A 209,388-nucleotide genomic window follows, 5' to 3' on the forward strand; every position below is an offset into this window, starting at 1 on the left:
ACCGACCTGCTTGCTGTGTTCTCTGCTGAGAACACCTGTCCTCTCTACAGCCCTGCAGCAACTGCTTTCCATAGGGACTCAGCTCGGATGTGCCTTCTGAGAGGCACCCAGGAGATGCTCAGCATACCTCTCTCACTGCCCTTTGGTCATACCTCCAATATGGTAATTATCTTGTAGTATCATCACACAGATGCAAGTCTGACAGTAAACTCCTTGACAGCAGATACCACATCTGTTCCCATCCACCAGGTTTCTAATGCAGTGCCTGGCACCTAGCTTATGCTCAGCAGGTATTTGCTGGGATTATTGTGACCCCTAAACCCCTTAGTAGCTGTTCCCTCTTTTTCTGTTGCAAATGCAGCTTCCATGTCAGGGTCGCAGAGTAGCTGTCTCACATCACAGATCTGTTCCTCTCCCTTCTCATCTCTTTATTACCCACCTTTCTTCCCTCCAGTCTCTCTGTTCAGAGAAAACTATCCTCTCTGTCATATCTTGAATTTTCCTTCATTTTCTATCCTCTTGACACCTACCTTACCCTGTGAAAATGGACTCTGAAGCCCTCTGACCAGGTCCCAGCTCTCGTGATGGCCCAGAAGAGGAACCTGACACCAGGACTGTGACGTTTTCTGGCCTGGCTCTGCTCTCCTTACTGGCTTCATCTCAGCTTTTGTTTTCCAGTTCCAACTCTTGCACTATTTCCTTTTCTAGTCTTGGCTTCAAGTTCCTTCTTCAGACATTTACTTACCAGGAAGAAAAGGGGGAGGGACGTATTTCTGCTAAAAATGAAATTATTATGAAATCATGGTGTCCTTCCTGTCAGTGGTGTGGCACCTACAGGGAGACAGGTGGGATGTACCTCCGGCCCATTCCTGCTTTTACCCTCATACCCTGGCCTTCTCTTCAGACATCAGTGCCCTCCTACATACCCCCCTGCCCAAGTTTCCATCAGCCTCTGTTTATCTCCACCGGTTAGTGAGATTTTCTGATCCCCAAACTGGGATGCTTGACAAAGGAGATTTTCTCATTTGTGGATTTATTTGCTTGATAAGCCTGAAGAAACATTGCAATTACATTGCATTAAAGTGATCTCTTTACCAATTTTATTGAAAAGTTACACTAAATTTGAATTGTTCTAGAAAATATGGACTGAAAGTTTGCTGAGGCAAGTGAAGCAGTTGTAGAAAAATAAGAGGAATAGAAAAGGGGGGAAATTATATACTCTATTTTAGCCAGGTTTTTCAGTAAGAGACTTTATTTACAAAGCTTAATTTAACCAAAACTGCTTTTGTATTAGTCAAGCATGTTGGTCTGTACGATTTATCACTTAAAAATATTTTCAGATAACTTAGAAAAAGAGAAAGGACAAGGGACATGAGAGAGAAATGCCTAAAATATAACTGTCATTGACCATAAGTGCCTGGGCGGTGAGGGCAAAGACAGTGTTAAAATTGTGTCTTCCAAAAAGATGTGTTGAAGTCCTAACCCCCAAGTACTGACGTTATTTGGAAACAAGGTCACTGCAGATATAATTAATTAACATGAAGTCAGACTGGTGGGCCCTTAATTCAACATGACTGTTGTCCTTATAAGAAGATGGTATGAAGACACAGAGAGGAAGACATGTAACAGCAGAGGCAGAGGTTGGAGTCACGCAGCTGCAGGCCCAGGACAGCAGGCAACAGGTAGAGCAGATTAGAGCATGGCCTTGCTGACACCTCGATTTTGGACTTCTAGCCTCCAGAACTGAGAGAGTTAATTTCTGTTGTCTTACCCAGTGTGTGGTAATTCGTAACGGCAGTCCTAGGAAACTAATATGGGCAGAAAATTAATATCTGAGGCCACATTCTTCTGATAAGGGTGACACGGGGGCTCAGTTTTGGCCTTTTCCATGGCTGTGTCTCGTTAATTTTTCAGTAGTTCAGCTCCCGCCATGTGAAGGAGGCACTAGTAATAACTAATGCACTAGAACTCAGGGCTGAAATGGGGGCAAATTGTAAATTATGGTCAATTCATACAAAAAATGATTGGGCTTTTGCCAGCGATGCCCCGCTGTAATCAGTTATCTCTTGTTTGTAAGAGATGGAGTGGATTTTGGTTGATTTTAGGTAAATGTAATAAAAGCTGATTGACTAAAATTTGACTTTGTGGAAATGAAACTTGGCTAATGATGAATTCATTGAATTGACCACATTTGCGGATTTACCAAATTTATCATTCATATTGAATAAGAATGACTTTAATAGCAAACAGAGTTTTCTGGAAAGATTCAGTTAACTGGTTTCAGTTTTGTCTAGCGGTATTGAAAGTAATGTTCAATTTCTTGAAAGCTAACAATCATAGGGTAATATAGTCCTCTTATGAATAAATATACTTAGGATCCAGTAAATCATACTCTATCACCAGGGACCCAAATTTCAGTGTTTTATATGAAAGCTTTTCTGCTAGGATATCAATTTTTATTTGACTTTCTTTGGATAGTAGTTTTAGGATTCTTTTTCCAATTTCTTAAGCACTCTATCAAACTTCATTGGTAATTTCTAACCACTAAGCCAAATTTTACTATATTATATAGTTTTTCCTATTCCTAGATGTTTTTATTGTATCCACATTTATTTTACCATTTTACTTTTTATTCTTCATTCACATTTTTGTAATAATGGTGTAGACAGGTTAAATTTTATTTATTTATTTGGCTGCGTGGGGCCTTAGTTGCAGCATGCAGGATCTTCGTTGCCACGTGTGAGATCTTTAGTTGTGGCACACGGGATCTTTAGCTGCAGCGTGCAAACTCTTAGTTGCGGCAGATGGGATCTAGTTCCCTGATGGGATTGAACTTGGGCCCCCTGCATTGGGAGTGTGGAGGCTTTAGCCACTGGACCACCAGGGAAGTCCCTAGATATGTTTGAAGCACTCATCATACATTCTTTTGTAGTAATACCTTAGGGCACCACCACTTTGAAAGATTTTACCATTCACATTGGATCTTTCTGAAAACCACCACCAAATCTATATATCTCTGTTGTTCCCCGTTAGAAACCAAAATGCTAGCATTTAAAAACATTTTTTAACATCTTTATTGGAGTATAATTGCTTTACAATGGTGTGTTAGTTTCTGTTTTATAACAAAGTGAATCAGCTATACATATACATATTTCCCCATATCTCCTCCCTGTTGCATCTCCCTCCCACCCTCCCTATCCCACCCCTCTAGGTGGTCACAAAGCACTAAGCTGAGCTCCCTGTGCTATGCGGCTGCTTCCCACTAGCTATCTATTTTACATTTGGTAGTGTATATATGTCCATGCCACTCTCTCACTTTGTCCCAGCTTACCCTTCCCCCTCCCCGTGTCCTCAAGTCCATTCTCTATGTCTGCGTCTTTATTCCTGTCCTGCCCTAGGTTCTTCAGAACCTTTTTTTTTTTAATTTCATATATATGTGTTAGCATATGGTATTTGTTTTTCTCTTTCTGACTTACTTCACTCTGTATTTCAGACTCTAGGTCCATCCACCTCACTACAAATAACTCAATTTCATTTCTTTTTATGGCTAATATTCCATTGTATATATGTGCCACATCTTCTTTATCCATTCATCTGTCGATGGACACTTAGGTTGCTTCCATGTCCTGGCTATTGTAAATAGAGCTGCAATGAACATTTTGGTACATGACTCTTTTTGAATTATGGTTTTCTCAGGGTATATGCCCAGTAGTGGGATTGCTGGGTCCTATGGTAGTTCTATTTGTAGTTTTTTAAGGAACCTCCATACTGTTCTCCATAGTGGCTGTATCAATTTACATTCCCCCAACAGTGCAAGAGGGTTCCCTTTTCTCCACACCCTCTCCAGCATTTGTTGTTTGTAGATTTTTTGATGATGTCCATTCTGACCGATGTGAGATGATATCTCATTGTAGTTTTGATTTGCATTTCTCTAATGATTAATGATGTTGAGCATTCTTTCATGTGTTTGTTGGCAATCTGTAAATCTTCTTTGGAGAAATGTCTATTTAGGTCTTCTGCCCATTTTTGGATTGGGTTGTTTGTTTTTTTGATATTGAGCTTCATGAGCTGCTTGTATATTTTGGAGATTAATCCTTTGTCAGTTGCTTCATTTGCAAATATTTTCTCCCATTCTGAGGGTTGTCTTTTCGTCTTGTTTATGGTTTCCTTTGTTGTTCAAAAGCTTTTAAGTTTCATTAGGTCTGATTTGTTTATTTTTGTTTTTATTTCCATTTCTCTAGGAGGTCGGTCAAAAAGGATCTTGCTGTGATTTATGCCATAGAGTGTTCTGCCTATGTTTTCCTCTAAGGGTTTTATAGTGGCTGGCCTTACATTTAGGTCTTTAATCCATTTTGAGTTTATTTTTGTGTATGGTGTTAGGGAGTGTTCTAATTTCATTCTTTTACATGTAGCTGTCCAGTTTTCCCAGCACCACTTATTGAAGAGGCTGTCTTTTCTTCATTGTATATTCTTGCCTCCTTTACCAAAGATAAGGTGACCACATGTGCGTGGGTTTATCTCTGGGCTTTCTATCCTGTTCCATTGATCTATATTTCTGTTTTTGTGCCAGTACCATACTGTCTTGATTCCTGTAGCTTTGTAGTATAGTCTGAAGTCCGGGAGTAAAATTTTTTAAGCATTTGTAAAAATGCAATAAATATAGCAGTTTATAAAGTCAACAATAAATTGTGGTGCTTTTGCTACTGTAACAAATCACCACAAGCTTAGTGTAATAAAACAACACAGGTTCATTCTTTATAGTTCTGGAGGTCAGAAGTCTGAAGTCATTTTCACTGGGCTGATGTCAAGGTCTGGGTCCTTCTGAAGCCTCCAGGGGAGTATCTGTCTCCTCACCATTTTCAGCCTCTAGTGGCCAGTTGTATTCCTGGACTTGCAGCCCCTTCCTCTGACCTCATTGCTATCTTAGTGCCTTCTCCTCTTCTGTAGTCAGATCTTCCTCTGCTTTCCTCTTACAAGGATACTTGTGACCCTACATGTAGGGTCCACCCAGATAATCCAGGCATCAATTTTGGTGCCCAACATGGGGCCGACTTGGGGACAGTCCTGGGGTAGAGGGACGTCCCCTGGCTTCATTGGATGCTTCAAGGCTTTCTCCACGTCAGCCCCTTTCGAGAGAGTGGAGGGTTGGAGAATTCCTTTAGAGGCCAGATCGCTTGGGACCCTTGCCTGGAAAGGCCGAGCTCCAGTCATACCCCATCTGCCATCCAGGCAGCTGGAACTCCAAGGCGGGAGTAGACAGCAGGAGAGGGACTGCCCTGGCAGCTGCCGAGGCCCTCTTTGCCTTGAGGACATTCTTCTCTTCCTCCCGCCTGGGCCACCCTGGACTTCACACTCTGAGGAATTATTTTGGGCAAGCAGAAAAGATAGCATCTGGCATTGCAACACCTCTGCCAGAATCTGGATAAGTCCCCTGGCGTGCACTCCAAGGCTGCTTCGACTTTGTCCCTCTGAAGAACTTTTGGTTCCATCTGGGGAACATTCGGTTCCCATCTGTGATTTTCCTTTTCGGAAATCCGATCTGTAAGGCACCGCTTGGACTAATGTAATGGGCTAAGTGGAACTTGGAAGCAGCCACTCTGAGCTTTGTGCTGTCTGTTTTTTTCTGGCGTAAGCCTTCCGGCTGCTGGCAAGGGCTCTGGTTTGTTTTCAGTCCACACGTGAGTGTTTTTTGATTGAATATGGGATGCGCTTCTTTAATTCCATCTGATAGCCCCCGCCCCCGGCAAGGCAAACTGGTCGACCTACAGCTATAAACCTGTGACTAAGAAAAAGGAATGAGATTCTATTATAATCTTGTCTGGCCAATGCACATTCTTGAAAATGGGAAAGGCAGTCTTTCATTGGTAGCCTAAATTATTATACTATTCTCCAGCTAGAGCTGTTTTGTCACAGGAATAGAAAGACTGGGAATTCTCTCCAGGCCATCTGGGCTAGCCAATCTGGGCTCCCTGAGAACCAACTCTGGCTTTGTTCTCTTTCAAGAACTGAGCCAATCTGTTTGGAGGCCTATGTCTGGGAGTGGAAGTGGAATTTTTAGACCATACCTCCTCTGATTTTCTGTGTGACTATAGCTTATCTGTCATTTGTGTTTTTGTATGTATTGTTTTGGGGTGAGCCACTCTGGCTTGGGCAGGGTGGGAAAATTCTGCCTGTTCGTTTTGAGCCACTTTGAGTCCTCTGTCTGGGAGTGGAAATGAAACCTTTGGGCTCCACCTTGTCTGATATTTTGTTTGTGGGACCATGTCTGTGGTTTGTATGTATGTGTGTCAATACTTCCATTGACTGGTTGAGACGTCTTTGATAAATAAGAGGGATTTGCTTTCTCCCTCCAAAGTTTTTTTGCAATACTGCTTTTGATAACAGCTTGTAAGTTTCTTTACCTTCCAAGTGATCTGTTCTATATTGCCTTTGAAATCTTTAATTGTCACTTCAGCTAAGTGAATAACTATTGTCTCACAGTGACCTATGTATGTCCTGGTAAAATATTATGTCATAATTCTGGCTATTTTAAAATGTTGTATGTCACAGTAATAACTAAGTTTCTCTTGTCAATTACATTGTGATCAAATGTTTAACCATGACTCTTTAAGCCTTTCCTTGATTTATAGACAGTTACTGTTGTACTCTGATGCTTTTGCAAAGGTCTTCATCTTCAAGAAAATTTATGCAAATGACCTGTTGACAAATACAAGTCTCTGATAAATTTCATATGCTGCTGAACTGGGTATGAAATTTAAAAAAAATCTTAATGGAGAATCTGATGGCTTCATAAAAAGTTAACAAAAGGATTAGTTACTGGGTGAACTGGTAAATAATGTTTATGGTTTTCCAGATGTACTTAGGCTACTTAGGACTTAGAGCAATTGGGTAAATTACACCTCTGTATGTAAAATTGAAATATTTTTCTTTTCTCTCTGCCTGGTCCCTCCAGAAATTGGAGACTCTTGAGTTATGGAGATGAGGATACTTTTAGAAAAAAAGGTTATGTTTCAATAGATATGAAATTCTAGTTCTGTTAATTGAAGTCTGCAATTATGAAAGTTACTGTGTTAACCACATTTTTGCCCTGATGTTTAGGAGGAAAGGAAAATTACCTAGTGAAGTTATTAGAGTGTAATTACTCATGATGTATCACTGTTTGCTTTAGGTCTACTGCTAAAGCACATGTACAATGCTTGTGTGACAACTGGATATAAATGATAAAATATATGGCCTATGAAGCATTTCCTCATAAACATACCACTGAGTTTGTTCATGATACCTGATCAGTTTTCCCCCAGTGTGGATTAACTGAGCAAATATAAAGGAGGCCTAGCACCGAGGAACATTATTGACACCTGGGGCAAACAGCTGACTCACCCTGGCGTCAAGGGACAGATATTTGGATCATCAGTGTTTTCTATTGAATTATTTGCAATCAAAAGGGGAAATGATGAAAAATGTGCATGTATTGAGGTATGAGAAAGTCACTCTGGCCTATATATGGTTTAACTTTTTACAAAAGCAGCCTGTGCAGTGGTTGGGAGTCCGCCTGCTGATGCAGGGGACATGGGTTCATGCCCCGGTCCAGGAAGATCCCACATGCCGCGGAGCGGCTGGGGCCGGGAGCCATGGCCGCTGAGCCTGTGCGTCTGGAGCCTGTGCTCCACAACGGGAGAGGCCACAACAGTGAGAGGCCCGCGTACCGCAAAAAAAAAACAAAAATCAAAAAACAAAAAAAGCAGCCTGTTTTGTGGCCTTTTAGACATGCATTTTATATCTGCTTTGACATTGAGGAGGGGAATGCATTTGAAAGTCAAAATGGAGTAATTATGGTAAGACTAGGTGACCACTGTGGATGTGATTTCACACACATTCTTATTGTGAACTTGAATTTTCTGAGTATGTCAGACTTGGGATGCCACAAGGATTTAAAAATTCTCCCACCCTCTTCAATGAGATTTTGGCTAAAGATTTAAGAGGATTACACCTGGTTCAAGTTTAAGTAGAGGCCTTTCCAACCAGAACAGAAAAAGCATCAGAAGTGACAAAAGCCCTTCTTAAGGACATTATTCCTAGGTATGGCCTTCCCTCTACTATTCAGAGTGACAATGGACCTGCTTTCATTGCAGACATAAGACAAACAGTAAACAAAACTTTAGGTATAAAATGGAAACTTCACTCAGCATGGAGACCCCAGTCTACGGGAAAGGCTGAGAAGATGAATCACACTCTGAAGAAAACTCGCGGCAAGCTATGCCAAGAAACACGTCTAAAACGGAGCAAGACCTTGCCAGTTGCTCTCCTCTGTATACAGGTGGCCCCTAGAAGCGGGCTAGGATTGAGCCCTACGAAATTATATACGAGAGACCATTCTTCACTCCTAAGAGTAACCAAAGAGAAGAGAAACACTTCTAACACAGGAGGTAAAAATTACACAGTATATACAACAGATCGGTCAAGCGTTAACTGCTATGCATGAATTTGTGTCCCACAGGTCTCTCCCTTGCCTGGAAGCTCTCTTGCATACCTTCAGCTGCAGCTGCTGCTGAAAGTATGACAAGAGCAAGGACCTGAGCAGCAGCTTGAAGAGAAATGGAAGGGGTCCTGTAATGTACTTCTTAAAACCCATGCCTCTCTAAAATTGCATGGAGAACTTCCCTGGTGGAACAGTGGAGGGGACACGGGTTCAATCCCTGGTCTGGGAAGATCCCACATGCTGTGGAGCAACTAAGCCTGTGCACCACAACAACTGAAGCCTGTGTGCCTAGAGCCCGTGCTCCGCAACAAGAGAAGACACCACAGTGAGGGACACGTGCACCGCAACAAAGAGTAGCCCCGGCTCACCGCAACTAGAGAGAGCCACGCACAGCAATGAAGACCCAACGCAGCCAAAAATAAATAAATAAAAAATAAATTAATTTAAAAAATAAATTTGGATGGAGCAAAACCTCAGGTACCTCACCCTAGAGTAAGAAGATTACCAGAGACTGATCAGCCAAGCCTGCCTATAGCCAGCAGGCAGACTCCCGAGAAGTGGACATCTTACCCTTTGGGAGACCTTAAGTATTTTTTCTGACAAGCAAAATGAGAATTCTGTTCTCTTATCCTTTCTCATACCTTTTACCTTTCCCCATGAAACTATGGGTTCATATGCTGATTCTTTCGATAATTCTAACTGCTGGATATATGATCAACTTCCTACTTCAGGGTCTTGAGGATTGCCTTGGTGGGTCTTCCCCTTATAGGGAATGGTTTGAAAACAACTGGCTACCAGTCTGTCTGAAGTGCCAGGTCCGGAATCATTTCAAGCTTATTCCTAAGGGATTGAGATCTTAATCATATAAGACTCGGATCCAGGACTTGGAACTCAAATATTTCTAATTCAGTATCTATTCCCTGAAATTTAGACAGGACTATGCCCCATTTCAGCAGGAAGTAGAGTGGTTGTTGCCCTGTTCCCTGAAAGACACGGGGAAGCATAAACCTGAAGTGGGGATTCAAACCAAGTTTTTTCCCCAAAAAACTTGGGGTAGCCCCTGCTCACTGCAACTAGAGAAAGCCTGCACGCAGCAATGAAGACCCAACGCAGCCAAAAATAAATAAATAAAATAAGTAAATTTATAAAAATAAAAAAGAAGAATATTACCTGAGACAAGATTAAAGGAATGTAGGCCCTGCACACACCCTAACCTTATCAGCAACCTCACCCTTGACCCTTTGCCATAAAACTCCTCACCAAACTCCCCTGGGTTGGAACACATAGCTTTCGAGGGCAGGAGCCCGTTATGTCCCCCTTTGCCTGGCAAAGCAATAAAGCTATTCTTTTGTACTTCACCCCAAATCCTGTCTCTGAGATTCAATTTGGCACCAGTGTACAGTGGCTGAGCTTTCAGCATCAAGACTATCCTGTCTCTGCTCAGAAGGTGAACTGCTTCCAGTTGTGGGCTGGGACTTGAGCCGATCTGAGAAAGAGGCTACAGTCTGAAGGCTGAGGCAAGTAGGGGCAAAACCAGGAAGTGAGTAAGAGCTTGCATGCACTCTAAAAATATTGATTAAGTGCTTCCCACATGCCAGACACTGTTGTAGGGCCCCGGGCACCACAGGGAGCAAAACATCAAGGCCTTGCCCTCGTGAAGCTTCCACACTAGAGGGGAGACAGGTAAACAATATAGAGTGTTGAAGGTAATAGAGCTGAGCAAAGGGAACCAGGAATGGGACCGTTGCCTAAATTATAGGGTGGTCAGCGAGTGCCTCTGTGAAGATGACATTTGAGTGGAGACTTGAAGGAGAAGGTGTGAGTCAGGCGGATTATGGGAGATGATCATTCCAGGCAGCCTGTGCGTGGGTCCGAGGCAGGAGGGTGACTGCTGGGTTCAGGGACCAGGACGGAGGCCATCAGTGTGGTTGGAGGAGAGTCAGGGAGGAGGAGAGTGAAAAAGAGATGAGGCTGGTCAAACTGACCTCTTTCCAATATGCAAAACCTCAGGGAAGAAATTCAGCAGTAATTAATTCTTCACGTTCAAAAACAATATTTAAAATGTTTTAAATGGAATATTTTGTACTTGGCTCAAGCTTCCGGAGGAAGGAGCCTTTGTCTTTGATCAGATTCTGTATCCAAGAAACAAATAGCCTTCTAAGAGTTGTCCCTTCCCTCTCCTGGGGACCACCTCTCTCTTCTGCTCTCTCAAGGGCATCTGGGGGTCTGCTTGTGATTAATGCATGCACAGAGTGATGACTTTTAACATATGTCACAGTTTTATGCTGTATTATATGACTCCTGTGATCATTAATGTGGAAACCAGACTCTCTACCATTGGATGTGTGGGGTTATGAATACCATGAGTTTCTTGCTATTCAGAACAGCTTTTCCTTGCAGTGGACTGTTTTGACTCTGCAACTAACTAGCTCTATGATCTTGATCCAGTCACTTAGGGCAATTGGAGTTTGTTGGCCTGGAAGTAGGTGGTTGTGGACTAGATAATCTGTAAGTTCCCTTTCCATCTGAAAAGCCCGTGCTCTACCTGCTCTTAGCAAACAACATTCCTTTTCCCCAGTTTATCTCCTCTCAGAGGTCAAACCAGCAATTACCTAACCCTAATCCTAACCACCCTCCCACCCCCTTAGGCCTGTGTGTAAGACATGAATAATTCATAAGTGGGCTTGTAAAATGGGAGTGGAGGACCCTTTGGTCCCTTCCCCTATGACCTACATGACTAGTGCTTAGTACCAGAAAGGTTACCAAGGACAGAGGCTAGTTTTCTTCCGCCTTCAGCCTCTAGCCCCCAAGAGGTCTAAATAATTATCCATTGCATGATTATATATCACACATTTAAGTAATTTTAAAGCTGGAAGGAACCCTAAAGATCCTGTAGTTCAACCTTGCTAAGGAAACTGAGGCTCAGAGAGGTCAGTGACTTGCCCTACACTCACTGGGACAGAGCAGGGACCAGAATCCTGTCCCCTGAACACTGGCTGAGGCTCTCTCTCTCTTGTTGCCTCTGTTTGTGCTAACTCTGCCCCCCAAATTATGAGATGCCTGAAAATACTTTGGGGGGGATGACAAAGAGCTTTGAAAGTAAGAGTTTTGTTTTGTTTTAAAATATACGCTCATGGACCCAATGCAGTGGAAAGGGTGACCAATGACAATTTCCCTAGAAATGCCAGATTTTAAAAATGTGGTGAGACTCTGACCTGTAGCATTCCATCTTAAGTGATACAATTTACAAATCCTAAAAAAAAAAAAAAAAAGAAAGACTCAAAAGAATATTCTTAACCTCAAAGGGTACAAAGTTTCAGTTATGCAAGATGAATAAGTCTTGAGATCTAACGTACAGCGTGGTGGTTATAGTTAACAATTACTGTTTTGTATAATTGAAATTTGCTAACAGAGTAGATCTTGCATTAAGTCTTCTCATCGCACACACACAAACACCCTCCCCACTCCCCAACCCCCCCAAAAAGACCCAAAAGAAAATGGTAGTGATGAGGAAAATCATAAATTATCTATGGCAGGACAATCAAACTAAGACAGAAAGAAAACCAAACAAATAAACAACAAAAAAAAAATGCCATGCCCCCTTTGTGGCAGGCCTTTCCCAATGTGCAATGTGTACCTACATTATACATTAACCAGACCTCCTCAAAGCATGAAGATGAAATCAAACCTTGAGAAAAAGTTGGCCCCTTTCTTCAGACGCCAGCATTGTAATTCTATGATTAATATATTTCTTTTTCATCTCATACAAGGGGTTGCATTGACCAAAAGCTTGTCTCTACATGCATAATTGGAAAAAAAATCTTTGATGAACTGTGTACACAATGCTAACCTGTCAGTATGATACATATCTTCTTTGTCTCTAAAATGTACAAATCTCCATCTCTAACTCCTGATCAATAGAGCAGTTCTCAGAGCTTCTGAGAATCTGTTTCCGGGTTATAATCCTCAGTTTGACTTGAATAAAGTTCTCTTTTCTTTCTTCTTAGCTTGAATGTTATTTGATATTTTTGTCGACAGTAGCTATATGGAGACAATGGATATATTAATTAGCTTGATTTGGTGATCGTTTCATGATGTACTGTGTCAAAATATCAAGTTGTACACTTTAAATGTATTCAATGTTTGTATGTCAGTCATACCTCAGTAAAGCTGTTAAAAAAAAAAAAAGACTATTCTTAACCCCTCCTTGTTGTATTTCATCACTCTCATGACTAGGTGTCCCCCTGGCTAGCAAGCTCCATCTAGGATGCTGCTTCCCTGCACTTCCTTTTTGGAATAAAGGTAAAGAGCTGAACAAATAGGATGCTTTCCTGTCTCACGAGGAGGGGCTGAAGTAGGGGGAGGGAGGGGCTTTCTGAAGGGGCCTTGTGTTCTGGGGGAACCATCTGTTTAATACAGAGAAAGAGTCATCATTGAGCTGTTGGTCTGGTTGTCATTAGAATCAACAGATTAAATGTGAAAGGAACACTGTCAAAACCTAATTTCCACCATGGGAAATGAATGTGGCTGAGAATAGATACGGAGCACGATTAACCCCAGGTTGGGCCTCTGGAGAGAGGGCGAGTTGGCACACATCTGGCAAGGAGCTTCCCCAGACCCACACGTGGGCCCAGTCTGTGGAGGGTCCTTTGCAGATGTTGGAGAGAAACAGATGATACATTTCCTTTTGGATGGATTCCTACCTAAGCAAGCCAAAGTCGCTTTTATTCTGGGGTTCCCTGGGAGCTGCAGTCCCCACTGCCCCGCCGCACTTAATCACAGGTCCATCGGCTGGATCACCAGGGTCCTGGATGTCTCTGCTTTGTTGGTGGACTTTGAGGGCACTTAGAATGCACTTGGTGAGCAACAGATCAAGCTCAGATGGAAAGAAACTGCGTCCAACCAATCAGAAGCCACTACAAGTGAAACGTCTCCCTGAGTTTTCCGACCCAGCCAGCATCCTTCTCCTTCCCATAGCCACCCTTAAACTCTAGCAAGTTCCTCAAGGACACCTGCCTGGAGCAGAATCCACTCCACCACTGTCGGATAGGAAAGGACACATTCTGGAGCTGCTGCTTCGCCAGTGCGGTAGCTGAGTCCAGGCCTTGGGCCCGTGGCTTAGCCTCTCGGAGGCTCCTGTGCTGTAGAATCTAGTTTCCTATAAAATGTAGTACTGCCTCTGTCTGCATAGCATGGTAGTGAGGATTTGCCGAAACAATGAGGGAAGTGTCTGGTGCAGAATCTGACCCCTAGTATAAATGCTTCATAAGAGATGTCTAGGATTAAGAGGCTCTTTGGACAAGGGGTCACTACCCTTGTACCTCTTCAGTGGTTATAAAGAATCACTTTTCTCGAGCCCTGTCTCAGCCGTAATGGAACTGCTCAAATCTGTATGGACAAGAACTGCCTCCACTCTGTGCTAGACGGTGTGCCCTGGGCGTGAGTTACCTGCCCCCTGCCCCCCAGGAGGTTATAATCTAGTGGGACACACACACACACACACACAGAGGCACACATGAAAACGAAAAATTATTTAAGGACTCTAAGAGGTGTAGCTGCTGGGGAGTTGGGAATGTTTCATAGGAGGGTCTCAAAGGGTAAGTGAGTGTACCAGATGGATAGCGGGTGTGTGCCAGGCAGAGGGAACATGAGGTGGGCGCTTGCACGATGGGGGCTGGCAGGAGAAAGGACTTTCAGGTCAGCCTGGAGGGCAGACGCTGAAAGGCTTTGTTCACCCCTCTGCAGAGTTTCAGTTTGATCTTTTGAAAGCTTTTAAGCAGATCTGTCTCAAGAAGAATGGCTCTTAGCCAAGGTGGAGGTGGGAGGGGTGGAGCCTGGAGGCAGGGGGACCAGTTGGAGGATTGCTGCAGTGAGCCTGTGGGAGGAGGAACCCGGAAACAGACGGGGAGCAGCGGAGCGGTGTTTCTTACCCAGCATCTACGGGCTTGGGGGCCAGGCGGCCGGGGATGAAGGGGAGCAGAGAGGAGGGATGCCTCTGAGCTCCCAGCTTGGGGGGGTTACACAGGTGCTTCTGAGGGAGATGAGAGGCCAGAGTTGAGGCAAGTGAGCTGGAGGTGCTTGTGGGAGACCCAGGTGGGGTGTCCAGGGAACTGTGGAAGCGGCGAGGTGGAGCTTAGGCTCTGCAAGAGATGTGGGGAATTACTGGGGGCTGTGGAGTAGCTGAAGCTCTCGTATTGCTCAGACCTTTTAAATCGCTCAGACCTTTTAAAAACTGTGTGAGTTTTTTCAAGTCTGAACTGCGTACCGGATCTTAGCACCTCTGTGCAAGGTATAATAAGGTGCAATAAATTGCAAAGAATGGTCATAAGTACAGTATTTACCATCTGCTTCATAAGGCTGATGGGATGTCCTTTTACTAATCTCTAAAATTTCAACTAAAATCCAAACTTTTCAGCTTATGGAACCAAATACTCTGCGCAATATGTGCTACACCTCCACAGGACAGAGGCCAACGTGCACAGTTTCTAGAGTCCGTCATTAGAATCAGCCTGGACACCTGTGTCCTCTGCAGCCCTGGGCTGGTATCCTCAGGGTGTCTCTGCGAGGACCTCATAAACCGTCCGAATCAACAGAGGAAGACTGAACAACGTCCAGGAAATTTCAGCATCAACGATCATTTTTTTTGCCTTGAAGCTCATGGAAGATCGGTGACCTCTTTCTCCAATCCCTTCCGGTCCTCAACACCCTGATTACAGCCTGTGTCTGAAGGGCATGATGGATCCTGCAACTGGAAGATGAACTCGTTCAGAGCCTCCTGTTCTGCAATCACGTTGTGTTACATATTATATAGCTAAACCAAAGATGCCACATTTTACTGGTAAAATAAATACCAGTCTGAATATTAAACATCTTTCGATGGCAATGGACATCAGGGGAGTATGCATATAAAATACCACATGTATAGTCGATCACATTTCAGCTGATCCCTTCAAAGGTCTGACACTGATTGCTGAGTTGCTAAGGGACCGGGCAGATGATAGACTCACAAAATACTTTTGTGGCCGCCATTTAGAAACCCCTTTAACAGAGCATTAGGTTTTCCAGACTATCGCCTTCCTTTTCCCCCCATTATTATGAATTCACTCTCCTCTCTGCAACCCGAGGGGCACCGCTGGCGGCTCACGGTGTGTGCTGAGGGCAGGGACAGCACTGGGTGTGGGAAAACGAGTGTGTACACAAGGCACCCCTCTAGTGCTGTGTGCGTCCCAACGCCCTGCTCCAGTACACACCCCGTGCTGCTTCTTCCAGTGTCTGTTCACCATATTGGCTGTGTCAGCAGTGAAATATGTTATCTCTACAATCGTTGACAGGTCTTGTCATTTTGGGAGACTGCTTGTGTAGGACAAGAGCCACATCTCCTTTCCTGCCCCAGATGTGCTTCTGCCTGTCGGATAACTTAGACATCCTGACGCAGAGGAATGAGAGGCCTTCTGCCCAGTTCGGCTCAGCTGACGTTGGAAGAGCAGAACCAGGGAGGCTGTGGTCCAGGGGGACAGGGTGGAACTGAGGCAGTGTGAGCAAATGGCCCCCACTCATATCCCACCCACACCCCAACCCCAAGGGTGTCCCGATTCTCCTAGGGATGGGAGGTGACCGTTGTGCTCTGTTGCCTTGTCCTGGAGAGACTACGAGGCAAGGTCACAGCCTGTGGGCAGAGCTGGTCTTCTCTGAGGAAGGGGGCTTTTCCAATGTTATCATCTGGGGAAGACCCATGCCCTCTGTCAGAAACGAAGCTCTGAAGGTGGGTGTTGACCTTGGCCGGGTTAGGAAAGGGAGCCTCTCCCTCCCTCTCTCTCTTTTTTTTTAATTTTTAATAATTTTTTAAAATTTATTTTACTTTTGGCTGCGTTGGGTCTTCGTTGCTGTGTGCAGGTTTTTCTCTGGTTGCGGCCAGCAGGGGCTACTCTTCGTTGCGGTGCGTGGGCTTCTCATTGCGGTGGCTTCTCTTGTTGCAGAACACAGGCTCTGGGTGTGTGGGCTTCAGTAGTTGTGGCTCGTGGGCTCTAGAGCACAGGCTCAGTAGTTGTAGCACATGGGCTTAGTTGCTCCACAGCATGTGGGATCTTCCTGGACCAGGGCTCGAACCCATGTCTCCTGCATTGGCAGGTAGATTCTCAACCACTGCACCACCAGGGAAGCCCTCCCTCCCTCTCTCTTGAGGATTCTGACCATGTGCCCAGGGGTTGGGGACTGATGGCCCCTGTTGTGGGGAAGGCAGGCTGGGAGCTGGGCAGGGAGGTGCCTCTGGGGGACTCCACGCTGATATGACTAAGGTATACCTTTTAAACCAGATCGTCCAGGTGCATCTGTTCGTGTTTCCCTTTTAGCAAAGCCTGGCTTCGGTGGGGATGAAGGAGAGCATTGTGTGTACAGCTGCTGATCTCCACATGCTTCCCCTCTCTCCACCCAGCCCTCTGACACACCTGGACGTGGATGGCACCAGTATTTAGGAGGAGATTCCAAGGGCAAGGTCAGTTTTCAAAGATAAGTGCTGAGACTTGGAATAAAAGATAAAAGAGAGAGATCATAAAAAAGACAATAAGGACTTCCCTGGCAGCACGGTGGTTAAGACCCCACGCTCCCATTGCAGGGGGCCCAGGTTCGATCCCTGGTCAGGGAACTAGATCCCACATACATGCCACAACTAAGAGTTTGCATGCTACAACTAAGGAGCCAGCAAGCTGCAACTAAGGAGCCCGCCTGCCGCAACTAAGGAGCCTGCCTAGCGCAGCTAAGGAGCCTGCCTAGCGCAACTAAGACCCGGCGCAACCAACTAAATAAATTAATTTTTTAAAAAAAGAGGGCTTCCCTGGTGGCGCAGTGGTTGAGAGTCCGCCTGCCGATGCAGGGGACGCGGGTTCGTGCCCCGGTCCGGGAGGATCCCACATGCCGCGGAGCGGCTGGGCCCGTGAGCCATGGCCGCTGGGCCTGCGCGTCCGGAGCCTGTGCTCCGCAACGGGAGAGGCCACAGCAGTGAGAGGCCCGCGTACCACAAAAAAAAAAAAAAAGATTATCAAGATTCTCCTTCCAGTGATGACCATGGATGAGCCAGGCTTCTAGAGAGGCAAGTCCTAGCAGTAAACAAGGCAGAAGCCCAGACAGGTAGGAAGACAGACAGCCTAGGAGGGTCGGAGGTAGATGCAGGTGAATAGAGCGTGGTACCTGAAGCCCTGGCATCCAACCTGCCAAGGCGCTGAGTGCAGGATTCCAGTCCCCAGAGGGCTGTGTCGAGTAGGGCAGGCGCCCAGGAGCAGGGGGAGAGAATCCAGGGAGTGCACAGAGGCAGGTACTCCAGCACCAGGAGCAAAACAGAATCCTGTGTCCTGACCCTGGAGTAGGAGGCAGAGAGTAATCAGGCCTGGGCCCTGCAGTGAGGCCGACTGGACGCTGGTGCCATTGCTCCTGCAGTGAGGGACCAGATGTGCTCTAGAGTTGTGCTGGCCCACACGGTAGCCACTAACCTCACGTGGCTATTTAAATTTAATTGTTAATTAACTAAACTTAAAATGCGCATACACTTTGACCCAGTGAGTCTGCTTCTGGAAATCTATCCAAAGGATAAACTCATAGCTATTCAAAGAGACCTGTAGAAGGGACTTTCTGCATGACACTATTACTTTTGGGAGGTCATATTTATTGCCGGTATCGTTTACATACCATAAAATTTACTCTTATTGGGTATACAGCTGGATGAGTTATGTCAATGTATATAGTCCTATAAACACCAGCACAACCAAAAGTTTTTCCATCATTCCAAGAAGTTCACCTGTGCTGCCCCTTGTCATCAGTTCCCTCCCGCAAGCCCCAGCCCCTGGCAACCGCTGATGTGCTTTTCATCCTATAGCTTTGCCTTTCCATGAAGATCATATAAGTGGAATCACACAAGTGCGTAGCCTTTTCTGTCTGGCTACTTCCACTTAGCATGGTGTTTCTGAGATGCATCCACGGTATTGTGCCCATCAGTCGTTTGTTCCTTTGTGTTGCTGGGTAGTATCCCACCATATGGATGTACCATAGTTTGTTTATCCATGTTCCTGTTGTTGTGCATTTGGGTTGTTTCTAGTGTTTGGCAGACACTAGGAATAAAGCTGCTACAAACATTCATGTACAAGACTTTGTGTGGACAGCAGGGCATTATTCACGAAGCAAGCTGTCAGAAATAACCTCAGTGTCTGATACCTAACACCTAATACTCCTTAGAGTGAAGGGACTAAGTGCAGCCACTGAAACCATGTTTTGAAAGAATTATTTGTGGTATGGAGATATTTCACTTGTTTAATATTAAAATAATGGAACACAAAATAGGTTTTCAGGATGAGAGTGAACAGTGATCACCCCTGGCTCATGGAGGAGTTTTGTTCTTTGTTGTACATTTCTCTGTTGACCTCTCTGAGCTTCTAAGAACTGGAAGGATGAGGTTTACTGTGAGGAACTGTGGGGCAATACGGAAGACAGGAGCCTTGTCTGCAGGGGAGACTGGAATGGGGACCTTGGGGGTGGGATGGAGGCAGCTGCCTGCTCAGAGGTCTGCAGAGGCAGCAGGTTGCTGCCCTCAGACATCCATCTGCCCCTCCCTGTCTTCGTCTCTCATCCTGTCAGTCAATCCAGACTCTCACTGGATAACTTCCATGTGCCAGGCCCTGTTTCTCTCCAGACAGAATACAAACGTGGTCCCTTCCCTCATGAAGCTAGGAGTCTAACGTTGCCTTAGTCTCTCTCTCTCTTCTCCTACCACCAGCTAAACTCCGCCTGTTCGCCTGCGTTGTCCTCCGTGCCTCCTGTCTGTGTGCGAGTCCGCTGCCTCCAGCTTTCGCTTCCTTCCTTCTCTCTCCGAACGTCCTCAGACTAACGTTCCTCCTACACACTTTCCACTCCTGTGTGCCTCCCATTTAAACTCCCCAAGAGAGGACATGATGGGCTCAGTGAGTCACGGTGAAACCAGGGGAAGGCTTTCACAGGAGCCTACCCGGTGGACCATGGCCAGCCCGTGGTTTGGCTGCCCTTGAGCCCGGTATCCACCGTGGTCCAGCCAGCCGTGGCCGGGGTCGGGGCGGAGGGCAGAGCCACACGGCACACAGCACGGCCAGCTGTGGGTAAGGAACCCCTAGGAATGGCTGTGAATGTGGCAGGCCCCCCAAACACAACAGAGTGTTCCCCAATATAATTTGTAAACTTTAGAAATTTGTTGTAATGGGTACCTGTTACTTTTTTAATCAGAGGAAAGGGGGAGTAGAAAATAATATTGTATAGAAAGAAAACTATTTTCTAAGAAGGGGAATATTCTACTGTGTCCCAACTGATTATATATAAGCAGAGGTTAATTCGTCCACATTGGCTGCCTACCAAGGAGCAAAGGGCAAGGCCTGAGCGAACGGACTTAACGAATTTGGTCTTTGGAAAGAGATAGAGACAGAGAAAGAGATATACAGATAGAGAGAGAGAGAGAGAAGGAGAGAGAGAGAGAGATAAAGACATAGAGATAGAGATAGGGGAGAGAGATAGGTAGAGATAGAGAGAGATAGGGAGAGAGAGAGAGATTAAAGAGAGAGATAGAGATAGAGAGAGATAGAGAGAAAGAGACAGAGACAGAGACAGAGATAGAGAGAGCGTGGGAGAGAGAGGAGCACGGGGAGCCCTGAGTCGGGCAAAGCTAGGCAAGAGGGCTGGGGCATAAATGTACATTCTTCTTTTGCCTGAGACAGCCCTGAACACGTGAACCCCAGGGAAAATGTGGTCACACTGTCCCTAACAGAGGCCATATCAACTAGATTTGCTATTTAAAAAAGAAAAATCTTTCTATGGAGACTTATACCTCACACCTCTCCTAAACACAAAGAATCTTTTTGCTTGAAAACGCCAGCTATTGACATAACTCTATTATTTTTCATTCTTATCACTGTCTAAACATGACTTTCCATGGCAGCATTCAATGATCGTGTGTGCCTTTGTTCTTTTTATTCCTGTGCACTTTCCGTGTGTTGACACAGTCCATATATTTACCGTTTTAATGGCTCTATATTCTTTCAGATGAATGTATGACAGTACCCCAAAGGTTATGCATTTGGATTGTTTACAATTTTTTTGCTATTATGTAAAGTATACCTTGAAATAATTAAGAATTTGGCTTTTTTTTTTTTGGTCAATAGTAATACCTATCTTTATTCTTTTTAAGACCATTTTATTATGTTTTGTTCCCTATTTACAAAACTAGAACATATTCATTGTAGACGTTTTAGAAAAATAAGCTACTCGGGGTGTTTATGACCCACCTGGTGTGCAGTCACAGACTCTCCTTTTATTTTTCCAGTTAATGGAAACCTTGCTCATAGCGGCTGGGCCTCCCTGCCCCTCAATTGTCTAATAATCCCAGGGGTCCGGAAGGCTCAGTTCTTATTCTAAATGCAAAGCTGGAGACGATGATGGAGAGGCTACACGGCCCTCCAGATCCTGGGTGATTCACTGGCTTTGTTCTCTTACCAGCCATAGTGCCCTTGTAGAAAATTGGTTTGCCTCTTGTGTGCTAGATTGCCACACAAGCAACAGTGATGCCTACAATCAGATTTCCAAGTTTATAAGCTTATGCTCATAAACTTAACCACTGCTTCCAAAAGAGGGTGCTAAGTCTGTAAGGGGGCCCCGCTGGAGCCACACCCTGGGTTAGTGTCAGCCATATATCATGGAACTACTTGCTGAGCCCACATCAATGATCCAACTTCTTCCCCAATGAATTGGAGCAGTCCTGATTTCACCCAGAATGTTCTAGTAATGTTAATCCTTAAAAGGGAGCCTCAGTGGCCCCTATGCAGATTTTCCTTCTCTCCAACCTGGCACCCTGGAGCTTTATACACTCTAAACTCACCCCAAATCTCTCTCCTTCCTAGTTGTTCAGCTAGAGCTAGATAAGGGACCCAGTTCTAACCCAGGAAACATTAGAGAAAGTTTACTGTGGAGATTTCTGGGAAAGTTTTTCTTTCCTGATGAAAAGAGATAGAAAATGCAATTCTTCTTTCCCTTTTTCCCTACCTTAAACACAGACACAATGTCTGGAGCTGCAGTAGCCATTATGTAACCATCAGGTGATGGGCATAAGAAAACAGTAAGAGGGTTTCAGAGAGCCTTTAACCCAACATCAATAACCACCTACATCTGAACTCCTTATGTTTAAGCCACTTTAAGTTGGGTTTTCTGTTCATTGCAGCTGAACATTTTTGTTATTAGAAGCAAGGTTGCACAAAACAACTTGTGAAATTTTTACATACATTCTTCATTATTTTTATAGGATAAATTCACATAAGAAAACTTGGGAGATGTTAGGGACTGAATTGTGTCCTCCCAAAATTTATAAGTTGAAGTCCTAACCTCTGGTACCTCAGAATGTAACTGTATTTGGAGATAAATCATTTAAAGAGGTAACTAAGTTAAAATGAGGTCTCTAGGGTGAGCCCTAATATGATGACTGGTGTCCTTATAATAAGAAGGAATTTGGACACAGATATGCACATGCACAGAGGAAAACCATGTGAAGACGCAACGAGAAGGTGGCCATCGGCAAGCTAAACTAGTACAGGGGACCAAAAATATTTTTCTCATGTGTAAAATAAGAATCTGAACAATTATATTTGCTTCTAAAGTAGTTACAGGATTAAGTAGAGTGATGCATGTAAAACATTTAGTTTGGTGTCTCACGTGCAGTAACCTTTCAGTAAATGATGGGTATTATTATCATGAAGCCCGACAACAGAGTTTTCTGGACAAATCTCTCCAGAGAATTAGCCAAAGACCTTACTGGTCTCAAAGAGGATCACCGAGCTCAAGGTATCTGTGATGTTATTATAGCTGAGACAATGCTATGCGATCATCAAACCATTTTCTTTTCCTCCTGGCACACAGGAAGGGTATGTTCCCCCCTTGCACGTGGTGTCATATGACTGGTTCTTACCAATGGAATGTGGACAGAAGTGAAATGTCATTTCCAGTCTGAGGCTGTTTAGATCAGGGTTCCTTCTCTGCTTTTTCTCTCTCTGCCATTTACACGCATGGCTAGAAGAAAAGGACTCCAAGACAGTGGAATCACAAGAAGGAAGGTGACTCTGAGTCACCTTTTGGAGGAGCGCCATGCAGGAGAGCCACCTGACTTACAAGGGCAAGAAGTAAATCTTAGCTGTATTAAGCTATCGGGATTTAAGGATTTGTCCTTAGGGCAGTTACCTTTGCTTACTCTGACCAGTACAATCAACTGTTATTTCCAATAGCATATGACAGCAGCAACACTATTACTAATAAATATGTGGTCAGAGGAAATGTAAACTAAGGGTTAGATTTCAGTCAGCCAGGTAGAAATTGATATTGTTGGGGGCCAAATGGGAGGAATGGGCTATCCTCCACTGGGTACTATTAACATTATCACATGTAGAATGCTTGATTTCCTTGACTCTCCCTTCTTTGGAGCAAAGAGCAAGCTTATAACATCTGCAGAGGATGGACGAGAGGTGGATATGGTAGTCACCTTTATATATTAATCCACCTGAGGCTTGGCCAAGAGCTTTTGAATCTGATTATTGATGCTGGTGTTACTTATGTCTGTAAACGGACATTGGCAAATATAACACAAAGGTCAGGGGCTGGAGGGAGGACTCAATGGGAAAGGTGAGTGTTTAATGGGATAGAGTTTCAGTTTGAGAAGATGAAAGTTCTGAAGATGGATGGTATTGACGGTTGCACAACAATGTGGATATGCTTCATGCCTCAGATTGTATACTTAAAAATGGCTAAACTGGTAAATTTTATGTTGTGTATATTTTACCACAGTTTTTTAAAAAGCACTTGCAAAGACTCTCTTAGGAGGAGGAGAGCGGTCTGGAGGGTTAGAGGAACATGATAGGTAACACAGGGACACAGGGAAGGGCCAGGTAGTCCTGCCACTGAGTGCTGTCTCGTTTGGTGGGGGAGAGATGGATTCAACCACACTACCAGACAAAATGCAAATACAGTGGGAGGGAAAGAAGGAAGCAGTGTAAGAATTCAGAGGAGGAAGCAGTCCGGGTCAGGCAGGAATCGTGAAGAAGGGCCACCCCACCTGGGCCCAAAAAGTCTGGTAGGATCTTGAGTATTGAAAGGAGGTGGGAGTGAGGCCGAGCTCCGCATGGTAGGGGCTCAGAGCACAGTGCTTGCTGGGGGTTGGGTGGTGAGTCCCTGGAAGACCCAGCGAGGTAGAGTGGAGGGTTCCCGTTGAGAGCGGTGGGAGATGGGGTTAGATGTCAGACTAATGAGCTGGTGGTGTAGACGGTGGGAGTCGTTGGACTTTCCTTTTTTATTTGAATAAATTTTTAATTTTAGAATAGTTTTAGATTTACCAAAAAGTTGCAAAGACAATACAAAGAGTTCCCATATAGCCCTCACCCAGTTTCCCCTGATGTTAAGATGTTATATTACTATGGTGTATTTGTCACAATTAGTGAGCCAACACTGATATGTTATTTTTAACTGAAGTCCACTCTTTACTCAGATTTCCCCTAATGCCCCTTTTCTCATCCATGATTCATTCCATCATGATACCCATCCAAATCTGTACCCATCCAAAAGCGCAAAGATAGTACAGAGGGTTCCCACAAACTTGACATTTTTTCCCTGATTACTGATATCTTATGTTAGTATGGTACACTTATTATAATTAATGAACAAATGTTGATACATTACTGTTAACTGAAGTCCCTGCTGTATTCAGATTTCCTTAATTTTTACCTAATGTCCTTTTCCTACTCCAGAATCGTATCAGGACACATTACATTTAGATGTCATATCTCCTTAAGTGCCTCTTGGTTGTGACAGTTTCTCAGACTTCCCTTGAGATTGGTGATGCAGACAGTTCTGAGGAGTACTGGTCAGGTATTTTGTAGACGGTCCCTTAATTTGGGTTTGTCTGATATTTTCCTCGTGGTTACACTGGGGATATGGGTTTTTGGAGGGAGACCACAGAGGTAAAACGCCCTGTAATCTCACCCTATTAGGGGCCACATACTGTCAACGTGACCTCACGGTTGATGTTATTCTTGACCCCCTGGCCAAGCTACTCTTTGTCAGGTTTCTTCACCATAAAATTATTTTTTCCTGCTTTCCAAACTCTACTCTTTGAAAGCAAATGTTGGACGTTTTTGAGTAAGGACAGTGACTTAATGAAAGTGGTGCTTTGAAATGGAAAGTTCATCCATGGCTGGTGTACTAGGTGGGAGAATCTTAACCGTAAATAGTGTTTCATGTATCATGACATTTAATCCTCACATCGACCCCCATTTTACAGAGGAGGAAACTGAGGCACCAAGAGGTTAAATAGTTTGTTAAAGATCACAAAACCAGTAAGTGATCAACCTGGGATCTGAACCCAAGGAGCGTGTGACTCCAAAGTCTGTGTCATCACCATGACATCCTGGATGAGTTCAGAATATGATTGAGTGTCAGGCTTTCAGTTTGAAGGCAGATGCCACTGTCCCACCTCCAAAGGTTCCATTTTAGTCAGGCTGCAGTGGGGTCCAGGCCTCCGTGTTCTAACAAGTTCCCTGGGAGACTCGGGAGGCCCAATCCACGGGCCCATAGGTTAAAGAATGGAGAGGATGGAGGTGAGACCATTCAGGATGTGCTGGTGATGGGGGGTCATTGGGTTACAGAGGTCTCGCCCAGGGTCTGCAGTGGAAGGAGAGGGTAGACAAGAGGGGCTGCAGAGGAAGACTGGGAAGGCCTGTCACTGATGGCAGGGGCACAGGTCAGAGGCAGGTGACTTTCAGCCTGGGTGATGAGGGAATATTAGCATCAGTGACAGAAATACAGGATTCCACAGGGGAAGGTTGTTGGAGGACAGATGAAGAAGTAAGCTTTGAACTTGAGTCTGAGGTGATGGGGCACACTGGGAGGAAGTACTCAGCAGATGTGGGATGGAGCCCCCGCAGGGGGTATAAATGGGGGGAGGGGCACCAAAGAAGTCCCGAGTATATGAGCCTTCTGTGTGACAAACAGGGCAAAGGATAGACAATTCGGAAGTGCCCCATTTCAGTGGAGGGAGGGGGAAAGAGGTGGTGAGGGAACCCCAGTGTCAGTTCACTTCTCCCTCAAAACAACAAACAGCAAACCAAATCAAACTCCCCGATTGTTTACCTGCTGGGCTGTACCCCATCACTAATGGGGAAAGACCAGGTGGGAGCACAAGACTTTGATAACGTGCACAGCGACAAGAAGAGTTTCCCCGAGTCCCATAATGATGTCATGTACCTGGGGTGACCCCTCGTGCCTTCAGACTCTCAAGCCCAGGGGGGTGGTCTGGCTCCATCCTGTCCTGAGGCAGCTAAGGAGAAGGTGTCCTTGACAAGGTGTGCCCGGGGCAGCTTCGCCACTTTGGACTCTGGAATGGGGCCCTCATGCCAGCACTTGAAGGGAAAGCTAAATTCCCAGCTGAGTCATGGCCGGCCACGAGGTCCTCATGACCTGGAGGACAAGTTTCTTTGCGCTAGAAATCATCTCCTTTGGTTAGCACATACTCTGTACCTGCTAAGACCAAGCCAGTGCCAGGACTTGTTTTGGCACCTGACTGCTCAGGGACCTGGAAGAACCTTTGCCCCTGTTCCCAGAACCTTCTTGTCCCTGGGGTAGGGCTGCTCCTTGCTTGCAGATCAAAGGAGGCACCTCCTCCTCCAGCCTATGGTTCTAAAAGGAGCCTACCCATTATGCTAAGTGGATTAAACCAGACAGAGAAAGACAGATACTGTATGATACCACTTATGTGTGGAATTTTAAAAATACAACAAACTACTGAATGTAACAAAAAAGAAGCAGACTCACAGATATAGAGAACAAACTAGTGGTTGCCAGTGGGGAGAGGGAAGGGGGGAGGGGCAATATAGGGGTAGGGGATTAAGTACAAACTATTAGGTATAAAATAAGCTACAAGGATATATTGTACAACACAGGGAGCATAGCCACTATTGTCAGTTGATTTTCCCCCAAGAATCAGCTTCCAAACGGTTAGTATCAGCACTTTGACTTGGTTTTAGTATGTACTTCAAGTCATAGATTTGAAGCCACAGAGTAGCAGAAAGTTGGTTGTTGAGAATGAACAAGTATTTTTTGACAACTTGCCCTTAAGCAGTGACACGTTCCCTGGCACTTCATCCTGCTTATTCAGTCAGTAAACATTTACTGAATGCCTGCTGTGTGCTGGGCATATGGTGCTGGGTGTAAAATGGTAAACAAAATTGTACCTGATCCTGGATCTCTTAGTATTTTGCACCCAGAGCAAATGGGGGCTATTATTCAAATAATCACACAAATAAACATGTACAGTCCTCCCTTGGTATCCGTGGGGAATTGGTTCCAGGTCGCCCTTGGTACCAAAACCCACAGATGCTCAAGTCCCTTATGTAAAATGGGGTGGTCCAGTAGGCCATCTGTACCCAAGGAGGTTGAGTCTGCAGATGCAGAACTCACAGGTATGGAGGCCAACTGTAATTATATCCCTTTACAGATTGAGATAAGGCCTCAGGATGAAAGGGACACAATTTCATGAAAAAAAGAACCTAGCTTAGAGTAGGGCTCAGGAAGAGGTTGGGTATTTTTATACCTTGAGTGGGAACTGGGATACTTGGGCAAAAAACGAGAAACTAAACAATAGAGCTACTTTTCAATTAGTAAAGCTTCATTGTAAGCATAGTGATATTTAAATACCAGCATAAATTAAGATTCCTGTCATTTCTATCCCCAGCAGGTCCTGGGGTGAATGGAAATTAACACTCTAAGCAACTCACAGACTGAGACTTAGAAATAACCAGCTGTTCTCAAAGCACAGACTCATCTGTGTAGGGCCCTGCCAGTTGAAGTCACCCCCAACTATTTCTGAAATGGATCCAGGTGACACGTGCTGAGCATGGGCCCAGTTTTGGCAGCAAGTCATGCCTCGGAAGCAGTGGGCAGAACTAGTAATAGTGCGAATGCTGACTGCTAACTAGGTAAAAGGTCAGAATATTGTCCTTCGCTCAAGGTTTTCTGAAAGGAGGCAGGCGCCTAGCTGCAGTCAGAGTTAACTGTTCACCACTGGCTAAAGGGAGGCATACAGTCTTTGCTGAAATCCATTTATAGTAGATATTAGGGACTAAGGCAGGGGTATTAATTAAATTCAACCAATGCCATAAGAATATATTATTGGGCTTCCCTGGTGGCGCAGTGGTTAAGAATCCGCCTGCCAATGCAGGGGACACGGGTTCGAGCCCTGGTCTGGGAATATCCCACATGCCACGGAGCAACTAAGCCCGTGCTCCACAACTACTGAGTCTGCGTGCCACAACTACTGAAGCCCACGCACCTAGAGCCTGTGCTCCACAACAAGAGAAGCTACTGCAACAAGAAGCCCGCACAACAGAAGGAAGAGTAGACCCCGCTCACTGCAACTAAGAGAAAGCCCGCGCACAGCAACAAAGACCCAACGCAGCCGAAAATAAATAAATAAAATAAAATGAATAAAATCTCTTAAATAAAAGGAATATATTATTGCATGAGTATTATGCTCAGTTTAATATTAAATTAAAATCTGACTCTCAACTATTTACTCCCCAGGTATTTCACTGAGTCAAATGCATAGACACAAAGAAGTTTAGAGCAGGAGGGAAACTAAAGTTTAGTTAACCTAACAGTTTCCAGATATTTGGATTTCACAGACTGATAAAATTCCTAAAAAGGATTTGGAAGACCTGTACAGAGTTGCCAACTTTTAATTTATTCAAATAAAATAATTTAAAGCACCTATTATTCACTGTCACCCTCATGTTACATTATATATTATAATTACATTACATACTATAATTATATATTAAATGAAATATAACTTACTGTTTTGATAGAAATAAATTAGCTTTATGAAAAACTCATTAGATTTTTAGGGGGTGTTTTCTGATTTCTACATGGACCTGTGAAAAACGAAGACTTCTTCCCAGTCCAGAGCCAGTTCTGGAGCTGGGATTTGAGAACCACTGATTTAACTCACACCCCTCCCCCCATTTTACAAGTGAGGAACCCGAAGCCCCACATGACCACGAGCATGAACCAATCACAGGAACCAGCTCACAGCTGGGAACAGCCCTGCTTAGGGCCAAAGTTCTGTTTTGTTTTCTTTAACTGAAATATAGTTGTTTTACAATGTTGTGTTAATTTCTTCTGTACAGCAAAGTGACTCAGTTATACATATATACACATTCTTTTCTATATTCTTTTCTATTATGTTTTATCCCAGGAGATTAGATATAATTCCCTGTGCTCTACAGTAGGACCTTGTTGTTTATCCATTCTAAATGTAATAGTTTGCATCTACCAACCCCGAACTCCCAGTCCATCCCTCCCCCTCTCTGCCCCCTCTTGGCAACCACAAGTCTGTTCTCTATGTCTGTGAGCCTGTTTCTGTTCTGTAGACAGGATCATTTGTGCCATATTTTAGATTCCACATATAAGTGATATCATATGGTATTTGTCTTTCTCTTTCTGACCTATTTCACTTAGTATGATAATCTCTAGTCGCGTCCACGTTGCTGCAGATGGCATTATGTCATCCTTTTTATGGCTGAGTAGTATTCCATTGTATATATGTACCACATCTTCCTTATCCATTCATCTGTCAATGGACATTTAGGTTGTTTCCTTGTCTTAGCTATTATGAATAGTGCTGCTATGAACTTAGGGGTGCATATATCTTTTTGAATTATAGTTTTGTCTGGATGTATACCCAGGAGTGGGATTGCTGGATCATATGGTAATTTTATTTTTAGTTTTCTGAGGAACCTCCATACTGTTTTCCATAGTGGCTGCATAAGGCCAAAGGTTTTGAATGCAAGTCCTATGCATCGCTCTCTGCCTTGTTCCCACGAGTCCCTGCAGGGGCCAGCAAGGGCCCCACTGCTCTTTTTATACTGATGGGTAATGTACTGCCCTGGGAACACTGGGAGAGGATGGATGAGGGAGAAAGAAGGAAAACCAGGAGCCTCTTCCTTCTTGATCTTCCCTCTGGGTCCTGCATGCCCTGGCCTAGGAGCTTCCTACTGTCTGGCACTCTCGGAGTTCTAGGTATCTTTGTTAGGTACATGGATTCCTCAGACCACTGGGAAATATTTTGTGCACTACAGATTCTTTATAATGTCCATTCCTCTGCCTCTCCTTTCCTCCATAAAGACCTGCGCTTTAGGAAACATAGGCTTACTGCTGATGTTTTTAGAGAATTGAGTATCAATTTAAAAGCACCCTGGTATGTTCCATGTTTTGTGTCAAAATGAGGGTTTAATCTAAAATAAAACAAAGGTGGGACTTCCCTGGTGGTTCAGTGGTTAAGACTTCGCCTTCCAATGCAGAGGGTGCTGGTTCGATCTCTGGTCTAGGAGCTAAGATCCCACATGGCTTGGGGCCAAAAAAACCGAAACATAAAACAGAAGCAATATTGTAACAAATTCAATGAAAGACTTTAAAAATGGTCCACATCAAAAAATCTTTACAGAATAAAATAAAACGAAGATTCTCTTGTACACAACACTGTGTATAATGCAAATAGAATACTTCATTTGGGAATTTTAGCTTTAAGTAGCAGGAAGTGACTCTGGTTTATTTTACTAGAAAGGGATTTTCTGAAAAAGGATATTGAATAGCTGATAGAATGGCCAGGAGGGCTGGAGAATTAGGCTTGGGGACTGCACAGCCAGGAACAACTGCCGAAAGCACACGCAGAAACCCTGCTGCCGCTGGTAGGACTAGAGGCTACCAGGAGCGCTGGCTGGTGCTCCTAGAGCTCCTGCGGCTGCCTCCACCCAGCATCACCGTGGGTGCTGCCTCCGCCTCTTCCTTCACATCAGTAGCTTCTAGTGGAAAACCTGGGCTGGGGCCCTCTGATGGGCAGAGACTAGGTCACTGCCTGACCTTCACGGGAGTCTGGGGAAGTGAGTCTCTGGCATTTTCTTCCTTTGTCGTGTGAGGCAAACTTTGCCTCAGTAAGGGGGTGGGGTGGGGAGGTTGCTGAAATGCAAAGTTTAGATGCTGGGCAGACAAGCAGAATAACAGTAAATTTCCTTACAAGACTTCTCAGGAAGTTGGGGCAGCAGACAGTCTTTTTAATGGTAGTAAACAAAACCTATCAGCTTAGGTCCAGGTTTGATCGGCACTCAAATATTTTTTCTTGCTTAACAGAATCCTATCTTAAGAGAACCTGTTATGACCACTTTAGGGTAATTCATAGCGACATCTTGGAATTCTGTTTTTCTTGGGTGAGTGTGTTGGACTCCAGAGCCCCACTGAGGCCTACCAAGAGCTGATGAGGGCTTTGGCATTCCCGGGCCAGACGGGTGTGCTGTACACTCTTCCAGGGGAGGGCCTGTAAACCACACTGGGGAATTCTTCTTGGGAGATTTCATCGCAGCACAAAAAGTAGTTCTTTTTTTCCTTCCACCTGTGTAAACTCCCTTTACAGTCCCTGTAATCACAATGCGTACCCGTGGAGAATATTATGCTGTTCAACAGTGTGTGTTTCCCAGGTGTCTGGGTGGGTCCTTCATCCAGGAGGGCTTCAACCTGGGACTTCCTTGAAACAGGCAGTTCCAGCCAAAGCTACAACTGGATGGGGATTCCCAAACCTTTCCATAAAAACGCTCCTGAGGGCTGAGAGCCAGAGAACAAATAATCCAAAAAGGAAGGAGAGTGTAGCCAGAGGGAAGACTAAAATTTCTTTGAACTCAAGTTTGCACTGTCAAATCCGTGCAAATTTTGATCACGCACCATTGTCTCCCTGTGTGCAAACAGGTGCTTATAGAGCCTGGCTAGTTTACTCTCTGCCATTTAAAAGTTGCCAGCAGTTTTCTGCACCGGAAGCTGAGGCTCTACATACCCTGGAGAGACTTTTCTGTTTTGAGAAAATCATTCCAGAGGGGCCTTTGGGTCACAGAACCATGAAGCACGCACAAGCTCAATGTTCTCAGGGAGCCCCCGATGCCCTGAGGGCAGTTGTTAGTACCAGCCAACTGCACCCCTGAAGAGTTAGAAGAAAAATTTTTTTCTCTCCAAATGTGGATTTAGCCTGAGCAGGAAAAATCTGTTGTTCTTGGGAAATGGTTGTATGCCTTTCAGTCCAGTCATGCTCACAGGAGAGCTGGGCTCTGCCCCGAGGGCCTGGTCTCCATGTCACCTCACGCCGGAAGGAAACCGGTGACAAGAACTGGCCAACTGGCACAGTGCAACCTGAGCTGATTCTTTTTTTTAAATTGTGGTAAAATATACATAACATAAAAATTATCATTTTATTGGGAGATAGGGATTGACATATATACGCTAATATGTATAAAATGGCTAACTAATAGGAACCTGCTGTATAAAAAAATAAATAAAATTCTAAAATTCCAAAAAAAATTATCATTTTAACCGTTTTTGAAAATGTGGCATTAAGTACATTCACATTATTTGCAGCCATCCCCGCCATTCGGAACAGCTTTAGCTCCTCCCAGTGAAACTCTCATGCCCATTACATCTTAACACCTCATGCCGTCTCCCCCAGCCCCTGGCCATCCTCATTCTATTCTCTGTCCCTAGGAATTTGACCACTCTAGGTACCTTGTATGTGAAATCACACAATATTTGTCCTCTTGGACTGATTCTTGACTGTGCCAGAAACTGACTGGGCTGGATTTTGTGAAATGCATTGTTAATTACTCTACTGAGTGGTATTGGCCGGTGGTGACCAGACCTTGTGGGTGGGAGCAAGTGTTTTCTTCTGAACAAATGGACGTTCCTACTGTTGGTCATCCTGAAAAAAGTTTAATCCCAGAGTAGGAAAAGAGGGGGACTGAGACTGGGGGAAGTAGGATTTTTTTCCTCTGGGGTTTATTTGGCCTCGATTCCAAGGTATGGAGCTACATGGGGATTCTAACTGGTGGGCTGTGAGCAGTGGGTGGTGATATGGCGCCCTGTGCCCCACGAAGCCTGCAGAGGGCAGAATGGTGATCATGAGGGTGACCAAGACGGGGTGGGGGGGCGACCACTAAACCCTTCCGGTGCAGGTGCATCACCTCTGTATGGCCCTTCAGTTATCCCTAGGCTCACAGCACACCAGCTCAGTTGAGCTGCAGGGAGTGAGAGAGGGGACTGTCCTTTCCATGAGGCTGAGTGTGGGTGGCAGTGGTGGTCACCAGCTAAGGACAGCTGGGCCCAAAGGGGCAGATATCTCCCGGAACTGTAGAGATCAGAGACTCCATTATGGCAACAACTTGAAGAAACAAAGGGTAAGGGTAGCAAAAGCAAAGTAACATGTCCTAGAGTATGTGAGGCAGTGCCGTTGGGAATTCTTAGAAATTCCAGTGAGCAGCCTGGTGTGAGCTCATGACATCGTAATTTTAGTATTAAAAGAGGATTAGAATTTCCTTTTTAGACACAGGCTTGTGAGACCAAAGATACCAAGTTAAGCATGTTTGACTTAATATGACAATGAGATTTAAAGTTCCTTTCCATGAACCAGAGCTGATGCTCATGGAAGACATGCCGAGTGTGGCCCTCCACCCACCCACTCCTCATGGGCCAGTTGGAGACCCAGAGCCCTGGGCTGATCACAAATTACAGATTTGATCTTGCGCTCAAAATATGAGAAATTTGATTTTAAAGTGTGCCATGTATTCCATTTTTATGTAGCTTAAGTCAGAGCAGGGATCTTGGGTCGCTATTCTCCTGTGTGCCCAGGCCACCCCAAGCAGTGAGTCAGGGGCTGCTTGGAAGGAGATACAGGGATCTAAGCCAGTGGTGAATATTAAATATATATAGTGGAAGATAAAACCATAAAAACTGGGTTTAGTATCCATGGAATCTGATGGGTTTGAAGGTAAGGCGCCCACAGGGAGTTCATAGCTTCAAGACTCTCCATGGTGCAGTTACAGAGAGATTTCCAATTGTGAGCTGTAAAAATCCTAAAGATCATACTTAATAATAGCCTTCTTCCAACTATTCTTTATTATCCTAACCATCTTCCCAGCTATCAGCTCCTTTTTCCGCTTACCCTATGCCCATGGAAGAGGTTGACGTAAGTTATTATCCCTCTTTTATGAGTGAAGAAATTAAAGCTCAGAGAGATTAAATGATATGCCCAAGGCCCTAAAATTAATCTGTGGCTAAGGCAAGGTGAGAGCTTGTGTCCCCTGCTTTTTCTCCAAGGTTGTGCTTCTCCTTTTAAAATTTTATTTATTAAAATTTTTTTCTTCCAGCTTTATTGAGATCTAATTAACATACAGCACTGGTTAAGTTTAAGGTGAATAACATAATGATTTGACTTGCATACATCATGAAGTAATTACCACAATAAGTTTAGTGAACATCCATCATCTCTTATAGATACAAAATTCAAGAAAAAGAAAAGAAATTTTCTTCCTTGTTATGAGAACTCATAGGATTTGCTCTCTTAACAATTTTCATATATAACATACAGCAGTGTTAATTACATTTATCATTTGTAGATTACATCCCTGCTTTTCCTCCAAGGTTGTGCTTCTCCTTTGACAGCTGCAGGTATCAAACCTCTCTAGGTTTGAACATCTTTGCCAACCTCATCAACAACCTAAAAATCTTTATAAAGCCCACTGGGGTACTGGTTTCCATGTCTCAAATCAACACATCTTCTGAGCGCTGTCTCAGAACCATCTTCCAAGAAGCTTCTTTATCCACTTCAGCCCAGGCTGATCCCCATCCTTGGAAAACTTCCATTGCACTTAGAATCAGCACCACACTGTGGGGCACATAATTGCACATTTTCTGGAACTGTTTGCTGCTTGCTTGCCAGTGACATTCTTTGCTGAAGAATAAGCAGCCAGCTGCATTCCACACTTCTCTGGTGTCATTCATGGCCTCTAGAAGCAATTGGGCCAGGACAAGTGTCTAATACAACTTGCTGTTTGGACACTGTGGTGTACACGTGCTAGGTGAGTCGATCGTCTTTCAGCTGGAAGGCTCGACTGCTCATTCCAACCCTTCTCTGTCCCTAGGCTTCATTTCTTTTTCTACGCAGTAGTTATCACTTAGTATTGTATGGTGCTATTTATCTATTTATTTATGTATTTTTGGCTGTCTCCCCCACGAGAGTGTAAACTCCAGAGAGCAGGGCCCTTCTTGCTTCTCCAGCTCCTAAAACATATAGGAGGTGCTCAATAAATGTTTGTTGTATACATAAACAAAGGTCTAAATCGATGCTCCATTTGGTGTGGTCGCCAGCCCACTTGTATCAGAATCACTCAAGTTGCTTCTTAGAGATGCAGGTTCTTGGCCTCATCTCAGAAGAACCAAATTAGAGTCGCTGGAGGTGGGACCCAGAACATAGTAATGTCAATTTTCATGTACATTAAAGTTGAGAAGTGGCACTCATTTTTTAGATGAGAAAATTGAGCCTCCAAGATATAAAGGGATTTGCTCAAGGTCACCAGATAGATTATAGCCAAAATGTTAGTAGAATCCAGACTTCAAACTCTCAATCCAGAGCTCTACTACATCAGGCTGCCTAATTTATAGACACCATAACGTTTTCAGAAGGATTAGTCTATCATTCATTTGATGATATTTGAGCATACTGGCAGCCAGGCCTTTGTCCTCCAGGTATGAGACTGGAAAAGTCCTCCGGGAATCTGACCAGCCCAAGAAGCAAGTCTTAGAGATACTGATGATGAGTTTCCCAATGAAACAACTCAGCCAGACCACTCTAGGGTGAAGTTCACTGTTGATAAGCCCCTGCCACATATCACTCTTATGAGCATATGGTCAAGATTTACCACATGTGAGGAGAACCCTGATGTGAAAGATCCAGACCAAGACAAACCAACATCATGAAAGCAACATGAAAACAACAGAGATATTCAAAGAACAGAAGCTTAAAAAAAATATATCAGGGTTGGTTAGTATCTTCCAGGATACAAGAAAAGATATTTCAACCTTGAAACAGTAGCTGAATGGTATAAAACCAGAACTTTTGAAGAAAAATGAGCTTTAAACAAATTCAGAAGCATGATAATAGAAATTTTATAAATTGGAAGATAAAACTGAGGAACTCTTCCAAAAAGTAGAGCAAAAACCCAAAAGCTATGTGAAAGAGAAAAAGTAAAAAATAGAAAACTAATCCAGGAGGTCACATTATCTAAATAATAAGAGATTCAGAAAGAGAGAACAGGCAAACTGGAGTGGAAGAAATCATTGACAAAATAATCCAAAACTGTTTTTCAGGTTAGAATGGTATGTTTCCAGGCTGGCACGCAGGGAGGAAAACAGACACAAACCAAGGTGTGTCATGGTGAGACCTTAGAACTCCTGGGATAAAGAGAAGATCTTAGATGATTAAAGGATGGATGGGTCAGATTAAAAGGGCATCAGGTTTCTCGGCAGTAATACCAGAGGCTAGAAGACAATAAAGCAATGCCTTCAAAACTCTGAAGAAACATGGCTCCTACCTTAGAATTCTATGCATAGGCACAACATCAATTATGCATGAGGACTGAATAAGGACATTTCTAGAAAGACAATGTTTCAAAACTTGTATTTCCCATGTGTCTTTATGAGGAAGCTACTAAAGGATATGTTTTGCCAAAACAAGGGAGTAAACCAAGGAAGAAGACACAAGATCCAGGAAACAGGAGATCCAACACAAGAGTGAAGTGAAGGGAACCCCCAGGAAGATGGTGAAGGAAAATCCCTGGATGGTGGTTCTACCCCAGTTGTTGGGAACAAACAGTTCAGACTGGAGCCTGTCAGAGAGTGAGGGAGATATTTCTTCAAGAAGGCCAAATGGATGAAATATGTGATGTTCCAAATGTCTTGAGAGGGTGGATGCTTATGTAATTCAATGAGACTTTGTGTTTGAATTTGTGATAAGCACTAATCACCAACATCATCATAACAAAGTTACTATCCAGGGAAATAAAAAGCTGTTCAGGAGAGGAAAAGTCATTGTAGTTTATTACAAGACTTTGCTCAGTGTAGCATTTATGTGATTGTAAAGATATAAACACCGAATAAAGATCTAACAAAAATTACGATATTACTGTGTTGGAAAGATAAGGGGATGGGAAGGGTGTATGTGTTCCATGGGAGTCTGGGGAGGAGAGAGAGTCAAATCTCTTCCTAGCTTGCAAAGTGGTAAGTCAATAGATAATGCCTAAAAGTGAAAAATCAGGGAAACTGTGTGGGAAGAAAAATAATGTTTCCTCTACTCTTCTGAGTTGTTATCTAAGACCTCTTTTCTAAAAGATGAACAAAGAAAAACAAATAGAAGTTTATTAATATGTGTACCTCGTGTTTGCGTGGAAGATATACAGGGAAACTGAGAAACTCCCCAAGTGCCTTAGAATTCAAACTTAACTGCCATCTTCATAGGGAAAGGGGAGGGGGGATGTGGGCCTCTGAGGGGAGAGTAAGTGATATTTAGGACAATGAATGGGCAGACGGAAGGTGCGATAGTTTGTGATGACGTGTGTCTGGGTGTGGTGTCAACTTCTAGTCTCCTTTCTGGTGACAAGAGTCCCTCTTTCCTGGTTGATGAAACTCCCGGAGGGGATCTGTGACCATTGGTTCTTTTTGGAGGGCCTGTCTTTAGGCAGATAAGGGAGTTCAGAGAAAGCCCCTCCCTTCATTGCTGTTTTTCAAGTGTTTACATCTCAAAATAACAAATACACCAAAGCAGCATATTTTGGGGCGTTTTATCCTGCTACCCTTCAAAAGCAATATGTGAGCATCTTATTTAGAGATGTAGAGGTCAATACCAAAAGCTTCAGCTCAGACGCTCGAAAGTGTTTCTTCTGGAGAAGAGTTGGTGGGGGAATTACTGTTTGTCAAAACAAACGTTGTAGAACTATTAGACTCTTTAAAATTCATGCTTTTATTACTTTAATAAAAAGTTTAGAAATGTAAACAAACAGCAAAAGGCCCACATGGCATGCCTCTCTGAGCTATAATAGTAAAGGAAATTAAGTGATAAGTATTTTAAAGCTCAGTTCCCACCAACATCATTTGAGGCACTTTGAGCTCAGAGTCAGAAATTTCCATTTTTAAATGTGAAGAGAAGCTTAGCACTGGTGTGATAGACACAGAGAGAATGGGAAGCAGCACCTTCCCAGAGGCGGGAGAAGGCACACGCCAGAGTTGAAATTCCATTTTTATTGGTGACTAAACACCAGCTGGGGATTTCAGTTTTTAATGTTTATATGTCATGATGCTGAGAAAGAAATCTTGAGAACTACGAAAAGATGATTGGACATCAAAAGATTTTTCTTAAAAGCTGTTTAAACTTCAGCGTTTAAACTTTCTGATGTGGAACCAAGCCAAAAATAACATGAAGAAAATACTTGAGCACAACAGTGGTGACTTGAAATTCACAGTTGTTGATCTATCAGTCACCTGTCCCACTGATTCAGCTCTGGTTGCCTATCCTCTAGTCTTATCCTGTTGTTGATATACTCAGGTGAGAAAGCATTCCACAGAAGTTAAGCAATGAGTAAATAAACCTGCTGGGAGAGACTCTCAGGGGTGGGGTGCGGTGGAGAGCAAACATATTACATTCCAAATCTCCCAATGAGTCCAAAGAATCAACTGCTAAATATGGAATGTACACCTGAGTTCTTTCCTTCTCTCTTTTTCTCTTTCTTTCCTTCCTTCCTTCTTTCTTTTTCTCTTTCCCTTTCTTTCTTTTTCTTTCTTTCTTTCTTTCTTTCTTTCATTTCTTTCTTTCTTTCTTTCTCTCTCTCCCTCCCTCCCTCCCTCCCTCCTTTCTTTCTCTTTCTTTCTTTCTTTCTTCCTTTCTTTCTTTCTTTCTTTCTTCCTTCCTTCCTTCCTTCCTTCCTTCCTTCCTTCCTTCCTTCCTTCCTTCCTTCCTTCCTTCCTTTCTTTCTTTCTTTCTTTCTTTCTTTCTTTCTTTCTCTTTCATTTCTCTCTCTCTCTCTCTCCCACCCTCCTTCCTTCCTTCCTTTCTTTTTTTTCCAAAACTCTCTTTTGGTTTCAGGTTAGCTTTCCCATACCCTGTTCAGACTTTAATTTCATGGTATAATCATTCAAGCTTTGGTAAACATCCAGCTGTAATTTGAGCTGGCTGGTCAATAAAACAAAAGCCATCAAAGCTTCTTATTTGTATTGTTAAAATCTAAAACACTGAAGAGATTATATGCGTGCAAAGATAACTCTTTACTTAATCACACAATCTCAGGGAATGTGTTTCCCCTTTGGGTAGTGTCACTATGAACATTTACATTGTGAAAACCAGATGTGTAATTTATGCAGAAGCAATTACAATAGTTTCTTGGAATAGAAATTATAATTTTCTGTCTTTTACTGACAATTTATTTTTTAACGTTTATTTAAAAATTTACAAACAGTAACATTTTTTTGATGTGCAGTTCCATACGTTTTAACACATGTCTAGATCCATGTGACCCCAGAGCAATCAGGATACAGAACAGTCTCATCATCCCCAACTCCCCATTGCTGCCTCCCACGTAATCCCTGGAAACCACTAATCTGTTCTCCACCCCTAAAGCTTTGCCTTTTCCAGAATGTCATATAAATGAAATCATTCAGAATGCATGCAGGCTTTTGTGCCTACCTTCCTTTGCTTAGCATGATGTATTTGAGATTTATCCATGTTATTGTGTGTATCATATATGTGTGTGCATGGATGCATGTGTGTACATATGTGTGTGTATAAACTTTTCATTTTGAAATAGGATCACAGGAAGTTGCAAAGATAGTGCCAAGGGGTCCCCTATACCCTCAACCAGTTTCCTCCAGTGGTTGCATCTTGCAAAACTATAGTACAAGATCAGAAGCAGGAAACTGACTTGATACAATGTTTGCCATTTTATCACAGGCACAGATTTGTGTAACCACCACCTCAACCAACATACAGAGCTATCCCAACAACACAGAGACCTCCCTAGTGCAGCTCCTTTATAGTCGCCCGCTTCCCCCGCCCCCTCCCACCATTCCTCACCCATGGCAACCACTAACCTGTTCTCCATCTCTACAATTTTGTCATTTCAAGAAGTTGTATAAATTGAGTCATATAGTCTGTGACCTCTGGAGATTAGTTTTTGTTTTGTTTTTTCCCTCAGCACAAAGCCCCGGAGAAGTTGTATTTATCAAAACTTCATTCCTTTTTATTACTGGGGTGTATTCCATTGTATGTATTTATGAGAGTTTGTTTATACGTTCACCTGTTGATGGACATTTAGGTTGTTTCCAGTGTTTGGCAATTATCAAGAAAGGTTCTATAAATATTTGCATACGAATTTTTTAAATTAATTAATTAATTAATATTTATTTTTGGCTGTGTTGGGTCTTCATCGCTGCGCGCGGGCTTTCTCTAGTTGCGGCGAGCGGGGGCTACTCTTCATCGTGGTGTGCAGGCTTCTCATTGCGGTGGCTTCTCTTGTTGTGGAGCATGGGCTCTAGGCACGCAGGCTTCAGTAGTTGTGGCACACGGGCTCAGTAGTTGTGGCACACGGGCTCAGTAGTTGTGGCTCACAGGCTGGTTGTTCCGTGGCATGTGGGATCTTCCTGGACCAGGGCTCGAGCCCGTGTCCCCTGCATTGGCAGGTGGATTCTTAACCACTGAGCCACGAGGGAAGCCCTGAATACGAATTTTTATGTGAACATAAGTTTATGAAGAAAGGTTCTATAAATGTTTGCATACGAATTTTTATGTGAACGTAAGTTTTTATTTCTCTGGGGTAATACTTAGGAATGGCTGAGTCATATAGTAAGTGAATGTTTATCCTTATGAGAAACTACTAAACTGTTTTCCAAAGAGGCTGCACCATTTGCATTCACATCAGCAGTGTCTGAGGCTTCTAATTAGTTGCGCCTCATCCGTGTCAGCACTTGGTATTTGTTGTTGTCCTTAGCCATTCTAGTAGATGTGAAATGGTATCTATGGTATCTCATTGCTTTAATTTGCATTTGCCAGGATAGATTTTGAATTAAAAAAAAAAAAAAGAGGGCTTCCCTGGTGGCGCAGTGGTTGAGAGTCTGCCTGCCGATGCAGGGGACGCAGGTTTGTGCCCCGGTCCGGGAGGATCCCACGTGCCGCGGAGCGGCTGGGCCTGTGAGCCGTGGCCGCTGAGCCTGCGTGTCCGGAGCCTGTGCTCCACAGCGGGAGAGGCCACAACAGTGATACCGCCAAAAAAAAAAAAAAAAAAAGAAAAAGAAGAAATCTCAGTTTGAAGAAACATTACCTTGATTTCCCTACTTTCTGTATTTGTATTATCACTTACCAAAGAGCCTAAAGAGATCACAAAAGTGCCTCGTCCCAATCCCTGCCTCAGGAACCTGAAAAATGCAAATTATGGAGACAGCTAGCTGCTGTTTTAAATGATTGATAACCAGTGTTGCCAACTAGTCCCTGTGGTGAATGAGAATAGTTAATCTAGTCTCTACTGGTTGCCTTAAATAAAAAAGCAAGCTTTCTTCTCACTTCATGAAAAATGTATATTCCAGAAGCATTGTGTGAATACGATTGTGATCCTTGAATTTAATTTCAAGAGCGCCGAGAATGCTTAATATTTTGAGGAATTCTCAGAGGAATACATTTGTTAAAAAGGAATCAACAGGGTTTAGAGGAAAGAGTACTGGAATAGGAATTTGGAAGTCCTGTTCTGGAAACAGTTCTACCTGATCCTAAGTGTGTGACCTTGAGCAAGCCTCCGAATCCACATTAAGGCTGCCCCTCTTCCTCTGCTGGAAGAAGGTTTGGACTCACTTCAGCCATATCTCCTGGCATATCATCCACAGAACACTAGATCTACAGGATTAAGATGTATGGAAGAAGAGAGCGTTCTATATTGAAATTAACGTGGGAAATATTGAGTTAAAGTTCAAGAGGTTTCACTGAGGGAGGATTTTCCAGAGTCTTTAATTTGCTAACATATATTTTTAATCCCTGTGAGAGGGCTGTCATATGTCGTGTCTTCCCAATTCATTTGAGCACAGAAGTCTTTTTCATTGAATAATATATGAACATATATTCCTTTGTTTTTCCTATAACTCACTTTGGGAAATGCTGGACTGAAATATTGTTAATGTCCCTTCCAAATCTAACTTTTCAATGTTTCCAGTCTCTTTGTAAAAAAATCTCAAACACCTCTTGGTGTATTTGCTTGGAAAGTTTGCATTTCATATGTCAAGTTTTGTGCAGGGTGGTTCCATGGTACTGTACAGTGACATAATCATGGGCAAAACAGCAACGAGCTTGTTTCTCAGGCTTCTGTATTTAAGGTCAGGCTGGTTTAAACCCATATAGAGATCAACCAGGTCTCAGAACTTGGCAGGGCAGGGAGAGCTGTGCTAGAGGCAGACACAGGTACAGAGCAGGCCTGGAGGAGGACCCAGATGTGGGCAGTCAGAGCATGAGTGTCCAGAGTGAGGCCAGAGACATACAGAAGGCCAGGGGGTCAGTGGGTCAAAGGTGTCATCTGCTGGGCAATCAGGAGTCTGGGAAACACATAGCCAGGTTCATGCAAGGTCGTGGGTCACAGGACAGACAAGGAAAATATTAGTAGATCCCCAAGAGCACACGGGTCATTCTCTAGGAAACAGACATAGCGTATCACTAAGAAGGCATTTTTAATACTGATGTTATCTCACCAGCTATGAAGCCCCACTTCCTCCTGGGACAGCGGCCAAGACCTGGGAAATGCTCCCAGGCCTCCAGCTCAGGGCGGTAGGTATGAGATGCCAGGCAGCTGGGGCCAGGCTCAGAGATGGTGACTTTAGAAGAGCTCTTCAGGGGTTAGCACAGAGCAGGAAGAAACCCACCTTGCCTCTCTCCAACTCCCCCCACCCCTTCCAGAGGACCCACTGGAAGATTTTTCTCCCTCTGTGAGCCTGAAGAGTTTAGAATGAAGAGATTAATTGACCAGAAATGAAAGCTTGAGGCAGTTCACTGCAGTGGAAAGAGTGTGGATTGAGAGTCAAGAGGGCAAGTTCAGCTCTTTGACCTGAGCTGTGGGCTTTGGTTTACTCACTCATGAGCAAAGTTTTCTTCCAGCTCACAGGTACCAGGATTCCAGTCACATCTGAGTTGGGAGGGGGTAGCCCCACTCCAGCCTAGATGACGAGGTGAGCGGGGACCTCCGCTCTTCTCTAGCCAAGGCGGCTGCCGGCCTCTCCTGCCCTCACCCACATCCAGGGCCTGCATGCCCACTGCACTGTTTGCAGGCTTGTTCTCGGGGAGACTGGTGGAGCTGACAGCCTCACAGGGGAGAAACCTCAGCACGGAGCCGACAGGAGCCAGACCCAGGAAGACAGTCTGAAGTCAGGCAGGCCTGCGTCCTGTAGGTCAGCACAGGACTCAGGGCAAACCGGGCGTGGTCAGGAGACACCGGACACAAACAGAAAGTCCTATGTGGTGGGAAAACCGAGACCACATGCCCCTACCATCTTGGGCTGGGGCCTGCCTTTCAGAGGACTCAGAGGAACCGCCGATAATTGGATGGAGGGGAGTGTGTTTTGAAATTAAAATGGGCACAGTAGGTAGAAGTCAAGTTGATTAGAGATATGTCCCTTCCTCCTGTGAGACTGAACAGTGTGACTTTCCGAAGAAGGCAGTTCTCACGGTAATGAGGTAAACTTCAGAGGCAGCCAGCAGCACTGTTTGTTGGTGGAGAGACTGGTTTGGAAGTAAGCCCTCCACAGGCCCCATCCTGTTCCTTCGTTACTTCCCAGCCCCCTGGAAGCCAGCAGAAGCACACCAGTAGGTGGCCACAGCCCCAGGCGGCTGTGTTTGCCAGATTCCAAAGGGACAGGGACTCCCTTCGCGTTAGGGGAGGGGCTGGGTTTCCCCAGAGAAGGTTCTGGCACCTGGGCTGGACGAGATATATCAATACCTGGGGGAGCACAGAAACAGGGTGGCGCTGCAGGGAGAGATGTCTTTAGGAGAGGCCACCATTCCTTAAAAAATGCTCGTGTTGAATGCTATGGTGGCCTTCTCTGAGGGCCAGTGACCTTCCCAGGAGCGAGGAGGCGCCCCCCACAGGCAGCAGCGTCTGTAGCGGTCTTGCCCTTGTGGTGTTGAAGGTGATGGGGTACATTCAAGTAATCATGTGAGGACTCTAGTTTCAGGCCCAAATTCGATGTGACTTTGTGTATAGGTATTTTTCCTGAGGTCAAAGGCAACTGACACTTCAACACCTTATTTAAAAATAGAGGGAATTCCCTGGTGGTCCAGTGGCTAAGACTATGCACCCTCAATGCAGGGGACCCGGGTTTGATCCCTGGTCGGGGATCTAAGATCCCACATGCCACAACTAAAGATCCCATGTGCCACAACTAAGAGCTGGTGCAGGCAAATAAATATTTTTGGAAAATAGAATTATCTGTGTATCCCTGTGCGTATTCCCTCATGGGTCTTTTCTACTTTCTCCCCTCACAGTGTTTGGTGACTTACTCTGTAAAGGTTGTAAACTCTATTGAAACAGGAGGGGGCTTCCCTGGTGGCGCAGTGGTTGAGAGTCCGCCTGCCGATGCAGGGGACGCGGGTTCATGCCCCGGTCCGGGAAAATCCCACATGCCGCGGAGCGGCTGGGCCCGTGAGCCATGGCCGCTGAGCCTGCGCGTCTGGAGCCTGTGTTCCGCAACGGGAGAGGCCACAACAGTGAGAGGACCGCGTATCGGTAAAAAAAAAAAAAAAAAAAAAGAGGAGGGAAGGAGGCAGGGCACAACCTTTGAAAGAATGACACAGCCCGAGGACATGACATAAACTGATTAGAACCAAATGGGTCCAAGATGGTGGAGAAGTCAACTTCCACTAGACCTTGAGCCTCAGTATTCGCTCACATCAGCAAGCTAAATGATATACCCACAGGAGCCATGACAGTTCCAAGACACCATAAGGATCAAAAGTGGGCGGTGGCCCAGTTCCTGGAAATCCCCGCCCCTTCCTAAAATAGCTGGAACACTCCTCCCACTCATTAGCCTATGAAATTACCCTCTCCTATAAAAACTGACAGCCCCATACCCTGGTGCCTTTCTCACCTTCTGAGATGGCCCACACTCTGTCTGTGGAGTGTGTTTCTCTCTAAATAAATCCACTTCTTACCTATCACTTGGTCTCTCAGTGAATTCTTTCTGCGATGAGACATCAAGAACCTGAGCTTCATTAAGTCCTGAAACCAGGTGTGTGATCTCAGTTGGAAGACTGGGTGTTGGCCGGGTTCGAGTCCCGCCTGTGTGGGTTCAAGTTCCAGTCTGAGGTGCACGGTTTCACTGTTATTTAACACATACTAAGTCCAGGCTCACAACGAAATAACTTTCCTTTGTATCAATTAGTAGATTATTGTGAATTCTTATTATTTCCTTGAGGAGCCTGAAAAGTAGTCAGAACAGAGCCTCAGGATTATTCCCTTCTTGACTTTCAGGTAATGCATCCAAGAAAGAGTCATCCACTGAGTTATTTCCCCTCATTCGTCTCCCTTCATCCAAGCTGAGGAAAAGAGACAGCCACCTGGCAAAGGTCTAGTCCAAGGTGCCTTTGAAATGTCCTGCGGAAGCACCTCTGGTTCCCCAGCATTCCTGTTAGAAGATAAGCCGTCTCCAGGTAAGTAATGCTGTTAATAACAATGGCAGTAGCCACTTGGGTCTTGATTTGTGCCCTGGGGAGACATAGGCTCCAGGGCAGGGAGCTGGGAGGCTAAGGCTAGAGATCCACCACGGCCCTCAGCCTGTTCTTTGTCCTTGAATTTCCTTTTCACTTTAATCATTCCTGGAATCATGGAGAGAAGTTTAGAGGTTCCTACAACCCAGCTCTCTGGATTTGGATAAGATCAGTCTTAACAGAACCAGCCAGGTCTTAACATTCTTCAAAGAATAAAGATCCCGTCACCACCTAGAGGGACCTGAGCTCAGAAATCGGTTGCTGCGGATCAAGGCTTGTCTTACTAGTATGCAAACAATTCTGAGTGTTCCTCAAATCAACTTTCAATCTGGCGTTTTCCATGGCTATCAGGTGGAATTTACCCCTGAATGAAGGTCCTCACCTTGCATTGAATTCTAGTGAGTTTTGTTTTGTTTTACAAAGTGACCGGCACCGTCTTTGGGGACCACTTGATTGATTGATCCCCCGCAATGTCGACTTAAAAAATACACACAACCTAAAAGCTGAGAGTTATATTTTATTTGGTGGGAATTCTTAGGACTTCAAGCCCAGGAGGCAGCATCTCAAGTAACTCTGAGAGACTGCTCCGAGGAGGTGAGGGGGGAGCCAGGTTATGTAGGAGTTTTGCAGCAAAGGGCAGGTAGTTGGAACATCAAAAGATTATTGTTAATTACAGAAAACCAGATATCCCAAATTAAGGAATTTAGCACTTTTGTATGTATGGGAAGACGCAAGAGTCTGGGCTCACTGAAATCATTCCTTTGATAAGTATCTCAGCTATCTGGGCCAGTATCCTGTGTTTTCACCTCCTGCGTTTCCTCAGGGTAAGGAGTGGCTGCAGTCTGATGGCTGCTAGATAGCAGGTATTCTTTCCTTCCTGAATTCCCTCAGGGCTTACCAGCTCACACTGGAGGGCTGCAATCGCTGATGACTGACATCCTTTGTTTACTGATAGGGTAGGAAATATTTCATTTCTCAGAAGGCTTCTCTTATTCACGTTGCAGATTTTTATTTTTCTCCTTAAGGGAGGACCCCAGCCCATAGGACAGTGCTGCCTGAGAAGTAGGAATGTTTTTCCCCAGTGACTGGAGCAAAGGCAGCAAAATTCCACATTTCATGGGTCCGGGGTCACGGCTACTCTGAAGGTTGGTGTGATTCTAGCCATTACCAAGGGTATATTCTAGACTTTGCCCAGTTCTCAGTCGCCTCCTCTATACAGAGTCCTTCCACATCGCAGGAGTCCCCAGGGAAGCCGGGACAGGCCCACAGCAGTCCCAAACCTGAGTCATCCTGTGGCCAACAACTTCCCAGGGAAGCCCTCCAGCCAAGGGCCCGCCTGCTGGACGGCCTCATTCAGACAGGGTCCCACAGGCCCCCTGTGCCTCCTCCAGGCACAGGTGTTTGATCCCGAAGCAGCACCTGCTGAGCCCCCAGCCCACCCACTGTGCCAGCCAGGGTTCTGAGCAGCCCTGTCTTCAAGGTGGATGACAGCTGACTCTATTTTAAGGAAATGAAGTGCGTCTTTGAGTCAAAGCATGTGATACAAATGACCTTTCTGTGGCAACATGATTAAAAATAGGCAGTTACAGGAAAATTTTCAACTCTTGAGACATTAATGGATGTAGATGTAAAAAAATAGACTAACTTCCCTCATCTTCCCATTAGTGATGTGTGTGGGCAGACAGGGCTACTTTTTGCCGCCTTGACAGACCGAATACTGCCTGTGCGTGGGATAGGAGCATTTCTAGGCTAGCCATTCCCCCAATGTGAGGTTGTGGAATTTGTATGGTACTTACCGACCGACTGGCTCACCCAAATCTGAGTGTGTTTCATTCTTTGGGTTTGGTGGCTGGATTTTTGCATGAACAGCAAGGAGTAGCTGAATTCTCCCTTTCAGTTTGCACCCTCTAGATCAAGGGACAGCAAACTTTTTCTGTAAAGAACCAGATAGTATATATTTTAGGCTTTGTTGACCATACACTTTCCGTAGCAACTGCTCAACTCTGCTGGTATAGTGTGTGGGTAAGCAGCCACAGGTAGTATGCAAACAAATGGGCTTGGCCATGGTTACAGTAAACCTTTATTTGCAAAAGCAGGTGGCAGGCTTGATTTGGGCCTGAAGGCTCTAGGTTGCCCAGCCCTGCTCTGGAGTCAAAGAGGTGAGGATATTCACCCTCCTTCCCTGTTTTCAAGGGATGCCTGAGAATTATGCGTTCGTTGATTCGCGCATCCATTCAGCAAATGCTTACCCAGCGGTCTGCCGCCATGCCAAGCTCCATAGCGTTAGTTTAGGATGCAACAGACAACAGCACATACCGAGCTCCCTGCCTCACAGAGCTTACACCGTAGAAAAGAGGGGTGCATTCTCGGGTGCGAGGACGATGTTAGTGGCAGGGGAATGAGCTCAGGGAGCTCACGGGAACCGATCTTAGTGTCTGACATGGAAGCAATCGTAAAGACTTTGGCTTTTCCTCGGTGTGAAATGAGGAACCATTGGAGAACTTTGAACAGAGAAGTGACATGATCTAACTTATGTGTTGAAAATAAATGTAAACTGTGTCAATGGTAGACTAAAGGATGGATGCAGGGATACCCAGGAGGAGGATGTAGCTGTAGCAGTGCTTGAGGAGAGAGAGGGCGGTAGCGTGAACTAGAGCGGTAACAGGGAAGGGAGTGAGAAGTGTTTAGATCCGTGGTATATTTTGAAGGTAGAGCCAACACGACTTCCTAATGGCTGCGTGATGTGTGTGAGATAAAGGAATCAAGAATATATTTGGCAGGGGGCTTCCCTGGTGGGGTCCAGTGGTTAAGAATCCACCTTCCAATGCAGGGGATGTTGGTTTGATCCCTGGTCGGGGAACTAAGATCCCACATGCCGTGGGGCAGCTGAGCCCGCGCGCCACAACTAAGACCTGACACAGCCAAAAATAAAAAAAATTAAAAAAATAAAAGAATGTATTTTGCATTTGGAACATGGAGTTGCCACTAACTGGGATGTGGGAATGCTAAGGGTGGAAGCAGTGTTAAACATGTGAACTTTGAAATTTCTCCTTGACATCCAAGTGGATACATCTCAGCTTGGCATTTAGGAGAGAGGTCTGAGCTGGAGATATACATTTGGATGCTGTCAGCATAGGGAAAATGCACGGTATTTAAAGCCACGGATTATGTGAGATCACCAAGGAAATGAGAATATAGAGAAAGAAGGAGAACCAAGACCCTTGGGCAGTCCAGTATTGAGACGCTGGGGAGAGGAGGAAGAACCCGGAAGTCAGAGCGTTAAGTGACCTCACCTTACTTGCCGGGAAAATATACATGAGAACATTGCATAGTAAATGAACTTAATTTTTAAAAATCTTTAATTTTTCATTCTATATCCAAGGGACAGCTATGACTCTTTTGACTTAAGGAGGTATTTGTATTTCTTAAGTGGATTCAAGTAGGCTGGTGATACTAGTCTTATTATGCAGAGTTTTTTCCCCTAAATAAAGAAAATAATTTGCTTGAGATCTTCCAGACCGTGTTATAGGTTCACCTAATTCAAAATTGTTTAAGGAGTCTGCTTTGCACACATGCCTTCCTCTGTTTGTGCTCTGTGTCCAATGTCTAAAGGCGTATGTAACCTGTTTCGCTTATTGCCAAATAGTCTAAGCCAGCTCCTGGGCTGCCCCCACATAGTAAGTAAAGCTCAGATGAAAGTGTGCACTTCAGACTGGGACTTGAACCCACGTGCTGGGACTCAAACCCGACCAGAACTCAGATTGGAACTCGAACGCATGCAGCTGGGACTCAAAGCCGGCCAAAACCCACAGTCTTCCAACTGAGATCACACACCTGGTTTCAGGACTTAATGAAGCTCAGGTTCTTGATGTCTCATCGCAGAAAGAATTCACTGAGAGACCAAGTGATAGGTAAGAAGTGGATTTATTTAGAGAGAAACACACTCCACAGACAGAGTGTGGGCCATCTCAGAAGGTGAGAAAGGCACCAGGGTATGGGGCTGTCAGTTTTTATAGGAGAGGGTAATTTCATAGGCTAATGAGTGGGAGGAGTGTTCCAGCTATTTTAGGAAGGGGCGGGGATTTCCAGGAACTGGGCCACCGCCCACTTTTGATCCTTATGGTGTCTTGGAACTGTCATGGCTCCTGTGGGTGTGTCATTTAGCTTGCTGATGTGAGCGAATACTGAGGCTCAAGGTCTAGTGGAAGTTGACTTCTCCGCCATCTTGGACCCGTTTGGGTCTAATCAGTTTATGTCATGTCCTCGGGCTGTGTCATTCTTTCAAAGGTTGTGCCCTGCCTCCTTCCCTTCTGTTTCACAGATACTTAATTCCTATGGATCAATCTCTGCATTTTAGTTTCTGATTCTGATATTCAGAGGATGGTAGTTTGTTCAAGATCTGTGAGAATCTCAACCATCTTGTATTTGACTTAAGTTGTAAAAATAATTTGGGGGTTTCCTGTTTTGTTTTTTACTTGGAAAATTTTGGTTAACACTGTTTTTAAAATGAACAGTCTTAGAGGTTTTAAAAAAATATCTGTAGACTGTATCAAATATTACAAAGGACTTTTAAAGCAACCTTGTGAAGTATGTTATGATTCCCATCTTATTGATGATGTGTCTGAGGTTCGGATGAGAATGTCATGCAGTAAGAGAAGGCCAGGACTCTCATTCTCAGCCCAGTGCTCTTAGCACAATGAAACACCTTTTTTCTAGAAGCATCATACAGGTCAAGAGCTCAGGCTAATGTGCTAGCCAGATCGCCATCTTAGAAAAGCATGTGTCTTGGCTCTTCCAGTTTTTTGTTTTCTGTGACCCCATTTCATTTAGGACTCATACTCAGAACATTAGTTGGACCACTCTATGGCATTTAAAAGAAGGAGATAAGTTGGTATAGTTGAAGAGATACCCACATTAAACAGTTCTTTCATAGGCATGGGTCTTTGGGCAAGTCAGATACAAAATGTGAGAGAGCTTGAGCTCCCTTGAAAACCACAGAGACGGCAAGCACTTTTAGGGTGGGGAAGTGTAGGGTTTGCCATCCCTGTGTGCCCTGTTTACTGGCCTGGTCTCTAGGCTATCACTTAGTTTTCAAGGTGGAAATTACCCTCTTCAACCTACTGTGCGTTTATGTAAAAAGTCAGATGATAAGCTACAGATTCAAATTCTGTATTCATGGGAAAGGCTGGGAACATTTCACAGAGGACTGCTGGTTGCCTTGGCAACCTAACAGCCCTCTAGGACAGGAGGAGCGGATAGCAAGGCCAGGCCGATGTCTGTAGGAAGACGGCTTTCTGTGATTAAGCCTTCCCTGACAACATTTATATGTGAAACATGAAAGCCCCAAGGCTATGTTCAGGAAGGCTGCCTGACAGTCAACAGGAGACCTAAACAGATCTGGTGTGATCGCCTGAGTAGAAGAACACATATTCCTGTTTTCCCTTTCACAGCTCCACCATTTGGATGACTCCAGAAGAAAAAGGCGCATGGAGTCATAGCTCTCGTCCAGTTAGCTTACCACCCTCCTGAAAATTATGACTTAGAAAATGGGACGTGATCTTTTAAACAAACACACCAGAATTTACCTCTTCACGTGATGGCTTTCCTTCAAAGACGTGGGGTGGAGAGGGGGCACGACTACTGCCCAAAATATAAGTGGTTCTGAATGTGCTCCTTTTGGGGGAGTACCTTCATGAGCATTTGCTAGACATACGAGACAATCAATCTGGTTAGATTTGGGGGGGCAGGCGGTCACACTCCAAGTCTGGTAGTTTTTAACTAAAAAATGAACCATATATCGATGTGTCTCTCCCTAGTGCCCAGCACATACTGGTAGTTCATGAAATGTTTGATGACTCTTCAGTTAACTGTCCATCTCCATCACTGGATTTTCCCCAAATCAAATCCACCTTTAAAGACTCACCAGCACCAGTAAGTCAAAAGGATATTCAGTAGAGTCTAGCTGGATTTCCAAAAGGGCACCCTAGAAAGCTGTGAGCAAGGACGGTAGCCCTGGGTCAGTTACGTGGTATCCCAATGGAGACAGTATTCAGTTGGTGTCCCCTTTGAAGGGGGCAATATTCACTAGGTGCGGTGGGTTTGGTTTTTTTTTTGAAATATAGTTGATTTACAATGTTGTGTTAACTTCTGCTGTACAGCAAAGTGATTCAGATACATATATATATATATATATACACACATATATTCTTTTTAATATTCTTTTCCATTATGGTTTATCACAGGATATTGAATGTAGTTCCCTGTGCTACACAGTAGGACCTCGTTGTTTATCCATTCTATATATCATTGTTGCAGTGGTTTTAAATCATGGCCATAACTTCTTTGATACTTTCCCCGTGAAAGATTGGGTTTGTGTCCCCTACCTTGAAAGTGAGTAGTCCTGTGACTTCTCTGACCAACAGAATTCAATGGAAGTGGTACTATGTGACTACCAAGGCCAGGTCCTAAAGGGCATATGCCATTCCTGCCTTGTTGACTGGATACGCATTTTTAGAGCCTTGAGCAGCCATGTAAGAAGCATGGTTACCCTGGTTCCACCATGTTATGAGGAAGCCCAGCACACAAGGAGAGGTCAAGTGTAGATGCACTAGTCAACAGCCCAGCCTTTGAGGCATTCCAGCTCAGGCATCCGACATATGAGCAAAGACATTTCAGATGATTTTAGTGCCCAGCTGTTCAAGTTGCTCCCAGGTATTTGAGTCTCCCCGACTGAGGCCCGAGACATTGTGGAGCAGAGACAGGCAACCCCTGCCATACTCTGTCTAAATTCCAGACCCCCCAAATTTGTGAACATAACAAAATAGTGTGCTGCTAAATTTAAGCTAGTTGTAAAACAGTAGGTAAGTTGAGCACTTAGTATGACAAGTACTGGATAGCTATTAAAGTAAGTCCTGTTATTTTAAAATCATACCTCTCCTATCTGCTGCAGATAAACCAAACAAAGATTGTAAAAAACAGGGCACTCATTTTACCATGATTGCACCAAATGGTGAATCTAAGTTTTAGATCTCATGGTACTGGTGTCTCCTGTTAAGGTTGCCATGAGTGAGGGGTGGGTCTTTCTGGGCCTTTGTTTCTTTATCTATAAGATGAGCAATAGGTAATCCCTAACGATTTCATGATTCTAAGGTGTCAGGCATGAACTGGGTGCAAAAAGTATTATTTCCACACCAAGTTTGATAGCATTATTCACACTAGCCAAACACAATAAGATAAACAAAATGTGACATAGACATACAACAGAATAGTATTCAGCCCAATAAAGGAATGAAGTACTGACACATGCTACAGCATGGATGAATCTTGAAAACATCCTGAGTGAAATAAGCGAGACACAAAAGGAAAAATATTATATGACTCCAATTGAATGGGGTACCTAGACTGGGCAAACTCATAGACACAGAGAGTGGAACGGAGGTTATGAGGAGCTGAGAGAAGGGACAGGGGAGTTCGTGTTGATTGGGTACAGAGTTTCAGCATGAGAGGGTGAAACAATTCTGTACATGGTTGAGCAACACTGTGCATGGATTTATGCCACTGAATTATACACTTAAAAATGGTTAAGGGCTTCCCTGGTGGCACAGTGGTTAAGAATCCGTCTGCCAATGCAGGGGCACAGGTTTGAGCCCTGGTCTGGGAAGATCCCACATGCCGCAGAGCATCTAAGCCCGTGCGCCACAACTACTGAGCCTGCACTCTAGAGCCTGTGTGCCACAACTACTGAGCCCACGTGCCACAACTACTGAAGCCCGCACACCTAGAGCCCATGCTCCACAACAAGAGAAGCCACTGCAGTGAGAAGCCCGCTCACCACAGCAAACAGTAGCCCCCGCTCGCCACAACTAGAGAAAGCCCGTGTGCAGCAACGAAGACCCAATGCAGCCAAAAATAAATAAATAAAATAAATACATTTTAAAAAATAATAAAATAAAAATGGTTAAAATGCTTTTATGGCATGTATATTTTACCACAATAAAAACAATTTTTTAAAAAAGTTTTATTCCCATAAGCTTTGGCACTGGAGCCCTAGGCCTCTCATTGTTGTGAGGAATGAGGATGTGTACCCTTGCTCACCGTCATGCAGTCACCTACGGGGAGCTGGAAATGTCCTCAGCCTTCTCAGTGGTCCCAAGAGACAACCCGGTCATTCACCAACAGAGATTTCCAGATGCTGAAAAGAGCCTCCAAAATTAGGTGGCTCAACACCCTCACTTTGCAAGTGAGGAAAGAGGAAATATAACTTAAGGGACCACCTTCTGTGGGGAAAAAAGTAATCCAGCTAGATACCTTCAAGTTATAAATAAACCAAATTTGGCATTCTTCTTTCTAGGGTAATAGTCTACTTTCCTCTAAAAGTCCTATGTTTAACTTGCTTGTCATTTTTGTGTTCATCGTTAGGCCAAGGAAGTTATAAAACCCAGAATAGGACTCTAGTGAGATTATTCTGTTGAAGCTCTAATTTGAAATCTCCTTCTCAACATATTCATCCAGGCAGCCACTACGAATTCATTAGAGTTGGCATGAAAGATGGAGTCTCTTTGCTGTTCCTGTTACAATGTGCCTTATTGTGACATGGTGGCAGGGGCGCTGAACTTGAAGTCCAATGACCTGAATTTAAATCTAGACTCTGCCATGACCTGGGGAAATCATTAAACCTCTCTGTTCTTCAATTTGCTTCATCCGTAAATAAAGAAACTGGAGGAGATAAACACTAAAATGCCCACTATCTTCTATGACTCTGTAATTCTCTGATTATATATTTATGTTTGTTTGTGCTTTGAAAATAAGGAAGTGACCTAAATACTTGAAAGTTATGCATTGATCACTTCTACTGTGTTTTCCACACTTAGATAGAATTTGCCTTGGTGGGTGGGTGGTCTCATTGTAGCGGATGCTTCATTGCGTGGCTCAGATCTTCACGCCAGAGTGAAGGACTTGCTCCTGCAGCTGCTGGGGTGTTGCCTGCAGACAGCTCTCCAGTGTCAGCCCCTCTCAGGGACTTGTTCTTGGCTGAAGAGCCCCACTTTGCCTGAGGCATCCTGCCTTCCCCGGTGCAGCCTGTATCCGTTGACCGACCCGTGTCGGGTACAAAGGTCTAGGCCCTCTACCCCAACTCGGGACAACTCTGAAAAGTCCTACGAGGTTCAGAGCTCCTTGTGGGGTTGGCTGAGGCCTTTGAAGAGACTACATCACAATCCAGCGTCTCCCTGTGTCCAGACTCGCTTCCTCGTCGTCCCTCACCTGAGCTGATTCTGAGAGCAGCCCCCAATCAAAGCCCTGCACGCTAATCTCCATTCTGACTCTGTTTCCCAGGTAGTCAACCCGCTCATTCACTTAACCCTCCCAAGGACATTACGAGGTAGATACAAATATTAGGGAACTTGTGGAGTAAGTTTCCACAGTAACCTTTCTAGGAAAGGGTAGAGCCAGGATTTACACCCAGTCTTCCTGGCTCCACCATCCCTGTTCTAATCTACTATAATATTTTGCCCCCTTGATTTCTCTTCATTTCTTAGATTTTATACAAGTTTCCTCAAGTGTACATTTATGAATCACTGCTTAACTACACACATATTTTCTAAGTATTGCATGTTTTCATGTTAGTTTACAAAAGTGAATGGAAGTTTTAAAATAGACCCCCAGGGCTTCCCTGGTGGCGCAGTGGTTAAGAATTCGCCTGCCAATGCTGGGGACACGGGTTCGAGCCCTGGTCCAGGAAGATCCCACATGCCACGGAGCAACTGAGCCTGTGCGCCACAACTACTGAGCTCACATGCCACAACTACTGAAGCCCGCGTGCCTAAAGCCTGTGCTCTACAACAAAGAGAAGCCACCACAATGAGAAGCCTGTGCACCGCAACAAAGAGTAGCCCCCGCTCACCGCAACTAGAGAAAGCCCGCACGCAGCAACGAAGACCCAACGCAGCTAAAATTAAAATAAATTAAATAAATAAAATAAATAAATAAATAAATAAAATAGACCCCCCAAAATGACTTTCAAAATAAGTTACCTTACATATACACACTACTATATATAAAATAGACAAACAAGGACCTACTGTATAGCAGAGGGAACTATAGCTCAATATTTTGTAATAACCTATATGAGAAAAGAATCTGAAAAAGAATATATATGTGTATAACATATGTATATATCTGAATCACTTTGCTGAAACTAACACAACATTGTAAATCAACTATATGTCAATAAAAAATTAATTAATTAAAAAAAATAGAGTTCCTAGAGTTAGGAACCTAGGAAAATATCCATCAGGCCTACATCCAGCCCCTGAAACAGTTCTTCCGAAGATAGCAGTGAGGACAAGAAAGGAATCCTGTTGACATCCTGCAGGTGGAGAGAACTGAAGAAAGAAAGTCCCCCAGGGCAGCCCCTGTGGGATGATGCAGACAAGAGAGGTCACTCTTCACACACCTGGATTCTGATTCATGGTTCCCACCTGTGCTGGGGCACTGCCAAGCCTGGGACCATGACCGATCCCAGGTGAGCCCTGTGCTGCCTGGACCCTCTCTCCCACCACGTCTACCCACACCGGTGGTCTGCGCCACTTTCAGCGGCCATCAGCTGCAGATAGGGATTTTCTGTTCGGAGAGGGGATAAACCTGATTATCCCCATACACCAGGGGAGCCCATCAGAGTGGCTGTGTAGCCTGACGTCTGGGCTAGTGACAGTAGACGAGGTTCCGGCCTCAGCTCTGCTCCCACCATACTCGGTGGTTTTAGAGCAGCTGCAGACCTCATCCTGCTTCCGTTTTCTCATCAGTCAAATGAGAATAATAATATTTGTTCTTCCTTCATAGAAAGCAATTGTGAGAAGCAAACGTGACAGTCGCCTAGCATTGCTTGGAGGTTACAAGTAGAGTTTCCAAAACCCATTGTTGTGTCCACTGGAAATAGAAGTGGAGAATCAAGATTACTGTTTGTTAATTCTGAATTTTAAAAATATTTCATATCTTTTTCTTTCTTCCCACAGATGATTCAGAGCTTACCCATATTGCTAAATGGCTTCACATTTTTCTTTCTTGTGTGAGGTCTTGTTGTGGATCTATATTAGCTTAATAGTTATCTAATCCCTGGTCTAAAGGTCTCAGATTGGAGGGGTCAATGGAATACATTCAGCTTACAAACAGAGTGGATTTTGACTCCCATAATGTTGTGGTTGTTTTTTAAACTTGAATTAGCTGACAACAAAAATCCAGATTTCCAGCTTTGTTAAAAGATATCAGAAGGTCTGACCTCTTTCCCACTTTGCAACGATAGGCTGGTGCAGAATAGCAGCTGCCCAGCCTTAGGCAGGGCATGTGGGCTCTGGTCTGCCACAGTCTCCACTATTCCCTATTGCGGCCCTTTCACCGGGGCCTAGTGTCAGCTGTAGTTCATCATCGCACTTACAAATCCATTCTGCTCCTTAAATTTGCCTGGCCCCCAGAGCCTTTTGAACCTGTCACCTCTTATTCTCAAAAATGCCACATTTGAGTCCTGGCCAGTGGCCAGGGCCCCAAAAGCACACTTTTTTTAGGTGGTGTGGATTTGTGGTAACCCTGGTGCTCTTAACTGTTCAGGTTGGTTTAGCAACTGGGATTTGTGAGCCTAGAGGATTGATAGGCTATTTTCAGGCTGTACAGCTCAGCTTTGAGACATCCTCAGATATACTCGGATACACTGGTCATTTCTGTTGGTTGATCGTGCCTTAAAGCATTCTTTATAGCCTTCCCCTGAATGTCTTTGAGACCAATTCCATCTTAGGATAGTCTCTAAAGTCTTGTTCTGTTTCCTCATTCCTATGGCTATGGGTTATAATTAACACCCTCATCTTATATCACTGTCTCATTTCTTTCTTCTGCAGTCTATGTGCTTTACTGGAGCATTGTTCATCTTCCAACAGAACATATATAGTCAGCTCTCTCCTCCACTTATAAACCCCTACTGGTTCCTGCTTCCTAAAGGATAAAGTCTGAGCTTCTTATAAAAGGCCCTCCCCCATCTAACCCGAAACCGCTGCTCTGACCCCATCATCCACCACGTGCTGGACTCCTCCCACTTCTCCACAAGCGCCCTGGTATTTCTCAGCAGGCCGGCCTCTGCATTATCAATTCCCTCAGCCTGGACTATGGTTACCCACCTTTTCAGGTCTTGGAATTTCAAAGACCAGTACATTTTTTTTTTTAATGTGGGTAATGTGTTTGTTTTGCGTATGCGGGCCTCTCACTATTGTGGCCTCTCCCGTTGCGGAGCACAGGCTCCGGACGCGCAGGCTCAGCAGCCATGGCTCACGGGCCCAGCCGCTCCGCGGCATGTGGGATCTTCCCGGACCGGGGTACGAACCCGCGTCCCCTGCATCGGCAGGCGGACTCTCAACCACTGCGCCACCAGGGAAGCCCTAATGTGTGTTTTTTTTTATTGGGCCAAATAAGAGATGCTTGAAATCATAATGATATTTGTTACCATCTTGATTTCATAAGAAAAAGAAAAACTGCAACACTCCAAAAGTAGGAAGAAACCTCATCTCAAACTAAAATTTCTTTAAATTGAATAAATCTACATTTTGAAAAACTTACTACCTTGCCCTTATTTTTCTCATTTTCCCCGGGCCAGTGAAAAAATTAATCACCAACATCTGTCCTGAGCTTGCTTTTGAGACCCACTTCCCTACCCATCTTCTTCTTTCTAGAAAATTCCCACCCACCCTACAAGATCAAATTTGAAAGCTGCTTCTTGAGTCTTTCCTGACTCCCCATGTCAGAGGTAGGCCCTGTCCCCTTGTTTATATCTTTGTTACAGTGTAAAATACATGGATTTTTAATGGCAGTTTCTTGGGCCTGTGGAAGAGGGAGTAATACCACAGATCACTAAAGCCCCTTAAAACCCTTCTGAGAAACCTAGGCCTCTCCGAACAGAAAATCCCTATCTGCAGCTGATGGTCGCTGAAAATGGCATAGACCACCGGTGTGGGTAGACGTGGTGGGAGAGAGGGTCCAGGCAGCACAGGGCTCACCTGGGATCGGTCATGGTCCCAGGCTTGGCAGTGCCCCAGCACAGGTGGGAACTGCAAATCAGAAAAGCCATACCCTCTTCTCCCAAATTTCCATTCCCTATGGCAGCTGTGCCCCCCTCAGTCTCTCTTCCTTTTTTAATAATTTGCTAAAAATAATTTTTAATTGAGGTAAGATCGACATATAACATTACATTAATTTTAGTGCACAACATGATGATTCAATATTTGTATATATTGTGAAATGACCACCACAAGGTCTCGTTAATATCCATCACCATACATAGGTATAATTTTTTTTCCTGTGATGAGAACTTTTAAGATCTACTACTAGCAACTTTCAAATGTGCACTACATAGGGCTTCTCTGGTGGCGCAGTGGTTGAGAGTCCGCCTGCCGATGCAGGGGACGTGGGTTCGTGCCCTGGTCCGGGAGGATCCCACATGCTGCGGAGTGGCTGGGCCCATGAGCCATGGCCGCTGAGCCTGCGCGTCCGGAGCCTGTGCTCCACAATGGGAGAGGCCACGGCAGTGAGAGGCCCGCGTACCGCAAAAAAAAAAAAAAAAAAAAAGAATGTGCACTACATATTATTAGCTATAGTTGCCAAGCTGTACCTTATATCCCTGTTTCTTATTTATTTTATAACTGGAAGTTTGTACTTCTGACAATTTCCATCCAAAAAACCCAGCTCTGCATCTATGAGCTGGGTTTTTTTTTTTGCTTTCTGTTTTCTTTTTTCTAAATATCCCATATAAGTGAAGTCATACGGATTTGTCTTCACAAATTTCGCTTCACATAATGTCCTTGAGGTCCATCCACGTTGTTGCAAATGACAGGATTTCATCCTTTTTTAGGGCTGACCTCACTCTTTTTAAAACGTCTCTTTCAGCCTTTCTAGGCCCCTCCTCCATCTGCATTACCTAAAACTGCACTGGAACAGAGTTCAGTAAAGCCTAACTCTGTCTTCAGCCCAAAGGTAAGCCACTGTGCCTTAAGCATTCCTTTAATCCAGCTCGCCACTTATCCATCTACTTAAAGTCTTGCGGCCTCAAGTAAACTGGTAAACAGGGCAGAAAGAAGTCACCTTTGCACGCTGTGCCTCATGCACACACACACGCACACGCACGCAAACACATGCATGCGTGCATACACACACATGCACACGCATATACACAATTTAGAAAAATAAAATAATGAGTGAATGAGTGAATGAATGAATGAATACAAGTTCTGTAGCCAGTACTGACACAGTAGATGCCACTGTTCAGTCCTTGGGGACACCCCTGCTACCTTCTCCACTTGGTACATGTCTTGTTCCTATAACCACAGTCTCTTCTCTAGAATGAGGAATAAAACCTTTTCAAGACATCAGGGTAACTCCACTAGGACACCAACATCTGGCAACCCACCAACATCTGGCAACCCAGGGGTTATGGGAGACGTGATGCTGAAACATGGGGGAAAGCCATGCTCTCTCCTGAGTGCCAGTCAAAGGCAGGGGTCTTGAATGGTGGAACGGAATGGATCCTGATGTGCTTGTAAATGGGCTCCACGCGCACCAGCTTATATCAACTGCATTAGGTGCTTGTTCACATGACCCCTTTGGCCAACTTCTGGGCCCTGGCTGTCAGTCCAGTTTGAGAAGTCAGAGAGCAGAGGCCCCACGTGGGCATTGGTATGGGGAGAAATTAACACAATAAGTGTACACCTGGAGTTTCTAGAAACTGCCGGTGGCTCAGCCAGGCCTGCTGTAGGTAGGGTCTCATGCCAGCTATGCAGGTTGGCTAATGAGCAATGAAATTCTGGGATGAAATCATGCCCTCTGTGCTCTTTCCTCTCTTGCAAACTGTTGGCACTGTTGGTTTAACATGTCCCTTATCTGACTGGGGAGAGGGCTGCCCAAGCCATGGCTTGTAACACTGTGGTCAGACCAGTTGGGAGCAGAGTATGTGTGGCATGTTCGAAGGCTTCTGTTCACTTGATTCTTCCTTGTGTGTCTTGCTGCTTATTGGCAATTCTTACACAGAAGGCAGTCTGTTTTCAAGGTGCTTGAGAAAAGAAGTACACTTACCCCCCCTTAAAGAATACATTATTTCTCCCCTTGGGCTGTTTGTTCAAATCCACATTGAAATAGGAACATCATGTAATCTTCCCAAAGAAATGACATGATAACCCAATGATGAAAACATGGAGGACAATGGGTGTCTTTTCTTGTGAAGGTAGCACTCAGGTGGCGGTGATCTGGGTGACAGAAATTGGTAGCCGTTGAAAGAGATTTTCTCCTTGCAGAAGAGTCTAGATCAGACCTTTCATATACCTCATTGCTATTATTGTCTTTTACTTTTGCTTTTGTTTATTTGGATGGATAAAGGGGCAGGTGGAGCAGAGAGCAGAAGGATGCTTAGTTTTTATCAAGATCACACCTGGTTCAACATTTAACCTCTGAAAGAAGCAATATCCTTCGTCCAGCTTCTCTGAGGATAAGGGAAAGTGTGGTGATGGGAGACATGGGTCTTTTGCAAATAAGCAAGCTGATGCCCCTACAGCTCTGACTGTCTCACAGCCCTTGGTGCCCCCAGTGAGGCCAGCTTCCTCCTGACTCTTGAGCTGCTTACGTGGTCCAGCTGCCCATGACCTCTGGTGGTCCTGGGGTGTCTGTTCTCCCCTCACCTGCTCCACCCCTGCTAGCTTTCAGCTGTCTCCAGCCTGTGGGAAGACCCTTCCACTGCTCCAGTCTAGCCTTTTGAGCAGCTTCCTTATCCCGGTGATTTAAGCTCCCAAGAAGATCGTCCTTTAATTTAGTTTAGTTACTTCTTTACAAGTACTCTCCTTCCTGGGGTGCCTGTGCCCCACCTTAGGAATGAGGCAGGGCACATCACCCATGACCTTGAGAGAGTCAGAGCCCAAGGCCCATTCTGCTGCTGAGTCTGGCTCTTTCAACCCTCTTCCCTCACCTGTGCAGAGGTAGTCTCCTGGGGACCCGGTGCTTGGACCTCGTGTCTGTCAGGGCCCACCGAGCCCATCAGATTTTCTGCATGTGCACTGGGATCCCAGCTCTGGACAGGATACAAGTTCCTTCCCATGGAGCTTCTGGCAAATCAAGGGTGTGGCTAGAGGATTGCTCATGTGTCCTTTAACATCCCTTGATTTTTAAGGAGCTTGGCCTGTCCCCGGCGCCTGGACTGTCTCTGCATCTCCCCATTTCAGTGTATCTGAGTCTTTGGCACAATCAAAACTCTGTTGCTGGAGTTTCTATGTTTATGTGACAGGAGAAACTGCCACCCTCTCCCCACCTTTTATATGAAATGGCTCTGGAGTCATTTATATGAAATGGCTGCTAGGGGATGAGAGAGCAGCTGTTACTGGGGAAAAAGACCCTTTTGTGATTCCAGCAAGAGATTCCTTAGAAGAACATCCGAAACCAAACTCTCCTCCATTTCAGGCTGGAGACCACTAGCCTTAGGAGCCGAGCGAGTGCCTTGCTAATCGAGGAGCTCCTCAGGATGGGTTCAACTCCACTGTCTCCAGGAAGAATAATCATTTGTCTCTAAGAGGTGTGTTTGCTTACTAGATCAGCTAGAAAAATCCCAACAGGCCTGCAGCCCTCTTGGTGCCCTGAGTGGGGAGAAGAACCCATGAACGAGGGTGCACCCTATGGGAAGGAGTGGAGTTTTTCAGAGGGTGGGGTGAACTTATGAACAGAGACACTGGCAGCAGTGGGGGCTTGTGTTGGAATGAGAGGATCATGGATGCAAACTGAGGATGAGAAAATCAGGTTTGCAGGGGTAGGAAGGGCCCTGGGCATCCCCCCACCGGGAAACTAGGTCGCCAGGGGCCCCAAGGACGACTGTCCATGTGTAGAACCTTAACACTCACTCTCTCACATTGTAATTCTTCTTTTTTTCAAAGCCTCTTTTTTTTTGTAATAAAGTATACATAACATAACATTTACCATTTTCACCCTTGCTAGGTGTAGAATTCAGTGGCGTTAAGTATACTCACACTGTTGTGCAACCATCATCACTGTCCATCTCCAGAGCGTTTTCATCATCCCAAACAGAAACTCTGTACCCGTTAAACGACAGCTCCCCAGTCCTCCTTTCCCCAGCCCCTGGTAATCTCTGTTCTGCTGTCTGTCACTATGAATTTGCCCCTTCCACGTATCTTCTCATATAAACGGAATCATACAGTATTTGTCCACTTGTGTCTGGCTTTTTTCACTTAGCATACTTAGCATAATGTCTTTAAGCTTCATGTATGTTGTAGCCTGTATCAGAACTTCACTCCTTTTAAGGATGAATAATATGCTGTTGTAAGTATATGCCACATTTTATGCATTCATCTGTTGACGGACGTGTGGGTTGTTTGCGCCTTTTGGCTATTGTGAATAGTGCTGCTATGAACATTGGTGGGCAAGTCATTGTAATTCCTTTTTACAGTTGCCCTCACCTTGCAGTCTGGTGGGCTACTCTGGTGGAGATGAAAAGGGTTAGGTGGCATAGAGGAGGTCCTAGCCCTCTACCCTCACCTAGAACCTCTGCCCAGGCTCCAGCTGGAAGGACCACAGCCCAGAGTCCCACACAGCAACATGGGCAATGGTAGAAACCCATGATGGCAGAGGGTCATCCAGCAGGGACATTTGCAGGAGAGAAAGTGTGGCCAGTTTCCAATTACTTCTCTGTGTAGAGAATGCTGCCCAACCCCCGCCCCAGAGGAGGTGGGGGTGCCCATCCCACACCTGTTTGGTGATTGCATTTATAGTACATAATCTGGAAAGACATGAACCAAAATGTTTGCAGTGCTTATCTTGGAGGATGGCATTATTGGTGATATTTACTTTCATATTACACAAAAATAGAACTATTTCTGTTTTTAAAAAATAAATGCCAGGTTGATTACTCAGATTAAAAAAATAACAAAGTATTCTATTTTAGTGCTTGTTTCAAAATACATTGTTAACATTCCAGTTCAACTGTCCCTTCTTCTAGCTTTGTCTAGCAGGAAGTTTTTCTACATCAGAATTGTCACAAATTTTATTAAGGTTTGTTTTTTAATGTCAATCTTAAACACAGTGAATTTGTGGCATTAATTGAGCATCTATTGTGTGCATAATGCTGTGTTAGAAAACTACAAATAAGATGGGTAAATATTTATTCTCTTGAGTTGTTGTAATAAATCCATGTAATATACCTAAAAATATAAGATCTAAAATCGAATTTCCACCAACCTCAATAGAAATGCTTTTATCACATGCTGCATGTGTTTGGAAGGTAGAAAGCTTTATGCACACCCACAGGGCCAGTGTTCTTGGGGTGAAGTTTTAGGGAGATCCAGAAGGCCCTGCTGCTCCTTCACCGCCCCAGAGAGCACAGGAGCATGTTGTCACCTCAGATGCTTCCATGGCAGGAACTTAGGTGAGTGAAGCAGGCAGGATATAGGTGGTGACCATATCATTGATCTTCCAGATGTAAACACTTTTAAGGGTGAAAAGGGGAGCTATTACTAATTGCGCAGGGATAACCAGCATCAACTGGGACCATCCAGGTAAATCAGGATATATGCTCCCCCTTGGATATAAGGCATATGGAATGAGGGGACTCTAGCTCCAGCTAGAGAGCTGGTCCTTATCTAGAGGCAGTGAGATACAGCAGTCTTTAAAATAGGGCTCACACCAAACACACAGCCACTGATTTACAATATTTGAAAGCAGATCCATCCTTAGCAGCGCCCCCCCAAGGGGGTTAAAGCAGGGTGTCCGGGCACATGCCTCCTTTTAGATATGCCACAGAAGCTCAGCCAGTGACACACGTACACATGACTCTCCCTTCTGTTACACTTAAAACTGGACACAGCGGAAATGTTCAATAATATGAAATGATGGGGGAAATCATGGTCCAGTCATATTAGCTTTTACTGATACTGTCCTTAAAGATTTTTCAGTGAGATGAACAAAAATGTCATGATATAATGTTGAATCCCAAAAAGACTATGAGATGACATATATAATATGAACCCAATTATGTGATATATATATATAAATACACACATATACACATATATGAAAGTAGGAAAGAGGTATGTAAAAGTACAATTTGCCCCTGGGAGATGGATGAGGAATGATTTTTGTTTTCTAAATTTTCCATGAGGTTTTTTTTTAAACTGTAAGTATATATTGCAAAATAGCGGGAAAAAGCTCTTTATATATGTGTGCGAAAGCTTAATATATATGTAGATGTGTGTATACATATACTGTTTTCTCATGTGGTCTGTCCAGCACCAGTCCATCTGGCCAGAGAACCCCGAGTCATCTTATACTCGGCCTTGGCTGGTAGCCTGTGTCAGGATCATGCAGGGCCCGCGGAAGAGCCAAAAGGAATCCTCAGAAAATATCTGCTCCCTGAATTCTCTGCCCAGCCTGGTGCCAGGAAGGCGAGTGGGTGTAATCTTGTTAAAGATTAGCAGGAGTAGCTGTGTACCTATTTGCAGTGAAAAATTTGCCTATTATTACATGATCCTTAAAAATGGGCTTTCCTCTGCTGAGTCTGTTTTCTCAGTTATCTCCTCTCTTCCCTGCCCCACGCCCACGAAAAGGAAGGTTTTTGTTGTTGTCGTTTGTTTGTGCTAAAAGCAGTTCTGTTGGTGAGGTTGGATCCCATATCCCGGCCACAAAGGGGGGACCCGTTTAAGACCTCTGCCCCTCTGCATGTTCCATGGGCAGGGAGCTGGGTCCGAGGGCTGTCACCACACAGTCTAGGAAGAGAACCTTACCTTCTCTGTTTTGCTACTGGTTCTTTGGATTAAAAAGTATCACAGAAGCTGGCAAAGTTGCCATGTTTTCCTCTTTGGATTCAGTGGCAGGATATCGTATCTTCATGTGCAGTTAGTACTTCATTAGAAAGGCTTTGAGATGGCATAGCAGCGTTTGTATTCTTAGGTTTGATTTTACTTATTACATTTGTATTTTGGGGTTTACTAAAATTTATACCTCCATAAAATTTTTTAAAATAAGGAAAGAAATCAGAGCAAAGGGAAAATAAAAGTAGAGGAGGAGGAGACTAGATGGGAAATTCGTGCACAGGATGCCTGTGATGAGGTCATGCTGAGTTACAAAGGTTGAGTGGGACACTGAGTCGTGAGCTCCCTCATGCTTAAAGAGAATCCCAAACAGAAGAGCCGCCTTATAACTGATTCAGTGAGGAGTCTTCTTTATGGTTCTAATCATTTGAAAGCACTATCAACAGGTAGCTGATATTGCGTGGAAACTGGTGGTGAAGATGGCGGAGCTAAAAGATGGGGAAAAGACCGAGAGCCTGAGTCCCCGCCTGCAGGAAAGCTGCCCACCTTCCAAGAATTTATATTAAACATTTGGGAGTTTGTATGTTACAGCAGTCAACCTGCCCTAACACACCCAAGAAGAGAAATCACTATTGCACACATTGGTGTCATTACCTTTTTATATGTTTGGGTTCCCTCTCTTAAGCTGCAAATTCCTTTGGAACCCACCTTTTATTGTTTTTTTAACTAAAAAAAAATTTTTTTATAACCCCAGAGAGTCTAGCATAGAGCCGTGCACACAATGAGCCTTCAGTAAATGCTGAATGATAGATTCAGCGAGCTCCTAATGGGCTGAAACTGAGCCTTTGCCTTTTGTTTCCAATAGTACTTGGGATAGGATTATGTGCTTTTAGTCACTTTTAATTAAGGTTCTTACTAGTAAGGAACTTGAGACCCAATATTCTTATAAAGAGTGGAGATCTAGAGGAAAGAGATAAAATAGATATGCCCAAAAATCCATTTGGAATTTCTCTGAGAGATGTTTCTCTCTTTAATCCCTGCAGTTATTGAATGTAACGGAAGCTTCAGTAGAACTTGAACAACCTGTGAGTCGGGAGCTTGGGGTCTCTTGGCTTAGCTCCGCCACAAGTTGTGACCTTCAGTTTCTTGCCTGTAAGATGAATAGTGGTTCCTAAGTGAAATTCTATAGATTAATGGAACATTGGCTACCATTCAGTTACATATCTGTGTCTCTATGTCTATATAGTCTCCACGTGATTTTGATGCACAACCAGATTTGGGAACCACTGGTCAAAGTGATCTTAACCTATGAGTCCATCTTTTATAACCTGGAAACATAAATTTGCTTTCCTGACCTGAGGTTGTAGAACTTAGAACTGGAAAGAGACAGAGGACTGAATTAATCCATCTCTTTGTGGGAGTAGGGGGAAATGAACAGTAATAACCAAAAACCACTTTTAGCTAGTCCAAGGATGAAATGGAAAGATTAAAATGTTCTAAGATGATTTGGTAGAAGAGATATTTTCTTTGACAGGATATTAGAGAATTCGTCAAGAGTTATTAAACAAGGAAGTCAGAGGTTCCATTGCAGGAACTTAAATATTTGTTGATTAATCCGTTGATGTGCTAGTTCAAGCAGAGAAGGAATTTTGTTGCTGTTATAAAGTCAAGGTTTCTAATTGTCCATTCAGGGAAAAAAAACAAAAAAAACTTTGTGTTGCCCTAAGCAACCTAAATTATCTATTCCATCATTCCAATAAGCACCAAAGAGCAGTTAATGTATCCTTTGGCAACCGAAGCTAGAACTCCCACTCAAGCTTCTTTCAGGCAGATATTCATGGTTACTTTTAGTTATTGAGAAATATCACATGATCCATACCCTGAACTTGAGAAGTAGACTTCAATTCTGCCCCCGCCCCCGCCCCCCGGAATCTGAGGCAGAACACCTTATCCTTTAGTGGTGGCTTCATTCCCTGCCCCTGGGTGTTTACCATGATTCTGAGTGAAGCCCAAATGATAATGGCAGAGCTTTTCAAAATAGAAAAGGATCCAAGGTCTTTTCAAAAGTGCAGCAATCAGAAGAACTATTGATTCTGAAATTGAGCAATTTCCAGGGGGACCAGAGAATTGGCATATCATAGTAATTAGAGCATGTCTTCTCTTCAACACATTCCAAATGATTTTCCATTCAAACATATTCAAAATATGTTTTAATCCAACGTATTCAGAATGTTCCTTCTTCAAACAGTATCTCCCGATTAGCCAGCATCCCTCCTCCCCCCAGCCAGTTGTTCCCACCTTTATTCTACTCGGAGGGCTTAGCGGCCACTTGAATGCTCTTTGCTCTGAGTTGCTCTCATGGAAACAATGCACTTAAATTTCATGTGAATTTGAATTATGCAAATTTTAAATCATGCTGTGTAAAATAGTAATAAAATATTTGAAATAGTGCAAATTCCTTCAGATTTGTACGATCGATCCAGAAGGGCATAACAAATCCAGAACACCAATTTAGGGAAAATCCCTTGTCTGGGGGCCAACCCACGTTAGCGGTAAACAGAAACCCCCAAGGGCCTTGTCTCTGTGAATCAAGCACAGAGGGTTTTGTGAGTGATTTTGGTGACTATAGTGATGTTATTTTAACATTCATCGTTTTGAGAGTTTGACATCTTTTCTATCCTATGATAGTACAATCTAAACTTTTATAAGGTACTGTGGGTGAAAATGTGCTGTAAATTACTATGAAATGAAGTTAGATGCAAGAGATAAAGAAGGCCCTGGCCATGATCCACAGTGCTGTTAATTTGGGAGAAAGACTGCAAACTAAAAGGGATATATTACCAAGACATTGTTTTAAAGCATCATTAAAGCAAAAATATGTTACTATGATTATAGATTTGTGTACTCTGAGAACGTATTGCCCCCCACCCATTTTGTGATTATAACTATAAGAAAATTATACTTGAATTAGACAAGTTTTGAATGATGTAGTTCTTCAGGAATGCAGTTGTCTTTAAGGCATCTTGTGAATATAGTTTGTACTCGTCCTAGATTACAGTCTCTTTAAGAGGAAGCAGAAACCACCTGCTATTTGCATATAGTCCACACTCCAAATACCTACTAATAATCATGGTGTCTTTGCTGTAGAAGTTCTCTGTTTACAAAGCTAATTGTCTCAGTTTGCCCTCATAATGACCCTATGAGGTAAGTTTTCTTATTTTCCCCATTTTACCAGAACCCAGGGGTCTAGTTTCTTTGATTTGCTGTCACTTAGCAAGGCATGGTAGGTAAGGATACTGTCAGATTGACCACTGAAATGGGAACCTATGGGCATCTGAATGGACTTTTAATATTCGCCTCATTTGAAGTCCTAAGTCTGATTCCTCCCTCTGTACATAGGCATGTTCTAGCAACAGGGAGGATGAGAACTTCTCTCTGTTGGTTTACAAACTGACCCCTGTACTCAACAGGGCAAGGAGAGACTGAAGAAAGAGGCAGACACTCCATATCTGTGGGTGACAGGTTTAATAATTAAGGGGAGGGGCTTCCCTGGTGGCACAGTGGTTAAGAGTCCACCTGCAATGCAGGGGACACGGGTTCGAGCCCTGGTCCAGGAAGATCCCACATGCTACAGAGCAACTAAGCCTGTGCGCCACAACTACTGAGCCCACATGCCACAACTACTGAAGCTCGCATGCCTAGAGCCCATGCTCTGCAATAAGAGAAGCCACCGCAATGAGAAGCCTGCGAACTGCAACGAAGAGTAGCCCTCGCTCGCCGCAACTAGACAAAGCCCGCACAGCAACGAAGATCCAATGCAGCCAAAAATAAAAAGGAAATTAAAAAAAAAAAAGAAAGAGAAAAGAAAATAAGCAAGGGGACTGACATAGGACGCTTGTCTTGGGCCCTGAAAGACAGTAGGTCTCCACACCCATTGCCAGATCTTAGAAGTTTATACAGAAGCCTTCACTGGGCTCAGTCACATATGTCATCCAGATGGTCTCAACCCACATCATTATCTCAAGGCTGTGTCCTTGGGGCAGCTTCTGGGAGCAGGGATGGCAAGCTGAACGCACATTCTAAGGACGGGGACAGGGTGAGGAGCCTCCAGTCACCTGGGTCCAGGTCATGGGTCCACCGGCAGTCACATCCCCTCCATGAAGTCCTTGCACAGGCCCCTGCGTCCCTCCTGCATTAGCTATGACTGTGGGCCTGTATCCGTTTCCCTGGAGAATCTTTTAGTTCAGGCAACAGTGTCCTCTGGGGCTGGCTCCCTGTGTGCATTGATGTTCAGGGCCTGAAGTGTGTCTCTAGGGAAGGTGAGAAAGGAAGGGGCTCAAGCATGTCAGAGCAGAATTGTAGCTTCAGGTCCCAGCGAGAGCAGCAGAGTCAGGGGACTGAATTGTGTTTCCATTCGGAGCTAATCAAGAGATCTCCAGAAAAGCCCTCTCTGAGCCTTAATTTCCTCATTTGCAAAATAAGAGTAACACTTGTCTAAACTACCTTCCAAGACTGTTGTGAACGAGGGGGATGTTTTCCTTCTTACACTTGCAGCCTAGGAGGGGACAGACCCAAGGGCCTGTGTCTCCACAGGCAGGAAGCCTTCCCAACCTGCCAACACGTCCACCCATCCAGCCCTCCACCGGCTCCCTGGTGGGCACAGGCAGGGTTTTGTTGTTGTTGATTTTGAAAGATAAGCTCAGCTTTTCAGATTCAGAGAACAAATAACAAATATGACAGCTGGCCAAAGAAACTGAAATACATGTTCATAAGCAAACCTACTTTGTTCATTTGTACAGATACGAAATTATGTCTTCTTCTGGTCTATAAACTGAGATCTATAAAATTATTCAGGTGTAAGAAGTAAAATCAGTTCAAAACATTTTATTTTGAAAATGCCCAGAATAGGTCACCTAGATGCATTATTGATGAATCCTTTCCCCCTGCCCTGAAATATGCCTAGGGCAGGGGTTTGCCACACCAAAGACCTGGGAGAGGACTTGTCCTTGTCAAGCAGAAAACAGTGTGTGACTGTGCAGGTAACACAGGCAAGCAGGAGGGGCCAGGTCAGCCAGGCCTGAAAAGGCTCAAAGCTCCTACACACGCAGCCCTGGGGAAGGGGCTAGACAAAAGGCAGCCGCCCCTGTCCTCTCCAGGCCCCCACCAGGTAGCATCTTGTCCTTGGGGGCCAGCCTCTCTTTCCCAGGCTGTCTCTAGCGTGTGTGGAATTTCACCTGAGTTCATAGATTTGTGGGAGATGGTTACACACAGTGGGGTTTGCTCCAGGGAAGGAGAGCAATACGTTCCACCTTGCAACAAATTGATCCAGGCTGCCTGGAGGCCACGTTCAAAATGAGTCTCAGGCCAGACCTGGGTGGGGCAGAGAGTGATGAGCACCCTTCGCATGTAGCTGCAGCCTTTCTCCTGAGCCTCAAGCTCACTTAGGATGGTCGTGGCTATAGCAACTGAACTTCTTTGTTTTATGTTACTCTTTTTTTTTTTTTTTTGCGGTATGCGGGCCTCTCACTGTTGCAGCCTCTCCTGCTGCAGAGCACAGACTCCGGACACGCAGGCTCAGTGGCCATGGCTCACGGGCCCAGCTGTTCCGCGGCATGTGGGATCTTCCCGGACCGGGGCACAAACCCGTGTCCCCTGAATCGGCAGGTGGACTCTCAACCACTGTGCCACCAGGGAAGCCCTGTTTTATTTTAAACACACCAGAATTGGGCATAAAGCAAGGGTGTTATATTAAAGTTCTTTATAGAGAAAGAATATATGCAGATAGGTAAGTAGATAGGTAGGTAGGTAGGTAGGTAGGTAGGTAGATAGATAGATAGATAGATAAGAAATATGTTACAGGAATTGGCTTGTGTGGTTATGGAGGCTGAGAATTGGGGGTCAGTTGGTCCAAAGGCCCAAGAACTAGGGGTACCTATGTCCAAGGGCAGGAGATGATGTCCCTGCTCCATCAGAGACAGCAAATTTGCCCTTCCTGGTGTTTTTTATTGTTCTTGTTCTATTCAGGCCCTCAACAGATGGATCATGCCCAGTGGTGAGGGCAATCTTCTTTACTCAGACAACCTGTTCAAATGCTAGTCTCCTCTGGAGACATACTTGCAGACACACCCAGAAAGAGTGTTTTGCCAGCCATCTGGGCATCCCTAAGCCCAGTCAGGTCGACACATAAAGTTAACCATCACTGTGTGCGTTCGTGTGTTGAGAACAAGGGCCTTCCATCTTATTCATGATATAAATGAATTGTGTAAATGTGGAATTCACAAAATCACCAAATTGCAGATGATCCAGGGGACCTCTAGATACTCTCCCCACCTGCCCCCCATTTTAGCAGCTTTAGTACTTGCCATTTTGAGGTTGAGGAGGGAGGCTCAGGGAGGTCACATGACTTGCCTGGAGCTACTTAGCCAATTAGTAGAAAGCCAGGACTAGAGCCATTTCTCTGTACTGTCCTGTCCGGGGACACGGCTTGCATGACCTGGTTACCTGTCAGATGGGAAGGGGCATGAGGATAAGATCCTGGGACTAGGTGTCCCTACCCGAACGGAACAGGCACCTGGAGAGCACACTGAGAGGCCTTTGCTAAGAGCAGGGACACTCTGCGAAACAGAGTGAGGTCTCTGAAGGCTGTGGCTACAGAAAGAGGTGGTGTAACTGACAACTGTTGGAACCCAACGAGAAGCTGGGAGCAGGTACGGTTGGGAGATCTTGCAGGCAGGTGGAGTTTGGTGCCCTGGGGGCAGGCAGCAGGCCCCAGGCACTGGGCCCATTTTCAAGAACAGGTTTCCTGCTCCTGGGAGGGTGTCTGGCACTAGAAACTCAGAAACTCAGCCCTATAAGGACTGAAGTGGTTGGCAAGACACACACATGGACATTCAAGTTTAAGAAATAGAGCAGGAATCCAACGATCAAGTCCAAGATGGAGTCCATTTGGGGGAGTAAAGCAGGAGCGCACGAAGCAAGGGCCAGAAAAAGGTGATACGGCCTTGGGCTAAATCCACTAACCTGGGGACAGGATTGAACCGGGGCCAGCCTGAGGTTGAGTCTGCAGATTTAGGACGTGTAAAGGGGGCTGGTGCAGGGACAAAGGTGGAGACTGCTGACCAGGCAGAACTTGGCACTGACCTTTAGCCCAGTGCTCTTTTCTATTAATTATTTATCTGTTAGGAGTTCTGCCGAGCTGGAAACGTTTCATCCTTTACCTAAAAAACAAATGAAAGAAAGGGTAAAGAGATAAGAGGTTCTGATCCGCTCCTGCCGGTTTGGGGAAAAGCAGCGGTATTTACCCAGATTTGGCAATTGCATGTTGGATAACTCAAGCAAGGGAAAGTCACAGCCCTCAGAGTCTCCCTTGGCCAGGTTTCAAGTTCTTCATCCATGCTAGGAAAATGGGCACTTTAACAGTGTAACATAGGTCATCCTTTCAAAAAGTCAAGCAGGGCGTAAAATGTAGGATCAGTCAGTGAGCTGATTGTCATGGATGCTTGTGCAGGAAGAGGGGGATTGAGACCCGTATCTGAGACAGGATAGAGGCGGGGGAAGAATACTGGTCTTGGAGTCGGAAAACTTGGGTCCTGGTCAGGGCTCTTCCATCGAAATTGCTCTGGGCAATGTCCTCATCTATGACCCGGGGACTGTACACCTCGGCCAGGGATGGGGAGTTCATGGAATCACGTCTTTGCAAGTGCCCTGAAGGAAGTTGCAGAGAATCGTTCTCTTGTACTTTCATTTCATAATCCCTTCCTTCTTTCTCTGAGACTCAGATATTCCTGGCTGGGTGAGGAGAGAGGACTCCACTTGATTTGGCCTCTGTAGACTGAGCCTCAGGACCACTCCACTGTCCTGCAGGAGGTTGGTGGCTGGTCCTTCCAGCAACTACTCACCTTGTGTGTGATCACACTTCACTTTCTGAGAGCAAAAGAGAGGCTCAATTTCTCTCACTCTCCACGCACCTACGATGATTGGGATCAAGCCCTATCAAACTAGGAGTGAGGGAGGTTGTCGAGATCCAGGGAAAGAGGAGGCTGAGGTTCCCATGGAGCCCCCGAAGCTCTTTGTGACTCCCCCGTACAAATGCTCTCTCCTTCCTACTTCTCCCAGGGACACATCCATTGTCCACGCCTGTGGGGCAGGTAGCTCATGCTGGCCCCCTGGAATTGGGCAAAGCCAGTAGGCAAGGGACTGGCCATCCTAGAACTGGCGTGGCCCAGCACAGGAGTCAGAGGAGGCCCTTGTGGGCCCTTTCAAGGCATATGACGTTTATTTCCTGGGCACGTTCTGTATGTCTGGCGCTGTGCTATCTGCCATCTATACATATTGAAGAGTGTGTCATCGTAGAGGTGAGTAAGATGAGGAATGTAGGAGTTAAGTGGTTGCTTAATGTTGCCAGCTAGCAGGTAGCAGAGCCAGAATCCAAGGCCAGGTCAGCTACAGAGCAAAGCCATGCTGTTTATATGACACCATGAAACCTCCTTCTCAGAGACGTGCTCATTACCTGGGCTCAGGGGGTAGGCTGTGCACTGGAGCCGGAGAATCAAAGACTCGCAGCCCATTAGATCAAGGCCAAGAGTCCCACACTGACAACTGAGACCCTCACCCTCCCTTTCCTTCACTCCTTCCCCTCCTCCCTCCTGTTCCTTTACCGGTGGCGGAGACCCCTGGAGAGGTGGGGGGAGCTTGGGTTGGGTCTGGAGGTGCTACCAGAGACTGAGGCTCTGCAGACCAAACCAGTGAACCAGAGCTGTGAATTCAATCCCACAAGGACTCATCGAACGTGTACCACATGTGCTCGATGAGGACAGCTTGCATCTTCATTAGGGAGCAGGACATTCACCCCGAATTGTTCATGACAGTCAGGGCTGTGTCTGACTGGAGGCCAGAAGGAGGGCTGCAGGCAGCAAGGGCTCAGTTGGTGGTTGAGACCAGAGGAGAGCAGTGAGGATGAAGGGAAAGGCTCCCGAGAGGCACAGGGACCCAACGGCAGCCTATGCAGTGTCTGCCTCAGAGGAGTGTTTGTTGAATGAATAAATGAAAACTAAAGGGTAGTTTGAATTCAGACAGGAAGAAATGAGTTGAGATGACATTCCAAAAATGAGAAAAACACCAAAGAAGTCTTAGGGGCAGGAAGCAGCAGAAAGAGGGAGAAAGGAATGGGGATAACATTGGGTAGTTGTGTGGGACTGAGAAAGGCGGGACTGGGAAAGAAGGCGGGGCTTCAAAGCCCTCGGAAGACTCTGGCCCTGCCACAGGCACGTGCTACTTGCGAGCGTGCTGGCATCTTCTCTGGGAGGCTAATGGCCTCTCGGACTTTACTTGATTCAAGCTGAGCTCTTGTCTTTCTCTGCCAAATCCCCGTTTTCACATCTTAGTCCCATGCTTCCACTTGCTCAGGCCAAAAGTCTTGGGAGTCGTTCTTGACCCTTCCCTTCCTCTCACAAACTTTACATCTGCTCCACTAGGGGAGCAGGCAAGCTCTGCCTTCACAGTCTCTAGATTCTAGAACACAGCCCCGTTTCACCCGTCCGTCCACTCAGCACCTCCTGCCGAGATCACCGCAGTGGCCTCTGGGCCGACCTCCCTCTTTCCACCCTTGCTGTCCTAGTCTGTTCTCAGTGCAGCAGCCAAAGGCATTCTTTTAAGCTGTAAGTCAGATCCTGCCACTGCTTTACTCAAAACCTGTCATTGGCTGCCATCTCAGCGAAAGGCCAGCATCCTTACGATGTCCTGGGAGGCTGACGGCTCCGTATACTTCTGTCCACCCCCCACAGCCTCACCTCCCCCTGCCCGTCCCTCTTCACTCCCTCTGCTCCAGCCACACGGACTCCTTGCTTGTCCTCCATGCTCCAGACACGCTCCGACCTCGGGGCCTTTGTAATTGCTGTTCCTTCTGCCTCGAACGCTCTTCCCCCAGGTGTCGACATGGCCTCCTCGCAGCTCCTTTATGTCGTTGTCTGGTGTCACTTGCTCAGGAAGCTCTTCCCTCACTATCTAACCTAAAACCGTATGACTCCTCTCCCTTGGCACTCGTTACCCTTCCTTGCTTTATTTTCCTTCATAAAATTTACTATAATCTGACATATTTATGTCTGTCTCTGGCAACTAGAACTAAGCTCCATGAGGGCCAGAGTTGTGTGTTTTGTTTATCGCTGTGTATCTAGCCCCTAGAACAGAGCCTAGCACATGGTAAGAATTCAGTAAATCTATGATGAATTGATGACTGAATAACAGAAAACTTGGTAGGGAGGATGCTGAAAGCAGATAACAAGAACAGCTAATAATAAGAAAACTTTTCAATTTCAGCTTGTATCTGCTTCTTTGTTTAAGCTCCACCGGGGTGTTGTTTCGTTATCTGTCTTCTCCCTGTTCAGCCCTGTCAGATGGTAGTTCGCAGTTCCGTTGACAGAGGAAAGTGATTAGATTGTGTTGTGAGTTGAATTGTATTTCCCCCCAAAAGAGGTAGGATGTCCTAACCCCCAGTACCTCGGAATGTGGCCTTATTTGGAAATAGGTCCTCTACAGAGGTAATCAAGTTAAAATAAGGGCATTAGGATGGGCCCTATTCCAATATGACTGATGTCTTCATAAAAGGGGAAATTTGGGCATGAGACAGACAGGCACAGAGGGAAGATGATGTGAAGACACACACAGCGGGGTTGGGGGCCGGGGCACGAGGCCATGTGAAGATGGAAGCAGACACCGGAGTTACACTCCCACAGCCAAGGAACTCCTGGGGCCTCTGGAAGCTGGGAGAGCACCGTGGAGCAGATTCTCATCGCAGCCCCCAGAAGGAACCAACCCTGCTGACACCTGATCTGTCTTGGTCTTCTAGCCTCCAGAACCATGAGACAACACATTTCTGTGGTTTGAAGCCACCTAGTTTGAAGTGCTTTGTTGCAGCAGCCCTGGAAAATTAATACAGATGGGATGTTTCCTCTTCACCAGGCAGTCAGCCTGATTTGGGCAGAAAACAGAAAACCCAGGCCTCGTCTCACCCTGATGCTGACAGGCGGGTGTGGAGATGAACTGGGATAGATGTGGAGGGTGTGGGCCCCGGGTTTTGGTTCCCACCTCGGCCACTCCCATGCCTTATGCTGCAGGCAAAACACTCCACCATCTGGGCCTCCGCATCATCACCTGTCAAACAAACTTTTGGGAGTGAATCTTGTCCCCAGCTCCAGCCAGCTCTCCATGTTCCATTGCTCTACAGCATTCTCAGAGGTCCAAACGTCAGCGGAAGGCAAGAGGAGAGAACATTTGATTAAGTGGTGACCTTGAGGAGATCTTCCAAATAACTCTTCATTTGCAGAGCCCAATTAAACAATTTTTAAAACTTTGTCTGTTACCATTAGCTGGCTTTTCCTCAGTGTTTATTTCCAGCCTGGGCTGATGTCATTAATAAAGTGAATGGAGAGAAGCATCAATGCTTGAGTAGAGTGATAGGTCCTCATGGTAACTCCTACATTAAGCTAGCTGTAGCCTCTAAAGTTCAGTTCAAAAGCAAAAGTGAGGGACTTCCCTGGTGGCGCAGTGGTTAAGAATCCACCTGCCGATGCAGGAGACACGGGTTCGAGCCCTGGTCTGGGAAGATCTCACATGCCGCGGAGCAGCTAAGCCCGTGCGCCACAGCTACTGAGCCCGCGCTCCGCAACTACTGAAGCCCGTGCACCTAGAGCCTGTGCTATGCAATAAGAGAAGCCACTGCAATGAGAAACGCACCGCAACCAAGAGAAGCCCCCGCTCGCTGCAACTAGAGAAAGCCCACGCACAGCAAGGAAGACCCAACGCAGCCAAAAAATAAATAAATAAAAATATATTTTAAAAAGTATAAGCTCTACAAAAATCTCTATAATAAAAGACTATCGGTAAAGGATTAAAAAAAAAAAAAACAGCAAAAGTGAGAAAAAATCATGGAAAGGGAGAGGCCCAAAGAAAGATCATTTTCTGTCTGTTAGAGAATAGATTTGCACCGAAGGGCCTGAAATACTACATAATTGGCAAGCTTCCTGTCAACTCTGCTACTTTTGTCCCAGCAGAATTATATGTCAGTTGTGTAAACTGCTATAAATAATTATTGGTTTTGCAAAAATTATATCCAGGCAGAAAAGCAAGTGTCATGTGGAGCTATTTCTCTGAAATATCCAGATTTGGAAACAGGATTAACTGCCTCCAAAACCTGCCACCCCAGCCTGCAATCACTTTAAGTGTTGCAGCAACACAAGTGCAAGCACTCCCCTCCCCGCAAAATGGGGGTGGGGGGCGGAGGAGCTGGTGCCAAGTTGGTCTGGACAAGACACAGCTGTTGTCCACGCCAGAAACGGGGACCTTAGAGGTTATTGATGCCACCTCCCACTCACCTCAGGCAAATAGAGTATGATGGAATGAAAGGACCTTTTCTCTGATTCATTCAACATATCTTTATGCGAACCCACTACTTCCCAGCGCCAGACCCTAGAGACACAAGACAGACAATGTTCCTGCTTTACAAAGCCTACAATTTCAGATAAAATACCTGGAAATTATCCGGAAAGATCCAGGAAGGAAACAGAAACTAACAAGGACACAACTTTGATAATTGATCTTTGAAAAGGTGAAATTGAGACCTAACACATGGGGATGTGAAGATTGAGATTAAGGCCATTCCAAGCAGAGGGAACAGCGTTTGCAAAGGTCCTGAGATGAGAAAGTTAAATGTCTGCTATTGAAGTAGAAGGAAATATCTAGATAAAGATCTGCACATCGGACAGAGAATTATGGATCTAGAAGAACTACAGAGAACAATTTGCCAAACACCATTATTTTATGTTTTCTAAAGTTTAGAGAATCTCGTTACCTTCCCTGAGATCTCATAGAGGCCAGTGGACGAGGGGGACTAAGACCCAGCACTCTGGACTATCCTGTTATTAACCAAGCTGAGCAACCGAGTTTACTCCATCCCATTCTTCCAGAATATTAGTAGCTCTGTGTCATACAACAAGTGAATTGCACATTTGGAAGAGATGTAAGAGGTCATTTTATGCAATTGCATTCATTCATCCATTCTTTTTTTGTTTTTTTTTAAGATGGGAAGTTTTCTTTTTTTAATATTTATATTTTTAAATGTACTTATTTACTTCTGGCACGTTGGGTCTTTGTCGCTGCGTGCAGGCTTTCTCTAGTTGCGGTGAGCGGGGGCTACTCTTCATTGCCGTGCATGGGCTTCTCATCTCGGTAGCTTCTCTTGTTGCAGAGCACAGGCTATAGGCATGTGGGCTTCAGTAGTTGTGACACGCAGGCTCAGTAGTTGTGGCGTACGGGCTTCGTTGCTCCGCAGCATGTGGGATCTTCCTGGACCTGGGATCAAACCCGTGTCCCCTGCATTGGCAGGCAGATTCTTAACCACTGCGCCACCAGGGAAGCCCCCATTCTTTCTTTCACTCACTTTCAACTGCTCAGTGCTCTCCTCAGGGAAGCCCTTGTACCCGTCTCATTGCTACATTTCTGGCAACGGCACTTCACCATGCTGTTCTTATGTCCTGTGTACTGGTCCTGAGGTCCATGAGGAGGTCAGGATCTATCCCGAGTGCCAGAGAACTCCCAGTGCCTACTTAGCCTGGCACATAAAAGGTGCTCAATTAATATATGCTGAAAGCTGAATGAGTGACTGAATGGATAGATGGAATCAATGAAGGTTGAATATCCTCAGCTCTCTACTGGAATGTTCACCTGTGAGAACGTAGCTCTGTATTCATTCATGCTCTGGTCTTGTCTTCAAACACTGCCAATAGGGAGTTGAGAAATTATTAAATGCTTGTCTACCATTAAAGACCATTAAAATCCAGTAGCAAATTTTACAAAGACCATCATAATTTCTCGAATATTTTCTCAGTTTTATTTTTGTTGCTTCCAATAGGTAATATACATGCATAATTCCAAAGTCAAAGCAACATAACAAGGTGACTTTGTGAAGTGTCACTCCCACCTGGCCCCAGTTACTCTGTCCCCCAGACCCCATTCCCACCCCTCTAGGTACAGACTGGTTTGTCTAGGACTGTACCAAGCTGTACCTATTGTCTTGGTACAAATATTAGTAGTGACCCCTTTCACTCTCAAAAATATCCCATTTAGGCAAAAAAACAATTTGGTTACCCTAGCTATAGTTAACCATTTTCACTACTTCCTTCAAGCTTTTCTTTATTCAAAGTCAAACAAATAATATCTTAATATATGGCTTATTTAACCATTCTGCTACTGATGGGCAGCTGGCTTATTTCCAATTGTTTGCTATTACAATCAATGTGGCAATGCTGTATCATTTACACGTGTGGAGTTGTGTCTACAGGAAAATACTTAGAAGCAGGATTTATGGGTCAAATGGCACATGAATCTGTAATTTTGATAGAAATTGCCGTATTTCCCTCAGTTGGGGTTGTGACATTCTGCAGTCCTAAAACAAGTTATGAGAAATCCTGTTTTCCTATAACCTTCCTCTCAAATGTCACAGACTACATGACTTGATCCAAAATTAGCAACTGGGACCTAGAGAGGAACACTGTTGGTTAATCCCTTCCCCAGAACTTGACCTGGTTCCCTAGACATGCCAAAGAAATGCTAGTGTATTAATATTTTGTTTCAATCAAGTGATGTAAGTTTAAAAAAAAAAATCTTTAAATCAAGGGCTTTCATCAATACTAAGAACTTTCAGTATTTTCCTATTTTTTTCTTAATAATTAATAGTTTTTCTATTCAATCTCCTAACAATATTGTTCTAACCAGTGGTCCTTTAATCTGAGGCATACAAAATTCTAAGAACTATGGAAGATTGTTCTGTCAATGATATGTTAGGGTGCAGTAATCAGGTACGTAGCACTTGGGCAGCACTTCCTCATCATCACAGTTTTCAAACCCTTTGTGCTAATGCAGTTAGTTGAGTTAATTGCCCATATCCTACTGTTAGAGTGGTCTTGCTAGAATAAAGAAAATGAGCCCATTTGGAGCAAAAAATCAGGCTCGTTAGTGCAGAGTTTCTCAAACTGTGGCCCTTGGGCCACCTACTTCTGAGTCATCTGAAGTGCTTGTTCAAAGGGTAGATTCCTGGACTGGCTTTATATCTACGGAGCTTCACAATTCCAGGCTTTTCACGTCATTGTTCTGATCATTAACACTATTGTTCATAATTATTGTCAAAAGCCATGTGCAGGACACCAGACCAGTGCTCTGTAGGAACCTCCTAGCTCCCCTCACCCTGAGTTTTAGAGAGGATTTCCTTTTTGGTTTTTTTTTCACTGTCTCATGATTTTTAAAAAGTATTCTGTTATGAAAAATTTCAAACATAGGTGAAAATAGAGAGAATAGTACAATAACCTCCACGTATCCATGATCAACGTTAGCAGTTATCAACTCATAGCCATTTTGTTTCATCTCTGTCCCTACCAATGTCTCCCCAACACTAGAAACCTTAGACATCTTATTTCATCCGTAAATGTATTTTAGTAAAGTACCGAAGAGTTTCTCCTGCCCCCATAGAGGAGCAGCCGGTGGGAGATGGGGCTGGAGAGGCCTGGGGTGGGTGGAGGGAAAGCACTGGAGGGGTGATGGCCCAGCGGCATGTCCAGTGGGTCTCCTCTGCGCTGGCTGTTACCCTGCTATGAGAAGTCTGTACGAGGCACATCCTGAGATCCCTGGGCTCTAAGATGCGATTCTGTCCCGTCTCCTGAGGGGGCTGTCCCTGCTGGGGAGAAGCCCTCCTGATGTGGACACGCTGAGTATCAGTGGCTGAGTACAGCTTTGCTATAAGTGAAGTACTTTGTTGCAGCTTGAATATGATGCCAGACGTTTTCCATGCTTCAGTAGGTTTGGTTTCTGTATTTCATTAGCATTTTGTCCTCACTCCCTATCCTTGCACAAGCACGTAATTCCAAAAAGCATTCACTCTTCTGCAATCCTCAATATCCTACCTGAATCGGAAGTGGATTTTTCTCCCCTTTTAAAGAAAAAGATGGCCCTATGCAATATAATAATTTCTGTTCCTGTAGAGAAAACCCAAGCACTTCACTGACTGTGTGATAAAATGCCATTTCATGCTTTTGGAGCTGTGATTGGCTGTCACTTGTACAGTAGTCCTCTAAGAGCCTAAAAGCCTTCACTCCATTGTGCTACTGGCCGAGACAAGCATAGCAGACAATGGGGAAACCAAAGCCCGCACCTCTCAGGTCAGTAACACAGGTGGCAAGAATGAACCACAAACCCAAACTGCAGGCATTCCAAAAGAAACCTCTTTCTCATCTCAGAGTTATAAAGTTTGCTACTAAATCCTGAGACGGGATGTGTGGTTAGGGTTAGGCTCTTGATTGACATTTGCCCCCAAAGCAAAGAACTTCTTGCTGTTGGAACTGCTTTTCACATTCTGATTTCTACAGGGTTTGTTCTTTTTTTTTTCTTCTCCAACATATTCCCAATAACAAGGGTCTTTCATCATTTGATAAACTGTTTAAAAAGAGATATATTTCTTCATCCTTAAGACACCATTCTGCAATCTTGTGAAAGACCGTGGTTTCGATGCAAGATGCAAAGGGTTGGGACATGGGCTCAGATTTCTCAGCCTAGTCAGCACCTTGCTGTTTGACTGCTCAGGCACTTGGGACCTAAGGGCACTTGGTGGAAGCCTGTTGGGCAAAGTCAGCCACTGTGCGAGGCACCCTGGAGCAAAGAAGAGGCACCAGGTACCATTTTTCTTCTTGCCTCTTTAACAGCTTGGTAAATTGCACCTTAATAAAAATGTGAAAAAAATGTAAGCAAAAAAAAGTAAATTATAACAACACTAAGCTACTTTTTCACCCATATAATTGACAAATATTTCAAAGAATCATAATACCCTAAGTTAGCAATGGTGTGGGAAAGGAGGTTGCTGATAATGGGAATTTAAGTTGATACAACTCTTCCGAAGAGAAATTTGGCAGGACCTGTCAAAAACCCTTTCAAATGCATATCTTTTATTCTACTAATCTCTCTCCCAAGAAAATAATCAGACTGAGTTTGAAACTGTCTGCAACAAATGTTTATGATAAGAGAAAATTAAATGTCCAAGTATGTAGATTGTGTTAAGTGAGTTGTTATAAATTTGTAAAATGGAAATCTCTGAAGTCCTAAAAAATTATGAGGTAGAGCTATATTTACTGTATGGAAATATTGCACAGTACATTTTTTTCTTTTGCATATATTTCTTGTCGCTTTATCCCCCCTCTGTCCCTACCAATGGCTCCCCAACACTAGAAACCTTAGACATCTTATTTCATCCGTAAGTGTATTGTAGTAAAGTACTGAGACCTTCTTTTGGGAAAAAGTAGCTGAACCGTGTAGTCACAACTCTTATCCTCAGATAATCACCTTCCATCATCCTTGGAGGATTCCATGGAGGGAATATTTCCTTATCTCATATTTTTCTCAAAAAGGTCTTGATGGAAAAGTGAAATTAGTGCAGCTGGAAAATTAGAAATAAATGACAAACTGCTAATTTAATACTAAGGTAGGTAAAAAGGAAGAAGGTCCTTTATTATTTAAAAGTCTTTGAATCTAAAAGGTATGTTTCTAGACATTACTTGCAAAGGGACCAAAACGGAGAGCAAACATTGAGGTGGGTGGAGAAAATGCTTAACAACAATTAGAAATTTGGTCGAAATTCTCCCCAAACAATGCAAAGTTTGTTTTTAAATTTACAAATTTGTTCATTAAACATTTATCAAGTACCTATTGTGTGGCAGCTCAGATATATAAAGATGAACAAATAGGCTCTTCTCAAAAAGCTCCCAGGCAGGGCTTCCCTGGTGGCGCAGTGGTTGAGAGTCCGCCTGCCAATGCAGGGGGCACGGGTTCGTACCCCGGTCTGGGAAGATCCCACGTGCCGCAGAGCGGCTGGGCCCGTGAGCCATGGCCGCTGAGCCTGCGCATCCGGAGCCTTTGCTCTGCAACAGGAGAGGCCACAACAGTGAGAGGCCCGCGTACCGGGAAGAAAAAAAAAAAAAAAAAAGCTCCCAGTCAAACTGTCCTGGATTTGGTCAGGGACTACACCATGTTTCAGTTCTGGTCTATGTGGGCAAGTCCCCTTCTGCATAACCACCAGTGACCCATTCCACTCATTTTTTCACATGTTTAAACTAATTTAACTAACTGGTTGTTTCAGTGTCACACAGATATAACCTGTCTCCATATGTTGGGGTGTCCTGGCTCTCAGTCCTGGGCCCTCTTCTCTTCTTTGTACACATTATTTCCCTAGTTGATCTCATCTAGTCTTACTTATGGCTTTAATTACCATCCAAATATGATGACTCCAAATTTGTGTCTCCAGCCCCTACCTTTCCCGAGTTCCACAGTCAAATTTGCAGTGGCCTATTTGGCATCCCACTTGGACATCTAACACACATCTCAGATCTCTCTGGGGACAATGGCACAGATTCTGTGCTCTGGTTGGCCAGCCCTGCTGTAGCAGGTGCTAAACTCTGCCGATGCTGGCACTCCACACAAGAGCAGGAAGGAGGAGGGGCCTACCTCTCTCGGTTGTTCACTTGGCAACTTGCTTATTTCCTCGGTTACTTCTGGTCCTTGTTCCCTTGACTCTGAGCTTGGAATTCTGCCAGAAGCTCCCCTGACCCCATAGCTACCTTCTGAATGTGTTTTGGTTTAGGGTTTCCTCGGTTAATATGATCCCTTCTGCTTTTTATCATTCATGAATTTTTTCAAAGTTTTAAGTTTCTGGTTGTGCCTCTTATTTTCTCTCTCTTTTGAATTCATTCTTTTAATGTTTTAAGCTATTTTTTCTGGATGTTTTGCATGGGGGTAGAAACGTACACTCAGTTTTCCATATCGATTCAGTATCTATTCTCCCTTTCTTATAGATTCAGTGTTGTACTGAATATAAGCCAATTTAATAACTCAGTTATTTTGTTAATTATTGTCCTGTGCTCTAGGACTAAAATACCTTCAGGAGCTATTGAGATGTGTGGCACTACTGTACCCAAACACTAAGTGACACTCAATTGTTTGTTGGAGAAGTAGAAAGCAATCAGAGGTCTCCTGGTTATTGTTTCCTTTAGCTATGAATTCTCACTTCTCACTTCCTTCACTGTCTCACTGTTTTAATTGGTGGTCTTATGTTTCATACAGTTGCCTCTCCTTTAGACAAAAAAAACCAAAAAACATGCATGTGCTTTATGAAGCTTTCACTTCTCAACACCACCACCCCAGGGAGAAGATTTCTGTCTTTGCAATTACATTATATGGGAAACATTTCCCCAGATTATTTCTTTCTAAATATATGATGTTCTACTATAATTATAATTTTTAAGCCTTGAAACAAAGTAAAATTGGGTTTGTTTAAGCTGAGAGCCTGTGCTTGAAGAGAGCACTATATAATTTACTTCTCGAGTTGTTCTGCTCTCTTCAGGGTATGGGAAGAAAGAAAAGCTATGTTAACATCCTCTGATCTTAAAATATAATATCCTCCTCTACCTCAGTAGCTAGGCAAGAAGGTTGTGATGGTTAATTTTATGTGTCAACTTGGCTGGGCCATGATATCCAAATATTTGGTCAAACATTAATCTGGATGTTTCTGTGAGGATGGTTTTAGATGAGATTTACATCTAAATTGGTGGGCTTTTTGTAAAGCAGATTACTCTCCATAAGGTGGGTGGGCTTCATCCAATCAGTTGAAGGCCTTAATAGACCCAAGACTTACCTCCCCCCAAGCAAGAAGGAATTCTGCCAGCAGATGGCCTTCCAACTTGAACTGCAGCATCAGCTCTTCCTGGGTCTCCAGGCTACTGGCCCATCCTGCAGATTTTGGACTTGCCAGCCTGCAAAATAGTGTTAACTGATTCCTTGAAATAAATCTCTTTATATATGTATGTTTTTTTGAAACCTCTAAATTGACTTGGAGTCCTTGCATATCCTCACAGTGAGGGGTAGACGTTACAGAAATCAGAGTAAACACTACATCTATTCACGTATCTGCTTTGAGACTAGAGGTCAAAATCCCTTCTCTAGAGACCCTGTTGGGATCCACCTGCTCATTACTGCCTTTGTAGACTCCCCTAGACCACGAACTCTATTTGTCTACTAAAAGCCGTGATGGCAGCCTTTCTTCTAGTTCATTGGGCATTCCCTGGATGTTGGATTCAGCTCAATTACCAGAACCACTATGCACAGCTGTGACCTCATACCTTCACTAAACTCCTAGCATTTGCATTTGCTTCTGTCTCGCAGTCTCCCTGGACTTCCCAGTCACTGGATTGTGCCTTCATGTCCAGAGAAGTAACATTCACTCATTTCGTCGTTAACTGGACTCCCAGTCCCAGCCAGTCCAGGTGTTCTGCCCTGCTTCCCACCCAGTGACCATAGCGAACACCACAGATCTTATTAGACTCGTTTTTCCTGATTGTCATGACAACCTTACAAATTTATGTTTGTGTCCTTTGTTTTAATTTCTAATTTAGTTCCTATATTTTAATGTTATATTCCATAATATAAAGTTGACCTTAATAAGAAGGATGAAATTTTACAAATAGGAAAAGAAAACTCTTTTCCAAAAATTCAATGCTAAGTATGTCATCACAGACTAATGTTAAACTTGGAAAATACAACTGAGACCTGAGAATTCAAATTAAAAGACTAACTGAGCAGTGCTTACCCTTTTAACAGTGCAGAACCAGATGTGCCGATTCTACTTGAGTCAGTCAGGGGCAAGTCAGGGGTACAAACCTCAGCAGTTATTTTAACAGACAGAGTTTAATATAAAGCATTATAAACTAGGTAACTACAGCAGCTTCCTATCGCTGCTGTAACAAATTATACCACAAATGGAGTGGCTTAAGACAGCACAGACTTATTATCTTATAGTTCTGGAGGTCAGAAGTCCAAAATCAGTTTCACTGGACTCAAATCAAGGTGTCAGCAGAATTGTGTTGCTTCTGGAGGCTCTGGGGGACAGTCTGTTTTTTTGTCTTCTCCAGCTTTGAGCGATCACCTGTATTTCTTGTCTCACTGGCCTCACGTCACTCCAGCCTCTGCTTCCATTGTCACGCCTCCTTCTCTGACTCTGGCCTTCCTGCGCCCATGCATGTCGACCCTTGTGATTACATTACAGATAGTCCAGGATACTCTTCCCATCCCAAAATCCTTAAATTAACTGCAAAGTTCCTTCTGCCATGTAAGGTAACATATTCACAGGCGTGGGAGATTAAGACATGGATATCTTCGGGGGACCATTATTCTACCCATCAAAGTAACTGACAAGGCAAAAACAGAACAGAAGGTACCACACTTCATAGATTGAATCAGCAAGTGCAGGAAGCAGATACCCCCCTAGGGTTCCAATGAAGGAAAGATGTTGGAATGTTTAAAACTTAGATGCTTAGAAAAGGGGCCCACAGAGCAGAAGCCTAGGCTCTGAGGCCCCGATGCTGGCAGCTAGTGCTGGTGTGTCTGCAGGGAACAATGAGGCTGGTTCTAGGAAGGTTAGGAGAGCTGCACACTGCTGCATCTGCAACAAGCACGGCTGCAGTGGGGAAGAAGCAAGGCTCTGATGCTGACCAGAACAGGAAGCAACCAGGAAGCCCACTGGAAGCCACCAGAAGGAGTAGATCCCTTTCCTCCTTCCCTCCCACCAGTCTTCCTCTAGGGCTCCTTATTGGCAGGAGGGAGCCAGCTGGCAAAAGAAAAATGTATGTGGAGTCCCAGCCCCACCGTTACAAAGCCAAACACAGAAAGTAAATTGGAACTCGAGAGACAATAGCTTTACAAGTGACACAGGACTCAACTTGATGAAAAGCAAAAAGCATAAATCAACCCATTGTTTATATTAAGCGTCCTGGAACCATGACTTTTTCCTCTCAGTTCCTTGGGGTTTTTTTGATATGTTGCAGCCTCAGACCACCTTGAGACATATGTATGGAAATTAGTGTTTTTAGATACACTTTATTTTTTTGGGGGGGGGAGATTTTTTAAATAAATCTTTATTGGAGTATAATTGCTTCACGATACTGTGTTAGTTTCTGTTGCACAACAAGGCGAATCAACCATACATGTACACGTGTCCCCATGTCCCCTCCCTCTTGAGCCACTCTCTCATCCTCCCTATCCCACCCCTCTAGGTCATCGCAAAGCACAGTGCGGATTTCTGCTATGCAGCTGCTTCCCACCAGCCAACTGTTTTACATTCGGTAGTGTATATATGTCGATTCTACTCTCACTTCGCCCCAGCTTCACCCTCCCACCCCATGTCCTCAAGTCCATTTTCTATGTCTACCTCTTTATTCCTGCCATGCGACTAGGTTCATCAGTACCATTTTTTTTTTTTTTTTTAGATTCCATATATATGTGTTAGCATACAGTATTTGTTTTTCTTTCTGACTTACTTCACTCTGTATGACAGACTCTAGATCCATCCACCTCACTACAAATAACTCAATTTCGTTTCTTTTTCGTGGGAATGTAAATTGATACAACCACTATGGAAAACAGTATGGAGGTTCCTTAAAAAACTAAAAATAGGACTTCTCTGGTGGCACAGTGGTTGAGAGTCCTCCTGCCGATGCAGGGGACACAGGTTCGTGCCCCGGTCCGGGAAGATCCCACATGCCGCGGAGTGCCTGGGCCCGTGAGCCATGGCCGCTGAGCCTGCGCGTCCAGAGCCTGTGCTCTGCAAAGGGAGAGGCCACAACAGTGAGAGGCCCGCGTACTGCAAAAAAAAAAAACCTAAAAATAGAGCTACCATATGACCCAGCAATCCCACTACCAGGCATATACCCTGAGAAAACCATAATTCAAAAAGAGTCATGTACCACAATGTTCACTGCAGCTCTATTTACAATAGCCAGGACATGGAAGCAACCTAAGTGCCCATCGACAGATGAATGGATAAAGAAGGTGTGGCACATATATACTTTAAGTAGTGCAAGGATTCCAAACTTTTTAGAAAGGATGCAGTCTTGGATTTTTTGGTTTTACAACATCCCACATGGTCTCCATAAATCCCTTCTGGTACATATTTAGTTTTTTAAGTACAGCAAATTACAACTGGTAATTCATTTGTTTAGGGATTTCATACCATTCTTTAAGACAATTTAGGATTACTCAAAACGGGAGGAGGATTTCTGGATCAAATCAGTGGATGAGTCCATCAAACCATTTCATATAATTCGGGAAAAGAAACCCATAAGCGAGACCCCCTGAGTCAGAAAGTGAGATTAAGAAAAATATATCCTATTTTCAAAGTGAAATCTATGTATTTTCACTTATATTTTGGCCTCATACTTTAGTGGCTTGTATTAACACTGTGTTTCTTGACTCGGTTTTCAGTTTTCATATACCAGGTTTATGTTCTACAGTACTATGCATTTTCTGTAATATGCTCTCCATATTTTCAAGTTGTTCTCCAATTATAAAAGCAGGACTAAAAGAGCTCAATGTTCTTGTGTCTATCTAACATCTTCTTCTCCATGTTGACTTCTAGAATGTACTAAGCTTGAGTGCCTGCAGTGCTGTACGTGGTGTACTCTTTCATTCTCAAGTAAACGAATTATCATGCTCTTAAGTCCTATCCTTGGTCGGCTGGTTTTGCTTTCAACCTCATTCAGTAGACTTCCTTGTCATAATAACCAACGAATGGCTTCAAGCTAAAATACTCGTTTAACTGCTTCTAACTCTCCATCCTCACTAATTCTATTTCCTTTCTTCTCCTGCATTTATAAGTGTATCTTTTGACTTTGTATTGTTGTACTGAATTGCTACAACTCTGAAAGTTGTACTTTTACTTCAAATCATTGATTAGTCACATCACTGGAACCTTTTTGTAAGCAGGTTTTTATGAAAAAGAAGCCAATACAAGGAAACAAAAATTATATCAGGAATTTTTTTCCAAAAACATAGTCCAGGATAAATTGGGTCTGTGTAGATTCATCCTATTCCCATACACATTTCATATTTCCATCTGTTCAATAAAGACTGTGTTCAAAGTAGTGATCCTAAAAAGCTGATTATAAAGTCCTAAAATAACAAAAAATCTTGAAATATATAATATGCATTGTAACTATTGAGGTGGGAAGTAATAGATTAACTTGTGTAAGACTGATTTTTCAATACAAATTTATATTTAAGGGAGTTTTCTGTTTAAGAACTTTTATTTCCTTAAATCTTGTTCTAGCACCACTTGATTTTCTATTATTTTTGTTGGTGATAACGTTTCTTTAAGATTTCTTTCTTTTTCTTTTTGTTAATGCTGCTGTGCTTTAATTTTGGTAGCACTAATCTGCTCTTAGTTTTTTTCACTCCCTCCCAGGAACCGTAGTCATCCTAATTATTATATTTTAAGTCTTTACTATTCTCACATATTTTTATCAACTACATTTGGCCCTCTGTAACTGTGAGTTCCACAACTGTGCATTCAATTAACTGCAGATTGAAAATATATACATTTTTTAAATGCCAGAAAGCTCCAAAAGACAGAACTCGAATTTGCCACACACTGGCAACTATTTACCTAGCATTTACATTTTATTAGGTATTATAAGTAATCTAGAGATGATTTAAAGTAAATGGGAGGATGTGCATGGGTTATATGCTAGTACTACCATTTTATATAAAGGACATGAGCATTAGGGAATTTCGGTATGGGAGAGCGGGGCAGGGGTGTGGATCCTGGAAACAATCCCCTGTGAACACTGAGGAATGACTGGAATTAATTTTTGAATGGCAACTTTCTGTCCCTAATAATTAATTTACTATTCGTACCTTATTATATTGTTTTATTACTAAGTAACTGCAGTGTATACCATTTCTTTTTCCCTCTCTAAATTTCTTATATATTCTCACAAATAACTTGACAGTTTGGGTTTATGTAACAAATTTCCTCACACTTCTCAGGCAAATGTACCAAAATAAGGAGATGAATATTCATAGGGGAGAATATATATCCATATATATGAATATTCATATGTATATGGAAAGTCAAAGATAAAAGAAATATTGAGGAATATTAAGAGTCTATAGCTATGTTTCACTTATGTTCATTTTATGTTCTTCATATTTATGTTCATGTACATATGATTTCTAATATTTTATTTTGTAGTCTGCTTTCTCCTTCACTCTGATTCTTTTCATTTATACCTAAACATTTTTGTTCTTAGGAATTCCAGTTCTGGATGTGGTAGTGTAAATAATTTGGATTAATCCTCCTGCTGAGAACTAGAATATCTGAACAATTATTTTTTTAATGTTTGAAGTCTTGATAGGAATTATGAAGTTAGGAAGAATCAAGGATCCACAATCTTAAAAAAGAAGGAAACACAAAGAGATGGTCATTGCATTCAGGTCTCTGGAGCTTCCGGAAGAGGCAGATGAGAAGCTGAGCAGCTCAACAGAGGTACTGACAAGTTCATGAAGTTAGGAGAAAAACCTGGAATTCACAAACTACCGAAGAAGAGGATCCCAGGAACCCCTCTAAGCTTTGGATAAGCTACAAGGCTACACTCTAGGACTAAGTGTGAACTCTAAATGAACTGACCTTCAAAGGGACTAAAGCAAGCTTCAGATAATCTCAGCTACTAACAAGAAGAAGAACATAAATGCGCTATTTAAAGATACCATCATCTTAGACTCCAATTTATCTCCCAGTTTTTCATATACAGTATCTGCTACTCATTAAAAAAAAGTCAGGAAAATGAGGAGGCAAGTTAATGTGATAGATAAACAAGGGGGAACAGTAACAAAAACAGATCTACAAGTATACAAGTAATGTGACACAAACCTTAAAATAACGGTACTTAATATGTTTACAGAGATAAAAGGTGAAATTGAGAATTTATGTAGAAAACTGGAAATGATTTTTAAAATGAAACTTCTATAACAGAAAAATTTTATAATGTGTTTAGCAGCTGGAGAGAGAACAGTGAACTGGAAAATCAGTAATAAACATCCAAAATAAAAGCACAGAGGAACAAAAGGATAATAAACACAGAAAAGAGGCTAAGAAACATAGGAGCTATAGTGAAAATTGTATGAGGAATTGGCCCAGAAGAAGAAGAAAGAGAGAATTAGACAGAAGCAATATTTGCCAAGATAACAACTGAGAATTTTCCAAAATGGATGGATGATATCAAACTACAGATTCAAGAAGCACAATGAAACCAAGAAGGTCACTATAAAACATATCACACCTAAGCACACCACAGTACAACTGCTGGAGATGAAGGGCAAAAAGGTGTTAAATGTAGCTAACAGAAGAAGAAAAATGAGCTTCAAAGGAGCAACCAGACTGACAGCAGAAATATCCTTCAAAAATGTAGGTGAAACAAATACATTTTCAGACAAACAAAAATGAAAAAAATTCATCGTCAGCAGACCAACACTAATGAAAATACTAAAAGATGTTCTTCAGCCAGAAAGAAAATGATTCCAGCTAGTAGCTCAGAGATGCAAAAAAGAGTGAAAAGAAAAATAGAAGATAAACATAAAGGGAAATACAAACGAACATTGAGGATTGAAACCATAATAGTGAAGTCTTAGGGGGTTTTAAATATATAAAAATCAAAATACTTGGCAAAACCACTCTGGAAAATAATTTGGTAGTTTCTTAAAAAGTTAAACATACACTTACACGTGACGCAACAATTCCAATGTCCATCAAACGGTGAAGGTATAAACAAATTGTGGAATTTTAACACAATAGAATATCACTCAGCTGTACCTAGTAATGAACTAACTGATCGATTTTTCTGAACCAGCCATCTGTGAGTGGGCTGTGTCAGTCTTTGAGGGCTGGCTTGCTGACTATCAGATGAGTTTTGATGAGCTTTGACACAGCCAAGTCCAAACTGTCACGGAATAATTTTGCCCTGGGCTACAAGGCTGCAGACTTGCAGCTCCTCACTTCTGTGAACTATGGCCCGGAATTTGGAGGTTCTATCCAGCAGAAGGTTAAGGAGAAGGTTGAAATGTCACCGAACCTCGCTTGGGTGGCTGGCAGTTAAGGATACCCGTTTCTGACATCACCGCTAAATACAAAGTGACTTATAGAACTTCTCTATCTGCTAAAGTAAGTCATGCCAGCCTGATTGGACAGGGTCATACCCGAACACTTTGCCCAGGAGTCAGACTGACCCTATCTGCTTTGATTGATGGAAGGAACTTCAATGCGGGAAATCACAAGGTTGGGTCGGGATTTGAACTAAGAAGCTTAACGTGGTTTTGAGTAATGCACCAGCTTTGTCCCTGGGAATTAAGAGAAATGAACCCACTATGTCCTGACCTTAGTCAACGTCTTCTGTGAAATTTGAAAAGTGTAAACTTTTATTCTTCCGAAGAATTGTAATCTTGCCCATACTGAAGTCTAGAGATCTTAAGTCCATCCTAAGGGAGGTGCTTGAAGGCATTCCTGGAGGTTGTCACGTTTGTGCCATCTTTTAGTTCCGAAGTGTTATTTTGAGTGTGTTCCTCAGTGACGATGTAGTGTCATGTTATAAAGAAATGACATGATCCTCCAGTTTGTACATCACGTCCTGCCTGTCCCTCACTTCCTCATGACCTTTTATTATATTGGTCTCTGTGCTGTAGTGGAATCTTTGGTTTTGCATCAGAAGAAAATAAAATAAAACCATCACATTTGAAACAAAAAAAGAATGGTTTAACACCTGAAAAATTTTGTCATATTAACAGAATTAGGGGAAAATATCATATTACCTTATAGATAAGTGCCAAAAAAGAACTTGCCAAAATTCAATATATATTCATGATTGGAACTTTTAACAAATGTAAATAAAACTGCTTGAATCTGATAAAATGCACCTATAAAAAAAAACGTACACAAACATTATGATTAAATGTTAAAAACTTTCCCTCTGGAACTGAGAATGAGACAAGAATATCGGAGCCAACTAATAAGAAAGATAAAGAAAACAAGTGTAAGAATATGAACACAAGGACAAAAACTGCCCCTATTCACAGGCAATTTGGTGGTGTACATAGACTATCCAAAAAGATCTACAGCTAAATTATTAAATTAGTTAGCAAGGTTGCTGGATATACCAATATACAAAAATCAATTGTATCCTTCTATCCCAACAACAAGCAAAAAATTAAAATTTTTATTTTTATTTATTTATTTTTATTTTTAATTATTGAGGTATAATTGACAAATAACATTATAGTATTAGTTTCAGGTACAACATAATGCTTTGACATTTATATACATTGTGAAATGATCACTATGATGAGTCTAGTTACCATTTGTCATCACAGTTACGAAATTATCTTTTCTTGTGATGAAAATGATTTAAGATCTACTCTCTTAGCAACTTTCAAATACACAATACAGTATTATTTGCTATAGTCAACATGCTGTACATGACATCCCTGTGGCTTATTTATTTTATAACTGGAAGTTTGTACCTTTTGGCTTCCTTTACCCATTTTGCCCACCCCTCACATCCCCTCTCTGGCAACCACCAATCTGATCTCTGTATCTATGAGCTTGGCTTTTTTATTTGTTTGTTTTGTTTTAGATTCCACATATAAGTGAAATCATGCAGTATTTCAAGGTCCATCCATGTTGTTGCAAATGGCAAGATTCCATTCTTTTTTTTATGGCTGAGCAATATTCCTGTGTGTGTGTGTGTGTGTGTGTGTGTGTGTGTGTGTGTGTGTATCACATCTTCTTTGTCCATTCATTCTTTGATGGGCACTTAGGTTGTTTCCATGTCTGTCTATTACAAATAATGTTGCAGTGAAAATGGGGGTGCAGATATCTTTTCAAATTTTTCTTTTTGTTTTCTTCAGATAAATACCCAAAGGTGGAATTGCTGGATTGTATGGTAGTTCTATTTTTAATTTTTTGAGGAACCACCATACTGTTTTCTGGAAAGCCATTTGCCAAGCAAATTGGAAAGAAAACATCAAGAGAAGTTTAGATAACGTAATTGTCACAGTAATTCACCTTCTAAGAATCGATCCTTAGAAAACAATAATATCACAAACACACTTGGACAAAGGCTTATGTCCAAGGGTGTTGCAGCCTTGCTTACCATGGCAAAAGACTGAAATAACCTAAGTGTTCAAACTTAGGAGAACGATTATAGCGACACTGTCTCTCAATCAGATAAAATGTGCCTGCCAAAAGAAAATAATAAAATGGATAAATATATAACATAATTATAATAACTATAATTATTATATATGTAAATATATTCATATTATATATAATATACAATTAGAAATATTTTAATAAAATGGAGAATGATTGTGAGATACTATAAAGTGAAAAAAGGAGATGCAAAATTGTAAATATGTACTGGAAAAACCCAAATGTCCATCAAGAAATGAATGGATAAATAAAATGTGAAACACACATACACACAATGGAATAGTAGTCAGCCTTTAAAAGAAATGAAATTCCGTTACATGCTACAACATGGATGAACATTGAAAATATTACGCTAAGTGAAACAAGTCAGGCACAGAGGGACTAATAGTGTATGATTCCGTTTATAGGGGGTACCTAGAATATGTAAATTCATAGGGACAGAAAGTAGAGCAGCGGTTACCAGGGGCTGGAGGAGGAATGAATGGGGAGTACTGTTTAATGAATATAGAGTTTCAGTTTGGGATGATGAGAAGTTCTGAAATGGATGGTGGTGGTGGTTGTACAATCCTATGAATATATTTAATGCCACTGAATTGTATACTTTTTTTTTGACAATGAAAAAAGCTTTAATTCTGTCTTGAAGAAGAAGAAATGTTACCAGTGAATCACACACAAAAATAATTCTTTAGGCAAACAGACCACACTAGTCCTGTGATTTTTTTTTTTTTTGGTTGCGTTGGGTCTTCTTTGCTTTCTCTAGTTGCAGCGAGCAGAGGCCACTCTTCGTCGTGGTGCGTGGGCTTCTCTTGTTGCAGAGCACAGGCTCTAGGCACGCGGGCTTCAGTAGTTGTGGCACACAGGCTCAGTAGCTGTGGCTCGCGGGCTCTATAGAGCAGGCTCAGTAGTTGTGGCGCACGGGTTTAGTTGCTCCGCGGCATGTGAGATCTTCCGGGACCAGGGATTGAACCCGTGTCCCCTGCATTGGCAGGCGGATTCTGAATTGTATACTTTAAAACCGTTAAAGTGATAAATTTTATGTTAGGTGTATTTTACCACAATAAAAACATGCCCAGGAAAAAAATACACAAGTTTACAGAAAATGCATGCTTTGAAATATGGGATGATGTGCAACTGATATTAAGATGTAATCTCTGGATACCGATTGATTCATTTTTAAAATTGGGATTGATTCATACAGAAAAGATGTGGAATTAAACGCCTACTATGTGCCAGTTACTCTTCTAGGATCTGGGGGTAGAGCTTGGTAAACAAGACAGGTGGCCCCTTAGGGCAGGAGATAACAAATATTGAGATTATAAGAAATTCTTTCTTTTTTATCTCTTTCTATATTTTCTAAATCCTTCTCTTGAGTATGCTATTTTTATATTTGGGGAGAAAACGTAAGTGAAAGAAGAGAAGCAGTTGAGATGGACTTTCTCCCTTGGTGTAAACTCATACCCCATCCGTATAGAGAGGAACAGGCCTGGTGATGGGTGAGGGGCTGAGGGGGGATCAGAATTTACGGAACCAGAGAGACCTGTGGTTCCTGCTCAGTCTGCCATCCTGCTTTTCTCCCTGTTATGTTTTGGGTTTTCCAGCTTCCCGAAGCATCTGGACTACAGTTACTCTGTTAATCCTGCCCACTGCATCCCATTCCGATGGTTTACATCTGTATCCGAAAGATTAAGAGCTTCGCTTTTCTAACGCCAGGATTTTATTTCTTTGAAAATAGTCCTGCCACAACTTTTGAATCATTGTGTTGGCCTTCTCTCTACTTACAAAAGGCCATGAACTGTCTTCTAGAGACTCACAAAGCCGATCTGCAAATATCAGGCAGAGGTCAGTAGACTCAGGGGTTCAACACGTCTCCACCGAGGAATAAGAGCAAAACTGAGATAATTTCAAGGCTTTGCAATGTAAGGAGTCCCCAGTGGCCTCATTTCTACATCCTCTCTCTGCCCCCAAATAATTGACCCTAAGTTTGTTCTTTCTTGTCTGATACGGCTGGGATGAGGGGAGGAAGCTTGACCTGAATGAGTGGAATTATTTGACTTTCTTCACAAGAACCTCCTCCTCCCTCCCCTGCCAGCTCTTGCAATTCTTCTGTAACTTTTGGCCTAGGGATCTATTTTAGGCAGCCCTTTCCACACTCTACTAGAAACCTCTCCTGTTGTTGAACTAGATTTTGGAGGTGTATGAACATCTGGTTTTTAGACTGTGAGTCCCCTAAAAGCTGATATCATGTTTAATTCTAGCTATTCAGTGAGTGCCTAATCTATAAGTCTATGAGGCATGAATAAAACCGGCTTTCATGGCTTCATTTTCATCTTATTCTCAAGACAAATTTTATTCCCTGTATTTTCCCCACAAAAAACTAATGTTTTTCTCTTCTCCATTTCAATTCTTTTCATTTCTCTTTCCCCAAATCTCCAGTTACCAGTTCTTACCACTGAAAATTCCTTCTCTACTCTCTGTTCCTGCTTGTTCGTGATCTAGCAGCCTTGCCTAGGAAAGACGGTGTGGTTTGGTGGTTATAAAGCACGGGCTGCCTGAGTTCAAGTTCTGATTCCACCACTGGTTTGTAACTTCTGCGTGTCTCAGTGACTTCATCTATAAATTGGGGCTAATTGACAAACTATGTGATAGGGTTGTTGGGGGAGGGGTCAGGAATGCAAGGCACCTAGTGTGGAATCTGGCAACTGAAGAAGGATTCAATGACTGTTCGCTGGTAGTGGTGTTGCCTGAATGGGTATAGGGAATAACATTATTTAGGTAGGCAGTCCTTCCTTCATGGACTTTGTCCAACTCTAGACTTGATCCTATGAGGAGAAAATGGATCATTGACCAGTGAGGGAAAATCGGGAAGAATGGGTTTTGGCCCCAGGGGAGAGGTGACTGAGAAGGGTGACAGCTGCCACTTGTCCAGCGCCTTCCAGCTCTGGGAGCACTTCTGTGTGCCTCAGACCCCTTGATGCTCCAGCATCCCCGCCATCGGCACAAGCTCTCCGAGATTCGGTGACCCTCCTCGTCAGCTGTATGGTTCCTCCCTTAAAAGGAAGAAGCCACAACCTAGAGATACAAACCGTTTGCCTGGGGCACACAACCAATGAGTGGCAAAGCTGAGCTGAAGTTCCCGGTCTTCAGAGGACCAACCTAGGACCTTTTGGAGACAGCAGAGCTGCTGGGTCTGTTCTTCATGTCCACTTGATCCACCACATTTCCATGTAATCGACCCTGCTCTGGGGGCCTTGCCTTCCTAATCAACACACAGTTACATCCTTCCATCCCCCGCAGCCCTGGAGTCAGTCCTGGACGCCACAGATGCAAACCATGAGTGTCTCCACCACTCCTCACATACCTAGGGGGCTTGAGGATAAGCCACCAGCCCAGACTGGGTCCTGTGGCCTGGCCACAATTGCTGGGCTTAGGTGACTCTTGGAGGGACCTTGTGTGAGACCTGGCAGCTTCCAGAAGCATCCAGGGGGCTCACCTAGTCCCCAGCCCTCTCTCTCCCTGTGCCCATCTCTAGCTAAGCACTGCTTCCTTAAGTCTGGTCTGTTGCCCTAGCTAGTCTGTAGGCCATGGGGAGGCCAGCCTTATTCTGAATCCCGGTTCAGCTGTCAATGGACTTGGCACCCAGCCTGGCCCCGTCTCTGGGATTTGAACTGACCCATAGTGTCACTTCCTGCCATAAACAGATGTCTGGGAACCGTGCTTCATCCTCTTGGCTCCCGAGCACTAGAAGGCTGCCTGTGTCCCCCAGTCCCAGGCCTTGCCCACCTGCTTATAGACACTTTCTTTACCTACTGCTTCAGAAACGGGCCTCCCATCCCTCTGTTCCTCCCTCCTACCACCCATTTTGTCAAAGGACCCATGATATTTTGCATCCAAGTAACCTCAATTTCAACACAACCATAGGATTGCTAATACCTCTTTATGGAGCAGAATTAGACTATTCGCTCCAACTGTGACATTGGGCAAATTATTTCACTGCTTCAAGACTTTACTTCCTTTTAGTTTTATAGTGGGCATTAAATCAGGTGACATCTTTCTGCTATAAAATTCTGTATTTAGAGCTGAAACATCTTTTCTGTTACCCGAGACCTCTAAGAGAGAAAACACGGTTATTGGTCTAATGACTTCAAGTAAGTCTGTCTGTCTTCCAGGGGGAGATTCTGCACATTTTCTCTGCCATAGACAAAGAACTCTAGTCTTTATTCCCAACTCATATCTCTCATGCTATTGTTTGAGAATGATATTTTCTGTCTGTATAACCTCTATCATACTGGTCATTTTTTAAAATTTTCAAATCTACCTTTGACACTTCTATAAAATACCCTCAACTTGCTACATTAAGGTACTTGCATGAAAAGCATGATAATTTCCTTCAATCTGAAAGAGGTTTGGAGACCTCAAATAACCTTGGGAACGAAATAGCACCCTGATGCAAAACTGAAACATTGAAGTTCCTAGATCTCAGCTATTTCAAAACTCTGTACTTTTGTCTCTTAATAAATGCTGTAATTCTTGGCTGAATGATTAATTTTCATAATTCTCATTTCTGTTTCTTAGACTTTTTTTTTATTTCTATGTTTCTTGGTGGGGAAGAATTAGCTCCCACTATATCCCTATAGAAGCTTCATTAATTTAGTAACTCATTGATTCAACAAATAAACTTTTGCAATCTCCATTTACTCACATTCTTTTACCAAAAAGCACATGAGACCCATAGGCTTTTTGGGTCTTCACAACCCAAAACATCTGTTTGAAATGAAAAATTAAATCATTCCATGCTTATAGGCATGTTGATTGATAGAAAAATTTGAATCATTATTTGGATTTTTAAAAATCCAACCCAATATTTTCCTCCATAGGGATTAACTCACCCCTCCTAATCCATAATCCTAGGAAAACAGTCAAATTAATTTCCCAGTCACCAGTGCATCTAGGTAGGGCCTTACAACTTGTTCTCATCAATGGAATGTAGAGGAAGTGATCCTGCCACTTAGGGACTAAGGAAGTTCTCTTCCCGCTTCCCCCATTCGCTGATGGATGATTCCAGGATGATCTTGGGTTGAAGACAGCAGAACTTCACTGAAGGAGCTGCTTCCCTGAATTACTATGTGGAAGGCCACCTGCCTAACACCTGATTGGACATAAGAGTTCTGAGATTGTCTGATATAGCAGTTTGCACACCTGGTGAACACATCCCTCTTATCCTTTAAGTCGAACAAGCTAGTGACTGCAGAGTCTTTGGGGTAAGTAGCCTTGCCTACTTGCCTTGGCCTGAGGCCAACGAGGCTGCTCTGCAGGTGATTTACAGCAAGCTGGCTACTTACTCTGCCTTCACGTCATATAATATAACCTACATCCCCTCTGCAGAATAATACAGGGGTTCAAAGCCATGAATACATGCTCTCCTTTCAATTCTCCTTGGCCGCTCGTCCATGGTGGCCAGTCCCACCAGTCAGAGTTCATCAGCTTGTCAAGATCTCTCCTGATTTTGGCATCTTATGAATACAGCAGATGGGCTCCCTGGCGTGACTCAATCTCAGAAACCAAAACAAAGCACCTGTATCTAGCCTTTTTCACTTCTTCCAGGTCACTCAATAAACATAATCTGGTTTCTTTCAAAATAATACGGTTATCTGATTTCCTTCCTTAGTGGCTAGTTAAGCAATGAATCTGGCTTTCCACGAATTTACTGGGTCCTTGAGTTCATTTAAGGCTTTTCCTCTTACTCTTTCATCAGTCACAATGTCACTTCTTTAATATTGCCTGGGTTTTTCTGTTTAAATGTGCTTCCTGTTTTTTTCTGTGTGGTTTACAAACGTGAATGCATTGGACCCTCTCTTCAGTATTTCCAGCTCAGTGCATCTTCACACCGTTCTGTCTCTTTCACTGCCTGAAGATGTGTCTCACAGCATTTCCTCCTGGGTTTATCTCTTCTTTAGGAGAAAGAATTTAAAAGTAAGAGATGAATAATACAGAGATCTACCATTTCTCTGTCCCTATACTACAGTTGATATCAACTCTTTTTCTGTATCTCCCCTACTGGTTCAGGCTTCTTACAGGATAATCTAAACACCATCATTGATTGCTAAATCAAATCAAACAAGAGAATATCCAATTTGCTCCTTTTTCCTCTCACATTTCTCCTAATGTTTAAATTTCCCCATCAATCAATTAACAAATCACTTTGGTACACTTTGCCAAGAGCTTTGAGATGAGAACAGAAGAAACACAAACAAGTTCACAAGTAACTTGTGAGGCTGATTTATGCAAAACCATTCAAGAATAAGACAGTGTATGATACTAGTTGTCTAGTTATATAAAAAGTGCATTCAGAATTGTAGACGGGAGAGACCAATGTGTGCTGGAGTAAAGGAAAACTTTAATAAAGATGGGATTGGGGATTAAGACATACAAACTACCAGTTGTAAAATAAATAATCCACAGGGATATAATGTACAGCACAGAGAATATAGTCAATATTTTATAATAACATTGTAATCTATAAAAATATCAAATCTAACCTAATATCAACTGTCTAATATATCTGCTATAATATCATAAGTCAACTATACTCAATTTTAAAAATAAATAAATAATAAAAATTAAAAATGATTAAAAAATAAAAATGGGATTTGGCCTTTAGGAACTGTTAGGCTAGAGCAATATGAAGGACAAGCATTTCCTACGTGGGGAATATCATGAACATAGGCACAGAGGCAGGAATAATAGTAACAGCCACAGTGGGTCCTGTTTATTATGCACCTATTATGTTCCTTGTACCATGCCAGGCCCTTTACATTCATTGTATCGAGTCCTCACAGCCATCCTGGGATTATGAGGTAGGTATTTCACAAATAAGAGAACTCAGATGTAGGGAAGCGGTAGGTGTCAGATTCATGATTCAATGTCTGTGCTCCACCCATTACATAGGAAGGTGGGGCCGTTAAGAAAGGTGCCACTCTGGAGAGTAGAAGGCAGTAAACTAGACAGATTGGTGAGGCTAGATTATGGAGACACTGGATGCTGGATTTGACCTGAAAAGCAGCAGGAGACTGTTGTAGATTTTTTAGCACATATGTAGCATGACAAGACAGAAGTTCAAGGCCATATTCATGTTAGCTGTAGACTCTGGGAAACATGGTTAAATTTGCTGAGATTCAGTAAATGTAAAATGTGTTTAACAGTAGTATCAATTCATAGAGTTGAAAGGCTTAAATGTGGTAATGTATTTAAAGCTTCTACTAAAGTACTTGACATACAGTAGGTGTTTAGTTATGATACTACTATGATACTACTACCACTGCTACCGAAGCAGTGTTTAAGGAAGATAATTTAGAGAAAAACAACAAACATTCTACTCCCTGGAGAGATGTAACGAGATGGCTTGGGCTTCTTGGAATAAGGAGAGACAGGTATGAATTTGCCAACATGGCAAAGATGAGTCCACAGGACTTGGTGACTGGTGTAAGGGACAAAGGAACACAAAAGCCCAAAGACACAAATTTAGAAGAATTTGGGTGTGAAGTGTGATAACATGGCCAGAAATTAGGAAGTGAGGGGGGGAGTTGGTTTTGGGAGATAGCTGGGGAGGTAAGTTTTGGATGTTTTGAGCTTGAAATGATAATAATACATAAAGGAGTATGTACTACAAGCTTTGACAAAAAGGTGGTCTGTGGAAATGCAGATTTGGAGATTATTATAAATGTATTTATTTGAAAAGTGAAAATGAACAAGAGTCCAGTATAAAGAGAGCAGACCAGAGGACTAGGATTGACATCTGGGGGTGCCCACAGTTGAGGAGCATGATGTGGGAAAGGAGTCACTGAAAGATGAAAGGAAGGGGCAGAGAGAGAGAGAGAGAGAGATAAGACACTAATGTAGGTCACGGAAGTCACAAATCAGGGAAGAGAGTTTCCAAAAGGAGAGAGCCCTACTGTGCCCAGGGCTCCTGTGGGGAGAAAAGACTGAGGGGATTAGGAAAAGACTTCTACCATGACAGCATGGAACCCAGATGGGGAGGAACCCAGTTAGCAGGCACTGCCCATTGATGTGAGACATAAATATACAGAGAGAACGAGGCTGTAGCTAGAGGTAGTAGCAAGACAAACAGAAGAGGTTATTTCTTGTTCCTGGAGAGGCCAACACCACCAATAATCCTCAGAGTGAGCTTCCGTTCATCTCCACCCCTTGCCACGGTCATCTCTTCACGGACATGCCGCCTTTTCCCATGGCTACTACAGCCGTCCTAGCCTGACCTCTATTACCTCTCATTTTCTCCTTTAGATCTCACTGTTGCTACTGCACTCATCAACCTCATCCACTGGACCCCAAACCCACCATTTCTGATGATGTTGTGGACCCTGTGATCTTTAACGAGCACAACTCAGATTGTTTCTCTTTCAAAGGCATCATCAGGAATGAAGATTATTTTACCTAATTTATTTTCTTCTGCTTAGACACAGGTATCTAAAAAACGATAGCAATTGTTATTCAGATCACTCCTCTCAAGCACGCTCAAAGTTCCTTTACCTCTTACACTGTAATTGCATCATGAAATGTACCCAACAGTTATTTGGAGCATGCACTGGGAATAACCTCCCTGCCCAGCCAACTTTGTGATTCTTAGAATCCTATTTCCTCCACAAACCCTCTGCAGTTGGATTGCTCTGATTCCTACCCTGTTTAAGCATAGGACGTCAATGATTATTTCCCATTTTTCTTCTTCCAAAACATGCTACCTGCATTCCATTTCAAGTAACAAATATTGTGTGGCAATGAACAACGTAGATACAGTTATTGCATCGCGTAAGTAGTGTCTTATTTTCCTTCTGTTGTTGGTTTTACCCAATGAGCTAGCCTGAGTTAGCTTCATTTTACGTTACCTTCCATCATACAGGTCAGAAACCATGTCTAATCCAGCATGTGTAACGAAAGGCCATCCTCTACACTCCAGTATCCCTGCACAGTGTAATGTGCGAAATGGTACTTTATTGGTGCTTTTTGTTGATGAGTTGATAATGATTGTGACCCCATTCCTATTCTCTACAAGTTCATCTTTCATGGTAACAGCCAGATAGCCTCATTTTTCTTCCACTTCCTGCAAACCCGCTGCAGGCATCGTTAACTTTCTTGGTTGCCAGCAGCTCTGAGTTCCAGTTCTTCCTTTCAGAGAGTTTCTCTCTTAATACTTGTATCATAATGTTTACCTGCTTTCCTTGCATTGTATTCTGACTTTGGGCAGGTACAACAATTATTTTCTGATTGGAAGAATTCTCCACAGACTAGCTTCCGGTTATATAAGTTTCACACTTTGTTTCTCCTCCACCGCGCATGTTTTCATTCTAATTCCAGATACCATAGGACACAGTCAGATCACAGTACGAGCTCTGGCCTCGGACTTTAGTATCACATTCCTGGATGAGTTCCAGTAAGCCATAGGAGTATTTCTGGAAGTCATTTCTGCTTTGGGAAGCCCAGTAATAACAACTATATGTTGAAGTTACTGAAATCCACATCTATAAATCCCACTCCAGCAAAACTAAGTGTATCCATAATTCACTTTCCCCTTAACAGGATCTCCAAAATGCTCATAATCATTCCAGTGACACCTGACACAAGGAGTAATGTGATGGAGAGGAGGTCAAGGTGGAAAAGTACAATGGATTTAACCAATTGCAGTTACCTCTGAAAATTTACAAAACATATGACCCTGTGAACACAATTCTGGGACCCTCTTAGGGCCTTGGAAGAAGGTGTCAGTGCTAGTGAGGGGCCCTGAAACTAAAGCTTCATTAAATTCATGGCACATCCACCTTTCTACTCTTGTCTCTCTCAGTTTTGTTTCCTCATCTGCTAAATAAGAATAATATTAGCTTTGCCTATTTGAAAGGTTGCCATGATATATATAATAAAATTATCTGTGTTTTTAAAAAGTGCTTTATATTACCATTTAATGCATCATTAGAGGTGGTTCTCACATATATTTTCTAAAATTGGCTATCACTTCTCCCTTCCCACCTTCTCTTCTTACAAAGAACTTTGATGCTCCTCGCATTGGGAGGCGGAGTCCCTGTTCCCTCTCTTTGCATCTGGGCTCGTGCTCACAGCCAAAGTGATACTCTGACTCCCTGAACTAGGTCGTAAAGGCGACACGTCTTCCACCTGGCTCTCTGGGAATGCTTACTCTTGCAACCCAACAGCTGTGGGGAAGCCCAAACTATAGAGGAGCCCACATAAAGAAGAAGAGACAGCCAACCCTCCAGCCGTGGGACGGGGTCCTCATGAAAGTGGATCCCCCAGCCCCAATTAAGCTGATGTTGAGTAGAACAAAGGCAAGCTATAGATTCATGAGCAAAATAAATGGTTGTTGTTTTAAGCCTTTAGGTTTTGGAGTGGTTTGACTTGACGGGAACCATCTATCTTTCCAATGAAACCCCTCTCCACTCACTCCAGACTGAACTTCTCTGCATTCCCTGACCACACCTCACAATTCCCTACCCCTATGCCTTTCTCATACCATTTTCTCTATTGGAATGTCCTCTTCCCATTGAAATCTTACCTATCCTTGATGGGCTCACTCAGTTGCCACATGTCCTATGAAGCTCCCCTCACTGCCTCAGTTGGTTGTGATATCTTCCTCCTCTCAAACCTTGAAGAATTTTGTTTCCACTAGTCATGTAGTACTTATTGCCACGATTGATGTTCAGCATATTTCACTACTGGCAAGGCCAAGTACCGACCAGTCAGAAGGGGGCCTCCTGAGTTATCTATCCTGTGATTTGATGACCCTCCGCCTTGCAGCAAAGTTGGTTCCATGTAGTCTTACCTCCTCCTGTGGCCTGTATGCACCTTCAGGGCAGGGCGCCTCATATATTTTTGTCAGTATTCCCATCCCCCATGCAAAACATAGGGTCGTGCATGTAATATACTATATACGTTATGAATACTTTGTTGAGACTTAAAAAATAGATCCCTGACTAATAAAAGAGAAAGTCCAGAGAGTATATACAGGGAAAAAAAGAGCTTAAAACTGTAAATAACTGAAAAATAAGATAAATTTTCTCAAATCAGGATCATGAAGGTTTTTGATCTGAGAGCTTAGTGATCATCTAATTGCGTGCAAAAGGATGGCTTGGGGAAAACTATTGTGTGTTGGTGGGGAGAGAATGCAGATTCTGGATTCCACTCCCAGACATTCTGAATAAGTAGGTCTGGGTGGGGCTGCTGAAATCTCCTCCTTGGTGAGATATGCAGGGGACTCTGATGCGGGTGGTCCGTGGACCACACTTGCAGAAACCCTGGTTTAGTCAGACCCCCTCCATCGTTGTCTGGTTTACGCGCTCACGCTGTGTCCTGTGCCCTTTGAACTGGCTGTGACTGTGGGCTGCCATGGACCGGAAGAGGTAGCGTGGCCAGAAAGAAAGAGAAGGTGGGAAAGCTGTAACTCCAGGGCTGTCTTTGAAGGAGAAATCATTGCCTTTAATCTGTGGGTGGTGGCTAAATGAAACAAAACACTTCACGGAGCTCAGCAGGGAAGCAAGTAGCCTGGTTGGGGAGTCTTCCGTCCGGGGGTGTCCTCGGGTGGGTTGACCTGTTTCCTCATAGTTGAGTAAATTGTTGATGGTGTGCATCACCTCGTGCGGTTCAGTCTCCACCCTTGGCTACCCGGTTGCTACCAGTCCAATGCCTAATTTCATTTACTCACAACCTCAGAGCTAACATTAGAAGCCTGGATTCTAACAGATTAGCTTCTTCAATGCCTTTTTTCTGGAATAAAATCTGTGTGGTTCTGAGTCCTTCAACTATTTAAAAATAAACTCACAGGGTCTTTCCAGCTTTGTTCTTCCAGTTTCACTCGCACCATCTTCTAGAATCCTTTGCCCAGTGAGCGAGTCTGCCCTGGAATCTGAGTCTCTGGAAGAGGCCTCTGAGTCACTGCTTACTCCTGTGCTGTCACCCTGGGTTCTCTAAGAGGCAGGGCCCCAGCCTTTCAAATCTCAATATTGCCCTGGAATAAAAACTGCCAGATGACCTGTAACTCAAACAGCTTTTTGTTCCCAGCATCTTCCTCACCTTAGAAGGCAGAAGAGGAAAGCAGGGAAGCAGTAGGCAGCTACCACTGACTCACCACGAATCATCCTCCACCGTAAATTATTCAGGAACTGCAGAATAGCCATCTTCTATAAAATTTTAGGCCTTTCTGAAAACACTCTTCATCTTCGCCAATCTTTGTGCCTTTTAAAATTTTCATAAATACCTGCCTGGAACATAGTCTAGCAACTGACATCCACTAAGTGATATGGAACTTGCATACTGGGCTAGCGTGAAGTGTTCCACAAATGTAACCACAAAGATGGGGAAAGTCCCTCTCATTGCCACAGACCTTCCTTAGAGCAAGATTCCAGACTTCCTGTTGTCGGTCTTTAATAGTTGTGCTTTGTTGATTTTGTTCAACTCGGGCATTCAGCATTTGTATCAACCTGTACAAAGCACTCTCTCCCACGTGAGCTCATTTCATTTTCCACAGCACTGTGAGACGGGTATTGGTTTCAAATCAAGAAACCGAGGCTCTGAGAGGCTCGGTGACTCTTCTAAGGTCACAGAGCTAATAAGTGATGATCAGGAACTTGACCTAGGACCTCAGTGTCAATTCCAGGGCACAGCCCCCCATGTCATGTGGCACTTGCTCTGTGTATGAACCATGCAGGGCCCACACAGCTTGTTCATGAGAGAAACTGGACATGGACCTGAAAGCGGCCATGGGGGCGCACCTCCCAGACCTCCAGCTACCAGGGGCATCGCTGGTCCAGGGCACCAGCTGCCACTCTGAAATCCATCTCTGCCTTGGCCAAGGTCTCGCTCCCCACAGGCAGCTCCCCACCGATGACCGCAGGTGGCAGGGGCGCTAGGAACGATCCCTTCCTGGGGGACATGGAGCTCTTCTGGCTGGCTGGGGACTTTGTCTCAGGCTCCCTCTGGCTCTGCCCAACTTTACCACGACTGCGAGGAAGAGTCCATCCCAGCTTCCTTCCTCTCCTTCCCTCAAGTCTGCTGGCAGGCTCGCCTTCCTGCAGCTCCCTGATCAGTCCTTGTCTGCTGCTTTTCGAAGGCCCCGGGTTATCACGGCCTGTCTCATTCCTTCATTGCCGACGCCCCTGCAAGGCACATCTCTAGGCTCAGGAAGCCAGGGGAGGACCTAGTGTTCAGACTCTCGTGAAATAGCAGATGAACCAAAAAGGCAAAAGGTAGAAAGGCTGGGCGATTTTCAACATGCATGCCCACGCTGGGCTGAATCTGTCCTTAGACATGGAATCTTCAGGGAAACAGTTAAGCAGGGAAACTGCCACGGGCATGTCTGCACGGGCAGCCTTCTTGAAGTGGTCGGGAAGAAGTACTTTTCCTAAGCATTGCTCCCAGTGAAGCCCCATCTCACTGTTGGAGCTTCTGCACCTCTCTTAGGTTTCAGAAGCCGCTGTCCTCAAGACCTCTTTTTACTGACCTTTGAACTGCACGTGATGGGGAAGAGGCAACCAGCTATGACGCATACTTGTTAAAGAAAGAAATACCCGTGTTGATTCTTCCTGGGAGGAAGATGTCAGCGAAGGCATTAGTCTTTGTCTATATCTGTCATTTGAAGAAGGAACCAAGTTCAGAAACATAATCCTACACACTTTCCTCCCCTGAGTCATGGAACAAGCATACCATTCCCGTGTTCACTTGCTGAACACATAAGTGAGCCCTACCATGGCCAGGTGCTGGGATTCAGAGGAGAAATACCACCAAGTGGAGTCACCACCGCGTGTCAGGGACACATGACAAGGGAGGTTGTCCACAGAGACTGTGGGATTGAGACAACTTGATTTACAGAAAGCCAACCTAATTTTTTTAACCTTGCCAGTAAACATACTTACCATGGTGGTGATGCTGCCATGGTAAAAGCACACAGCAGTTATCCTCCAGTGGGTCACTAATTAATCTAGGTGTGGCTGGGGACAGCTGGATACTAATCTGTGGAACGATAACACCTGTGTCATCAGGTTGCCATCGCTGGCCCTTCAGGCAGCATGAACTGATGGTTTTGTTCTGGGGCCGTGATCCTCAGAGGTTCCACCTCGCTATTGTACAGCAACCTGGAGCCCCAGATGGTCCCCGATGTCCTGAGATAATCAGTGGGCAGAGGGAGGGGTTTGCATATCAAGGAGCAAAGTTGTACAACACACTCTAGGTCTGAGCTGTCCAAGAGCCACGTATGGCTGCTGAATGCTTGAAACGTGGTTAATCTGAGCTGAGATGTGCTGTACGTGTAAAATACACAATGGATTTTGAACACCTAATTTAAAAAAAGTAAAATATCTCATTAATTTTGATATTGATTACATGTTGTAATGATATTATTTGGGGACATATTGGGTTAAATAACATATATTATTAAAATTAATTTCACCTAATTCTTTTTAGCTTTTTAATGTGGCTACTAGAAAATTTAAATTTACATATGAAGCTCAGATTGTGTTGCATAGTGTTGCAACTATGACCTAGGTGTCAAGGTCGATGAGGGCAGTGACTGTATCTATTTTTACTCATCTTATTACCATTGTAACCACAGAATTCAACACACCATCTAGCACTGAAAAGCACTCAATAAATATCTGAGGAACAAATGAAAATATAAATTGACAAATAGACATCAGTTCCTCATTTCTCTGAAGCCGAGAAGGATTTCTTCCCCCTCCTTACCTTAGCCTAACACCTGAGAAGGAGGTTGGAGATCTGCAAACTCTATCTCCCAGATCTGAATCTCCATGCTGGAGCTCCCCTGAGTGCACATCTGACAGCCTGCTCAGAAGCTCTGCTTAGATGGGTAGTAGACCTCTCAAACTTAACATCCCCAAAGCAGAATTATTTATTTTTTTCTCTCAAACTTGTTTCTGCCGAAGTCCTTCTGATCTCAATAAACGGAACCATGATCCACCAGTTTTTCAGGGCAAAAGCCTAATCATTTTAAGTACTCTATTTCCCCCACAAATAACACCACCCAGCCCCATCCAATCAAGAAACAAGTCTTGTTGGTTCTACTGTAAAATATATTCCAGATATATCCACTTTCTCCACCACTGCTACCACTTTGGTACAAGCCGCCTTGGTCTTTCACTGGCACTACTGTTCCTAATTGGCCCACATGTTGCTGCCACTGCCCCCAGAAACTCTGTGAACCATTATTATCCTTCTGACAAAGACAAAGAAATGGATGCCCAATAAACTTGACCATAAGAACATTTTTATCTGTATTTAACAAACGTGCTTCAATCAGGCACACAAACTGCGGGATGGAAACAGCTGGGGCAGTCATCTAAATATACGCTTGCCTTCACGCAAGTATTCAGTTAGGCTGGTCCAGACAGAAATTAACTCTATTTATAAAGCTCTCTGCAGATGTAGGATCCAGAGGCAGGAGGGTCGAGGCTTTGCCTATCTGTTTATTAACTGTTTGACCCCGGCCTTCCCCCGGTGGTGGGTACAGTAGCCATAGCAGCATCACTCTCCATCCCGGCGCTTTTGGGCACGTCACCAACGATGCTCCCTAGCTCAGAAGCAAGCAAAGCAGAGCCCTCGCCCCTCCACTTAGAACATACAAAACATACAAATAGCTTTCAACTGCTGGATCACAGATAAAACGAATGCTCACAGATAAAAGAAATCAAACACTCATGGAGCTAAATCACAGGCACATTTTGCTGACTGGGTTATTTAACGAGCTTGTACTGCTGCAGAATTGCAAGGAAAATTAGCTTAAGGGAAGAGGGACATGCTGAGCAGGAACCTTTCACAGGGACCTCAGCCTGTTCCCTTCCACGACAGGAGAGCAGGCATCTTCCCTGCTCATCTCTGCGATTAGACTAAGGCTCTACATCTCCATGGCCTCCCTCCCCCAGCCCCTAAATTTCACCTTCTCCTGGGACGATCCTCCTTAAACATCCTCCTCCCGTACAAACCACTGCCATCCTTCTAGTCCCCCGGTCCCTCATATCCATCGCCAACTCTTGTGCAGTGCTTCAGATGTTTCTTAGACCTGTTGGCGCTATCTGGAGCATCACGTTCTTCCCCGTGACTACACGTTTCCCGGGGGGTGGGCCGCTCTTCACTTTCCTCCCTGCTCAGTCCTACTCATCATGTTCATTTCTACCAGGTGAATCTTCCAGAAGCACCATTTTTTCTAAGTCATTTTCCTGAATATGAATCTACGTAGCCCCCTATGGCTTATTCATTCATTTAAAAAAGTCCATTCATCCCACAAATATTTATGTCAGGCCGTATGCCAGGTGCTGGGGATGATGAGGGAAACAGGCTAGTGCTAACTCCCCGAGCCTGAATGAGCTCCGCACTCTTTTGTGTGATTTGTAATACTTCACCATCTCTTAGGCTTTTGCAGTCATTATTTCCCCAAATTGGAGTTCCACCTTTGCTCATTTTCATCCTGTGAATTTTGCTCATCATGAAAGGACTGATTCAAAGCCTCCCCCCCGTAATACTTCTCTGAATTTATATTATTTACTGATTTTCTTCCTATCCTTCACTGTCTCATTTCTTAAATGCAGTTATCTTTTCGTATGTGTAGGTCTTATCCCCACAGTTAAATATAAATTTAAACACCCTGAGGGGGATTCTCCCACAGTGTCTAGTTGGTAGAGTGTTTTGCAATATTTTTTGATTAATTGATTGACTTCTATCGAAATTTATTATTTGAGAGATCTCCATTATCAGTGAAAGTCATATATAGATATTTTCATCCTCATACTCAATTATCCAATTGAATTTCTATTGTGAACTTTATACTAAATCTTTAATAAGCAGATATTCAATTTCTATTCTCTACACTGAAAAATTGTTTAAAAATTCCATTCGTAAAGCAGGAGACATGCTCAAAGTCAGGATTTCCTATTTTACTTTTTGTTACTTCTCGTGTTTAATATGGCATTGAGCATACAGCAAGTGCCTGATTAAAAAAACGACTGATGGTAATAGTTCCCTCTATTTCAATGATTGATTTCTTGTTGAACTTTGCCATTACATTCTGATGTTGTCAAAAGTAAGATTGTTTTTTGCCCACTGCTGCATCAGCAGTGCCCAGGACAGGCCTGCTACCTGTTAGAAAGGAAAAGAATCAATGAATGTGAAGGATGGATGGATGGAACAGCAGCGATTTCTTCAAGCCTAGGCTATTAGAAATTTCCTGAAGGAACTGGTATTTGAGCTGTGCCATAAAGGCTAAGGAAGCTTTACGTGTGTGAGATGGTAATAAGGGCAAACCTGGGCAAAGCAAACATCTTAAACAAAAGCGTGATGGACCAGAAGAGTTCGACTGAAGTTGGCAAGATAGGAAGTGATGGAAAATAAGGTTGATGACTGAAAATGTGTTTGACATACTTGGGAGTCCATTGAAGGGACTTAAGCTCCTTGAGGGCAGGGCCAGTTCAGGGCTGTGTTCCCAGAGCTTAGCACAGTGCCTGCCACCCTGATATAATGGAATAATAAAAAATTTGTGGACGAAGGTTAACCCTTGGCCACTTCTCTGAAGTCATCCCTGTCTGTTTTCCTGGCTCACTCTTATACTCTGTTGATAGCCTTGCCCTCTCTTCTTTTAAACATTTTTTCTTTTAATAAATTTATTTATTTATTTATTTTTTATTTATTTATTTTGGTTGTGTTGGGTCTTCATTGCTGCATGTGGGCTTTCTTTAGTTTCGTCGAGTGGGAGCTACTCTTCGTTGCGGTGTGGTGACTTCTCTTGTCGCAGAGCACAGGCTCTAGGTAGTTGTGGCATATGGGCTCAGTAGTTGTGGCTCATGGGCTCTAGAACACAGGCTCAGTAGTTGTGGCTTACAGGCTCAGTAGTTGTGGCTCGTGGGCTCTAGAACACAGGCTCGGTAGTTGTGGTTTGTGGGCTCTAGAGCACAGGCTCTGTAGTTGTGGCGCATGGACTTAGTTGCTCCGTGGCATGTGGGATCTTCCCTGACCAGGGCTCAAACCCGTGTCCCCTGCATTGGCAGGCGGATTCTTATCACTGCACCACCAGGGAAGCCCAGCTTTGTCCTTCTTAAACTTGACTCAGAGTTTTTGCACTTGCTTGTCCCATTTCCTGAAACATCCCTTATTCAGTTCTGTCCTCTCTGACCTTCCTGCTCTTCCTTAAACACACCAACCTGAGACCTTTGCACTCGCCCTTTATTTGATCACTCTTCTTGGAAAATTCTCCCCACCTGTTTTCATGGGACTCAATCCCTTCCTTCATTTAAACCTCTGCTCAAAAAGCTCTTTCACTTCCTCTAGAAGCCTTCCCTCCCAGCCTATGTAGGGAGTGCCTCTCTCCTTCTGTCACTCTCAATCCCAACTTTTATTTTTCTATTGTTTTAATTTTCTTAATAGCATGTATCGCCACCTTACATTGTTAGAGTTGTTTCTTTACTGTTGGCCCCCTCCCTGTTAGAATGTAAGCTCTCATACGGTGGTGAGTACTTTTCTTGTTCACTGCTATTTCCCTGAAGCCTACCTTGAGCAGTGCCTGACACATAGAAAACACTTAATAAATATCTGTTGAATAAATAAATAAGTAGTTTAAGTACCTTTTTCCTAAAACAGAAGGATTTTTTTTTAACTTTATTTTTTGGCTGCACTGCTCAGCATGTGGGATCTTAGTTCCCAGGACCAGGGGTCAAGCCCGCGCCCCCTGCATTGGAAGCGCGGAGTCTTAACCACTGGACCACCAGGGAAGTCCCCTAAGGCCTTTTATGTGCACCCTCCAATGTACCTTTAAACTAAGTCCTAGAACTTTAAAGGTAGAATGGACCACATTAGAATTATGTTACCCGTTCAAAGCATTTTAAGATGACACCAACGAGGCCCAGACAGGTAAAGCCCAGGTTGGAAGCCAAATCACACAGTTAATTGGTGAAAAAGCCAGAACGGGAAACTTGGTCTCCCCAGGCCTACTCCAGGCTTACCTAACCCAGGCCAGTTCCTGCCATCTGCCTTCCTGAGTATAAGAGGAATGGAGACTTGAAACACTGTTATTATTCATTTAACAGGTGTCTGTAGATAATTCACTGCTACCACCAGACTTGGTGCTATGGGCTCTGTGTCATATAAAGGTGAACAAGGCACAGTCTATATGTGTGCATGTTGCACAAACAAGTGATCACAGTTGAATGTGACAAGTCCTATACCAGAAACACTATAAAGAGCTGTGGGAGCACCTCCAGAGGAAGGAAGGATTATACCTAAGGGAATGAGAAGCAGTTCTACTGGAGGTGGCCTGTCAGTTCAGTTAAATAAATGTGTATCAAGTGCCAGGCACTGCATTGGCATGGGGCTGGAAGATGTCTAGACGCTGCGTATGTGCTGTCAAGGAGCTCAAAGCCAGGCCACAACAAAGGCCCTGCGTCAGCACAGCTCTGGGAACAAGAAATGTGTGTGTGTGCACGTGTGCACGTGTCCTGGAGAAGGTGGTGCTTCAGTCAGGTTTTGGGGGATAAATAAGAATTTAAGGGGTTGTAGGTAGAAAGAGGAATAGATACAAAGGCTTTCCAAAGAGAAGCAAAAATACTAGTAATTATAGAGTGTTCACTTGGCACCAAGCGCTATACTAAGTGCTTGGTGCCAAGCACTCTGTGACATATGTCACGAGAGACACCCCTTTTTTAACATAATGGTCCTTTCTTGGATAGGTGACACTCAGCCCCAAAAGAGCCTACCATACTCCAGACACATCCATCCACCCACCCATCCATCCATCTGTATCTATTTATCTATCAGCATCATCTACCTATCGATCCATATCTCTCCCAGTGTTTATTCAGGAATCAGATATAGGATTTTCTTTTCTTCAGAAATTATAGTTTTCTTCTAATAAGTAGAAAACACATTTTCAAAAATATTGGCTTAAGTATTCCTCTATTAGGTTGGCTGAGTGATTATTGAGCGAAAAGAGAGTACCATGTATGGAAGACAGGACTGTGATTCATATTTAAATACCTTGAAAGGAGCTCTCTTGGTGATATATTTCATCTCGTCACCCTAAACTGTTTAAAGTGACATTCCAGGAATTTGTGGTTTGTCAGAGCAGTAGTGGCTATGAATTGGGAGCTTTAGTTCTATAAACTGTGCGGACTCAGTAAAGTTTATGTGCAGCTGGAGGGCTCAAATGGTGGACCTGCCAGGAATGCTCCAGAGCAGACACTCCTTAGGGAAGCTGTGTGTACCATTGTCATCCGTTGAACTGGGCAGTCCTACATGCTTTCAGGTTGATCAAGGAGCTATTTCCTTGGCAAAAACCCACAGAAGCATTATTTTTCCTGCAAGAGCATTATTTCTTCTGTGAAAACAAAAGGACTACAGGATTGTAATCTCTGAAGGAAATGGGGGCTGAGGGGGAAGGCTTTGTAAGTATCTACTGTTTGGAATGGAGAATATTTGACTGACTTTAGTCGTAAGAGTAAAGGGTGGGATTCCTTTCTCCTTCAACTCTAATATCTTCCAACTTTATCTGTATCCTCTTGTACTTCTTTCCCTCCAGTCCCAGAAAAAGGTCTTTTCCTCTGCTAGAAGCTTTACCTGTTTTCAAAAACATTTCCCTCCCATCTCTTCCAACATTGAGGTCGGACTCCACCAATAATCCCTGTACCCATTTTTATTTTCAGGACTCCACCAATAATCCCTGTTCCCATTTTATTTTCAGGACTCCACCAATAATCCCTGTTCCCATTTTATTTTCCATCTCTTCCATTTTGCTGGCTTCTGACTCAAAGCTTATAGGTTTACACATGCTTTAATTTCTCCCACCTTTATAAGTTAAAGCTACAGACAAAATAAATATTCTTAAACTCTATGTTCCCTTTAGCAAATATATTTCTTCTCTGCTTTATGTTCTTAAATTGAGACATAATTGACATATAACTTTATATTGGTTTCAGATGTACAAGATAATTATTTGATATGTATATATTGCAAATTGATCACCATAATAAGTCTAGTTATCACCATAACAAGTCTAGTCCATCACTATTACTATATTTTGTATATTCTTAGCTGCATAATTTTCCAGATTTTATTTTTTATTTTTTACATCTCTAGAATCAGGATGTGAGGTACATAGTTTGCAAAATGGCCACCACGGTTCCCCTCCTTGTATCCATGTCCTTGGGTAGTTCTTTCCCACATGGATTCTTGACGTGGTCATGTGGCTTGCTTTGGCCAATGGAAGAGCAGCAAACATGATGCAAGCAGAGGTTTGAAAAGCAATTGTACATTGGGACTTGTCCCCTTTGCTGAGTTAGAGCCTTGAGACCACCAATTGAACATGCTTGAACTAGCTAACTGAAGTGGCCGTGTGGAAGAAAACTAAAGGATCCCAGCAAATAGCCTGACAACCATCAAGCATGTGAGCGAGGCCACCCCTGGACCATCCGGCCCCAGTTTATCCACCAGCTGACCAGCTGCAAGAGAGAACCCAAGAGAGACTAACAGAGGAACTGACTAGCTGAACCTGGCCCAAGTGCCAGCCCACAGAATCATAAGCTAATAAACGATCATTGTTTTAAGCCACTTAGTTTTACGGTGATTTGCTATAAAAGCTAATCAATATAGGATGCATCACCCAACAGATGATGTCTTGCAGTTATAACGCGCAACATTTTTTTTTCTTTTTCAGGGGTACATAAAGTAATGGTGTGTCTTACAATTGATTTTGATTTAAATTGGACAAAATACAGTACTATACTCATTTGGCAGATGAAAAAGCTAGGGTCCAGAGGGTTTTTTGCCCTAGGTCTGCAACCGGTAAATTGTGGAATTTGAATTCAAGTGGTCTGACTCCAAAACTTTAGCTCTTAACCTGCAAGTAGCTCCACGCAGCTGGAGAGGGGAGTGGCCAGAGAGCTGGCTGGTGAGAAAAGCAACCAGCATCTTATGAAGGGCATCTCACAAGTTCTGATAAAGAGTTTGAATTTCATTGGTTGACAATGAGAAGCCAGTTGAATTGGAAGATTGGGGTTCTTACAATTTCTATTTGATGGACTAAAAAACAATCTTCATCCCACCTCAAGAAACAGAAAGTCTAGTGTTGTGGGAGTGCAGGATAGAGTCTGGAAGTCCTGTCCTCATCCAACAGCTCTGTGTTGGGGCAGCCCTGAAAAGCCAGGAGAGGGCCTGGAGATCGCCTCTAGGAGAGCTGGTGGACCCTCACCCAGGAGGAAGAGGGGCAAACCCAGAGAAGTCACTGCCTGCGCAGCTGTGGTCTAGCTCTCCCTCATAAAGTTAACAGAGTCGGTGGTCCAAGTGCATTTAAAAAATAAAAGGGATGTGGGAGACGGGAGGACTATGGCTTCATTAGGACAACTAAAGACCATGTGATAATCATCAGTAGCTCCAGAACAGTGTCAGTTTGGAGAAATATCCTCCCTCCCTGTTGCTGGAAGCACAAGAGAGTTGCACTAGCAAATCTGACCAGTAGCACGGTAGCTCTGCAAAAAGTCCTGCCAACTGTGAAGCTAACGTAGCTTAATTTTCAGGTCCCCTCCTTACAGGAGCCCCTTGTAAGACCTGGAAAGGGCTCTAGCAACATGTTCACATAGTTCAATGTTTCTGCAAAATTTGCAAAAGTAAGATAATTTAACTGCAATCAGTTAACACTGTTGCCATTCTCTACTCCAAGTCCCCTCTGTCACCACCCCTCCCTTGGCAGTGCTGAAGTGGTCAGGTCGTTTTTGGCACCCAGCTAAGGGGAACTGGAGTTGGGCATATATTACTGTGGGTTTGGGGAGATATATATGGGATGTTCAGTCACTTGCACACATATTTATAACCGCAAAGTGTAAGAAAGCCTTCAGGACTATTCTCTCTGCCAACTCACGCAGTATCCTGGCAGAAAAGCTCAGGGCCAGTGCTCGTATTTCCTTATCAACCTGTCCTAAGGCATCTGGAAGTATTTGGGCAATGAAAGAGAAACACAGGGTGAAAGGTACATAGCCAGAAGCTATACTACTGAAAATTCTTCTGATCAGCACTCATTTAAAATGGAAAGCACTGGATCTGGTTCTCATCAACAGCTAATCAAAGCTATCATTAAAAAAAAATTCCATCAACCATGCTGAAGGAAAAGAATGAACTTTCCTTCTATTCTCTCCGTAGAAAATTATATAATAAAAATATCATATGTGGTCTTCCTTCCCCAAAATCCATACTTATTGTGAGAAAAACCCCAGACAAATCCCAACAGAAGGACATTTTACAAAATAAAATAACCAGTATTTCTCAAAACTGTCAAAGTCAAAAACAAGGATCGTCTGAGAAACTGTCACAGCCAAGAGGAGTCTAAGGAGATACAACCACAAAATGTAGTATAGTGTCTGGTCAGGAACAGGAAAAGGACATTAGGTAAAAAATAAGGGAATCTGAATGAGGTATAAACTTTAGTTATAAAAAAGTATCAATGGTGGCTCATTAATGTTAACAAATGTACCATACTGGGGACTTCCCTGGTGGTCCAGTGGTTAAGACTCCACGCTCCCAATGCAGGGGGCCCAGGTTTGATCCTTGGTTGGGGAGCTAGATCTCACATGCTGCAACTAAAAGATCCCATGCACCACAACTAAAGATCCTGCACCCCGCAACAAAGATCCTATGTGCTACAACTAAGACCTGGCATGGCCAAAAAAAAATTCATTAAAACAAACGTCTTGTTTTAATTCATTAAAACAAGATGGCAGAGTAGAAGGACATGTGCTCACTCCCTCTTGCGAGAGCACCAGAATCACAACTAACTGCTGAACAGTCACCAACAGGAAGACGCTAGAACTCACCAAAAAAGATACCCCACATCCAAAGACAAAGGAGAAGCCTCAATGAGATGGTAGGAAGGGCACAATCACAATAAAATCAAATCCCATAAGCGCTGGGTGGGTCACTCACAAACTGGAGAACACTTATACCACAGAAATCCACCCACTGGAGTGAAGGTTCTGAGCCCCACGTCAGGCACCCCAACCTGGGGGCCTGGCAACAGGAGGAGGAATTCCCAGAGAATCAGACATGGAAGGCTAGCAGGATTTGATTGCAGGACTTCGACAGGACTGGGGGAAACAGGGACTCTACTCTTGAAGGGCACACACAAAGTAGTGTGTGGATTGGGAACAAGGGGAAGGAGCAGTGACCCCAGGGGAGACTTAACCAGACCTACCTGCTAGTGTTGGAGGGTCTCCCGGAGAGGCAGGGGCCAGCTGTGGCTCACCATGGGGACAAGGACACTGGCAGCAGAAGTTCTGGGAAGTATTCCTTGGCGTGAGCCTTCCCAGAGTCTGCCATTAGCTCCACCAAGGGCCTGCAGGCTCCAGTGCTGGGTCACCTCAGGCCAAACAACGAACAGGGAGGGAACTCAGCCCTACCCATCACTAGACAAGTGAATTAAAGTTTTACTAAGCTCTGCCCACCAGAGCTCTACCCACCAACAGTCCCTCCCATCAGGAAACTTACACAAGCCTCTTAGATAGCCTAATGCACCAGAGGGCAGAGAGCAGAAGCAAGAAGAACTACAATCGGGCAGCCTGTGGAACAAAAACCACATTCACAGAAAGATAGACAAAATGAAAAGGCAGAGGACGATGTACCAAATGAAGGAACAAGATAAAATCCCAGAAAAACAACTAAATGAAGTGGAGATAGGCAACCTTCCAGAAAAAGAATTCAGAATAATGATAGTGAAGATGATCCAGGACCTCGGAAAAAGAATGGAGGCAAAGATCGAGAAGATGCAAGAAATGTTTAACAAAGACCTAGAAGAATTAAAGAACAAACAGAGATGAACAATACAATAACTGGAATGAAAACTACACTAGAGGGAATCAATACCAGAATAACTGAGGCAGAAGAACAGATAAGTGACCCTAAAGACAGAATGGTGGAAATCACTGCCAAGGAACAGAATAAAGAAAAGAGAATGAAAAGAAATGAAGACAGCCTAAGAGACCTCTGAGACAACATTAAATGCACTAACATTCGCATTATAGGGGTCCCAGAAGGAGAAGAAAAAGAGAAAGAACCCGAGAAAATATTTGAAGAAATTATGGTCAAAAAATTCCCTAACATGGGAAAGAAAATAGCAACCCAAGTCCAGGAAGCACAGAGGGTCCCAGGCAGGATAAACCCAAGGAGGAACATGCCAAGACACATAGTAATCAAATTGGCAAAAATTAAAGACAAAGAAAAATTATTAAAAACAACAAGGGAAAAATGACAAATAACATACAAGGGAACTCCCATAAGGTTAACAGCTGATTTCTCAGCAGAAACTCTACAAGCCAGAAGGGAGTGGCACAATATATTTAAAGTGATGAAAGGGAAGAACCTATAACCAAGAATACCCAGCAAGGGTCTCATTCAGATTTGACGGAGAAATCAAAAGCTTTCCAGACAAGCAAAAGCTAAGAGAATTCAGCACCACCAAACCAGCTCTACAACAAATGCTAAAGGAACTTCTCTAAGTGAGAAACACAAGAGAAGAAAAGGACATACAAAAACAAACCCAGAACAATTCAGAAAATGGTAATTCAGAACACACATATCGATAATTACCTTAAATGTCAATGGATTAAATGCTTCAACCAAAAGACACAGGCTCGCTGAATGGGTACAACAACAAGACCCATATATATGCTGTCTACAAGAGACCCACTTCAGACCTAGGGACACATACAGACTGAAAGTGAGGGGATGCAAAGAGATATTCCATGCAAATGGAAGTCAAAAGAAAGCTGGAGTAGCAATACTCGTATCAGATAGAATAGACTTTAAAATAAAGGGTGTTACAAGAGACAAGGAAGGACACTACATAATGATCAAAGGATCAATCCAAGAAGAAGATACAACAATTGTAAATATATATGCACCCAACATAGGAGCACCTCAACACATAAGGCAAATGCTAACAGCTATAAAAGAGGAAATCGACGATATCACAATAATAGTGGGGGATTTTAACACCTCGCTTACACCGATGGACAGATCATCCATACAGAAAATTAATAAGGAAACAAAAGCTTTAAATGACACAATAGACCAGATAGATTTAATTGATATTTATAGGACATTCCATCCCCAAACAGCAGATTACACTTTCTTCCCAAGTGCACATGGAACATTCTCCAGGATAGATCACATCTTGGGTCACAAATCAAGCCTTGGTAAATTTAAGAAAATTGAAATCATTTCAAGCATCTTTTCCAACCACAACGCTATGAGATTAGAAATAAATTACAGGGAAAAAAACATAAAAAACACAAACACATGGAGGCTAAACAATACATTACTAAATAACCAAGAGATCACTAAAGAAATCAAAGAGGAAATCAAAAACTACCTAGAGACAAATGACAATGAAAACATGACCATCCAAAACCTATGAGATGCAGCAAATGCAGTTCTAAGAGCAAAGTTTATAGCAATACAATCCTACCTCAAGAAACAAGAGAAACCTCAAGTAAACTATCTAATCTAACACTAAAGGAACTAGAGAAAGAAGAACAAACAAAACCCAAAGTTAGTAGAAGGAAAGAAATCATAAATATTGGAGCAGAAATAAATGAAATAGAAACAAAGAAAACAATAGCAAAGATCAATTAAACTAAAAGCTGGTTCTTTGAGAAGATAAACAAAGTTGATAAAGCTTTAGCCAGACTCATCAGGAAGAGAGGGAGAGAACTCAAATCAATAAATTTAGAAATGAAAAAGGAGAAGTTACAACGGACACCACAGAAATACAAAGCATCATAAGAGACTACTACAAGCAACACTATGCCAATAAAACTGACAGCCTGGAAGAAATGGACAAATTCTTAGAAAGGTAAAACCTTCCAAGACTGAAGCAGGAAGAAACAGAAAATATGAACAGACCACTCACAAGTGATGAAATTGAAACTGTGATTAAAAATCTTCCAACAAAAGAAAATCCAGGACCAGATGGCTTCACAGGTGAATTCTGTCAAACATTTAGAGAAGAGCTAACACCCATCTTTTTCAAACTTTTCCAAAAAATTGAGGAGGAAGGAACACTCCAAAACTCATCCTATGAGGCCACCATCACCCTGATACCAAAACCAGACAAAGATACTACAAAAAAAGAAAATTACAGTCCAATGTCACTGATGAATATAGACGCAAAAATCCTCAACAAAATACTAGCAAACAGAATCCAACAACACATTAAAAGGATCATACACCTTGATCAAGTGGGATTTATCCAAGGGATGCATGGGTTCTTCAATATATGCACCTATGGTCAACTAATCTATGACAAAGGAGCTAAGGGTATACAATGGAGAAAAGACAGTCTCTTCAATAAGTGGTGCCAGGAAAACTGAACAGGTAAATATAAAAGAATGAAATTAGAACACTCCCTAATACCATACACAAAAATAAACTCAAAATGGATTCAAGACCTAAATGTAAGACTGGACACTGTAAAACTCTTAGAGGAAAACAGGAAGAATACTGTTTGACATAAATCACAGCAAGATCTTTTTTGACCCATCTCCTAGAGTAATGGAAGTAAAAACAAAAATAAACAAATGGGACCTAATGATACCTAAAAGCTTTTGCAAAGCAAAGGAAACTATAAATAAGTCCAAAAGACAACCCTTAGAATGGGTGAAAATATTTGTAAACGAATCAACAGACAAAGGATTAATCTCCAAAATATGTAAACAGCTCATACAGCTCAATATTAAAAAAACAAAAAACCCAATCAAAAAATGGGCAGAAGACCTAAATAGACATTTCTCTGAAGACATACAGATGGCCAAGAGGCACATGAAAAGCTGCTGAATATCACTAATTATTAGAGAAATGCAAATCAAAACTACAATGAGGTATCACCTCATGCTGGTTAGAATGGGCATCATCAGAAAATCTACAAACAACAAATGCTGGAGAGGGTGTGGAGAAAAAGGAACCTTCCTGCACTGTTGGTGGGAATGTAAATTGATACAGCCACTATGGAGAACAGCATGGAGTTTCCTTATAAAACTAAAAATAGAATTACCATATGACCCAGCAATCCCACTACTGGGCATATACCCAGAGAAAACGATAATTCAAAAAGACACATGCACCCCAATGGTCATTGCAGCACTATTTACAATAGCCAGGTCATGGCAGCAACCTAAATGCCCATCGACAGACGAATGGATAAAGAAGATGTGGTACATATATACAATGGAATATTACTCAGCCGTAAAAAGGAACAAAATTGGGTCATTTGTTGAGACGTGGATGGATCTAGAGACTGTCATACAGAGTGAAGTAAGTCAGAAAGAGAATAACAAATATCATATATTAACGCATATATGTGGAATCTAGAAAAATGGTACAGATGAACCGGTTTGCAGGGCAGAAACAGAGACACATGTAGAGAACTAACATATAGACACCAAGGGGGGAAAGTGGTGGGGTGTGTGTGTGTGATGAATTGGGAGGTTGGGATTGACATATATACTCTAATATGTATAAAATGGATAACTAATGAGAACCTGCTACATAAAAAGATAAATAAAATTCTAAAATTCAATAAATAAATATTTTTTTTAAAAAATGAAGATAAAAACAGTAAAAAAATAAGAGAGAGATAACTAATAAGAACCTGCTGTATAAAAAATAAATTAAATTAAATTTAAAAAAAAAAGACACATGCACCCCAATGTTCATTGCAGCAGTATTTACAATAGCCAGGTCATGGCAGCAACCTAAATACCCATCGACAGACGAATGGATAAAGAAGATGTGGTACATATATACAATGGAATATTACTCAGCCATAAAAAGAACAAAACTGGGTCATTTGTAGAGAAGTGTATGGACCTAGAGACTGTCATACAGAGTAAAGTAAGTCAGAAGGAGAAAAACAAATATCGTATATTAACACATATATGTGGAATCTAGAAAAATGATACAGATGAACCAATTTGCAAGGCAGAAACAGAGGCACAGATGTAGAGAACAAACGTATGGACACCAAGGAGGAGAGCGGGGGGTGGGGTGGGATGAACTGGGAGATTGGGATGGACATATATACACTAATATGTATGAAATAGATAACTAATAAGAACCTGCTGCATAAAAAATAAAAAATAAAATTCAAGAATAAAAAAATTAAAGAAAAGAAAGCAAAAACTAAAAGCAAATATACCATACTAATGTTAGATATTAATAATAGCAGAAATTGGGTGTGGGGTTTATGGAAATTCTGCAATTTTTCTGTAAATCTAAAACTGTTCTAAAAAATAAATTTTAGGACTTCCCTGGTGGCGCAGTGGTTAAGAACCCGCCTGCCAATGCAGGGGACACAGATTTGAGCCCTGGTCCGGGAAGATCCCACACACCACGGAGCAACTAAGCCCATGCGCCACAACTATTGAGCCTGTGCTCTAGAGTCCGCGAGCCACAACTACTGATCCCATGTGCCACAACTACTGAAGTCCATGTGCCTAGAGCCCGTGCTCTGCAACAAGAGAAGCCACCGCAATGAGAAGCCTGCGCACCGCAACGAAGAGTAGCCCCCGCTCACCACAACTAGAGAAAGCCCGCGCGCAGCAACGAAGACCCAACGCAGACAAAAATAAATAATTAATAAATAAGTATTTTTAAAAATAGAGATTATTTTAAATAAATAAATAAACTTTTAAAAAATCTCATATAAAGAAGCAATTAATGAGTATGCAGCCAAAATGGTAGGGGTAAAAACTTATTATAGAGGTCGGAAAAAATTAATAAAATGTTTAGATTTCTCCTAGTTTTTGTGAAGTGTATGGTGTTATAAAGTTTTAAAATTTGAAATTTATTTTTATTTCTTGTTTCAATCTATAGAAACTTTCTCTTTTGTATTCAACTTTGTAATTTTCTTAAGGAGGCCCCCTAAATTACATAAACTTCCAGTTCCACAAAACCTGGATCCATGCTTGTTTGATCATGTGTGAATAGTTAGAAAAGTATGTCCAGTTCAACAACTGAGTACGTACTGTGTGTAAATAGTATGCTAGGACTTGCATAGGCATGTGGGGTGGTGGTGGTTTATGAAGATTAATAGGATACAGTGTCTGCTCTCCAGACACTTACAGTTTCATGGGGGAGGCGGTTATATGTCTAACGTAGATGTCTACTGATGCCAACCCTTTCTTTAACCATCCACCTCCCAAGGTCTGGAAGTAAAAGCACATTGGCCATTATTACTTACTTAATTTATTTATTTTAGCTGTGCCGGGTCTTAGTTGCATCACGCAGGATCTTCATTGCGGCATGCGGGATTTTTTAGTTGCGGCATACAAACTCTTAGTTGTGGCATGCATGCGAGATGTAGTTCCCCGACCAGCGATCAAACCTGGGCCCCCTGCATTGGGAGTGCATAGTCTTACCCACTGGACCACCAGGGAAGTCCCAGCCATTTTTTTTAATTGTTCATACATTTAAAAAATTTTTTTATTGGAATATAGTTGCTTTACAATCCAGCTATTATTAACTGATGTGGCTTAGTTCAGAGGACCATGCTCAAAAGCAACAGATGTAGACGATTAATAATCATCACAACTTCACAGGGGGCAACTGTAAGTGAGGGCTTTGGAGACAAGGCCATTGTCAACCTGCCCCTCAGCTTGTCTCCAAAGGAGGACTTTGACTCACTTTAGCTTCTCTCCAAAGGAGGACTTTGACTCACTTTAGCTTCTCTAGAAGATTGATGTAGATTTAGATCTAGCTGGAATTAGCCACAAAATTCTAATCAAGCCAAAATGTAATGGGGGTGAGAACAACTGAGAAGACTCAAGCTTCTGTTAGGAAATTCGTTGCACTGAAACATCCAGTTGGCTCTTGGTCACTCAGGTAGAGAGTCTTTTGGAAGAAATAAAGTAGAAAAGAGGTTTGAGACTGGATTCCTACTTCTACGCGAGCCACAAAATGGAACCCCCAGCTGTGGAGTCTGGAACTTTCATTTAATGAGAAGACTGAGGCCAGAGGATGGCAGTCCTTGTGACACCCTTCTAAGGTCCGTACTCTTAATCTCGTTTTACAGAGGATGGAATGGGGCTTTATGCAGGTTGGCCCAATCCCAAAGCCTGTGTTCTCAACTTCTGTGCAATACTGCCACCCATCATGTCTATATCTGATGGTCACAGGACAACCCCATAAACTGTGAAAGTTTTTGAAATGATTACAGAGCAAAGGTTTTTTAAAAAGTCTTTGTGACCACCTAGAAGGGTGGGATAGGGAGGGTGGGAGGGAGATGCAAGAGGGAGGGGATATGGGGATATATGTATATGTATAGCTGATTCACTTTGTTATACAGCAGAAACGAATACAACATTGTAAAGCAATTATACTCCAATAAAGATGTTAAAAAGAAGTGTTAGTGCCGAAAAGGACCTGAGAAATTATTTCTTCTAGCCCCCTTAATTCCTGAGGGGAAACCTGAACTTCTGGGGAGTGAAGTTGCTTCCCAGCGTCACAGAGTAGCTTCTGCCAGCAGGCTAGGAATCGAGATGCAATCCCCGGTTGTGTGCCATTCCCGGTCTAGAGCCTGAATTAAGGGCTAGAACCCAGGGACAGGCATGCTCATTAGGAGAAAAGTGTCCCTGGAGAGGGAAGGGATAAGAGGAGGCAGCCAATGACAACTGTGACATGTTATGGGTGGAATTGAGGGCGCCCCCCCATTTATACGTTGAAGTATTAATCCCTAGGACCTCAGAATGTGACCTTATCTGGAGATAGAGTCTTAGAGTCTTTACAGAGGTAATCATGTTAAAGTGAGGTCATTATTGTGGACCCTAATCCAGTTGTACTGGTGTCCTTATATGGAGAAATCTGGACACAGGCACATATGGAGGGAAAGCCACACAAAGAGACATAGGGAGAGGACAGCTCTAGAGAGAGGCCTGGAACAGTCTCCCCCACACAGCCTTCAGAGGGAACCAACTCTGCTCTCACCTCGATTTTGAACATCTAGCCTCCAGAACTGTAAGACGATACTTTTCTGTTGCTTAAGCCACCCAGTTTGTGGCACTTAGTTATGGTTGCCCCAGCAAACTACTGCACCACAGACCTTGGGAAGCATCTGAGGAGGCACCGGGGCTGAAGGACCGGCAGGAGAAGTCAGGGGGCAAAGGAGGGGCTGAAATGATGAAATTATGGGTGCGGAGAAGGAGACACAGGTAGAGATCTAAATCCAGGATTAGCAAGTGGAAACCCATACAAACGAAAGTGGAGTCCATTTTTTTCTTTTAAGCGGAGAGTCAAGATCTAGCAGATCTAGATGAGAAGGGGGCCTAGGAGAAGTGAGCTGTTACAGAGGCCGCCGGGGTGTGGGCTGCCTCACCATCAGCTTCTGGAGCAGTGAGAGAAGCCCAGGGGGAAGTCCTTAGGAGATTATCATGGAGTCAGCTGCAGTCCGCTTTGAGGTCTCCGTGAGCACAAGTTCACCAGAATGTTAAGTACAAGTACACTTGCACGGCCTGACTATTATGGATGTGCTCTGCAGGCCGACTGCCTGAGTTCCCAGTGACTTTTGCCCTCACTAGCATTCAACCTCTCTGGGCCTCAGTTTCTGAATCTGTGAAAAGGGAATAATGACTGCACCCACCTCATAGGGTTATGATGAAGATTCAATAAAATAATGTGTGTGAAATGTTTCAGTAAAAGTTATCTGTCATTATTAGAGGTGTTTATTACAACAATAACTCTTCTGCCTCCAATTCCAAGCAGTACTAGATAAGAGCCCTCCACGCACTGCGGGGCACAAGCGCCACTGTAACCGGGACCACCGGTATTAGAGGTTAAGGATACTGGCAGGCCACAGGTGCTAAGAGGAAAAATAACATTTGGGCTCCGAGCCTGAAAAAAATTGCGTTGGCTTCTGAAAGCCCCAAATCAGCATCGCATGCTCGCAGACAGAAGTCCTCAAAATAGCACAGCCAGGACTGAGCAGTGGACAGGCCACAAGAGCTGTCAGGTGAACACTGCCCTTGAGCCATGTCGAGCATGCGCTCTGCTCCACCTATACCTGGGCTCATCTGTCCGGGTTGCTTCATGTCCAGGGCTCTGCAGAAATCCAGACCAGAGCCTTCCCAGCCAGGGAGTGTGGCGAAACTCTATGTGGGGGCCGTAGTGAAACCAGGTTAAAAGGGGTTACGCACGTCGCTGCCAACTTAAATAGGCAAGGAAAGTCCTCGGGCCCCCAGGGCCCCTCCCTGCAAAAGCCCCTCCCGCCAAGGAGTCAGCGGGGCACGCGGTTGCGGGTGGAAAACGCAAAACGGCGTTTCCCGGCCGCCGCAGCACCGCAGCCTTCCGGGCTGAGCCACCACAATTTACCTCTTGCCCTTCCTCGAACTCATTATGAAATCCACTGCAGTTCGGACGACTAGAGATACGTGCGCCCTGGGACACTCCGTGCCCTCCCGGCATGCGCGCGACCAGACGGGAAGGCGAGCGCGCGGCGGGCGGGGCGGGGCCTGAGGGCGGGGCGGCCGCGGCACAAGCACCCGCCGCAGCCTGGCTCCAAGGCGGCGGGGCCTGGGGCGTAGCCAGCCACACAGTGGCGGCGGCCCCCTTAAATAGGATCCGAAGTCGGCTTGGGGTCAGCAGTGGGCTGCGGTGACAGCCGGCGGTGCACGGCTGAGCCTGTGGAGGAGGTGAGTGCTCCTGCCGCGGGGAGCCGCATCCGTGCCCGCTGTGGCGCCGGCGTCTCGGCGGGGCGCGGGGCTGAGGCTGCCCTGCCGGCCCGAGCCCAGGAGGTTGCGGCCGCAGCGGAGGCACGCGAACAGGGCCTCGGCTCGCAGGGACGTTCCGCTTTTCCGGCCTCTGCCCTGAGGCTCCTCGGGTTCCCGCCGCAGCGGAGGCTTCCGGGCCGCCCTAGCCGCCGCCGCTTCCCGTGCCGGAGGCGGGGATGCCGGCCCGCAGCTCCCCGCGGGCGGCGCGGGCTTGGGGCTGGTGCACGGCGTGGTGCGTGTGACGCGCGCCGCCGGACCGGGTTCTTGTTTGTGTGGCGGCGGGGACCGGCCCGGCGGGAAGCCGGACCCGGAGCTGCAGATACCAGGCGATGATCCCGCGGGGCCGTGACGGTGCTCTCTGGGCCGCGGCCTCCTTCCTGCCCCCGTGGCGGGGTTTCAGGCTCTCTCGGAACGCGCGTGGAAGCATCGGAGCAGGCGGTCTCCCAGCCTCGGCGTGACGGTGGCCCCTGCGCGCAGCGCCCGCGGGAGGGTCAAAGGCAGCATCAAAAGTCTGTTGCCACCACGTGGAAATTCTCGCGGTGCCTGCAGAGGAGTGCCCATATCCGCTGCACGTGGCCGTGATGGAGTCATTTAAAGAGCCTGGCATGTTTTGAAATTAGGAAGCAAAAATCATGTTATCTATTACCTTGTAGCCTAGACGGTGACTTGAATGAACACGTGCATGAGAACCGAGAGACAGATGCTCATGCTAATCGGTGTGTACGTTAGAATTGCAGACTCCTTCCCCACCCCACTCACTTTCAAGGTTATGGAGCTTAACTAAGACCATTATAAAAGTGCCCTTGCCTTTGAAAGTTCAGACTTTTAAGCTTCTTGTTGATGCAGGAATATACAGAGTGCCCTAACTGTTAATATTCTTACTTTTATTTTTGACCTTTGCTTAGCATAAGAGAAACTGGTTAAATTTCAGTTTCTGACACAGATTTCACCTGTGATTATCTCAATGTAAACAATTATTTGCTTAACACTTAACAAACAAAAAGCCAGTCAAAACCTCTGGTTTGATGCAGCGTTTTCAGATGGAGGTGGCAGGTTAGATTGGCTTAAAACTTAAGGTCTGAGTTGACAGTCTGGTTGGGTGGGCTTGAGAAGGTGGGACTTTCACCTTCGCTTGCCATCAGGGTCGAGCCAGTCCTGGGAGACTTTTTTTCTTATTCTGACTCAACTGGGAGAATCCCTTCCTAGTATGAAACTTGACTCCTCATTTGGAAAAAACTGCATTCGACCAAAGTCTTTCACAGCTAAAATTCCGTGACTAGAAAAAGCAAACCCTGAGGAGTAGCACACTTCATACCTCCCTCCCCCACTTAAAATAAGATAGACGCATCATAGACCATGTGTTACAGATTTCTGTTTTCTGCATTTGCTGTAAGATGAAAAGACTTTTATTAAATTGCTCTTCTCTCACAATTATAAGCATGTTGACCTATTTCCTTCCCGTCTCTGTTATGCATAGTTTAGCAGTATTTTTATTATCGTTGTGGGCAGCCTGACTAAAAAGAATCTCTGGGCTTTTGAATTTGGGGCATTTAAGAGATAGATACTTGTGACAAAGGCAGGTAGAGACAGGTGTCTGTTTATATCACAAAGGTCAAGTGTTCATAACTGTCTCTGCTTCTGGTTGAGCTTTGGAATAGCTGACAGTGTACCGCATGCCACGGTGTCCTGCTTGATATCCAGGGCTGGTTACATCTTTGGTTTTTGATGTAGCTGTCTTGTGGAAGTTTGGAGGAGGGCCTGGGGAAAGATCATGTTTTGTCATTACAGCTGGGGATTTCTCCTCTCTCCCTTCAAGTTTCACTTTTCTGGAAAGAGGGAGACTGTAGGAATAGTAGTAATTTCTAGATGTGATACTCAGTAACCTTGGGGGAATAGATAATTTTTTAAGGTCGGTTGCTGAATTTATTGTGCAAATTTGCCACCTATGTCCATTATTCTTTTGCATTTAGTATCTGTTATAACCAAATTCTGTCAGTGTTGACAGAATTAATCACGTTTTGTGAACAGTATTGTTTGGATGATGCAATGTGTTAGACTCCCTGTCTTAGAAAATACAAAAGAACATCCTTTAAGGCAGCTCAGAGCTGTAGTTATCCTAAGTCCTCTTCAAGCTCTGCTGTCTGACAGGCTGTGGCCAGTCAGGAGGGAGATCAAAGATGCCAGAGTTTTTATTGAAGGTTATACGTCCAACTTGATGTGCAGACAAACACATTAGAGTCACTTTGCTTTGACGCTCCTGCCTGGAGGCCAAGTCTCAGGGAACAGAGAAGGTGCCAGGGGTTGAGTTTGAGTTTCAACGTTCTAGTACTTAAAGGAGCTTTGGAGAGCTTTTAAACAAGCACAAGCCCCGAAGTCATAGCTGTACGTGATGAACTAGAAGGTAGAGGCAAACTTACCAGTGCTTGTGTCCGCAACTCCATGCCATTTCCTCGCCCTTTCCTCATCTAAAATGCTGAATGCCAGCTCTTAAGAAATCCTAGTTTGTGTAAGCTCGAGGTGATACATAATTTGTACCACAGTGACAAGAGAAAAGGGTCACATAATTTGAGTTTGGTTCATTTTTCTGCTTTCTCACATCCTAACATTTAGAATTTCTTGACTGTGTTGGAGGTGACACAGTTATTAGTCATAACTTTTGTGGAATCAAGAGGGAAGGAGAAATATGACAGAGCCTTCCCTGAAATTTGGCCGGCTTGGAGGGATGGCACTTTCTTTGGCTAAAAACTTAGCTGGGGGTGAGGACTCTGTTTCCCTGCTGCAGAAGAATACATTTGGCTGGAGGCCAGCGTCTTGTCTCTAGAATCTAAGATTTCAGGACTGGCGCCTCCATGTAGTTTTCAAGTTTTAAATAAAATTTGAAAGCTGTCTAATATCTAAGTCAAAACCATTTGCCTCAGAAAATCTGTATGTATAAATAAAATTATATATTTATACAAATACAGTATACAATAAGACATCATTTTTATAATATATACATTTAATGTTGTAATAGAAATCTATGCTTGTTATAGAAAATTTGTGAACTATAAAAAATAAATCTGGGAGTTCCCTGGTGGCCTACTAGTTAGGATTCTGGGCTTTCACTGCTGTGGCCCGGGTTCAGTCCGTGGTCGGGGAACTGAGATCCTGCAAGCTACATGGTATGGCCAAAAAAAACCCCCAAAAACAAAAACCTCTCTTCAAGAGATTGAATATTAGTAACATTTTCATGTATTTCCTTTTTGTGTTTTTCCAGATTTTTTTTTAAGCTTAAGTGTATATTTTTAATAGAAGATAAAATTTTTGATAAATTTTAATCACCTAAGTTATATCGTGAACAATTTTTTTCATGTTACATACTATTGAAAAAAATGAGTTTTGAAGGTGACTGCCTTATATGGTTTATGGGATATGCCATAATTTATTTACCTTTCCCCTATTGTTGGATATTTAGGAACAGCTGTCTATTTCAGAGCAGTTCACCAAGCTTCTTATATATTTCAGTATATATTTTTTTAAGTTTGGGCATGTTCTGCTTTAAAATTGTTGAAATTGACAATGATTTGGAAATTATTTTTATTAGTGTATGGTTTTAATGGACTTTTGGGTTCATGTGTTCTAGTCAAAAGCTGTTCAAATAAGGATTTCATGCTTTGGAAAGATAAGTGAAAAGAAGTTAGGGCATCACAGGAGGAAATGTGGGCTGCCTTTTGCACCATTTCCTCATTCTAGAGGGACTTCTGATAAATGTATTATCTGTCCATTTGCACACTTATTTGGCCGCTGTAGAAGTTGGCACTTTCCCCACAGGTTTGTTGTGGGGAAAATGTACATATACGTAAGGCCAAAATGCCCTGAGTACCATTTATTCTTTTGTTAACCAGAGTAAAGAGAAAGTTCCTATAGGAGCTCGTTTCTCCCTCCAGGCTCAGCTGTCAACTGCAGAGCAAGGCAGTGTCAGCTGAGTGGACAGGATAGGGGGTGATGACAGCTCATAGCGCCAGGCACTGTTCTTGGTGCTTCAGATCTGTTAACGCATTAATCCTCCCACCTACCCTGTAAGGTAGGTCCTACTTTTATCCATATTTTACGGAAGGTAAAGGAACAGGTGCAGGGATTAAGTCTCCCAAACCAGGGTTTGAACCTCGGCAGTTTGGCTTCAGGGCCGGAGCGCCTAATGGCTTGGCTTTGCTTCTTGAACTTGAAGGGTTCTTAGTCCGGGGGGGCCTGGTAAGTTCTACGTTATCCAGCAAGACTGAGGACAGAGCTGGTTCTTCTTCCGTATCATTGCTCCTTGGTCATCCCCTATCTCATTCACACGCTGTCTTTACTACCAGCGGGCTGAAACGACAACAGATTTTGATTCAGCTCCATTCGGCGAGTGATGAGATCACTTGTTACACAGCTGTGACGTTCTAGAAAATTAAAGAGTAAAAGGCTTTGCCTACCCTGGAAGTTAGTCTTGTTCTAGATCGTGCTGGAAACTTTTAATAGACAAGAGAATAGAATTGTGGATTTGCAGGGTTTGAAGGCACAGAGGTATAGTCCAGTGGTTATGGCCTCCTTTCCCCAGGACAATTTTAGGCAGAACCCCAATATATGAAATAAATAAAAGCAGGGCTGCCATGGTTTAAGGAGGGAGGGGTGGGAATCCCAGATCACAGAGACTCGAGACGCGGCGGCTTCCTCACCTCTGAGACACTCCAGCGCACCCCAGGTTCCCCGGGTCCCTGAGCCTAACTCACTCATCGCCCGATGCAGTATCTGGTGCAGGAGAGGAGGTGACTTATCAAGGTTACACAAACTGTGTTCCCCTCGGGCCGTGACACACAATGGCGTTTGTCCCTGGGCCCTGTGCCTGTTCGAGGAACGGCTGGACCTCGGGGTCATCTTGTGCCCCAAGATCCTGCCAGTCAGCAGGTCCTGCTTATTCTGTACCGTGCTGCCCAGCACACACACATTTCTTCCTTTCATTGTCCATGTCACTGCCCTGATCCAGAGTCTGTCACCTCCAGTTTAGACAGCAAAAGTCCTTAGTTAAAAAAAGAAGGGGAGGATGATGACTCTTCCTAACACAGAGTTCGGATCGAATCCCTCCTCCTCCCGGAAGCCTTCCAGGGCCCCTCTGGAAGGCCCCAAGTCTTCACGTAGCTTGGCTCTCGGGGGCTTCTGGGGTCTGGTTCCAACCTGCTGTTTCCCATGAGTCTCCCAAACCACCACGAGCTGGGACTTTTTTTTGTTTGTTTTGGGGTTTTTTTTGCGGTACGCGGGCCTCTCACTGCTGTGGCCTCTCCCGTTGGCGGCGCACAGGCTCCGGACGCGCGGGCTCAGTGGCCACGGCTCACGGGCCCAGCCGCTCCGCGGCATGTGGGATCCTCCCGGACCGGGGCACGAACCCGTGTCCCCTGCATTGGCAGGCAGACTCTCAACCACTGCACCACCACGGAAGCCCAAGCTGGGGCTTTTGGAAAGAGACTCTGGTGGCACAGGGTTGAACCAAGGCTTCTGCACCCATGACTCTGTCTTCCACCCGACTCACCGTCCCGTGCCCCGGACGAGCCTCCCGGGCCTGTGTGCCCACCGTCCCCCGTCTGCAGTGACGTTCTTCATCCCACCCTCGTTGCCCATCGCTCCACTCTTCAGAGGTACTTTCCCCAGAGGGACCGTCGCCGTCCTCAGACTCCACATCACTCACTGAAACCCTCGGCTGACAGCAACTGGTGGTTAAAATGATGAAACACCCCCATTCCGGTTAGAAGACAGCTGCTACCCCAAGAGCCCTCACCCCTAACTCAGAAACTGTAGAGTTAGCGCCTGGCCGGGGAGGCTCTCCTGAACCCTGTTCTGGTGGTTGGCCTCCTTCTTTTCCAGTGGCTTGGTGCCAGGCTGTACTGGTTACCCCGCATTTTGAGCGCCCCCCACCGCCCTTCCTTTGCCTCTTCGTACGCGCATAGCTCACTTCCCCACTAGGTCCCCCAGCCACGCACTGAGCTCTGTGCATTTAGGAGACCTAGTCACTGTTGTTTCTGTTTTCAGCAGCGTTTAACACAGGGCCTCGCTGCCAGTAAGTGCTTAGTGTTATCTGATGATTGATTGAGACCAGGAGACACTCAGATGGACAGATGTCTCACAGACGGTGTCACTGACAAGAATGTACATTTCATCGTTCCAGGTTTGTATGTTATGATCCTGTGCAAGGCTTAGATCTTGTAGCTGAGATCAAGGCGTTGAAAATCTCTGGAGGCGCCCCAGACTGAGTAGCTGGCAGGGACCTTGCTGTCACACCATCCAACCAACCAGCTCATCGGGGAGGGACCCGCAATGCAGAGGGTATGCCCAGCAGCCCAAGCAGGCTAGATGCCGGAGGCGGTGCCGGGCTGTGTTTCCCCTCCTGGCATGAGTCAGAGAGCAGCACGTCAGACTCCAGGGCCTCTCTGCAGGGCACGCAGGGACTCTAGCTGAGGTCCCGGGACAGACCGCCTCCGATGAGCCAGGCCCTTAGCCTGCCGGGGCCCTTGCCTAGAGTCTCCTTCCTCCAGAGCAGCCCGCTCAGTCCGCTTGGCCTCGGCACTAGCCCGGGTGCCTGTGACGTGTGCTGTACTGCCCTCCCCGGCACGCTTCTTTCCATCACAGGGCGATGCGGAGTATTTTTGTCTCCCCCTGGATAGAAAGTCCGTGTGCAGCTTGGGCCGGCACTGTTACCCTGCGTCCTGGGCGCCGCGGGCTTTTGCAGGCGCTCCGGTTAGCAGTTGTATTTACCGCTGCCCGTAGTCGGGAACTGACAGAGACTCTAGCCAGGCAGGTGACAGAGAGGAGGTGGGGCGCTGGTCTCCAAGATGGGGTGCATGTGCCCCGGGTTGGGGAGACCATCTATAAGGGTGCAGGTGGATGTATTAGAACTTCTGTAGATATTTATTTTTTAGCTTTCTTTTTAAATTCATAATTGTATGTTTCATAATGTTCAGAAAATATTTGTACATGTGTACAGTTTATAAATAAGTGCATCTACATATCAGGGTTACATTTACTTATGATTTTTGATGCATTGTCAGAAGTTTAAAGAGCCATAAAATTAACTCCTTCTCTGCCACCAGTATGGCAAGACCCCTCCAAATGCCATTTTTAAAAGGAAGGGATTTGTTAGTTAAGGGGGGATAGACACTGCTTTGTGACACTGGGTTGTGATTCGTGTCAAATTAGCCTCTGACTTTAGGAGAGCCAGGTTAAATCTGGAAGATGTTTTGCCTTTGGCCAAAACTTGACAATGTAGAAAGAAGCATCTTTAGGACAAGGATTTCATTTTTTTTCTGTTTTATTCATTCACTCCTGTGCCTCAGGCAGTGCTTGATGTAGAGTGGGTGCTACCTAAATATTCTCAGTGTGTACATATGTACCTTTTTCTTGCATGACAATTAAATACCATGCTGGGTTGGCCACTTCAAGTCAATATTTGAGTTGGCTTTCTTTGTTTAAACCTTTGATCAGTGGCAGGTTACAGCATCTGTGCCCGTTTTACTCCTCTTAACTAAGTTCTCAAAGCTGTAGGATCGTAGAGCTAAAACGGGCCTCAGAAGTGTCACTTGAATGATAAGAAGTTTGGGATTTGCTTTTAAATTGTTTTTTAAGAATGAAACAATGCTGACAAGATGTTGATCATTATTGAAACTGAAGCTGGGGTTATTATGGGTACATGGTGGCTTCTTATACTACCCTGTATACTTTTGAATAGATTTGGAAATTTTCATAATAAAAATTTAAACAAAACATAAAGGGAAAATAAAGACCCCCAACTAGCGTCACCTGTTCCGAGGAGGTACGGCCAGATGGGACAATCTCTTTTTTTTCCCTTCCTTCTTTTAAACACTGGGTCATTATCCTATAATCCTCTGTAACTGGTTAGATTCGTTTTGTCTTTAGCTTCCCCAGGGCTAATCGCCTCTTATAGTTACCTGAACTCTGGGTGTAACCCTCGCTCACCGAGGCCTCCCTCATCCCTTCTCACACAGTGAGCCAAATCCTGCTTAAACCTTTTCTCTGTTTCTCCTGTCGCTTTCCTGCCGCACCACTGACGGTGTCCCCAGAGCTGAGATCTGTCAACGCTCAAAAGTGGATTTCTCCCAAGTTTGGGAGTAGCTGGCCTTGCTCTCTCTCTGGGTAGAAATCTGCCTTTTATTCTGTGTTCCACTTACCCCTGCTTTGTTAGCCATTTCTCTGGTTTATCTGTCCCTTTGGAACCTTGGTCTGTTTTCAGAGGTGTAAGTATCTCTACCCAACCTTGTGTCCCCTCAGCCTGCTTATCCAGGTCACTGACATTTGCAACCTCTGGGAGCTGCAAGGGCTGGTCCTGCTTCCCTCTGGCTCCTGCACTAGCTTTGCTCAGACTGCCGCCAGGCAGCTCTCCTGGGAGAGAGGCGTGTCGGGGCCTCTGGTCTATGTCACTGTTGTCCTTAACCTACCCGCCACCCCGAGTGCTGCCAGCACAGGCCGGGCCTTGACGTTTCCCCACCCCCAGCTGCCTCTGCCTGTTCCTGTCTGGCTCTCGGCTCGCTGGACCGCCCTCCCTCTGTGCTCCAGCCCATACACAGTGCTTTCTCCCCTCTGGCTCCTGGAGCCCAGGGCCCTGCATAGTTTGGTTAACTCCTGCAGGTGTGTTAACTCTTACAGGTGCGTTAACTCCTGCAGGTGCGTTAACTCCTGCAGGTGCATTAACTCCTGCAGGTGAGTTAACTCCTGCAGGTGAGTTAACTTCTGCAGGTGTGTTAACTCTTACAGGTTAGGGCAGACAGTGAGAGCTTAGATATATATTTTCTGGGAGGGGCTTTCACCCCATCTGTCACTTTGCTGGAAGGACAGGTTACCACCCAGGGCCCTTTCTGGAGCAGGTGGGAAATACATAAATACAGGAGAAAATGAACTGACCTGACCTAGTTATAGCTTGTTTTTTTTAACAATGCGCTGTTTTCTTTTTATGTCCTGACATCACAGGAGTTTCTGGGTGGGTGGGATCCTGTTATTTAGTCGCAAGTGCCAGGACTGCCTGGCCAGCTTTTGCCTCCTTGAGCATCACCTTGGAGATGCTCTGTGGTGTTGGAGACAGAAGGGGGCGGAGCTTCCCTCTGTTCCCCCTCCCTTCCTTGTCCCCCGGGGGCCTACGCAGGCAGCAGGGGGCTGGCTCAGGTTTTGCAGCTCACGGGGCACAGCCAGTACCTGGACAGAGAGCTCCGTGCCTGTGGGTCTAGCGTTCTTTCATGATTCTGTTCTGCCCCCTCCCATGGCCACTACCGGAAGTTGCTAGCTTTGGACAGAGCATCTGAAGGGACCCCAGGACTTCGGTGCCTTCTCTGTGTGCAGCTGCTCAAACAAATGGACCTCCTCCCGGTCCTGAGGCCCTTAGAGGAGGGCCCCTGCCAGCTGGGTCCAGCCCTGGTCGTTGTGAAAGACGTGAGTCCTGTTTCCTGTTCGATTGTTGTCCCCTCCTCTCGGGGAGCCTTCTGCTTCGGGGTTTACTTTGTGGTTCATCACATGCCAGGAAAGTAGAGAATCTTTTCTTCTGGATTGTTTAGTGGCCACAGGAATTTTATTTCTTCTCCAGCTATTATCATAACAGGCTCTTCTTGTGTTGGCTGACTGCCCCATACCATGGTGTCATTCTCTGTGACATGCAGGCCCCCAGACGTAATCAAGACCCTCCCTGTGCCCAGATCAGCTGAAACAACATGGCTGTCAGACCCACTGATGAGCGGGAAGCCTCGCCTGCAGGAGCCTCTTCTGTCTTGGTTCTCGCAGAAGCCTGGGGTCAGCCTAACAAACAGCCGCCTGGTCTCCAGCCGCTGAAGCAGAGCCGGCTGACTGTGGGTCTGCTCTGTCCAGGGCTGTTCCCTTCTCTGGCTCTTCCTGGGAAACGGCCCTGCCCCATCGTGACTCATATCTAGATACCACTTAACAGTAGTGAATCGCTGTTTGAAGACCAGCGGAAACATCTTGCTTCTCTTCGGAATGTTTTTTTTGAATGGAAACATTTCCTCTTAAATCCATGCCACTAAAATTTCACCCTGACAGAGAGGCTTTTAGGTGACCTGCATATCTTCACCAGGCAGGGCCTGACTATAATTATCGTTTTCCCAAGTGGATGTGCCTGACAGGTCTCTGTATCTGTGTTGAAGAGAGAAGGGAGGAGAGCTGTGTGCTTGGTGGTTTTTTTCTCTCTGGGGAATGCTGGACAGGTCCTGCTTCAAGCATTCCTTGCATCCCAGATGGCCACCCACCCATCCACGCTCTGGGCCTTTCTAAGGGCTCCTCACGCCAGCCCTCCATTGTGTTCCAGCCCCTGGGCAGTTTCTCTGGTTGGGAGGATTTGCTTTCCTTTCAGAGATAAAACTCACTTATAGAAGTTGGTGGCCAGCCCTGGGGTCAGGCTCTGGACTCAGCCCTTCCTCTGGCATTGGCTGTTCTATTTAAGAAAGGGGTTTGCTCTCTTGTCTTCCTCATGGGCAGCCTTGATTTGTTGTAAACTAACCCGCAATCACATGTCTGAATGGATTTCTACAAAGGAGAAGTGAGGACCCTTGCCCTTAGATGACCTTGGGGGTGACATCATACATAAGTGAAAGAGTTTGAGAAATAGGCAATGGGAAGATGGGAAAATGGACATCCTGAGATAGCCTCTCAGTCAGTGGCTTGCCGTCCTGTCTGCTGGTTTGTTTCTTTCCCCTTCAGGTCCCCTGGAAGGTGCTGCTTCCTCCCAGCTCACTGCCTCATAGCAGCAGCGAGGGTGCCAAGGGAAGATGCTGAAGTTTGGAAATGGCCTGAATACCCGCTTTCTCTTTGGAGAATCACAGCTCTGTGTACACATCTTCCAGAGGCTTGCAGTAGAGAACTGGGCAGAATCACAGAGGGTCGTTCATGACTCAGGAAATGTTTAGGAAGCACCTGTTCTGGGCAGGGCACCATGTTAAGCACTGAGGGCATCTTGAGACGGTTGGGCCAGGGCTCCGGTCCATGAGGAGGGGTAGCCTCTCCCCAAGGGAAGCATACACTCGCCATAAGCGCAAAACAGGAGCCGCTAAGGACCACACGAGGGCTACAACTAAAGCATTCCTGGAATTCAGAGGAAGGACTCCCGGCTTCTGACTGAGTGGGTCCTGTAAGAATTTATTCGGGAAAGCAGCCTCTGGCCTATTTGGGTAGGATTTGGACATCTTTTTTTTTTTTTTTTTTTTGGCTGAGTTGGGTCTTCGCTGCTGTGCGCAGGCCTCTCATTGCGGTGGCCTCTCCTGCTGCAGAGCACGGGCTCTAGGCGCGCGGGCCCCAGTGCTTGTGGCTCGCAGGCTCAGTAGTTCTGGCTCGCAGGCTCTAGAGCGCAGGCTCAGTAGTTGTGGTGCACGGGCCCAGCTGCTCCGTGGCATGTGAGATCTTCCCGGACCAGGGCTCAAACTCACGTCCCCTGCACTGGCAGGCAGACTCTCAGCCACTGCGCCACCAGGGAAGCCCTGGACATCTTAAAGCAGGACCAGGGAGGAGAGCTGTAGGTGAGGGGGACTGCGGAGTGGGTTTGGAGGCACAGGGACCTTCTTCTGGGCTTTGGGGGGCTTGTACGGTGCAGCAAGGGCAGGAGTGCCTAGGAGGAACGGAGGTGGCGTGCGCTGTGACACCTGCCTCTGTGGCGGCCCTGAGGCTGGGTCGGCAGGGGAGCCCGGAGGAGCAGGGGGAGAGGGGGGATCGCCCTTCCACTTGCGCCAGGACGAGGGCCTACAGATGCCTCACGGCCACCTCCGCACTTCATGGCTCCACCACCATTCTCCAGACTCCAAAACTCACCTTCCAATTCCTCTTTTTTCCATTTATATCCACTTAGTTACCGAATCCTGGTACGTATTTTTTTTTCAGTGATTAAATTTTTTAAAATTCTGGTAAAATATGAGTAATATAAAAGTTACCATTTTAACCATCGCTAAGTGTGCAATTCCGTGGCGTTAAGTGTGCCATTCCGTGGCGTTAGGTACATTTCCAGTGTTGTATAACCATCACCACACTCTAGTCCAGAAGGAGAAGCTGTACTGTGAAGCAGTAAACCCCCCACCCCCGTGTGTCTTCTGTCTCTCTGTGAATTCACCTGTTTTAGGCCCCTGGCATAAGCAGAATCGTATGGTATGCATCCTTTTGTGTCTGGCTTCTCTCACTTGGCATAACGTTTTCAAGGTTCACCCGCGTCATGGCATGTATCAGAATTTCCGTCTTTTGTAAAGGCTGAAGAATATTCCATCGTGTGCATGCACCGCATACTGTTTATCTCTTCGCCTGTGGGTGGACGTTGGGGGTCACATCCCAGCTTTTTAAAGCCCCATGTGTCCTCGCTTTTTGTCATCCTCTGCGTTGTGTCCCACCTTTGTGTAGATTTGAATCACTGTGTGCCTGGGTCCCAGCACTTGCCTCTTAAGGTCCAGTGGCCTTGCCCTCAGCCCAGCCTCTAGTCCTGTTCTTGTGTGGAGCTGGGCAGGGACTTGACCTTCCTCGCACGGTTTCCTGGTCTTTGCATTGACAGTAACAACTCTGTGCAGTGAGGACTGTTACTACACGTGCTCTTATGGGTGACTGCTCAGCACCGGCCTGACACGTGCTACGTGCTTAACTCACAGTGGCCTCACAGACATCGTAACCTCACGCTGATTTCCCCAAACATCTTCCTTCCCATCTCCCGTGCAGCTTACCCTGTCATGCGTTCCGGATTAACTTGCTCCAAATCCTTGAGCTGAGGTGGGGAGCTGCTTCTCATCCCCGGAGCCTGAAGTCACGCTCATTTTCTTAGGCCACACTCACCTCCTGCATGCACACACAGCTCCCCCGAGACGGTGTGATGGTGTCCACAGTTTCTTTTGCACCTACTGGCACCTTGTTATTCTCTATTTTATTGTTGTTATGCAGTTTACTTCCAAGCCTCATGAATGGCGTCTGCAAGTTTTCGAAGTTTGTACCCCCAAGTGGATATTAAATCATGTACATGTCCAATAGAAGGTGAGGTTTTCCCAAACCCTCTTTCAGTCCTCACGTTAAAGTCTTACCAAGCCTTTCACACTACGGAGTGCTCTCTCGGGCACTTTATTTTGAACAACATCAGTAGAGGGGGCACCCTGTCTTTTTTTTCATTTATTTATTTTATTTATTTATTTTTGTTTGCGTTGGGTCTTCGTTGCTGCACACGGGCTTTCTCTAGTTGCAGCGAGAGGGGGCTGCTGTTCGTTGTGGTGCGCGGGCTTCTCATTGTGGTGGCTTCTCTTGTTGTGGAGCGCGGGCTTCAGTAGTTGTGGCTTGCAGGCTCTAGAGCGCAGGCTCAGTAGTTGTGGCGCACGGGCATAGTTGCTCCGTGGCATATGGGATCCTCCCGGACCAGGGCCCGAACCCGTGTCCCCTGCATTGGCAGGCGGATTCTCAACCACTGTGCCACCAGGGAAGCCCGGGCACCCTGTCTTGAAGCCACACCTGCCAATCCGAATCTTGGGTTCTTGTAGAAGTCTAAGGCAAAGAAATTGTATGCTGGCTGGGTAGTTACTTCTGGGGGTTGGACTTTACAAAGGCAAGCGTTGGATATTATTATAAAAACCTTTTAAACATCAGTTTAAAAAGCAGTGAAGTATGTGGTTTAGTTATATGAATATGGACCCATAGGACAGATTTTTTTTTTAACTGTCCTAACATTATACAGATGTGGTCCTGTGACCTGGGAGAATTTTTGCAGTGGTAGCTACAGATGGGAGTTCAAAAAATGCTTCCACTTAACCAGCTTAAGTGGAAGAGAAAAATGTGAAGATAGGCCACAGAAAACTGTTAATCCTTAAAATGTGGCTTTGGAGATTCTGAAGACCCTGTTGGAAGAAGCATGTTCAAAGACTTTGAATAAAATATTAATGAAATGTGAATAGAAAACCAGTAAATATTTCTAAAGTAATGTATATTGTTGTGTGACTTAAATATAGGTATAGCTTGGTGAATACAGAGATTGTAATAAGCAGACATTTGACCAGTTTCATCTGATCCCTAAAAGTTGATCTGTTCCAGTTGGGCATGTTATATTTGGAATCTCTTTATTTTGAGATGTATGTGGTAGTGGTGGCCGGTGGCCAGTGTGAACGGGTGAGGCCTGGCCCTAATCTTACTGGTAGAAAGTCAGTCTAGCCCTATACTTGGCCTGTGAAAGCTTTGTGTCCCGCTCTGGGACAGCTTTAAGGAGATGGGCAGGGAGTGCTTGAGTGTAGAATTACTCGGCTTGCCTCGACTATTTCAATAGAACAGTTTTCTAAAAACAAAGCATCTCCGCTCCCTTTGTCCTTTTAAAATCTTCTTGGAAATGGAACTGGGGATCCACACACAGAATCGCTTTAATGAAAATTAGGTGGCTTTAAGGTTTACTATGCTTCCTTGGGGAGGAAAGCCCCAAGGCGGCGGATGGGGATAATACCCTGTGGAACTACTTGCTCCTTGTGCCTGGGATCCCTGAGTGACCCAAGTGGTCCTTGTCCTTCTTGTGCTCAGGATGAGGAGATGGTCCAGGGGCAGCGACCGCCGTCAGGAATTCCTCCGTGGGATGGGGTTGGAACAGCAGACCTGGGCACCTCTGGGGAGCTTCTGTAGCTCCCACTTTCTACAGGGAGCCTGACTGCTCTTTCGGTTCCAGAGGGGATGGTTCAAGCAAATCTAGCTTTAGGTACTTTGCCAGCCAGGGTTAAGGAGCAAGAATCCAGCGGGTCTGGAGAGGCCCCTTTGAAAGAACAGCACACGGTCTGGCTGCTGCTCTCTTGTTGCTCTCGAGGCCGAGCTGTGCCCAGCTAGTGCCGGACACAGAGGGCACTTTCAGGCCTCTGTAAATAGCCTGTTGTGCAGGGGAGGAGGTGGATAAAGAATGGCAGCATCTCGCCAGCTTGGCTTTTTGCTACTTGAAGGCGAGACGTCAGGACTTCTTCATTTGCTGCTGCCGGGGCAAGGGTACTATTTATGTGGGTTTGTTTGAGGGCTGCATTCCTGGTGAAATAGTCCACCAAACCGCTATTATTCAGCTGGATGAAAGCTCGAGGAACTTTAGAAGGAGAGAAACATCCAGCTCACCCATTTGGGGGATTTATAAATGACACGAAGAAAATAAAATGCTAATGTAAGTATCCGTTTGCAGAATCGCAGGAGCTGTGCATGCATGTGTGTGTGTGTGTGTGTGTGTCCATAGAGAATGATGCCCTTGTGAGTCACCTCTGGCCCTGATCCACTTTTTTCCTGGTGCAAACAGAATGGTAAGAGGTGACCCTTTGTGTACAGTGGGCCTTGAACCCACATGCTCCCAGGCCAAGGTAAAGGGGTGAATGCTAGCGGTTCTGTAGGACATGGAGAGTGAGATGGATTTCAGATGCCGAGCTCTCCTAATACTGTGGCGTGTGAGTGCTGGAGGGACCTGTAGAGGCCGCCTGCTCTCGTGGTTCCTAACCTGGGGTGTGGGCTGCGGGGGGCTTGTGAGCCCCAGGTGCAAACAAGTACGTGCATGTTCTCAGTGGAGCGAGTCAGCGGCCCAGCACAGGGTAAGAATTGTTCCTGTAGAGGAAAAAGCATGAGTTTAGTTGGGTTGGTGTCCCGGTCTTGGGAGATACCTTCCGGAAGCCTTGTTAAGTGTCCAGCCTCTGTTTCCTCATCAGATTTTATATTTTGATGTTTAAGTGAGACACACGATGTGAAAGCCTTTCCAAAACACCACATTGATGCTAATTGTATCATTTAGCTCCTCTTCCCAAAGTTTGGGCAGATGGGTGCCAGGATTTCTGTTTTCTGACAGTCATGCAGTCCAGTTTCTATTCCCCTGCTCGTACATCTATTTCTACCCAGGTCTATTTAAAGGCGTCCTCTGCTCTGGTTCTTTGCAGTGAGCTTGTGCCAGGTTTCCCCCACCATTGGTACACTCCCCGTCATCCTGTGGTTTTAGACTCCAGCTTTATAGGAATTTCAAAAGACTCAACTGAGCGAGCTCACTTTCTGTCTGTGTGAGAGTAGCTATAGGGAAGGAGGAGCTGGCTGCCAGTAGCCTTGTGTGTGCAACAATACTGGCCGCTTAAGCCGGCTTAAAAGCCGACTGAATCATGTTCTTAGCAAACAGCACCATGATTATATGCCTGGGCTATAAAAAACTTCCTGAGATGGTGATGTGGAAATTTAAGAATTAGGAAAAAGATTCCAACTAGAGCACCGCTGGAACAAGCATAAAATCTGGGTTTTAACCGCTTGTTGGCAAGTACGTGAGTCTTGATACTTCTTAGAGACCTGCTGGGACTGTCTTAAGACGTGGTGTTTGTGTTCAGCTGGAGCATTGAAAGGCTATTTATTGTGGCTAATTTTCTTTGAATGTAGGTCTGCCTCCATTTCTAAATAGCCCAAGTGCCGTTTCCTTAAGAGCAGTTAAATAGCAGGGAAAAGATTTATAACGCTCCCCGTTCACATCGAAGGGTTCTCCCTTGCATGGATCTGCATGAGGCACTGCCTTCGTTCTTCCTTCCCTGTGTGGACTGTAGTTCTCCCATGGACAGCATTAGCCCATTTGTTCAGCAAAGTGGACTTGCATCTCGCTACCTGGCTGCCAGCTAAAAGGCATGAATTAAACTGCGATAGCTTTTCATCATCACCCACGAAAGATAAGAATTTAGCTGGATTGAAATCCTTAGTGTTACAGATTAGTACCTAATAAAATATTCTTGCATGGGTGCTACTGAATCAGCACTTTTCTGTTTTGTTTTGTTTAAGTTTTCTTTCCTAAACTTATTTCTAGAAATAGACTTCTTTCTTAGTATAATGCTACCGAATTAGCAATTTTCTGGGTTTTGTTTTGTTTTGTTTTTAAGTTTTCTTTCCTAGACTTACTTCTAGAAGTAGACATTTCTTTCTTAGTGCAATGCTACCGAATCAGCCATTTTCTGGGTTTTGTTTTTTCTTTTTTTTAAGTTTTCTCTCCTAGACTTACTTCTAGAAATAGACATTTCTTTCTTAGTATAATGCTACCGAATCAGCAATTTTCTGGGTTTTGTTTTGTTTTGTTTTAAGTTTTCTTTCCTAGACCTATTTCTAGAAGTAGACGTTTCTTCCTTAGTACAACGCCGTCTACTTGTAGCTTGCCTAGATGCTGAATATAATAGAATATAAAAAATTAATCACTTGTTTATGACTGTGTTTGTTTATGGGGGGATGATTTAATATTCTCACACAGGGATGTGAGTCTGTTGAACAACTCCTGTAAATTCGCACGATCTAGGTTTCATGGAAATGACTTCAGGGACTTTGGGGAGAGAGGAGGGAAGGGCAGGCTTGTGTGTAATAAATAGGGTGGGTACCTCCCCTCCAGACTCGAAGTGCTGTGAGGTGATGCAGACAGCCAGAATGATTGGAGGGAAAGGCAGGTGTGCACATTGTATGCATAAGGTTTCTGCGCATCCGTGGGGTTGCAATACTGTTTATGAAATCTGACCACTCGGGGCGAGTAAGACCTGGACTTGATTTGTCTGCTTATCCTCGAGGTCTCGGTGTAAACATCCCCTCCTCAGAGGGGTCTTCCCTGATCACTGGATCTTAACGGTGCTAACACTTACTCCACCTTGCAGACAGATACTGCTTGTTTATCTCCTGCACTAGCTGGTTAGCCCGTTGAGAGCCCAGCTCTCACTTTCTTCCCAGCTCCTAGCCCACACAAGATGCCCAGATTTGTTGGATGGCTGGGGTAGTTCAGTTCGAGTTATGAATTCATCTAGAAGAAACCTGCTGTCAGTGTACCGATAATCAGTTACTTTCTTGATCTGTCTTATGTCCGTTTGACATGACCACCCAACATCTGATTGTTCATTTCAGTGGTTTTAAAAAAAATATGCCCATTGTCTCTCCTTCTTGGGATGCTGAGCAGAAAGAAAACAGTGTCTGTCTTTGGAACTGGCACCGGCATTGACACTCACTGGTCCTGTCCCTGCCCAGTGGGGTGACTGCGCCCAGCTTCTCATTGGTCTATCCTCCACTGCCTGTTCTCTTGGGAAGTCAAGTACGGATTTTGTCTGCTAGTTACCTTTAGCCCAGTGGGCAGCAGCACAGGACTGCGCATGTGACGGATGCCCTGAGAGACCTTGGCAGGCTGGCTAAGCACCGGGTGAGCACGTCCACCCCCTACTCCGCCCCTACCCTGCGGCCTAGTCTGTTTCTGCAGTGGTGTGTCACCGAGCAGCCAGCTGTTGGTGGCACAGATGGTGAGTGGTTTTATAAGTGCTGGTGCTTTCTCTGCACAGTTATGACCTGCAGAAATGCACTTACCTGCTCCTTCTCTGTTGTCATGTTAAAGCTCAAAATTGTCTGTGTGTCTGTGTGTCTGTGTGTGTGTATGTATGCCTACACAGGGCTGTTGTAGCACAAGATTGCATTACATTGCCTCCTAGAGAACTGACGGCCAGTGAAAGCCCCTGATATTCTGCAGCTCTGTAAAAAGATATATACGGTGATGTAGATTTAAATTTGAAGAAGATTTCTATATTTGGAAAAAAAAAAAAAACGATTTTCAGTCTTGGGACCTAGCTATTTAAAAAACATAAAATAAGGAGCTCAAAAATACCGTCTGAATTAATGATAAAGGCTAACACGTCGCATTGCCAGGCAGTTTTTGAGAAAAGTCTTTCAGATCGTTTCCTAGGATTTCCTTCCCTGTACTGCCAAACATACTTTAGAGCAGTTATTCATCAATAATTTTCTAATTAGAATTATTCTTATTTGTTCTCTGTACTGCACATTAATTTTTACATTGATATATATATATAAATTGTTTATAATATTCAATTTGAGGCTTTAATATATATATGGGGCTGTTCATCTGATTTTCTTCTGTGTGTTTTGGCTTCTTAATTTTGTATGTAAACTCCTCGTAGTTGTGTCATCTTTTGTTACCTCTGTCTCTTACTGTTCTCCATGCAGGACTAATCACAGAATGTCAGTAGAGGAAATAATAATAATGCCCAACGTGGACTGAACACATTGTGGTGCCTCACACCATTCTAAGCTCTTTACGTGAACCATTTAGTCCTTATAAAAGCCCTGTGAGATAGGTGCTGTTTTTATGGTTGAGGAAACTGAGGCACAGAAAGGGCAAGTGATTTGTCCCCAGTCATACAGCTGATGAGCTGGGGGGGTGGGATTTGGCTGTAGAATCTAGGATCATAAATACTATTTTGTACTTTCTCTCAAATACTATGCTATAATCTCTCTAGATATTTGCTAGATAAATATCTCTAGATATTTATGCACACCCTTTTATTATTTATTTTAGCTATAACAGCTTGAGGAATATAAGTGACGCTGTTTTGTTAGAATAGCCAGTGCCAGATTCCCCTGCGCTTATACGGCTGCTTTTGTGGGGAAGGTGAGGGGCCCACTCAGAACCCTGCTTGGTCTCTTTCACCAGCTGGGGAGCTTGTGCTGAGCTTTGTCAGAAGAAATGGAAACTGATGGCCTTTGGGTGGTTCGGGCTACTTTCTGCTCTCTGTTCTTCTCCCCATCAGCTGTGATAATGAGAGTTGAGTGTGTTTGATTAGGTGGAAGAGAACGAGAGAGAGAATATAAGGCAAGAAAATAGTAACTTATGCCCCTTGTTGTGAACATTTTATGGCAGGAATTCTGAGTGACTAAATCTTTTTAATATGGTCAACGAAAACTTTACACAAGATGATAGAAGTAAAACGAATTCCTAAGATGTTTTTAGAAAAATGAGATTTGACAGCCAGGAAAAGACCTGGACCAGCAGCCTGTGGCTTTAATGCCCCCGATTGGTCAGCCAGCGTCGAGCTGATGATCGGCCGCGGGGAGTCTGGAGCAGCATCACGCCACCCTGGAATGAACGTGACGTTTTTCTCTCCGGCAGATATCGGTGTAGGGTGCTACCAACCCAGGACGATGCAAGCCCACGAGCTGTCCCAGTTCTTTCGGATGCCAGAGATGGTTGACTTCCGGCAGTACGTGCGCACCCTTCCAACCAACACACTCATGGGCTTCGGTGCGTTCGCGGCGCTCACCACCTTCTGGTATGCCACGCGGCCGCGGGCCCTGAAGCCACCGTGCGACCTGGCCATGCAGTCGGTGCAGGTGGCGGTAAGTGGAGCCTGGCCGCCCCCGGGCCTCTGCCTCTCTCTCCACAGGTTCCAGGCCCCATCGAAGGCGGCGTCGGGCAAGATCCTAATCACAAGGAGATATTGGTGGGGCACTTTGTAAACTGAAATGTGCTCCCCAAACAGAATTTCAGCAGTGATGAGAAGAGGAGGGCAAAAAAATAGGGTAGAGGGACACAGGCAGTGATGCTGCTTGGGTGTCTGGCCACATCACATGGAGCAGAGGCTCGTCCCGTAATCTCATGGGGCTTCTGCCCTGCGCTGGGCTCTGAGCTGTGCCCGGAGGATCCTGAGAGGGGAAAGGACAGGCACAGGGTCCCTGCCCTCAGCGGAGAAGAGGGTTGTCAATTGTTAGAGAAAGAAGGATTTCACCTGTGGTTGTCTGATACCTGGAACACATTGCACAGGGGTTAAAAAGGACTCAGGGATTTCTTTTTTTTTTTTTTTTGGCTGCATACTCATTAATTGCTTCTTTATATCAAATTTTTTTTTAGTTGAGATTTTAGAACAGTTTTAGATTTACAGAAAAATTACAGAATTTCCATAAATCCCACATCTATTTCTGCTATTATTAACATCTAACATTAGTATGGTACATCTGTTTTTTGGTTTGTTAAGCTTTTTTTTTAATTCTTGAATTTTATTTTATTTTTTTATACAGCAGCTTCTTATTAGTTATCTATTTTATACATATTAGTGTATACATGTCAATCCCAATCTCCCAATTCATCCCACCACCACCACCCCACCCCCGCCACTTTCCCTCCTTGGTATCCATACGTTTGTTCTCTACATCTGTGTCTCTGTTTCTGCCTTGCAAACAGGTCCATCTGTACTATCTTTCTAGATTCCACATATATGCATTAGTATATGATACTTGTTTTTCTCTTTCTGACTTACTTCACTCTATATGACAGTCTCTAGATCCATCCACGTCTCTACAAGTGACCCAATTTCATTCCTTTTTATAGCTGAGTAATATTCCATTGTATATATGTACCACATCTTCTTTATCCATTCGTCTGTCAATGGGCATTTAGGTTGCTTCCATGACCTGGCTATTGTAAATAGTGCTGCAGTGAACATTAGGGTGCATGTGTCTTTTTGAATTATGGTTTCCTCTGGGTATATGCCCAGTAGTGGGATTGCTGGGTCATATGGTAATTCTATTTTTAGTTTTATAAGGAACCTCCAGTGGCTGTATCAATTTACATTCCCACCAACAGTGCAAGAGGGTTCCCTTTTCTCCACACCCTCTCCAGCATTTGTTGTTTGTAGATTTTCTGATGATGCCCATTCTAACCAGCATGAGGTGATACCTCATTGTAGTTTTGATTTGCATTTCTCTAATAATTAGTGATGTTGAGCAACTTTTCATGTGCCTCTTGGCTATCTGCATGTCTTCTTTGGAGAAATGCCTATTTAGGTGTTCTGCCCATTTTTGGATTGGGTTGTTTGTTTTTTTGATATTGAGCTGAATGAGCTGCTTGTATATTTTGGAGATAAATCCGTCATCCGTTGATTCATTTGCAAATATTTCTCCCATTCTGAGGGTTGTCTTTTCGACTTGTTTATGGTTTCCTTTGCTGTGCAAAAGCTTTTAAATTTCATTAGGTCCTATTTGTTTATATTTGTTTTTACTTCCATTACTCTAGGAGGTGGATCAAAAAAGATCTTGCTGTGATTTATGTCAAAGAGTATTCTTCCTGTTTACATCTAAGAGTTTTATACTGTCCGGTCTTACATTTAGGTCTTGAATCCATTTTGAGTTTATTTTTGTGTATGGTGTTAGGGATTGTTCTAATTTCATTCTTTTACATGTAGCTGTCCAGTTTTCCTGGCACCACTTATTGAAGAGACTGTCTTTTCTTCATTGTATATCCTTGGCTCCTTTGTCATAGATTAGCTGACCATAGGTGCTTGGGTTTATCTCTGGGTTTTCTATCCTGCTCCATTGATCTGTATTTCTCTTTTTGTGCCATTACCATATTGTCTTGATTACTGTAGCTTTGTAGTGTAGTCTGAAGTCAGGGAGTCTGATTCCTCTAGCTCTGTTTTTTTCCCTCAAGATTGCTTTGGCTATTCAGGGTCTTTTTGCCTCCTTACAAGTTTTAAGATTTTTTGTTCTAGTTCTGTAAAAAGTGCCATTGTTAATTTGATAGGGACTGCATTGAATCTGTAGATTGCTTTGGGTAGTATAGTCATTTTCACAATATTGATTCTTCCAGTCCAAGAACATGGTATATCTCTCCATCTGTTTGAGTCATCTTTAATTTTTTTCATCATTGTCTTATAGATTTCTGAGTACAAGGCTTTTACCTCCTTAGGTAAACCTTAGTTAGATTTATTCCTAGGTATTTTATTCTTTTTGTTGCAGTGGTGAATGGGATTGTTTCCTTAATTTCTCTTTCTGATCTTTTGTTGTTAGTGTATAGGAATGCAAGAGGTTTCTGTGCATTAATTTTGTATCCTGCAACTTTACCAAATTCATTGATTAGCTCTAGTAGTTTTCTGGTGGCATCTTTAGGATTCTCTATGTATAGTATCATGTCATCTGCAAACAGTGACAGTTTTACTTCTTCTTTTCCAATTTGTACTCCTTTTATTTCTTTTTCTTCTCTGATTGCTGTGGCTAGGACTTACAAAACTGTATTGAATAATAGTTGTGAGAGTGGACATCCTTGTCTTGTTCCTGATCTCAGAGGAAATGCTTTCAGGTTTTCACCATTGAGAATGATGTTTGCTGTGGGTTTGTCATATATGGCCTTTATTATGTTGAGGTAGTTTCCCTCTATGCCCACTTTCTGGAGAGTTTTTATCATAAATGGGTGTTGAGTTTTGTCAAAAGCCTTTTCTGCATCTATTGAGATGATCATATGGTTTTAATTCTTCAATTTGTTAATATCACATTGATTGATTTGCATATATTGAAGAATCCTTGCATCCCTGGGATAAATCTCACTTGATCATGGTGTATGATCTTTTTAACGTGTTGTTGGATTCTGTTTGCTAGTATTTTGTTGTAGGTTTTTGCATCTATATTCATTAGTGATATTGGTCTGTAATTTTCTTATTTTGTAGTACCTTTCTCTGATTTTGGTGTCAGGGTGATGGTGGCCTCATAGAATGAGTTTGGGAGTGTTCCTTCCTCTGCAATTTTTTGGAAAAGTTTGAGAAGGATAGGTGTTAACTCTTCTTTAAATGTTTGATAGAATTCACCTGTGAGGCCATCTGGTCCTGGGCTTTTGTTTGTTGGACAATTTTTAATCACGATTTCAATTTCATTACTTGTGATTGGTCTGTTTTTATTTTCTATTTCTTCCTGGTTCAGTCTGGGAAGGTTGTGCTTTTCTAAGAATTTGTCCATTTCTTCCAGGTTGTCCATTTTATTGGCATAGAGTTGCTTGTAGTAGTCTCTTAGGATGCTTTGTAATTTCTGCAGTGTCTGTTGCAACTTCTCCTTTTTCATTTCTAATTTTATTAATTTGAGTCCTCTCCCTCTTTTTCTTGATGAGTCTGGCTAATGGTTTATCAACTTTGTTTATCTTCTCAAAGAACCAGCTTTTAGTTTTATTGATCTTTGCTATTGTTTTCTTTGTTTCTATTTCATTTATTTCTGCTCTGATCTTTATGATTTCTTTCCATCTACTAACTTTGGGTTTTGTTTGTTCTTCTTTCTCTGGTTCCTTTAGGTGTAAGGTTAGATAGTTTTTTGAGGTTTTTCTTGTTTCTTGAGGTAGGATTGTATTGCTATAAACTTTGCTCTTAGAACTGCTTTTGCTGCATCCCATAGGTTTTGGATGGTCGTGTTTTCATTGTCTCTAGGTAGTTTTTGATTTCCTCTTTGATTTCTTCAGTGATCTCTTGGTTATTTAGTAATGTATTGTTTAGCCTCCATGTGTTCGTGCTTTTTACATTTTTCTCCCTGTAATTTACTTCTAATCTCAGTGTTGTGGTCGGAAAAAATGCTTGATACGATTTCAGTTTTCTTAAATTTACCAAGGCTTGACTTGTGACCCAAGATGTGATCTATCCTGGAGAGTGTTCTGTGTACACTTGGGAAGAAAGTGTAATCTGCTGTTTTCAGGTGGAATGTTGCATAAATATCAATTAAATCTATCTGGTCTGTAGTGTCATTTAAAGCTTTTGTTTCCTTATTAATTTTCTGTATGGATGATCTGTCCATCGGTGTAAGTGAGGTTTTAAAATCCGCCACTGTTGTTGTGTTACTGTTGATTTCCTCTTTTATAGCTGTTAGCATTTGCCTTATGTGTTGAGGTGCTCCTATGTTGGGTACATATGTATTTATAATTGTTATTATATCTTCTTCTTGGATTGATCCCTTAATCATTATGTAGTGTCCTTCCTTGTCTCTTATAACATCCTTTAGAGTCTATTCTATCTGATATGAGTATTGCTACTCCAGCTTTCTTTTGATTTCCATTTGCATGGAATATCTCTTTGCATCCCCTCACTTTCAGTCTGTATGTGTCCCTAGGTCTGAAGTGCATCTCTGTAGACGGCTTATATACGGGTCTTGTTTTTGTATCCATTCAACGAGCCTGTTCTTTTGGTTGGAGCATTTAATCCATTGACATTTAAGGTAATTATTGATATGTGTGTTCTGAATTACCATTTTCTGAATTGTTCTGGGTTTGTTTTTGTAGGTCCTTTTCTTCTCTTGTGTTTCCCACTTAGAGAAGCTCCTTTAGCATTTGTTGTAGAGCTGGTTTGGTGGTGCTGAATTCTCTTAGCTTTTGCTTGTCTGGAAAGCTTTTGATTTCTCCGTCAAATCTGAATGAGACCCTTGCTAGGTAATCTTGGTTATAGGTCCTTCCCTTTCATCACTTTAAATATATCATGCCACTCCCTTCTGGCTTGTGGAGTTTCTGCTGAGAAAGCAGCTGTTAACCTTATGGGAGTGCTTTTGTATGTTATTTGTCATTTTTCCCTTGTTGCTTTTAATAATTTTTTTTGTCTTTAATTTTTGTCAGTTTGATTACTATGTGTCTCGGCATGTTTCTCCTTGGTTTTATCCTGCCTGGGACCGTCTGCGCTTCCTGGACTTGGGTGGCTATTTCCTTTCCCATGTTAGGGAATTTTTTGACCATAATCTCTGCAAATATTTTCTCAGGTTCTTTCTCTTTTTCTTCTCCTTCTGGGACCCCTATAATGCGAATGTTGTTGTGTTTAATGTCCAGAGGTCTCTTAGGCTGTCTTCATTTCTTTTTGTTCTCTTTTCTTTATTCTGTTCCTCAGCAGTGAATTCCACCATTCTGTCTTCCAGGTCACTTATCCGTTCTTCTGAGTCAGTTATTCTGGTATTGATTCCTTCTAGCGTACTTTTCATTTTAGTTATTGTATCGTTCATCTCTGTTTGTTTGTTCTTTAATTCTTCTAGATCTTTGTTAAACATTTCTTGAATATTCTCAATCTTTGCCTCCATTCTTTTTCCAAGGTCCTGGATCATCTTCACTATCATTATTCTGAATTCTTTTTCTGGAAGGTTGCTTATCTCTACTTCATTTAGTTGTTTTTCTGGGGTTTTATTTTGTTCCTTCATCTGGTACATAGCCCTCTGCCTTTTCATCTTGTCTATCTTTCTATGAATGTGGTTTTCGTTCCACATGCTGCAGGATTGTAGTTCTTCTTGCTTCTGCTGTCTGCCCTCTGGTGGATGAGGCTATCTAAGAGGCTTGTGCAAGCTTCGTGGTTGGTGGGACTGGTGGTGGGTAGAGGTGGGTGCTGCTCTGGTGGGCAGAGCTCAGGAAAACTTTAATCTGCTTGTCTAGTGATGGGTGGGGCTGAGATCCCTCCCTGTTAGTTGTTTGGCCTGAGGCAACCCAGCACTGGATCCTGCAGTGTCCTTGTCCCTGAGGTGAGCCACAGCCACCACCACCACCCCCACCTCTGCAGGAGACCCTCCAACACTAGCAGGTAGGTCTGTCTCAGTCTCCCCTGGGGTCACTGCTTCTTCCCCTGGGTCCCAATGCGCACACTACTTTGTGTGTGCCCTTCAAGAGCGGAGTCTCTGTTTCCCCCAGTCCTTTCAAAGTCCTGCAATCAAATCCCTCTAGCCTTCAAAGTCTGATTCTCTGGGAATTCCTCCTCCCATTGCCGGACCCCCAGGTGGGGAAGCCTGACGTGGGGCTCAGAGCCTTCACGCCAGTGGGTGGACTTCTGTGGTGTAAGTGTTCTGCAGTCTGTGAGTCTCCCACCCAGTGGTTATGGGATTTGATTTTATTGTGATTGCGCCCCTCCTACCGTCTCACTGGGGCTTCTCCTTTGTCTTTGGGTGTGGCGTATCTTTTTTGGTGAGTTCCGGTGTCTTCCTGTTGACGATTGTTCAGCAGTTAGTTGTGATTCTGGTGCCTCTCGCATGAGGGAGTTGGGACTTGGGGAGTTCTAATAGGATGAGGCCGGACTGGGAGCCTGCAGGGTTAATGTGGCCACAGAATTTAGGATGGGTGTGAAGAATCAAGGACATTCAAGAGGTGTGTAAGGTGGGATAGGGAGGGTGGGAGGGAGGGAGACGCAAGAGGGAGGAGGTATGGGAACATATGTATACGTATAACTGATTCGCTTTGTTATAAAGCAGAAACTAACACACCATTGTAAAGCAATTATACTCCAATAAAGATGTAAAAAAAAAAATCAGGAAAAAAAAAAAGAGACGTGTAAGGTGGAGTTGGGTGCCATGGTTGTGTTTAACTTGGCCAAACAGAAGGTCAGGCTCTCATCGCTCTAAGAACCAAGCAGAGAGTGATGTCCCGTAACGCGGGCTTACTGCGGGGGGAGGTGATCGGGAAGTCCAAAGGGAGGGTCTCAGCGCTCCTGCTCTACCTTCCTTCCCTTGAGAATCTCTTTTTAAGGTTAATAGAAAAGATGAAGCAGCCAGGTGTTCACTGGTGCTTTGACTCTTTTTTTTTTAAATTTTTTTTTTTTTGCGCTACGCGGGCCTCTCACCGCTGTGGCCTCTCCCGTTGCGGAGCACAGGCTCCGGACGCGCAGGCCCAGCGGCCATGGCTCACGGGCCCAGCCGCTCCGTGGCATGTGGGATCCTCCCGGACCGGGGCACGAACCCGTGTCCCCTGCATCGGCAGGCGGACTCTCAACCCCTGCGCCACCAGGGAAGCCCTGGTGCTTTGACTCTTCACCTACTCTCTGTAGTTTCCTGCTTTCCCCTACCCAGGTCAGAATTCATTTTCAGAATTTATGACTCGCAAAAGAAAAGCATTGGGAAACAGAGAATCACCTCATGTACTTTTAGATGTAGCAGTGAATGGTCGCCCCCCACCCCCTCCCTGCCCTCCTCTGACCTGGACTGATGGTCGAGCAGGAGAGTGTGTCCTTCCAAATGAAGCCCTGGCCTAATTAATACCTTTTTGTTATTTATAGGGTTTCAGTTCTTTGTTTCATTTCAGACAATTTCTTGGATTCATTAATGTGAAACTCTTAAAATATATAAAATGATATGTCAGTGTAATTCATGCCAAAATGTAAAAATAGAATGAACTACTACTGAGGAAAGCTGGCTTTGTATTTTATTTCTAGTTAGAAGGTAAACTTAGTATTTCACAACGTAAATAGAAGTTAATTTTTTCTAATATGTGTGAAGTTTTTGGCATCCCTTCTCTTCTGGCAGAGGACCTGGTGTCTCACCGTAGCATTGCCATCACTCTGAAAAGAGTACTTGGCCAGTATAGATTTAAGATATTTTTAATTAAGCAGTAACTGTAAAAATTTAAAAAGCCAAATTCTTATCGTATGAGAAATTGGAGAGGCACTTACAATGTGGTTTTTAAGTTCCAGTTTAGCATAAAGTCATTGAGACTTATTAAAATAATCATACATGTTCTCTGTAGAACAATTTAAAACTGCAGATAAGCAGAAAGAAAATTAAAATCTCTAATTCCATTACTTGGGGTATGGCTTCCTGAGTTTTCTCCTTGCTTATAGGAATAGATTTAGCTCTGATTTTCAGAATTTGTAGGTCTTAGGAAGAGATACAAAATTTGCTTTGCATATCTAAAAAAGAACTTAAAATATTGAATTTGGGTTTATGATACTTAGTAACATAGATACTTTTATTTAGCTAGCATCGTCATATGGACTTACATGGCAGAAAGAGTAACTTAATTCATTAAGTGTTAATCAGGAGCCTGTCTGGCTGGCACTGTTGAAGGGGCTGATCGGCCGAATAAAGCATTGTTGCTTTGTTCCCACTTTGAAGCCAAGTAAGCACCATTTGCCCATCCCCACCTTCACACCCCCCTCCCATTTTGCATAGGCAGTTTTTTCACCCTCCTCTTCCCATAAACTCTTCATGGCTGTGAGAATGAGAGGAATCTGCCCTTTGGGTTTGGCTGCATCTCATCACTACCCACACGGGCTGCTTCCCAGTCACACTTTTCTTTTAAAGCAGCAGCACAGTGGGGACTTCCCTGGCAGTCCAGTGGTTAGGACTCCACGATTCCACTGCAGGGAGCGTGGGTTCCATCCCAGGTCACGGCACTAAGATCCTGCATGACCCACAGTGTGGCCAAAAAAAAAGGAAGAAAATAAATAAATAAAGCAGCAGCACAGAGGTTCTGGATAAGTTAAAGCTTCTAAAATTTCCTTTTACAAATCAGGGTAATAAAGTGGATGTTAGCACCCGTGCTGTAAACCTGTGCAGGAAAGGTGATAGAGACACACGCTGTAGAGTAGGGCAGCGAAACTGGAGTTGGCAACGGAATCCCAAAAGTCTCTCATAAATTTTTGAGCCTGGTTTGATCAAGACCCTATTTAGAGAGCCGTTGCCCTCTGTCTGCAGGTACAGCTCCCAACCTGCAACAGTGCGTGTCCGGGAAGAATTCTGTCTTCCACAGCGTTTCTCTACTGTAGCTCCATAACTTTGAGCAGGGGATGAAAGCAAGTTTTTGTGTGTATATCTGGGTTTTTTTGGTTTTTGTTTTTTAAATCACATTCACAAGTGATGTGCAAGTTTTCCAGTTTTAGCTGGTCTCAACCTGTTCTCTGGAATTGAGATCTCATGTCCCACTCGTGAAGGTGATCTTTGCTGGAGTGACCAGAAACCCTTTGGGATTGGTCAGGGCCCAGGCCGTGGTAGTTGCAGTTACGGGGCCTAGGAGAGCATTTTGGAGCCGGAAGGGACCAGAGGGACAGGGGCAACTGTGGCCGAGGCTGGACCTGACCGCTCTGCTTGAACCAGGCGGCCTTGGGCAGCTCACCCAGCCTGACCTTCAGATTCCTCATCTGGAGAACGGAGGTGACGGGACCTTCCCTCCCGCAGTGTTCAGAGACTGCACAGATGCAAGCAGCATTCACTCGGCCCAAGAGAGGCGTTCAGTAAATGTTAGTTTCTTCTTCCATGAAGGTCTTCTCTTTGAACCCTCACATTTTATACACGAGAAAATAACTGAGCCCACAGAGGTGAAATTATACCATACAGTTAGTGGAAGTTCTGGAGCTCTGTTATGCTGCCTCATTACGGTAGTTGAAAGTTATGTACTATAACTAGGACTCTGGTTGGGAGAAAAGGATAAAGCAGGATAATAAGGAAACTTTGGATCCGTGTAGGTAGGTAAATTTGACGAGTCAGTGGCTAGAGTTTCTAAACCCAGGGGCAGACTCTTCTGAAAACAGAGTTACAGGCAAATGAGTCCAAAGGTAGTAATGGAAGGAGGAGGAGGTACAGGTAGGGTAAGAAACAGAGTCTGGGGTCCCCCACACAGGTTGGATGTATCAATAGGATCAGAAACTGTCAAGAATGAGGTGGAGGTGGGGGCCAGGGGAGGGGCAGAGCGCTGTCAGAACCTGGACAGCAGCCCGCGCGAGTTGTGGTGAGCTTCTGCCTTCCCTGGACCGGGTCGGACATAGGTGGGGTTAGAGCAGAACTCAGTGCTCATGGGGTCGTGGGCCTGGGTTTAAGGGGTTTAGGCAACAAACCATTACAAAGTATAGACGAGAACCATTGCCATTGCGGGTAGGAGGTGGCAGGAAGAGTATGTGAATTCCTCCAATTGATGAAAGATGTCTTACACGCATTGAGATGGCTATCTTCTCAAATTACGTTGGAAAGATTTTTGAGACCTACCACGAGATTATAATGCACTGAAACGAAAACTCAAGTTAACTGTTTTGTTTTGTTCTTAAAAATTAGAGAAGGGAATACATTGTAGCGAGTAAAAACGTTTTTATACCTTCCAGTCCTTAACGTTTTGGTTTTTTTGGTTTTTCTTTGTTTTTTTTTTTTGCGGTACGCGGACCTCTCACTGTTGTGGCCTCTCCGTTGCAGAGCACAGGCTCCGGACGCGCAGGCTCAGCAGCCATGGCTCATGGGCCCAGCCGCGCCGTGGCATGTGGGATCTTCCCGGACCGGGGCACGAACCCGTGTCCCTTGCATCGGCAGGTGGACTCTCAACCACTGCGCCACCAGGGAAGCCCCTTAGCGTTTTAAAGCCTTCATTTGAAGACTGTCACAACTTAGTTGAAAATGTACCTCTGGTAACTCAACCAGTCAGTCTTTAACAGAGTCACTGTTTAGACTTCTTACCAGGGCTTGGCTTAGTGTGGGTTCATACCTTTTAATATGTAGAACCAGTTCTCTGGGTATAACTCATCCTGTCTCCATGTTGGATGACTTACTTCCACCCCAGATAACCTCATGACATCCAGGTCACATGCTGGCTGGGTGACCCTTTTGCATGAAAGGTTGAGACTTAAACATTCATATGTTGGGATATATATATGGTGAGGAACTTGCCTTAGCATTTTAATCCCGTGCTGCTGAATGTCAAATATAGAGGCTGTGACACTCTGGATTCGATCCTCCCTGAGTCACAGAGTAGGTATGAGATGGGCATTCATTCAGCAAATACATGGTGTGCCCAGATCAGGCAGGAAGAGGCTGCTGCCCTTGTGGAGTGTACAGCCCAGCAGGAAGGACCACCAAGGACTCCTTCCAGCCCTGGCAGAGGACAAGGGCCATCCTCAAACTAAAAGTCACATGAGTGACTTGTCTTCATGCCATAAAACTAGAACCACAGTTCTTTATCAGGAGGAACTTGAAAGAAGCAAACTAAAGGTAGCACATCCAGCCTGTGGAAGACATGCTCAGTAAATAGCAAGGCTTTCGAATTCAAAAGTCCCCTCCTCCAGGGAGGCCTTCTTGATGCCATTGCTCATCTGGACAAACCTCTGGCCTCCCAGCTCACGTGCCCACTGTGACACGGACTGGCATTCTTAGTCCATGTGTGCAGGTGCCTATGGAGTCTGTCACTGAGTAGGATTTCCCCCGTGGCTGGCAGAGTCACACTCAACACAGGATGTGGGTGTAAAGACCTCCTTGCAAACTGGCAAAGCAGTTTCCACACGAGAAGAGAGCAGGTCGTTGTTTGAAAGCTTTTATGAAGTTCTTACCCTGGACTTGTGGAGACAAAGGGGTGATGATGGTGCCCCCCCAAAAAAAGAGTTGAACTCCTAGAAACAGTGAGTAGAATGGTGGTTGCCAGGGGCTGGGTGGGTGGAGGAAACAGGGAGAGGTTGGTAAAGGGTCCAGACTTTCAGCTGTCAGAGGAATAAGGTCTGAGGGTCTGATGTCTGACATGGTGACTGTAGTTGATAATGTTGTATCGTATAATTGAAATTTGCTGAGAGAGTAGAACTTAAGTGTCCAAAAAAGATTTAAAAGGGTAAATATGTGAGGTGATGGATGTGTTAATTCACTTGATGGGGGGATCCTTTCACGACGCGTGTGTGTATCACGTCACGTTGTCCTCTGTAGATATGTTACAGTGTTGTCAGTTACACCTCAGCAAAGCTGGAAAAACACAGCGAGGATGGCGATGCCCTTCTGGACCTGAGTGGAGGGGCTTAAGCGGCTGTTGAATTGGGCAGGATGAGGGGCAGCAGCGTCGGGACGAGCCTGAGGGGAAGCTGCAGGGGCAGAGCAAGAGGAAGGCTGTCCAGGAAGGGCAGGTGCTGCCAGATGGCGGGATCACTCACTCCTCTGACACAGCCCTGTGGGCGTGCGGAAGGCTGGCAGGGCATCTGCGAGGGGCGTTAGCCTCCTCAGGCCTTGGTCTGAGCCAGGTCCACACTAGGAGGAAGGGAGGGGGCAGCCTTGTTCCTGCAGTCATGTGTAAAAATGAACGTAAACGTGAACCTCATTCTCATCTCTGGGAAGCCTGGGAACAGTCGACTAGGAGAGCGTGTGAGACTTTGGAAGAATCCTTAGTGTGAGGCTCTGGCTTCATATCTGTCTGGGATCCTTGTGTAGATCTGTGATTAGGCATTAACGCTCACTTACTTACCATTTGTAATTGCAAGCTTCTGTCACTGTTCCCCATGGCCTGTTCTTCCCTGTGATATGATTATGCATGTGGTCAGGTAAAGAGGTGGGCAGAGATGTGCCCTTCTAGCCCCACCACTGGTGACCTTGCTGCTGTGAAATTCAGAGAATTTTCACACAGGTTTTCCAGAAACATCACAACTTCAGAGGGCATTTTCAGCCAGTTGTCCTAGCAGTTGGGGCACAGAGGGTGGGATGGAGGGGACACGGGTTTAAGCCCTGGTCCGGGAAGATGCCACATTCTGTGGAGCAGCTAAGCCCATGCGTGACAACTACTGAGCCTGAGCTCTAGAGCCCACGAGCCACAACTACTGAGCCCACGTGCTGCAACTACTGAAGCCCACGTGCCTAGAGCCCGTGCTCTGCAACAAGAGAAGCCACCTCAATGAGAAGGCCACGCACCACAACGAAGAGTAGCCCTCGCTCGCTGCAACTAGAGAAAGCCCGCACACAGCAACGAAGACCCAACGCGGCCCAATAAATAACTAAATAAGTAAATTAATTAATTAGCCTCGCCCCAAGCAAGGTCCACTCCTATCAAATGAAACATGGCAGATGTAGGCCTTCTGAGCCTCTGGGCAAAAACCCCGCCTTCACAGCAGCCTCTAAAGGGCCGAGCAAGGGTAAGGAACAGACGCGTTTCCTTCCGCCTGTGAGCTAGTGCCTCGCACGTTCTCAGTGGCCAGCACTCGGAGACGCTACAGGCAGGCTTGTTTTGCTGGACCAGTGTGTGTTTGTGGGAATTTGGATTTTGTGCCTCTGAACTCTCTCCCCTTCCACGGAGGTGGGAGGGAGCTTTTTCCCTCTTGCAGTTGGCTAGTTTTCTCTGGTGACGAGATTGACCTGTGTTTGGCGGCACAGAACTGGTTTGCTAAGTACTGAGTCGGCCTCCCCCACCCCTTAGGCAGGTCCTCCCGTCGGTACAGGGGGCGCTCAGGAAGCTGAAAACTGGAGAGGAAGCTGGGGTGGGGGGACAGGAAAGCCTCCTGAGGATTAGAGGAGAGTGATAGAGAACCAGACCCCCCCAGGTGGCCACCAGGATCTGGGCTTGTCTCCTGCAAGGTGGAGATGAACCGTGTGTGGGCGAGTTTGAACCCGGATGTCCTACAGGCTGGTCTAAAGCTCGCTCTGCCGCATTTTAGACGTGGGACTGAGACGGGAAGGTCTCCCCACCGTCTGTTTGTCCATTTTCTCATCTTCGGAGTGAATACTTCCTTCCAAACCTCCCGCAATCAGATGAGAACACCCAGCACCGGTTGTAACAGATGCTTCTGCGCCTTCTTCACTCACTGTGTGTAAAGAATCTCAGGAAGTTGGCTGGTTAAATGGTGAGCGCAAGTAGTAAACCTGAGGGTTCATGGTTGCATGGTTACATTTATGTCAACATAATGGAGGAGTCTAGGTATTTTTAAAATACCCTGTTCATTATCCTAAAAAATCTGGTTGGGAACATCACCTGTTGGCTGGTCTTGAATAAAGGCCCTAGTTTGTTCTGTCAAAGATCTCGTGTTGCTGGATAGAACTGATGGCCAGAGAGCCTCTAGGTCCCCAGATGGAAAAGTCTCTTTGTGCCTGTTTATAAAAGGCTGCAGGTGATGGTGGCCTGAACAGGTAAGATGCATGTGAAATCTACGTGCTGGGAGGAGTGTATTTTACATGGACGATATTGGAAAGAGCAAAAAGAAGTCATTTTTACCCCCGAGAACTGTGGTTTCCACCTGCTGCTTTTCTCCCTAGAGGTGGATTACATAAAATCCAGCCCAGTCTTCAGTGGCCTCTTTAGATGTTACTGGGTTCTCCCCACTCCCTCTCTGCTGTCCCTTCCTTCCCCTCCTCCCTCCCTCCCTCCCTCCCTCCTACTTCCTGCCCTCCCCCAATCCATCTCCTTAGAGGAAATAAATGGTAGTAACATAATAGGTGGTTGACTGTTGGGGCCATTTTCTAGATGGAGATAAATGGGACCACAATTTGTAAAGCTTAGGCCTTTCTATCCCTGAGAAATCCTCAAGGATGTAATAATTTGCTTTTGCATTTATTCATTCATTTATATTTATTTTTGGCTGCATTGGGTCTTCATTGCTGCGCGCGGGCTTTCTCTAGTTGCGGCGAGCAGGGGCTACTCTTCGTTGCGGTGCATGGGCTTCTCATTGCGGTGGCTTCTCTTGTTGCGGAGCACAGGCTCTAGGTGCGCAGGCTTCAGTAGTTGTGGCTCATGGGTTCTAAAGCACAGGCTCAGTAGTTCCTCGGCATGTGGGATCTTCCCGGACCAGGGCTCGAACCCTTGCCCCCTGCATTGGCAGGCAGATTCTTAACCACTGCGCCACCAGGGCAGTTCCTGCTTTTGCATTTAAATATGGGAGTGATGCAAAATGAGTCTCACCATCAAATGTTCCTTTTTCTCAAATATTGGCAAGAGCTCTAGTGCTGGGAACCATCGATTCACAGATGTTCACTGTCTTCCTGTCCTTACTGCCCCTGAGGGGAACTTGAACTTTTATTTCCTAACTCAGCCCACGTGGGGAGACTGACCTCTAGAGGAACCTTTGCTTGTATAGCCATTGCCAAATATCCTCGTGACCACGATTTGACGGTAGGGTGGTCACTACCCACTGACTCACAGTCTTTTCTTTTTTTAAAACTGGGAAAACTGTATAAACCGCATTAAAGAGGAAAGAAAAAACCCTTGATCCTCCCTGACTGAATCTTATCGGCCAATTTCCTGCACATTCCACTGGGGTTGTCTGCATAGCTCTCCCTGTTTCTTGAGTACACCTGAAACCCGCACCTTCACCCCCCATCTGTAGGTTATGTCAGAAGTCCAGAAAGGCCAGATTTAAAATATTTCTTCATTTAAGTAGGTGTTCCTAGAAATAGCTGCATGTACTTGGATAACCCGATAGTTAAATGCCCTGCCTTTGAAATGGCTCAATTTTGTAGCACATATGGACATTTGAGCTTCTGTTGCACTCAGCGTGTAAGCCCTCACCTTGCAGGTGTAACTAAGGTTGCTAACACCCAGGGCTTATGGGTAGCACTTTCGTTCAAGATGAATGGTAACTCGTATGCACATCAAAAATGATGAGTCCTGGGCTTCCCTGGTGGCGCATTGGTTGAGAATCTGCCTGCCAATGCAGGGGACATGGGTTTGAGCCCTGGACTGGGAAGATCCCACATGCCGCGGAACAACTAGGCCCGTGAGCCACAACTACTGAGCCTGCGTGTCTGGAGCCTGTGCTCCGCAACAAGAGAGGCCGCGATAGTGAGAGGCCCGTGCACCCTGATGAAGAGTGGCCCCCACTTGCCGCAACTAGAGAAAGCCCTCGCACAGAAACGAAGACCCAACACAGCCAAAAGTAAATTAATTAAAAAATTTAAAAAAATATTACTTCTAATTGTGATAAAATGCACATAATGTTTACCATCTTAACCATTAAAAAAAAAAATGATGAGGCCTTACGGGCATACTGTGATCATCATGGAGCAACAAAACACAGACCTTGTTGCTCGGTCTTCCCTACCCTCATTTCACTCAGCTCCTCTCCTGAAATTACAGAGTACGCCTTACAGTTAAGTGACAATGTGACCTGTCACCCAGTGTTTCACCTATACCTTAAATTGTACAGTTCTGGCATAGAATTCATTTACTGCTTTATCGTCAAACTTTTGCTACTTTGCTAATGAGAGTAATAATAAATGTCTTGTCCTCGGGTTCCTTTGCCAAGATGATGGCCTTATTTGGGATGTGATTAGCTTCTTTAACTTTGATTTGGCTGTTTTACCAGCATGCCTCTCAAAGTCCTGAAGATCATATACCACCAAAACGGTAGCATAACCAAAGAATTACTTAGGCAAAAGTTTGTTATAAAACGATACTCCAGAGCAGTGATTCTCAAAGTTGGAACTGGGGAGTTGACCTGTTGTCTTGAAGAGATAGGGTCTCCATATATCCAGAGCTAAACTTCATCTCTTTTTTCAAACCTACCCCCAATCCCTAGTTTCCTATTTTGGATAAATCGGAACTGCTGTTGTCTCAGGCCTCCGACTCTCCCTTCCTGTTTTCCTGCATCCAGTTACCTACCAGTCCCATTCATTCGTGCTTAGCGCCTCCAGTCTCACGCCCCTGCCCTAGTCCAGGCCCACGTCAGCTGGTCTCTGTCCATCCTGTTCTGTACACTGCTCACCCTCCTTGTAGATTTTAAAGCATTACCCGTATATTCACCACTCCCCTGCTGGGGACCTTAATGCCTCCAGGCTGGCGCACCAGAGTCCCCCGAAGGGCCGGCTGAAACGCGGCTGCTGGATCACACCCCCAGAGTTTCCGACTTGGTAGATCTGGCAGAGGGCTCACTAAATGCTTTCCCTACAAGGGCCAGGTGTTACCTTGACCATCCTCTGAGGACCTCAGCTCTGGGGTGAGCCTGTGCTCTGTAGATTCTAGGCTTCTCCTCTCTATTCGTTCCAGCTCCCTCCACGCTCCTCTGCTCAGCCAGTACTCCTGGAGTCCCTCTGGTCATGTAGGGATAAAGTTTAGCCACCTTCAGAACAAACCCTGTGTCTTATTTGCCTGGTTCCCACCAGCTCTGTTGGCAGCTGTGGGCACCGCTCAGCAGAACGCACTGGGAAGGCAGTATTGCTTTTGCAGAGAAACAACTGAGTAGTGCCATGGATGAGCGACTGTCCTGAGGAGAGGTGTAGGTGGCACCACGCTAGGCTGAGGTCATGAGGGCCTCTCCGCGGGCCATCAGGCTGCCTGGGCCTTCAGGTCATGTGGTGACACGCAGAGCAGGTCGCAGGTCGGGTGGGTGGCCAGGAGACAGCTATTTAATGGCGGCTGGCTCCCCTTTAGCAGGCACACCTTGTACTTTTCTCAGCGTTTTTTCTCCTTCCCATTTTCTGTCTTTCAGTCTCCTGTCTCTCTCTCTAGCTTAGCCTCGATGCGCTGGGTCTTTGGGGTAGCTTCCTGGGTTGAAGAGACTTCTGATGTTTACTAAAAGCCACGAATTGCTTCTGAACTTTAATCTGAATATTTGTTGGTGAAATGATATAGGCTAAGAAGGACTGGCCTTGTAGTTAGGACACGTTATCAGATGTCTGAGTAACATTCTACACGTTAGCGTTTTACAGGAAAGTTCTTGTTTAACTAAAACTAACCCTGGACATGGGTACGTGATATCCCCATTTTACAGAAAAGAAAACAGACTCCGAGATTAAGCAATAATAATGCAGGATTCTCAAGGGAAGAGATTTTTCCATCTTTATGTGCACGAAGAATAACTTCTTTGCTTTTATAAAGTAGCATGTTGTAGTTAATAATTGTATTTGGAATAATGGCTACAGGCCTTAGAAAGTTTCTGCCAAGATAAGACTGTGTGACATGAGAAAATATGATTGGGTGATGTTTACCCCAGAAGACTATTAGCAGTTGTAGAGCAAGAGTTAAACACACATATGTAGCACATAGTAGATGTTAAAAGAACGTATATAAACGTATAAGCAAAAAAAAAGAAATGTCTGGAAGGAGATCACCAAACTGATAACAGGGGCTAGTCATTTTTTTCCTCGACATACTTCTATACTATAAAACATTTTAATAAGTATATAAATGATAACTTTTCTTTTTTTTTTTTTTGCGGTATGCGGTCCTCTCACTGTTGTGGCCTCTCCCGCTGCGGAGCACAGGCTCCAGACGCGCAGGCTCAGCAGCCATGGCTCACGGGCCCAGCCACTCCGCGGCATGTGGGATCCTCCCGGACCGGGGCATGAACCCGTGTCCCCTGCATTGGCAGGCGGACTCTCAACCACCGCACCACCAGGGAAGCCCTAAATGATAACTTTTTAAAAAATATTTATTTATTTATTTGGCTGTGTTGGGTCTTAGTTGCAGCATGCGGGCTTCCCTCTAGTTGCGGAGCGCAGGCTCCCAAGCTCACGGGCTTAGTTGCCCCACAGCGTGTGGGATCTTAGTTCCCCAAGCAGGGATCGAACCCATGTCTCCTGCACTGGAAGGCAGATTCTTAACCACTGGACCACCAGGGAAGTCCCCTATAAATGATAACTTAATAGGGGAAGGAAAGAGCTAATGGGAGGAGGAGTGAAGAATCCTAATTTTTAAAAAACAACAACAAGGAAAAGAATCCACCAGCACCTGTCTGGCTGTCTCTTTGCCTTATAAAGGGTCTCCACATTGGTCTGTCCCCTGGAGTGCATCCTGTTTCCCCATCAGCTCTGCCTCTTCAGACTGTTTCCTCTTTGAGACCTCGCCTTTTGCCCCTTCCTGAAGCCTTTCCTAGTTTCTTCCTTCAAACCTCATGCTAGAAACAATGTCTCCCACTTTTGAACCGTGCTTTCTTGTGGTACCAGAAGTCCTTGTATCATAATCTAATCTCCCCCAAGAAATTTTAAACAAAAATACATCTGTACCCCTTGCAGTATCTCTGGGGCCCCAGCATGCTGAGCTGCTCACTGGTTGAGAACTCCTGCCTCTTGAGATGACTTGCCAGTTAGGGGTTCTTGTCCATAACAGGTGTACTTTCTGAGCCAACAGATGGCAACTTAGAGGAGGGGGCACAACGGTAGCAACTCTGCCTCCTTACAAGTGCTGCAGGTCAGTGTGTCCATGCACATCCTACATTTCATAGCTGATGGTGGTAACTAGTAGATGCTACCTGAGAAACTGAAGTTGGCAAAGAGAAAAAGCAGTACACATGATGATCTCCAAAAGAATATAGATAACATGATGGAAGTAAAACTGAACAGTGTGTTCTTTCCACAAGACCCAACAAAAATTGGTCTTCTGTGCTGCTGGCCACAGTTTGAGAATCAGCACAGTGCATTTAGGGGTTTGGTGTCCAGTCCTCAGACTCCTCAGCCTTGTCTGGCAGGACCAGTGCTTAGAGGTCTGTGAGCCTCTTTTCTTTTTCCCTCAGTTGCTTCCTTTTCCCAGGGGTCCTGGATGGACATGGTCCCGGCCTTGCTTCTCTGAAGCCTGCACTTGTCTCCAGGTGGATGATTTATATCAGGCACCAGCACATCCCGCCCTGGAGTTCATCCAGCAAATGCTCACCGAGCAGCTGCTCCCAGGCCCTGGAGAGGATTGAAGGTGCACACGGTAGACTTTTATTTTTGATGCTTTCTGCTGACGTGCTGTCTGTCTGTCTGTCTTTTCCCCAGGGCAGCGATGGTGCCCGGAGATCCGTGCTCCTGGACAGTGATGAGCCCTTGGTGTATTTCTATGATGACGTCAGAACGCTATATGAAGGTTTCCAGAGGGGCGTACAGCTGTCAAGTACGCATTTGACTGAATCCGTGTGACTAATGCTTCATGTTTCTCCTTCAGAAAGAGGGGTCTTTCGTCAGAAAGCCATATTTGCTCCCAGCTTTCTCCCACTCAGGCTGGCTCCCAGCTCCCTGTCTCCTCCCATAACTTCCGCAGAGTGAGTCTCACTGCACACGGGTCCCGCTGGGTGTGCCCCGTGGCCAAGGGGCTTCCGTGGTCACATATGTGTTTCATGGAGAGTCACACGTCTTTTAGCTCAGAATAGGCTCTGACGTTGCTTGCAGTAAAAAGACCTGTTTAATTGCGCCTGATCCAGCATTTCTCAAACTTGCTTGACCAGGAGACCCATATTTTGAGAAATAAACACTGACATCCAAGGAAGCGGGGTTCCGTCAGAGACACTTGTGGGGTGTCGGCTCATGGGACTGCCCTTCATCCCTGAGGACGGCACGAAAGACCCCGGGTACCCGGAAGCTGCCCGGCCTTGCAGCCCCTCTCCCTCCTGTCCCATGTAAGAAACAAAATAGAGATAAAGAAACAAACAAAGACTCAGACCAAAACCCAGGGAGAAAACATTTCCAATCTGAATTCATTGTTTCACATCTGAGGACCACAGTAGAATCTACCTGATACTTTGTGGAATGAAAGATACAAACGAGAATCCAGGAATATTTATGCTGTTAAAACGAGAATCTAGGAATATTTATGCATGTTAAGTCCATCCTTTTTTTTTTTAATTTTTTTCTCCTTTCAGATAATGACCCATGTTTAGGTTCTAGGAAACCGGACCAACCCTATGAATGGCTTTCATACAAACAGGTGAGTTTTCTGGCTGTGTGGCCGCCTTACGCGAGCCATAGTGCTGGAACATGGCAGTTCTTGGAGCTGTTGAACATTGGGCAGGAAGGAGTAATGAGCTGTAGGTCCGGTGGGCAGAGGGATTTCTCAGTGTTTATTCTGCCTTACCAGAGCCAAATAGTAGTTTTCAGATCCCTCATTTTCACAAGTGGTGTAAAAACAGTTCATGTGTGTTGGAAATTTCACATTGCACGATGGTCTTCAGGCCTCACAGAATCTTCAAGTGCTTCTGGGTTACATCATCTTCTTGTCATGTTACTGTTTTGTTCAGGTCTCAGCCTGTCAATAACCAGTATTGTGGCTGGACCAGCCCTCGTGTTTCATATTATGATTGCAAGATGCCTTTCAGCAATAACCATAAGGAAACTTGGAAAAAATAAAGCTTTCTTACTACAGGACATGGAAATGATGCAACACACCTGGGCCACACAAGCGAGGCCTCGGGTAGGGGGAGAGAGAGCGTAGAGCACCTGGGGTTCTGCTTTATTGGGGTCAAAGATGGGGGCCTAGGTTTTCGAGGGCTCACTCTTATTAATGAATCTGAAACAGAAGAGCAGGAACTTAAAGCACAGGAAGAGAGAAAACAAGTGGCTCAGACTGTCAGTTATCAACATCAACCGAGATCTGTAAAACAAAGGAGCCTCATGCGGGGAGGGGGCCTGGCTCCTTATCTAGCCTATGGCTGGTGATGCGTCAGCCTTGGCTTGGAAGTGGATGGTCAGCAATCAAAGCTTAAGGCAGGCACTTGCATTACAAAAAAAGAGAAAGCCCAGCCCTTGGGTTTTACACTACAGTTACCTATAGTGATCTGTTCCTCTATTGCTTCTGTTATATATTGGCTGGAGGAGAGAAAACAGGTCCATTGCAGGTGGGATGTTTGAAGGCAGACTGGAAATCACTGGGTTTCAGAAGTACATTTGTACATTTCAGACAGAGGCTGGTGAAGATAAAAAAATAGACTTAAGCTAACTTCGAATTTGTATATTTTTACTTTTTTTTTTTTTTTTTGCGGTACTTGGGCCTCTCACTGTTGTGGCCTCTCCCGTTGCGGAGCACAGGCTCTGGACGCGCAGGCTCAGCGGCCATGGCTCACGGGCCCAGCCGCTCCGTGGCATGTGGGATCCTCCCGGACCGGGGCACGAACCCGCGTCCCCTCATCGGCAGGCGGACTCTCAACCACTGCGCCACCAGGGAAGCCCTGAATTTGTATATTTAAATCACTTTTTCCCCCTAGCCCAGTGATTCTTAGCTTTTGGGGCTAGGAACCCCTGTAAGGTTTTTCGAAGAAAGGTCTGGACCCTCGTTCTAGAGATACAAGTACATGCATAGAATCCCAATAAGCTCTGAAAACCATCTAGGTACTCGCAGGTTCCCAGCCCTTACACACAAGCAGGAGTTGTGAAACAGTCCATGGGGTATGGAAGTAATAAGCATGTTAATGTCATTCTTGCTGTCGCCTGGCCAGTGTTGCTTTCACCGCCATTGCTGCGTACGGAGGGGCACTGTGTGCCAGAACCCACAGGCTTCTGGGGCAGGAGTAAGTGTGGTTCTGTTTTCTGCGGGCGTGGGTATGGATTTAAAGTGCTCTTGAGAATTTACCAACTGAGAATAAAGAAAAGAATTCCAAATTAAGATTAAAAAAATTTTTTTTAGTTCATTTGGGGTAAGAATGAGAGGATGAGGGATGGGTGCAGGGATTAGCCCTGCCTAATTTTTATGAATCTACCTATTTTTACATAGTTGTATTTAATAGTATGCATTCTTGTATTCATTTATCTTACTTAAAATTGTTACAAATACTCTGTTTGATATGGTTTTCATAACTGTAGTATTTACTAGCTGTAGAACATTTTCTTAGAGATTTACCATCATTTACTTAACCATCCAGCCATTGGTCTTTTTTCCCCTAGACTTTTGTGACTTTAGATAATTTTGAAATACATATCTTTGTACCTAAGTTTTTTCAAACCTCTGGTTAGGATTGGGTTATTTCCAAAGAATAAATTCTCAAGAATAGAATTGTGGAGCCTAATGATAAGAGCTTGTTCTTATTTTTTTTTTTTAAAGATCTCCCCCAAACTTGTTGTTTGTGTGTTTATATCAAAGGACAAGTTTTGGCTGCTTGGTTGCTCTTTATAAACACAGACACAAAGTTCTGTGTCCCTGGATTGCTTTTATAATTTTATAAAACTGACGTATAAAAGTATAGAAACTAAACTAAAGTATAGAAACTCTGACATGTATCATCTGTGACCTGCAGCTGTTGGGGTGAAGTTCATTTGCTTTGCAGAAGGAACTGTATGATCAGTTTTCTTACAGTGAGTTCTGGTGATTCAAACCTTGAACTTTACAAAAATGTGTAACTAAAGGAATACCTGTTTGCGCCTGTTCTTCCCCGAAGGCAGTGCTGCTTCTTGGCTAACGTATTAGGCTTGGCCATCACAGGAAGCTGTGTTCCTTGAGTTGGGCCTGATGCTCTTCCTGATTTTTTTCTCTCCCGTTTTAGGTTGCAGAAATGTCAGAGTGTGTGGGCTCGGCGCTGCTCCACAAGGGCTTCAAGGCGGCCCCAGATCAGTTCATCGGCATCTTTTCTCAGAACAGACCTGAGGTATTAACCATTAGGCACTGACCGTACATGGTTTGGAGACGTCTCAGATGGAAGAACCAGTTAGGGTTCACACCTACCTCTGCTTCAGACCAGATTCTTTGGTCTGATTACCTCAGAGAACATGACTTTGTGTTATGCCTTAGAGAGTTACATGTATGAAAACCCAAACCAGGCCCTTCTTAGCCTTTAGGTAGGAAAAAAAAAAATCACTTTTAAAGAAAATTATGGGTTTTGTTTTTTTAAAATCAGATCCCCAAACAAAAACTAGTGAAGAAAGTCTTAGAACAAATAACTAACAAAGAAGTCTTCCCACTTTAAGGGCTTCCTCTGTGATTAGAAAAATGGCATTAATAAATGACAGAGAAACTTGGATACATTTTTGTCAGTAGCAAACTCTCATCTTTTCTCTCTAAAAGGTCTGGGCTCTCTCTGCCCAGGTTATAAAGTTTAAAATCCCGGGGGCCATGGGGAAGGGGCCTCACTGGGAGCTGGCCTTAATTTGGGCAAGCAGACTATTGTTTAGCTATCCGGGCCCATGCCTGGTGCTTCTGTAAACCACTATATTAAATTACATTTAAATGAGAAGCCCCCTGGAGCTATTGCCTGTAGTGTGAGTAAACAAATAGTGGCATAGCTGGTACAGAAAAATTCAAGCATTGGGCTTGAAGAAATTGAATTGATTCTTAGACCTACTTGGGTCCAAAAGACATGTTGGTTCAATCCCTGTGCTACTATTTTATAAATTAGAGTGGTTTCTCAGCGGGTTTTTTTTAATAAATTTATTTATTTATTATTTTTGGCTGCCTTGGGTCTTCGTTGCTGGGCACGGGCTTTCTCTAGTTGCGGCGAGCTGGGGCTACTCTTCGTGCGGTGCACGAGCTTCTCATTGCCGTGGCTTCTCTTGTTGGGGAGCACAGGCTCTAGGCGTGTGGGCTTCAGTAGTTGCAGCACGCGGGCTCAGTAGTTGTGGCGCGCGGGCTCTAGAGCGCAGGCCCAGTAGTTGTGGCGCGCGAGCTTAGTTGCCCCGTGGCATGTGGGATCTTCCCGGACCAGGGCTTGAACCCGTGTCCCCTGCATTGGCAGGTGGATTCTTAACCACTGCGCTACCAGCAAAGTCCAAGGTGGAGTCTTGATGCCTACGAGGGTGGGGAGGCCAAGGGAATGTCAGGAACAATGGCACGCTTGCGTGGAGCAGCATGTCTGTGATGGGGGATGAAGCATTTCATCGTGGTGGAGGGTGGAGTGGCAGGATGAGAGAGAGAGACAGCTCCAGGCCAAGTGAATGTGAGTGGGTTGTGCTTGCTCCCCATGGCCGCTGTGCCCTTATCCGTGCCGTGTGTTCTGCGGACGATGGGGACCACTGAGGATTATAAGCGAAAGAGGGACTCTGCTGCATCTCGCTTGTAGGCGGGTCAGTTGCTGTGTGGCTGATGTGTTTAGAGGAAGATGACCAGTGACTGTGTCACTTCTTTCCTTCCTCACTTTCCTAGGGAACCTTCCAGGACAGTTTTCCCGGTAGATAGTGTGTCCCTCTTCCCCTAGTCCCAGGCCCTACGGCACACTGTGGCCAGATTGCTGTCCCTCAGAGCCCCAGTTGCTGTTTGGCCGAGAAACCCCAGAGGCTGCACCTTGCCAGGGACATAGAGCCAGGCTCCCCCGTGGCCTCAGGCCGGCTCCAGCCCTCGCTCCAGCCTAGCCAGCCCCCACAGCCCTGCTGGGCCGTCCCTGCCAGCCTGGTGGCTCACTGATGCCCCCACTCGCTGCCTTTTTTTTTTTTTTAATATTTATTTGGCTGCGTTGGGTCTTAGTTGCGGCGCGTGGGATCTTCCTTGCGGCATGCAGGATCTTCCATTGCGGCACGCGGGCTTCTCTCTAGTTGTGGCACACGGGCTCAGTAGTTGTGACACGTGGGCTTAGTTGCTCCGCGGCATGTGGGATCTTAGTTCCCTGACCAGAGATCGAACCTGCGACCCCTGCATTGGAAGGCAGATTCTTACCCACTGGACCACCCTCCCTGCTTTTTTTTTTTTTTTTTAACATCTTTATTGGAGTATAATTGCTTTACAATGGTGTGTTAGTTTCTGCTTTATAACAAAGTGAATCAGTTATACATATACATATGTTCCCATATCTCTTCCCTCTTGGGTCTCCCTTTACCCTCCCCGCTTTGATCTCACAGTCCCGGCTCCCAGAGTCCCCTTACCTTTCTCTCCACCTGTCCAAATCGTGCTGCTCTTGCAAAGGGCAAGCTCAGTTACCTCCCCCACCAAGGAGGCCCACTGCAGGCTGTCTTGCCTCTGAGCCCGTCACTCTCATGCTGTTCATTCTCTTTTCACATATTTGCCTCAAATTTTCAGGCAAATTGTACTTTCCTTTTAAGGAGTGAGCAAGTGTTTTGCTCTCATTAGGAATTCCTTTGGTGCCTGGCACATAGTAGTAGATACACAGATGTTTTGCTACATCTGGTGTTTCCATGTTGAATCTCTATAGAGTATTGTTTACCCTGGAGTGGTTCCACAATATCTTATTTTCTCACCCTGATCTTTACGTTTTCTTTAGTGGGTGATCATTGAACAGGGATGCTTTACTTATTCGATGGTGATCGTTCCCCTCTACGATACCCTCGGAACAGAAGCAATCACCTACATCATCAACAAAGGTATGTTTGCGGCCTTTAGGGGCACTTTAGCATAGTTATTGGTTAGATACAGAGACTACATTTGCTGATACATGATATGATAGGGATTTTTCCATTTAAATGTACATCTACCCTCCTATTCAAAAATGTAGTACTTAACCTGGTGTCAGATGTTACAGTCAAGCTTTTAGTATCCCAGAGCTGGTTCCTCACTGTGTCTCTTCACTTCCAGCTGAACTCTCTCTGGTTTTTGTGGACAAGCCAGGGAAGGCCATCCTCTTATTAGAAGGTGTAGAAAATAAATTAACACCATCCCTTAAAACTATCGTTCTCATGGACTCCTATGGCAGTAATCTGTCGGACCGAGGCAAGAAGTGCGGGGTGGAGCTCATCAGCTTGAAGGCGATGGAGGTGAGTCACCCTGCCCTGCCCACCTCGCTGCAGGGTTTCCCTGAGGTCATTTTGGCTCAAATGTGGTGTCCAGTGCAGCCACAAAGTCCCAGCTCTGGCTGGTCCTGTAAAAGATGGAGAACAGAAATCTCTGTCTCATTACTGGAAAGAAGAATTCTACCCGCATGCCCAGTGTTAATCCATCACATTTTACAGGAAGTGTTCTCATGAAGCGAGCTGCAGTACTCACATACTCATTCTAGAGACTGACAAGCCATGCCAGTAAATGCTGGAAATGGGAATTTCAGATTCAGGCAGAGATTTAAGTTTGTATGTCCTCTTTAGGCTTTAACACCTTTTACTTACTTATTTATCTCTGAAACAGAGCCAGACATAGAAATCTGCCTCGTTATTCCTTTCCCCAGGTTGCTTTTATAGGGTCCTGGTGAATTTCTAGCATAGAGGCTTGATTTGGTTTATTTTTGTATTATACTTAAGATTCACATTAATCACAACTTTAAAGGTAACCATTCTAGGAAAATGAGTGTGGTCCATACTTTAATTGATTGTTTGACATCGGATCCTACAAGAAGCTAGTCTCCCCAGTTTTTGGATGAAACTTCAACCCAAAACTGGGCAAGAGGAGGCCCTTGTTATTATGTGCACATCACGGGAAGTAATAGGTTCAGTAGAATAAGTCATTCTCTTTCTGAAAATGTTATAAATATTTTCCTGGAACTGTTATAAATAGGGTTTTGAATTTTATTTACAGTTCTCCTTCTATCAAGAATTTGAGCTACGAGGAAGGATCTATAAAACCTTTCCTGGGGAACTTAGTTGTCACAGAGAATCTGTCATTTGTTCTGTCAGAGCTTCTGCCTCTCACTCACTCACACACACACACACACACACACACACACACACACGATAGCATACAACAGGAGTCCATAAGAGCTAATGGGTGTGCTGAATTGTTAAATTGGGTTTTTAACTAGCTTTTCACCTAGCATTTCCCTATTTTTGTATTTTTTACTTGTAACCCCATTTCATAATTATATCTTTTCCCCCATTTTTCCTCTTCCTGCCGCCCCCACCACACACAGACACATACACAAGCATTTTTTTGTCTTTTTTGACTGCTCTGTATGATAAAGAAGTAATCTTAAGATTAAAATTTAGATAAGTAAGTGACCAAAGATTATAATGTAAAGTTTATATTAAGATATTTATAAAAGACATTGTTTTACACTTACCTGTATAATATGATTCATATTGGGTTTTTTAAATTTTTATAAGCAAAATATTAAATTTTTAAGCAATGAATTTAAAACTAACTTTTTGGTTGATCATGTGATCTAATTTTTATTAATGTCTATTTTTATAGCATCAAAAATAGAAACATTGGTATTTTTGCATTTTTTCCAATATTTTGTTACGAAAATTTTCAAATATGCAAATAAAAGAATTGAGCAGTAGACCACTATATCCCACCAAGAGTCTACAATTAACATTTTAATATATCTGCTTTATCACAGATTAATCATTCTATCTCTTTATTCACTTCACTGATTTGTCTTTTTTTATTCATTTTCAGTAGGGTACAAATTTTATCACCCCCAAATACTTCATTAAGTAGAATTCAGTTTTCCTTCTGTTTATGGTTCTTTTTTATTTTGGCATTTGGAACCTAAAGATGACAACTTTAATTTTTATAATAGCTGTATTTTTTCCTAAATAATGACATAAGTCAGGCTTCAGGCTATGAAACTCTCTTGGCAAATAATGGACTACTTTGGATAATTTTTTTCTAATAAATTAAAAGTCTAATTGCATATAACTTGCTTTATTTTACTTAACATCAATTTTTGAAGAATTAGAGATCTTAAGAAGTTAATGTAAGAATTTTAAAAAGATGAGTGGAAATTTGGATCTGATAAAGATTATTTTAGAAAAAAGATTGGTGGAATTATCGTTACTTTAACTCTTAATTGACTTCTATTTGGATGTCAGTGTTCCTGTTTTTAATTAGTGGTCTGTTATATATATAATTTAAAGTGTGATTAGGATTTAAAACTGTATGCTGGGTAGAAACTCACTGAGCCCTGAGCCCACCCATCTAATTTCCATTTATTTCTAGGCATGCTCATTCCACATGCTCACTCAAGCTGTTCGATTTTCATAGGAAAAGAATATTAATAGTGCATTAAAAAAATTAATAGATATTAAAGTGGTCATGGAGACACCTTCATGAAGTAACACCATCAGAATTAGCCCTTGGTAGTAACTGGGAGTCCGCCTTTGGGAAATGCCATACCTCAGAAATGAATCTGTCGTTCTTAACCTTCATAGCCATTCGCGAGTGGTCTTAGAGCTTCTGTTGTGGCCTGTTTTATAATCGGAGTTGCCCCAGTCCTTCCTCTGCTCCATGTGGGGAGTACTGATAGTTGAGCCTCTCCAGAACGGCCACCAGTTAAGTCCGGCAGAGACTGATTTTCTCTCTCCAGATTGAAGATGTCAGTTCTGCAGAATGGGGTGATCACATATCTGTGCTGAGCTCTGGTTTTGCAAGGGTACAGAGCAGCTGTGGTTCTCTGATTACGGTGCGGAGCCGGGCTTTGTTAAAGGCTGTGATAGGGGAGTGGAAACCAGAAGAATGTGTAAAAGACTTGGATTCCTGTCTTCTGAATAAATCCTGTTTCAAAGGCCAGTCCTAATGCCATCGATATAGTTTTATATAAGAGAGAAAACAACCAGAAAATGGCTTCTTAGAACGATGGGTAAGTATTTGGGTTCAGGTTAATGAAAATTGCTGTAGTTTATTTAATTTGAAATCTGTGCTGTCTTTGAGTCAGCTGGGAGCGAATCCCACAGAAAAGTCAGCTTGAACTGACTTGATGTGACTTTTACTCTTTACATTTAGAAAATGTTTCCATTTAAGATTTTTTTTTTCTCTTCTCTTTAAGGACCTGGGAAGAGCCAACAGACGGAAGCCCAAGGTGAGTGCACCATGTGCGACCCTGCCCCAGCCTCTGTGTAGCTTCTGTGTCTAATCAGCTCAGAGCCTAGTAGAAATCTTGAGTGATTATCTTATGACTTAAAGTTTTCTATTCTATTCTGATTTATACTGGCTTTTTTTTTTTTTAATATGCTGCAGCCTCCAGCACCTGAAGATGTTGCAATAGTTTGCTTCACAAGTGGCACTACAGGTCAGTTTTGAAAAGGAATTGTTTCTGAGTGGTATCTGGAAGTGTATATTCCCTGCCTCTTCTTGTGGATGACTTATTCGAGCTATAGATGGACTAGAACTAGAAGAGACAGAAGTGTTCAAGCCTGTCTTACGGTAGCTCTATAAGACGTTCCCGGAATCTGAGCACATCCTCAAACATTTATGAAAGGTCACAGTAGGTAGGATCACCCATCTTCCTGGGACAAAGTGTATCCATGGTTTCCAGAAATAAAATTGCTGGATTTTCTTCTCTTACTGCTACACACACCCTCTAAAACTTGCCCATATTAGTAAAGATGGTTTAAGATAATAAGTTTCATTTTAAAGGATTGCAGATGGCTCAGGAATTTAATGTGACTAACTTTTGGCTTTCATGGGTGTACCTCACACTACAGGCATCAGAGGCTCTAATGATATGGGGTTTCTGGGCCTCTGTCATGTCCATCATTCTTGGATGGAGTTTCTGTCCTCTAACTTTGTTCTGTTCATATGTGTTCACAGGCAACCCCAAAGGAGCACTGATCACCCATCGAAATGTAGTGAGCGATTGTTCAGCATTTATTAAAATGACAGAGGTAAACTTTGGGGATATTGTCATCTTTCTTCATATCCATTGGTTGGCATCAGGCCTCAAGAATGAAGGTGGTAAAAGCCCCACTATCATGTTAGGCATGGGCTGTATTTGAAACACTGTCTGAAGTATAGATAAGGTCTGAGCTTTCGTACATTCACCTTCTCCCAAATAGTTTTCACTGTGGACCTAATCCCCAACTCCTGCTGTGACCGTTAGGATGAATTGACAGATAGAATTTATTCCATCTTTTATATGGTAAAACTTTATTTGGATACTGCTCTATAAATGTTTCCAGGAAAGGACAGAGAAGAACTGATTCTCTTGTTTTTATCTCCTATTTTAGTATGGAAAAGAATTAATTTCTTTAAGTTGACAAAGAAATGTTAAATGCTGCTGAAGGTTTTTTGGATTATTATCGTTTTTATTATTTATTATGCTTGATTTGATTTGGCTTCCACTTTATAAGAAGGATTAAAGCCTCAAACTTTAGTTACTTCCTATAATCTTAAAGTTTGCTTTGTAAGTATCTTAGTCTGCCTGGGCTGCCGCAACAAAATAATGCAGACTGGATGGCTTAAACAACAGACATGTATTTTCTCACAGTTTTGGAGGGTTGAAGTCCATGATCGAGGTGCCAGCAGGTTTGGTTCTGGTGAAGGCTCCCTTCTTGGCTTGTAGACCGCAGGCCCCTCACCACCCCTCCCCCGACCTCTCCTCTGTTTGCATACGGAGAACAAGAGAGAGGTTTCTGGTGTTTCTTCCTGTTCTTACAAGGACACCAGCCTTATTGGATCAGGGCCCCACCCTCATGACCTCATTTAACCTTAATGACCTTCCCTGTCTCCAAATACAGTCACTTTGGGGGCTAGGGCTTTAACATATGATTTGGAGGGGGATGGTCACAATTCAGTCTGTAACGCCAAAGGTCTATTTCAAACTTGCCGTTTAAAAAAGTACTTATTGAATAATATAATGAATGCCTTTCCCTCATATCCTTTGCACACTTTCACATAATTTGCTTTTGCAAATTACATGTCTCTGGGAGGGCTCCATACGGTCTACTTTTTGTGGTAGGAGCCTGTGCTTAATGGTTTCGGGGAATGGGCACCTTTGGGGACTGCAGAAGCTCGATCTCACTTTCACTTATACTTACACTTTCTTAATCCTTTTCGTATATACTTTCTAAACAGAGTTCAACATTTAGTACCTTACCAAGTGAAATTTTAATTTCCTTATTGACCTTCAAAGAAAACTTAAAATTCATGAATCATTGAAGTAAATGTTTACAGTTAATGTTAATATTAAGATTAATAATTTGTAATTTATAATAATAAAATGGAAAATTCCTGGAAATTCTAATGCTTTTCTGCCTGTCTGGTGTCTTTGCTTTCCAGGGTGCATTCGTTCCTTCCTCAGATGATACTTTGATCTCTTTCTTGCCTCTCGCCCACATGTTTGAGAAAGTTGTAGAGGTAGGCACTGAGTTTTATTTTGTTTGTGCACATGCGTTTGGTTGTGCTCTGCTAAGTTGTTGTGTTTTACAGAAAGCACTTGTCTTGAATGCTAGTGGCACAGACATTTCATTTTTACCATTGTACACACGCATGAGTGGTTCACGCAGATAAGTTTGAGTGTGCAGACTGTCCTCTACGTAGAGAGTTCTTTGCTCAGGCCCATTTTAGAAACTGAGCTAATTATTTAAGAGTATAATTTTTTTTCTGGGTCCAGATACTTGAACTTTAATACTCATTTTAAAATTGGAAGCTCAGACTTTTGAAGGACACGAATATGGACATGAATTCAGAAAGGTGAGTTGTGAATGTAGAATTTTTATGAATACCATCCCACAAAGGCTGGTGAGGCTTCAGTTCTGTAAGAAGTCTCTATTTTTTTTTTTTTTTGGCCACGCCATACGGCTTCTGGGATCTTAGTACCCCGACCAGCGATCGAACCCGTGCTCTCTGCAGTGGAAGGTGCGGAGTCCTAACCACTGGGCCGCCAGGGAAGTCCCAGAAGTCTCTATTTTTGACTGTGCTTGTTCATAAGGCACAACTTGACTCCAGATTCATTTTTTCAGCAATATTCCAAGTGCCTTTGGCAAAGCGGGATGACCTTCAGCTGACCTCTGTCTGAGCTCCTCATACACAAGTGTGTGACTAATTTAAAAACTGACCAAGAACCATCTTTTTTCTTTCTTGGACAGTTTTGGATTGTATGCTTACAGGAGAAACAGTGAGCACTGCTCACTCATTTAATGAATGTTCACGGGGCACCAGCTGTGTTGCAGGTACTGGGCAGGTATTAGAGAGAGAGGGGCAGCTGATAAAATCCTGGCCCTTTGACTGGCTGCCGCCCTGTAGGATTCACTTCCCCCAGAGGATCAAGGATCTTCCATCAGATACTTGTGTCTCCTGCACGCCTCAGGAGACCTTGTGAGTTTACAGAGTGATTGCAGACGTGTTGACAGTGGAACTAGTTTTCAAAGTGTGCCCAGGAGGCAGGCCACACTGAACAGAAACCTCCGAGCTTTAAGTTTTAAACAATGAACCTTTCTAGTTGTTTCTGCTTTCAAGCCTGAGACCGTTTGTACTTCCGTTGCATCATCTCTTGAATCTCTCTTTCTTTTTAAAATTTAAAGCAGGCAGACTCTTTGTCAAGTGCCTGTGGCTTGCCAGTGCAGCTTGCATCAGACAGGAAAAAATTCAGGCACTAGGTTATAGCCAAATGCAAACTGCTGCGGTACAGATGGCCTAGTGCCTCAGCCACAGCGTATTCTGACTACTCAGAATTTTTTAGTTAGATTCAGATAGAAGAGATGAGACTTTAAAAAGCTAAGGCAAGTAGCTAAGTTTTTTTGATGAGAATAAGTTAGACCTAAAGTTTCTGGAAGGCTAAATACTTGGATTATCGAATACCATGTCATTCATTCAGTAGATATTTATTATTGAAGCTAAAATAGCAGAACCTCTCTGATCATCACTGAAAACCACGTTCCCTGGTTTCTTACTAGTCCTTTTATCTTCAGGATAATCGAGAGCAGTGCCATATGCCCGTGTTGTACAAGGACACAAGCACATTGTTTTAAAAGCTCCCTACATTTAGGAACTTTATGATTTCTGGAAGCTGGTCTGAAATGCTAACACTGGAGCCTTGTGTGTCTGTGTGTGTTGTGTAATGCCTGCTGCAATGATGACATGTTGGATGTTTCTATTTACCTCTCTAGTTTTTGATGCTGAGTCACGGAGCTAAAATAGGATTTTTCCAAGGAGACATCAGGCTGCTTATGGATGATCTCAAGACCCTTCAACCCACCGTCTTCCCTGTGGTCCCCAGACTGCTGAACCGGATGTTTGACCGAGTAAGTGCCAAGCGAAGAGAAGGGGCAGAGCTCCAGACCTTGAGTCCAAGACCATGTGTGACCATGGCCGCTGCCCTTACTCTCTCAAGGGACTGCAGTTTACCCCTCTGCTAATAAAGCTGAGTGCTTTTACCTCCCAGAGCTGTGAGTGACGGTTATAAGAGAAAGTGCCTATGGACACACCTTGTCAACTGGAAGGCACAATACAGGTGTGAGGTGGAGCTTGTTTTATTTTCATGATAAACTCTTTGAGCCTCTGTTTTCTCATCTTTACAGTGGACTGTTACCTCCTCCATCTCATAAAGATGCTAATTACATCATATGAAAAGGCTTTATATATTGTAAAGCTCCACTGCATGAAAAATATTACTTACTTAGCCACCCTGAGAGACGTGACTAAACCAAGCCAGGGACCGAGAGGAGATGGTGAGCCTTTAGAGCACGGACCCCACAGCTGGGGCAGGACCCCGTGTGGTGTGAGCAGTCTCTAGAATGAATTTGGACTGGGCAATTCTAATACTCTTTATTTTGAGACATGGCTTTCGTCATCTATGAGAACCTTCTCATTTTTAAAAAAAATTTATTTATTTTTGGCTGCGTTGGGTCTTTGTTGCTGCCCACGGGCTTTCTCTAGTTGCGATGAGCGGGGGCTACTCTTTGCTGTGGTGCGCGGGCTTCTCATTGCAGTGGCTTCTCTTGTTGTGGAGCATGGGCTCTAGGCATGCGGGCTTCAGTAGCTGTGGTGTGCAGGCTCAGTAGTTGTGGCACATGGGTTCAGTAGTTGTGGCACGCGAGCTCTAAAGCGCAGGCTCAGTAGTTGTGATGCATGGGCTTAGTTGCTCTGCGGCATGTGGAATCTTCCGGACCAGGGATCGAACCTGTGTCCCCTGCATTGTCAGGCAGATTCTTAACCACTGCGTCACCAGGGAAGTGCCAACCTTCTCATTTTCTTAATAGTTCTTTTTTAAAAAATTGTAAAACAGCTTTATTGAGATATAATTCACATTACATGCAATTCACCCATTAAGTGTACAATTCAAAGGTTTTTAGTACATTCACAGAGTTCTGCAACCATCATTACAGTCCATTTTAGAACATTTTTATCACCTCAAAGAGGATGTGGTATCATCCTCCACCCTGCTACCTCCCTCCACCACCCAAAAAACTCATCTACTTCCTGAATCTATAGATTCCCCTATTCTGGATTTTCATGCGAATGGAATCATGCAATATTCTTTTGTTGCTGGCTTCTTTTGCTTAGTATGCTTTCAAGGTCCATCCATGTCATAGCATGCATCCATACTTCATTCCTTTTAATGGCCAAATAATATTCCACTGCATGGATTCAACACGTTTTATTTATCCATCCATCCATTGATGGGCATTTGGGTTGTTTCTGCTTTTTGGCTATTATGAATAATGCTGCTGTGAACATTCACGGGCAAGAGGCTGTGTGGACATGTGTTTTCATTCTCTCGGGTATGTGCCTAGGAGCGGAATTGCTAGTCGTACAGTAACTCTGTGTTTAACTGAGGAGCCACCGGTCTGTCTTCTAAAGGAGCTGCACCATTTTACATTCCCACCAGCAGTGTATGAGGGTTCCAATTTCTCTACATTTTCACCGACACTTGTTATTATCTGACTTCTTAGTATCTCGCCATCCTACTTATTGTGAAACCTTCTTGCTTCTTGACTTATTAGATTTTTGCTCAGGCAAACACCACGCTGAAGCGATGGCTGTTGGACTTTGCCTCCAGGAGGAAAGAAGCCGAGCTTCGCAGTGGCATCATTAGAAACAACAGCCTGTGGGATAAGTTGATCTTCCACAAAATACAGGTAGCACATTGACTCACAACAGTTATTTGTCATGTAAACGCCTTTGCGTTTCAAACTTTCTGTGAGGGCTCTTTTTTTTTATCAATTGAAGTATAGTTGATGTACAATATTATATAAGTTACAGGTGTACAATATAGTAATTCACAATTTCTAAAGATTATATACTCCATTTATAGTTATTATAAAATATTGGCTATATTCCCCATGTTGTGCAATATATCCTTGTAGCTTATTTTATACCTAATAGTTTGTACCTCTTAATCCCCTACCCCTATATTGTGTGAGGACTGTTTTTAAAAGAGAAGGTGAGAGAGAGAATTTCTGGCACATTTCTAAAAACTAAGGACAAAGCCATTAGCAAAACCTCAGTGTCCAAGATAAATCTGAACAGTGTTTAGCTATCCAGGGCAGAAAAGGAATCAGGTAGCATAGGCTTTCTGATTCTCCATTTTGTTTTACCATTCTGGAACTCTTGAGGTATTTTTTTAGGCATGAGTGATAAAGAATACGGAATAATATTATGTCCCCCAGAAAGTGGTGGTTGCCATAAACCCATGACACTCTTGTTCTAATTCCTTAAAACACCTGCAGGTATAGAGGTGTTGCTTTATTTTCCACACCTGTTGAGAGTGAATGGAGTAGTTTCGGGTGGAACCAAACTCCAGTCAGGTGTCCCCCTTGGGGTGCCTGTGCATCGTCAGGCGCAGTGAGTTCTGTGCAGCCTGCAGACAAGGAGCTGGTGGGTTAGAGTATTGGGGTTCCAAGAAGGAATCTTTGAGAAGCCCGCCACCTTCCAGTCACTTGCCCCTCACCCTCTCCCCTCTCCCTGCCTTGCAAGTCGAGCCTGGGAGGAAAAGTACGGCTGATGATCACAGGAGCAGCGCCCGTGTCCGCCACCGTGCTGACCTTCCTGAGAGCCGCGCTGGGCTGCCAGGTGAGGCGCCTCCCTCCGCACCTCCCCCTGGTCTCGGACCGAGTCCTGCCCAGGAGTCTGCTTTCCAAAAGGCACTCTTCTTCTCCTCCGTGTGCCATATTGTTGTTTGGAAGATCATGTTATTCCTAGGTTGCTTGGAGAAAGGGGTATAGGCACACCTCGGAGATACAGCAGGTTCAGTTCCAGACCACTGCAATAAAGCCAATGTTGCAACAAAGCCAATATCACAGTAAAGCCAGTCACATGAACTTTTTGGGTTCCTGGTGCAGATAAAAGTAATGTTTACACTAGTCTGTAGTCTGTTAAGTGTGCAATAGTATTATGTCTAAAAAGCAATGTGTATATCTTAATTTAAAAATACTTTATTGCTAACCATCATCTGACAACGCAGCATTGCCACAAACCTTCAATTTGTGAGAAATGCAGTATGTGCAAAGCGAATAAAATGAAGTGTGCCTGTATATATCTTTTACCCCAGGCAGAATATGCATTTGTGTCTACCACTGGGTAATTTTCTCTAGGGTGAGGCACAGAAGATGCCTTTAGATCAGGTGTGAGGGCATGGGGATTGGCAGTAAGTGATAAGGCGACCTGCAAAGCATGCAGAGACCCTTTCTTAAGGGGGAGGGGGAGCCAGCAGAGACTGGGTGATAAGTAGCCGAGCCGACGGAGTGAGTGAGTCCCTGGGCAGGTGGTGCACGGCGTGACCTGTGAATGACATTGTCTCCTACGTGGGTGAATACGTTGGGTGCTGTAATAAAGCGTGTTGTAGTGTATGGGCTGAGGTTACCAAACGAGCTAGAGGAACTTAGTTACTGAGCACTTCCAGCAGAGGTGTGACTGTCCCCCTCTCTTCCCGTCCCACCTCTTGGTGACCCAGTTCTACGAAGGCTATGGACAGACCGAGTGCACTGCCGGGTGCTGCCTGACTGTGCCTGGGGACTGGACCGCAGGTATGATGGCAGGACTTTCCTTATCGGGATCTTACTTTTGGCATTGGAATTACTGGAATTGGGTTAATAAACCAACTTAAACAAGTGCTGTGTCTCTGATGATTAGGCCTTGGGGTCAACAATCTTGGAAACCAGGGGGCCTTGTGGCAGAGTGGGATGTGACTTTGAGGCTCTGACTGTCAACCTGGGTGGGTGGCAACAGAGACTTACATAGATCCTGAAGGTCACATCTAGAGATGGTGTTCTTTATACCAGGTTCAGAATGTTTGGCCCAACAGAGCTTTCCAGGAATTGATTGGGGCCTAATTATTTGCTGGTAAATTTTAATTAAATTTCCAGAGACTCCAGACAGAAATAAACACAAGTCCTTTGTCCCAAAAGGAAAAAACAGGGGAGGACAAACTGTCCTGCCTGAGGTTCTGCCTCAGGAGTTTATGATGCAAATTATATGCGCTTCATCCCAGCACCCCTGTGAGAGAAGCCCTGTTACCTCTGCGAGGACATGATTGATTGTTCGCTAAAAAGCATGTCAGTAATGTATAAGAATTTACACAGCTTTATGTTTTGGAGCCAGGATTCCAACCCAGGTCTGACCACAGAACTCCTATGCTTTCCCCTGTCCCACACCGGCAGTGTATTCTACACTGTGATAAATAAATTCTGTGATTTGTTTGCTGTTTTACACATATGAGCATCTAATGACATAGATTCTAGTATCAAGCACTTTCTAGTAGCATAATTCCACTGCGATTGGCACTAACAGTCTGTGAACCTTTTTAATGGTGTTTGTTTAATTTTTTTTTAATGAATTTATTGATTTATTTATTTTTGGCTGTGTTGGGTCTTCGTTGCTGCATGTGGGCTTTCTCTAGTTGTGGCGAGCAGGGGCTACTCTTCGTTGCTGTGCGTGGGCTTCTCATTGTGGTGGCTTCTCTTGTTGTGGAGCACGGGCTCTAGGCACATGAGCTTCAGTAGTGGTGGCACATGGGCTCAGTAGTTGTGGCTCACATGCTCTAGAGCGCAGGCTCAGTAGTTGTGGCGCACGGGCTTAGTTGCTCCGCGGCATGTGGAATCTTCCTGGACCAGGGATCGAACCCATGTCCTCTGCATTGGCAGGTGGATTCTTAACCACTGCGCCACCAGGGAAGTCCCTGTTTGTTTAATTTTTAACTCCTGGTGCCTTACCAGCTAGAGAATTTGAATAGTGACTTCTTTAAGCTAAAATTATCAAAACATAGGAAGAATGACTTGTGATACTCTTAAAACTTAATCTAATATCTGTTACTTTTGTTTTGGGAAAAGAACCCAGTCCTAGCACCGTTTGGCAAGAGAGTTAAGTGAGCTGTGAAAAGAATCGCTGTCCTGTCTTCATAAACTTACATGTAAAACATGTTCGTTTATAATCAAGGGCATAAGGCTGTATTGGTCAGAACCATCTGACCCGTCAAGGTCTGTTCTTATAGAGAACGGGGACGTGACCTCTGTATGAGGGAGAGCAGGGCCCTCAGATCATGGGAACCAGGTGAAAGTTTCAGGAAACCTGCTTCCAGGTGTTCAAAGAAACCCTGAAAATGAGCAGCCAGATCATTTATACTTTGAAAAATAATTTGGAGCATCAGACTTGGGAAAGCTCCCTAGGAGACATTGGACTGTTTTTGTCTCTTTTCTAGGAATAAGCTCTGTAATTTACCAGGGGGAGACAGGCTGTGATTGCCGAAACCAGAGGTTTATACCCTCTGTTCTCATCGTGAGTGGGCTTGTTTGTGGTAAAAGTGATCTGTCCTAAGGATATCGGTAGTCACGGTAGGAGTGATCATCTTTTATTTGATATACAGGCCATGTTGGTGCCCCAATGCCTTGCAACATTATAAAGCTTGTCGATGTGGAAGAAATGAATTACATGGCTGCCAAGGGCGAGGGCGAGGTGAGTGAAATCCCGCAGTCACCCCCTCACTGCGGGCTTCTCCAGTAACCAGCCACCTCTCAGCACCACAGCACGTAAAGCCACTGAGCTTGGTGTTGCTGGTGACCCTGAGTCACACAGGCTTCTTTTTGACGGTACATTTATGCCTAACTCGCAGGGCGGGTAGGGAGGTGGGGGGGGGGTGCTCTAATGCCTGCCTTCTGCCACCAGCCACGATGGGGCTGAGGGCCCAGGAGGGTACAGAGGCTCCAGGGCCTGAAGTCCTGGGCCACGGCTTCCTGTCTGCTAATTGCCCTCCATGCCTGTTAGTGAGCTACTGGCTAGAGGAAGGAAGGCCAAATTGCTTTGGGATTTCACCCCCTTTGGGATTTTCCAGAAGCTCTGATCCAGAGCCTAGGGTGAGCGTGAGCCCTGGAACTTGACTACAGCCAAGGCCATTATGGAAGGGAAGTGGGGGATTGGAGGTGCTGCCACGATGCCAGCGGGGCTCTGGTACCTCTGGGAGAGACACACACACACACACACACACACACACACACACACACACACACACACGAGTTTTCTCTGGAGAAGCCCCAGTCAGTGCTCTTAACAGATCATCTTTTTCCCCCTCCAGTTTTGTTGAGATATAATTGACATCTAGCACGGTGTGAGTTTAAGGTGTACAGCATCGTGATTTGACTCGCATATATTGTGAAATGATCACCGCAGCAAGTTTAGTAAACATCCATCCTCTCATATAGATACAAAAAAAAGAAGAAATGTGTTTTTTTCCCTTGTGATGAGAACTCTTTAAGATCTGCTCTCTTAACAACTTTAAAATCTTCCATATGGCTGTGCTAACTGTAGTCGCCATGCTGTACATGACACCCCTGGTCCTTATTTATCTTATAACTGGATGTTTGTACCTTTCATCCACCTTCTTCCAACTCCCACGCCTCCCTCCCGATCTTTTCCCCTCAGGTGTGTGTGAAAGGGGCTAATGTATTTCAAGGCTACTTAAAGGACCCAACAAACACAGCGGAAGCTCTGGATAAAGACGGCTGGTTGCACACAGGGGACATTGGAAAGTGGTTACCAGTAAGTGGTCCCCTCCCCTGTTCACAGACACTTTTGTTCCACCATAGTGAAGAAAAAACCCCACGTCGCAGTGGCACCCTAACTTTCCCTCCCCTTTCTCCTTACCGAGTGGTGGAGCGTAGACCCTTCCGTCTTCTGCAGGAAACAGGCTTATACTTAGCATCCTCGTGTAGCATTTTCACTTTAATGGCAGCAGATATGTTTTGTTTTGATGCTTGACATCCTTTCCGGTTGCTGCTTCCGGCTTGAAATCCAGAGACACTGTGTCTGGCTTTTCACATTTCACTGCTGTGCCTTGATGTTGAGGCCTTAGTTAAGGTCTGGGGGCACTGCATAGGCTGCCAGGCATGTACGACAGGCGAAAATTTGTGAACACACATGTTTCTTAGCATTGTCATCTCAGTAAAAACAGGATAAGTACTTAGAGGATCAGGCCATCCCTTTGAACTTAGCCTCAGAACCGTTTACTATAGAGAAATACAGAGTCCGTCTTGGGAGTGAGATGCTTGTGCAAAAAGCCGACCTGTAGGTTTCACCACTTTTGCTTGTTGTGGTGACACCACTGCTTTTTAAAGTTGTTACTGTGTTTAATTGCAAGCACTCAAATGGCTAGTGTAATTTTTATTATTGTGTATTGTTCTAGTCTTACAGGTGCTTTATTTATTTATTTACTTATTTATCACCTATGAGGAATGATTACATAGAAATTCCCCTTTATTTCTGCTGTTCTTGGACAGTTTGAAAAAAGGAGAAAAACATGATGACCATTGGTTTAGGGAACATTAGTTTTAGAACTTTTTTTTAAATTTTTTTAATTATATTTTTTTATAGAGCAGGTTCTTATTAGTCATCAATTTTATACACATCAGTGTATACATGTCAATCCCAATCTCCCAGTGCATCACACTACCATCCCCCCACCATCACTTTCCCCCCTTGGTGTCCCTATGTTTGTTCTCTACATCTGTGTCTCAATTTCTGCCCTGCAAACCGGTTCATCTGTACCATTTTTCTAGGTTCCACATATATGCATTAATATACGATATTTGTTTTTCTCTTTCTGACTTACTTCACTCTGTATGACAGTCTCTAGGTCCATCCACATCTCAACAAATGACCCAATTTCGTTACTTTTTATGGCTGAGTAATATTCCATTGTATATATGTGCCACATCTTTATCCATTCATCTGTCGATGGGCATTTAGGTTGCTTCCATGACCTAGCTATTGTAAATAGTGCTGCAATGAACATTGGGGTGCATGTGCCTTTTTGAATTATGGTTTTCTCAGGGTATATGCCCAGTAGTGGGATTGCTGGATCATATGGTAATTCTATTTTTAGTTTTTTAAGGAAGCTCCATACTGTTCTCCATAGTGGCTGTGTCAGTTTACATTCCCACCAACAGTGCAAGAGGCTTCCCTTTTCTCCACACCCTCTCCAGCATTTGTTGTTTGTAGATTTTCTGATGATGCCCATTCTAAATGGCGTGAGGTGATTGTAGTTGTAGTTTTGATTTGCATTTCTGTAATAATTAGTGATGTTGAGCAGCTTTTCATGTGCTTCTTGGCCATCTGCATGTCTTCTTTGGAGAAATGTCTATTTAGGTCTTCTGCCCATTTTTGGATTGGGTTGTTTGTTTTTTTAACATTGAGCTGCATGAGCTATTTATATATTTTGGAGATTAATCCTTTGTCCGTTGATTCATTTGCAAATATTTTCTCCCGTTCTGAGGGTTGTCTTTTCGTCTTGTTTATGGTTTCTTTTGCTGTGCAAAAGCTTTTAAGTTTAATTAGGTCCCATTTGTTTATTTTTGTTTTTATTTCCATTACTCTAGGAGGTGGATCAAAAAAGATCTTGCTGTGATTTATGTCAAAGAGTGTTCTTCCTATGTTTTCCTCTAAGAGTTTTATAGTGTCCAATCTTACATTTAGGTCTCTAATCCATTTTGAGTTTATTTTTGTGTATGGTGTTAGGGAGTGTTCTAATTTCATTCTTTTACAGGTAGCTGTCCAGTTTTCCTGGCACCACTTATTGAAGAGACTGTCTTTTCTCCATTGTATATCCTTGCCTCCTTTGTCATAGATTAGTTGACCATAGGTGCATGGGTTTACCTCTGGGCTTTCTATCTTGTTCCATTGGTCTGTGTTTCTGTTTTTGTGCCAGTACCATATTGTCTTGATTACTGTAGCTTTGTAGTGTAGTCTGAAGTCAGGGAGTCTGATTCCTCCAGCTCCGTTTTTTTCCCTCAAGACTGCTTTGGCTATTCGGGGTCTTTTGTGTCTCCATACAAATTTTAAGATTTTTGTTTTAGTTCCGTAAAAAATGCCATTGGTAATTTGACAGGGATTGCATTGAATCTGTAGATTGCTTTGGGTAGTATAGTCATTTTCACAGTATTGATTCTTCCAGTCCCAGAACATGGTATATCTCTCCATCTGTTGGTACCATTTTTAATTTCTTTCATCAGTGTCTTATAGTTTTCTGCATACAGGTCTTTTGTCTCCCTAAGTGGGTTTATTCCTAGGTATTTTATTCTCTTTGTTGCAGTGGTAAATGGGAGTGTTTCCTTAATTTCTCTTTCAGATTTCTCATCATTAGTGTATAGGAATGCAAGAGATTTCTGTGCATTAATTTTGTATCCTGCAGCTTTACCAAACTCATTGATTAGCTCTAGTAGTTTTCTGGTGGCATCTTTAGGATTCTCTATGTATAGTATCATGTCATCTGCAAACAGTCACAGTTTTACTTCTCCTTTTCCAATTTGTATTCCTTTTATTTCTTTTTCTTCTCTGATTGCCGTGGCTAGGACTTCCAAAACCATGTTGAATAGTAGTGGTGAGAGTGGACATCCTTGCCTTGTTCCTGATCTTAGAGGAAATTTTTTCAGTTTTTCACCATTGAGAATGATGTTGCTGTGGGTTTGTCATATATGGCCTTTATTATGTTGAGGTAGGTTCCCTCTATGCCCACTTCCTGGAGAGTTTTTATCATAAATGGGTGTTGAATTTTGTCAAAAGCTTTTTCTGCGTCGATTGAGATGATCATATGGTTTTTCTTCTTCATCTTGTTCATATGGTTTATCACATTGATTGATTTGCGTATATTGAAGAATCCTTGCATCCCTGGGATAAATCTCGCTTGATCATGGTGTATGATCCTTTTAATGTGTTGTTGGATTCTGTTTGCTAGTATTTTGTTGACGATTTTTGCATCTATATTCATCGGTGATATTGGTCTGTAATTTTCTTTTTTTGTACTATCTTTTTCTGGTTTTGGTATCAGGGTGATGGTGGCCCCATAGAATGAGTTTGGGAGTGTTCCTTCCTCTGCAATTTTTTGGAAGAGTTTGAGAAGGATGGGTGTTAGCTCTTCTGTAAATGTTTGATAGAATTCACCTGTGAAGCCATCTGGTCCTGGACTTTTGTTTGGAAAATTTTTAATCACAGTTTCAATTTCATTACTTGTGATTGGTCTGTTCATATTTTCTTTTTCTTCCTGGTTCAGTCTTAGAAGCTTATACCGTTCTAAGAATTTGTCCATTTTCTTCCAGGTTGTCTATTTTATTGGCATAGAGTTGCTTGTAGTAGTCTCTTAGGATGCTTTGTATTTCTGTGGTGTCTGTTGTAACTTCTCCTTTTTCATTTCTAATTTTATTTATTTGAGTCCTCTCCCTCTTTTTCCTGATGAGTCTGGCTAATGGTTTATCAATTCTGTTTATCTTCTCAAAGAACCAGCTTTTAGTTTTATCGATCTTTGCTATTGTTTTCTTTGTTTCTATTTCATTTATTTCTGCTCTGATCTTTATGATTTCTTTCCTTCTGCTAACTTTGGGTTTTGTTTGTTCTTCTTTCTCTGGTTCCTTTAGGTGTAAGGTTAGATTGTTTATTTGAGATTTTTCTTGTTTCTTGAGGTAGGCTAGTATAGCTGTAAACTTCCCTCTTAGAACTGCTTTTGCTGCATCCCACAGGTTTTGGATGGTCGTGTTTTCATTGTCATTTGTGTCTAGGTATTTTTTGATTTCCTCTTTGATTTCTTCAGTGATCTCTTTGTTATTTAGTAACGGAGTGTTTAGCCTCCATATGTTTGTGTATTTTACATTTTTTTCCCTGTAATTCATTTCTAATCTCATAGCATTGTTGTCTGAAAAGGTGCTTAATATGATTTCAGTTTTCTTAAATTTACTGAGGCTTGATTTGTGACCCAAGATGTGATCTATCCTGGAGAATGTTCCGTGCGCACTTGAGAAGAAAGTGTAAACTGCTGTTTTTGGATGGAATGTCCTATAAATATCAATTAAATCTATCTGGTGTATTGTGTCATTTAAAGCTTTTGTTTCCTTATTAATTTTCATTTTGGATGATCTGTCCATTGGTGTAAGTGAGGTGTTAAAGTCCCCCACTATTATTGTGTTACTGTCGATTTCCTCTTTTTCAGCTGTTAGCAGTTGCCTTATGTATTGAGGTGCTCCTATGTTGGGTGCTATATATTTATAATTGTTATATCTTCTTCTTGGATTGATCCCTTCATCATTATGTAGTGTCCTTCCTTGTCTCTTGTAACATTCTTTATTTTAAAGTCTATTTTATCCGATATGAGTATTGCTATTCCAGCTTTCTTTTTTGTTGTTGTTGTTGTTGTTGTACACGGGCCTCTCACTGTTGTGGCCTCTCCCGTTGCAGAGCACAGGCTACGGACGCACAGGCTCAGTGGCCATGACTCATGGGCCTAGCCGCTCCGCGGCACGTGGGATCTTCCCGGACCGGGGCACGAACCCGTGTCCCCTGCATCAGCAGGCCGACTCTCAACCACTTCACCACCAGGGGAGCCCTCCAGCTTTCTTTTGATTTCCATTTGCATGGAATATCTTTTTCCATCCCCTCACTTTCAGTCTGTATGTGTCCCTAGGTCTGAAGTGGGTCTCTTGTACACAACATATATACTGGTCTTGTTTTTGTATCCATTCAGCGAGCCTGAGTCTTTTGGTTGGAGCATTTAATCCATTCACGCTTAAGGTAATTATTGATATGTACGTTCCTATGACCATTTTCTTAATTGTTTTGGGTTTGTTTTTGTAGGTCCTTTTCTTCTCTTGTGTTTCCCACTTAGAGAAGTTTCTTTAGCGTTTGTTGTAGAGCTGATTTGGTGGTGCTGAATTCTCTTAGCTTTTGCTTGTCTGTAAAGCTTTTGATTTCTCCATCAAATCGCAATGAGATCCTTGCCAGGTAGAGTAATCTTGGTTGTAGGTTCTTCCCTTTCATCACTTTAAGTATATCATGCCACTCCCTTCTGGCTTATAGAATTTCTGCTGAGAAAACATCTGTTAACCTTATGGGAGTTCCCTTGTATGTTATTTGTCGTTTTTCCCTTGCTGCTTTCAAAAATTTTTCTTTGTCTTTAATTTTTGCCAATTTGATTACTATGTGTCTCGGCGTGTTTCTCCTTGGGTTTATCCCGTATGGGACTCGCTGCCCTTCCTGGACTTGGGTGCCTATTTCCTTTCCCACGTTAGGGAAGTTTTCGACTATAATCTCTGCAAATATTTTCTCTGGTCCTTTCTCTCTCTCTTCTCCTTCTGGGACCCCTGTAATGCAAATGTTGTTGCGTTTAATGTTGTCCCAGAGGTCTCTTAGGCTGTCTTCATTTCTTTTCATTCTTTTTTCTTTATTCTGTTCCGCAGCAGTGAATTCCACCATTCTGTCTTCCAGGTCACTTATCTGTTCTTCTGCCTCAGTTATTCTGCTGTTGATTCCTTCTAGTGTATTTTTCATTTCAGTTATTGTATTGTTCATCTCTGTTTGTTCTTTAATTCTTCTAGGTGTTTGTTCTTTAATTCTTCTAGGTCTTTGTTAAACATTTCTTGCATCTTCTCGATCTTTGCCTCTGTTCTTTTTCTGAGGTCCTGGATCATCTTCACTATCATTATTCTGAATTCTTTTTCTGGAAGGTTGCCTGTCTCCACTTCATTTAGTTGTTTTTCTGGGGTTTTATCTTGTTCCTTCATCTGATACATAGCCCTCTGCCTTTTCATCTTGTCTGTCTTTCTGTGAATGTAGTTTTTGTTCCACCGGTTGCAGGATTGTAGTTCTTCTTGCTTCTGCTGTCTGCCCTCTTTTATGGTGCTTTATACTCCGAAATTTTTATTGTTTTGAAGAACACACCCCAATTAATTTCAGAGTACCCAAGCTATTTATTTTTTTCATAGACATTATGGTACTTCACCGTGGTTCTTTTTTTTTCTTTTTCTTAATATTTATTTATTTATTTATTATTGATTTATTTTGGCTATGCTGGGTCTTAGTTGCAGCATGTGGGATCTTTAGTTGCAGCATGTGGACTCTCAGTTGTGGCATGCATACAGGATTTAGTTCCCCCACCAGGGATTGAACCCAGACCCCCTACATTGGGAGCTTGGAATCTTACCCACTGGACCAGCAGGCAAGTCCACCCAGGCTATTTAGAAATAAATTAAGTCCCTCTTTCCAGACTCAGGAGGGATGAAGTATCCGTTCTAATTCTGACTATGGCTCTAAGGAGCACATCTCATAATCTCCCTGGACCTTAGTCGGCTCCCTTTGGAAACCGAGGAAAACTGATGTGGGCTGAGAGAACTTTCCAGTGGATGACTCTCCGAAGTGAGAGAGTGGCCTCGGGTGGGGATGGGGTTTTGTTTACGGGAGATGGGGAGGTGGGAGCTACTGGCATTTGGCGAGTCTGGTCTGGAGATTCTCGCATCCCCACAGTCATCATGGGGGCAGCTGACAGCCCCTCCAGCCCCCGCCCTGGAACAGGGACAGAGGGAAGTGAGCTGCTGCCTCTGCAGCCCCTGCTCTGCGCAGAGCCCTGTGGGAGGATGAGCGCGTCTCAGCTCTCGAGGACCTTTACCCCATCGAGCGGCCGATTCAGATATGAGACAAAGTGAAACTTGCTGAGCTGAAGGGAGCAAGTGGGGTGCTCTGGTTGGCTGGGAGTGAGGGGGGCTCCCAAGTCCCTTGTCTGTCTCTCTACTCTGCTCAGTGGCCTGGGGGAGGTTACATAATCTCTCTAAGCCTCAGTTTGCCTCTCTGCAAAATGGGTTAACAGCTGACCCCTGCCAGAGGTTATTAGGATTAAATGATAGTGTACAGGAAATGCCTGCTGCTGGGGGGAAAGCAGCTGCCGGACCTGCTCACAGGCCGCTCCCCGCCCTCCAAACAGAATGGCACCTTGAAGATCATCGACAGGAAAAAGCACATCTTTAAACTGGCACAAGGAGAGTACATAGCTCCGGAGAAGATTGAAAACATCTACCAGCGAAGTGAACTTGTCGCTCAAGTGTTTGTCCACGGAGAGAGCTTGCAGGTACGCACTGCCCCAGCCGTGAATTCTGTGGCCAGCGTGGCCCGGGCCTAGAAGTCCAGGGCCTTTCAGTGTGATGGGAAGTTTGCGATGGGTGTGAGTTGACTTTCATGTCTGATGTGCTGGAATGTTATCAACACGTTACTGGTTTTTACTGCTTGGTGTTTCTTTCTTTTTTCATCTATTTCGTAACTGGAAATTTGTACCTCTTATTCTTGGCAATTCTTATCCAGAAAAGTTTTTTTCTCTTTAATTTCATATTACCAAGGGAAGTTGGATAAGGATACCAAGGGAGTGGGTAAAATAAGCTTCTAATTTAATTATGAGGGGAAATATTGATATACAGGTTATAAGAAAGTTTAGAATTTTCAAACATATTAAACCCAACTTGTTATGATATGTCTCCTACGTCATTTTTGAGCAGATGGTGGTTGTGAGCCAACATATCTTAAAGTCGAAAACCAATATCAGTATTGCAATGAGACATCATTTGCTAAAATTTTGGACAGATGGTGGGAAGGAAGAGAAGGATGTCTGGTTTCCTGAGGGTTAATATTTCTACAAATCTTGAAATTTTCAAATAAGTTTGGAAGAATATTTTCTTACAAGAAAGTGAACCTATTTTTCTTCGACCTGGAATCATACCCATGCCTCTAATTTTTATTCAGTTTCGTTGTCTCTAAATTGTAAAGAATGAGGTATTAGAGTTTTTTCTAAATGAATCTGCATACATTTTCTCTTTTTATAAAGCAGTTATCTGATATCTATCCCCTTGTTTGCTTATTTGACCCTGTTTTATTTTTTAAAATATATATGAGTAAGTAAAAATTAGGGTTTTATTAGGTTTTGATTTCCAATGGTTGTTTTAAAACATTTATTGCAAAATCCCCAACGCTGTCTATATTTCAGAGGCAGGAGTTAACCTGGGCCCCACAGACTCTGGGGCTGGTAACATGCTCTGAAAAGAGGATCTGTAACTCCCATCAGATTCTCCCAGGGGCCCAGGCTGCAGATAATAAAGAACCACAATTTTAGAGCATCTGGATCGAGCCCGTTAATAACTTACTTGTCTCTGTTAAAGGCATTTCTCATAGCAATTGTGGTACCAGACATTGAGACGCTAGGTCCCTGGGCCCGGAAGCGAGGCTTTGAAGGCTCCTTTGAAGAACTGTGCAGAAGCAAGGTAGGTTCCGAAGTGTGCAGCCTACTTCTGACCCGCCCTTTGCATTAAGTGCAAAGTTCAGGGACTCCCGCCACGGGAGTAAGGATCTTACTTTTCTTGCCTTATTAGGGTGTCCAAAAAGCTGTTCTGGAAGACATGGTGAGACTTGGGAAGGATGCTGGCCTAAAATCATTTGAACAGGTAAGACTTGCATCCAAGTGTATGAATTCCTGCAAAACGGGGTTTTGACTGGAGGATGCTTTTTGTGAATATATTATAGAAGAGGATGAGGTGACGTAAAGACATCTGTGCGGAAGGGATAGTGGAGTGGTTTGGTAGGGGAGGGGATTTTTGTAACCAAGGGTGTGAATTCTCTTCCTGGAGGTCAGGCTACGGTCCTGATTCTGTACTGACAACAGGCCACTGCCCTTTGTTGAGACAGTGCAGCGGGACCTGGCCTGAGAGGCTGGCTTGAGTCGCCCAGAAGGGTCTTTATCCCTTGGGAAGCTTAAGTGCTTTTTAGACTCAGGTGGCCTCCGTGCTCCTTTCCTCCTTTGACTGCCTGGTTTCTTTGCAGGTCAAAGGTATTAGTCTCCACCCTGAATTATTCTCTGTCGACAACGGCCTTCTGACCCCAACGATGAAGGCTAAAAGGCCAGAGCTTCGGAATTATTTCAGGTCACAGATCGATGAACTCTATTCCACCATCAAAATCTAATGTGAGGAAGGAAGTTGGGAAGAGGCCGCATGCCTCCGCGGTCTTCTCCCGCCCGTGGCCTCAGTGGGTAGTTTTGACAACAGCAAGTAGGGAAGGAGCGTCTTTGTCTGCCTTGTGAGTTCAGATTCTCATCACAGGAAGCTTAGAGGGAATGGAACACTGCCTTATGGTCACGTCGCATTGCAGACCATGTTCACGGTGATACATAATTTCCAAAATGAGCCTTAAAAAAATTGTAAAGGGGAAACTATAAATGTGCTAAGTTATTTATGACTTCCTCAGTTTAAAAAGAGGGTGAAAACTTGTCTCCCTTTTTTGCTAACCAAGTGGTTAGGACTTTGCTATTTCTGAGATGTCTGCTACTTGCTGCAAATTCTGCAGGTGTCTGCTGCTCTGAAGAGTACCGTGCACTGGAGGGAACCGTCCCTTACAAACAAGAACTGTCCCAGCGGCAGGAGGTTGCAAGTGGACCAGAGGTTTTTTTTTAATCCCTGCCACCGTCCCCTCCCCATCTCATGTGACCCTTCTGATTAACCCCTGTCACTCCTGTTGGAGCAGAGGATGGACCTAACTGAGAACAACGCAGGTATGGATGGATGGCCGCTCACCAGAGCGGGTGGATTCTGGCGTCCACAGAGCAGAATATTCGCCGACCCTCTTCTCGAGACCCGATTTCCTCCCTCCATCCCTTCCCAGGGGTTATTAAAAAAATCTGCCTTAGACTCTGCAGTGAAGACAAGCATTTCAACAAGGAAACAATGACCTGGATCAGCCATGTTCAACTGTGACGCCTGAAGAACTGTCCACTTTATCTTCACTGAACCCGTCGCTCTGTCTGTGATGGTTTTTAATGTGGTTTTCATATCAGAAGAGTACGTTGTGATTAAGTGGCTTTTTTTTCCCCAGAATAAACTCTCAGGCAAGGCATGTCTTTAAAAATATTAAGGGAGGGGCTTCCCTGGTGGCGCAGTGGTTGAGAGTCCGCCTGCCAATGCAGGGGATACGGGTTCGTACCCCGGTCCGGGAGGATCCCACATGCCGCGGAGCGGCTGGGCCCGTGAGCCATGGCCGCTGAGCCTGCGCGTCTGGGGCCTGTGCTCTGCAACGGGAGAAGCCACAACAGTGAGAGGCCCGTGTACCGCAAAAAAAAAAAAAAAAAAAAAAAAAAAAAAATTAAGGGAGTAGATACACTTGGCTACTTATAGAAATGGATGGTAATTAATGCTCTTCTATCATAATGCTACCTGATTTCTATGAAATGTATTTGACAAGCCAAAATTCTAAGACATAGGAATCTGGAAAACTCATTTCCTGGGATTAACTTCTCAAGGGATTTTTTTTTTAAGTTAATTTGGGTAATTAGCAGCATTTCACTTTACTGCAAGTCTTTGCCACATGTGACTGAATTTAGTTGTCATTTATATGTTGAAAGCAGTTGTTTGTGGATATGTGACTACCTGTATTATACAAGCACAACAGGGTTTGCCCTAAAGAGTTGTCGTTGTAATAACGCTATTTGGTAGCCTAGCTTCATACGTGCATTTTTAATTGCACAAGAAGTCAATAATTTGTCACAATGGGGTTTTGAATGTTTGCTTTAAGTGTTGGCTATTTCTATGTTTTATAAACCAAAACAGAATTTCCAAAAACAATGAAGGAAACCAAAATAAATATTTCTGCATTTCAAGTGAGTGAAGCCTCCCTTTTTGCGTCAGGTGTCACGTTCAGCGTGGCCTCTGATGTGCACAAGCGAAGAGCAAGAATGACCTCAGCCTCCCAGTTCTTTCCTCCCTCCCAGGTCTGCTTCCTAGGACGCAGTCATCCCGACACTTCCAGTTGCTGACGCCGGGGCCCCGGCCAGCTCCCAGCAACGGCCCTGCTATGTTGCAGAGAAGAAAGTCTTGGTGTGAATAACATGGATATTCTTGACAGTGCAAATCTCGGGGGGAAAGCGGCAGTGCAGGAGGCATCGCAGCAGTTGGTGGTCCTGGGGTGGATTTCATTCGGCCTCACTGGAGTCATTCTCTCCCCGTGGAACTGTCGGAGAAGGTGTCCCATTGACAGCAGCCGACTGTTTCTTTTCTTCTATCGCTACCCTATGCTGTCATTTTAAAGATTTTCTTTTCCAGAGGTCTTGGTTAATCACCCCCTAAGTTTTTCTGTATCCTGTTTTCAGTCCTCTTTCCCTGCAGTCTTGGGTTTGGGGTGCTGATGTCTGCTTTCTTCCTCTAAAGCTCAAGCCCTGTGCACCCCTCTCTGGTAAGACTCCTCATACACGGGACTTCCCTGGCGGTCCACCTTCCAGTGCAGGGGGTTTGGGTTCAAGCCCCGGTCGGGGAGCTGAGATCCTACATGCCTCAGGGCCAAAAAACCAAAACATAAAACAGAAGCAGGGCTTCCCTGGTGGCGCAGTGGTTAAGAATCCACCTGCCAACACAGGGGACAGGGGTTCGAGCCCTGGTCCGGGAAGATCCCACATGCTGCGGAGCAACTAAGCCCCTGCGCCACAACTACTGAGCCTGTGCTCTAGAGCCCCTGAGCCATAACGACTGAAGCCCGCTTGCCACAACTACTGAGCCTGCACTCTAGAGCCCATGCTCCGCAACAAAAGAAGCCACCGCACTGAGAAGCCTGCGCACTGCAACAAAGAGTAGCCCCCACTCGCTGCAACTAGAGAGAGCCCGCGTGCAGCAACGAAGACCCAACACAGCCAAAAATAAAATTTTTTAAAAAACGGAAGCAATATTGTAACAAATTCAATAAAGACTTTTAAAAAAACAATGGTCCACATCAAAAAAATCTTAAAAAAAAAAAGCCTCCTCATCCAGTCTGCCTCTTTAGTAAGGTTATCAAGTTCCTCGTGTCTTTTTCTGCCCTGTGCCCTCTTGCTCTCATTCCCTCACGGGAACTGTGACCTTTCTGTCTCCTCCCTGGGCTCCCAGCACAGGACTTAGCAACTGGTGGGTGTTTGTTAAATTACTCTCATTTGAACAAATATTTGAAATTTTGAACCAAGCTTCTGTAATGAGGTTGACAGAAACACTGTTTTGTTTTCTTTTTAAAAACACTTCTGGTAAAATACACATGAGATTGATCATCTTCATCATCAAGCACACAGTTCAGCGGCGTTAAGTGCGCTCACACTGTTGTGCACCCGTCGCCGCCATCCAGTCCGTCTCCAGGACTTTTCATGTTGCAAAACCGAAACTCTGCCCATTAAGAAATAACTCCCATTCCCTCCTCGCCCCAGCCCCTGGCCACCGCCATTCTGCTGTCTCTGAATTTGACTACTTTAGGTGCCGCATAGGAGTGAATCATACAGTGTCTGTCCTTCTGTGTCTGGCTTATTTCACTTAGCATACTGCCCTCGAGATCCATTCGAGTTGTCTCTCACTTTTTATAGCTGAATAATATTTGTACAATTACACCACATTGGGCTTCCCTGGTGGCGCAGTGGTTGAGAGTCCGCCTGCCGACGCAGGGGACACGGGTTCGTGCCCCGGTCCGGGAGGATCCCACATGCCGCGGAGCGGCTGGGCCCGTGTGTCCGGAGCCTGTGCTCTTCAACGGGAGAGGCCACACAGTGAGAGGCCCGCGTACCGAAAAAAAAAAAACAAACAATTACACCACATTTTGTTTATTCATTTGTTTTGTTTTTTGAGTTTTTTAAATAAATTTGTTTATCTTTTTATTTTTGGCTGTGTTGGGTCTTTGTTGCTGCGCGTGGTCTTTCTCTAGTTGTGGCGAGCAGGTGCTACTTTTTGTTGCGGTGCGGGGGCTTCTCATTGCAGTGGCTTCTCTTGTTGCAGTGCACGGGCTCTAGGTGTGTGGGCTTCAGTAGTTGTGGTTTGCGGGCTGTAGAGCGCAGGCTCAGTGGTTGTGGCGCACGGGCTTAGTTGCTCCACGGCATGTGGGATCTTAGCTCCCCAACCAGGGATTGAACCCGCACCCCCTGCATTGGAAGGTGAAGTCATTTTTTTTTAATTAATTAATTATTTTTGGCTGCATTGATCTTTGTTGCCCCACATCCTCACTTTACTTCCTGTTTTCTTTTTGATAACGCCCATCCTAATGGGTGTGAAGTGGTATCCCATTGTGGTTTAGATTTGCATTTCCGTAATGCTGATGAGATCGAGCATCCTTTTGTGTGCTTGTTGGTCACTTGTGTATCTTCCTTGGAGATGTGTCCTTTGCCCATTTTAAAAATTGGTTTTTGCTATTGAGCAGTAGTAGTTCTTTATATATTCTGGATATTAACCCCTAAACACTGTTTCCAATTCTTAACTTTCATGGTGCACTATATACAGTGGCACTCCATCCCCCAAATCAAAACCACACCTCAAGCCCAAGGGTCTCTGTCTCAATCCGGCAGCAGTGACCCTGCTGCCCTGAGAGTTCACCTTGCCCTCCCCGCAGGTCCAGCTCTGACACACCCTCACTCTGTGTCTAAACTCAGCAAAGCAGTTTGTTTTTAAGTATATTTGGCATTTGGTAGTTAAAGTATTTTTGCCTCACTTCTGCTTTTTAGATTACTTGGAGTAAGAAGAAAAAGAAGAAGAACTAAAATGTGTTGAGTGTTGCCACGTACCAGGCACTCTTCTGAGCATCTTACACAGGTGACCTTTTTGTGTTTGCCACCCTCTGGGCCAAATGCCCCTGGTGTCCCCATCATACAGTGAGGAAACTGAAGCACACGACTTGCGTCAGGGTCATACACTGAACAGAGTTGGAGCTGGGCAGTCTGCCTCTGGACACTGAGCTTTCAACTTCACGCCGTGGAGGTGTCTTGTCTGCCTGCGCCAGTAACCTCCTGACAAAACGTGTCATTGGATTGTTTCTTGGTGCCAGCAGTTATGCCTCTAAGCTTTGGTCCAAACGGTTTTGATTCCTACCTAATGATTGTTCTTTGTCATAGCAGAGGCTAGTACCCCTTCCCAGTTTTATTCTGGTTCATGGGTCATCAAAAATTAAATATGGTTGCTGTCTGTGATGTTGGAAAACCCCAAATCCATCAAGGACCAAAAGTTAGGTAGAATGTGCTGCTCTGTTTCAGGAGGAAAGTAAGTGTAGAGCCGGGTCACAGACCTGTGGCGTGTTCACGAGGCCCCTTGGGCGTCCTAGGAATCACCAGCTACGGGGGTAGTAACAGCTGTAAGGGCTGTGGGCTCGCTCTGGGTGGTGAGCTGTGCTGTGCTCTTAACTTCTCAGAGGGGTTACATGGTGTGATGGTTAGCATTCTGGACTCTGACTTACGTTCTCATTTAATGCTCACAAAACCCCTGTGAGGCGGGTGATCCACCCAGAGTACTGCGTCTAACATCAGCTAAGTGCCAGACACAGTTCTGTGCTATGGGGACGCAGCCATGAGCACAGCAGACAAGATCCTTGCCCTGGGGCAGCTGACTCTCTAGCCGAGAGAGATGGACAGTAAACAGGAAAGCAAATGAACAACTTCAGATTGCAATGGGTGCCTTGAAAACAACGCGTAGAGTCTTGGCGAGGGGCCACAAGGGCCTATTTTAAGTGTTGGGGTCAGAGAAGGTCTCTTTGAGGAGGTGACACTTGAGGTGATAACCTGAAGAATGAGGAGGAACCAGCCTTGCAAAGCTTTGGAGAAAGAGGTTTCAAATAGCAGAAGCAGTGAGTGCAAAGGCCCTGAGGCGAGAAAGAGCTCACTCTAGTCCAGGCCCTGAAAGGAAGGCAGTGGGGCTGCTGCGGCATCGCAAGCACAGGAAAGAGTGGAACCGAAAGCAGTTAGAGAAGAAGGAGGGCCGGTTACCAGGCCTTGCAGCCCAGAATGGAACCTGGATTTTTCTCAGGCGGAAACCAGTGAAGGGTTTTGAGACAAGGAGTTCACTCCCTGAATGAACCCCTCCTGGTAGCTACAGAGGGATCAGAGGAGAAGCACGGAAACCTAGTCAGGACAGGCTTAGTGTAAGGCAGCCTGAACCAGGTTGGTGGCAGTGGAGATAGAAGACAGTCGAAAGCAGCTGGAGGTGGGACCCGTCACGTGGGGAATCAGGAAAAGGGAGGGTTCGGGGGTGAGCACCGTTGGGTGGATGGTGGAGCCCTACCTACCGAGACGGGAAGACCCCGGGGCGTTGGTTTTGGGAAGGGAATCAAGAGGTTGGGTTTGGGCAATTTCCATCTGAGGTTCCTGCTGGACAACCACGTAAAGATAGATACGAGTCTGCACCTCGGAATAGGGGTCCCCAAGCCCCGGCACCAGCCCGCAGCCTGTTAGGGGCGGGGCCGCACAGCAGGAGGTGAGCGGCGGGTGGGGGGAGGGCGGAGCTCCATCTGCCACGCCCCATCGCTCGCGTTACAGCCTGAAGCATCCCCTCCCCTCCCCCGTCCATGGAAAAATCGGCTTCCAGGACACCGGTCCCTGGTGCCAAAAAGGTTGGGGGCCGCTGCCTCAGAAGATGAGTCAGGAGACAACAGATTGCAAAGTCCGCAGCACAGGAAAGGTATTTCAGGCCGAGGGGCTTTATCAGGCAACCTGGGGACCGGGAAACCTGGATAGGAAATCGAGGCGGCCCCACACGGAGCCCTGGGGACCTCCACAGTGGGGCGTTGATGAAAGAGCCAGCAACGGGGGTTGAGAGTCACCTGCCATGAGGAAGGTAGGAACCAAGCGCGTGGCATCCCTGAAGCCCAGAGGGAGAAGTGTTTCAGAAAGGGAGGGAGGGGCGGGCCAGTTACGTGGTGTGCTGCTGTAGCAGGGAATGGCATCCACCTTGGCAATGAGTGTCCAGCAGAGTGGGGAAGCCAGCAGCCTGCTGGAGTGGGCTGAGGCCTGAACTTCTAGGGAGCCAGGAAGAAGGATGGACAGCTCTGTCTTGAAGTTTTGCCGTGAAGGAAGTCAGATGAGTGGATGGATGGTAACTGGAGAAGAAGGGGAGGTGGAGGGGTTGGCTCTTCTTTGCTGGTGGTGGTGGGTTTGAAGATGAGAGATACAGAGCGTTATGATGTGATGTGATGATGACCTATCATCACAGAAAATGATGCAGAAACTAGGGGAGAACAAGGCTGTCCCGAGAGCAGGAGGGGTTAGAGCCCACAGTCGAGTGCAGAGATCGGTGGGATATTTCAATAGGATGATTCTTGCATTGCAACAGGAAGGGGGCTAGGGAACGCGGGGGTAGATACAGGTAGATCCAAGGTGATTGACGCAGAACAATTAGGGAGCTCCTATCTGAATATTTCCTCTTTTTTTTTTTTTTCATTGAAGTATCACCTCCTTGTTATGCGTGAGAAAACTGAAGCTTGGAGAGATCCGCTGACTTGTCCTAGTAAGTGGCTGAACTGGATTTTCTGACTCCAGGGCCTCTCTGTGTCTGGGCCACCTCCCTCCTGACCCTCCCCCTGCATGGCGTGATGCCCACTGCCCTGAGCGTCTCAGGGGCCCAGTCGTCATGTTGGATGAGTTTTCTTAATTAGCACCTCGGGTGCAGTTACAGTCTCCAGTGCACTTTGAGTCCGGCTATGAGGAGGGGCAGGGTGAATGCCAGGGACTCTGGACCTTCCTTTTTGTGTTTCATCCATATTCCCAGTGATTGTTACTTTTCACGGCAGCAGAAGAGAAGCTGCCCGTCTGTCCCCAACTGCTGGGCAGAGCAGGTGGACAGAGGGCAGAAGGCTCTGGCAGCACCGTGACAGGTGAGGGATGGATCTGTTAGCCAGTCAGGCCCCGAGCATCCCTCCCGTCCTCCAGCCTCCACCCCCTCCGCGGTTATTTCGGATGGTGGCCACGGCTGTGCGTGTGACTGAAGGGGACTCTCCTGTGGCTCACAGCACTGAGGATGAGCTTCTGTGTCCTCTCTGAGCAGAGCGAGCCCGCCTCCACCCACCCCCTTGCCCAGCCGCCTTTCACTCCTGTATCCCACAGTGGGTGCTCAGACCTGTGTTCATCTTGATCTCACCCCTTCACCCAGCAAGAGGAATTGGAAGACTGACCCACCTTCCTTATTATCCATACATTTGGCATAAAAAGAAATCTAGAATTTTCCTTTTGACTTTTAACTCCTTTGCTGTTGATTTGCTCGAATGGTGGCAGTCTTGCTGGGTGAATTCTGCTTCTTGGCACCATTCTTCAGGTACAGAGAGATTCTGCTCTTGCCTTGGAAGCAGGGTTTTTTTCCACAAATGTATTTTGCATGTAAGTTCTTAGCCACTTTCTTTTGCTGAGATTTTTAGGGAGGGGACCGTTTGGGCTGTCACATTTCTCTAACACAAATCATCCTTGCTAAATACGAAGGCTGCTGGATTTTCCCCCAAGAACCCTGAGCAGGCTTCCTGCTTTGCACGGGGCTTGCTGAGCTGGAGGGTGAATCACGGGCGCGACAGCAGTGCTGCCCAGGGGCGCTGGAGTCCCTGCTCGGCTGCGACACTCCTGGCATGGGTGCGGAACCAGTTGGCTCACGTGCTGCGTCGGGCCACGTGCGCAGACACAGAGGGACTCTTGTTTTCGAGTCTATTGCTTCCCCGCACCCACGACACTGCTGCCCCTACCCCGTGAGCTCCTGCCAGCTGCCGGCCCTGCCTGGGCGGAGCTGTCACCAGGCCCTGCGTTTGGGAGAAACTCCAGGACAGCCCCAGGCAGCTCGGCCACTGCCCCTGCTGCTGCGTCCCCAGCTGTGCATCAGATCCACCCAGTTCCCTGCATCCCTTAGTCCTCCCACCCAAGCAGGGCGGCCGCCGTCTCCTGCCAGGACAACCGCGCCAGCCTCTTACTCCGCCTCCTTGCCTTCGATTTTGGTCTCTACTAACTCACCCACTTGCCCTCCGCTTCGCAGCAAGGATTTCTCTAAGTCATGTGTCTTAATCATGTGATTCACCTGCTTAATCACGTCGACGTTGCCTATCGCTCTCCAGCCTGAGCTGCTGAACGTACTTAGGGGAAGGCTTGGCAAATGTGATTGCGCATCAGATCCCCTGGGGGAGAGTAAATCTGGAATCAGGCCTGAACTTCTGCATTTCTAATAAGCTCCCGGCTGAAGCCAGCGCTGCTGGCCTGTGCATTGCACTTTGAGGGGCAAGGAACTGGAGGGCCCCTGCCTCATCTCTGGCCACCTCCTCGACTCGTTCAACCATATGGGGCTCATTCTAGCTCCCAGAATGCATGATGCTCTCACTCGCCCCTGGGCCTTTGCACATGTACCCTGCCTCGAGCACTCTCTTACTCCCCCCCCCCCCCCCCGTGGCTGGCTCCTGTCCTTTATTTCAGTGAGATTATAGGTGTCACTTCCTCTAGGAAGCCTTCTCCGATTCTCCAAGCCCAGGAAACAAGTTGTCCAGCATGTTTGTGGCTGGCAGTGGTGTGAGGTGGAGGGGTGGGGTGATAACGATCTTTTTATGCCAGGGCACAAGGTCAACGGGGTGAGTGAGCTAGATCATGAGGTACAGGGTGGCAGCCAGAGGGCGGGGGGAGCCGTTTCCTCCTACAGAAGGCTCTAGGAAGAAGATTTTTGTGTCACCTGGGGTTAGAGGGAAGCCTGTCTGACCTGAGCTTGTCTGAAGTGTCCCTGGCTCTTCCACTGCCCCCTCCTCCCTGCTCGCTGAGCAGAAAGGATCCCTGAGGAAAGGACCCTGCTTGCCGGGAACGTTCTGAACAAGGTCAGCCTCACAACTGTGTGTGTCCTCAGGCCACCCGAAAGTCATGTCCGAGTGAGCAAGGTCATCACAAGGATGAAAACTTTTTCCAGAAAGTTCTTTTTTGACCAGAGCTTGAAAGTGAATCATGGAGACAAGTTTCTACTGTAGAAATTTTATGTCCCTTTTTTCCTTAAGAAAATCTTTTTCTTTGAGGTGTTCTTCCATTTTCTTTTCTCTTTCTCCGCTTATGTGCTCCTTTGATCCTTGTACAAGTTATAAAGTTATTCCCTTCACAGATTGGAAGTCGGGTTTTTTTGGCTAGTGAAATCCTGGATTTTGCTAGAATGTTCCTGCCAGGGTTCCTGCACCAGACCCTCTGAGTCCTGCAGGGAGCTGGGAACGGAATCTGAAACATGAGACACAGCATCGTCAGGATGTAGTGATCCGACCTACTTAGCCATGTGATCTCAACTTGGGTAGAAGTGCCAATTAGGTCTGGAAAAAGTAGAACATTCGTTACAGAGCAGACAAGTTTACTAGCCGGGTATCAGAGCCAGGGCAGTGTTGGAAAGCACATGACCTGGGGAGGGAGCTAATGTCATTGCAGTTTGCTCCGATGGAAAAATCTTTCTGCCCTCCAACTTAAAGGACACCGAATAGTACTTCCTTTCTGAATTTTTATTTCCCCTTTTTCTTAAAAGGGGGCATCCAAGGGAAGGTCTCTTTCCTCCTGGCCCCCCCGGCTCGCCCTCCTGGGATGTTTCAAGTTTGTTTTGCAGTGTTGTAGTTGTAGATGTCAAGCCATTGGTCTGTTTGAAACAGATAACGACTTTAGTTTCTTCCCAATGAGAACTGCCAAGTTTAGTGGGTTATAACTGTGTACCCAGTAATTCGCAGGTGCTGTAAGAAGTTACAAAAGAAAGTCGGAAAATTGAAGAAATAAATGATTTTCTTTCCCACGATAGAAAATTACACTCTTTGCCTTAAGGGAAACTTACAGGAATGGATTTGATAAATTATGGAAGAGGATTCTGCACATGAAGGGGAAAATGAGTTGAGCAAAGGCAGTTAAGATGTCTAGTCCTATTAATCTTGAACCCACTTTGAACTGACGGTAAACATTATTGACAATGTCTGAACATGGGTAAGTAGCTCTGGTCTCTGGTTACGTTTTCCAATCTCCAGCCCATTCTTCCTCTGCCCCCTAGTGGACACAGCGCTGAACAGAACATGTAACAGAAGGAGCTCGCTAGAAAAAAAAGCAAAGAGGCACAGAAAGAAATGATAAGCCCTTCTATCTGTCTAGGAACCTCCAGATTCTTTATCTCTCTTTTTTTTTTTTTTTTTTTTGCGGTACGCGGGCCTCTCACTGTTGTGGCCTCTCCCGTTGCGGAGCACAGGCTCCAGACGCGCAGGCCCAGTGGACATGGCTCACGGGCCCAGCCACTCCGCGGCATGTGGGATCTTCCCGGACCGGGGCACGAACCCGTGTCCCCTGCATCGGCAGGCGGACTCTCAACCACTGTGCCACCAGGGAAGCCCCAGATTCTTTATCTCTTATCTTCATGGTAATCCTATAAGATAAATAATAATATTCTCATTTATATTTTCATTAAACATCAAGCTAATAATTCCAAAATATAGAACTAATATATAGATCAACCTACTCCACAGGGAAGATATATTTCTGCAGGGAAGTGTCCATACCTAACCATTCAGTTTACCCCAAGGATCCAGGATGTCTTGTAGTTCTTTATTTTCTATATTTGTATTATAAAAGCAGTTTTTTTTTTTTTCATTTCCCAAACATGAAAGTATGTTCCATAACTTAACGACCCGCCTCGTAGGTCCTGCAGTCCCTCTGAGCTTCCCCGCGCTGCTCTGGGTTCCCCCGAGGCTCCAGACCCGCTGGCTCCACTCCTGTGTTTTCTGCCCCCATCCGCCCCGTCCTGAGCACTGTCCCTACTTCTTCACAACCCCAGTGGCACATCCTATTAGTTCTAGCTCTCTGGGACCCTGACAAATACAGGTAGGCATGTCACGAAAGCTGGTCCAGTTAGAGTAAATCTCAGGCCTTTTTCTGGAGAAGGAGTGCTGGGACATAGCTGCTCTCTTTCTCTGAAGGGTGGAATTCCGACGGGAGACTTGGAAGAGCGCCAGGTGCAGGCCCTGGGCCAGAACCCTCAGGTCTTGTGCAGCCACAGTCACTTACCTCCTGTGGGGCTGCTCCTTAGTTTCCCCATATGCACAGTGGGATTCTGGCGCCTACCACAGCGGGTTATTGAGAGGGTTAAATGGCTTCATTATACTAAACACTTGGAACGATGCCTGGATCATGGTAAATGCTCAGTAAGTCCAGGCAATGATGATGGGGATGGGGATGATGATGGCAGGACCCAGGCTGAGGAAAAAGCTGAGGTCCAAGAAGAGCAGGGAAATGGATTCAGAGCCCTGATGGCTTCTCCAGCCTCTAGATCCAATTGAGCTGGACAGCCATCCTACCGCTGGACTT

General features: G+C 44.4%; 1 protein-coding gene and 1 pseudogene across 5 annotated transcripts; both read left to right on the forward strand.

The window, feature by feature from the left end:
- The first annotated feature begins 45,053 nt into the window (after nucleotides 1-45,053).
- ACSL1 (acyl-CoA synthetase long chain family member 1) lies at nucleotides 45,054-198,921 on the forward strand. Of its 5 annotated transcripts, none has more exons than XM_029226472.1 (21): nucleotides 45,054-45,098; nucleotides 147,810-148,036; nucleotides 167,579-167,693; nucleotides 168,439-168,503; nucleotides 171,049-171,150; nucleotides 173,710-173,809; nucleotides 174,021-174,199; nucleotides 177,142-177,174; nucleotides 177,333-177,384; nucleotides 177,906-177,979; nucleotides 179,373-179,450; nucleotides 181,202-181,336; nucleotides 183,038-183,172; nucleotides 184,011-184,106; nucleotides 184,987-185,059; nucleotides 186,895-186,983; nucleotides 187,947-188,063; nucleotides 195,259-195,402; nucleotides 196,481-196,582; nucleotides 196,691-196,762; nucleotides 197,139-198,921. In XM_029226472.1, the coding sequence occupies exons 2-21, from the start codon at nucleotides 147,842-147,844 to the stop codon at nucleotides 197,277-197,279; spliced, it is 2,097 nt and encodes a 698-aa protein (XP_029082305.1). In that variant the 5' UTR covers nucleotides 45,054-45,098; nucleotides 147,810-147,841; the 3' UTR covers nucleotides 197,280-198,921. The 5 variants fall into 5 exon arrangements, with proteins under 5 accessions (XP_029082305.1, XP_029082307.1, XP_029082306.1 ...); XM_029226474.1 differs by lacking the exon at nucleotides 45,054-45,098 and adding an exon at nucleotides 127,662-127,825 and having other exon boundaries at nucleotides 197,139-197,376; XM_029226473.1 differs by lacking the exon at nucleotides 45,054-45,098 and adding an exon at nucleotides 133,346-134,075 and having other exon boundaries at nucleotides 197,139-197,376.
- LOC114897696 lies at nucleotides 91,722-92,210 on the forward strand (annotated as a pseudogene).
- Nucleotides 198,922-209,388: the final 10,467 nt, after the last annotated feature.

This window comes from Monodon monoceros, unplaced genomic scaffold (assembly GCF_005190385.1).
Source record: "Monodon monoceros isolate NGI ecotype Baffin Bay Population unplaced genomic scaffold, NGI_Narwhal_1 Super_Scaffold_17, whole genome shotgun sequence".
In the NCBI taxonomy this organism is placed as follows: Eukaryota; Metazoa; Chordata; class Mammalia; order Artiodactyla; family Monodontidae; genus Monodon; species Monodon monoceros.

What these genes read in the sequence shown, in the direction of transcription:
- ACSL1 (XM_029226473.1), top strand. Translation starts at nt 134,018, where the DNA reads ATGGACAGATGTCTCACAGACGGTGTCACTGACAAGAATGTACATTTC. An exon ending in TCAGCTTGAAGGCGATGGAG is followed by an intron (nt 174,200 to 177,141) that starts GTGAGTCACCCT and finishes CTTCTCTTTAAG; the next exon opens with GACCTGGGAAGAGCCAACAG. An exon ending in ACATTGGAAAGTGGTTACCA is followed by an intron (nt 188,064 to 195,258) that starts GTAAGTGGTCCC and finishes CCCTCCAAACAG; the next exon opens with AATGGCACCTTGAAGATCAT.